Source organism: Cyrtonyx montezumae, unplaced genomic scaffold (genome assembly GCF_038088225.1).
Source record: "Cyrtonyx montezumae isolate F1298 unplaced genomic scaffold, pur_monq_1.0 scaffold_0, whole genome shotgun sequence".
Classification (NCBI taxonomy): domain Eukaryota; kingdom Metazoa; phylum Chordata; class Aves; order Galliformes; family Odontophoridae; genus Cyrtonyx; species Cyrtonyx montezumae.
Window position 1 is genome coordinate 51414938 of NW_027071824.1, and position 255155 is coordinate 51670092.

A 255155-nucleotide genomic window follows, 5' to 3' on the forward strand; every position below is an offset into this window, starting at 1 on the left:
GCACAGCTCTTCTCCATACCTTTTCTAATTGTCAAACAGATGTGACTGGGTAGCTGGAGTGTGTCTGTACAGGAAAGCCTTCTGGTGCCCTACCACAAAGGTTTCCTGCTGTAATCTGTTCTGCTTGTTCTCCAACAGCTTCAGATGGGTTATCTCACCCAAGCTGAGTGGTGCAGTTGATACAACAAAAAGAAGGAATGCCATGTAAACCTAATGAGTCCAGTGCAAAGTGCCGCACTTGGGTCAGGGCAATCCCACATAAATATACAGTCTGGGAGAAAACCCCTTCAAAGTAGTCCTTCAGAGGACGACTAGATTTAGATTAGATATCAGGAGGAAATTCTTTACTCAGTGGTGGTGAGGTGCTGGCACAGCTGCCCAGAGAAGCTGTGGTGCCCCATCCCTGGAGGTGCTCAAGGCCAGGTTGGATGGGGCCCTGGGCAGCTGAGCTAGGGGATGGCAGCCCTGACCATGGCAGGGTTGGGACTGGGTGGGCTTTGAGGTCTCTTCTAACTCAAGTCATTCTATCATTATATGATTCTGTGATCTGGGCCTGCTCTGGGAAAGGCAGAAAATTAGATCCAAATATAATTAAGGCTCAATTATAAATTTGTGTACTAATGACTTATACTGTATAGGACATGCTACATATTTTATGTTTACCAAATGATAATGCTGTTTTACATTGTGTGCCAAAACTCGGGGGGAAAAGAAATGATCACATTACTCATTACAACACAATACATCCTAGTAACAGGGCAGATCATAAGGCAACTAGAACTAACTCTTGTTAAAATTTAGATTATGTCCTGGGAGAAAAAAAGAAGGAAAAAAAAGTTTATACCCTCTTTTAATTGAAAATATCTGTACAAAATACACTGGGTTTGAGGCGCACGGTCCGCGTGAGGAACGTGAACTCCCTCAGGCTCTGGCGAAGGATGGAACTGTCCCCACAGCGGCAGTGCCGAGACCGCCCCCACCCCGGGCACCCCCGAGACGACGTCCGGGCCCTCCCCTCAGCCTGGGCGCGGCGGGACGGGCCCCGCGGGGAGCCCCGGGCCGCGGGACGGGGCGGGGCGGGCCGCAGGGGGCGGGGGGCCGGGCCGCCCGGTGGCTTTTCCCCGCAGCGCCGGGACGTCGGCACTGAGGCTGCTGCCCCGCCATGGCTACCGGCTCCGAGCAGCTCTTCGACTCCCTGGGTCACTTCGGCAGGTAGTGGGGCGGCTGAGTCCCGGCCGGACACACGCACACGCACACGCACACGCACACGCACACACGTGGAGGATGACAGTGCGCAGCGTGCATTGCGCGGGCTTCTCAACACGGGTGTGCTCGGCGGCTTTGCTGACATCGCGTGCGATCCGTGGGTGTGATGCACGTGCGGTGATGGCCGAGGGGTTCCTGTGATCAGAGGCGTGATGTGCGTGACGGCTGTGCTGCCGCGTGGGGTGTGACTGAGCGTGTGCGTGTAGCTCCGGGTTGGTAGGACGGGGTATGCGTGTGGCTGCCGGGCTGGTGTGCGAAGCGCCGGGGTGAGGCTGTGGTTGCAGGCGGAATGGAGGAGAGATGGTGGGTGAGGAAATGGAACGTCGGGACGTGTACAGTGCAGAGGTGCACGTCCTCCCTGGCACGTTCTGTTGTGAGCTCTCGTGGTGCGCTGATCCGCGTGGAGTTTGCAAGTGTAGTAGTAGCTTAGAGAAGGTGAACAGAATCATAGAACAGTTTGGGTTGGAAAGGACCTTAGAGATCATCTTTTCCAACCCCTCCTGCTAGACCAGGTTGCTCAAAGCCCCATCCAACCTGGCCTCGAGTTCCTCCAGGTACCTCCCATACCTCCCCCTCCACGGGGATATCCCAAACCAAAGTGTCCTCGACAAGCAGTACTGGTTTTGAGAACTGCTGCAGTTGTTGAGTATGGAAAGATTTTTTCTTTGCTTAAAATGGCATCTGCCAAGTTGTGACTTAGATGCATATCCATCTGGACAGAATCTCATTCATTATCACTTCTGGGCCAGCAACAAAAATATTTTGTTCTATGTGTACTAGGAGGAAATTCCTAGCAAATGGATTATTTTGCTGTTACTGTCACTCTTCTGCCTTATGCTGATTTTGAAAAATGAGCACTTGACACCGAGTACTGAAATTAATGAAGTAGTTTTCCTAGTTGAGAACATTTATCAGTGCTCCAGTGAAAGTTCTCAAATATTTTTTGTAATTAAAGGGAGAATAGTTGTGCAGCGTTAACCTGACATCTGAGGGCTGGATTGTTTGAGAAGCTATTCACAGGAGTTGTCTTGGGTTTAAAGCCTCTTGGTGAGCTGCAGGCTGCTGGGCTGTACACAGTCACACTACGCACGTGGCTGTTCGAGATTTCAAAGACCGTGCACTAGAATTAAGGATAGCAGTACCTTGTGGTGGATGCCCTTATTTAAAAATGTTGTGAAAAAATCTGTTTAACCCATTCGTACTGCCAAATAAATGAACATACTGTCTATAAAAAGTTGTCTGCTACATACATACCTAATTATAATTCTGAAGTAAGTTCTGATTAGTTTGTATTTGCATATCATCATGATACTGACAGATAATAATTTCTTTGGTTCACAGAATTCTTAGAAGGCCCATATAAACTGTGCATTGTGCATGGATTTACTAGGTCTGCTGCAACCATGAACTATGGTTTAACTATGAACCAGACTTAGCAGGGCAAGCATGATTGTTACTGCCTGGGAACTGCTCTGATTATCTTACGCTCTGACAGATACAGTTAACAATAGCCAGCTGTTTGTGTCTATGTAAATATATTTATGGAGAGAGTATACATGCATTATATATATGGTATATATAATGTCATACTATAAAATGTATTACATATATAATGATTCACACAGAATGTGTAAAGCTTTAAGATAGCTTTTCAGAATTGACACTCACATACGTGCTGCCAATATTTTGTTTTCTGTTGGACTGCCCTTTGGAAGTCTCACTGATGCTGTAATTCTCAGTGGACTCTTGAGTCATGCATGAACAGCCATAAAAGTCTGTCAGCTGTTCTTTCCTTTGCACCTAAAGGCAGACTTTGTGCCTTCATGGTGGGTTGAACTTGGCTGGTTGCCAGGAGCCCACCAGGTTGCATTCTTGCTCCCTCTGCATGGCAAGGTATGGGGGGAAGATGAGGTAGAAAGCTTCTGGGTAGACATAAAGGCAGGGAGATCACTTACTCATGGCTGCACCGGCAAAGCAGACTCCGCTTTGGGAAGATTAATTTAATTTGTTGCAATTAAAAATAGAGTGGCATAGTGAGGGACAAAGCTAAGAACACCTTCCTCCAATCCACCCCCTTCTTACCAGGCTCAGCTTCCTGCCCAAATCTTCTACCTCCTCCCCACTGATGGACACAGAGGAATAGGAAATGGGAGCAGTGGTTGGTCTGTAATGCTTTGTCTCTGCTGCTTCTTTATGGTTGCTCTCTGCCCCAACTCTGCTGTAGGCTACTCCATGGCTGCACATAGAGGTATACTTTTTGTGGCGCCCACGGGCTGCAGGAGTACAGCTTGCTTCTCTATGGGACTCTCCTGGCTGCAGAGAACTTCTGCTCCACAGCTGGAACACCTCCTGCACTTATCCTGGTACTTGCAGGGCTGCTTCTCTCACATATCTCACTCCTCTATGCTGCTGCTGCACAGCAGTTTTTCCCTTTTTTCAATCTGCTCTCCCAGAGCTGCACCCAGCATCGCTTATGGCTCAGCTCCAGCAGCAGCAAGTCCCTCTTGCAGCAGCTGGAGCTGGCTGTGGTCTGATGTGGGGCAGTACAGCACACTGCTCACAGAGGCAGCTCCTGTCTTTGAATTTGGGCGTGCATAGCATCTGTTGTCCATCAATTCAAGATGGTTGTTTTAAACATCACTTCCAAGTCTATTTCTGGTGTTTGAGATCACTGCTCACTATTGTGAAGGCGAAGGATTGTGAAGGATTGGTGAAGGTGGATGATTAGACTGGATGATCCTGGAGGTCTTTTCCAACCTTGGTGATTCTGTGGTTCTGTGTCCTGAGAAAAATGCACTTCCTCTTACTATTCCTGTGGATGAGAGTGAGGAGTTGATTTCCCAGCTAACGCATCCAGGAGCTATGAGGTGTGGTCCGCACAGTGCATGGAGCTTTCTCCCTAATTTACAGTTTTCAGATCTTGGCTTATGCTTCATCTAAACATGGGTGGTAGAAGTCAGGCAGACGGGACAGTTGGGTGCCACTGATACTATATCCAGGTTTTATAATGAAATATTTATAGATTCTTGTAAAAGATTGTTCTTCTAAACTATCCTGTGGGTTAGGTTTGCATTTGCTTTTTTTTTTTTTTTTTTGGTTACCAAATGAAGATAGCCAGATTTTCAAATGTTAGGTGAGGTATTGTACTAACTGTTGGACTGTTTAACATATTGGCAATGACTGTTTTTTATCTTTATTGAAATGTTTGCATATTTATTCAGGTTTTAACAGTCTTCACGTTGTTGGCTTACACAAGCTTGTCACCTAGTGAATGGAGCTGCTACAGTTGGGACTTGAGAAACAACCCTGACCATGTTTAGCAGTGGCCTATGGGAAGAGGAGAGAGGGAGGATGGGATGCCCACTGGGACAGGATACTCACCTGCTGCACCCAGACTCGGGCTCTGGGGCAGATTACCACATTTTTCAGCAGTTTCAGTGCTTTCTGTTAACCAATCCAGCGCTTTCCTGGGGACCACAAATAGAAGAGACTATACTTAGCTTGACTTTACTTTAGGAGTGGTTCTTTCAATGGATGTTTGCAGTTCAATCCCTGCTGCGCAGTACCATAAAACCAGTATTTGAACACTCAGTGCAAAGACCATTTCTCTTCTTTCTACATTCTAGTACTCTTGGTTCATTTCTAAGGTCTGCACCAAACTGTTGTCTTTTCACATCTCAGAACTTTTTCCACACTCCTGTTTTCATTCTAATGCTGTTATTACTTCTCTTGTTTCATAGCTTCCAGCTCTTCTTGAGATCTGATTACATATTCTGCAAATTGTGGTACATATATGATACTTCCAGGAATTTTCCAGCAATTTTTTGGATATGTATCAAATAACAAAGAGTTCTTAGTTGCTCTAAGAACGTGCCCATCCATTTCTTTTTTCATAAAAAGAGAATAAGAATACTTCCAAGCAGTGTTTATTCAAACTCATATTTTACAGATTTCTCGAATGATTCTTCCCCAACAGAAATAGATTTTTCAAGCAAGTGTACTTGTTGGACATGAGAAAAGTTTTTTTTTTCTTTTCCATGCTAGTATGGAAAAGCCTGTAATCATGTTCAGCATTTGCACATATGATTAGCTTTTACTTTAAAAATAGAAGCAATAGAAGCATTTTCTGAAATATTTAGTGGTTAGTACATCCTACACAAAATTAACACTTGTAAACAAAATAAGATGAGTTCCTGTTTAAAATTTGACATTTCCTAAAGATGTGCAAAATGCTGTGGTTTTGAGATTGCTTTTAGAAAACCTTTGTTTTCCTCCCACCTGCTAGCTACTGTATACAATGGATGAGTTCATAGCAATGTATCTGTCATTTGGTTTTGAAAATGTGTCAGTGGACAGCTGTTCATGTTTACTAGAATCTGCCAGGGAGAAGAATCTCAAATCTAAGTCCTCCTTTGGCTCCTAGACAGGGGTGGTGTTCGGCAGAAATGCTTGATAAATATTCTTTAGCTTTATAACTGAACTGAGTTACAGCATCTGAATCAGCCTATGCTCTCCTCAGGTGCCCACAGGCTAACATAAGGAGACCTAGCTGCATTTCAGGAATAACTGCTTTTTATTTTTTATAAGTGTCCTGATATTTTGTAAAGAGCACTTGATCCCACTGTGGTGGAATAGCATCATAATAACCTCAGAGAAGTGAGACAAGCCATGTGTTTTCACAGAGCAAACTCTACAGCTTCAACAAAGCTCTTATTATCTATGCCTGACTAGGCAAAAGTAAAAATATTTTCAAGGCCCAGAACCAAAGATGGATTCTGGCAAATGCTCCTGGATAATGGGGACAATGCACTAGCAGTGCTATCTGCAAGAGTCACTCACTATAGCTACTAGGATCCAGGTCATGCTGTAGGCAGTCTAGCATAGGATCTGCAGACACATAATTGTATTGTTTCAGAACATGCTGCCAACTTCACCCTGCCTCCTTCTGGAGGGGATAAGCAAATTATTACAGTAGATCACAAAGTGTGTTCCCTGTAATTCGGTGCTTGGTGTATCACAACAGTAAAAGCTATATTGTTTCTATGAAAGCTCTGCCACTAATTTTCTAATAATGGTCATGATTTTCTACATTACAAAAGGAAGGAAATGTTTTATTAAATGGACTTGCTCATGACAAGCTTGTCTGGTATATTACAGGAAGAGAATTGATTCAAATACAATATAGTATTAGATTTAAGGAATTCTCTGAAGGTCCCAGAAACCTTCAACAGATGCTATAAAAATTTCTGTGCTAACTTACTGCCGTATGCAATGAGAGTGGAACTGAAATACGTACACTGATGACATTTTATTTCAGGTAGCTTGAGGCATTAAGCTATAGCATCTGAGCAATAATATTATCAACATGCCAGAAATACAGAAAAATTAGCAATACATAGAAAATTTTAACTGAGGCCAAGACTAGAAGCAGTGTGATGACAAATTATACAGGACAGAGACTTAACAAATGCTAATAATAGTTGATCTGACAGTGTCAGTGTGTTGGGGAGAAATCCCATCTCTTTGAAAAATACTGAAATTACCTAGAAAGTTAATATATGCTGTAGTAACATACACTGATAGCTGAACTGTAATACTCAGCTTACTCAGGCCAGATGTTCTCTGAAGTTCACGTGCAATCAAAAAGTGATTTGAGGAATATAGAGGCACCGTCAGTTGCAGCATCAGCCATTTCCTCAAAAAAATGTTGTCACTAAGAGGAGAAGCTGGGATTCCTCTTCCCATTATCTGGAGCCATTACTACTGTCTTAGCAGCATTGGAGGTGCAGCCTCAGCAGTGGTGCTGAGATGGGAATAGAGGCCACAGCCTGGAGAGTAGATGGAAAGGGCTGATTAAGATAGCAAGAATACCAGAAAGATGGTTTAGAAAACTACTCTGTAAAAAAAACTTGCCTATACTGCCCTATAAAAAGTAGTCAGCACCACATTGGGATGGAGCACAGTACCATCTCAGTATGTTGTTGTCTATGATGGCCTGGTCTTTTCAACCCGTGTAGTAACCTCTTCTCCTGTCTAAGTTGTGCAAAACATTTGGAATGCTGTGGTTACCCATTTGATCCATCCATGAAAGTCTGTGCTAGCTCTGTGGGGAAGTTAGCTGTCCAAATCAAGGCTCAATAGAGTAAATAAAATAAGGAAATAAAGATGAACTCACCAACATTACAAGCATATTGTATAAGCTCCAGATATCTCTTCCTTAGTCACCTTGTCAGAGAGGATAATGATTTAAAAGCATGATTCATATGCCTTATTTTCAGTGAATGCTTCAGGACAGGATGAATGAGGCATCTATATTTGCCTGTGCTTCTACATTGAGTGAAAAAGGCATCTAGAGAAGTATGAATGCATATGGATGTACACTGTATACAATATATTGCATCCAAACATATGATATGCATCCAGAGTCTTTACTTTCAACTAAGTTAACTAGTTAAGGCTCACCTAGGGATTGAGATGTGGGAGATACTTCCAGCACCATACTTACTGTGTCACAATGCTAGCCAGCATCTTTCTCTCAAGACAACACAAAACAGTAACACAGAGTTTGCATTGTTCTGCTCTATATCAGGAATAAGAAAAATTGTCAAGTATACAACAACACTACTGTTGCAATGCTTGATACCCTTGATGGCTTTCCGTCAGCAATACTTGCTGTCAGTTCCTTGAATACAGGTATTTCTAGGAAAGATGGATTTTGGTCAGCTGTTGAAATAAGATCATTAAGGTCAGAGAGGAGGAATCCAGGCTGTTCTGGATCCCAAAGGTCTGGAAAGTAAATGAACAAACCAGCAACTGATGTTCTGGGAGGGAAAACAGGAAGATTAAGTAGTCATTTAGCAGTTATAGTGTAGGCAAAAGTGCATTTAGGGTTTTTTAGCCACTAAATTGTGGGTATAGATCTTTGTGTCCTGGGTGAAAAATCACTAAATGGTAGTATTCATCTACTCTTCAGGTAGCCTTTGCTCTATAAATAAATATTACCACGTCTGTAACATAATATTTCATTTGAATGTCTGCCTAGTGTTAGAGAGAAAGTCAAATATGATAGGTGAAAAATAAGCAATAACAGATAAGAAATATCCAAAAGTATATTCTGTAATAAAGTTACTGAATTTACAGTGAAATTATACTGTCGAGACCACATTTCACTTAAAGAACTCCTATTCATGTCTCAGTTTCCAAAACAAATTTCTGTTTGTCTGGTTTATATCAAGATAGCTGGGAAATGGCAAGAAACTTCTTTCAACTCTGTCCTTCTGAGGGAGTTCTTGTTTGCTTTAGGTTAGAGCAATTGGAACTTCCTACCACTGACACTTGCTTTATGGCTCCTTGGAAGGCTGTAGTCCTTAGTAATTCAAGGTAGCTGATCTTTGTTCTGTCTCTTATCCATTGAGAATGGGTGCAGGCAGTACAAAAATAGATCTATGAAGAAGAAACCTTGCAGGTCTGAACAGAACCCAGTTTCTTTGTTGGATTCTTGCAGAGAATGGAACACTCTGTGTTTCTTGTAAAACTTATTGAAGGTTAGATAACAGCAATATTCCAGTTCAGTCCCTTGTACCATAACAGAAAGACTCAAGGAAAGCACCTGATACTGCTGTGGAAGAACAAGGTAAAAGAACATTACAGAACATGATAGTAAGATGTTAATGTGCATTTGTGACCTTGGAAATGGTGAAATATGTGATTCATATTTCTTTGTTATTAATTTAATTTACTTTTGGTGTTAACTGCAGTGGAATTGGTTTCCTTGAATGACAGGAAATTGAAAGGTTTCTAGGAAATTAAAAACAATATAAAATAACTCTTGTTTGTTGGTGATGGAAGAGATAAATGACCTGGCTGTAAACAAGCTCTTTGTCTAATTAAGATGAAAGGGAGTATTTTAAATACCCAAGATCAATTAAATCAATTCTCGATCTTTCATTCTGTTGCATGTACTCAACAACGTGTAATTTTTTCTGGCGTCCTTCTATAATGGAGTGATGGCATTGGTGGACAAAGGAAGGGCAACTGATGTCATCTACTTGGACTTGTATAAGGCCTTTTACATGCTCTCATGCCTTCATCCCTATCTCTAACTTGGAGACACATGAATTTGAAAGGTAGACTATTTTGTGGAAAAATAATTGGTTGGTGGTTGCAGCCAGATGATTGTGCTCAACAGTTCTGTGTCTGTAATTGAGACCATTCATGAGTGGTTTCCTAAGAAGTGGGCCCACGTGAACTTAATGAGATTTATAATGCCAAGTGCAAAGTGTTGCACTTGGTTTGGGACAATCCCAGATAGAGGAGAAGTAGCCTTGCAGAGAACGACTTAAAGGTTCTGGTGAATGAAAAGCTTGACATGAGCAGCTGTGTGCACTTTCAGCCCTGAAGGCCAGCAGTATCCTGGGATGCATCAAAAGAGGGGTGGCCAGCAGGGAGAGGGAGGTGATTGTCCCCTTCTACGTCTCTTTCCTGAGGCCCCATCTAGAGTACTGAATCCACACCTGGTGTCCTCCAGGACAAGGGAGATGTGGAGATTTTGGAGTGGGTCAGGAGGAGGGCCATGAAGGTGATCAGAGAGCTGGAGCACCTCTTCTACGAAGAAGAGCTTCTATGAGGAAGCTGGGCTCATTTAACCTAGACAAGACAAGGCTTTTAATGGTGAAACTGGAAGGAGAGTAAATAAACAAAAGCTGGACAGAAGGTCATGCCCAGGCTGCTAAGCAATGAAAAACAAACTGAAAAGCTCTGAGTGGAATTTAATCATTTAGGAAGGTCTTATTGGGCAGATTCACCTCTGAAGGAGAAGCAGCTGAGGACTTCTATCCAGATTGGGCTATACATTTGAAATGAAGAGGGGTAGTTTGGAGGAAAGATGAGCTGTGAACCTGCAAAAGAAGCTGAAAGTCTTCTTGTGCTCAGTAATCTTCTTAAGCATTGGTGTAGAGATAACTTACCTTGTCTTGGAGGAGATAGCCAAATGGGGATACTGAACTGGCTATGGAGACAGAACATGGGTGGGACAGACCATGTGACTTTGGAAGAGCCAAGAGAAAAGTTAAATTTAAGACAATACATAAACCATACCACACTCTGCATTTCATTGAATCTCCATGAATACACATGGGGGAATTGTAAGTTGTTTGACAGCAAAGAATCTCTGGCTGAAATTGAGTTGTTTTTCTCTGATGTATATGCTGACCTTGTCTCAAATTTTAGAGAGCACAGAATTATCTGACGCTTAATTCCCTCAGTGTAACTTATTATATCTGAAATTATTCTTTTTATTTGTGAAATGTTTCTAAAAAGATAATAATAAAATGTATCTGCTTTAGCTCTTCTGTTTTGCTCTTGATGAAGAATCATCATTGTATTAGAAGTCAGGATTAACACAAGAACAGTGTAAGAGTTGTAAATGGAGCCAGCAAAATGAACAATTATACAGGCGATACTATGCTTTTTGTTGAGCATCTTAATCCTATTCTTGGCTGCATAAGTAATGCTATGGATAAAGTAATCGCTTATGTTAAGGAAGAAAAAAACAGGAGCAGTTTAAATATGATTTGATTCATAGAGCTAATATGCTATATTGCATTTTGAGTGAAAACTTACAGGCTATGAGGATGTGCAAGAATAGTTATAAACATTTGCCAGAGAAATGACATCCAGTGTACTTGAATTAGTTAGTCATACTTGTTTTAGTTTTCACAGGAGATCTTTCAAAAATCAATGAAGAATGAGAAGTTTTATAAACTTTTTCCTAGGGGAGAATAATTAGATTTTAAATAATAATTAGATTTACAGCCTTCATTGCTTAACAATACGTGGCATGGCAAAAAATAAAAATAAAAATCAGACTGAAAACAAGTCTGTTCACATCTAAATTGCCTTAGGCATTGTTATGAATATTGATTGAAAAAGCAGTTCCTTTTAATTACTATAACAGCAATGCTTAATTATTTTGTAAAATAGAAAATGTGCTGGCCTTTGAGTGTTTTATATCTCAGCAGCTGTGGGTTCATGAGAGCTTCAGGAGCAGTTCTGGATGTAAGCAGTGAAATATGGGACCCCTGCCCAGGACTTGGGTTGTGCCTTACACCTGTATTGTCGTGTCTTAGTATTAGAAAGGATGGTCAGGAGTTGGTTGATCTCATGATGCAGGAGGTTACAGGGACATACAGGAGCTTGATCCAGTTGTAACTAGACCAAAATTAGGTGGAGAGTTCAAGAGAGGTAGAAAACTGTTAGGATTAGTAACTACAGGAATCTTGTGATGGTTAACATTTGCTTGCTGCAGTGGAAAAAGAGAACAGATATTAGCAATATATTTGTAATACGGCAAGATTAAAGACTTCGAGTAGAAAATATCTTTTTTTCCAGTAATTATTGTATATATTTTTTACCATATCTTTACTCATTTCTCAAGATATATAAAGTTGAATTAATTTAATTACACTGGAGTTTACAGACAAAGCTTTTGTTATTTGCTTTAATTTGAGTTTTCCTGTCCTTGTGCTCATGTCAGAAGTCATTTACGTAGACACTGTAGTGCAAAGGACCTGTCATAGTTGCAGCAAAAGGTAAACATTTCCAAAAGATAATGTAAAGATTAATGGTATTCTTCTTGCAATACTGGACATATATCTCATATACCACTTTTTTATGGTAGCTGACAATAATGTCTTTTTAATGACTCCTCCAAGTAATGTTAAAATGATGCATATAGATAAAAAATATTGGAGAAAAGGTTGCTTGTGTAGATGGAAAATGTTTTCTCATACAACTAAGCTGGAATTCCTTACTTTGACTGAGTTTGCTCATCTGATGCTCAGATGCATGTCCATAATGAAATGGCAGCTGGGTTAGAAGTAGAATCCTTCACTGGATCAGTTTTAAAATATTGAAAGAATGATTTGGGTCTACTCTTCAGTGAATGCATGTGGCTGCACATATTGTCATGATGATGGTACATAAATTCCAGCACCCTGTTGATTTCTATAGGCTTTCTTATTCCCACTGCACCTGTACTGTTAGTACGCTTAACTTCTTCCAGTGCAATATCTTCTCCCCTGAATACAGATTCTGGAAATGGCCATCTTGCTGGTGTGTGCTGAGACTATTTGCATAGTTTAAACCACCTAAAATCATGACTCTATCAGGCAGGTAAGGCCATGTCTGTTGTGTATGTAAGACTGGTTCAAAATCTGCCATTTCTATACCATAGCAAAAATACTTCTCCTGTGCCTCATTGAGCTTATATCAAAAAGTAAACGTGTAAGTGTAAGTAATCACAACCTGTTGTTTTTGAGTGGAAAGAATGCTGAATAGTTTTTCTCACATTAAAAAAAAAAAGAAGAAGAAGAAGAAAAGAGTGGATTGCAGAACTGTAGATAGTCACTAAACACAAGTTCTTTCAGAAATGATAGATATCTGAAAGTTTCATTTCACTGAAGCCATGCTGGTGAGTGTATGCGGCACAGCAGCAACATTTGCTAGCAAGGTGGTTGAAAAGGCAAACAGTAAAAAGAGTTCTTTTAAAACTTGTGGTCTTTTTGCTAATCATAGGACAGCTGTGGGACTCTGTCCTACAATGGAAGGATTTTTAAAGTTTTATACTAGCTTTTGAAGAGTATCTAATAGATTTGCCATCGGTTTCCCATCTCCTCTCTTTGATGGATAGACAAGAAAACAATTAGTCTGAGGAAAATACCTGTCTAATTATTGTCTAACAATGCATTTTGTCCCAGGTGTGCACTGCAATAACTGGCAAGTTCTCTGAGGTAGGGGTTTGCCCTCTAACATATATGCGGCAATGTCTCCTTCAGATAGTGCCTCCCAGATGAGCCACATTGCAATGAGACTGCTAGTGACTGCTTGCATGGATGCAAAGTAGATTAGATCAAACAACTGATCTGGCTTGTTTCTTTTTTAAAATCATCTGTTTTGATGTCTTTTTTTTTTTTTTTTCTTGAAGATAGATCAGTTTCCCAGATAAAATTCCCAGCTGGTGCACATAAAAAAGTACCACCACAACTGAGGAGATTCTCAGGGGATCACTATGTCTCAGGGAATAAATAAACTGTGGGAAAGGAGAAGGGAAGAAATATCTTACAAGGACAGTGCCACAGGGTATGTTCTGTCATGAGACTACAGCCACAGTCACAGTGGTCTGGGATCTAGTTCATTATTCTCAGTGTTTCTTCAGTTCAGGTACTGAAATTATGGTGTTAAAATTTGCTTTTCTTAGATAACAAAACCTACGCAGAAGGATCAGAAAATGTGAAGGTATTCTATTTTTACTGTAAGCTGTAAACTGGAAAAAGAATAACTGGAGATAAATTTCACGAAAATATTTTAAGAAGGACTGGCACATTTTCATGCTGTGTCTTGCTCAAGCTTTTATGAAGACAGTTTTATGCTCATTTGACTTCTGGCATTCATTAAGTGCCTCTGCACTGGAGCAGTAACCTACAAAGTCTTCTTGACTTCTATATTTGACGCTCCTGGCAAGAGTGACAAAATGTACTTGCCAAATAATTATCTCCTGTGGCAAGTCACTGAAGAGATGGAAAAATACTGTGAAGAGACAGATTATTGGAGTTTTTAGGACAGTCTTCATTCTCACAGATCTTAAAAAATTTGAAAAAAAAATTAAAATAACACCACATGTAAGATGTCATTGAAAATTACTGCTTGCAACTATATACTTTACCTAATGCAATATGTGTATATCAAGGTAACTGGCATATAAAATATCCTCTCCAACGACTGCCTTCTTTGAATTCAGTAGAGGAAAACATGACAGACTTTGCTGAGAGAAGCCTTGCCTTCTTGTGGTGAATGCTGGTTGTATTTATTGCTACTGCAGTGCAATTTTCTTAGCGTTTAGGTGCATGAGCTGCAGTATCTTTTATGTTAGGGAAATTTAACTTTCAAAATGGAGTTTGGTGAGGTTGCTAAAAGGATTACGTTGCATGCTTGCCTGCAGTTGAGAGATTTAAGCTTGCTAATAGAGGAGTTTCTTATCTGTCTGGAGGTCTTAACTCAAGAATTAGGGAAAGAGTTAATCATTTACAGCAGATAGCAAAGACAGCATAGACTTTAACCAGGGTCAGTGAAGTGCAGGGATTCTGCTGTCACCTCGTGCCCCCACACAGCCTGCTGCAGGGAGTGCCCCAGGGCCCCCAAGCTGCAGGCTGTCCTCCCTCAAAGAGGAGATGCTGCCTGAGTGTGGGCCAAGAAATAGACCCATGGTTTTTAGGCTGGGAAGAGCAGTGAAATGTCCTGGGACACCCAGCTGTCCACAGGGAAGGGACCTAGCTAGCAATGGAGCAGGGAGCATCACTGTGTGCCTCCTTGCTCAGCACTGTCCGCTGTTCTAGCAAACCTGTGTCTGCCATGTGGCTGGGCCCATGGCTTTCTCTGTCTTTTGTCAATCTGCAGTTGCTCTGGCAAGTGAAGTTCAGTGTGTCTATAGTACTTTTCCATCCCACGTAGCATCCTCCTTGCATACTTTTCATGCTTTCTACATGTTGTCACTGATGGCCTCATTAACTCCTTTTTGGTAATTGTATGAGTTGTCCAATTTTCCTGACCTCTCTATGCATTCAGGACTTCTAGAAACAAAGCTCTTGGTATACACAAGAGAAACTCAGCTGTTCATGGGGTTGGGCTTTTCAATCTGGCACTGGCAGAGATACCATCAAAATGTTACTGTAGTCAGCAATGAATTTTGCCTTCACAGCAAAGGTGAGCTTTCAGGTTTGGGGTTTGTATATGTTTTCAGAGTGAGTCCTAGCCAGCCCATTGTGGAATTTTACTGCAGAGAACAGTAGGGAGCTTTTACAGACAGAAAAGCAGCCACAGAGTGCGGAGGCAGGGCTGTGGGACGCCTTCAGCCACTGGTGCTGCCAGGCATGTCTATAGCTTCACATCCAGCAGCTGTATTTCTCTCCTGTTCCTGCTTCCTCTGCCTGCTCCTTGGCTGTGAGAGGTTGAAAACTGCAGTGTAGTCCTTCCTTCAGGATTCAGCAACAGCGTGACTATTCCAGTGTAAAAACACACATTTTCAGACTTAGAAGTGGCATAAATTATGTCTGTTACCACCTCTCTGGAATTATTCTTTACTTTTAGTGTTTGTTTAGCATAGGTGCTACAAATGAGGTAAGGAAAATAATTGCACTGTAGAGCAGATTTCTTTGTTGGAGCTGAATAAAATTTTTCTAACACTGAAAATTGAAGAACATTTTTACAAGAACCAGTTATATCTAGTTAAAGCCCTTGAAAGACAGGAAAAATGTAGCACGACGCAGATATTTCTGTAAAATAAATCTTTTACTGCTTTTTGTAGAGGTGGACACTGTTCAATAGGACACAAAGGAAAAATGACGAAGGGGTAAGGGACTGTAATTTGTGTAGTTCTACAAAGCAACTAGAAAAGGAAATCTGATATTCCTCTATGAAGAAATGATAAAAGGAAGATTAATTCAAGGTTGCACAAGGATGTTTTATAAAAGCAGCTAATAGTCTCACACTAAATAAGGGGACATGGAGATTAGATTTAATGAGAAATTTTCCAACAGAATGCTTTGGTAGTGAAGCAGTCTGTCAAAATGGTTATTGAAGTGTGATCGTAAGAGGTGTTCAGGAGGAGATAAGGTGAAACTCTCAAGGGAGAAGTTGGTGCAGAGATAAGCTAAAACTGATCAGAATTATGACCCTGGTTATGCTCTTGGGATTTAGGTTTTACAAAAATGATACAGTGCATTTGTTCCTGCCATATTCTCAGCCTATATCCTTACAGGTTGTTATCTTCCTTCAAGTCTCTCAAACAAGAAAGAGCATAAATGTATTTTTCTTGCTCACTTTTGCTGAGCGGAAGAGAGGTGCTGAACTTGATGTTTCTTATGCTGAGAGAGCTAATTAGGAAGCTCAAGATGAATGTATGTGAATCTGAAATTACTTTGTTTCACCTGAGTCTGGGAAATAACAGCTAAGCTGCCTGACACTACAATTTCATGGTGCGTGACAGATATTGCAAATTCTGGGCATCCTGGTTCCAGGTATGCCACTCCTTATTAGGAAGTAGAAGATGTAGTTGTACAGCTTCTAGGGCTCTCACTTACTGATCTGCTAGAGATCATCTAGTCATGATTTCATCCCATTTTTGCATCCTACTACAATAGCCCAAGTTTATGAATTTGATCTTGCTATGCTATTTTTAAAATGAGTTTTTCTCTTTTGTTGAGAACAGTTGCAGTTAAAATAGCTCTGAAGAAGATAAACTAATAAATGTTGCTAACCATATTTCTCTGCATTAACACGGAGAAGAGTATAGCCTTTGTTTCTTGAGTGGTCCAAGATAGTTCAAAAGCCTTTCAGAGCAGTTTTGCTCTTGCTTTGGCATATGGACAGCTACCTAGTCCTCCAGAAGCTATTCTGACAGAGGATCGTTGGGGCTAAGGGTTTCTATGGTTATGTCCAGTTTCTCTTGACTGTCTCTCTCAATAGGTTTGATGGGAAAGAGAACAACATTTGTGAGAGTCTTCAAGAGGGAAGTGGAGCCCAACTTATTGAGCTGCCTCTGTGAGGTTAGTTCATCAACCCTATCCTCAGACTGCTGTGGAAAAATCAGTAGAGCAGTTGTCAAGGCAAGGAGTGATAAAAAGTACTGCTTCTGAATGGCAATATTGCCATTGGAAAGACAGGAATGGAAAGTTGGTTTGCATTTACCAGAGAAAGAATTAAGCATCAGGAGACTAAAGACAGAGGAGATTACCCTTGGTCTCAGAAGGCCCTTGCTGCTAAGAAAGCTAATGGTGTTCTTTGCTGCATTAGGCTAAGTATTGCCAGCAGGACAAGAGGGGTAGTCTTTCCCCTCTGCTCAGTGAGGGGTGAGGCTGCACCTGGAGAACCACGTCCAATTCTGAATCCTCCTGTATAAGAGAGACCTGGACTGGAGAACGTCCAATGGAGGACCACCAACATGTTGAAGAGGTTAGAGCACCCTTCCTGATAGGAGAAGCTGAGAGCTGGGTCTTCTCAGTCTGGAGAGAAGGAATCTTAGAGGGATTTCAGCAGTGTGCACGTATACTTGAGGGGACGGTGCAAACAAGATGGAACTGTGCTCTTTTCAATAGTGTCCAGTGCCAGGACCAGAGTCAAGGGGCACAAACTGGAACACAGGAGGTTCTGTATGAACAGCAGGCAGCACTGCTGTGCAGTGTGGGTGACAGAGCTTCCCAAAGAGTCTTCTCCTTGGAAATCTTCAGAAGCCTGCTTTTGAAAAACATGCTCCGGGTGTCCCTCCTGGAGCAGGGGTTGTGCTGGATGGACTTAGAGGTCCCTGTCAACCTCAGCCATCTGGTGATTCTGTGAGGTAGGAATAGTGAGAGGTGTTAGATTACACAACAGAACTTTTCCATTGAACAGATTAATTGGACATTAAGACACTGTATCCAGCAAAATGTATTTAAATACTTTGGCTCTGCATAGTTTAGAAATTCGTTAGAAATCATGATGATAGATGATTAAAAGTCCTAGGCTAGGTTGTGTTGTAAACCTTACCAGAAGAATTCAAGGCTAGAATGCATACACGTTAGTAGAGGGTGATCTGGAGGTTGCATTTGTTATGAGCACAAGACATTTCAAGGCAACTGTTTTTTAGGCATAACTTCAGCAGAGACAGCCTGTGATCATGTTTAAAAAAGCTGGTTTTTGTTTCCTGCTAGCTCTGGTGTATGCTGCATGAAGGATGTGTGCGTAGAAACTCAGGGCTTTTTCAAGTTAGTGTAACAGGTTGATTTCCAGTAAATAAAAAAATGGAAGGAGAAACAAAAGCTATATTGTTTTGTTTTGTTTCCGAACAAATGTTTTACTAATTCTGTGCATAATTTTAATAGTTATTTGAGGAAAGGACTCCTTATGTTTAAACTATCAGAATCTCCTAGAATTTCCAGTGAGTGATACTGGAGTTTACTGCAAGTCTTTTGACATTCAGAATATGTGCATTCTATACACAAAAGATTTGCTTGCATCTCAAGCATATTTTAAAAGCTGTTAAAATGACAAACTTCAAACAATGCGTAAAACATTCTTTTACCATGTTTGTTTTATGATACCATCTTTAATACATAACTGCACACTCTGCTTAAGCCAGAACCCCCCCAGATTTACAGATGTGTTTTGTTACAAAGCAGTTCACCCTTCAGGTTCTGTCTTCCACTACACTTGTCTACATGTATTATCTCTTGGTCTTTCTGAGGCAGTAAAGCAAGGTGGAGGATAGATGGAGTAGGGGTACATGGATACAGTTATGTGAAATGAAGGGCATAATGTGTTTGTTTTGTTTTATTTGATGTGCCTATTTCTATCCCTATGAAGCTGAGGTTGCAACATCCTGGTTCCTCTCACCATTCTTGTAACCTCAGATCTTCTTCTGAGAGATTTTGATGGGATGGCATTGGTCACTTCCAACTTCACACTTAAACTCAGAATTTATTCCTTTTAAATGGTCTTCTCCATGCAGCCATACGTATAGCTAAGACCAGTATTGATTTTTTTGCAAAAGAGGTATCTGATATTTCCTGAGGACAGATGGCTTCTACTGTGAATCTTTTCTTATCACTGGTTCCTTGCAAGGCTTAGCTGTTTTTGAAGCCACACTACATAACAGACTACTAGACAATAAATGATGCCTCCATTTACAACTGTGCCACAATGACTGGACTGATCCTAGCAAAATAATTGTGTTGATGGTTTTGTGTTTACATAAGGCTTTTCCTCAGTAAAGCTTTTTTGTTTCCCTTTGCAGATTTCAAGCATATGTATATTTTGCGTCTGTCTTTCAAGCTATGTCATGTGGCATCCATTACTTAGCATCTGTGTTCATGGCTGTTACTCCTAACTTTGTATGTGGATTCCCTGGAAATGTGAGTAGCATTCTCTTCTACAACTCCTCTAAAGCAAGTCTAGAGGACATCTGGACAATGTGGACACCAACAGAAAATTACATTGTAGCTGAGCTGGAAAATGGAGAAATCTGGGAACTTAATCAATGCAGCAAGTCCAAACGAGAAGTCAGTTTTGATCTAGCATATGAGTATAAAGGCAACAAGACCATATTTTCTTGTTCTGATGGATTTCTCTATGATGATACAAAATGGAAGAGCACTGTTGTTACGCAGTGGGATCTGGTCTGTGACCGAGAATGGCTGGCAAAACTAATCCAGCCTACGTTCATGCTTGGAGTCTTGGTTGGAGCGGTGATTTTTGGTGACATTGCTGACAGGTAAAGTGCCGTCCCTGAGCACTGTACATTTAGACTATAGTAACTCCGTGCATGTATATCTGTTTTGTTGTTTTCATTCATTGTGTACAAATTCAGGAGGTTTCAGTGTTGTTTATTCGCAGATACATTTAACTCAGTTTCTTTTTCACATAGCAAGTACTAATTTTCCAGTGTCTTTGCTAATTATTTGCTTTTGGAATTTATTTCCTACTTTATATCATCCACTGTTCTAGGCTTGGTCCCTCCGATTGCCCTGTGCAGCTAGCTAGCATTTTGTCCCAATAATTTTTTTTTTGTAAGAGGAACAGTAACAGTCAAGAGTAAAACCGTAAAAGCCTGAGAGTAGGTGTTCACCTTGTTCTCCACAAGGAGAGATTCCTCATGATAGCCTACATTTGTTTCTGGATATGCTAAACTGCTTGAGAGCTACAGGAGGATTAAAACCCACATATGTTGAAATAAAAAATACCTGACCTCTGGCATGAATTCAGCTCTTTGGGACTGATGCAAAGGCTTTGAGGGATTGAGCAAGCCTCTTTTTCACCTTGCTGCCTGATTGCAATTTTTGCTTGAAAGGTGAGCTTCAAATTCTGCCTCCTGAAAGATAGTCTAGACAGAAGGAAAAAGGGTCATCATTGTGCTTTGCTGTGGTTCCACCTGTTAACCAGCATGACCAGAGGTCTGCCTGAGCCAAAGGAGCACCAGCCAGCCCAGGGCCCCCACCAGAGCCTTCTTGTGATTGCTGTGCCAACACTGTCCTTCAGTTGCCCCTATGGCTTTGCCTTGCCTGCTGTTTTCTGAGAGCCAGCTTCACAAGCAGGCTCAGAAGTGGCATTCAGTGAGATTCAGTATCCCCTGTGCCTGTCTGTCTATATGACATTCAGTTTCCTAAGCTACACTGTACTGTCCCAGACAGATTATATACTTGTATTTTGATTTGAAGACTCCTTTATCCATCCCTTTCTCTAGAGGAGCTTGTTAGGTAGCAGCTCTGTTAGATGGAGGGTGAAGATGTGTTCCACAGCAAACACTATGAGGAGGAAGAGGAGCCCAACCACATTGTTCTCTAGTTTTTCTTCATTAGCACAGCATTATGGTGTGATAATGTGGGAATGCAATGGAATCAATCCTTCCTCCCAGTTCAAGGCTTTGCAAAACAGTATTTAGTACAAAACCAGAATATAATGCCAGCATTTGTTCTGTGTCCCTTAAGTAATTTGTAGCTTTATTAATTAATATCCAGACATGATTTATTAAGTTAGGTTCATACTGTTCTCATTTCAATTAACTTAAGCCATGAACAGTCAGTTGAGATAATACACGCATCCTGAGTTGCAGTTTTACAACCATGGACTTTACAGCTGAAAGTTATTATTTTCTGACACATTCTGGCTGGTGAGAAATAAGTTTGTGGGTTCCTCCCATTCCCAATTAACAGATTTCCCAGCAGAAGAGCCAGCTGGGATTCACTGGGATCTCTTCTGGAAGGGGTCAGAAATCAGATGTGTGTAATGACTCCTTCCTCATACATCTTCCAGGTCAGGGCTGGTGAAAGAGGGGAGGGTGCCGGAAAGAGCTGTGAGGTGTTGTTGTTTGCAAATGAATATCTGAAAAAAGCAAGTCTTACATACTGACTTTATAAATATGGCAGAGTAAGTCTGCAGATTAGTTACGGGGAAGTTAACCTTGATACTGGGTGTGAGTAATATAATGTCACTTGTACTGTTTACTTCTGGCAAGAATTCTGGAAAAATTCCAGAACAGAACCTTTTTCCATAGGAGTTTCCATTTTCCTTTTGTTGGAATTGCTGAAAAAATAAGATTTTTCTTTCTAATGTGGCAAGGAAAATACAGGAAAGTAATCCAACGTTTCTTTGGTGAGTGAGAGCCTTAGGTATTTTCAGACTCACTTCCAGACAGGCTCTCTAAAGTTGCAGTTTTAATTTGACAGAATGTTTATGGTTGCTCATCATTTTATTGCTGCTGTGATTTGCAGACTGGGAAGACAGCGTGTTATGTGGTTCACAAGTGCTGGTCAGTTTGTATTTGGCATTGCAGTGGCATTCACGTTTGACTACTACAGCTTCGTGATTGTCCGCTTTCTCCTTGCTATGGTAAGAAAAGAGCTCACCCTGGCTCTTTTATGTGTCTTTTCCTTCCCCTTCTCAGGAAACCCCCCTTTTTTTTTCTTACTTCCTCTTCTGCTTCGTTATTCTAAAGCCCCGTCTGTTGCACTTATTTCAGCAGAGCAGGGAGAGTCTGAATGTTCTTGGACCACAGCACTTTTCCTCTTTGAATTAATAGAAAGCATCTGTATGAAGCAGTGTTTGGTACCTCCTCCATCCCAACCTCTGCTGGACTGGTAATTAAATACCAAGTGTGAGCAGTGAACTCTGGTTTTTGCACTGCAACTGGCATTGCATTTCTCCTTGTTGTTACAAATGGAGTATATATTTCTTATAAATAACAAATCTATAATAAGTATGATTTTTATCTCTGCCATTTGCAATGATGGAGGAGAGATGCACTTTTTCCCTTCTATGCATCTCTTTGGTCTTTCAAACTATATCTGAAGTACTAAATAAATAGGTAGACATGCTTAGCACTTAGGTGTTTATAATGTCCTTAAGGGTGTTCTGGTATATGTGTCTGTGTATATCTATACTACATACATATATATCTATATATCTGGTATCTATATAAGATATATATGGTAACCAGTTTTTACATTCAAAAGTATATTTATAGTCTTTCACTATACAATGCATCAAGACATTAGAAAGCAGTCACAAGAAAAATGGTGTAAGGTGCTTAAAAGAGGTTGGAAATCTGAAAGTAAACACATAATTTCACTTATTCCTGTGGGCAGTCAAGAGAGGATGTTGTACCTGGAGCTGCCTTTGCCTGATTAGAGCTCAGAAGGATTTCCCAGCAAGAAAGCTGCATGGGCATTTCAGCTTTGATCAGTGAAATCACCAGGATTCCATTCGCTGGCTCTCTGGCTGTTGATGCTGGGGGCTGTGGTAGTTTATAAATGCAAAAAGCTCTGACAAAACAGATGCCATGGGTTTTAACTGTCCATTGGGGACTGATCTGAGAGAAGGAGATGTGAAGTTTTAATCCTGAACCACTGAGAACAGCACAACTTTCCTGTCAGCTTCAGTGGGTTCACAGACAAGAGTTTATTAACTGGCAGATCTGTAACCAGAAAATTGATTACTTACTTTTTTATTATTTGATCAATCAAAATAATCTACTGGAATATTTTCTAGCCTAGAACTTCTAGCTGTGCTTTGAAACGTTTTAACAAGAGCTTAGAGTAGCAAAACTGAAATGTATGCAAAATACATATAAAAATGTATATTCAATGAGAAAATCCTTAAATGAAGAATATGCCAGTAATTCCATTCTGTTAGTATGGCTAGACATGTATGAGAAACTGTAACTGTGCAAATGAGCTTCTCTTCCAACATTGTAAAAATGTGATGTGATGACTGTTTACAAGAGTACAAAAGGTAATTCTCAGTAAATTTGCTGTTCTGTGTCATGCAGATTAGTAATAGCTTACTTAAAAGCCAAGGTTGAGATTTTCAGATGCAGCAGTTACTTTGGGGGACTTCCATTTCCTGAGCATCCTGTTTGTGATTATCATAATGGTCTTGATTTTTGGAGGTGAAGTGCCCACGACTAGTTAGGCTCTCTTTCAGGCATCTCTTGCTGGCTCTGCACACTGAAGGGAAGCATTCAAAAGTACTTCATGCCTTTGAACGCAGTTCCCAAGTATTCTGAAAGTGTGAGTGAGCTTTTTCTCCAACTGATTTGTTTTCAGGTTTGCCTTTTTTCTGTCGCTGAGTAACAAGTCAATGCAGTGCCATTTAAATGTACTTAATTGAGGAATGCTTTCTTGTTGCACAAGAAAAGTAGATGCAAACCTCACCCTCACCTTTTTTTTTTTTTTTTTTTCTCTTTCTCCATTCCCCAGGTTTCAAGTGGCTATCTGGTTGTGGCTTTTGTTTATGTGACTGAATTTGTTGGCACTAAAGCACGAACCTGGGCTTCTATGCATGTCCATGCTTTTTTTGCTTTGGGAATTATGGTTGTGGCACTCGTGGGATTTTTGGTTCGAACCTGGTGGGTGTATCAGATATTTCTCTCCGTAGCAACTCTTCCCTTTGTTTTGTGCTGCTGGATGCTCCCAGAAACACCTCTCTGGCTCCTGTCAGAGAAAAGATATGAGGATGCACAAAAAGTAATCAATATAATGGCAAGATGGAACAAAGCAAGCACTCCCTGCAAAGTGTCTGAACTGTGCTCAGTCCAACAAGAGGACCCAGGCACTGGCAGAACAAGTGCCAATGACACATCCTCAACCAAGAAGCACAACATCTTAGATCTGTTTTGTAACTGGTACATTGCAAGAAGGACCATCACGATCTGGCTGGTCTGGTTCACTGGGAGCCTGGGGTACTACGTCTTCTCCCTGAGTTCTGTCAATCTAGGAGGCAATGAATATTTAAATCTGTTTCTCATAGGTAAATAGTTTTTGTACTTTATTCTTTTTCTGACAGAACTAAAACATGAAACTTGGAAATGTCTAGAGATTAGACAGCCAGTTTTTTAACTTTATTCATCCAACTGTGCACCTTGTTCCAAATTCTTATTGTTAATTGGTCATAAAGCTGATTAATGCAGGAAGAAACCTCACTGTTTCTCAAAAGGAAAGAACTGAGAATTTGTCAGCGTACAGAGTTCCTCTCTCTTTGTCTTTGTGACTGTAAAACCATATTCTAATTTTCTCCTCTTCATCCCGCAAGCATCTGGCAGATCCATGCAAAGCCTAATGGCAGTGGACCAGCAATACAAAATGCTTATAGCATTCTGTTAAAAGCACAAACTAGGAAAACATAGAAAAAGTCAAGGCTATAGTTATGTGCAGTCATAATATGCCGAGTCAGTCTGTACAGAAAATAGATTTACAATTCTCAGAAGCAGGGGTAATTTTATTTTTCCCAAAAATGCATTTTTAGTCATACTATTCTTTTGCTGACCTGACTGTAATATTCCTCTGGTATATACATTGTTCATAAAGGCCTGACCTGAAGTTTGTTTGTAAAAAATCTGTGAAAATATTCCATTGACTTCAGAAAACTTCAGGTTGGGCATACAGCTCTGAGGCAGCAGGGGAATAAATCATGTAGTTTGTTTTACTTGACCCAGTGCTCTCAGTGAAGTGTGTGGCTGTCTTATGTACATCAGCGCACAGAAGGACTGGGACTCTTAGAAGTTGAGTTTGGGTTGTCTGTCAAATATTGTAGTCTTTTGGTAGGCTGGCATGGTGAAGAGTGTGTGCTAATGATGGAGCACAGTAAGTAAATCACTGTGCCCACCTCTTCCAAAAATATTCTAACAGACTAACATAGTGCGACTGGCTGCAGCCTGCTTTTACCGATACAAACCCCCAGCATTTGTTTCCCAGTATTTTAAGTGCATCAACACAGTACATCTACTCAGTGTATACGTTCTTACATTCTTCCCTGACCTTACCCTGGACGTAGCGAGATTCTTCATGAGCAAGTTGGCTTGGAACATCTCCAGAATGGCTTAGGATCAGTGTAATTTATCTGGGGGCAAACCATGCTTAAACAGGGTTTGTGAACAGTTCCTGCCAAATACTGGTCCCATATGGCTGTGTTAAGTTTTTCTCTGGAAAGAGACGTTAGGAAGAGAAAATCTACTGAAGTGGGTTATTGTAAGCAGCTGCCCTGTCTTTAAAGCAAGGCTTGCTGTTTTCTGTAATTTTCCACCTCAGAGAGACTTGGAGTTGCTCTGTGCTGTAAAACCTGTTCCACTTGTCCTCCACCATCCCCCACTGACGTACCTTATGCCATGTTTTTCATCTTCTGTTGCCATTTCTGTGACCAAATGAATGAGCCTAACACTTCAGTTGTCTCTAGATTTTGCATATTTATGACGTGTAAAATCAAGCTAACTTCCTAGATCAAATGAATCCCCATAAAGAGGAAGCTAGAGTTATAAGATGAATATGTGTAATCATGACTTAAAACCAAATAATTTCATACTGACAGGTGCTGTGGAGTTGCCTTGCTATATCATTGCTTGCATTGGGATGGACAAACTGGGAAGGAGAAACACACTCATTCCGTTCCTTATTTTAAGTGCACTGATCTGTGTTTTAATTATGTTCATACCTCAGGTTAGTCATATATTGTTGGAAGTGTTCCTACAGTAGACATTTATTTTATCGATCCTGAAGTCTGTAGATGCAGCTGCTCTTTCCAAATCATATGCTTTTAAAATCCAGCTGCTAATCAAGGATAGATTTCTGTATTTTCAGTACAGACTTCAGAGTACTGTTGCTGGAGTCAAATGTAAAACGTTCCCAGGGCTTCAGAGAACCAGGACTGGTAAAAAGTTGTGTGGGCACTTTACTTGCTTTAAAGAAAAAAAACAAGTAAAATATTGCTTTTTGTTTAAAGAAGAGTCATGGATTTAATTTAAGTTTGGAACAGTGATGTTTTCTTGTTATTTATTTATTTGTGATCTCTTTCAATAGGACTTTAATGTGTTAATTATCTTGGCAAATATGGCTGGAAAATTTTCAATAGGTGTGGCATTTGGCCTTATATACCTCTACACAGCAGAACTGTACCCAACAATTGTAAGGTAAGAATTTTTGCCGGAAGGTATTTTTCATTGTTGTGTTGTTATTTCCTTTGGGCCAGGGCCAGCAGCTCTTGACATGTGCAGTGATGGTCTAAAAGACAAGTTCTGCTGCTGCTTCAGAGCTGTCTAGTATTTGGCCATACAGTAAAGTTTTCTTAATTTTTCATTTCCTTGGCCATTGATTGGTTTCACTGGGGAATTAAAAGAATACTCAGTATTTTCTTGCATGTTACATATGCCTTTCTTAAAAGCCCCAGTCCTTCATGCTGTAGTGCACACTGAACGCTAATCTTATTTTTAATCTTAGTTTTAGAAGTAGCTGAATTTCACTCAAACTTAAACTTAGGTTGTTGAGCCGATAGCTTTCTAGTATAATTTCAACTCATCCTATGGGTGTTAACAATTTCCAATCGTTTGCTGTATCTGCTAGAATTCTCATCAGAATACTTGTTTCATTTATAGATCGCTTGCTGTTGGAAGTGGGAGCATGATGTGCCGTGTAGGCAGTGTGGTTGCTCCTTTTTGTGTGTATCTGAGAAGTGTTTGGATTTTCTTGCCACTTGTAAGTATTTATTTCACTGATAAACATTTCATGTTCTGTAAAGATGTGTGTGTCACTTGTCTTTTCAGGAACTGAAAGTTAAACTTTTCTTCTGAAAATAATTGAATGAACCATTATTGTTCCAAATCTTAAGACTCAAAAGTTAGTAAATTCCTATTGCTTAAGCAGAAGGGAGACTTTGAGTCACTGGAATCTGAGAAATCGTTGTGATGCGCAAACATTTGTTTGCACTGGATCCTAGTATAAATTTTGATAAAAATATTTCCCACAAAATTATATTTTATCTCCCATGTAACATTTAAGAAGTGTCTCAAGTCCATACTTCTTTACTCTGCAGACCATGCTAATAACTTACTCTTAACCTTTACAAAGAGAAGAGTATTTCCATTTAGGAAATTCACCATGGTGGCTGTTTTGTTTGTGTTGTTTTTTTAATAGTCTTCCTTAACAATTTCCCTGGCTTCCGTGGACCTTTGGAATAACCTTCCAAAAGATCAAGACTGTCTTAGACTTCACTATGCTTGGTCTTCATATCTGTCCCACAGTTCCTGTTTTGTATTTTTTATTTTTTGATCCAAACAAAACAGTTCATGAAATAGAGAAAAAAAAGAGAGAAGCTAATGATATATTGATATTTACAATGATTTTGACAAGGAACAGAACCTTGGATTCATTAAGTGCACTCTAATGTAGATGATTTCCAGGTCATGCTACTATTGGATCCTAATCTTTAATTGCCTCAGGAGGAGACAGGTGGGGACCATTCCTTCATAGATCTTGGGCATTTCTTCTGCATTATGTAGCTTCAAACTCATTTTGGACAAAATATTTTGTTTCTTTCCTTCTCACAACGAATTGTATTTTTTGATTACATTCCTCCTATGAGGCATTTGCTGCTTAGAAGTCATGCAGCTTTTCAATAACTTTTTTGTCTCCTGGAAGGTAATTTATGCTGATGCAAAATTATAAGTAATTTTAAAGTTTACATTAAGGGTGTAAGTGGTCAGGAGCTTATTAACAATTTAAAAATAGTTTGAGTTCTTTCAAAAGCCCTTAGAGTTTGCTGTGACTAGCAAAGCAATGTTATATGTAAACTATATATATCAGAAGGTAAAAATATAATGGGATGTGTCTTCGACCTAGATTCTTACTCTGATTTTTTTCTACCACATTGGAATTTCTTGCAAAAGTGGCATTGTGTCCTTTTGAATTTGCAACAATAAGAAAACAAACAATCAAAAAAAACCCTTAAATTATAGATGCTAGAGATCTGTCTGAGAGATTCTTGAGAATTTGTTTCACAGTTTAAATTAATTACATTCAATTGTTTTGGATGAAAACAAAGAAGAGGAAGCAGACCACAAAATAATTTATTCCCTTGTGCTCCTAAAAACTGTTTTCTTTATTAGTAATGACCCCATACTAACCACTATAGCATCTTAGAAAAGGCACAGAAAACAACATTTGCATAACAGAGCAGCCAAGAGGGAATGTTCTCTTTCTCTGGTCATGTTTTGCCTTTACTAGCTGAGATAAGCTTTATCTGTGCAGGAGTGCTGCCGTCAAACCACAGATGATGAATGCTGGAAAACAGTGCAAATGGCAATGTAAACAGAGGAATTATTTCAGCTATGGGCAACTCTCAGTGTGCAAGAAGTCCCCATAGAATTTCTAGAGCTGTGCAGTAGTTAACTGAATATGTTTTCATTATTAGTTCCTACTATAAAGCAACTGTCAGTTTATTAAATAGGCTTATCTTAGCACGGAGCATAGCTTGCCAAGTCTTAGGTAAAGAAAGTGTTTTGGAATAAAAGTGAAATTAAATTGATTACATTTCTGAGTAAACTGATATACATCACGTTGACCTATAGTATACACCATAAACTGTCAAGCATTTAATACCACTATTTGTTTGACAGTCTGCCTCACATACATTTATGCCACCTGTGAGCAATGCAAACATCTCATTTGAATGCCTGTAAATCTTGAATAGCTTGCTAAATGTGGTTTTTATGTGACAACTTTCAAGAAGAGTTTAGTAAAAGTGCTGCTTTATGTATATCCTATTTGTGTTTCTCAGTGGTTCAGAATTACGTTACGTTAGTCCTTTAACAGGACCTTGATTTTTCTGTCAAATGTATTGCAGGGTACAAACAAAAATAACTCCACTGAGGTCAGTGAAGTTAAATGAATGAAAATCCTGTTTTTTAAACTTCTTGTGGTTGCAGTTGAATTAGGGATTTTGCAAGTAAGATTACATCTTTAGGTTGGTTCCAAGCAATCAGATATAAACATATTTGATTGGCAGACCAGAAGAATCTCTTGTTCTTGAAAGTAGAACTGTTATTTTGTAGGGATATTTAATGCAAATTATCTCTCTTTCTAGTACAAGTCTGCTATCTCCCAGCCTTATACCGGTGGGAAATTAAATTTGTTGCTGCAGGTAGCTTGGAAGACATTTAAAAAAAATGGTGGCACATCTTTTAGAAGTTACTCATGGTAGCTGCTAGAAACTGCTGGATGCACTGAAGTGCTGGAAATGCTGTGAGAGTTTGACTAAGCAGAAAGTCAGGTTTCAAATGAAGAGCCTGAAAAAGCAGCGACTTAAACATACACAGCTGCCACATTAATTTCAGTGGAGCTTAAACATACTTACATATTTTGCACAGTAGTACACTTCATTCCATAAACATTTAACTCACTGGCTATATCAGGAAAACGTTTTCTGATGCTGAATTACATATGGACAGTGTTACACGCAGGCATAATGGACACATACTATTTGTGTTAGGAACACAGAAAGGGCTAGATCCTTCATGAAGAAGGATGACAAGTTTTCTAAAGTCTTGTTCGTGAATATGACTTCATTGATAAGTGTGGATACTGTCCCTGAGAGGAAAAAAAAAAAAGATGCTTGAAAAGTCATTTCATTAATATACTCTGATTTAATTGTTTAATATTCTGTCTTTCATAGGAAACATTGGAAAATGCCTTGTAGAGTCAGGTAGAACACAGGGAATTAGCCTGGGGTGCAGCAGCTTTCACACTGAATAGAAGAGACACACAGTGATGGAATAGAGTAAAAAGAGCTGAATTAAAGGCAGGAAAGGTGGTGTTGTGCAGGTGTCTATGACAGTGGGAGTTTGCAGGGAATAAGTGGTAGGTTAATGAGGAAGTGAAACACTAGAAGAAACTGTCTGGAAGACCAACTGAAACAGAGAAGACATACATCCTCAAAGCACAGTGGTGCTTTAACCTTACTGTCAGATATCAGTAATGACCTTGTTCTCATAAACTCAGAACGTATGGATATTCAAATAAATTAGTACTCTTTAAGCTTCAGTATCCTCAGTATCCCTCAGTATTCTCAGTTATAAATGTACGACAGCCTAAGAAAATGCATAAGAAGGGTTAGTGTGGAATAGCTGCCATTTTGCAATTCCTCTTATCTTGCCATGGCAGAAAATAGTTTTTAATAGTAGAGTTTTGTCACTCAGAAATGAGTGTGTTCTCTGTTTCAGTTGATCTTTCAGACACTTTGCATTCTTGTCACTCAATACCATTTCCTCTGGTCCTCTCTCTGCTAGGAATTTTTTCTTGTAATTTCTCTTGGTGAGGGAATGAGTATTTTATTTTCACTGTCACTTGTACTATTAAGCAATATTTTGTAGAGAGAAGAGTGTATGCAACCATGTGAGTTCTGCTTCTCTAGAAGTTGCTTGAGACAAGCCATTCTTTTAACACAAGGGGAGGGAAAAGCAGCAGAGTGCATTTGCATGAAAACAGCTCTGTTCAAGGCCACAGTGGAGCACAGTTTTAACTCTTCTTTCTGACTTGAGGAGAAAGTCTCACTTAGATGCAGATAGTGGCAAGCCAGTTCTTGCTTTCAGCGCTGTGTGAGGGACAAAAGTGTAGTAGTTTCAAATGTCCCTTCTCACACTTGTAGGGCAAGTATTAAACAAACAGAGCCAACCTGAGAATCAGCACAGGACCAGATAAAGATAATACAGAATCAAAGAACACAGTCATGAAATGGAAAAACACTGAGGCCAGGCAAGATGTGCTGTGCAGAAGCATCTAAATCAAGAGAGATTTGGATTATTTATAACCTAACATTGGAAGGATGTCAAGGTTTTAATGCCTGTTCTGTACTTCAAAGGAGGAAAGTGGAAACTGTTCTCACTGATCAAAGCACAGAAATGAAGGGGAAGAAGAGATACTCGTGAAGCATGTGTGTTCCTCTGCATCTACCCAACATGGTCCTGGTCCTTGCTCCTTGCCACTGAAGCATGCTCTTACGGTAGCATATATGCCACAGATAAATTCAAGATATTGCCCTGTTGCACATCAGATATGGCCTGCACCCTTACTGGATCTTTAATTAAAATTCATCAAAATATTCCTGTTGAGAGTTACTTTTTCTGCTGAAGTGCTCTCCCGAGCATGGATGCACACTTCTGTGGCTCCAGGCCAGCAGTCTGTACCTAGAAATTCTCTGGCTGGACATTGGAGGAGCAGGGACATAGGTACAGGAGGAGAGGTTCAGGAGATAGACTGTGGTTTAAGGTTATAGGTGTCAGGGAAGTTACAGCTCTGTGAACATGCATGTAAAATAAACGTAAACAATAATATAATCTGTTCTGAAAAACAGGCATGGTAATAGAAATACCAAATGAAGATATATGTATTCTCTCTTCTCAAATATAATTATTCCTCCTTGCACTGTATTGATCCCTTTTGGAAAAAAAAAACACTTCACTTGTTAATTCTACACTTACTCTTCATTAATTCTGCTGCATAAGCTTTCATTTACACAATAAAAAAGCAGATCTTTTATACATACAGTCAGCATTTTAGACTTGTGGTATTTGCTTTGCATCACAGTTCGTTGAATTCTATTTATATCAAGCAAGACTGAAGATTTGCATACCTTGAAAAACATTTCTACCCTTACAGCTACTTTTTATTTCTTCTAGTTACTTGTTGGAATCATGGCTCTTCTGAGTGGAATATTAACATTAATGCTTCCAGAGACACTTGGAAAACCTTTGACTAATACTTTGGAGGAAGCTACAGAAATGGGAAGAAACAAGGAAAACTGCTCAGGAAAGACTCCTCCAGCAGACAGTGGTGCAGTATTAGAAAAGATAGAGATGTTTGGTCAAGAAACAGTCAGCACTGAGAAATAAAGCAAGAGCAAAATGGCTGCTCCCAGTTGTAACAATTATATAATTTATAGATCATTTTATTCAAGAAAAGAGTGTTCTATAATATCCGTGCCTTACAATTTGTAACACATCTTGCCTTTTTGATAGAGCAAGTGTATGAAACCTTTTCCACTTGACTAAGGTACTGCAGAAAACTTGAGATTTCTAGATCCCTTCTCAAACTTACTTTGCCCTTAGAAAACCTGTCTGACTTGCTGTGACCAGTTGGAATGATTACTTTAAATTTTGTAACCTACCTGATAACATATATGTAAAAAAGTGCCAATTCTTACTTCAGATTTTCTGCAGTTAGACTCGTAAACCCACCACAGTGTGCCTTGTCCTTTTGCAGTTGTCAGCTACAGACTTGAGATTTCAATACATAGTGAAGTCAAACACAGTTATAATTCAAGAGAGAAGCCTTGACATTTCATCAGGCCATACTGTTAATTTCAACCTTGAACTATTTTTTTTTCAAAACTACTTCGAGAAAAGCTGTCATTTCTAACGAAAGTATTCTGTGGAATAGCTCCTGACTGAAAAAATAATATTAATTTTGCAAAATGTGCTATTTTTTTGTATATTAATCATTCTGTTGAATGGTAAATGTATTTTTATTAGCGGCTTGGAAAAAACTGTTCACTGGATTACTGCTGTCTTAGTGAGTTCCTAAAAAGAGAAAAGTAAGTTTCGAAAAAGAGAAAACAGCCTGATGTCTTTATAGGTATTTTTCATTCCAGATCATTATTTCAGTGCACCCCTTCTCACTATGTTCAGCTCAGATTTAGCCTCGTATTCTTCTGATGTTTCAGAGCAACACCAGTAACTTTGCCAAACACCTCCTTGGAGGCTGAGCACTTCTTAGTCCTCAGAGGAACAGAACACGTGGCTCATGGGCCTTATTCAGGCTCTCTGCAGAGGTGGACTTAGTTTTTAAAGAAAGGTTAGTAGGCATGGTATCTACACACCTTTTGTATCAGACTCCGTAGACTCCTGTGGACTCTGTAGCTCCATTTTTTCCTTACAGTACACAATATGAGTTTAAAAACTTTAAGTTAAAAAATGGTAGCTAGAGGACAGTGAGTTACCAGTTATTCTGGTATTTTTAGTCAAAATGTCTAAAAGATACCTATATATATGTGAGCATCAACACTCATTTACTGATGCAGTGACTGTGCCTTATGACTGTGGACCACAGAAAACATAGATAGGAAAACACAATTCTAGCTGCTCAATTCTGGCTTTCTGTCCCAGCTCTCTTTTTGCAGTCTACCTCCAGTTCCAGAAGTTTCTTGCCGTATTCTCTCAGCCACCCTTGTTTGGGCTGGTGTGGGAAGTTTCTGTACATCCCTTGCCAGGGCTGTGTGAGCCCTGCCATCCCTGGTGTGAAATCACAGTTCTTCTCACCTGAGGCACCTACTCACAGGCTAACTGGCACAATCTCATTAGAACAAGTCTTTCCATGTTTACTTCTTTGACACAAACCCCAAAATCAGACACATTAATTACTGTAGATAAATATTCTAAAATTACTGTAGATAAATATTCTATATGCTGTAGAGTTTATCATGTTTGTCTGTTCTATCTGCACGGCTATATTAGTTCCTGAAACCAGAACAATTGTTTGTATCCTCCTATAAAATATTTTATTTCTTCACTGCACTGTCCTAGAGTGCCAAGCAGCTCTTTGGTTCTGGACATAGGATTCATTCGTGTCCTACATGACAACCAACATGCTTTGAAGGCAAGCAAAAATCAGTAAGTTTAAGTTTAGGGTGTTTCTGTGTGTTAATTAAAGAGATCTTTGTTCTCCCTTCAGTCATGTGGGTGTCCCAGTATTTACAGAGAAAACCTCTGAAGAGAACTGCATGAATTACTATGGCTTCTATGAAGATATAATTTGCTCAGCAAAAGTATGTGCTTTTAACCATACCCATGTGAGTAATCCCATCATTATTCAGAGGAGCACTTGAATACATATTTTGATGACTAAAGATAGGATTACTCACATGCTGTGGCTGTCTGCTTTGCTCAGGAGCAGACTCAGTATTCTTCCACTGCTTTCAGATCCCCCTGTCCCAGTTTCCAGAGCAGAACAACTGCCCTTATCTGCAGGATCTGCTGCCAAACCCCAGCTGCCCCACCTTAAACAAGGACTTAACCACACTCAAGAAGAAAATGTTGTGGGATAGTTCTAACGGGCTGTTAAACTGATGTGGTCTGACTTTACACAGCCACTCTCCCCTTCACAGAGCTCTAAATAATTGCATTATTTTGGGGTTCTTTCACATGATACTCACTCTTTTTTTTTTCATATGTAGTCCTATCTCAAACACTTTCACCTTCAGTGCATGGGACAGTATGTTTTAACAAGGTACTAAAGAACAACTTTAAATTAATTTTCTGCATTCTTATCTGCAGAATAACGCATTTTTACTTTAAACAGACAGTGCACGTTATGTTTTCCATTCACTTGAAGGATTCAGGACCAGGTCATCTGTAATTGGTATATGTAAGGTAGAGAAAATAAGAAAAAAAAAGCAAAGACTTAAATGCACTGTGATAGTGAGCAATCCTTTACAGTTTTAATCTGTACTCTGAAACACAATGCAGCCTGATGGCTTTTAAGCCTTAAAAACAGTCCTTCCAGTTACTGAGATCAGTTTGTAATTGGTCTTTGATTCAAGTGAGACTTGAATTTCCCTGAACCAGTTATTTTTATTTTTTTTCCTGGAAATAAAATGTTAATTGATCAGTAGGTACACCTTTTGAGATTTTGTGCATGACTAGCTCTGAGACGCTCTGGGGATTCCTGTCCTTTTAGCTGAGGAAGTGCATTACAGTAAAAGAGGAAATAGCATTTCTGAATTTCTGTCTGTAGAATTTGTTTGTTTGCTTTTCCATGTGCAGAAAAATATGTTTAACACTAGTTCTATGTTATAAACATAGCATAGATGGGATAAGTTGATTTCTTTCTCTTAAATATTCATAGGTTATCTAAATCCTCTTGAAAGAGAGGGCTGAGTTTGAGAACAAATGCTTCTAAGTTCCTTTGGGGCGTGTTTTCCTCTCATTGCTAATAAAAACAATTCCTTTTCATAGTTTTTATCTGAGTCCTTCAGTTCTTTTAAGCTTATGTCTGTTGTCTCCATCCTAGTGTGAATTTATCGTGCTGAGCAGTGGCTTTGGAGGTATGTGATGGTTTTAGGAAGGATTAGAATTCTGATCTGTCTAACTTGCTGCTGGTCATTGTTGCACAATGATAATTTGTTCTGTCCTAAAATTGATATAGTATTTTATTGAACAGTCTTAGTTGTTGGGGCCATGCTTTCAGGGTTCAATGAAGGAATTTTCATTAGTTCGATAATAACTAAAGAGAAACAATAAATAAATGTGTTTGATATTTTTAATCTGTATTTTCAAAAATATGTGAAGAGATGCATTTTCTACTTCTATCGCTCACTTCAATTTATGAATTTCTGTCACTCAGAAAACACTGTAGAAAAAGAGCTGCGCAAACAGTATGCACACTGTGTCAAATGCTTTGGGCTGTGCCCTGAGTGAATGAGAGAGAGAATCCTGCCTTTAGGATTCAGGCGGAGGAGTTCTGTATGACAGCTCTCTGGAAACAGAAGATGGTGTGACACCTCAGCTCTTGGTGAAAAGGGGTGGAGGGCTCACTGGCATTCTCCTGCGTCTTTCACAGTTTATTTTTACTAGCTCCTTACATGCAGTCACTTAGGAAGCCTCCATAGCATGGGACTCAGCAAAATATACGTTCTTTGTATGTGCCTTTCACAAGAGCTCACAAAATGCAAGGTCATTTGAACTGTGGGGGAATTATGCCAGAAAGGCATTTGTGACTGCTAAAAGGAGGGTGTGGATTCATCCTGTACACTTGTAAGTATATCTGAAAGATGCTTGCCTGAGTCCTACAGCAGAACTGTGGGGAACAAATTAAACTCTGAGATAAAAACGGTGAGTAAACACAAAAGAACAATTTTATGTGATCAAAAAAAACCGACTCAGTGACTTCAGTCTAGCTGTACTTGCATTGCTCCATCTCCTAATACTCAGCAGCTCTGTTTGGTGCATGTATCTTGCAGGGCTTTGGGTTTCACATTTTGGTTGCTGGAAGAATACAATTCGTTTTTGCTAGTACTTGTATAAGCTGGATGGAGAAGTAGTCCCTAGGACAAACTTAGTAATTGAACTCAGGAATTGAAGTTCATGGATGGCATGAGGAAAATGAGAATTGCAACTATCTATAGCTCTGTTCTTAAATTTTATTTGCCCTGTTAGCCCTTCTCAGTAGCGCACTTATTTTCCTCTTCTCTTAACTCTCAATTAGTGCAAGTTGTGCCATGCTTACTTTGTTAATCTTGTTTATTATGATCAAGTTACACCTGTCATTTGGCTTCATCATTCATGTTCTTAATGGCTTTATATGTCCTTGCTAGGTAACTTAGGTTCTTCCATGAAGGTTGCCATAGTGAGTAGTTTTGTTAAGAGAAATGTTATGCAGGTGTCGTGGTTTTTTGATTTTTGTTATTGGTATTTCATATCATAACATCACGTAGTGTACTGAGAGTTAAACAGTTAATGCACCAGCTCCATGGATTGTTCATAGTTCCAGGTATTCCTGTCCCAGGAGAGATCAGCTACATATCCCAGGAGACTTTGTGTTTCCATTTTCCATTCAGAGGAAGTGTTAAAACTGTGTATCACAAGACCTCTGTTCCCTTTTTGCTTGTCACAGCAGCGCCTGAGCTCCCTAGCTGTGTTGCCTTCAGCATTATAGTAAGGCTTTGAGTTTTGGACTCTCTGTCTCTCATTTTAATAGATTCATTAGCTTCAATTCCAATTATACTGTATATTGTGCCATTTTGCATTCCAATATCTTATTTAGTAAATTAGCTCTCCTCCTCAGATCATTGTAGCTGTTTTGTTTTTAGGCCCATCTTCCATTTCCTTACCCTTTTCCCCTTTTCTGGGGCTTGGGCCAGTGGATCCCCTTTGCCCCATCAGTCACAGAACCAGGCCGAACTGGCCCATAAACCATTGAAAGCAGGAAATGATGAAAGACAACTCAACAAAAGCCTGTTTATTTTTTATTTTTATTTTTGCTAATGGTAAGAAATCTGAATAATCTCTGATACTGATTTCAAGAGCACTGAGTTCAGTGAAGCTGAGAAAAATCAAGCCTAAAACGTTTGTACCTCAAATGAGGAAGTATTGCTTTCTTAATATATCTGACAAACTAATATGATTGCAAAGAGATTTGGACACAAAAACAGCTCTTTCAAATAAATTACTAGCCTAGGTTTATGAACAATCAGAGGTAATGGGGAATTGCTTCCCCGTCAGTGACAGATTAACTCCTCTCTTCCTGCATTGCTGTCTGACACAGGCTTAGATACCAGTCGGGTGCTTGTTGAAGGGGAGTAGGACCCAGCCACGAGCCTCAGACCTCTAGTTATTCATGTTGCCTTCTGATGTTTCATGTGGGAAGAAAGATGACTTGCACAGGCTGGGAAAAACAGCACCATGGGACAATTCTTACAGAGATTCTTCCCATGGTTTGATTGCCACCAATGAGACTGAAGAACAGTTTTCACCAAGGTGATCATGGATGTAGCAAAAGAACCAAGGATAAGCAGGCATTCTTTGATTAGTACTTTCACAAAGCTTCTTGATACGGAAGTCAGTATTGCAAGATACTTAGAGATTTCTTCCCCGTCTTACACAATTCTCTGTTCTTCTCAAAACTTTCAGAGAAAATCAATCTATGCTATCATTTTGGCAAAATTATTCCTTGTTCTTTTCACCACTGCAGGAAAAAGTGCATCTAAAAAGGTCAGTGATTATGGATGTGTACAATATCATGTCTTCACTTGCACAGTTTCCAAGCAGCTCCACGGAGAGGTGAGGCAGGTGCTGTGCGCGGTCTGTGCTGTGTTTGCCCTCCTGCTGTGCTCCCAGGCCCCATGGGGTCTGCCTGCTCTGTATTGAGGCAGCTGTGGGGAAAGGGCTGCTGCTAGGAGGATTCATGGCAAACGCTGCTATGGGAGGGTGGAAGGGAGCTGCGCTGCTGAGCCTCTGAGCTCCATCAGTCATCAGCCGAAATGCCACGCCAACACCACATGCCCTGCAGTGAGATACCTCGCTGTACAATGTTATCAGGACCCTGGGGATCCTGCAGGCAGGTATGCTTCTGGCTAAGTTGCATCTTCCTGATGACAGTGTAAATGCTCGCAGGCTTGGCTGACTGCGGCTGAGCATGGGCTCGTTCTTATCGACCATGCTGACTGACATTGCCATGTGTGTTATCACCACACTGACAGCCTGCTGGAGTCTTACAGAGAGCTCAGGGCAACTTCAGAAACACCCAGCGTGCAGCTAATTGCTAGTAAGGGAGGTAAGTGGGACAGAGGGGCCTGGGAGCCTCCTCTCTGTGCTGTGAGCCAAGGCCTGGCAGCTGGGGAGCAGGGCTCAGCAGTGCCCGGGCTCAGAGCCAGCGCTGGGCTGGACACACTCAGCCTGCAGCAGCAGTGGGGCTGGGGCAGCTCTCAGGGCCCAACCGGCCACTCCTGTCCAGGTATTTCCCTCTCAGCACTTGTTTACTTTTGTTTGGGTTTTTTTTTTTTGTCAGCTGGGATGGTGTGTAGCAGGGAGGGGAGGGAGGCAGCAAGCTGCTCTGGAAGCAGCAGGGCCATGGGGCAACACAGAGCAGCCAAGAGCACTGCAGGCCTCGGGGGCTCGCAGAGGTAGGAATGCAGTTGGGTATGGCAGGAGATGGATCAAAAAGAATCTGGCTGCACTGCAGGGAGACAAAACCGATGGCCCTCCTCCGGCACAGCCATGTGTTATGGCCACAGAGGAGCAGGAGGGTGGCAGGGGCACTGTGTCAGCTGGCTAGCTGCATTGGGTAAAAATAGCCTGTCCTTGTGAGCCCTCCCAGGTGGGTGCCGGCAGGAGTACGAGTAATCTTTCTGCTCGTTACATCAGCAGCTTTGCTGAGCCCAGGCTGTGCTTGCTGCTGGGAGCAGGGTGGCCTTTAGCCTCTGCTTTGCACTCGGTTATTTTTTGGCACGTTAGCACATAAGACCTGATGTGCTCCTGTCTTGCAGCAGTCAGCACTGGAACAGCAGCTTGACGACTGTCCATTGCAGCTGGGATCCTGTGGGCTGCAGTGGTGCTGGCAGCCCCTTGTTGCTCACACTCCTGACGACTTTTGCAGTGCTGGGATCAGCCGACATTGAACCAGCTCGCCTGTGAAAATCCCATCTGAACCGAGGAGGATTGCAGTGAAACCCAAACCGCTACTGAGCTGCAGTTCCCCTTCCTTCCCCTGCTGCAGAGAGGTCAGTTGAGAAATTCAATCCCCATCTTAGTCCAGGCCTTAAGGTGCTGGAAAGGCTGAGGGGTGCAGCTCGTGTTCAGAGCAGAATTTCTTCATATTGGGTTCATGGTGAGAGCAATATGGGTTGGTGGTGCTGGTTCAGGGTTCATCTTTACTCCTGCAGTGTGTCCTTTTTCCTTGCTGTGTGTGCACTTTCGTGGTTGCCTTGTGAAAGGAAATGTAATAATTGACAGGAAAAGGGTTAAGCATTATCCCAGAATGGAAAGAAGAGTTGCAACAACCCTGAGTGAGTCCCCTAGGACACATGAGAAGAACAAGAGTAAAACTGTATAGGGCAAGACCAAAGGTCCATCTCACCCAGCACCCTCTCCAAGAGTCAGTCTTCAGGAAGACATGAGAGCTGTAGGCAAGCAAAACTTTTCCCCATGGTGCACCCTCGGCTTTTGGCAGAAATTACCAAAGTAATGCAGATGTACTTCAACTATTATATTTAATAGAAGTTTAATAATGATTTAATGCATTAATTAAAGATAAATCTGATGGATTTATCACCTCTGTCTTTGTCTATTCTCCTCTGGGCCCTATTCCCTGGCCTTAGCGAGTTTGGAAATCCTAATGTCCAAAAAACAGTGTTCCTCTTAGTGGCTTGAGGCCAATTTTCCCAGAACTCCAAGGGGCACTTCAGTCGTCCTGACCCCACAGGAAGATTGATGGGTGCCTTATTCCCTGGGTGTCACTGAAAAAGCCTTGCCCCAGGTTGCTACAACAGTGTCCTATGCACCAACCTCTCTTGCTCTATGCTGTGAATGGTGCAGGGACTGTCTGAGCTGGGACACTTCTCAAATGTGGGTTGCAATACTGAGGGCTGGTGAGCTCATCCTCACTTTTTTGGAGTGGGCAGGCTTCATTTAGCTGCCAGGGTTATGCTGTGTCCTGCGCGGGTGTTAATGGCTGAGGATGCTGTCTGGCAGGATGCTGTGCACACTGCAGCTGGGACATGTTACCTATACATCATCTCAAATGCCCATAGGTGCATATCTCCGCCGGTCCCAACCCCACAGATGGCAGCCCCCAGGGTGGCAGTGGTGGGCGCAGGGCTCATTGGACTGTCCACAGCATTGCATATTGCTGAGGTGATCCCCAGCTGCTGCTCTATCACCCTCCTTTCAGAGCAGTTCAGCCCCAACACGACAAGCGACGTGGCAGCTGGCATGCTCATCCCTCACACCTACCCAGGTGCGTGCAAGCTGGTGTGCCAGCATTTTGAGAAAAGTACCTTTTCCTTTGCTCCCACCTGTCCTGTCTCCTTGCTGCCAGCTTGTGTACTTTCCCTCTTTGTGTTTTCACCCTCCTGTGTGTTTGGTTGTTTTTGCATGCAGGCACACCGATCCACGTGCAGAAGCAGTGGTTCAAAGAGACCTTCACTTACCTTTTTACCATCAGCAATTCAGCTGAGGGATCAGAGGCTGGCATTCACCTGGTCTCTGGGTAAGAGCAGCCCAAGGACAGCCTTTGGCACATACCCGCTGTGTGCTGCAGCAAGCAGAGGCTTTTCTTTCTGAAGCTCACGGGCAGCTCTCACAACTATATTCCCAAAAAACTGCACGCAGCTGCTTGGATAGGACATATTTTCAAGGAAAGTTTGTGCATAGGTATGCATAGAGAAACCATGTGTTACTGCCCTTCTCCAAACTATTTTTTATAATGGATATTCCTCATGCTGTCACCCATCAGCTGCTCGCAGCAGAGGTGATCTCCAGAGGGGTGGGAGTGCAAGGTGCTCCAGCTTCAGCAAGTCAGTATGGGAGTGCAGTGGGTGTGTACAGGGCTGCTTCATGCTGCCTGTGGTGTACACTGAAATCGGCCTGCTGGGAGTACTGGGGCTGGGCTTTATGGGTACAAGAAAACAGTGACCATGCATGCAAGCGGCCCCACAGAAAAGTCCAGCTGGGGTATGTATGAAGAGTATTCTTTGTATTTTCACAGCTGCTGCAGAACTGCTGTACAAGTTGGCCACTAAGCAATGCCCTCCTCTCTCAGGAAGCCTGGACTGCAGCTCCCAAACTCCTGGGCACTTTGATAAATTCACAGCAGCCAGCCCAGGATGCAGGAAGGTGGAAGTGGCACAGAGTGTAGATTGGAGATCTACTGTCTCTCTCTCCACAACCCCAGCTGAAGCCTTATGTGATCATACAATTTTCTTCAGTTCATGGCATTTGACAAGTTTTAATCTGGACCCTGAGCCTCTCTCCAGTTGATTTGCCCCAGGGTGTGACACTCAGGCCTTCTGCCCGTGTGCCAGGGCATCTGCTGCTGTAGCAGACAGAAGTTATTGCCTTTTGCAGAGCTGTATAGGTCAAGGGGAACAGATTGCTGAATCCTTGAGTTTGTGCTAAGAATGCAGCAGTAGCACATAGCAATAGGAGCTACATTTTTTGCAGCTTTTTTTACCCATGTTCTTTCAGCTGGCAGGTCTTTAAAAACCCTCTGGAAGCCGAGGTGCCTTTCTGGTCTGACATTGTCCTGGGGTTCCGACTAATGTCTGCAGCAGAACTGCAGAAGTTTCCACAGCACAACCATGGCCAGGCCTTTACAACACTGAAGTGTGAATGCCCTCCCTACTTGCTGTGGCTGGAGAAAAGGTTGGTTTGGGGCAGGATGGGCATGCAGAAAAAAGCCTGGGTGGGGAGGCTGTGGATGAAATTGGAGAAGGGAAAATGCAGCGACCTGGCATGTACATTTAGCCTGTGTAAGTACCCCTAAAATGAGCAAATGATTGTCTCCTCTTGAGAGAAAGTGATAGGCTGCAGGCTGACTTCAGATTAAGTGAAGAAACGTGTACTGAAGTGGTGGTACAAATTGCCATCCGAGCCAATAGCTTGGATGCCTTTCATCCTATTGCAACATGAGAGAAAATGCTTCATATTCCAGCAGCCAGCCCAGGAGGGAGTGCTGCAGAGCTGTGGGAGTGCTGTGCTGCCCGTTCCATGCATACATTCTGTCATGTTCCATTGCTAACCACATTGGAGACTGCTGCCAAAGCACAAGCAAGTTGTTAAACTCACTTAGCATCTGCCACATGGTATCTGGTCTTACCTTAGTCCCTAGTACAGCCCTCTTATTCATCAAAGGATGTGGTCTAGTGAGATGAACAAGCTTTTTTTCTCTTTCTTCTCCCTGGTGATGAGAAACAAGGACATACTAAACATGTAACTAATTCTCAAAACCCTGGTGATGTCAGCAGTGTTTATAGACTGTTCTCTTGGAAAGCTACAAGGAAAACTGTTTTTGCGCTCACATTGCTGGTCCAGCAGTGGACTTTAAGATTTTTTCCCTGCTCATTTGCCTGAATTCAGGAGTTTCAGCAGCTTTTTATTGGTGTGTTTTTTTATGTTTGCAATGGCAGCATCCCAAGGACAAAGCTTAGGAGCTTTCCCAGCACTTAGCTGAGCCAGGGCAGCTGCACGAGACCTCCTCAGGTCCCTTGCACCCAGACCCTTTGGTCTCAGGACTTGAGTTGAGAATGGATGTGGAATATTGGAAGTGCAATAATGATGGCACTAATGTAAGTGTTAACACTGATGTTTTCAGCTTGACTGAGCTGTTAAAGCTTGGGAGTCCAAACAGATGTGAGTTTCTGAGACCACAAAGATCTATCTACTTAGGGTCATATGCCAGACCGTTCCATGTAACAGTGTTTCTTTTCCAGCCCAACCAAGTTAAAAAATAGCTTTGATCAAGCCAAATCAGTTAGAACACAAACAGAAATCTCGTGGTGTTTTCTTTACTTTTTGTCCCATTTACTGTCTCATTTTGTTTTTGATTTGTGTGCTAAAGACAACCTCATGTATTTAATGTGCGCAATAAGTACATGTGGGTTAAGCAGGTTCTTTTCTGCCTCAATTCTGTTTGTTTGTTTGTTTGTTTGTTTACAGGTTGAAAGCAAATGGTGTCCAGATACAAACCAGAAAAGTTGCAGACTTATGGGAGCTGCACAGCGAGTATGACATTGTTGTCAACTGTGCGGGCATCGGAGCCCGCCAGCTTGTGGGGGACCAGCAGCTGTTCCCCATTAGGGGACAAGTGCTCAAGGTTCATGCTCCTTGGGTGAAAAACTTCATCCGGGACGGGGATGGCTTAACCTACATCTACCCAGGGATACACAGTGTAACTCTGGGGGGAACCAGGGAAAAGGAGAGCTGGTGTCTCTCCCCTGACCCTGGCACTACCAAAGATATCTTTGACAGATGTTGCTCCCTTGAGCCCTCACTGCAGCGAGCTCAGGATATCAGGGTGAAAGTGGGCCTGAGGCCGTCCAGATCTTGTGTGAGACTGCAGAGAGAGGTTCTGAGCCAGGGAGGAGCAAAGCTGCTTGTGGTCCACAACTATGGGCATGGGGCAGGCGGCTTTTCAGTGCACAGAGGCACAGCCAAGGAGGCCGCTCACCTGGTGGGAGAGTGCATTGCTGCTCTGGAGGGTTCCTCATCCAAGGCCAAGCTTTGAATCCCTGAACTTTCTTTTCCATTTATGACAGGATAATGCAGCATCTCCTTGTAGATCCTTTGGACTTTTATTTCATTGCTGGAGGGAAGGAAGCTAAAACAACTTGTGCCATTGCAGGCACTTGGTGGTATCTCACCTGGCTTCCAGTGGCCACCTTGGAAAAGCATGATGGGTCCGGTCCATCCCAGCATTAGTCCAGCTCTCCATCTCCTTCATCTGTTATAATTACTGCCCTGGGGATTTCTTCTAGCTTTGTGCTTAGGAGAGTGCAAGATACATAAATATCCCTCACATAGCAAAAATCACTGCTTCAGTGTAATACAAATAATGTAAATTAAGCATTTATCCATCTACATCTAAAGCATATTGCATGCATGAAATCCAGTAAAAACTAGCTCTGTGCTGTTGTACCAGATCTAATCCAGTATTGTCCTTACTCTGCCACCTTGCTTAACAGCAAAACTCAGCCCAGTGCCGCGTGACACTGCAGAAACTCTTGCAGAAAGTTGTGGCAGAGACAGGGACCCTGTCACACATAGGGAACAGGCAAGTGTGATTTCAGGAGCAGGTTACGTATTACACCTTATGTGACTTAATTCAAAATATATGTGAGAGGAAGTTGCCATGTATGGGCTACAGGTTTGTACCTCGCCTCTCATGCTTTATTACAAATATCTTCTATTCCAAGTCTCTCCAATTTTGCTCTCAGACATAAGCTGATTTTTTCCCAAATAGCAGTACTGAAATGGCCAGTCTGCTTGTGTGCTATGAATGTATCTTGGGCTTGGGTGTGCAAAAATTTCTACTTCTCTTCAGCACTTGTGGCTTTCCTTGCAACAGTTGATGTAAATAAACCAGCGACAGAGTAACAGATTAGCACAAATTGCAGTTGTGTAAAGGAGAAACAAGCCATGTAAGTCTAGATAAACACTGTAAAAAGAAATTTGAGCTTGCTGTCGAAGTACAAGATGAATGTCTGACTGTTTAGTGATTGAACTGCTCATTAGACTGGAAATGGCTTATTTAAGTGTTAGCATCCACTTTTGACTCATTTGTTGTCCTCGAGATTACAAATGAAACCAAAATCCTTCAAGAAATAGCATGATTAAATTTGATAAATAAAATTCTAATAGTGGAGCAAGGGTCACCTGTGTGGTGTTTTCTTTCATAAACAAGGGATTACCTCTCATTCAGAGAGGCCTGGCAGAGCTAAGAAGGGCCCTTGTATAACCACCACACTCAGAAGCGTTTGCCAACTCCTGCTACTGGCACAGGGAATGAGGACAGTTACGCTTCATGAGGGACAGCTGTTGAAAAGGAAATCATCTAAATTAAACTGCAGGTCAGTTAGTGCTTGGGACCAACCTAAGCTGGCCCTGCTTTCAGCCATCTTGTTTTCTTCTCAGCCCTGGCTGCTAATTTTATGCTTCCCACCCCCCCACCCCCCCCCAGTAATTTGTCTTTTTGAAAGGGCAGAGCTGCTGCTTTTGGCAGCAGGATTGGCATTGTGCTTGTCAAAGCACAGCTTTGTCCTCAGATAGCACAGAACAAAAAAAAAAAAGCATGGCTTAAATCCATGAGAATGGGCTATTTTTTCCTAGTTTTGATTTTAATCTTAAAAAAATCTCAAAGTTTAGCTTAAGCTTGAGCTACTAAAACTAATAATACTCATAGCATTAATACATAGTACCACATCCTGCACTTCTGTAATTCCCAACATCATGTGATGACATGGGTTTTGTAAAGAGAGTTCTTTCACCCAGTTCACATGCCATTATACTGCTTGGCTCATGAGGTGGTTTTGGAGCTCCTTGCACTTTATTACCTTGGATAATACAGATCCACCAGCAGTTTGAGCCACTCCACTACTTAGGAGTATGTGGATTAGCACTGGCCCTGCTTTTCCTGTAGGATGCCATTGGTGACTTCCCTCTTGTTTGAAAACTGGTAAGTAATGTTTTCATTGCCTGTCAGTTCTGTGACCAGGAGCTAACTCACAAGAGGATTTCCCTCCTACCCCATGCTAGATCAGCCTCTAGCAAGTCCTCGGTGACAGTTTATGAAGACTCCCCAGAACACAAACAGATTGTATTGACTAGGATTGTTCTTGTCTGCAGCCTCAATTTTCTATTCTATTCTATTACTATGGTTTTTACCACTTACTTGCTATGAGTGTCAGACTTACTGCATTTCTCCAAGTCCCACAGCACTTAAAGGCAACCAGTGTGACATGCCATTGTCTTTTGGCTGTTTTAAGTAAGAGGTTATGCACCGTCCTTTAACAGCACAGCAATCTCACATTAATGTTCCCCCCGAGCAAGTAACATCTGCTTCTCATGAATTTGTTACTATCTGTTTCATCTGTTCCTTCTAAACCTCATCTAATGGCTCTTCAATCTAAGGCAGATTCTCTGTATTATCCCCTTAACAAATGGTTCTGCGATGGGAATTTCACTAAGCCTTTGTGTGCTGAGCACAGATGCAGTAGTCTATTTAGCTGTTCTCTTAGGGCTTGTGTTCCCCCAGAACCTTTTGATACACTGACCACCTGCTGGCTGCATACCTGGTCACCAGCAGCCCCTTCAGCAGAGCCCCTGCCACTGATGAGTAAGAGAAAGCTTTTGGTCCATTAGAAAATCATTTCTTTAAAATATTTTTTAGTTGCCTGATCTGTTTCTGTTTTTAATTTGACAGAGTTCATGTTCTTTTCCATTTCCTCATTTGAACATGATTTATTTTGGATCTTTCCCACTTAGATTTTATCAGGGTATTACAATGAGCCAATAGTCTTATTTCTTCTGGAAGGTCTCTGATATTTCTGTTGGGTCGATAGTCATATAAAAAGCATTTTAGTCTCATATCCTACTTTTAGACTTAAGGCAAACAGAAGCACATGTGCATCCAGCCTGATTGTTTCAACTTCTGTGCCCTGGTGGAAGGAGTTTTATTTTCCTGCATTGCACCTTGCCCTTTCCTGCTTGACTGGGGTTATAGAGATGTTAAAATAGCACCTGCAAGGTGTCATCAACCCCTGCTCCTCTCTATCCAATCACTTTCTCCCGGTCTGTAGTTTGAAAAACTTTTTGTCTTACTCTTTCACACAGAGGCTTTCCACCCCTGCTAAGGTCTTGCCACATACAAGGATGACTGAATTTCGTTGAGATGAGTTCTTCCTTGCTTGCTCAGTCCTTGGGGTCAGCCTCTGGTGATAGCTCATCAGTCACCCCTGTGTCTGCTGCTCAGCCAAGCTCCTTGCCAGAAAGTGGAAGCAAAGATGTGGCCAGCATGAACCCTTCAGCTCCAGCTGAAGTAAGCTGTCATCCCAGCAATATGCAAAGTTACATTTTGATTCTAAATCTGTCTGTGCTGTTGAATCAGCTCTATCATATTCATCTGGAAATGCCATGTCAAGGAAACACCCACTCGTGGGAATGGGTTGATAGTGGTAGGTCACTAAGCCTCCTTGACTTTCCATGGTGATGAAGAGCTATGAAAGAATGTCACATAGCTGTCACCTGTGGAAAAGTGTGATGTTCTTTCCTTACTTGCATCAGCTCCAGGACTCACTCAATGCATGATACAATACCTCCAGCCTTTTTCTCATAACATCCTCCCCTCCTAGGGAAGGATACTTCCCTCATCTGTCTGAAATTCCTGGGAGTGATAATTAGGTTTCAGCCTGGCTCTGGGGACCATCATTGTGCTGCTCTCAAGCCCCTGATTGTCCACACATAAGCTAAATGGACCGTACTTGAGTACTGCCTTCCTACTCACGCTTTCTAACTGACATTGAATAGCACTTCTGGCAGATGGCAACCGATCTGTCATGCTCATGCTGAACTTCAAAGATGTAATTATGGCATGCAAAAGGAATAATTGTATTCTGAGACATTTTTATCAATCCTTACAGTGGTAGACAGCAGATGGGTTGTGTGATGGATTTCAGAAATTGAGCACAAAATAATAGTTTTCTGCAAGAGGGAGTTCTGTTGGTTTTCTTTGCAAAAACAAAGCCATAAGGACACAGTATCTTGATAAAGGCTTTTGCATACATTTAAAACAAATTTGCCAGATTTCTGAAAAATGCAAGAAAATTGGTGTCCATCCTTCATTATCATTCTTTTTAAGCCGAATACACCTTGAAATAAACTTCGATGTGATACATTCAAAGTTATTTGTACTAAATGTAGTAATTAAAAGGCCTGAACTGAGATTTATGTTGTTTTCACAGCCGTTGTAAATAGCAGCGTATGCTGTACGATGGTTTATTCCATCCTGCTCCATTCCCTGTTCTCCACCAGAGGGTGATGTTGGATCGAGCAGCTATTGAGACAAAACCACAAGCTTCACAACAAAGCCTGAATTAAGTGATGCCGAACTCAGAGAGCGGAAGTGTGGGTGCCTGTGGAGCTTCCACATACCTACAAGGCACCGGTGGCTTGGAGAACTTGTGTGCTGCAGAGCATAAGAGATAATCATGTTCTGCATCTTATGGGAGTGCTTAAAAAATGAGCATTGAAAAAACAAATGTGAAGGGAGCAGCAGAACCAGAAGCTGTTGATTCTAATTCTGAGCCAAGCCACTTCTATTACAGAACCTCCCAGAGATTTTATCCCACAGAAGACTGCAAGGGAAACCACTGCTTTGGTCAGCCACATGTCCTTGGTTTCTCATGTGGTGGGGGGCAAAACAGCCCCTGGCTCCATCCCTATGGGGCTGCAGCTTGGCCAGCTCCCAGCAGGCATTTTATCTCATATGTGACATTTGGGTGCTTAAGTACAAGTAACTGTAATTGTTTTATAGCTGATCAGAAATAGCCTGTTTTGCTTCTGAGAATTTCCCCCTCAAATGCCTGTTTTTCTCAATAAAGCCAAAGTTAATGGTGTTTTTTTGTTTTTTTGTTTTTTTTTGGTTTTTTGGTTTTTTTTTTGAGAAAGAAAAGTGAGGATGAGTTAAAATATAGCCATATGAAGACAGAGTGGTTGAGATGAAAAGAAAGTGGGAAGAAACTTTCAGAAAATGAGCTTCTCAGAAACTGTATCATGCATCACATGCTGTCCTCTTGTCCTTGTCCTACAAAGACCTCCTTGTTGCCAGCTCAGCCACAGCCATGTCCTGCACAACGCTGGTTATCTGCTGTGGCAGAACTCCTGGGTTAATCACTGTCCTCACTTCAGCTGACAATTCGGATAAAGCAAATCCTGCCTTCAGGGGAGGATGGAGCCGAAGAGGGAGCCCCTGCTTTCCTCACCATGCAGTGCAGGACTGGACTCCAAGGGATAGGGCCTCTCCTCCCTGTGTGGCCTGCAGCTTGGTGAGTGGAGCAGTGGGACAACTGGTCTCCCTTGGGTGTACAAAGAGTGGTGTTTGGGTTTCTCATGCATGAGAGAAAGAGTTGTATCTCTGAAATAAATATCTCTGGATAAAACAAAACAAAACAAAAAACAATAATAACAACAACAAAACCCCCAGTAATTCCAACTTTGAGGTGTGATTTGTATGAAAAAGCTCCCCTTGACTTTTGAAGGAAAGAGGCTTAAGCATCTGAGGTCTGGGAAATGACATAGAGCAGGGATGCCTTGCAATGCAGGACATGGGGGAGCCTCTCAATCACTTGGCCTCCTCCTTCTCGTCAGTGCTGCAATGAGCCAGGCTTTGGGAACATGCTGGAGGCCTCAGGCTTCCAGGAGCAGTGCATGTTCCAGGAGCAGTGGTGATGTGCTGGGGAGATGTTTTGAGGAGCACTGATGACTCTGTTTTTGAGAATCCTCCCAAGGCCTGTTATATCTGTTGGCCATGTTGAGAGTGTGCCCGCACAACATCAGAATTCCAGCAATAAACAGAGAGAAAACTGCTATTGAGATTTGCAGTGGGATAACTGCGTCAAACAGAAGGATAAATACCCTTTTTTCTTGCATTTAATGGGCCTCTTAAGTGAATGGCAATAAACTCTATGCGAACAGATGTTTCCCCTCTTTTTTTGTTCCATTGCATCTCATACATAATTATGCACTAAAATGCTCTTGTCTGGGTTTCTGAGAGCAATCTTACTGCTGTTTGTCTTAGCACTATAAGGCTGAGCAATCCTGCGCAAGGACTGAGCAAGAAGCCCTTGATTTCATAGGAGCCCACAGGCAAGAAGTGGAACACAGTAGGCTCTCCCTGAGCACCAGGCAGCGCTGCTGTGCTGAATGGATGACAGAGCACTGGCACAGGCTGCCCAGAAGCTGTGGGGTCTCCTGCATGGAGCTCTTCAGAAGCTGCGTGGATGTGGGACTGGGCACCCTGCAGTGGGTGTCCCTGCTTAGGCAGGGGTTGGAGCAGATGGACCCAGACGTTCCTTCCCACCTCAGCCACACTGTGATGCTGTAGGAAAATTTGCCCTTCCAGCTGCTGCGCTGCAGGTTTCAGTGCTGGGTTTGATCCCTGCTTGCTGCGATGCTCTGGCACGTGTTACGGGCAAACACATGTCAGAAGGACATCCCTCGTGGTAACAGCTAACCTACATACAAACCATTGGCTAAGGAGGTTATTCCTCTTCAAACCAGCAGTGATATCCCTGCACCACTGAGCTGTTCCACATAGCACAGAGGGCAGGCTGCCTGCTTTTCCAGCTTGCAGGAACAGTGCAAGCTTTCATCCTCCCCTCCTGGTCCTGGCTGTGCTGGTGGCATGCTGGCCAGGCCATTTATCTCCTCATCACTAGGATTTTGATAAACCATTTAAAATGCAGCCAGCAGGAGGGGAGTTCTGGCTGACCACATGGTTATATTTCAGAAAAGCAAGCTTTTTGTTACACATATAGGCAGTGGTATGGAATTTAGTGTCCTGGATACGTGCAACACATTCCAGACGTGGGTGAGACCTTTATGAAAGGTAGGTGCATATTTTTAAACTGTCCTGCTGCTGCTCATGGACATTTCTGTACGCTTTCTCTCTGCAGAACCTCACTGCTTTTTTTCCCAACAGATCTATCTGGGATGCTGCCAGCCTCTCTCAGCTTCTATTTTATCCTATTGCCTTTAATGAGGCGTAAATGGTACCGACACACGCCAGTGTATCAAACAACATTGCCAGACAGAAAAAGTACACAGCACATCAGTCATGGCTCTTAATTTGTTTGTGGAACTGCTGCTTGGCTCTCTGCTGCTGAGCAGCACCAGGGCTGCACCTCGCAGCCCTTCTTTCTTGGAGAGCTCTTCCCTGGGTGTGCAGATGGGAGTCCCTTCACCACTGGGTTGGGATGTTCAGCACTGACACCATCCCCAGTATAAACACTTTGGCACTTGCTCATAGTGTAAGCCCATTAAAAGCATGTCATAAAAAAAGCTTATATAACTTTTAAAGCCATAATTTCTACTCCAGCTCTGATGTGTTGCAGAATTCTGACCATTAAGGATTAATCCCTTTTCCAAATGACAATTTTTTTAATGAAAGTTGTTCATCCTCAAGCTCAGAAGAGCAAAAATGTCTGTAAAATTGACTGTGTCAAAATAAATAAATGGAGAGAGAAAGCTGCACCCAGAGTACCACCACTGTAATCCTTAAAGCATACTGGAAAGAGGAGTTTGTAATGAGAATTCGGGGTAATTTTTAAGCAAAGCTGGACATCTGACCAGGATTGCAGTGTAGATACAGGGGGAATGTAGACAATGAGCTAATATCACAGAAATATTTCTGCAATAGCATGTCAACTGCAAATGAGATACCCCTACCTGATTCCTCTAAGCTGAAATGTCTTAAAAGAAAACAAACAGCAATACATGTTTTCAATGTGCAGACTGGAGTCTGTTCCATGAAATTGTCAGCCTTCGCTGCTGTTGCAGAGCAGTTCTGCTTGCTCAGAATGATTACACAGTTCAGTAGCAGGCAGAAGGTAAAATCCCTGTTGTTCTTTTCTGGGAGCGAAATACTGATTGCTGGAGGCAATGGCCTCATTGTGGATAGCACAAGGCGGCGACTAGAGTAAACAAAGGTAAGGGCTGGGGACAGCAGAGCTGCAAGAGATCTCTGAAGAGCCTCCTGGTTGCCTTCAGCATGAACACGGGCACACACAGAGGTACTGATACCTGCGGGCAGGGATGCCCCAGAGCATTGCTCAGAGGTAAGTCTTGATCTCAAATCCCCTTTCTGAACTGTTATAAAATATCTCTCAATGCTCCATGTTCGAAATTCATGGCCATGTTGTTTGGCTCTCTGTTGTGAGAGAGGAGAAAGTGCTTCAGCCTGTGTCCCTGGCACAGAGATGCTTTTGCTGAGCTGTAAGTGGGATTCAGAGCACAGGGCTCTAAGCAGAGCTCCTGCAAAGGTCTGTCACCTTGTGCATGGATGACTGCAACCAGCATTTCCAGCACATGCCAGGAGTGTAGGAGGGAGGAGAGGAAAAAAGGGTGTCCTTCGCTCTGTCCTGTAGATTTTGGCAACCAAATGGGGTTGTTAAGCCAAGCAGAAAAGAGCATTTTTATTCATTCACTGGTTTTATAGAAGGAAAGTTTTACTTCTGTTAGCAGCCCTTGGAGAATCCAGTGAATTCCCAGTGGTGTTTTTCCTGCATGTAGCTTAGCTCTGCCTGGAGATCTGGGCAGCCAGATATCATGCTGAGCCAAAAGGCAGACACAGGCCATAAGGCTGAGTGGGAGCCAGAAGATGGATGGTGTAAAGCACAGGGTTTGAGCTGAGAATGGCCACAGGGAGATGAGCATTTAAGGACTGCTGCAGAGGAGTCGGGAAGGAAAAGCTGAAGGAATTTGTTTTCATCTTGCCTTTCTTGTGATGTTCAGAAATCTACAGCCCTGTGGCCTCTCTACCTTTCAGGTTTTCTTATCACCAGCACAAAATCAACCTTTTTCTTATCTGGCTGCAGCTGGTTTCAGCCTCCTGGACCTCTGGAGCAAGAAGAGCTTCACCTAGACTTGTTTGGATGAGCTCAACCAACCAGACCCAGAAAACCGGTGTTGATCTGGTGGTAATAGTCAGCCCAATGTGTACTTGCTTCACATGGACCTTTAGGACTCTTTCAACTGTGACATGATCTGTTGAAGTTTGTTGCGTGTATAATGGAGAATTCACCAGAGTCAGCAGAGATTCCATTACACAACAATATCCCAGACAAGATATAAGTTCTGAGACAGGACTGGAGCAATTAACTCCCACTACTGCTGAACTTTTCCCTTCCAGAAGCTTAGTGTTCTGTTGCTAGGACAATTTGTAAATACTGGAGGAATGTTACATATTTAAACACGACTTCTAGAGAAATGAAGTGAGCTGTAGCAATCTGTATACAGAAAGTAAACAGAGCAGGACTTGTATTTGATAAATCATAAAATCATAGAATGCTTTAGGTTGGAAGGGACATCAAAGATCATCCAGTTCTAAGTCATGGGCAGAGTCACCAACTACTAAATCAGGTACAAGATCAGATCACCCAGGGGCCTCCAACCTGGCCTTGAACAACCTCTCTTGGCATACTTCTAACACTTAATCAGCAAAAACTTTCCTCCTAACATCCAATCTAAATCTTCTCTCTTCAAACCATTCCCCCTTGTCCTATCACTATCTAGTTGTGTAGATAAAGTCATAATGCTCCCTACTCTCAGTAGGAATTCCAGGCTAAAAAGCCAATGTTTCTGTTACTCCTTGCAGTATGCTCTCCATTGAATCCAGCACAATGTATTTTCCCCTAAGACCATCCATCTTGCTGGGGGACAACAGGGAGGGAAGGCCATTTGCTGCCTGTCCTTTGGGGTATGCATTTTGCAGAAGCTCTGGAACTTTGCTTGGCTCTGTTTCCCTAAAAAATGTCTCAAAAGGGCCGAGATCGTTCCACCAGACAAACAGGAGCTGAAAACATTACGCTGGAATTTTAATTTGCTTCTCTCCTTTACAGGAATTGCTCACAGTCAATTTTTTTGAAGCTGATTCCTGGAGGAAGAAATTAGTTCATAAGTCACTTGTCAAAACTGAGGGGATGCTAGAGAAGTGCAACTGATGAAAGTACCACCTTAATTCACATTTATTCTTGTGCTAGCCCAGATAAGGCTTTCCTTTCATCCCAATATTTCCTGAGATTCTTCTCTATCACTGCTCCCTTTTTCTCTGTCTCCAGAATCCCCTTTTGGTTCTTAACAGACTTGCATTTAAAAGAGACAGGGGAGAGCAATGAGAGATTCAATAGTTGTTTAAAATACAAAAGCTAGAAGAAAACATCAAGTAAAATTCACAGCGTCCTTTATCAGGGTGACTTTCAGAAGCATTCTCCCCAAGTGCATTAATCAGTGTAGTGAGAAGAACTGTAGAATCATCAAGGTTGGAAAAGACTCCAGGATCATTCAGTCCAATCGTCATCCTCCCACCAATATTCCCCACTAAAACATGTCCCTTAGTACAGCATCCAAATGTATCTTGAACACCTCCAGGGGCGGTGACTTCACCTCCTCCATGGGCAGCCCGTTCCAGTGCCTAACCACTCTTTCAGAGAAGAAATTTTTCCTGATATCCAACCTGAACCTCCCTTCAGACTTGTGCAAGGCTTTCACACTCTTCAAGCTTTCCCGAAAGCCCCAATTTCTCAAGGTTTAAACTTTCACAGAGTTTTAAAGCGGGCACAGGATCTTCCCATTCTTCGAGCCTTGCCCTTGGTGCCCCCGCCCTTAAGACCTTCCTCACAACCGCCAGCCCCGCTCCGGGCCCCCCACACCCGCCGCGCCTCTGGCGACCCCCTCCCAAGACCGGCCTCGGTGCGCGGGGGGCAGCGCGGCCCCTCCCCGTCCGGCCCCGCTCGGGGCGGGGTTTCCCCACTTTTCAGGCCGGCCGCGGGCCCGACCCGCCGGCGGCATGAGCCCTGCGGCGGGGCCGCGATGCCCAAGGAGCGGCCGCTGTGGCGGGGTGCGGCCTTCCGCCTCTGCGTGCTGTCGGCCGCGTTGCTGCTGTGCCTGCAGCTGGGCATGCGGCGCACCTGGTGCCAGGAGGAGCGGCCCCGGCTGCCCGTCGTGGCGGCGTCGGGGCGGGCGGTCCCCCAGCCCCGCGGCACGGCGGCGGCCCCGGGGCGGCGGCGGGTGACCTACGTGAGGAGCGGGCGGAGGGGCGGCCGGCCCGGCTGCTGTCCCCCGGGCAGGAAGGTAGGGCTGGGCAGGGCCGGGGGAAGCCCCCGCTCTCAGGTACGGCGCTTGGTTTCTGACAGGAGTTGGGATCCTTGTTGTGGGGTGTTCTCGGCAGCCTTGCTGTCAGGGGTGATGCTTTGTGTAAGGTTGTGCGGATGGGGAAGCTGGAATGGGCCTGTGGGAGTTGCACTGCTTATCCCTAGGGCTGGGACCTGGGCAAAGTGAATGGCTGCTGCCTTGACAAGAGTTAAGCCACGGACTTCTTGGTGCTGTCGTTAAAATGAAACTTATTGAAACCTGAGGTGGTCAGTGAACTTTGGGATGGTTTGAATTCAGAGTTTCTCTTGTTTTGCCTCATCCTCTGTGGGGAGATGTGCTGGAGAAAGGAAGCTGTTTGTTCTACCCCAGCTTTCCTGGAAGGTTTGGGAGGAAAATGATCAAATGCCATTTTCCTCCAGCTCTGGCAGCGAGGACAAAGGCATTGTCGTGGGGTGTTGTCTGAGGCTCAGGGACCTCAGTTGTAGAGATCTTATCACACTCAACAATATTGAAAGGTGGTTGTGGCAAGTGGGGTATCAGCCTCTTCTGTATAACAGTGATGGGATGAGAAGGAATGGCGTCAAGTTGTGCCAGAGGAGGTTCAGGTTGGATGTTAGGAAAAATTTCTTCTCAGAAAGAGAGGAGAGGCCCTGGCATAGGCTGCTCAGGGAGGTGGTGGAGTCACCATCCCTGGAGATGTTGAGGAAATGTGGGAAATGTGGCACTGTGGGATGTAGTTACTGGGCGTAGGGAGGATGGGCTAACGGTTGGACTAGATGGTCTTAGTGGTATTTTCCAACCTAAATGAGTCTGTGATTCTATTAAGACTACTGGCCTAGCAGTGTGCTGTGATACACCTGGTTGAGGCACTTTGGTCTTGGTTTATCAGTTCTCATTTTAAGACTGAGTTGCTTGGAATTCCCTCAACATCCAGATTTTGAGTGACTAATTCCAGAGAAGCTGTGGGTGCCCCATCCCTGGAGGCTCTCAAGGCCAGGTTGGATGGGGCCCTGGGCAACTGAGTTGGGGGATGGCAGCCCTGCCCACAGTTGGGGGTGGGACTGGTTGGGCTTTGAGGTCCCTTCTAACCAGAGCCATTCTTTGATTCTAATTATGGAATAATTTCAGCATTCATATGAAAAACAACTGAGATCACGTGAATTCAGGTAGTTTCTTGAAAACATGCACTAAGCATGGAATTGAACAGTGGAGACCAAAGCAAAGCATATGGTAGACCAACCAATAATTTTGAGGAAATCCTAAGGGAGAACCAGCAATATGAGAGTGCTCGTTATGTGGCTGTTCGCATCAGCATCCTGCCAGCCATGCAGAAAGACACCTGGCTAGGACACAAAAATTTGGGTCGGGGAAGAGGGATGGAACCCTGAGAGCAAGAGCAAGGCAGCTCAGTGGTGTGCTAGGGTGGGGTTGCATTTCACCACAGGTTTTTGTTTTATATGCTTTTGTGTCTTCTGTCTGTCTGCAAAGCACTGTCAGTCCATTTCTGAAGTCTGCAGAGGCTTTTGGGAGTGTTCTTTCCATTCTGGTGGTTTTGTTGCTGTTGGAATATATTGTGATATTGTGATGTGTGAGCCAGCAGGATGGCAGTAATAAAAAATCAGCGAGAACCAGCTTTGCTTTGCTGTGTTTCCTCAGTGTCGTTTTTTATAACTGCTTCCACCTACATCACTGGTGTAAAACAAAAGACTGATGAATAGAATGTTTCCATGGGTCTAGTTGAATGTTTTATTTTCTGGCCATATAAAAGAAATTGCAGTGACACGCAGAGAAATTACTTGTTGACTACTTGGAATCGTGCTAAAGCTTTCTAAGCAGAGCTGTAGTCAAGCAAACTGCAACGAAAGGAAGGAAAATCAGACCCAGGCAGGGTGGGAAGGATGGGAATTTGCCCATAAAATTGCCCTTGTATCTGCAGGAAATTGCTGGTGTAAACATACTTTACTTGTGATTGCTGATAAATTTGTGTCAGTGGTGAGAGTGACTGGATGGCAGGTGCAAGGGTTTTACCACCGAGGTTACAAGTATCTGTTTTGTTCCTTAGCACCTGGTATGGACTTCTGAAAAATGCTAATTGAAAGCCACAGGGAATAAGGTCACGGGAAACCAGATTCTGCTGGTCTTAATAGTCAACAATTGATAGGATAAAGGGGGAATTACTTCAAACTAAAAGAGGAGAGATCTAGATTAGATGTTTAGAAGAAATTCTTTACTCAGAGGGTGGTGAGATGCTGGTGCAGCTGCTCAGAGAAGCTGTGAGTGCCCCATCCCTGAAGGTGCTCAAGGCCAGGTTGGATGGGGCCCTGGGCAGCTGAGCTGGGGGTTGCAGCCCTGCCCATAGTGGGGGTTAGAGTTGGGTGGGCTTTGAGGTCCCCTTCAAACCTGAGCCATTTTATGTCATGGTCAGCAGATGATGGTCATCTGGAGAACAGGAAGAATCATATGATGTGCTGCAGATGGAAGCTTGTAAACCAATTTGTAGTTTGAGGTGAGTGCTTAAAAGTGTGTTTTTGATGCTAAAATGATCAAATAGGTTTACGAAATGTCTCTAAACTCTGCTTGTTGGTAGGGGACACATGGAGCAGATAGCAAATTCCAGCTATATGTAAGCAGTTAGAATTCTGACATGTACCCTCTCACATATTGGTAAGATCTGCATCCGTGCAGTGCTGCAGGTGGGGCGAGGAAGTTTTAAAGTGTTTCTGCAGGCTGTGATAATTAAAAAAATAGAATGTTGTATTTGGAATTTGAAATAACAGCAAATCCATATCACAGTGGTTGCAGTAAAAAGTTATGGTAGGCTGTTGTATTTTTAAATGGGGAGAGGGGAGCTTTTCAGTGAGTCTCGTAGAGGGAGTTGGATTTACTTCTGGGAGGATTTATTTCCATGTAGGAGGAGAAAAAAAAATAGTTTTACATGGTGCATTGCAGTTATGCACAAAAAGCAAACAACAACAACAAACCCATCACATTTTGGTCTAGACAGATGTTTTAAGTTCTTGCAGTTCTACTTGCAGAAGCTAGCTGTCTCAGAGGCTCTCTCTGCTAAAAGATGGAGTTTGATTTCTTGTGTTCTGCCTGGGTTTAGCTGGGTTTTGCAGTCCAGGGTTCCCCGAACGTGGGCTTGGTGTAATGCTTCTATCCCTGAGCTGTAGCCATAGGTGTATTTTCTGAAAGTGTGCCTTCTGTGAGACTAGAAGCAAAGTACTAAATTTAGTTTTAAAGCTGTAGTGTTAACTGTAAATCTTAGTTTATTGGAGCTATTAAAACAGGGGAGTAGGATATCTACGTACCCAAGTGAACCTGATGTCATTTTGGGTGCTCTTTCACGTCTATGGATATAAAAATATTTGCCTTCAGTGACTGAAATCTGAGAGGTAGGTTTTGCTGCCTGGGACAGTGTTTGTTTTATTTAGGGTCTTAATGTATTTGGAAACACAAAGCATCATTGTCTAGAATAGAAGAGTTATGTGAGACTGTATTTTTATAGGTATTACTTGTATGCATTTGTATTTTTGTTCTTCGTAAATGTAGCTTAATTCATTTTTGCTATTGTCTGTTGGCTTGCTTTTTTTTTTTGTTACCCCCTCAAAATAGGAACTATTTCCCAGCAGCTACTGTTTTTCTGCAGCAATGACTGCTATGGTCTCATCTTTAATGCAATTAAATCTGTGAATTGGTGGGGAATAAGTGGTTTATACGTTGCTTGGCAGTAACTAATGTGGCAGGTTCAAAATGACTTCATGTGTCTTAGCATCATGTTAATGCTAAAACTTTCCTTTAAAACTATGTTTTAGTTTTACTTAGGAAACAGTGATGCTGTGTTCAATGGTTTGCAGGGCTTCTGTAAAGAGGCTCTTTGAATTCTCCAAATCTGAGAAGCAAATGTATTAGATGTTTTCATGGTCTGCTTGCATGTGTATCATCCTCATGCTGACTTCTTTAAAAATCTGTTAAACTTTGGGTACTGATTGAATAGAGAGTTATCTGCATCTTGACGAGCAAGAGCCAAAGTTCTTGAGGAAAACTTGAGAAACTTATGTCTTAGCTTTTACAAATGTGAATCACAGCTATGATTTGGTTGCAGAAGTGGGGTGTAATGCTGAAGAGCTGGGTGTTATTTATTCTTTTGAGCGTTGTTAGTTCTGGACTCCTCCAGGCTGGTGACCTGGGGGGAGCCTCAGTGGGAGGGAAGAGATGTGAAGAGGTACAGGAAGGACCTCTAAGGAAAGCCTAAAAGAACCAGGACTTGCTTTAAACAGGAAAAAAAAAAGTAGGTTACAAGAGACGTGCACTTAAACTTGTCCAACTGAAAAATATATATTTTTAATTTTTTTTGGAACTGCATAATGACCAATTGTTCTGTAGGTCCTCTGCCAGTGGGACAAGAAGTAACTGGTTTAATTTTCAGGCAAGATATTAGGAAAATATTTTAACTTTCCAGCTGGGTAAGCAATGGAAAGGCTTCCAGAAAAAGCGTGGACTTTGGTGAGAAATAACAGCAAAGGTCTTAATTGTGCTGCAAGGAACAGAGGTAGAGCTGCGTCAGTCTCCTGAGGCCGTTTCCACATTTACCTGCTCTGCAATTAGAGAAGCAGTCTGGCAGGCAGAATGTGATTATCCAAACTGGAATTTAGCCCGAACAACCATCTAATGTCAATATAATAAAAAGAGGTAATGGGGTCTTTTAAGACCGTAAGTGGTCATTGCTCTAGCTTAATCCCTCACTAGAGAGACCAGGCTCCACAGTAATTGTCCTGTGCTGATTGAGTAGCCCCAGAGGAAGGAGCATTACTCGACAACTTCTTTCCTCCGGTGCTTAGTGGTCTCTCACCAAAGATAAACTGACCCGAAGTTGCTTAGCTTGAGAGATGAGCGCGAAGTAGCAGTTTATGGCTTCAGGCCATTAGTACCTGGGGAACAGCGACCAAACCTTGTTTTTTTCGTTCAGCTGTTCAGGCTGATGGCGCAGACTGGGACGGGTTATTGTGTTTGGAAGAAAATAGCAAACTTTTATTATAGCGGTTTTCAACAGCAGACAATCACATCTCAGGTGTGCCAGCCAGCTGCTGCTGTGTGGAGGCAGCTGAGGGCCCCAGAGGTATCCAAGGACAGAGATCCTTCCTGAAATCATCAAGAAAGAGCAGTGTTTCTGGCTTTTTCAGCTGCAAATGAAGTGCTTTTACAGTAGACCATAAAGAGGAGATGGCCACCTTATTTCTGATGGTGATATCACATGTGAGGTAAAGGATCACAAGAATAACCTTGATTTCCACTTGCTTTTTACTGCCAACAACGTTTGTCATCTGTTAATTTCTGAGAAGCCACTGGGTGTTATCTTTGAGAAAGTCATTACAGCTGTATGAGATATAATTAAATCCAACAATACAGCTTTCTTTCAAATACATACTCAATATTTTCTTCTCTAAAGAGAATAACTTTTTCTGTGCCACAGCTATCTAGGCAAGGTGTGATTTTTTTTTTCCTTTTTTAATTAAATTAACCTCCCTGTTTGAGGACCTAACCCAGAGATGGTGGTAGCAATTTCTTCTGCTGATTTCTTGTTACAGAATTGACTGTTTTGACAGTTTTTCCAGCTTTCTCTTCAGCTGATGTATGATCCTGATGCAGAAAGTGAGGCTGTCATGACAAGCAAGTGTAGGAACAAAACCATAAAGACCAAATCCTGCTTGCTGTTCTTAACTCAAACTCTTGATCTGGTCTTCTGTCTAGGAGGCAGGAAAGTGGTCCCTGGGACAAATACAATTCTTCCAGGAAGCCTCAAGGTTGTTCCTATGTGTTGCTGACCTTTAGTTGCTTGTTGTTGTTTTTTATGAGAAGAACATTTAATCTTTAGCTTGTTAGGGTTTCATTCCAGTGTGTTGTCAACTCACATCTATGTTACCTATACAGGCAGGCTGTCAGCAGAGCTGGACATGGTGGGTGCTCATGTGCTAGATGTCTCTTAAGACACTTTTGCTGTACCACAGGTGCAGTTCTGTTTGAAGTCCAGCTGGTGGATGTTTGGTGTGAAACCAGAGCATAGCTCAGCAACCGTGATGGGGGCTGTGGTACTGAAAAATCTGATGGTGGTGAAGAGTAAAACCCTTTAACAGCTTTGCCTGTGTTGGACCATGCTGTCCTCTTCCTGCAGCCTTAGCAAACCACCGTGGCAAGGGGCAAAGGAAGGGCCTCAATGATTCCCACCAGTTTTCAACCATGTAGAAGGGTCAGTAGCGGGCTCAACATTTCCACAGAGCTTCAGTTGATGTAGGTGATGGAGTGTGGGACCTGGGGCTGTTCTGTGTTCAAGTGATACTGGCATGTGACAATGATGGCTGTCACTCACAGCTCAGCTTAGGCAGAAGTGTTAACTCATAGATGATAAAGTGCACAAACAACTACTAAGCTTCGTGGCATCTACAGTGTGCCTCTTATCCCTTGTTCTAGTGTTAACTCTGAAAACTGTCTTGGACAGCTACTTAGTAATCCAGAGCTGTGCACAGTACATGTGAGTCACTGAACCAACCTGAGTTTTCTTGTAGCTGGCAGAAACACAGCAAAGTTCTTTTGTGTTTGATGAAACATTGCCCAGGATCTTTCCAGTCTGTGGAAGTTAAAGATCAAATGCAAAGTTCAATTTAGTGGAACAGCTGAAAAGGGGGAAAGATAAAGATTTGTATGGTTTATTTTACATTTTTTAAATTATGGTAAAATATATATGTGCTGGAACCTGTTGCATTTCATTACTCACTCTGATGTTGATGGTATTTGTTTCTGTATTACAGAGGTGAAAGACTGTCCTCTTTTGAGTAAGCAGATTTTTGAGTATAATAAAAACTGGGTGCAAATCAACTGAAGCAATGGGTAGCACAAACAACTGCTGAGATTTTGAGTTCACTCTTGTTGTAATACCAGGGTCCACAGCAGGAGATAGCTGCAGTATTTCTAGCTGTTCATGCAGTTGTGAATGGAAGATGTTGGATCCTATGAGACAGACATTTGTGCTCCCCTCATGTGATCTCTTTCTTTCCTGTCTCTGTAAGCCTTTCTGCCAGATCTGCTGCTGGCTTAGGCTCCAGCTGCTACTTGCTCAGTCCCTGTCATCGGGGATGATGGGATGGCTGTAGGTGACTGCTGACCTCACAGAGTGCAGGTCATAAGTCCTGGACCTGAAAACTCGCTGGCTCTGCGGGAGCATCTTAAAGGTTTTATTTATTTATTATTTATGCAATGTTTAAAAACTAGTCCAGTAGTTTATGTCCTCCGTGATAAGTTTGTAAATACAATAAATAAACCTATTCTTGTGTCTGTTTAATGGTAAATGTCAGAGTTCCAGCAACTCTTAATATATACAGAAGTCTCATTTATTATCAAAGTCTTTCCTGTATGCTCTGCAGATGGGAAGAAAGTGGCTTTGCAGTGCTCTTCGAAATTCAGTAGCAAAGAGCTGTCTCACTTTTCCAAAACCCAAATCTGAGAGACTGTTGAGAGGATCCATCTCCCTTAGATTTATATGCAAAATCTCTGGTCTTAGGTCCACTTGAGGAAAGAGGTAACCCAGAGCTAGTTTACCAAGGGTCCTGCTCTCATTTGCTTCAGGTTCCACCCCTGGTAGATTTGAGGTGCGGCTTCAGGTGCTTTGCTGTAGTTTTTCTGGAAATGACAAAATCCTGGATGGTTTCTTGGACTGATCTTGTGGCTCCTGCAGACTAGATGAAGGAACACTCTGCCATTCTTTGAGTGTGAAAAACAAAGCCTGCATAGCTTCTCAAGAAAGGGCCTTTGATGAGCGAGTTAGGCAACATATCTCTTGGGGATATCCCTGAAATAAGGGGTGCTGAGTCTTCTTAGGATTGATTTTGGTGAGATAAGTTATATGCTTTTTTGTTGTTGTTGTGTTTGCTTTGTGACAGGCTGGGAAACATTAACCTAGACAGAAATCAAGCAAAGAAGAATGTGTTGATGACGTACCAGGGGATGGAAGTGTGTGGGAAGTGGGTGCAGTTGAAATTATGTTAGAGCCACCGAGCACAGACATTGTAGCATCACCCTTAGTGCTTTAACCTCCTCCTGGCCCCATCCATCCCTAGCCCTTTTCCTCATTCTTCTTGTCATAGCTTGCTAAGCCAAATAATTAACTGTGAGATTGAAAGCTGGTGGCCTTTATTTAGCATCCTCTTTCATATTTTACAAAGAGACAGTGTTTGAAATGCTTGGGGGAAGAGATGGTGATGTCCACTGATGCAGCATCTAATTTTAAATATTTGCCACTTAAAGGGCAAAAATTGTAAGAATTGGTTGAGGTCCTTTCTGCAGAGTTAGCAGCACTTGTGGTAGATAGGGACCTTAAAAAAAGAGAAAGCCACAAAGAAGTGATACAATTTCTTAGTTCTGATGCATCTGAGTTTGGACTTTGCTCATTCATGTTGTGCAGTGCTGGAGATTTCAAAGTAAGTGAACTTTGTTTCATCTTGAATAGGGCAAAGTAGTAGTCTCTTGTTCATTTTCCCTCACTCTTTTGAGAAAATTAAACAAGAAGCAATTATGTGTCAACTGGCTGCTGCTGAGCTGATATGTTTCTCCTTAGTTAGATGTCTTGATTAACGGTTTGATCTTGTAATTGTTATTCATTATGAAATCTGTGGGAATTCAGGGTACATCAGGAGTTCATGCTCAAACTGTGTAGCTGATTAGCGTTATGTTCTGTGCACCATTTAGAATTGGTGATGAGGCACTGGAAAATGTCCTTTGCTGAAAAGAATGGTGCAAGTTTGCCCAAGCACGTCTTCCATAAGCTTATGGTGTGTGGGTTTATAACTACTTATCTTGAACAAAAAAATATTTTAGAATTGTGTGCTTTGAAATGAGCTTGATTTCCTTTGTAGAAATTGAGAAAGAAATGTGAAATCTTAAATTTAAACCCTTTGCAAGCTGTGAGCCAGTTCTCATTCCTTTCCTAGGTAGAGGGAACTGTTTGCCCAGTGCACAGCCTTGCTTTCTTTGGAAGACTTTTACATAGCTCTAGACAATGGAGAGTAGTCTACAGTCAACTTAAAAACAAGAAAGAGAATATGGAGACATTTAAAGCTAGTGTGCATTTCATTCTAGGGAGCTCCATTATCTTGTTTTATTAACTAACACGTGCATGAAATAAGGAGCTGTTGAAGACAGAAGTGAAGTTTGGCTGTTAGTCTTAGCTGGCTGCCCAGCGGAGCCCAGTATGATCAAGTGAACTGGTTGTCTGTTGAGGGACAGAAGACCTTAAGTTTCTGTCTTGTCTGTGTGTCTGCCTCGTTTAAGGTCGTATGCTGTAAAATCTAAATGCCTGCAGAAGTCCTGCAGCCTTTCAGTTTACCTGCTGGTAAGAATTGATGTTTACTTTATCATGTTACAGATGTCTAGTTCCAGACAGTTCCCTCTCCTTCTCCCTGGGCATGGAAGATCCTTGCTACCAGTAGGAGTTGGTCCTTTGTTTTGCATATGGCCATGGTGCCTCTCATATTTTTTGACTGTAATTCAGGGTTGAATCCAGGGTCATACAGATCTACTGATTTTCCACCAATGTGGATGTACTGCCGCAACAGGAGGGTGGTGAAGGAATTTTCTGGTACTCTGAATTGCTCTTTAGGTTGAGAAGTGAGTGGATCATTTCCTTTTAGACACTTTTGGAAGAGGGAGAAGGACGTATGAAATGCTCTTATTCCTGTGGAAGTGTTTTTACTCTAAATCACTTTTATTTTTTTGCCAGTTCTTAGCCTCAGGCAAAGCCTGCTGAAGCCAGTGCTGCTGGAGACATCATGATCTTTACATCATGATTAGAGTGGTGGTTTTTGCACAAAATAAACTTGGCTTATCTGGCTAGCTGAGTATTTACTGATAAAGTCTGTTTGTTGTGGGTGGTGTTTGGAATATTGAGATGAAGCCAGGCTAGGGGAAAATAGCTTTTTTTTTTCTCCTCTCTTGCATGGTTTGTGACATCCCTTGTATTTTCTCAGCCAAAGAAGTTCCTTTAAAGTGGTTAAGTGTACTGATAGGAAACCCCCAGTTTCCACTCTGCTTAGCAATAGTGTGAATGTGACAAGCAGCAGCCAGTGATAGCTGTATCTGTGCCTGGTTGTCCTTATCCTTAAGTGCTGGCACGTAGGCACTGCAGGTAATTCAGCTGATTAAGTATTAGACTATTAGACTGCTTAAGCAGTTTTGAGAATTTGCCTCCATAAATTTCAGACCATTCTAGCTCCTGATCTCATCTGCATCAGATGAGTTACCACTCTGTCAGCCTTTGGATAGTGCTGGAATTCTGCTGCCTGATTTATTAGGTTGGTTTTTATTTTTATTTTTTTTCCTCCATAACAATGAAGTCCCAATTGCTATGCTACGTAAGGAATAAATTTCATGCAGTGCTTCCTGAATTTCTAAGTGCCTACAAAATGACATTGTGGCTGGTGCTCTGGAAGCTTTCTGTCAGCCATGGGCCTGCTCCCTGCCTGCTGCAGGCCAGAGCGTGGGTCTGCCTTTGGGTTTACAGAGGACTGGCAAGCTGCTTCCCAGCACCTGTGTCCTGCTGAAGCCAGAGATTCAAGCTGGATTCAGCATAGCATTAGTCACTCAATCCTCAGTACATCCAGTCCAGCCTTGCTAGTTTTGGCCTCTTTATTTCCCAAAGCCATCTCCTAATTCTCTGTGCAGTATAAATTCTTTTACTTAATGGTGGTGCCAACCATCTTTTTTTCTTCTTCTATGTCCTATTTTTTGTTTCCTGATATGTGATTTTCATGTGAGGTTCTTGTTTTGGTGGGGAAGGCCCAAAATTAAAAGCAGAGCCTGAGAGAGTGTGGAGGTGGGCTGCACCCTGGGGTGTGTGCTAGCCTTGGTGTGCTGCGGGTGAGTCGAGCCTTGCCAGGCCTGGGGCATTTACAGAGCAAGAACCGTGGAGTTGTACTTTGTATGCAGGCATCAGCCTGGGAAGTGAGTGCTGCTGATGTGCTATCAAGCCAAGCCATGGCGTGATGCTCAGAGCTGCCTGTGGGCTCTGCCACCAGCAAGCAGAATTTAGCAGCACCCTGCAGTAGGAGATGGTGCCCAGGAGGTGGGGGGAGAGCCAGGTGCATCCTAGGGGATCCCTCTTCAGTATAATCAAACACCCAACCTGACACATGAACACCTCTGGGCATTAGAATTCTTCATGTGTAGGTTGTGTTGAAACCTCATTTGAATTTAAGACATCTCCTTATTAATGCAGACGGTGCTTCTGTCATATTGACATTTTCCATCAGCAGGATTTAATTTCATAAGTAGCCTTGCTGCAGGGGACAATCTGCCTCTATTAATTAGATTGCTTGCTCATCATGGCACAAGACTTTTGTTTCTCAGCATGATGTTCCATGTTCAAATCTCAGGATAATGCACATCAGTTTGATGGTATTGGGGCCTGTCTGTGAGATGGACCCTGTATGTGGTCAACTTGTTGCACAGCATGCAGCTGGTACCTACAGGGAACAGAGCAGCTCCTCCATGACTGTGTACAGAGGCAGCTGGTGCCTGCCCGTAGTGCTGTCGGAGATAAACTCAAAAAGTGTAAAAGAAATGAAGATCAAAATAGGGAATTAGAAAGATTTTGATTATGAATTCTTTGCAGTTCATTATGGAGCTCCCCCAGTTCTTGAAAATTTCACCGTTGTAATGGAAATTCTCTGTCAGTGGCTGCAGAATCAGATGCTAACTGTGCGTGCTTTCAGCACCCACCATGCTTCATGTTTCAGGTTAGGTTTCTGTAGAATGATTTCCTTGGTGAAAAGCTCACGTTTAAGAAAGCCAGTCTGCATGAGAAAAATAGGAAGTACTAATATTAAAAATAAAATAGTTTAGATGTGCAGCTGTGCTGGAAATTCACTCAGCCTTAAATGTGAGTCACAGTCACTTCGGAAGCCTGTATTTTAAATTACAACTTACTGAACCGGTGCTAAACCAACTACTTTTACATTAATGATATAGAGTGTTAAATTTATGCAGTTGTACCTCTTGTGAACCTTTAGTATAATGCTGATTAACATTTAATGAAAAGGGAGCTTTCTCAAGGGTCTCTCTGAAGGAGGACTGTGCTGAGGCTGAGACATGCTTGTTCTTTCCTCTGGGCACCTCTGCTTTGAGGTGGAGTTCTCTTACTTGTGCCATGTCTTGCTGTTCCGAATATAAGACATTTGGAGCTATTCAGTCTTACTAAAGAATGAAGTGCAATGAAGCATTAGGTCAAACTCACAACTAAAGGGCAGATGCAGCCCTATAAAGACTGTAGTTTTTTGGGTTTTTTTTGTGCCTTAGGGTCTGTGCCTTAGGGTCTGATCTGGGGGTCTTCATCTCTGATGTTAAATGTGTATGGTGTGGATTCATCTCAGCCAGTCCTCTATACTGCCTTTGTTAATGGAAAGAAATGGAGGTTTCCAGTGTGTGATTCATCTTTCTTATTTTAGACATCTGTTCTGTAGAGAGATGAATCACACCCCTAAAGAGCCTGTCTGCCTCATCTCTCCTGTCAAATAACAGCTTTCCAGCCGACCGTGGGAGTGTGGTCCCAGGTTGTCCTCACAGTGTGAGTGTTCTTCCACTCCTGGCTCTCCCCTAGAGTCAAACCAGCTAATTGCCTCCAAGATTGTGGGAGTTCATCAGGGATCATTCACTGCTGCAAGAACTACTCTGCTGTCAGCGTGAGGAGCAATGTACCAGGTTTGGCTGCCCTCACCTTCAGCTGCCCTCCCACACATCTCAGCAGGCTTTGCTTTGCTGGGTACGTATCTCCTGCAAATGCTGACATGTGCCACACAACGTTTTCACTGCTCAAGGAACATTTGAATTGAAAACACAAAAACCTACAAAATTGGATGCTCAGGAGCTTCAGAGAGAGCCCAAAAAAGATGCCCCAGCCCTGTCAATCATGTCTAGGGGCGATCTTCTCTAGCTTTTGGGAATGTTATCCAATAAATGTATGCTTGCTTTGTAAGTATGACACTTTGCAATTTGAATCCTACTTGTTGCTTCTGAAGAGAATAAAAAAACCTGCAAAATTTCACCCAAGAGCAAAAATTGTTCAACTGTACTCATCCATAAGGGGTGGACATAGTGATTTGAAAGGTAAAGCCAGAACAGCTAGAGATTCAGAAGTGTATGTCATTCATTTCTATGGCTAGCAAATATTTATGGTTATTGATAGAGCTTATTGCCGTGGGTGCTTTTCATTAATGTTTGGTTATGCCTCTGGTGTTTAAAGGATAAGTAAAAATTGTTGTCTTATCAGGGGTTTTTATATTTTTTCCCTGTTTTAAGATGCCAGTGTAGGTATTGACAGGTCTTCTGATTCTTCATCGGAAAGAGCAGACTGCTTGGCTGCGAACTGGGGTTCTAAACTTTTTGTTTATAGACTTGGGTAATACTTTAACATCCTGTTAAATAGGAAAGAGACTTAAAGAAGGAAAAAATTAGTTACTGACCTTTAATTAAAAAAAAAAATGGAACCAAGGAAAATTTCCTGACTAATTCCCCTTCACATTTAAGCAGAAGGGAAGGGCTGATTGAATTACTGGACTGAACCTGTACAATTGATCTGTGAAGAATTTTATTATTTGCACTGATGTGTTCAAGTTCATGCTAGAAAAGCAAGGAAGTTTCACAGCCTACAGTTTTACACCTGCAAGTTTGTGATCCCTTTGCACATGCTGATTTAAACCTTTTATCATAATTTTAAATTATTTTAGGACAAGTGATACCACTTATATGCTACAGATTATGGAGGGATTATCATGTGAGTGTCACAATGGCTGACGAGGGGAAAAAAAAAATCTAGAAATCAACAGTCTACAGGGAAGAGCCACCACAGATTTTGACCAGATTGGTCGAAGGGAAAAGTCAGTCCATGTGTGAAGTAAGTGTGTGTATGGGGGGGAAACAACAGACCTTCAGATGGATCTTTAGCTTTCTTAGGAAAGAAATAGCATTGACTTAATGTGGTTATCTCATCTCATGAAAATCTGAGCATTGGTTTTGGTAAGATCTTTTAGATATCCATTATGCTTCAGGGAATGGGGAAGTTGGTATGTGATATTGCTTGTGATAAAGTCTTTCTGAAGTCTGATTTTTCTTACAGTGCTAACTTAGGTAATTCATATGCTTATAAGTGAATCAACTTATAAGTATGGAGATGCTTGAGGGTATTTTTAAGTGGTATTGTAACTTTCCAGTTTTCCCCAAGCAGCTGGTTCAGAGAGGCCAGGTATCTTTTGTTAGCAGAGTTCAAGGGATCAAACACTGTAGAAGAGACTGAAAATCAGCTGAAAATCCATCAACAAGGGTTATAGATGGAGCAGGGAATGGTAGCTTCAGGAGGGCATTTGGTCAGCCCTGAGTGTGCCTGTACTTCATTGCCAGTATCAGCAGGTTACCCCCTGCAGGAGACCTGTTTCAAGAAGTGTGCTGTGTTTTCATCCCCATCCACCATTCTGGAGCTCATTGTAATGTAATGACTCAACTGCTCGGTGTGGGTGTGCAGCAGGTGTCAGAGCAGATCTCTCGGATGTATTCATTAAGGAATGGAAATAGGCTTCTTCATTGCAAGGAGCCAGAGACCAAGGGGGGCATTTCAAAGCTATTCAAAAGCATTGCTATGGATTGGGAGCTCTGTTGTGGTATGTCACGTGTCACAGAAGTAGCATTTGTGTGGTGCTCCTAAGTGTAAAGAGCTACAGATTTTATTTTTTATTTATTTTTTGTGTGTATGAAACTGACTTCATAAGCCACTGGGCTTTTTATCTTCCTTTTTGTGTGTTTGTTGGTACGTTTTGGAGACCTACCAGTTTTTTTTCTCTATTCTCACAATGACTGCCCTGTAATTCTGCTACCTAATGAAGTACTTCTCATACAAATAAATTGCAGAATAACTGGGCTCAGATGTTTAGGTGTCTGGGGTTTCTTCTGCTTGAAAATGATTGTCAGCCTTCGTTTTCTTTCAGCTTTCAAGCCTGTTGAAACAACGACATTCCTGTCATTGCAAGTGTTATTCAGCCGTGTGAACTGTGACTCATTCTGAAAGATTACACGCTTCTGTTTCCCAAGTGTGCACCTATCCTCCTGCTGTGCTAGCTGCTTGCAGGCTGCTGTCTGAAAGCAGTGTATTGGGTTTTGTGCTGCTGGCAGAGCTTTCTGGCTGCCTGGCATGGTGCTGTGCAGGATGTAGGAGCCCCGGCTGTTGGAGGCAGCAGGCTTCAGGGTGAGAGATGCTACTTCTGTCTATTTCTGGGGGAAAAAAAAAAAAGTATTATTAAATATCCTTTTCAACGTCTCTTTACAGCAGAACAGAACAATACAAAAAATAAAAAGCTAACCCTGAAGGAACAATAAACCTCATACAGACCTCCTCTTGGCTGCCGTTCACTCCATCCTGTTTACTTAGGCTGAAAAAATACCAATTTATAATATCAGCTCAAGGCAAACTCCATCTGGTCTGATGATTCTCTTTTATCATCTTTGTTTTCTGGTTTTGCCTTCTCTTTCTTTTCTCTGTCTATCCCTAGTGTCTGAAGGTCCTTAATGTCACCACCCAGGCTCGTGGTTCCCAGTAGGGCCAACTGCTGTCCTCCCTTCAGTGCTGCCCGCGAGCCCAGGTCTTGGGCTGAGCTCCTCACCTATGCAATTTCACTCCATTCAGGCCAGTAATTATTTCCTCTTTTCTCCAGAGCTTCTTTGGAAATAAGGTCCCATGGGAATTCCCAAATGGTTTTTTTTTTCAGAATTATAGAAGGGCCAAGGTTAGAAGGGTCTCATGGTCCATCTTGTCCAACCCCTGCTCAAGCAGGGGCACTCAGAGCAGGATGCCCAGCCCCTATGTAGCTTATAGTTTATTGAATGTCAGAATAAATTTCATGGGGGGAAAAAAAACAAGAACCACTCATCCTGTTCATTAAGGAAGCTCAGTTAATCACAACTGTTTAAGGGAAAGCTTGATGTCACCTGCCTAGCCATAGCGTTGAGCTATTGTACCCAAGGATGAGGAACTGTGAGAAATCAATCTTAATACAGTGCAACTTAACACTGTACTTGTATTTATATCTACATGAGGGCAAAAGGTAACACATCTAAACTTCCTAGTCCAACAAAAGCGGGCAGAATTTAGAGAAGGTAATGCAGATTGGAGTGAGAGACCTGTTGCTATGAGAGCACATACCTAGGAGGCCTTTTCTGTTCCAGAAGTGGGAAGAGTTGTTTCAAATAGTGACAGGGTCCCCAAGGTTCAGAGCTGATGGGCCTCTCAGGGTGTACAGAGAGCATCTGCTACATACAGTTACTTATGGTTGTGAAAATGAAGAGTTGTAGGGCTAAAGGGAGCCACACTGGCATTTTTTCTGGGACAGTAAAGAATTTTGGTGTGCCTTGTCAGGCAAGTGTAGGGCATGAAGAGGTCTTAATAAAAAAAAAAGTGAGAAGCTTTCTTTTTGAGTGACTCTAGACTTTGAAAAGGAAAGGGATTGTTTGGTGGGGTTTCTATCGCTGATTGGTGTTATGGTACAAACCTTACTTTCAGTGGACAGAGGGATGAGAGAGATGCTAAATACAAGGGAGAAATTTCACTTTTTTTAGATGTCTTGCTAGAGGATTTAGATACTCAGAGTTTGGTTTCCCTTGTTGATTTATATAAACCAGTACTTACCTGGGTGTCTCAGAATAATTATGCTGACACTTGTATTTTGGATGAAGAGCCATTTTTTTCTGAATTGCCTACACCTGCTTTAAAGTTGATTATGATAAATCATGCTTGGCTGCTCTTTCACTGTAGTTCAAATGCTGCTTTATTCTGGAATAACTTTCATGTGCAGGCAAGCCCCTAGGAAATTCTTACTTGAAATGAAGTCTCCTTAATTTTATTAGCTCTTGCATTTTATTCTTGTACTGAGAAATTAATACTCTAAAATATTTGTTTTATTTTATTTATGTGTTTATTTTTGCTTTGCAGACTGTAAGGTGGCACATTGAACTGCAGCCATGGGCAAGTCCAACTCCTTCCTTGAACTATGAAGCCTTGAGGTTCCTGAAGTACATTAGCACTTCTCAGGTAGGTTTTTATTTCATTTCTGTCTGATACAGTCTGTTCCCTCTCTGATAAGGTATTAAGCTCACACCAGACTTTTTTCTTGCGATGCTTCTGCATGTGTAATTTCTTTCTAAAGTTGCTCAACTTCACAGTGATAGTCAATATAAATGTCAAGGTCAAAACATGGGGTAAAAAATATCCATTATCTCCTGTCAGTTCTCTGTAGAAACATCGCTACTGTACAACAACATGTATCGTACATATTTCCTGTAATAAAAGCAGAAAAACTGCTGGAAACCCACAGTTCCCATGGAGTGGCTGCTTTTTTTTATTATTATTATTATTATTCAGTAATTAGCCCTTGAATGCAGATTCAACCATACCATCATTTACACTGAAGAGCAGCAAAATGCCTTAGGTCATCAAAATGTCATTCATAAAAGAATTTCTTTGTCAGTGCAATGCTTTCAAAGGTGAGACAGGAGACTTACCTGAAACACATCTGAAAATATTCTGCTGTCCCCACACTTGGTGCCTGGGAAGGCAGCAGGGTAGTCTCTTACTCTCCATTTCACGATGCCCTTGACAACATGGTCAGAAACCCTAAGAGCATCGATGTCTCTTCCTGGCACTGAGAGGACCAGAGGCAAGACAACACAGCAAAAGACATGTGTAGAGCTGCTTGGTTTACAGTGCCGAAGTTCAGGCTGAGGAGGCAAATTAAGCTGAAAACAGCCCTCGTCTCATTGACTTAATAAACAGTGGCAGATGCTGCTAAATTCCACTAGTTGGGGCAAAACCTACAAGGACATCAGTTAGCAGAGAGTTTATTGATTCTGACACAGTAATCAAGAACTTTCATTCCCAGAGTAACTGACCCCGGGGACAAGTGTAAATGAAAACAACAATAAAAAAAAGAGAAACTCTTGTTTCTGACCTGGCAGATGTTGCAGGATTATTAGCAGAAGGGGTAGCACCATAATTGATATGAGCATTTCTGGAAATGGGATCCCACTTATGTAGATGAGCATGGATGCTTGTTATCTTTGCTTGTTTATCAGGTGTCAGCTAATTACTCTGATAAAGTTCAGGTTCCTGCCATAGCACAGAGCAGCTGACACCAGGAGTTGCCATGTCAGCGAGTCAAGGTGACCAGAGAAAGCTTCTTCTTGCTGTATCTGGTGACCAGACAAACCATCTTATATGTGCTGTTATTTGTGTGATAGCAGTGTGTGGGAGCCCAGAACAGGACACAAGCTCAGTGCTGCAGCATCTGTAAATCATGAAGCAAATTGGATGATGTTACTAAAGGTAGGGTTCAGGTCTTTTGATTTTAGGTTTCATTTTAATATCAAGAGCTGTTAAAATTGCTCCAAGTTCTGAGTGTTGAAATTGCTCATAGTACTGTGAGTCAGTTAAGTGGCAGCACTGCAGAACCTTTTGTTTTTCTACAGAGAGCACATTATTCCTCCATGTCTTGAAATTAGTGCTTGTTATCATAATGCCATTTATTCTTTGATTGTTATGTGACTGAAGGGAGAAATGGGTAGTGGGGTGCAGTGCAAATCATCACTTAAGACTTAGTAAATCCTGACAGCAGGAAAAATAGGTGCTTTATTAGCTTTTATGAATTTCCCATGACAGTTAGGAGCTAAGCTGGTGGAGGGAGATGGTAAGGCAGCTTGCAGTTCTGTGAATGTAATGCTCCAGATAATGATATTTCAGAGCTTAAGCATCTTTAAAAATCAAAGCTTTATTTACTTATTATGAAGCACATGGTGGAGAGTGCCTAGCACAGCAAAGGCTGGATTTCAGCTGTTGTTCTCACTCCTGCTCTCACCTCTACTATCATATACTACCCAACTTTTCTTTTTTTGGTTGTCTGACAGGACTGCCTCCTGTCACTGCAGGCATGGCTAGTGCTGGGTTCAGAGAACAGCTTCTGAGAGTCAGGATGGCCAGGCTGGGCTCCTGCAGGGTCTGTATCCCTTCTCCTTTTGCAGTACTTTCATCCTGACATGAGGCTCCTGAAATATAAGCCAGCGGAGCAAACATATAATTCCTCTGTTTAGTTAAGCACTTGCTAAAATCCCTTTGTTATTGGATAGAGGCTGTTGCAAGGTTGTGGTTTAATCTTTGTGGGAGATCCAGGACCCTGCAGGTGTGGTGTACAGCATGTAGTGCAGTGGCACTGCAGTCTGTGATTATAAGATTGAATTGTGACAGGATTTCAAAATGATTCAGAATGCTGAACATACAAAGTGGTTTGAAAAGACAAAAAATAAACATTTTAATGCTGTAATGTCCTGTCAGGAGAACTGATTTCAGGGCGTAATACTAATGTTTAATTATTTGCTTTTTAAACTGTGTTGTTCTTTAGGGGATTATGTAAGCCTTGAATTTTACCAAGAACAGACAAACAAGGAGAAAAGTGATTGAGTTTCCATAGCTGTGCATCAGATTGACAAGCAGATTTAAATGAAACTTCTATCCTCTCTTTTCCCAGAAGGCAAATTAACAGCAAATTAAAAGATAAGCCTAAAGATGAAACATTCTTTGTTTTCAACAGATTTCATGTGAGCACAAGAACCTGAGCAGCCTGAGGGGAAACTCTGAAGCCATGAAGAGGCCCTGGTCAGTCTGTCTTGATGAGAGGTTTAGCCTCATCCACCGGCTCAGAAATAAGCAGTGCCGTGTCTATTCCCTGGGGTAAGTGCTCCATTTAACAGACAGCAGATCTTTCCATTATGCATTCTAGTGTCAAAAAGCCTTATAAATGCAGCACAGGTTATGGCAAAGCTGTCTGTTAAAACACTGGTTTTGTTTGGGTGTGTTTATTGTATGTTGATGTACTTCTGTAAACTCTTTTTAGGGAGAAACCTTTCTGTGGGAAGGTGTCCATTTTCCTTCACTTTTCTGTCAGTACAAAACCAAGCTGCCTAATGGCGAGTAGCAAGTGGTAGTTCCAGCAGAGGAAGGTGGAAATTAGCGAGATAAACTGAGAAGCATACAGCATCTTCCCTAAGCAGAAATGACTTGCATAATTGCCAGATACTTTAGCAGCATTACTTGCAAAACTTCATTAATGAACTACCCCTGGGATTAAACTGTACGTTTCTATATGAGAATGTGTTTGCTGAGCGCTTCAGGGGTGATGTGTGCTGAAGTGATAATAATGAAAGCAGTCGTTGGCTTTATTTTAAATTGTTTGTAGTGTGTATGTTGTTTACAGCACCTGAGATTGAACTCATCACTCTTGAGAGAACTGCAGCCTGTTCCCCTGCCATTCCCTCCTGGAAGGACGAGAGAGTTGGTTGGGCCTTTAGCCCTTTGCATTATGCACCAGGAGGGCTGTTAGCAGGACCTGTGGCCACAGTACTGCTGTCCACATGACACTGCTGTCCCATGAGCCAGCTTTAGGTTAGAGAGTGCTGGAAGACTTCATCTCCCTTGAGCCAGCACAGGCTGAGTTTATACTGAGCTATGAAGGTCAAACTCCTTAGAGAGTGAGGAGCTTTCAGGTCTTGTTCAGCTGTACCTGTTGAATATTGCTGCAGCAGGTAACAAGGCCACACCCCTTAGTTTGAATCCTGACAACAGAGAGCAAACTCCTCTTGAGGAATTACTTTGACTGTTTTTTATAATCCATTTCAAACAATGCTTTCTTGGTTATAATGCAGAATATGGGTTTTTCTTTCTCAGTTTTTCCCATTGCTGTGGAAGTTTGGAGAGATACTGTGTTATCCCACAGTCAAATCCAGATTATACCTGCTCAGCTGCGGTACTGGTACACTGCCTCAGGCTCCTTCTGGTTTTGTGCAGGGAGAGGAGGGTGCATTTGAGTGGAAAATCAAGTAAGCTGAGCAACTTTCTGGAGGCAGTTGTAGCTTTCCTTTGAGTATAGAGGAAGTCTAATTTGACTGCTGACTTTAGATGTCTTGGCAAAGCACACACTGTTCAGTGGAATTAATGTAGATGTTACCCTTCAAGTTACATGCTTATTAATACTGGACCTGAGCTCTGGTGTTAATGTGCCTTTATTGATATTTTTGAATGGTATTTTTGTTGAGTTAGCCAGACACAAGGCAGAGTTGATTTAATCTGTGTTGGAAAATGCAGGTTTGACACAAAGCTGGCTGGCGCTAAGATGACTTGCTGATGGTTTTGAACAAACCTGACCTAGTGAGTATACTCCAGTACTTCATGTGGAGCTGCTCTTGATACAGTACAGGGAGCCCCACTGCTAGATTTCCTGTAGCAGTGGTGCAGTAGACTTAGCAGAGATTGAAACTGATGCTGTCTCTCACATAAATCATCAGGTACACACGTGCAGTAAATAACCAGTCATGTTGTCTCTTGTGGAACAGCTACAAAGTAAAAAAGAAATATTTGGGGTTAAGGAGGAGCAGTTTTTAATCCTTCAAATTCCTTCTGCAGCCTTTGAGCTTGTTAGCACATAATTCTTCTGTCAGACTCGCTTCCTTTAGTTTTATGACAGGCAGAAAAATAATTTTGTTCTGAGTAAGACAAAAATCCCCTTTAAATATTTTTGTTATCTCATATGCTTCATACAGAACAAATGGGGAGCAGCTGCTCTCAGCAAAGAACTTCCTTAGCAGAAAGGATGGATGGAGGACAAATGTGAAAGTTCAGCATGAGTGTGACTGGGAATCCTGAATTAAATCCATAAATCATTAGAAATTAAGAAAACTTGCTGCTTAGATGTCGCCTTTGTGAATGCTGCAGAGTAGGTTGCTTGAGAATGGGAGTGAGCAGTGTCTGTAATTTCTGGAGGTTTTATTAGATGAGCATTAGTGAGTTCCACTACTGGAAGGCGGCAGTGTTTGTGCTTGGGGGCACAATTTCCCAGTGTGATATGTAATTGCACTGTGCATTAGTGAGCTGTAGTTATTAGTGCTAAATCTGCTCAGATTAAGCTAAGTCTGTTACAAACACAACAAGCAGGCACTCGAGCTGGGATGATATAAATGAATAGGATATCAGAAAAGTAACTGTTGAGGTTTAAAGAGCTTCACTACAAGGCCATTTGAAAACCTATTTTAAGAGAGTCTTAATGTGAAGGGGCTTTAGAATCCAGGTAGGGCATGCTTTTTATTATGAACTGCAGAACTTGGTTGTCTGTCTACCTTTGAAGGAAAGAAAAAGAGAAACAAATAAGCCTAGAAGGGGAAAGCTGGACTGTAACATACATGCTCTTACACCTCTGTCCTGTGTTCCTCTGGGACCTGGAGCACCCCACAGGAGCTGGCCATGGGGCACAAACGCTCCTCTTCCTCTCGCCTGGAGCCCAATTGCAGGATGCATTTTCTGCTGCTTTTAAGGCTCACCTTCACCCCTGCTGCAAGGTCTGCCTGCAGCTCTTGTCACTGGAGACAAGTTTTGTCTTTTCTTCAGGAAAAACAAGTTGGTGTCCCTAGTGTTTTTGATTTATGTTTCTGGAGAGAGCAGCTGGTCCCTCCTGATGGCCTCTCAGTTCTTCTGTGACATTCCTTAAGGTCACCTTTTTAAAATTTGTTTCTTTCTTAAGTAACAAAGTCTTTCTTAGTAAGCCTCATTTGTTTACTTCTCTCGTGCTGTGTTCTCACTTGGCGTGATCACACGTGAGCCTTGCATTTTTCAAATCTTCTGGAGTTGACCTTATTTTGTCTTGTAAATATTTGTGATTGATTAGATCTCTCTTCAGACATAAATTTGAGCTGTTGCCAGAGTGTCAGGAGATACACCAGCACCTTCTTCACCCGCTATTATTTGTTCTGTTTTGCACCACTTTCCAGTCCTCACATGAATAACAATCTGCTCAAAGGCAGCCTGAGGTCTGGCTGCATCTAGCCCTCTGGATTGTACCAGCTGCAACTGTTAGAAGTGTGTCATGGATGCGTGTGTCCATGGGTCGCTGGTGGACTCATTGCTCTAATGCTGTGTTTGTCCCAAACAATTTGTATTTTGTTCATTTTCAGCCAGCTTCTCATTCCGAAGGGGTTACACTGGTCTTCATTCATCTGTGTCCCTTCTGTAGAATGCCATATGCAAACAAACATGCCAATTCACTTGGTTAACTTCTGAACTTTTTTCCTGATGCATTTTGAATGTATGAGAAGAAAATGTTCTCTTTCCCTCCTACACATCTATATAGGCTGGAATCATGTGAAATACAATTGTTCTTAAAAGCATGCTGTGCTGTTCTCAAAGTCTTTATATCCTTCTGCTTGCTCAGTACTTTGGTGGAGAGCCTCCTTTTGGGTCATGGTTGTCCTGGGTTTGTCCAGTATTAAAGTAGATGTGGTGCTATATTACTAACTTCCAAATCATATGCAATTTGAAAGTTCGTTTCAGGAGTTGGATTCATTTTAGTTCAGCAAGAGACCATCTAAGCAAAACATTTAGTACTGGCTTAATGTCATATCCTAGCATAGCATGATGTAAAATCTATCACATTTTATATATTGATGCAATTAGCCAGAATTATTTCACAGTCAAACAATTGTTGAGATAAATGCCTTAAATATAACTGTGTTGTTGTCTAGCAGATCCTCTGACAGTACACTGAAAAATACTGCCCAGCTCTGGTTTTTTTCTTGTAGATAAAGTCCATGCTGCTAATATGGAGAGTGGATATTCTCAATTAGTACAACTGGTTGAAGCACTGATTAAAAAACTCAATTACCTCCCCTGTCCTACCTTTGTATATTTCCAACAGCACGATTTTTGATTAAGTTTAAGATTCAGCATGTTATTTCACCCTTATGAGCTTTTACCAAGCATGGTTAGCAGTGAAGAGGACATCATATTTTACACAGCAGGGGAGGCCTGTGGGCTAGTTATCTGATTGCAATGGCAATGATTCCTTGAATCCTGTGTGCATGTTTTCTGTAGGAGGTAGGGTATGGAATAGCATCATAAAGCACGTATTTTCCTTAAGGAGACGGGGAATGCAGTGACACTTTTTTTTTCTGTACAGTGAGGTTGTTTGTCTTTCTTCTTTGGGGATCTTTGTGAAGTTAGCATTAATCTTTCTCTGGATGTAAGAACACTGCTTCTGTTTGGGAAGGAGGTAGTTTTAAATTTACATTTTAGTTTTTCTGTACGTGAAGAAAGAGATTTGGTTCTTGTAACCTGTCCCAATTGGTGGCCATTGTGGCACGTAGTTGTGTAGACACGGCAGAGAATATATCTGATTTACTACAAAATGGTTTTCTATATGTTTTAATTATATTTGCTCTTTTGCTTTTGTTCCTTTAAATTTCCTTTATCTAAGTATGTATTCCAAATCTTCAGCACACACCATTGCAGTCCATCAGCTTTATTTCTGGTAATCTCATCAGAGCTGGGGTTAGATTGTGCAGTGCCACGGGTAAATCCAAAGAAGCAGCACAACAGCTCATCCACTTTGCTTCAGAAACTAACAGGTTGGGTTTTCCCTTCTTGTGCGCCCATGAGTCCTCAGAATGTTCTGCTCACCAGTAGGTCTTTTTGCAGTGTTAATGGCTGTGTCTTTTTTGTTCTGTAGGCTGGGCAGTGATGACAACCAGTTTGAGATCAGCATGGCTAACAGCGGATGCGAGGTGCATCGCTTTGACCCCAGCACCAAGTCAGCACACATCCAGGAGGGTCAGCACCTGTGGTACCATCGCCTGTCCGTTGACTGGAGGGATCCCAACCCAGCCATTGCCGCTCACAAACTGCACAGCAACACAAAGAAGCTGGGCACAATATTGAATGAATTTGGACATCGGAAGGTAAGGACTTGGCTGATGTGGTTCTGACTTGTGAAAGCTGCAGAGCTTTGTTCTAGAGCAGGGGGTTGGACCGGGTGCCCTGCAGAGATACATTCTAAATTCAGCCTTACTGTGATTCTTGCTCTCTTAGGAGCTCAGGTGATTTCACAGGTGACCTCCTGACAATAGGTTTTCTTCAGGAATACTTGTAGTGCATTCATTTTTTGAGTCTTTTTTGTCTTACTTTTTCCTAGCTCTGATAACAGCAACTTTAAGTCGCAATCCATATGCTTAATACTTTCTTCCTCCTCCCTTGCTTTTCTCTTCAATTGGTTGGTGTCACTGAATGTTCATTTTTCCAGTCCTTTGGATGTTCTGGTTATTGCCTGAGTAAGTGTACTAAACTACTCATGCTGGTGCAGTTTACAAAGAGAAGACATATTTGTAACAACAATTAGAAGAGGTAATGGATGGACTGTTTACATTTGCAGGGTCTCTGATCCTAATTACAGTCATCAACAAAAACATCCTGTTTTAAAATTGGCAACACTTTTTTTTTAACTGATTTTTTTTTTTAAGGAACTGTAAGTACATAAAAAATGTTAGTTTCTCAAATAACTACTGCCAAAAGACAATTGAGGAAGTTTCTGACACACAGGATTAGGTTGTTTTCAAGAGAGATTCTCCTTCAGAGGATATACTAGAATGAATTGAAATGCTAATATACTTCATTGCCTGCAGCTAGTTCTGCATGTCTTTGTGGCTTTTTGTTGTTGTTGGTTTTAAGAAATAGGCAGCCTGAGCTAAAGAGAGCTTTTCTGTAGGGTTTACAAAGCAAGCAAGAAGTGCAACATTTGTTATTATAAAATTCAGGATGTCCTTTTCAGTTCATTTCTTGCTTTTCTTCAGTGTTTCCTTTTGGTTCAGCTCTTCTAATTGAACCATTTTGAAGAGAAGAACAGAAAAAGGAGCTTTTTTTTCTTGGTTCTTAGTCATTCTGTAATTGTACTAGGTTGTGCATTAGGGAAACATCTGGGGAGAGAGAGCTGGTTTTCCTTTGACGTATGCCTTACGTTTTTTTTTAAATTGTTTTGATTTTAGAAGAATCAGTCACAAAGGAAATGATTAATGACCTGATCCAGAAAAAGCATGCGAATGTTGTGATATAGCAGACCTTGCTGGGAACAGTTGATTGTTTATCATAGACTGGTACAGAGTGCTTGTGAGATCTGCTGTGAATTACAGGAGTGTAGCTATGAATTCTGAGCCTATAACCTTCAGGGTGAAAACTTCCTGATGTGACAGCACCCAGCTGGAGGGCATTCCAGAACTATGCACACATGATTCGTGGGATTGAGCTTTTCTGTAGATGTACGTGAGCAGTACAGGGTTTAGTTTATTGTGTTGGCATGTTGTGAACACCGCACGTGCCTCTTAATCTGTGATCATTCAGGCTGCTCCCCTCTGCAAAGTTATGGCATTAGTGAAGTCAGGAGCTGACTTCCCCAGCAAGTGTACAGCCATTGCATATTTCATAGTCCTCTGATAGAATCATTGAATTGTTTGAGTTGGAAGGGACCCTTAAAGGCTATCTAGTCCAACTCTCCTGCGATGAACAGGGACATCTACAGCTACATCAGGTTGCTCAGAGCCCTGCCCAACCTGGCCTTCAATGTCTCCAAGAGCAGGGCTTCAGCTACCTCTATGGGCAGCCAGTCTGCCTGTATTACTCACTGGTAGGAGTAAGGCTTCTTGTACTTTCCTTTTCTGATTGATGTACCTGTAGAAGCCTTTCTTGTTCTTTGCACCCCTTGCCAAGCACAGTTCTGGTTGGGCTGTGGCTGCCTACCCAAATCCCTCCACAGCCTAGCAGCATCCCTATACTCCTCCCAGGATAGCAGTCCCTACTTCTTATTTGGGAAATACCTGAAGATATCTATTCTACTTCCATCATTCTGCTTAGTTTGTCTCTGCTTGGAAGGCAGCCAGAGAAGTTGTTTGTTGCATTAAGACACCAGTAAGCTACCATTTATGACAGAGACATCAAAGTAAAAGATGTCATTCACATTTTCATTCTTCCAGTGAAGCACAATTGGAATGTTCCCATGGTTAAACAAGTAAGCTAATTCAAAACAGTTTCCAGAATATTTTTCCTATGTACTTTTTTTCCAGTTAGAAATTTAAAGCATGTTCTTTATTCCGTTCTTTATGATTTTAAAAATCATTAGGCCTACCCTCAAAGCTGCTCTGTTGCCACTTCAAGGCGGGATTTGAGAACAACGTCATTTGAAGTTAATGCCTACTTTTCTCCTTGCTCTTATTCTTTAAGATTTGGGATTTGATCCAAGACCCTCCAAGTGAATGAGAACATTTCCACTGACGTCAGGGACTTAGGATTGGGCTGTTAAAGAGGGTTACAGACAAGACCTCCTGCAGTTCTTGCCACCACAGTCTTGAAAAGATACCAAGCAATTTGGGCGAATTGAGGGGTTTGTGTGCAAGGACATCAAAGAACTTCCTGGGCTTATTTCCGTACTCTCACTTGGATGAAGGCACAACTGCTGTTCTTCAATTGGTGCTGGGACCCTTCAACAGAAGTGGAAACAATTATCGTGACAAGAAACACAAACAGGTCTTTTGCTGTTAGAGTGGATTTGAGAAAGCATTGAAAGAACTTGATATTTCTAAAATGCTACATGACACAGTCCTCAGTTGTGTGAGGAGTGTAAATAGCCTGGAGGTGGAGGAATCATCTAATACTATAATGAGAATGAAAAAAGAAAGATGCAGTCAGAGTATTTGGGGGGGGACCTATGTGAAAGAAGGAAATCTTTTAAGTGCTGGAATAATCTTCAAAGGCTGTAGAGAGTCCTGTTTCCTAGGTGCAAATCTAGGATGAGAATTTAATGGTATATCTTTTGAGAATAGTATTTTATCAGCTGTGGGAGAGGATAAAGATGAAAAAAATCGATTTTTTTTTTTCCCTAATCTTTTGCTTAGTATGGGTGCTCTGTAGTATTCTGCTGATAGATAGTGAAGAAAAGTCACTGAATGCATAAAATTTTGTTTCTTATTTTAGTAGAGTACAGCTTTATGAAAGCTGGCTCTTTCATATTCTCTCACTGACTACTAGGGTGGGGGTGGTAAAGTACTCCTGTTCCCTTTGGATAGGTGTTAGATGAATGGGGAATTCCCTTTATATAGGATCCCTGGATAACTGAAGTCAGAAGGGATTTTGGGAGGCCTGTAGTTCGACTGCCAGCTCAAAGAAAGACCGGTTCTGAACTCAGGCTGCTCGAAGCTTTACACAGTCTGGTCTTGGAAAGCACCAAGTTTTCTCCAAAATAGAGTCTGCGTGGCTTGTCTAGGCAAGCTGCTGTCCTGCTTGGCTGTCCTAGTCATGGAAGAAGTTTCTCAGTCTGAAATCCCCCAATTTCAGTTTGCTGCCTCTTGTCCTCCATCTATGCACCTGTTGCTTTCTACTTGGAGACTTCCTTGTAGACTCACAAGGCTGGTGTCTATTCCCCTTGCTCCAAGCCATCTCCTGCCAAGGGTGAACAAGCCCCCATTTCCCCAGCCTCTCCTCTCAGAGTAATTGCTGCAGTACACAACCATGTTGTTGGCTCCCAGTTGAGCTGACCTCAATTTCTTGTCTGTATACTGGGAGCCAAAACTGGACACAGTGTCTAAATGCACTCTCACAAGTGCTGAAGGGGGGGGATAATCACACCCTGTAGTTAATGGGCCATGCTCCTGCTGTTGCATCCCATAGTTTTGGCCTTCTTGGTGCCATGAGCCCCCAGGGCTTTTCTGTAGAGCTGCTCCCCAGCCAGGCAGGCAGATTTCCAGTCTCTATTATTGCAAACTCTCCTTCCTCACTGGCTGAAGGACTTAGTTTATCCTTGCTAAATTTCACTGGGAAATTCACTGGGTCAGCACATCCCTGTAGCCTGCCTGGGTTCCTCTGGATGGCAGTTCTACCCTTGACTGCATCTATTGACTGGTTCTACTTTGGTGTTAGCACAGACTTGGCAGGGGTGAAGTTCATCACCTCCTCCAGATTGCTGATAAAGATGTCAATCCTAGGGCAGACCCTGTGCTTGTAGTTGACCTCCAGATAAATCCTCTGAGCCCAACCATCCAACCAGTTTCTTATTCATCTGTCTATCTCTTCATCCAGACCACCACATCCTAACTTGGATGCAAGGCTACTATGGCACACAATGTCAAATCCTAGTGCTCTTCTAGATGTGTGGCAATTCTACAGTCTTGCACAGGGTTCATCAATCTGAATTGCAGTTCTTACAAGGGATCCAATTCATCTATCCACATAAAAACCATTCACTTATTCCTAGCAGAGATTTGCTTTGTAGACAGTTGCATGGCAACTGCTGATCACAGCCTGAACCACTGATAGAGCACCTGAAGAAAAGACCTGGTCAGCCCTGGGAGCACAGGTGATGGCAATTCACTTGTGCAACCAGAAGGGGTGGAGCCAGGCTCTAACTCTCAAGACCTCATTTAATGTCTGACTACTGCCACTGAGGAGGGATCTCTTGCTGGAGATCCCTCCTTTGTGGAGTTTTTCCCTTCAAGCTTCAATCCTCAGAGGTGGGTGAACTTTCCATTTTCTTCTTTCTTTGTAACACCTTCTCATTACCTTGGTCCTGTTGCTGTTATACCACTGCAACAGTGTTTATGCTGTCCTCAGAAGGTTGCTGTGTCATTTGAAGCCTAGGCTTCAAGGCGTGGAAAGACTGTACTGAAATGCAAATGCCACCTTCCCTCTCCAACATTATCCCCTCTGCAAAAAGCCACAGCCCCTAATGAGAAATTCAATTCTACTGTATGCCTTCTGCACTCTTAAGAATGTGCTATAAAGCAAAACTTTTCTGTGGCAGAAAGGTCCTGAGCAGCAGAAGCAAGAAAAGTTCAGTCTCTTTTGAGTTAGTCATGTGTGTTCATTTGTGCAAACTCCTAATTCAGTAGTACTTTGCCTTGTCTTCTTCTGGATCCCTGCAGGTCAGATTTTGTGTGCTGCCATCAGTATGGGCTATGAATGCTCATTGCTTGGGGGTGCAGAGCAGCAGAGGATGAAATGCTTTCTTGGGAAAAAGAAATGCAGAGAGATCTTTAAGTCCCAAGTTTGATTTGAAGGCTTTGAATTACACTGACTTCTGCATGAAGCATTGTGTGACAACCTGGCCAACAGATGTCCATTTCATGTTTTAGAATGGACTTATTTTAAAGGTTTCAAAAGCAAAAGCCTTTTCCCTTTCACCTGTTATTTAATGCTCAACACAACGTTAAAACTTTACACTCTGCAGCCATATTGATTAATGACCTCATCTCCTTCTAGGCAAGTGGTTTATCCTTTGCTTTATCTCCTAAAGCAGGTACTGCAGATTTTTCTTCGTGCTGCACTTTCAGCTTTGTGAAAGTTGGTGTGGAAGAGCAAAGATTAAATAAAACATCCTTAATCTAACTTTTAGCCTTGTTATTTTCAGACCTTTAGGCTTATGTGGCCTTTTTTTCTGCAGCCCTTTTTTACTCTCTGGATGTATTTGTGAAGAACGGCATTTGTTTAGTTAGGGTTAACATAGTGGCCTCTAAGTCTCCTGTGACAGGGAAGAGCCTGTGTTTTCCATACCATTTTGTTAGTGTATGGCTGCCTCTCTTGCAGAAGAGGAAAGACAGAGGTTAGCACAGGTCCCTTTTGCACCTAGCTGACACAATACCATACATGTGAGAGCTTATAGTCTGAATAAGTGACCTGCTGAGGGGTGAAGAAGCATGAAGCATTCATCTTCACTAATTTTTGTGCCTTGGACGATAGTGAGGTCCTTATGAAACTCAAGGCAAACCCTTAAGGTGCAGATCATCTCATGCAAGGGCAGCTGTGTAAAACAGACTAAATAGTGTGAACTGCACATCCTGAGTTGCCCATCAGAAGGTCTTCTTCCTCTTTGTGGTCACTAGAGGCAGCTTGAACAACTGCTCTGGGTTTGCCTGTCTGAAGCTGGGTGAGGTGCATCTCACCTGGAGTGGTTTACCCCAGTATCACAGGCACGCTCTAGTTGAGGCAAGCAGTTGCCATTTCCCATTCTTCTCTTTTTCTTAAATAACATTTCAGAATGTCATCAGAAAAAGAGTGTAAGTGCTGAAGTGTAAATAAATTCCATTAGAGTCAAATGCTATGTGAAATTCTCCAGACCTGCGAGAATCACTTTCTCTCTCAACAGGGCCAGATTAAATTACTGTAACACCCGGAGAACAGCACATAATTCCCACTTTTCTGTCTCATTTTCATGGTAGTAGATTATCTCAGTGGCTCTCCATAGTGATAGTTGGAATTGTTTTTAATTAACAAAGCAATTTGCAGTCTTGTATTTGCTATAGGATGGTGACTGCTGAAAGTCAGAGTTCACCAGTGCTGTGAACAGCATTGATCTGGTGTAGTATACACCCACAGTGTGCATGTCTCTAGGCTTTTGTTTTTAGAAAGTAGTGAGAAAATCCTATCAGATGTGACCTGAGCCACACTGATAATACACGCATGTGTAAGTGGGCCAGGAAAAGCAGAAGGGATAAGGAGTGGAGACATGGTACTGTGTGGTGGGCAGGTGGTGCAGTGCAAGCAGACGTGGTGGGGCTGCAAAGGGGACCTCAGCAAGGCACAGAGGGTGAGTGCATCCTTAAGAATTCTCTATCTTAATTCCCCCTAGTTATTGTCTGTTTGTTCCAACTCCAGCCTGGCATTTCTATGTGGAACCAGAGGGATGTGAATGAATGCAAGGGAGGTTAGGCCAGGTGTATGGCAACAGGGGAAAAGCTATATAGGATGTGAAGAGTTGTGGTGGTGATTCTGAACACAGCTGTGTGCTCAGCATCTGTCTGAGAAGTCCTGAGATCCAGACTTAAGAGTTCTGCAGATGGCTCACACCTCGATCTCTGTTCTGATCATGCTGAAAGGAAGAGCAGCAGAGACTATAACATCAGGCAAGCAAGCTAGCTAGAAAATGTTAAGTAGTACCTTTTTAAAGTCATGCCATTAAAGCAAAAGCTCAGAGTGCTAGAAAGCGTGTCATCCAACAATAAACATCTGCCTATAGCTCTGCAATTTGATTCATGAGTTCAGGCAAGGCTTACTGCTCATAACGTGCTCAACCTCTCACTGAGGTTGTTGTTTGTATGTGCTGGGCCCATCTCACTGTCGGTGTAATGTGGCTGATTTCCGTGGAGTTAAACCAGAGCTGCAATTTGAGCCCTGTTTGTGCGTGTGGACTTTTTGTTTGCAGAAGCATCAATGAATTAGGGGATATAGTCCTGCTGCTGGAAACTAAGTGGCAGTTGAATTGATGCAGCTGTTTAGAGATGCATAAGGAGATTTTGCCTTCCACAACCTCGTCAGGCTTGCCCCTGATAATCTACAAGATCTTATGCCCAGGATACAGTGTGTCATGTATTTTTTAATTTCAGTGATAATGAAATCAAGGTAGTAATTGCTCTCTGTTTGCCTTGTCAGCTGTGGCTGCTGCTGCATATGGCATTTTCCTCATAACTAGATTGAAGAGTTCGGCTGCAAGTAGAAATAGGCCTGACAACCTCATACTTCTGCAAGCAAAAGTCTTTGCTTGGCAATTTACTGTTCACCACCTCTCTACCATCTGCATCATGTGCTAGAAATACATCAACTGCAGTCCTGTACAGAGCTCTCGCATCTCTTTTCACCTCTTCTAAATGCTCTCCACCAGACCTCAAGATATTGATAGGAGTAGTGGTGTTTCTAGGGAGCAGGTGCTGTTTAGTACGCTCCATGCTTAATAATTGCAAAGATCTTTTTAAATGCTGGCATTGCCTGGATGAGATGCAACTCATAGCCTTTTCTTCCCCTAGGAAAAAGGCTAGCACAGTGTCTGAATTGTAATGAAAAATATGTCAGTGTCGAACAAATTATTCAGGTCTTGTAAAAACAAACAAACAAAAAAACAACAAAACAAAAACATATAACTCCTAATGTGTATTATTGTTGCTCCTGTAAAAGCCTGGATATTGCTAGCTCCTTTTTCCCACTGCTTTGCTCAGTAGATGGGGACCCTGCCCCAGCATCACCAGGGGTGCCAGATGCAGGGCACCTGCACAGCTCATCCCCATGTTGTGCTCCCTGGCAGGCTTGCTATGTTCATTTAGGTACAGTGACATCAACTTGTGCAGATTAATGCAGGCATGGTGGAGAGTGTCTGCTCAGAATGACAGTCTGTGACGTGATGCTGGCTTCATGAGAATTGAGAGCAGTCTCTTCTACTATAAACAACTTGGTCTTTCTCCATGACTTGTCTTCCTTGTGATTTGCTAACTGACGTTAGCAAGTTGTTTAGATAAGTGTCTTCTCCAGAGCAGCTAAGAGTTCTCTAAAATATGCAACTTTTTTTTCCCCCATGTTTGTCCCAAATTCCTCCTAGTGGCCTGTCCTCTCTTTTCTGTCGCTGCTTACAGCTTCTTTAGAACTGGGCATCCCTTCCAGCTTAATGTCTGGACCCTTTACGGTCTCAGTTTTGACTTGACATCCATCAGTTTAAGGCATTCTAACAATCCCTAAAATCTGAAATCCAAAGATGAAAGCCCCAGCAGCTCTTTCTGCCCCAGTGCCCATCCCAGATGAAGGCTGATGCCCTTGCTTGTAACAGTAGTATATTCAGTGTATTCCTTGTTCTGCCCCTCATGTTTTCAGCAATGTGCTGTTTTCTTTCTGCTGCAAACAGCAGGGGTGGACAGACAGACTTAACTTTCTTCCTTAACGTGGAGGACTAGGACAGGTAGCAACAGGACAAGGGGAAATGGTTTTAAACTGGATGAGGGTAGATTTTGACTAGATATTAGGAAGAAGCTCTTTACTGTGAGTGTGGTAAGACACTGGACCAGGTTGTCCAGTGAGGTTGTAGATGCTTTCTTCCCTGGAAGCACTCAAGGCCAGGCTGGATGAACTTTGTGCAGCCTGGTCTAGAGGGAGGTGTCCCTGCCTATAGCACAGGGTTGGAACTAAATGATCTTAAAGGTCCCTTCCAACCTAAATCATTCTATGGTTCTATGATAACTGCAGGAGAAAAGAGGTAATTTGGCACCATGGAGCTCTTGCTTCTCCTAGCAGTTGCTTTCCAAGATGCCTGAAGCAGTGGTGAGATTGGAGGGTCTGGCATACTGTATTTATTCCCCTTAGCACACATCTGTTCCCACAGGCCTCCAGCAGTGTCTGGCACAGCACTTCAAAGGCTCAGTGATGAGCAGGGGATGCTCCCTGTGGGGTGGGATGGCTGGATGTGCTCCTTGCAAAGGAAGCTGTGTGTTCAGCTGGGGCTGTGTTTGGAGCAGTCATGCCTCCAGCCTGGGCTTCTGGCTGCTGGGGGAATCCTTGCAATGTTCAGAATGCTTGTGTGTAAGCTTTGGTGGGCAGAACTCTTGCTGATGATCAGACTGGTGTATAGTGTAAGATTTAGGCTTCCGGAGCTGCCTTGTGTGAATTTTTCAGTTCAGCAATTGAGCTGTGGGTTTGAGGAACTTGATGAGATAGTGTTTTGATCTTTTCAGGGTGGTGGAGAAGGTATGCAAGGCAGAAAATGTGGCAGATTACAGGGATCTACACTTGATAGCTTCTGCTGCTGCTCTGTGAAGGCAAGGAGCTCACTGTTAGGTGTGCTGCAAAGCCCATGTGTCTTCATGATGATCTGTTTGTTCCAGGGAGGCATCACTGAGCAAGCAGGGAGCTGCCCATTGCGTATTCTGGAACTTGTTCTCCATTTCATAGAATCACAGCATCCTTAAGGTTGGAAAAGACCTCTGGGTTCTTCGGTCCAACCACCACGCCATGCCCGCTAACCGTATCCCTCACTGCCACATCTACACATGCCTTGAACATACTCAGGGATGGTGACTCTACCAGCTCCCTGGGCAGCCTGTGCCATCACCTCACCACTCCTTCTGAGAAGAAATGTTTCCTCATATCCAACTTGAACCTCCTCTGGTACAAGTTAAGGCCATTCCCTCTCATCCTATTGTTATTCCTGGGAGAAAAGGCCAACCTCCACCTTGACACAGATAGTAAGATCTTCCTTAAGATTCTTCTTTTCCAAAAAAGAGAGGAGCAGGATTGCCTGTGTGTGGTGCCTGCTTGTTCTGTGCTGGAATTTGTAATCCTGGTTTTTCGGGTCACTGTGTAGGAGCCTTGGACTTGCTGGGTGGCAGGCTAGACAAGATGTTAAGCTCAGTAGCTCTAGCTTTAAGGTCATTATTGCTTAATGCTATCTGAATCCATCAGAATTGTTTGAAAATCAGCTCAGGCTTTGGGATGTGTATGTTTTAAGTCTAGAAGGTGATTACCAAGTGAGCTGACATCTTTGGCTGGTCTAGTGCTTGGTGTGAGTGAGGATGGGGTTTTGTTGAGAATGGATCCCACTGTATAAAAGATGTTTGCGGTGATGGAAATATACATGATGTACACAAATAAACATGGCAGCCTCTTGACCAAATGCAGTCAGGGAGAGAGGATTTCAGGCTACGCTAATCTCCTAAATCAGGTGGTGTTTGTAAAAGTTCTTGCCAGCTTAAAGGCCCTTTCTCTGCCTGTCCCCTGAAGTCAGTGACATGGATCAGCTAGGCTGCGGAGATGGGCTGTCTCATCTTCTGTGGTGATTCTCCAGAGAAAAATTGCTTCTGGATGGAGCTAGTGTGTGGGAAGTGTCAAGGCATCAGAAACCATCAGAGGATGTGGAAAACAAAAGTGTTGGGTCTCCCGTGGACTGTGGGAGCGTGTCACCGTGACATGGGACTGTGTCCTGAAGAGCTGCTGAGGCTCTGAGTGCTCAGTGCTGTGAGCGATGGCCTCTGCTGGGCCCTCTGGGTATGTCTGTCTGCCTGCCTGGGTTTGGCACTGCTTGAGCAAGCTTTGCTGTATTGACAATTGACCACCAGAGAAAGTTAGTTAAATTTTTGAGATATGATTTGGAAACGTATCCTCCAGGTGGATTTCAGTTTATGCAGTAAATATAAAGCGCCTGTTAATGTCCTGCCCCTGCTTTGCAGCAGTTTCATGAAGACACATCAGTGAATCAGGGGAGAAAATACTTCTCTGTAACAGCCAAGGCAGCAGAGGAGTAGTGAGCACAGAGCCTGTTCAGTGAGCTGTGTATCTTGTGAGTTACTTTCAGGAGCAGTCGCCTCTGTAGTGTGTAAAAAGACAAAAGACCATGTAGGCACCGAAGTATGGAAACTTGCATTAATAGCTTCAACAGGTACTTGAAAATATGCCCATCTGTCAGTTCAGGAGCTCAAATGATGCATTCTTTAGAGCTTTATCTGCTGAAAATACAGAATTGCACTTAGTGAAAGGGAACCCTGTTGTTTCTTCACTGGTGTGGCCCTTAGTCCAGGGCTGTGGTTTAGAAGGATGGAGTTCTTCTGTGCTCCCCTGCTCTGCTCTCTGCTTCCCTGTGCTGAGCTTTTGCTAACAGTAATGTGGCCAAATTGCTTCCTCGGCTGCTGCTCTCGATTGACTCTGCTCCATGGGGAGCTTCAAAGGTGCCCGTGGGGCACCGCAGAGCTGAGATCCTGCTAACCCTGGCGTTTCAGAAATGATGAAGGCCGACAGGGCTCTGGTTTCAGCTTTGGGAAATAGTGCGCAGTTGTAACAAGTCATTACCCCGAAAAGAATTGAGTGTTCGTACTGTATGTGGTGACTTCCACTAATTAAAACTCGTTCTTTTTCAGTATGTTTACAGGGGAGCTAAATGTTGAAAAAGCATGACAAAAAAAGCCATGTTTTTTAATTCTCAGTGATCATTTACTTAGTTCTAATTGCTCACATTTTGGAAAACTGGCTTATTTGAAACAGAACAAATGTATTGTAACCACTCGTGACTTGTTTCTGTCCCCCACTTTCACTTCTGCTCTCTCCCCAATCCCTAACCCAGTGGTGGTGGGTTATGGAGGCCGCTTCTGGCCCCTGTGCCGAGAAAGTGAAGCCAGCTGTTCTGTTCTCTGAGTAGGAGAGATCCCACACAGTGAAGGTATGCAGCTCGCTCCCACAAGGTCTGATACTGGCCCTTTTTTAAAGGGGAGAGATGCGAGTGGGGGAGTATGACCCCAAAAGCTACTAACCTAACTTAATCTCTTTCTGACAGTGACGCAGGGCTCACTTCTATTTGAAGATGACAAGCAAACCTCTCTGTCTTTGACAGAACACTTGTAACAGATAAGAGGATCCAGCTGTGGTGCTTGAAGCCTGCAGGCTGCCAACAGCTAGCTTGTGCCATAAGGCACCACAGGTCTTTGTATTCTTTCTGACATGCACCCTTGGGCTTCCCCTCAGAGCTGACTCCAGTTGTGATCCTGGGTGAGCTGGAGCTCTGTGTTTAAGGATTTGTGTGGTAATCCTCTTGCTGGCACTGTGCGTCAACACTGCCTGAGACGTGGCAGTGCTTCTCTTACCAGGAGTGCCTTTTTTGTTGCAGGGGGGAAATAAATACCTCCTAAGAAGCCCAATCTTCATAAAACTCACATTAGGTGCTAGCAGGATGTGTCTGCATTGCAGATAGAGCTGTGCGTTGCTATCTGAAAAATAAGTAACTGATTTAAATGTACAAAGGGAAACAGGTGAGCTCAACCATGAAGTAGTTCTCTGCTGACTTCCACGAGCAGCATCATTTGCATTCAGCCTGCTCGTGAGCCCAGAGGAGCACTACAGGAAGCCATTTCACTGCCCCATGCGTGGGCATGTTATGGACTCATTGCTGCAGTCAGGCAAAGAAGTACCAGAGCTAAGGTTGGATGTGTAACCTTTGTCTCCCCTCCCCCCACAGCTATGGCATGATACAGGCTTTAGTTCTGTAATCTTGTGGTTATTTTCCACCAGCCCCATGCCACTGTCAGTGCAGAGGAGGCACAAAGTGGCTCAGACAAGCAGATCCCTGCAGCTTGGTGTGCTGTCAGTATGTGACCATGGACCTTGCTGAGGAGTTTTCTCTGCCTCTCCTGGCCTGTCCTTTGAGCCATTGGAGAGCATGGACTGCAGAGCTTTGGGCATCCAGGTGTGGTCAGCACACTGGTCCAGGTGGGCTGTAGGCCTTTGCCATGAAGCCAGACCTGCTGTGTAGGAAGCCCATGCAGTTGCAGTCATTAACTTCTGCTTTGTAAGATTAGGGTTTGGTTAGGTTTTGTGTCCCTGTTGCTCACTGGGTTAGTTCTGATGCAGACTGGAACTCACTGTCTGGTGAGTTTACCTTGCTTCGTTGTTTCCAATAGTGACAAAATCAACCCACTTATTTATGGTGGGGATGGGCTGACGACCATAAACCGAAGCATAGGAAGTTCTGCACATATGTGGCTGGGAATTTCAGTGTAGTGCAGTGACGGAGCACTGGAGAAGCAGTGTGGCTGCATAAGGCAGCCTTCCTCCTGTGAGCAGCATATGCCTGTGGATGGCTGAGTTGCTTACAGCCGCACTCCCAAGGTGTTAGACTCTTGAAGGATATTGATATGCCTTTAGGGAGGAACCAGGAACAGCTGGTTGGACTGAGTTCTGTCATCTTGTCCCCTGATAGTCCCCAGGAGTAGCACAGTAAGTGCAACCTCTCAAAACAGTGGTGTTTCTGTGTACAGCCGTGCTCTTGTGCCCTTAAATCCAGGCTCTTCAGAGCCTGCCTCGGCTCGCTAACAGCACTTCATCAGCTGTAATGGGGCCTGCCTGCTGACTTGTAACATTGCTGCCGATTTTTCACTGTTTTTTTTCCTTTCTTTTTATGCTCCTCTTGACTCTAAGTAAAGTCTCCAGCTTTCACTTTCAAACACATCCTGAGTATGAGCAGATGGCCGCAAGCAGTGGCTCAGGTGAAACCAGCGCAGGCAAACCATGCTCCCTGAGGAGATCCACCTGCCCTGCCCTGGGGAGAAGTGCCCTTCAGTTTGAGCATGCTGCTGCAGGACATTGCTCCTTACCAGGTGTGAAATTTTGATGAAATGCTCTTTTTATTCTTAGCAGATGTAGTGCCTCTTGCAGCTCATCTCTGAACAAAATCAACCCATGGTTACATTGAGCTGGGAGAAGCTTTTATGGTTTTATGAATATACATCTGCAAAATAATGGCCTAAAAGCAAGACGAGTCACTCTTTCCATGGCATCTGTCCTTATGTCTCTCACTCTTCAGAGGAGCTGCCCATCAAGTTCTGCAGTCACTTCTCCTCTGAATTCATCCTCCTTGCTGAGCGTGATGCTGCAGGAACTGCTGGCAGCAGCTTGGCTGTGGGTGGCTCATGAGCTGTGCTGCTCAGAGCCTTCGTTTCTCTTTGCCCTCCTCTTGCACATGCATGCAGCCACTGCCTCCTCATGCACTGTGCTCTCAGATCCTCAGGACTGGAACCATCAATGTGTACTCGTGGCATCTGGCAATGAGAGCCTCACTCTACTGTGGTGCAAGTAGTCACTATGAAGGCACTTAATGTTCTGTCACAGGGTCTTTGTGGTGGAGAAATAAGGAACAGTAAGGCATCAGTGCCTTTGTTCAGCTTTTCAGACCAGGTGTCTGAGGCAGGAGAAGGGTGGTGAATGGGCAGGCACAGAGCTTCGTGTACCACCCTAGTGTGTTCTGAGATGATTATCTTTAAATCCAGAATATTATCTTTAAATACACGATAGCAACAACGTGTGTTATAAACGGGGAAAGCCTGGTTTTGGGTCTTGCTGATATTAGGAAAAGTTTCTCTTCAGAAAGCGTGGTGGAGCAATGACACAGGCTGCCCAGGGAGGTGGTGGAGTCACCATCCCTGGAGGTGTTCACAACATGTGTACCTGTGGGCCTCAAGGACATGGTTAGTGGGGATGGGTTGGTTGGTTGGACTAGAAGAACCTAGAGGTCTTTTCCAACCTTAATAGTTCCATGACAATAATTGCAAAGCTTGTCATTTTCACCTAGCAATTATGTTTTTGTTGCAGATTGATGTCCTCAAGGCAGATGTGGAGAGTGCGGAGTGGAAGATCTTGGAAAACCTGATCCTGGAAGACGTTGTTGAGCAGATAGGGCAGCTGGTCTTCGAGGTGCACATCCACTGGCCTGGTTTTGAGGTCAGCGGCAATGACAGCACTGTGGTGAGGTACTGGTACAGTCTGCTCCGAGAACTGGAGCTGAAGGACTTCAGGCTTTTCCATACCTACAAAGACTTATCAAAGCCACAGATGCTTCTGAAAAAGGAAGCCTTCAATGCCAGTAGCTGTTACACACTGAGCTGGGTGAATACAAGGTGGAAATAGCAGAAGGGGATCTATGATGTGTGACTGTGGGCCATCTGTCCCGTAGCATTATTGCAGAGGAGCTTAGAGTCGCTGGCTGAAGTTGCCAGATAAGTATACGACAATTGCTGATGGAATGGACTGGCTTTTGTTTTTAAACATTGTCAAAAGAGCTGAAAGTGGAACCTGGTCTTTTTGGCTTGTTTTTAGTTCAGGTGAAGTTCCACAGTGCCTTTTCTAGTGCTGCACCTGCCTCTCCCTGCTGGCTCCTTGCCATGGAGCTGCCCATCCCTACCAGTGGCACACAGATGCTCACAGAGGTGGTGCCTCTGGCCTTGGAGGTGTGCCCTGCTCTGTATGTGGGTTCTGAGCACTGGCATATGACTTGGGGGTGGGGTGTTCCCAGCAACCCAGCTCAGCCATTCCCTGAGAAGCTAAGCAGCGAGAGGGAGCTGAGAAGTATATAGCAGGTGGTTTGTTGTTTTTCTTACAAATAATTTTGACATTAAACTTTGCATTGAAATACAAGAGCACACCACTTTATTGTTTTTCTTGTTCTTTGCAGGGCTCAAAATGCCTGAGTCAGGCCTTGAGCGTCTGCATTGGCCTCAGGGGCTGCAGACCTTGGGCTTCTTCGTAAGAGGCTTTGTAACCCCCTGCCCTGATGGTGAGGGCATGGGTAGGACTGGAGAAGGTTTGAATCTCTTCAGTGAAAGTCAGCCCTCATGCACTCAGATGTGTGTTAGCTTTCTGAATCACATCGGAAGTTATAACTTGTGGTTCAATGTCAGGCACTTTCTGTGGTAAGAAATGCACGCTGGCTTTCAGTCTGCTGCCTTTCGGCCCCGCTGACACTGCCTTGTCCTGTGTGAAGTGAGTTACTGCCTCTCTGGTCCCATTTTTACTTCCTTTTAAATACCAGTGCATCCACTTCTTTAGTGGCACTGGGATTTTCTGAACTGGAGTTAGAATGAAAGGGATCTCTGTGTGGGTTTGTGCATTGAACACCTCAGCCAGGGAAGGAGGAGGACGCAGGAGACAGTCTGGGCCAGCTGGTGCTCCCAGCTGTGCCTGTGTGGTACGTGGAGCAGCAAGGAGGTGCACACAGCTGTGGGCATGGCTGCCTGATCATGTTCATGAGCTCCCTGGTACAGTATTGGCTCAGGCCACCTGGGACCTTCCCAGACCATTCCTAGGCACAGAGACAGCCCAGGCCGAGGACAGCTTGGATCCAGCCACCTGTGCTGGAAGCTCCTATGGCTAGGAACAAAGAATCACAGGATGGCTCAGGTTGAAAGGGCCTTTGGGCCCATCTGGTCCAAGCTGTGCTCAAGCAGGGACATCCAGAGCAGGACCTGTCTGGCAGTGCTTTGTTTTCTGTTAGTGGTGTGCTTGGTCCCCCCTCCTGCAGTGACAGAGAGCAATCTGAGGGAAGAGCTGCTGGAATTGATACCACGTTGCTGCTTGCTTGGATCCTCTGAGCCCAGCTGCTGGGCACAGCACTTCCATGGGTCAGTCCTCCTACTGCCAGTCCTGCCCTGGTAACTGAAGAGAGCTGTGATCTCCAGAAACGAGCAGAAGATGCACCAAGTGCTGAGGCTGCGCAACAGTGCAGGGCTGTGAGGAGAGCTATTGAAATGCACGAGGGTGTCACATCTCCTAAACTGAGCTACTGCTTGTTGGAATGATCAGACAGCTCATCAGGGAATGGCTGCACTTCCACTCTGCAAATAATGGGATGGCAAAAGGCCAGGTGTAAGCCCTGCTTCGTTAATGAAGCATGAAAAGATAGGCTGGAGCTGTGGAGCACAGGCTTTTTCTCCTGGTAAGTGATGGAGTACTCAGGCAGGTAGACTATTATATTGAGGTTAAAAACCAAATGATGTTCTTTTTCAGGTGTTAAAATTCCAGAGGGATGGAGACCTTTTATCATGTATTGCCCTGAAGAAAGAATGTTAATTCTGTGTATATGGAGATTGTGGGAAAGGGCTGGAGGTCTGTCCTGGGACCTGAGATCAGTCTTTGCTCAGGGGTGCTAAGTAGCGTCAGGAGCAACTTAGGTGTTAGCAAATACATCTTCTGCAAGAAAAGATTCCAATAACTATGGCAATTAGAGAAAGCTTTTGTAAGATGCAGGGTAGATAAAAGCCATTTATCATTCCTTAGGCAGTTACTTGATATTGTGGGGATAGGGAACAGCTCTCATTTTATGCTCTGTGCTTTTCTACTTTGTGCCTCTTAGGACGGCTGTGCTAACTCTGCTTTTTCTCAGCTCTTGTGCTCCCACCTTTTATTGGCCTCTTTGACCTAAAGGAGCAAAGCTTAATGAATCCCACCTCCCTGGGCAGCCTGTGCCACCACCTCACCACTTTTTCTGAGAGGACATTTTTTCTAATATCCGACCTCGTCAGGAGCACCTCTCAATTCTGAAAGATCGAAGAAAGCATAAATGGGATGTGTCTGGCCTTTCTTGGTGTCAGCAGGGTGTCACCTGGTCGCACACCTGAAGAAAATGCACTCCTTCTCTCTGGTGAATAATTCACAGCTGAGACCATCTGGTTAGTTCAGAGTCCAGGCTCTGGGAGCTCCATTAGCTGCTCTCTTGCTCTTGAAGGGATCCTCAGGGTTACTCGATAAGAAGTCACTCCTGATTTCTTGCCTCTTGTTAATGCAATGTGACATTTAATTGCAGTCAGTAGAAATGTATTTCAGTGGTGGTGGAAGGTCAGAGCTGACCCACATTCAGAGCCACATTTACACGTCTCTCTGCAGCAGCCAAAGGAGGACTGTGAGCGTCTTTACTCTTTGCTGTGGATTACCACTGTACGTAGCAGTTTGCTGAAGGTAAGTTGTGTGCTCACAGTGTGGCTATAGTGCAGGCTGGTGGTTCTGTTTTTGTTTTCCCTATCGCTGCTTCACAAGAGTTTAAAATCCACCAAAGCCCACTTAACACCACAGGGGAAGTGCTGAAGTGGTGAATTACAGCGATGATGGCTGTGGGGTGATGGTCCCGGGGGAGCTGTGCTGCTCCCAGCAATGTGTCTGTGTGGCTGTTAGTGGTCGGGGAGCCCAGAAGTGTTCATAGGGCTGAAATGGCTCCTCAGAGGGTTGGTGCTGTTTTCTTTCCAAACTGGAGGGCACGCAGCTCAGGGTTGACACCTCTCAGGTTAGTCCAAGGACTGAAGCTGGCCCAAAGGACAAACCCAACACATCTGTGCTAACACCTGGTTTTAGCAGTCTCCCAGTGGTGCAGAGCACAGCAAGTTCACAGGGACTTGTGAAGGCCCAGTGCTTCCACATTTAGAACATTTAACATATGTTGCGGCATAACCAGGTAACAGGCAGCTTTGAGGGCAGACTGCCGGGGTACGTCCACGCTTGGGTGAACATCATCTCGTTTGTAAGAGCTTTCAAGTCCGCAGGGAGCTTCTGCGACCAGAACCTTCCCCAAGTGGTTCTCTCTGAGTGCTGCCAGACAGCCGCGGTGCAGCTGGCTTTGTGTTTTGAAGGCCACGCTGTTAAGTGATGTGTTGAATGTCTGCCTTTTGCTACAATCCAGCTTATTTCACCACATCACTTCCTAAAGTGAGAGGTGCGCGATGGAGGGAGCAAAAGCACAGCGCTGTCACAGCAGCCCTACATGCTGACTCGCAGGTATTCCTCCCCAGCAGTGCCATGGGTTCCAGCCCCAGGGAGTCCCCTTTGGACTTACTTGGTGTCAGGGGATGCTGTGTGGGGCCTCTCCCTGCTCAGTCTGCCCACAGGCTGTCGGCCCAGAGGTGTGCCTAGACTTGTTCTGGCCAACATTTATAGCAGACCGATTTCTGGCAGAACACACGCCATGCAGACACCCACCGCCTCTTCCAAGTGCAGCAAAATCGCTGATGCTGCTGGCCCTGGGGTCCTGACTGTACGGCTGACAAGGAGGAATTATCCTCATAGAAATTCCCCCGACAGGCTTCAATGCAGATGTGAGGAATTCCACATCGGATTAACAGGGGGACCAACAGAGTGGGACAAAGGAGTTTATCTATCGGAGCGTTTCCAGTGGAATTTCGATCTGGGGCTTTTTGCAAACCTTTAATTCTAACTCATCAGCTCCGGAATTAACATGTCGAGTCACTGTTTCTTGCTTTTCTTCCCCATAGACAACAGACAGCACACCCTGACATGAGTTTATACACTTATTCATGCATTCGCATGCATGTGAATCAATGTGAATCAAGTTCTGCAATTAGAGCTCAACACCCAGCTCAGGAACCATAGCAGCAGTGAATGGAAGAAGTGAATGAAGATAAACACAAGTTTCTTTATAAAAGGATTTATTAAAAATAAGTCTTTCAAAGAGGAAAAAGTGTGGTGTGTATATACAGTAAACAGCCAGAAACTGCACAACCTGTTCACTTTGCTGGGTTTACAGTGTTTGTTTTTTAATGTCATGCTCACTGGAACTTAATGGCAAATGAGCCCTTACAGAGGTCTGTGGGGCACCTGGAATGGCACCTTCTGGCCATCAGCATGAGCCACTTGTTGAACACAGACAAGACAGCATTTTATGATACAGGCTTCAGTTGGTACAGTCTAATTGAGGGCCGTGCTCTTCTGAGCAGTTCTTCCTTTCCACTGTGAATTGACAGACATCATTTGCCAATGATTTTGTGTTCTAGAAAGGTGCAAGTATTTTACGGAGAATAAAATACCACCAAAAAAACATAAGCAAATGCTCTACTTCCAGCTCTGTATCCAAGATTTCTTTTTAGGAAGAAGAATTGCAGGTTTTCTCCCTTTAACTCCCCACATCTCTTGACAGCCAGAGCCACAAGAATAGTTTTTCTTAAATTTACTTTATTTTACAAGAGCATTTTGCACAGAAAGTGACAGGGCAAGCTAGCACTTGATGCTGCATGCTTCAGGTTTCTCAGACCCAGTCATTGCATTTACAACAACATCCTCTGAGTCAAGTACTCTGAAGATCTTCCCATTTTCAGAGCATATATACAGCCAGCTGCGAGCAGCTCTATCACAAAATGTCACCTGTCCTTACAGCAGAATTCACTCCAGCCTCAGATCTCAGGGCTCACAACATCGGATCCTTGCAGCAGCAGCCTCTTTAGTCCCACAGCTTAATGAGACCATCCCAGCCACATGTAATGACTTTAGATGTCTCGTGTGGGTGCCAGACTGCGCCAATGCAGACTTTATCGTGTGCTTTTATTCTGCTGTAGAGTTTTGTAGTCTTCCAGTCCCAGATGTTAAGCTTTCCATCTGCATCTCCAGATATCACATAGCTGCATTGAAGGAATTAGAAGCTGCATTAAGTACAGTATTGTAACACTTCATAGTGAGGAATGGAATAGAGCTGCACCCAGTGAGCCTCACACCTGACAGTCTGAAAACTTCTCTGCCCGAGAACTGGCATTCATGCTGTGCTCTGTGCCACACACAATCCTGCAGAAGGTGATGCATCAGCTGCGAGTAAACGTGCTAACCAGTGTGATTATACCATGCACAGTGTTACTGGAACTGAAGAGAATACACTGGGAAAAGATAAAAGTGCCAGAATTTCATCTGTGAGTTACAGGCACTCTGCGTTTTCCTCTGGCTTTGCTGAGATTATCCTCCACTTTTCATAGTACCACACAGCTTATATACATGCAGTGGTAAATATGTGGGCATGTTACCAAGGAAACAGGATGAAAAAGATAGATAGATCTCTGAACAGCTAAATGAGGATACACCACACCAGAACTGCAAATAGGAAAGGACAAGCAAGTCTGAATCCCAGGTGTTCCAGACATGTGCATATGGTGGGAACAGAGCTTGAAGGGCTCTGGGGAGACTGCTGCTGACCATGTGCAAACAGAGCCAGGTGCAGGTCTGCGCTGCACCAGGGCTGGGCAAAACAAGGGCAGTCTCTGGGTGCTTTAACACAGCAACCTAAGTCTTCTTTTGGGAACGGGGAATCTGGACTATGCTGACCATTTTTTAACTTTTGCTTGGAGGAACTGTTAACAGTCCAGTCAAACAAGAAAAGCAAACTTTCACTTCTGCTGCTTGTCCTAGTGAGCTCTGTCCCATTACTGAGCTAACAGGATGGCTGTGCATCAATGAATGATGCAGAGGATTCAAAAAGAAATGTGCCTGTGCTCACGAGTTTAAGATGAAGCTCTCTCCCACAAAACTCACCTCATGTCAGGTGAAAAATCCACTTGACAAGCGTAGCCAGCTACCATGTGACCTTTGAAGATTTTCTTTTTGTTTAATCTGAATCTGTTCTGAGCTCCAAAAATCAGAATTTGGTTATCCATTGACTGGCAAGCCAACCATTTCCCTAAAAACACAGTGAACACAGGAGATGACAGAGTGCCACACATTACATCCTCCCAAAGAAATCAATTGTGTGTGTGCCCCAAGCATGGTATTCTCTTCCAGTTTTTAAAATGTCTGTTTCCATCTTCTGCATCCTTCAGAAAGAAACTGAACATTTCCTTCCGTAAAATGTTCAATTTTAACTTTCTCCAGAATCTTCCTTTGAACATTAAGACTCTGCTTCAATTGTTAGGAATAAAACATTCAAACTTCAAAGGAACTGTAATTGGATGCTGATATCTGGCTGAAAGCACTAGATATACAACAAGGTGATCAGCCACAGCTCAGCAAATGAGACTGTTAACTGTAACTCTGTAACGCTTCAATAACTTTGGCAATAAAGCTATTTAATTTTGGCCAACACACATAAAAAAGGTTTTGTCCCACTAGAAGGATTTTTCACTCATTACTGGAGGCTCTTAAGCCTTTACCCTCCTGCAGTCTGGTTGTTACAGAAGAACATAAACACCAGGGAAACATTAACATACAGAAACACTGTCGGGGGGAAGATCTACATTTCAACTGATACAAAGATACATTTCAACCTGTAATAAACCCTCATTTTGACTTTTAAAAAATCAAATCCAGATACAATCTGATCTTGGAATAAAGACACACACGTCTTTGGGAAGGTGGGGTTGTATGGGCAGCAGGGAAGTACGAGATGGCAAAATTACAGGGCTGTAATTAGTGAGATGTCCTACGTCAGCTAGGCCTAGGAAGGCAGTGAAGTTGCTGACCTACCATTTGGAGACAAAGTCACGGCTGGCATCGAATGCATACTGGGCTCAGCAATATACTTGAAGTCTACAGGAATGTCCCTGCAAAAGGAAGAAGTATGTGTTTTAGGAAGGCGTGGAGACATTCCAGAGGGCTGTCCTGAGACAGCTGATTTACTCAGCCACTGAGAACATAACGGCGCTGTCTAAAGAAAAATGTGGAAAAGCTCAAAATTATGAGTGCCCACCTAGAGAACTCTAGCTGTGCAACCATTTACAGGACAACCTCTGATAGCATGAATTTACCCCAAACCCACAGTCTAAAGAAGAATCCTGATTCCAAGGAGGAAACTGTAATACAGAAATACTTCATTGCCTCCAGTTTCTTAAAAAAACAAAAACATTAAAGAAAGCAAAAGTTTTATCCTCTGACAATGCCATTTTCCTCCTGATCTGCCCCAGTGCAATACCAACCAATTCAGAATGTTCATAGCTGAACTCAGCTGTGAACTCCCTGGTCTCAATTCCACTTCATTCTTTTGCAGGAGTACCCGAACAGCTTCAAATCCTGCCAGGAACAGGACACGAGGTCAAGGCCTGATCCTGTGCAACCCCTAACAACCCACACTCCCACAGCATGCAGGTCTTATCTGCAGTCCTCAGTCCAGGTGAAAGCAATCCAACCACAGGCCATATTAAAACAAACTTCTGGCTGACTGAATAAACAAACAAACAAATAAATAAAAGGGAAAAAACGCCAAGAAAACCAGCCCTCTGTGTATCATGAGAAGCTCTCTCAGACGAGGAAACATGAGAAGAAAAGGCCTGTTGGAGATGTACAGAGTTACAGACATGACAAGCCTGTTTATCCAATTGGGATCAGGCATAGGTGAAGCACACAAGAGAAAATAACGTTTTGCATTTCTAAAAGAAAACAGAATATAACACCTGTGTCAACTTCAATATCAGTGCTGTGAAGATACAATCATAACAAAAGGAAAGGGGGCAAATTTTCAAGCGCTCCAGTTAAGACTCCTCAACAAACCACCAGATCTTAGAAGTTCTTCCTCATGAAACCTACGTGCGCGCTCTGAACTCTTGGGGAAAGGACATTTACATTCTCAGGGGTAAAGCTGCTCAAGGTAATGAAGTCTGACATGACATCCCATTACCAGCTCTGGCCAAGTCAAAGCACTTACAAAACCCACTACAAAATTTCTCTCAACAATTGAAACCAAGCAATTAGACCAGCTTTAATTACTGGCTTTTAAGGCCATATTCAGGTCATAATTACTTTGAAGGCTGCTTTGTTTCTGTAGGATACCGAAGAATACTGTGCTGAAGAACATGAAGAATATACAAGGAAACACAAACTAAGTCACCCTAGGTTTAGTAACAACTGTCCTTATGAACTTAAGAAAAAAAGATTTGAGCTGTGGTATGAAATAGATTGTTATGGAAAGCTGATGTGCTGAATACATGAACAGTTTTAATGCCCTGCAAAAATCTGGATACTGAAATGATGTAAACACGCAGTCTGGTTACCATATGTCACAACAGGTTATGGACAAATGTTTTTCAAGTCCTGACTAGAAAAATAACATTTACTTTACATAAAATAAAAAAAATTCCCCTTGCACTGTATGGCAGAATGCTGTCTACCACTGAGTTCCCTATTATCTGAACAAGGGAACCCTTTTTCATTGTACAAGACGCTCAGCACATATTTTTTTTGCTTCAGAAGAAAATATTCTGGTGCAGGAACAATCAGGTTGCAATGTTCCCATACCAGAACCTTTCTGCCTTTCCTGCTTTTCCCCAGAAAGACTAAATCCACCCACTCTGCTATTTATTTCAGCCATCAACACAAAGCTCACAGAAGAAGGGCAATCCAATCTCAAGGAAATAACGGATCTGTGCAAGTGACATCCTCCTCCTACTCACCAGAAAGGAAACATTCCTTAGCAGACATGATACTGTAAATACTTTGAGGAGCTCAGTAAATACATGGGTTTAATTACAAAAAACTGAACAGGGGCTCTATGGAGAGTCACATCTGGAGACAGTATTCTATGCCTATAAGCACGAGCCTGTGCCCCCAGACTTTGGTCATGACCACTGCTGCTACTGGCAATGACAGCAAAAGATCACAGACACGCTGTAGGTTTTGGGTGACATTCAAATACCACAGACTGGAGCCTCTTGTCTAGGCCAAAGAAAAGAAAGAAAACAATAATAAAAAAAGGCTGGGCAGAAACTGATTAGTCACAGAGCTGTCAGACTAATGTCTGTATTGTGCAACGGCTTTCGTGAATGACAAAATGAAATGGATACTTAAAGATATGGAATTCATAATTTCAAGAAGCTTGAAGTCCTAGAGAAATCTTCAAGTCCTAAGCAGGAAGTCTTAAGACCTAAAACCTTGTGGGAAAGGATTCAGAAACAGAAGATACTTGTTTTCTCCCCAGATAAGTTAAAAACTGGGAGCTATTGAAAATGTTTCGTATGAGTTTTCTTGGAAAGACTGTCATTACTCCATCACCTATTATACCGTATAAGTGATGGCCCAAAAAGCAGACTACCAGAAGAGCAAAATCAAAGCTACACCAAGACTGTTAACGTATATGCTGACTAAATATTAAATAATACTGTACATATCAAAGCTTAAAACATTCAAAAGCTACAAACACCAATATAACATAGCAAGCTTTTTTAAAAAAGGCTTATTTATGGGCTCCTGTGCTCTTAGGGAAAGAGAGATAATGAAGACTGCTTAAATGAGTGAGTGCAGCATGCTTCAGGCTGACATGGCTGTCCTCTGCTTTCTTTGGAGGAAAAGAAATCTATGAAGTGCCTCAAGAATTAAGCTAGAGCAGGCTGGTTTGTATTCAGCAGAGTGATAGGAAACAACTAGCTTTAAAGATTAGAATAATCTTTTGAGATTATTATTACAACATTAAAATACATTATTAATCATTAATGGTAATAACAAATACAGGCTGATGCACACATAAAATTTGCACCAATAAAAGGAGGTATTCTTACACAGATATTTCACTTTGCTGACTTCCAAAATAGTTTTCAACTACTTCAGTACCGTAAATCAGCAAGGTAGGGACAATAATTCACTATCGGACACTAAGAATGATTTCCTAGACACTGGAATTAGATTGTGGAATGGATGCTTCATTTTACTGGAGAACAATATTTAAGAACTAGGCCCCATACCAGACTGAGTGACAGAACGTGAATTTGCAGAGGGCATGCCCAACTCCAACAGCTATCAGGAATTAGGAAGGGTATCTGAGACTGTTCTGGTTCTATATTCTTATGAAAGATTAGCAACTACATAATTACATACACACTTGCAGAAATTTGAATTCAGCTCTTCCTCAGCTAGCTGTAACTCGGTATGCTTCAGCATCCTCTCTGCTGCATATACTCTGAACAGTACACTGCCTTCTCACTTTGCTCATAATACACTTTACATTAAAATTTAGTGCTTTTAACTTACCATTCCCAGACTCTTAAACTTTTGTCATCGGATGTACTCACAAATCTTCTGTTTTCATCCACAAAAACAATGGTGTTGACAGCTCCCAAATGTCTATCATATTCCTGCACAATCTCACCACTTCGAATATCCCACTGCAATTAAGGATGTCAGAGTAAGATGCTGGATTTTACTAAATATCAGAATTTTTTTTTTAATAATTTCATGCTTTATAGTAGTATCAGGCAAGTAAGAAAATCTTCTAGTAACACTCATTGAAGGTAAGAGGAAAAAGAAACATGCTCAACTGGTTCAGAAATTGTAAGAAAATTCAAGTAAAACAATTTACTGAGCTGTAGGTGGAGTGTTTATGAAGATAAATCAGGGGAAAATAAGACAAAGTAGACATACCTGCACAATTTTCTTATCTGACATTCCTGCAACGAAGAGGTTTTGTTTATCCTCATCAGGATTGAATTTGACACAATAAGGAACCTTCCTATTTGTGAATCTTGAAATACACTGTCCTGAAACAGACAAAACCATTCATATTGGGTCAAGCCAGAAGTTCTAAGGGTGGCTTAGTTTATTACATGTCTTGATAGAGACATTCATTCCACTTCTATCTCACTAACAGCAGAAAATAGCTTTTTTCAAGCCCCCAAGAGAATCAGAGGGTAGAATTTACCCTACATTTTATTTAAGCCTTCTATCACATGTGTAAACATACATCTGTATGAAGATGTATGAAAATACACATCCATCCATACCATTATTACAGCTTTCCATAACTGCATAACAGAACTGCTCTGTTGCTTACATGTTTTCAGGGCAGAGTCAAGGACATCGGGACTAGTCAAGACGTGGCAAGCTGCCCAGAACCTTTGCAAAACATCACCTGATTAAGATCAGACTTTTTCCTGACAAAAGACTCAGAACTTGGACAAGGATTTCTTACTCCTAAGTGTAAAAAAGGGTAACAGTAATCTAACCACAAAACCACTGATCTCCCACAGCCTGAGCCATAAATGGGCTGTCTGTAACTTCCAGGAGCCTACTGCATTTCTAGACCTCAACAGTGCCCAAATAACCTCAGTTCTGACTCAAGCCTTGAGAACATGACTTCTGCATTCTGATTGACACTTGAATTACACTACTGCTACTGATAATCAAGGAAGCAAATGTCTTTTTCAGTTATGGAAACTTCTTTCCTTAGTTTCACCCTTAGTTTCAAAGAATACTGGCAAAATTTACTCTGTATCTTTTTAACTGAAGAAACTATTAGGAGCAGAATGTTACTGAACATTTCCCAGCCCATTCTGTGCTGGTATCAGATAGGTATCAGACCTATCCTTCACTCCCTATAGCAGCAGCTCGATTTGCACTATCTTTTCCTTTTCAGAACACTCTTCATCATGAGGTTAGCTGCAAAATCAAGTGAAATTATTCTTCTAGATTAAATTTTGGTCTGAAGTGTGATTTCATTACATTTACAGACATTAAAAAAAAAAAGTAAACATGCAATTAAGTTATTTGTCTATTTTAATCTAAAAGTTGTTCTGTCATGGCAAAAACTTAAAGGACTTCTCAAATAAATAAGCATACTGAAGTATTCTCAATAGCATTATTATAGATAACAAAACATTTAGAATAAAAACCCATTTGTCCTGTTAATAAAAGCCTGAACACTGAACTACAAAAAGATGCAATCAGACACAACGTGACTGATGATATGCCTTGTTATTTACTGTCAGTTAACCTCAGTGTGCACAACTACAAGCCCACCTGTTTCAGTGTCCCACAGTTTAATATAGCGGTCATAAGCAGCACTAAGAAACTGAGTGCCAGCGTTATTAAAACAGATGTCTCGAACGGCTTTCCCGTGTCCTAGAACACAGAAAAGATGCAATAAACTTTTAATTTAATTAAGGTTTTTTGGAGAACGTTTTTCCAGTTAAGTGCTATAATCTTCAGAAAGGCAACGAGAACAAGGAAATTGCTTACTGCAGCTCTTCCTGAGTACTAGCAAACCTGATTTCTGTACAGTGATTCAAGTAACAAAGAACTCCTGACTCAAATAACTGATGAGAATTAAACCAAAAAACACATAGAAGCACTGGAAAGAGAAACAACAGTATTGCACAGGAGCAACATGCAAATAAATGCTGGCATCTAAGGGAAAAAACAGGAGAGACAAACACTACTGCTGAAGGAGAAACATTTAAAACAAAAAACAAAACAATTAAAATTCACTGGAAAGATGAGGTCTTTCGATGTTTATCTTGCTATCCCTCACCCTAGTACTTTCAACTGATCACTGTACTCTCTTTAGTTAAAATACTAAAACTATATACCAAAACATATTTAAAATATATAACAACATACATAATACATAAATATTTGTATATATATTTATAAAATTGCAAGAAGCTTTTGATGTACATTGATGTACATTAAGGACCTTCTGAGAAGATCAGTCAAACTGTTCAGAAAGAACAGACTACTTAGAAAACCTTTTCTGAGCATTTCTTTGCTACCCTGCTGTCATCAGAAATATCAGATGAAAAGACTTTGTTGTTTTTGTTGTTACTCAACATATATTCACTCAAACTGTGCTTTAGAAATGCTCCCATCTCAAAAGAAGAATCAGCTACTTTTATTCTGTATTAAGGACTGCTGTGAAGTTTGTATATTTTCCTCTGGACCATCTACTTTAAAAAACAAAAAAACAAACTGTTAATAAAAAATGACTGCACCAAAATCTCTAACAAAGTAAGAAAAAACTCCCATGCATTTGCACTTGAAACTCAGCACATAGGAGACCACTTAGCTAAAGAGGGATTAAGAGGCCATGAGATGACCTCCCTGCAGAGGGCTGCTGTTCTCAATATGAAGATGGAGCAACTCAGTTTCACAATTTTGCCTTTGGAAAGAAGTTTTGCATAAAGCATTGATGAGTACAGTACACTAATGTCGTGTTTAAAAGGTCTTAAAGTATCGTACACCAACATTAAACATCCTGGAATAATGCCAAAGGTTCACTACAAATTTACACTTTTCCAATTCTCATTGCAAACATTATACTGAATACCATTTGCCTTGGCTGCTTACAGATCCTCCCTAAGATAAAGCAATAAGCTAATCTAGGACACGTCCTTTCACACCATTGTTCTGCATGTATATTAAGAGCTCAGTTAAAGAAGTATGATTACCAATAAACGTCCGTAGACATCTTCGATCACCATACACTTCCCACAGCTTGGAAGAAAACAGAAGGATGAGGGGAGAAAATATGTCAATAGTTAAAAATAAACAACCATGACACTGAAATTAAATGCAAACATATAAGACATCAGCTTTTAAGAAATAAATTACACATTTAAGTCATTAAATGATTAATCCCACATATCTATCCAGTCATTTACAAGAATGCCATCTTATTAGCAAAAGAAAAACAACCAAACCAGATCCTTGAATTAAAATATGTAATGCAATAAAATAGAAAGATCAAATTTAACTTTTAAATGTCTACGGTTTCGCTAGTTAAAAATCCATCAGTTTTCTAATATAACACTGATGGACTAAAGTGGGATTAGTTCAAAGCTCCAAATCCTTCCAGTAAACCACTTGATCAAAAGCCTATTGCTAGCTGCAAAACTAAGCTTCATAAAAATTATGGCAATAGCAAATACAGTAACCTGAGCAACTGAGCAAATTCTATTACTCAGTGATTAACACTGTTCCAACGCCCACACCATCTTGTGTATTATTCTAGCTTTGTCCCCAAGAACTTGTAATTTAAAACTCAAGTGAGAAAATAAAAGTAACTGTAACTTGGTAGAATTACCAAGCGTTTACATACTCTAAATGCAAGGTGTGTTTTCAGTGCTGAAATAAAAGATACAAATGAAAGCAGTAAAATAACTCACCTTAATTTTGCAATCCATAGAGCAAGACAGCAGCATATGCCCAGACAGAGGAAACAGCCTAACTGCACTGACTCCCTGTAAATAAGGACAATTAACCAGTAAGAGGAGCATCTGTGTATTCTCTCCATTCACGAGCCCTCTTTCTTTTTATAAGCAAAAGGCTATAACAGCTTCAGAAAATATACAGATATTGTACATCTAGAAGGAATAACCTAGCATTCCACTTTCAAAACTGATGCATTTTGAACAACTGTCACTGGCAACAAATTGATTCACTTCAATATCTGTGTCTACAAGCACTCTAGAGCTTCTCAACAGTCCCTTCTCAACACTCACATCATTAACTGTGGTAATCACATCAAATACATTGTGGGTTAAGGTGACTGCTTTAAACAGACACTGTTGTAATACAATTCCTTCCTGACACCTTGCTCTCTTTGCCATATACTGTTTTCAGGATAAGTCCTGTTTTGTTTAAATGCAACATGGCAGCAGTTCCAACAGGGCAGCAGTGCCACTGGTGTATTTAAGTAGTCTGTGAGGCCACTTCCAACACAGGCACCCCCAGAAGCATTCTGAAGGTTCTGAAGCTGCAAATGCTGTGGTGTCTCTGTATCTCTACCCAGACAGCCTGCGGTATTCCCAAAAGTAATGAGTGCTACTTCTCTGGTAAAATGAACAAAAACACTAGCCAACCTGCCCTGCCTGGGCTGGCTAGTACAACGCCTTAAATTGACAGAAGGACCGTGCAGGTTGAGCGCCCTATTTGTCTGGAGCTCCAGTCTGATTGTTCCAACTAGCAAACAGGTCTTTCAGGTGGGACATACGGAAGTATTCCACAGAAAAAATTCTAGCAAGTTCCACTAATGATACATGCTGGCTTGTAGCCACTGAACACCAGACTCCCTGGGCACAGTATCTTCCCATCTGTCTGCATTTCAGGTCCCCTTTACAACGGAAGTCTAGAGAACTGCAAGGCACTCCTAGTTTGACATCTCTTCTTCCTATAATAAGTCAATTACTCTATTTGTTTTCCATCTAGTTCTTCCCACTCTGGTTGGACTTGCATTCCATATCCTTCCCTGTTATTGTTTCCTTATAACCCCCAGCTTTTCTATCTTTCTCAGTCCTCCTTTCTTTTGCTTCTCTCATCCACTCTGTTATTTGTCTTTGTTGTTTGAAGGAAAAAAACAAAACCTACTTTATGCATCAGTCTGTTCTGATAGGATAATAGGCAAGGACAAGGCAAATTACTAGAGCTGTGGGGAGATGTTATTCTGGAAAGCACTAACACTTGTAGCTGCAAGAGCTTCAATGCAGCAGTCACTAAAGGAAAATACAGAGCTGTGACTCACAAAAAAGGCAAAGGCCTCATCTCCCTTCTTCTGTCTTTAGGGTACCATTAAGGTGCTGCCCATTGCAGCATAGTGTATTCCCTGACATAATACTGAAAATTAGAGATGGAAGAAGCAGCAGACTGAATATAGGCTTCGTGAATCTGATCACTGAAACATTATGTTAAAAATATGTGTTTAGTTACATTCTCTTGCACAAGAAGAAACTATGAACATAAAGTAACATCAAGGAAAACTGAAAACAAGTGAATAATCACATTTAGGAATCCTGTAATGCTTATGCGTTATAATCACAAAGTCTATTCAACTTTTCATAGGTTTGACATGAAATAGTGTTTAAGTACTCCAGTTATCTCTAGAATTAGTCTTGCTCTTATTCACATGGCAACTGAGTAAACAGCTCAAAATCCCACAAAGGTAAATGAAGAATATTTGTCCCTTTAAAAGATGTTGAGAAGTCACTGTGTTCAGGAAAATGGTTACAGATATCACAATCATATCTGACCATGCAAACACCTCATATGGGTGTACAATGCTGCCAACTAGGTGCATAATGTCATAAATGAGGGAAAAAAAAGAAAAAAATGTTCCTTTCTTCTACTGATGTTTGAGTTTTATAGAAGTTACAAGGTTCAGATGCAAAACAAAGTGTGTTTTTGATGAGGTACACTCAGAAATTTCTTACCTTTGTATGTCCAGACCACACGTGGATTTGTTTCTTGGGAAGATAGCATTTCTCAGGTGGCATTGTAGAACGGAGATTAACTCCAACATCTTGAGGAACATGAAGGTAAGATCTCCCCTGGTAGTCATACATATCCTTAACTAAAAAGGTAAACGGAGAATTCTGAGAATCAGAGAGATTGTATTTTAAGAGGTAATAATCTTAGGAAGATAAAACAGCCACATATTTAAGGTTTTTCCTCAACACAGCTATCTCGCTCTGAAGCAGGGTAGGAAAAGGGGTGAGAATAAATCCACTCCATATGATTTGGATTCTTATTTGTCATCAGATGTGCTCAAATTAAGTCATTTCAGCACATCTGCTCTGAATCTGATAATCTGAACAAAACAACCTTCCCCTTAACCAACTTACTTCAAAATGCAGGAGAGTTCCTGAGGACAATAAGGGTTTGCTTACACTAACTCTACACAGACTGTAACCTGCACTCTAACTCTGGCATTTGCTTGCAATTTACATTCCACCCAGCTCCCGTGCTCTAACAGGCATTTCGACAGAATTGCAAAACAGGGAAATAAAGATCCATCACCAAGGTCAAGCCACTGCTCAGCTGATGGCAGTCAGCAGCCAGCACCTGTTCTTTAACTGGATTTCACAGAAGTGGCTGCACGCTCACACATGCATGGTGCATTGTCCTAAAAATTGATATCTCAAAGTAGACTTCTCTGTTGAGTAGCAATGACAGTAAGGCGTGCAGTGATTTAATTAATCTCTCAGTTTCTTGGATATTGATATGACAGCTTTGGTTGTACAAATGACCTTCTGCTCAGCATTAATACTTAAAGGTGCCGACAAAACAGGATTTTTTTTTTCTTTTTTTTTTTTTTCTGGAAGGCTTCAATTTGAGAAGATAGATTTTAATCTTGTAAGGACTCTTGACTGTGAAACTTCATGAGATGGTATAGACAGGAGCTAACTATCTGTGCCAAGCAATGCCAGGCAGGATTGTTTTGCATACAGACAGTTGAAACGACTGTTTCCAAAAATCACTTGATTTTTCTTACTTAGCAAACAATTTTCTTTGAAGGTATCATATGCTACATGCCTCAAAAGGGCAATCATTTGATACATAATTATTCATAGTATGACAGCAAGAACGTTTACATTAAGAACCATGGAAGTACAGACTCCAAGAGATTTTCTAAATTGTATGTTTGTAATTCAAAGCACTATTTGCCAATTAGAGTACCAAAAGACAAAACAGGTCATTCTGAACCTCAGATTAAACCAAGAACATAATCTCTTTTCTCTTTTTTTTTCCTCTGTAAAATAGGAAAAAATATACATACCTAGTAGCATTAAAAATAAATATATAAACCCAGTACCCTGAAAAATGACATTTCCATGCTGCTCTTCACAGTATGATGTGGAATTGGTCCAAGTTTATCTCTTTCCCTGCCCTTTACGGTTATGCCTGTGAGTGCTATTATCTCCAAAACAGAAACATCAAGGTGCCTCAGCAGTTTTGCTGAGGCTGTCTGCCATCCTTACTAATTAACACAGCAGGCAAGAAAACACAGTGAGCAGGAAAATGAGAACAGGCAGGAAGATGCCATTACCATGTAATATAGTCTTCTCCTCTCCAGGTTTATCATCTTCTAGTTTTCCTCTCTTCTGCCTCTTAGCTGTTATTTCATCCAACTCTTTCTGTTCTTCCTGGAAAAATAAATTTTTTAAAAGTCAAGATCATGTTTTAACATTCAAAATGATGCAACAAATTCCCAAAGTACATTAATGTGTGCCTGCTTTTAAGAATACACGTATTTGCTATGTGAGATCAGAAATATTTCTAAGCATCAGTAGGATACCTTTATCAAAATCAAATTAGTTTGAAAAACTAAGTGCACTAAAAATAATTAAATATAATATTTTATTTACAGACCATAGCTAAGCATCACTGACTCAATGTGAAGGACATTTACTGGTTGGAGGGTTGGGCTGTTGTTTCTTAATAAAAAACAAAAACCAACAAAGAAAAACAAGCTTCCCTTTTTCTTAAAACAAATAAATACAGGTTGACTTTCAGTTTTTTCCAAGTTGCTCTTGTTTATAAGAATTAGACTCTACTATATGACAAAAAGATACAATTCATTTTATTTCTAGTCTTTCAAATAATTGAATGTAGCTTTAAACTTACAACCTGAAATGTTTCATCACCCTGAAGCACACCTTCTGAGACACAACGGATCTCTACTAAAACCACCATGTAATATATTATTGCACTGCAATGCACTGGCAGTTTGCATTTACACTGTTAAAGTAGCACTTACTTCTGAAGGTTTGGCTACTTCTTTTTCATCAACATACTTTGCCCATGGTCCCAGAAAACCATCAATGTTAGATGCATCGTTCTCCTTGAATTTCTTCCTTTTTTCTATTTTCTTTTGTCCCGTTTCAAACACTGTTAAACCTGGAGAAAGAAACAATACGCTGCTTATCTGTGCACACAGCTAACACACCTCAACACCATAGGTCTCATCACATCAATCTAAAACAAAAAAAGACGAATACCAACAATACCATCACTCCATCCAATACACAGAGGAAAATGGAGAACATATTTAGGGGCCAAAGAGCTGCTAACTTTGTAAATTATGAATGCTGCTAGCCATGTACTGTAACAGAAGAGCTTTAATCAAACGTGCCCATGCATTTGTAACACTATGTCTGCAGACTGCACAAATATATTGATTTTCATACTTTAAATAGTGCAGATTTTGAAAAAGTAGAGTCTGAACAACCACCTTCTGATGCCCCCCACCTCTCTCAGTTCCCAACAAAATCCACAAGGAAGCAAAGACCAAATTAAAAAAAAAACAACCGAACACAAAGATCTCCCCAAACCCCAGTTACAACTGTGTGTTCTAATTGAGTTAAAATTCAGGTATCTATTTCTGAATGCTGTCCTATTCTTCCCTATAAACGTTAGCTTATCACAAGTTTTGTGCCCTCAGAACTTCATCCGTCAAAACCAGCGTGCAGTATTCAAATAATGCTTTCCTACAGCATTAGTAATACTTCTCTAGGGCAAGGGAGACAAAAAGGATTTTTTTGTAAACAAAGGAAAGTAGGCAGTGCAGAAGTTGAAACAATGATCATATGAGAGACTGGCATATTACAGTCAGAAGTTTTCTTAAAATAAATGACAAAAACTGCAGTATCGAAAGAATATATTCTACTTTTGAAATGATTTAGCCTCACCCATTTCTATCTAATATAACAGCTATTTTTGATAGCTTTCTTGGGAAGGAATGAGTGATGTAACCTTCTACACATTCTATGGATGAGAACAGAGAAATAAAGAATCTTTATATATACATGGCAAGTAAAAAGTTAAGAAAAAATAAATAATGAAGTCACTTCACATAGTTAAATATCTTGCTTTGATGTATTAATTACAAGCCCCATGCCTCTGGCTGTAGATCTCTCAGTGGAATGCTATGCCCTTATCATTTGGCCACTTTCCAATGGTTTCTCCTTTCCAAACAGTTTAACTCCACTTAGCAGAGATAACTTGCAATCCCCAACAGCAGTGCTACAGGTTGCTTACAGAACCATCAGTTTCCTACTGAGTAGCACAGTTTAAGTGGTCAGTTAACACAACATAGCAACATCCTAATGCAGACACACCACAACTTGGATGAAGACAGAATTTAAGAGGATCAAAAAGCTCCGTTCCATAGATACAGATCAGTCCTATTCATTCAATGACACCTAAGAGGTCCTAATCACAAATGTAAAATTTCTGTAAGATTAAAGATAACCTGATATATTTGCTACTTCAGGAAAACAAATACCCCCTCTACCTCTGTGCAACACATCTTCATTGGTCAGTCTCTCACAATTCTTTCCTCTGACAATACCTATTCCATTCCTTATTGAATAAATGATGGAAACAGCCATCAGTATTTATATGAGATTCTGAAATACTTACCTTGATTTTTTTCAGCTTCTTCTACAGAACCAATATACTTGGTAGCAACTTCAGGGTTGTCTATAGAGGGGTCTAATGCATACCCTGGAACAAGAGGAGAAATAAAATAAATGTTATTTTGGACTTTTAAATTTTGTACAACTTTTTGTACACTCTCCCACTTAGTCCATGAAATTATTTCCAGTTGGTGTTCAGGGAGCTCAGAATGAAGGATAAATGTTTTTGAAATCTCATTCACTACTCACTTGACTTCAGTATTGCAGTTTCTACAAGGTTTTACCATATAATGGCTTGTGTTGGAAGGAACCTTTAAAGATCATCTAGTCTAAATCCCCTACCATGAGGTCTCTGTACATGCATTGCAAGCAGAATACTTAAATCTGCACAACAGAGAGTACATACAATAAGCAACAGTTCACATCACAAGAGCTAGGCCTCAGAATCACTCTGGCCTCCCAAGAGGCCTCCAGTCCAGCTCCAAGCAAGGCCAACACTGAATTCAGACCAGTTTGCTGTAATACAAATTCTTACTTTTTGGAATGTCATAGCAGCCTACTTTTGTCTTCTGGTGTAAAGGAAAGATTTAACTCTAAATTTACTGGCAGCAACTAGTGATTTTAAATGGGTGCTGCTTTAGTTTGGGACAAAGGCAGTAAGTCATACTGAAACCAGCCAAAAGGAAGAGGATGGGAGTACAAAAAAGGAATGGGGGCAAACGAAGGTTTATGGAGCTTGGTGCATATTCTGCGTCGCCTCGCAGAGATTTCAAACTCATGTCAAGGCTGGGAAAGCTTGTTCCCTCCAGATGATAGCAGTTGCTTTAACTAATGTGGAATGTACCAGAAGCAGCAGTAATAGCCTTTAATTTTTAAAAGAACTAAGCATTCCCATAGTGATTTCCTGATTACAGCTATTGAGTCTCATTAAAAAACAACAACAAAAAAAAAAACCTGCTGCATTTACTCTTATAAATAATTTATAAAATGTTTTAGCATTTTTGTAGATATTCAGGATTATTCTTTTTTTTTTTTTTTTAATTCTGAGATTCTCATTTTAATATGTATCTCTTACACTTTCTCTCCACTTCTCCTTAAGGGGACAGCATGACCTTCTCTGAAATACAAATAACTTCATGTGGTTTCCAAAGTAGAGTTGTACTGAATCTTTACTGACCACTATGGCTTTTTTTTTCTTTTTGGGTTAAGACTGCACCCTGGTGGACTTACTGCCATTTTTTGTTAAACATTACTCAAATAACAAATAAAAAGGAAAGAGAAGCGATGAAAGAGAAGCAATTTTTACTACTGGTAGAAGTAACCACACACAAACCCATATAAATCTTTTAGCATACACATTAATTCCTATGTTTTCGTCAATTCACAGAAACAACTGTGAAAATCATAAGCAGTGGAAGATTAGCCAGTGATTCCCAAAGACCAATAGCTTATAAAAACACTGAGATGCATCCACATTGAGAACCTATCAACACCAGACCAACAGCCAAAGGAGATCCCCCCCAGCCACTTCTCAGACACACTGCTCTCCTAGAAGATCTTCACTTACTTACACGGATAACCAAACACAGCAGACACCATAATCAGACTTGCACTAATTTAACTGCCTGCTTTTATTAAGGCAGTATATCTGTGAGTTCTTTTCCAAACTTATAGCTTGGTTTCTGTTAACAGCAGAGAGATATTACTTTGGATTTATGTCAAAATCAATACAGTAGGTTTCTTGTCCTCCAACTGTATTGACAGACTCTGGGAGTCTATTTGCTCAGTACTTGTAAAAGAGGGACAGTATTCTAATGAATAAGGGACCCTGGGCCAAGCACAGCTTCCCGTGGAAGTGGAGAGTTCTTATAGCTGGATTGAATTTGGTCCAGCATCATTGTCATAGAAAAGCTCTGAACAATTTCTACTTTCTAGTGGGTATGTGAAAGAGAATCTTTTCTTTCTGGCTGACACTCCTAAACACAGCTGCAAAAGACAGCTTGCTTTTATCCTACTCAGCTGGTATATATAACACGCCTTCACTCCTACATCTCCTCCGGTTTCATTTAGGAGGGAGATATTTCATGCTACAGTTTAGCACAGAAAGGTACAATTCCACCTACATCCATTACTTCAACACATCTGAAAATGGTTGGTTAAATAATCAGGCTTCAATTCCAGAATGTCAGTTAATTCAAGTAGGTTTACATTGTATTGTGCAATGCAGCACAGAGGAACTCAAGGTAGCTCCCACACGAGAAACAATAGAGCCGGTCTGAGTCTGACCGAACTGTCCTGAGAAGAAAGCAATCTGGGAATGAAATGTCTACATTTGTAAAAAGTAACAGTGAATGTGGGCATTGCATATGAGCATACGAAAAAACACAGGAGTGAAATTTTCAAGTCAGAGTCATTTTAAGCTTTACAGCATCAGTGATAGTGATACGTTAATCCTTTTTAACTGAATGAGTTACTGAATACTCATAAAGAGCTTTGAAATTCATGGACAGAAGACTGCTTATTATTTAATAAGACATTAATATCTAGTGAAAGAGAGGCTTTAGAATACTAAATGCTGCATGAATGTAGTAGTTCAGTTCTAGCATATCTATAGAGGCTGATATAGGCACAAACTTAGTTTTTTTTAACTATATTAAGAATAGAACAGAATTGTTCAGTTCAAAGAGACCTACAAAGATCATTGAGCCACAGCAGCACTCAAACATTTCTTTGCCATGAGGATGGTCAAACACTGGAAGCACCGTCAGTGCTCAAGAGACTTTAGGACAATGCCCTCAATAACATGCAGAAACTTTTGATTTGTCCTGAAGTGGTCAGGCTGGTTTCCATGGCTGCAGAGCAGTGACTTAATGATGGTTATAGCATTTTAGCATTTCTGAATTTGTATACAACACGTAAAGGAAAAGCAGGTCATTCTCAACAGGTTGCCCACTGGAAAGAGAAGCTGCAATCTTTAAAGCCAATCAGAAAAACATTTCCAGTGCTTGTGCCAACAATACATTCCCAAGTGTCTGGAATGAAGGGAACCTTAGTAAGATGGGTAGGTTTTATCTGCTTTAAAAAGGTTACTGGTACTATGAAGATTCAGAGGGTGGTTTGTGGTTAAATAGTTTGGGAAAGAAAACAGTTAAAGAAAAATGAGCAGTCTGGAATGACTCAAAAACTTAAATTCGAGATATACCCTCAAGCAAAAGATAGCACAGAAATTTGAAAACTCAGCTAAGAAGGACAGCAAAGAGCACAGGACCCTACTTAAACTGAACACAGAGAATCGGAAGACCTGAGCATGCGTACAAAATAGTAGAAGCTAAAACATAACAAATAATGAAATTTGAACGTCTTGTTCTAAATTCAAAATAATTGGCAGAACAATACTGCCATAATTGGACAGAAAGCACTCTTGAGCATGTAAAAATAAGACTGTCTCAACAGCAGAGAAAAACATGCTACATGCTGAAGAGAAGCTAAAACCAAATCAGGTTAACAACGTAATAGTGCTAACAAGCATTAGAGAATCCTTTGGACTAAAATTCCAGGCTTAGGTAGTGGCATGTAAGGTTGCCAGGACATAGTCACTGACTGCTTAGCCAGAAAAGGCAATAACCATGAGATGGTAACAAATTTTACTATGGATACATGTTTTAAAAGTGACTATAATACAGAATAAATCAACAGTCTTGAAGAAGCAAAGAAAGCCATAGAACATTTACTACAATGATCTTATATCAGGAGAGCTATACAAAACAGAGATGATTTTTAAAAGGAACAGAAAGTAAGCCCCAAAGGATAGTCTTTCCTGAATGTAGGGATATTTCAAAGACAGCGTGTTGGAGAAAAAGAGCTAATGCCTTCCAGCTATTAAAAGACTTAAAAGAGTTGAAAGGGAAGTGAGCACTACTGAACAGTACAGTATGTAAAAAGAAACTATTAGAAAGTGCTCTTCAATAAGCTGAAGTTGCATCCAAATACATGAAAAACAAAGAACCAAACACTAGTAGATTTAAAGTAAAATGGTAAAGCAGCTCCCACCTCTCCTGCTTCCCTCTCTCCAGTAAAATGAGAAGCAAATCACATAAGGAATAAAAAAAAATAACGCATTGTCCTTTGTCACAAAATACACCAGACCACATGCTGGCCAGCAGGTGATTGTGGAATGAAAATACAGTATTGTAGGGAAAAAAAAAAAGTTATTAAAAAACAACAACAACATAAACAAACACGTGATCATTATATGGAGGAGCCTGGAGAGGCTCTTGTGCTTGAATCCTTCTTTATGAGTAACGTGACAAAGTATTACCTCAGAGACTAAAGAGTCAGATGAGTAGAAAGAAATGACCAGGACCAGACAGTGATCACTCAGGAGATCCGAAGTCAAATCCCAGTATAAAAACTCTCACCTAAAACTGACTCAATACTGACTGAAAAAGGAGTAACATCAGCTATAAAATCTATTGTATGGGTAGAAGTTTTAAGCAGTAGAAACTAAAATGAGGAAAACAGTCAGTAGGCACTTGGGTAAGAGGTGTTAATTAATGCAGCAGAATGGATAACACAGCTTTCTGCACACATAAATTACAGTGACATAAAATCCAAGACATTTGTGAGGTAATAATCATGAGAATGAAAGAAAACTGCTTGATGATCATAGAATGGTTTGGGTTGGAAGGGACCTATAAGATCAACTAGTTCCGACCCCACGCAATACGCAGGGACACCCTTCTCTAGACCAGGTTGCTCATAACCCCATCCAGCCTGGCCTTGAGTGCATTCACCTTACCAGGAAACCTATTCCAGTGTCTCACCATCCTCACAGTAAATGATGGATACCTTTATGAAACAGAGTTAGGCTCATTACAGGGTACCTCAAAGACATTTTGAAAACACTCCACACCTTTATGTGGTCAACAGATTAACAAAAAACAACACAGATGCATTACTATTTGTTTGCCTCTTTCTCTTAGTCCTCATGAGGCGTCCATTGCTGCCCACTTGCCTAAGAGGAGCTTGACTGAGAAGCATTCTGGCTCTTCTTCAGCTATGGCATGGATGTTCTGATCTATCCAGACATCACACAGAAAAAGCACTTTCAACAGGAAATATTTACTGCAAGAGAAGTCTATGGGAAAGACTGTGCCAGAACGTACTTGGGGTTTGTGAATAACATATAGGTTTGTTTCCCACTGAGGACATATTGAATTTCAAGATGATATACAAAACTACCTTTAAAAAACAAACAAGCCCCCTACCTCAAAATAATAAGAAAAGACAACAACAAATTCCCATACAAGGGTGCAGACACTGCAACACTGACCTGTTTTGGATGCATGATCTTATTTATCAGCTTCTCTGTCACGCACCACACTTGACTTTCATTTACCTACATTGTAGGTCGTTGATTACCTACATGGCAACCAGTGTAGATTTAAGGCCTCCTGCTTTAGTGCAGTGCCATCACACTGTCTAACGGGACAGAGCTCTCAAGATCTCCAGCTTTTAATTAAGAAATCCACTTTCTGTTCTACCAATATGCTACGATTTAGTCATTACAAACACAAATCAATCAGATTTATGTCCAGCAACTATGCTTGTGTTCCTGTACTTTCTTGTCTTTTTTAAAGTATTTATGACCTCTTTTCGAAATGGAGAACAGAACACTGATGTTGTTAAAACTATTTGTTTAAGCTGTCAAAAAGTTATCTTTTTAAATTGCTCACAAAAGACCTCCCAGTGACCCAAGAAAACATGTTCATTTGCTGCACATTCTAGCTTAAACTTTAAATTGCAAGAACTAGCACCGAGAAGCAAAACTTCTCAGCCCTCTCATAGCTCTATTTTCACTGTACTGAGATCATTATCTAGTGAACATTTCTAGAAAGCTAATATGGTAGTTGCACAGTTGCCAGTGTTATCAGTCTTAAAAAAAAAATATACTCATGTTACAAAGCCTCCAAAGCAATTGCAGTGCACTATATAAATATAAATAAAAAGCAAGAGCTTTGAGCAGTTTCATTAGTTCTGTCCTTTTCCAAACTAAACTTTGCAACACTTGCCCCCTCAAAAAAAACAATCAACTGAACAATATATGCCTACAGACCCTTTTTTCCATTATGCATTTAAAGCACACACAAAATGCATAACCCACAGAGCGCGACATATAATTTCAGTGACAAAAAACTAACCTGCCCCAGATCCTGAGCAGGCTCCTACCTGCTCTGCCTGTCAACTTTTAACATCAAAATTGCAGTAAAGTAACTCAAATTTATGCTACAAAAGGAGATATCAATTTCTTGATATCTGCATTTTGCTTGCATTCTACATCCTAATGACCGAGAAGTACTTATTAGCTAAAATTGTGTAAACATATATTTTCATTTCATTTTAAATATTTTATATTTAGCATTTACAGGATAATAAAACTCAAATGCAAAGAGAAATTGAGTATGTTACAGCCTCTGACTTTACGTGATTTTTTCTTCCAAGTTTAGGTGTAGTACATGGCTTCCACTGACGTTAGCAATAAAGGAAGGTGTTTTTCAGGCATGAGTCTGCAGGGAATTCTCTTCAGAGTACAAATACAAATAAAAAAGAAAACTGCAGGGTTTTTTGTGCCCCCAAGTTGACTTTTGTGACACTATAATCTATGCAGCAAGTAACAGAACTTGCTTAGTAGACTGAATTTGAAGAATACAAAGTCAGACTTCATCTGAAAACAAACATTAATGTTTGCAAGACAAGCATTTGCAGTCAAGTTTAAAACAAACAAACAAATAAAAGCTTATAACATAACAAAGAAGAAAAATATAACCATAGTTACATGACAGCACATGGTGGTTTCATTCCTTCAAACATGACCAAAACAATCCTTAGAATACATAGTTTTCAATATTTTCCTTCTAAGAAAATACATTTTTCTTACAATCCATAAAAAGCCTATTCATTTGATTCTCAAACTCCTCCAATGCTCAGATCCTTCATTTTTCAAACCCAACTATTTACAAGTGAAAGAATCTTCAAGATGAGAAAGCAGCGACTATGACCACCCACATGAAGACACATCTTTGGTCATGTCTGTGCTAGAAACACTCCAGCAGATGCACTCTCACTTAATCCAATTCCCACTCATCCAGCTTGCATCTACAAGAAGCAGCTACTAAAGAACTATACAACTCAATATGGCTTTCTTTTAGCTTTGTGAGAAATTAACTTTTAGTTAGAATCATGTGAAGAAATCTATTTGCATAAAATATCTTCAGTTATTTCTCATATTAAAGTTTTGATTTGTTTTCTCTACACCGATTCAGCTAATGGAGGGATTCATCAAGAACGTTTTGTAGAACATTGAACACTTGATTACAGTTTGAAAAACAATGAGACCACCCAAATAAATACTATGATCTGTAGTAATATGGATTCTTATTCAAAGACTTTTCCCCACACGGATTTCACTGTTACGTACTTACCATAGGTTACAAATGTCCTTCGTTGTTGCTCAAACATGAAATCATTGATGTGAGCTGGTTCTGCATATCCAGAGAGCATATTTCTAGGTGCAGCCATTTGCTGAGTCCTAAATGGGTTTTCTGGTCCAAACTACATCAAAAATGTTAAAAGAAAACAAATCAGAATTACTAATTTGTTATCTTTATGCATGTGTTTTTTGGGGAAAAAAAACCCAAAAAACCCCCCAAATGGGGAGAAGAATAGTTTGTGTTTCAAAAACACTAAAGCCACTTCAGCTTTCTATTTCTTTATGTCCACTGAATCGGCCTACGATTATTATTTTACACAGTGTATGCTATCACAGCCTGAACAGCTCATTTTGTGATTGAACTTTCTAGCATATATTACCACTGCAAAGACAAATCCATATCAGCTACTTGACACAAAAGACTTCTATTCAGTATGTGGTCAGTTCAAGCACATTTAGGAGAAAAAAATACAGTGCACTGCCCCTTGTAAGGATGAGATATCAAAGAGATGCCAAGTCCTATAAAAAAAAGTATTTAAACAGCGAACACAAACATACACAATACACAGAGTAAGATCAAACTACATTTAATTGTAAGCACTGTGCTTGTCAATCATGTTACAGCCTCCTGAGACTGTTCCACATTAGGTTTCTCTAACTAGAACACTTATACAAGGTAAGACTGTAGTAATTTTAAGTCAGTATTTTTTCCTCACACACTGTATGGATTTGATATGACCGGTTGGAAGTTGCAAAGTACTACCTTGCTATGAAAAGATCTTTATGCAGTTCCATAAAATGTATCCTAAATGTGAAGTACAAATGATGCAGAAATTTCAGATTGAAGCAGGGTCATCTTAGACAGCATGAATAATTCAAGGAACCAATGGGCTTTTATCTACCTGGAATGCTAGCCTCTGATCTTGCGACAGACAAATTCTACAAAGAAGTTAAATACTGCAAAAAAGTTAAATGCTTGAATTGCTATTTTTATCTTTTGGATAGCCTGTCACTTATAAAATAGAAAGTGGTTCACATAGCACCAGGCTATTCAACTTAAGCCTAAAGTGGTTTTCCACCCTACACATTAGAAAAACTTAACTTACTGAAACATCTAACACTGGAAGTGAATAGTTACTCTGGAAATACCTTAGATTTTGATTTCAAATACTCTCCTTCTAAGCAAGATATCTGCAGGATTTACAGCAATTTATTTAGCTAAGTAGCATGATGAGTAAATAGGAAAAATGTGAAAATAGTAAGGGACTTCAATACTGTTTGTTTTACTTAATGTTTTTATAATGTTTTCCAAGCCTCATCTTTATATTTTCACAGTTCTCATAATCAGCATTTCTTAGAATAGTTTTCTGCAAAATATTAAAATTCAAGTATTAAAATTATTACCTGTGTACCTACATATTGTCTTTTTGCAGTTTGCCAAAACTAGATTCCTAACTAGAGCAAGCATTCAAAGATGTCTAATTCGACTTCTACATGAGATTTACAGAGCCTCCAAGTAAAATATATTTCTGCTGTACATATCAGCATTGTTTCTTACCTCAGGTGCAAACATGGTCTCATAAGTAGGATTGTACTGAACCTCCTTAATAGCAGGATCAAGATGGACTCCTGTTTCCACATCTTCCTGAAATAAAACAGACATATAAAAACATTGTTCTTCACATCAAGATTTTTAAGTGTGTACTGTTCCAATTCAGACCAAATTAATGCTTGCTTTCAGGCTGATGCTTTTTGTGCTACAAAAGGAGAAACCGCTGTTTTGCCTAAAGTTCCTATTTAAAAAAAAGAGAAAGAAAAACTGTAAAAGCAACACTTTCAAAAAATTTTACATGTTTATTAGTACATTATTGAAACAGACAAACAACAAAAAATATTATGCACACACTTTAAAGACAGAAGACAGTAGCGAGATTAGAAGTAAACTTTCTTTCCCCCAGGATGTTTGAAAGCCAGACCTTCTAAAGAAGGGTCAAGGAAAATGGTCCAAGTGTGAAAGTTAGATTCCCACAAAATGACAATGGCAGAAGTCACAAGTAACTGCTTCGAGAAACAGATGGAAAAACAAAATCAGACATGAGAGCAAACATACATATAGCAGCAAGTTTTCAATAATCCAACAACCCCTCATCCCCAAGTTTTTACCGAAAGGTATAAATGTAATCCAGCTTCAGTTTTAAAACATCTACGAGTCTGCTGAGACTACAGTTTAACTTGACAGATGAAGAAAGAGGGGCTAACCAGAATCATAACTTCTCAAACAACTCAAAGAGAAAAACTCAGAAGTGCACACGCAGATGAAGTGGAAGACGAGATAAAATGGGAAAGCAAAGTCTGATTAGGTGGCAGTGCTCAAAGAGACTTGGCTTCAAAGTGTTCTGCAATTTACTTTGAGCCTAAATTGATGCTGCTTTCCCTCACTCCCCAATTAAGGGCTAAATTACACAAAGGAGAATGTTATTCTGTGGCATTGCTACGAGCATTGCTTCCTGCATCTTTATTCCAGAATAAAGGCATTTATAATGTGCTTGTATATAATTGATAATATTCCTAACAACTATACTCAAGTTTCCCTGGCGTCAGTATTTCATCGGAGCTTGGCTACAACAGGATCCAAAGGCGTCTGCAAAGTCACAGCTTCACCCCTACCACATACCAATTATTTCTGCAGACAAGTCCAGCCATTGTGCTGCCCCCACTGGAGCCACAGCACTGCCCATTCTCCTCCTAACCCCATTTCTGTTGTCCCACAAACTTCCTGGTTCACGGGGCCTAGACAACAACAGCTCCTGCCACATTCACAGCCCTGATGTTCAAATGTGGTGAACTTACCCAGAAACAGCACAGCAAGCTTAGTCCAGTAGTTCGGCAACATGACAGACAACTCCCCTGCATCCAGCTGGAATAGGAGCATTTCAAAACTGTTTCCCAATCTACAACACCTGAACACTTTTATTTCCTTGCACAGCTCCACAACATAGGCTTTCCTTAGGTAACTATCTCAAGTCACATCACATAGCTTGCTCTGCCAGGTAGACTTCCCATCTTAACCACCAGCCTTCTCATTTGAAGAAACAAATAACAATGATAATATGGCAAAATGGTATCTGGCCAATTGTCAGTGACATTTAAAGTTTCTAGGGTACCAGAAATTAAGGCACAGGGTTGGATTTTTTTTCTGCTCTTTCAGAAGTCAGAGAAATCCAGTTTTGCAAAAATGCCAATTGTTCCATTCTGCTATTTTTCCTCCTCCTTTCTCCATGTTCAGCCCTATTACATGCCGTTTGGTAAATGAGAAAAGAGACAGATTGTGCCTTGAAAGCTGATCCTCTGCTGGATGATTATAGCAATTCTGGTTCTTCCTCGCTGCTGGTGGAACAGTGCTGAGTCATTTGGAAGCCGCACAATATGTTCACGTTGAGACCACCACAGGCATATCTCTTCTGTGTGAAAATCACTGAGCCTTGAAAGCAAAGCATGTGTCAGAGCTATCAGAGCTATGCTCACCAGGGCCTTATGCACGTTTTCATACTTCTAGGCACCAAACAATCATTTGCAACTGTGCTGCTGAAGCACATCACTTGTCTTTTCCGTGATGCCATCTCCCTTTAAGTTTTAAGACAATTGGAACATGTCCCAGTCTCCTAGTTTCACACACTTAAATATTTTAAATGATGGAAACCTGTGGAGTAAAGCAACGCATTGACACAATGTATTCTGAAAAGTTAGCCTAATTGAGACAGACAAATTGTTCTCTCTTTGGTCAAGGTATAATAATGTCAGCCTGAATAGTGCTACAAGACTGTCAGGTAACAAACACTGAACATGCATACTGTCAAGACCCACCATCATTCACTGAGTCCACCAATCACTTCACAGTGTGGCAAGCAATCTGCATTGGGGCGTTATTTCTATGGCAACAAAGCACACACCAGCAACAAGAAGCCCCATCCTCTGCAGATGGCAAAGGTCACTGGGCACACCTGCATACCTTATTTTAGCTGAACTTGCTCTTCTGAGATTGAGGAAGTGGGAAAAGTTTTAGGGAGTTATATTTTATTACATATGACTTTTTGAAAGATGTTTGCAGCAGCCTTGGGTTACTCCAGGTCTCCATGCTCCATCTGCCTATCTTTAGCACTAGTAACAAAAGCTCACTTGTGTGCAGGGGCACCATGTACCAGTTAAGACGTGTGCTACTGGAAAGGGCCAAAAAGATCAACAACAATCAAAGGTATAAGAAAATACGAAGGGAAGAAAAAGTTGTCTTTGGTAAAAGCAAGTTAACTGAGTGTCCAGAATGACAAAGGCATCACCCCTGATACAGGGCAAAAATGGAACAGATGACATCTTAGCAGTGAAGCTCTCTCTCCTCATCTCTGATAATATGACTGTCTACTTTTACAGTACCAGGCTGATTTATAGTTCAGATGTTATTTTGTTAGGTATATAAAAATGTTTTGATTCTTAAATGCACTCCCCTTTCACCTCGTCTCTGCTGTGTCTCATCCCACCACACTACACTACATGCTGTCAGAGGAAAGGCACTCAGGGCTGAACTCTGGAGCATCAGCATTTCCTAAGGAATCTACCTGGAGGCATACAGAAGCTGAGACAAACAAGTGCTTCATTGCAGCCCCCCAGAGATCACAGACTGACTAGCTACTGCCAAGGTGTCCTCTCTAAATCCTACCACAAAGACTCTCTGGCCACTTTAAAGTCAACAGAGATAAGAACATGGGAAATAGAAGGGATTTTAGACTACAAATAAGTAAACCAGATTAAATTTCCTTTTTATGGGCTCCTTGAGCATGCCACAGTCCTTTGGAAAAAACCTACCTGAGCACCATAAAACAAAACCATTAGAATCTAGGAAAGACACTTGATTTGTAGAATACAAGATAGCTCAATAATAATAACAAAAAAATCTGGAGCTTCTTGTAAGGGTTTCCAAGACAAAAATATCCTTGATTTAAACCCAGGTCAAATCCCTGAAGAACCTATTCAAGAAAAAATCCTAAATGAAAGCAATGAACTACAGTTCGGATGCAGCTCATTTTGTTCATTTGTAAGAAGATAACATTCCTTAGTGCAACTCACAATCCTTTTAATCCACAATATTTTTAAGTTTCAGCCAAATGTTATAACCCCCGTTGTGCTCGCATGCGGCTGCCTTCAAGTTTAATGAGAGCTGTCGATGTATTTAAGAAGCAGAATTTGACAATTAAATTTCAACCATTTGTCTAAACATGATGGTTCATAGAACAAAGCAAAAGTCAGAGCTTTTTGGTTTCATATCATACAAGCAAGGAGGTGCGATATCTAAGTGGGTTGTTCTCTTTGTTTGGACAATAAACCTTCAAAGTTTCCTTCTCTTCAAGTAAATTCATTGCTAATTATCCAAGCAGCTAGAAAGAACAGTCCGCACTGCATTACATATAATTAGCTTAATTATACTTTAAATTAAAACGCACTAAATTAAGGCCTCATCTCATGAGTTGCAGAGGCTTAAGCAGTCTGTCACTTACCATTCTTACACAAACTGCTTGAGCTGTCAGGTAACAATGTGCTTTCTTCTCATAGACGTTCAGATTTATTACCAAGAGATGAATTACCTTTACAGTAAGGCAACAACATGAAGATTTAGTTCTTAGCAGCTTTTAATCATTCTACACATTCACACACACTAACAGTACATGTTCATTTCGAAACAATAAAATGAGGACTGGCAAGAATGTCAAATGGTTTGCTGAGCTATGCTAGATATCCCACACCTTGCATGATGACAAGTTCTGAACATCTGTACAACATATTTTGTGACAACGGAAAGAAAAAGAAACAACAAAAACACAATAAAAGAAGTCAAGGTGTTCCTAACAAATCACCCCACAAGTTATTAAGTTACGTTACTGCTACACCATAGTCACACAACAATTTTGTGCCATTCCCGTCCACAACTGGGCAAGGATTAGATTTTAAAGAACACATGTGACTGAAGTCTGCTTTTTTCCCCCGAAATAATATTTTTTCTGGACACGTATGTTCTGCCAAAGGTAAACTAGTTTCAACAGAAAAAAACAAACAAAAAAAAAAGACCCGAGATTCCCAACCCCTTCTCACATTAAATATATTAAATATATAACTTCCAGCTTCTGTAACAGCGCAGCCCAGCTGATTTCAACTTGTTGAGCATACTTCTCCTAAAAAGAAGGAATGAGACACTGCAGGTAAATAATGGACTGTCTGCTCTCACCCAAGTTTCATGCTGAGCTGATGCAGATCAGACAAAGAATAAACACTCGCTCCAAAAGCAATAGTTGTAACTGCAACATTTCATGTAAAAATAATTTCTTCACATGATGTGTCATTTCCCACATTTCCTTCAGCATTTTTAATTCCCTAATTCACAAGTTTGCAAGCAACCATAAGGTGATTTTCTTTTACATCAGCAGAAGCTGATATAGAGTAACTGAGACTCTGTGTTTGACTGTTTCACACCACATTCTTAATGTACCTAACTCACACTACCCAAAAAAAGCCAACACAAACATAGACACCTTAGTTAGCCAGTTTCTGGATATCTAACAGCAAACGGGCTCCAGATCATCAGACTTCCATTAGGCAAACATATTCTGTGTTTCTCCTCAGCATGTTAACTGTAGCAGCTTAAGAAGTGCTGTTCACAAAACTGGCTGCTGTAAGAACCTTGCTTGGCATGCCAAAAGGATGGCTCGCAGGAGGTACTGCACAAAGGTGGCACCTACTTCTGATTGTAACTGCCTTGAATCTCACCACAAAATCAGCTAAAGAAAAAACATCCATAAAAACCCCTCAAGCAATGCACCAGGATGGTGCCTGCTCAGCCAGCTCAGTCACTGTGGAGTCACTTTGTGCAACTCTGCTCCTGCCACAAGTACAGGGACCTGCTACATCTCAGACACAAAACAAGAAATGGAGCTTCTCCTTCGCAGGAAATGCAACTGCCAGCAAGGAGCTGACAAGAGCAGCATGTATGTCAACAATTACGCAACAAATTGATATGAGGCTTTGCATAAGTCAAGAACCTAAGTCAGGACCTGACTTCTTCCTGAAAGAAATGCCATTCTCTTGATAGTATGGACAAGTGGTGAACCTCCACACATCTGCTGAAGGTGCTCAGGGTACCACATTACATACATGCTGCCCCCTGGGATGACTGCTGCTGCAGGGAAGACATCTCCAAGCCCTGGCTAATGGCTGCTGTGCTTCCTTCCCTTCATAAAACAGCTTCTGACAACGACACTGCCATGCTTACTCAAAAAACATCATCAGAGATCAGGTAAGAAAATGCCTTATTTATCTGTGCTGTCCACAAAATAAAGCAGCAGCCCTACAATAACTCAGCACCTCCAGGAGAGCAAGAACAGGGCAGGTGTATAAGATACTCCTCCTGCATCCTTCCAGCCTCAAGTATTTTCAGTGCAGAAGACTTGGTGAGCTTGATGCAATCTGCGTATTTACTAATACCTCTTCCTTCATCAAATCTCCTCAAAGCCCTTGTCCAATCTTGTAACAGTGTAAACTTCTGGCACATGGAATATTCCTTGACATAGGATTAGCCCTACAACATCCTGCTTGAAGAGCTACACCCATTTGTTTTAAATCTGGCTCCTACCAATTAGCTTAGAGTCCCTATATGGAAGAGGCAATGAGTATTCAGTCTCCTCTGCCATCAAAGATTTTGTAGGTCATGTTTTTCACCTCAGTCATCACCTTCCCAGTCTTGGCCTGCTCCCTAGCCCCTCACAAAGCAACATTAAGTTTGCTCAACCATGCTGTTCTTCTTTCCATAGTTCTGCTGTGTCCTTTTTCACATGAGTTCCCTGTGAGGGGCTGCAGGACACCATGAGGACTTCCCTTAGCCTTCTCTGCTTTGGGCTGACCTCAGCCCCTTACCACATACCTTGCCCTGCAGACCCTCCACCATCTTCAGAGCCCTCCTCTGAACAACGTCTAATACTTCTATGCCCTTCTACATCCTTCTGTGTTCTCTTTATGTCCTATGTAGTGCCCAAACCAGCACATCTTACAGCTATTTGATAAGCACAGTTAAGTAACACCAAAGAAAATGAAAAACACCAAAAAATACTAGCACTGAATGAGCTAACCGTTATGCCTTGCTAAGAGAGTGAAGAACCCATTTGTCTTTAACATTCAAGTCTTAAGTCTGTGCAAGTTAAGATAGAATTCTGAACCAGCAACAGGTACAACAATTACGATCAGCATGCAGGAACCTGGACTCTTAAGTCTGACAGTCAGTATCCAGACCGCACTCAATTGCGGCTACCATTCACTTTACGTGACTAACCCTTCAGCCTCTCCTCTCATTACCATCTTCTCTTATGCATTTCCAGTTCCTTGTGTACTACCCATCCGTGCACTTAGGCGTACTTGATCCTAATTCGAGTCAAAGCAACACCCGCACAAGTGAAGTGATACTCATGAACTTTAACTCTGCTTTCCTCTTCACTGAACTTGCTGTTTTCTCTCAAACTCAAACGATCGCGACCTGCGCTCTAAACAGTACTTCACCGTTGATCACAATACAAAGAATAAGGAAAAAAAAGCCCCGAGGGAGTGACGGGCAACCTCTCGCCACCACACACAAACCGCCACGGCACCTCGAGCCCTCCCCGCCCTCTGCTCGAGACCCCAAAAGTGGTTTCAGCCCCCGCCCGCTCCCGTACCTTCACCGCCACTTCCGGGGCCGCGTCCACGGGCAGGGCCGGGGGCGCAGCGGGCGGCGGCCGGAGGTGCAGCACGGCGTCACGGCTGGCGAGCACGACGGCGCGCTGCGGGCCGGCCTCGGCTTCGGGCTCCGAGTCGGGCTCCGAGTCGGAGCCGCCGTAGGAGACGAGCGCGGCGATGGCCGCCGACATCTTGGAGCGGGGGTGGTGGGGACGGGCGGGTCCTGGCAGCCGCGTGGCTCCCGCTGCGCGTTTTAGCCAAAGAGCGAGTTGCGTGGAATGACGTGGTAATGATACGTTAAATAAATAAATTCGTTTTATAGTACGGTGTAAGGTGTTTTATGGGATATAAAACATGCACGGGGCGGGTTGCGTCTCTTTCTTTTTGCTATCTGTTCTTAACCTTCCAGGACCGCGGGGCGGGACTACAATACCCAGCATGCAGCCCGGCCAGGCCGGGGGAGACACACGGTGATTTCACTACTCCCGCTCGCTCCAGGCGGCTTGCTGCTTATTGTCTCCCGCACCGCGGCAAGCAGGCAGGCGGAGCGGCCCGCAGGCCACAGCACCGCCACACTCACCAGAGACTATTCCCGCCTTCTCGAAATGGAGGGCGGACCGCCGTTGCCAGGGCACAACAACAGCTCTGGGCCGTTCCGCCCCCCCCCATCCGTGATTGGCCGCCGGCAGCCGGCTTCGGGCACGTCACAGCGGCCGGCACCGCCCAGCCCGGCTGTCGGAAGGAGGGGGGGGGGGGGGGGGGGGGGGGGGCGGTGGGCCGGACCGTACCACCTGCCGCCCGCGGTGGGGGGGGCCGGCGCGGTGGGCTCGCCTCCCTGGCGCAGCGGGGCCGGGGGGCGGCGGCGCGTGGAGCGGCCCGAGCGGCGGGCGGGGGCGGCTCGCTCCGGGCGCCGGGTAAACAGCCCTGCCTCCTGCCCGCCGCCCTCCCCGGCTTAGGCCCCTCCTCCCGCACGCGTTGCCCCGTGCCTATTGTGAAGGCTTCGAGTCGTTCCCGCACCCCCGCTGCATCCCTCGCGGCGGCAGCGGGCCGAGGGCCCTCCCTCACGCCCACCTCTCCTCTGCGGTGGTGCGCGCGCGCGGAATGGCCGCGGCCGTTTGAAGCGGCGGCGTCCGGCGGAGGCGCGCGGGAGCAGCCGGTAAGCGTCGCGCGGGCGGCGGGGGCGCGCCCGCAGCCAGGTGCTGTCCCGCCGCCCGGTGCGGGCGGTGACGTCAGCGCGGGCAGGTGCGGGGGTGCGGGCGGCCCCAGGCTCGGGGCTCCCGGCGCCGCCGCCCCTCGGCCCCCCGCGGGCGGAGGGAGGGGGCGGCCGGAGCTCCGCTGCTTCTGGGCTCCGCTGCCGCGCTGCGGGGTTCGGGGCTGAAGCGGAGCCGCGGTGATGTCCGGCTGCGGCGCGGCTGCCCGCTCTCCAACAAGTGCCCTGCGCGCACTTGCCTGCTTTGAACAAATTAGATGGAAGAGATGCGGGGGGGGGGATAGAAAAGGCGGCTGGCGTTCCGCTGCCGCGCTTCGCTCCGGTGTTGCGCTTCCTCTTTGTATGATGCTGGGGTCGGGGCTGCAGGTGAAGCCCCACGCTTGCAGCCCGGAGCTTGTTCCTTTGTTTGAGGCCGCGAGGACCGAGCCGGGCTGCCGCGAACTCCTGCGGCTGTGAGCTGGTGTCCGCTCGCACCTATCGGTGGTGCTGATGGGTGTGCACGGCAAGCCGCGCGGAGAGCTTTGCCAGTCGCTTAAGCGCTATCAGAAGCGGCTCTGCCTCTGCCGCCGGTTTGTCGGTGCCATCGTTAAGCGATTCCATATGAGCGCATTCCTTTTTCCTCGGCGTGCGGATGCCGGGTACCGCCTGAAGTTGGAACGTGCGCCCTCCCGAGCGCTTCGGGGTCGATCTGCGATGCTCTCCCTGCGGAACTGCGTTGGGAATGCCTCATCCTGCTTTGTTACCCTCAGTTCTGAACGTGTAGCTGATGGGGCTGTGGTAGCTTGCTTAAGCACGTTAAGCTGCGTCGAGACCCAACATCCCCCATTGCTCGCCAGTGATATTTAATCATCTCGGATTCTGGATGTTTTCATTGTAGAGCCTATGAATATTGCTGGCTGGTTTAAATTAGTTGCCTTTATGGTACTGTCAGGGCAGTGAGCACACGAGGACAGCGCTTTGCTGAATAAACTTTCTATTTGCTTAAATTGTAGAGGAGATTAATTTTTTGCTAGTAATCAGATGTCATTTTTTAATATGAAATGCTGACCTGGTTATGCTTTAATTACAGAAAAAGAAGTGTAGAAGGGTAAAATACGTGGCTTGTATAAAATCTAGTTTTGTTGAAGAAGCTGAGGAATTGCCACTTGTTATTTCTGCGTAGGCACGGTGTTAACCCTTAGTGACTGCCAGCTGGCTATTTTTGGATTCAAAAGGGGTCAGTCAGTATCAAATCAAGAGGCTTATAAAAAAAGTCTTCTCCCTGATTGTTGACTGCAAGTCAAGTGTGTTCTATTTTAATCACCTTCTCAAAACTATTATGTTTTGGGCTTGAAGAGGATGCTGCTGGTTCTGAATGAAGGCAGCCTTCAGGAGTGGGTGGAAGATCTGGGATACCTGGCTTCTATTCCGTTCCACCCTTACTTTCCTCCTCTGTTTCTCCTTGTGGTCATGTTGCCTCTCTTACTCTGATTTCTCCAAACAGAGAGATAAATGCCCCACTTTCTGCAACATTCCTGGTTTTTGAAAGAGCCATTTGATGCTTGGTGCTGACTGCTTGTGGTGGTGAATGCTGTACCAAGTGTTATCAAGCCTTCCTTTTTTTCCCAGGTGAAGGAGAAAGACGTATTTTAAAGTAGGGCTTTTTACTCTCTTTTAAATCTCATGGATGTTTGTAAGCTCTTTTTCCCTTTCTTTAAAACATTTATAGGCTTGTGCTTCTGGGGATTGTGCCATGTCTAATAAGGTCTTAACACACAGTGCAGCCTTTCCCTCAGTCAGGACACTCGTAACATCACAGATTTAATATTGCTTTAAGCAGTTATCTTTGAAACCTCTACCCTTCTGTCAGAGCTGCTTCAATTCAGCTAGCCTTTTTCCAAGCTGTTTGGAAACACGTGGGGGACCCCCAGCCTTCCCCGGTGCTTTCTGCGTCAGACTAATTTCTTTAAAAAGCTGGGCTAAGGTATATTAAATCTTACCTCATTATTTCACTTTTTCCTTCACCTTGGTTCTTCATTCCCTACAGTAGACAATGAAATCTGTTCCTGTATGTTTTATGTTTTGTCCTACTTTCTTTTTCCTTTCCAAGCTTTTTCCTAGCTCTTTTTTTCCATGATGGATGTGCTTTATCTCATACCCTGTGTTTTCTGCTGGCTTTTTTCCTCTGCAGAAGATGCTGCATATAATCCCGCTTGTTCTAGTTTTTCTGTAATTTTTTTTAGCACTCATAAACTGCTGTCAGCCCACTTGCACATACAGTCACTTCTCATCCACCAAGATTCATAAGTCTGCAGTTTAGAGGAAAAAAGAACCAGCAACACTCCAGATACTTATCAGACAGAGGACTGAACCAGAATATGAGGCTCCATTGTCTAAGGGAAATACAGTTTGAAAGAAAACAATTTTTTTTCTTCTCTTCCCATGCTCTTTGGCTGCTGAAAAGAGGTATCATGATGGAAGTCTTATCAGGTTCCTGTTGCTGCCTTCTGATTCGAGCTTTCTCTAACCTTCTGGTATGTCTGCGGCATCCTAATGAACTGTGTTTGATTTTACTGCTAGGAGGGTAGAGCATCTTTTATTACTCATGCTCTGCTTTTTCTGTCACCTTGGAGTCTCTGACTGCTGCAAGGGTGGCAGTACCTCTTTTCTACTTTTTGGTTTTCTGGACTATGTCCCGGATTCTCAAAGATACCAAGGCGCCAGATTGCAATAGGAGTTCTGTGTTCCAGTACATCTGTGAATCAGTCTCTGAAGTTTTTTGGGAGGAATCTTGAGGTCATCTGACACAGATTACAGGCTATAAATTTCGTCTTTATGAGACTTGGTTTCAGAGAAAAAAAAGATGCAGAGTAGGACTGAAAAACAGGATGGCTTAGACTGTCGTGCTTATTTCAGTTGGCTTTGCAAACAAAAAATTTGTTTTTTGGAGATTTCTGTGGAGGTTGGAAGCATGCTGTGTAACCTCTTCAAGCTACTCAAGTGCTTCCACAGTGCTGTGACCCACATAACACCAGCTGAACAAAGAGTGTCTTGGAGAGGCAACAAGATATTAATTGCAGACATCCAGGAAAATAAACTAATTAGCACCATTAGAAATTCTCATATCTTTAGTATTGGATTCCTTAATCTCTGAAATGATTTCAAATCAATTAAAATGCAACGTGTTACCAAAAGTGTGCTCATTTCTAAAAGTATATTTATTAGTGTAGGTGCTTGGGGGTGGAAGCTGAATTCAGTGTTAGCTCACTTACTCTAGGATGTTGTCTCTTTCTGGTGATTTATTATATCAGATAACTAGTGTAGAATGGCAGTAATAGTTATATTTTAAACAAAATACTTAATAGCAGAAATAAAATCATTGAAAACTATCCATTATATCTGACCACTGAGTGAATTTTTAGTTAAAAGCAGTGGCTGTGACGTGAATTTTTGTCTTCAGACAGCAGACTCCACACAGAAGTAGATTATAATGAATGCCTCAACTACCTGACATTTAAAGCTTATTAGGAAAGAGGAGTCTGTTCTAAACGCAGGTGGTTTTTCAACATCTGATAAAAGGCATTAAATGCTGTTGATGCATTTATTACAGTTAGGCTACTTTTAGTGTCTTTTTTTTCCCTATTTTCCTGCTGTGTGGTAAGCTGCATCCATTTACTGGGAGAATTAATAAAATCTGTTTTCTCTCTGGCTCTTGTATCCTAAATTTGGAGACCCTCAATGCACTTGAAGATCTTCAAATTTAGTAGAAATTCTTCAATATAATATATTCTAAAGTTACCAGAGGGCAGCTTCTGAGAAATATTCTGCAAGTGATCTCTTAAAGTTTGAAAATTCTTGGGACCTCTTAAAGAAAAAACATTGCCCACGTGGTTTTCATCTCTTGCAGCTGCAAGGTCCTGTAGCTGGAAGTACATGATGGCAGCAGACTGGTGGCATGCTTGGCAGTACTAAGTGGTATTGGTGACAGAGACTGATCTAGTGTGGGCTTTGTTTAATAGCATAGCAACTGGTGTTCTAGTTTAATTTTAATGCTCCCCTTTCTTTTGTATTATGATTTTTGGAGATGTATGTGTAGGTCCATCATACCACCAATCTGCAGTACCCAATTTGTAGCTGTAATCAGAAGTGGAGAAAAATCAAGAAGAAAGTGTCATTCTATACAAATTCCATAATTAATTTCTGTTATTCAAAGTATGTAATTAACCATCAATTGGTTTTGAAAAAAAGATGAAAACATAGGATTGTAGAGAGTTTGATACAAGAGATATGGCAGAATTTTTAGAGGGTCTGAAAAAATTGGAAGTATTTACTGCAGGACAAACGAGGATTAGAAAGTTGGAAAATAGACATGAATTCGTGCTGTTCAGAAGGTAATGTGAAAGGAAAAAAAAAAGCTGCATTCAGAAAATGACAATTTATTGAATTTGTACCTTTCTAGAAGAGGAGAACTGAGAATTTTTCCCTGCTTCCACTCAGTGTTACCTGTATTTGTCTTTGAATACGTATCTATCATCTGCTGTTAGACTGTTTCTCTTGAATACACGCAGCCAGCTTAACATCTTTGCTTTATTTGCTCCAAACCAATGATTTGAACTTTACTCTTTCCCATCAGAGATGACTGCTCAAATAAATTAATATTCATTGGAGTGAGCTGTTCTCAGTCTTCTGCATCTGAAGTGAATTTTGTAATTTCTGGGCATTGGAATCATCACTGCCTGACAGTTTGACGTAATGAATTGTTTCATACAAAATGAAATGGAATGAATCAGTGGGACAATGAGAGAAACTCTTAAAACAATATGTTGGCTATGGCAGTGATTTGTTGCATGGGGTTCACTGATTCGAGCACAACCATGAATGAAAGCTGATGTTTGAAGAGAAAAACCTCCTAGGTCGGGCAAGATAAAGAATTATTGGAGGTGTATGGTAGTGGAGCATGGGGGTCCTTCTGTGGGGGTATTGTTCTTTCAAGTTATCTCTTTTATTTAGTATCAGAGCATCCAAAATATATGGATAGGTTGTTGAAGTTTGATTGACGCTGAGGTACTTTTACTTGCTTGTGTTAAACAGCGTGTTACAGCACCTTGTGTAGCAGCACCTGGCTGCTGTCTCCAAAGTAATGACTGTGGACTAGCTAAAATCACAGTCATCAACTATATTTCTGCAGCGTGATGCTGTTCTTGTTTTGAGTATCCATGAACTTGTACCTTCAGCCATATTCGGGGTGATGATGTGGATTCTGATAGGTTGTCTATCAGATCAGCTGTACCAGGCAGGTGGTGTCACTGCTGAAGAACTGTTGCTGGTAGCAGAGAGCAATTTTCCACAAATGGTTATCACTGTCATGCAGTAGCGCAGCACCGTCTGCAGTGATTCTGGCACAGTACCTCAAGAAATTCTTAGAGCTTTTTAAGAAAATGACAAGTAATTTATAATTTGATAATAAAAGTGATCTCAAGTAGTTCAGCCAGCTTTTGTAAAAATGGCATGTGGACTCAGCTGTACAGTGAAGAAACACTAAACTTGTTAAATTTTGTTCAGCCACTAGCCATTGAATTGTGTATGTGGAAGTGCTTAGAAAGATCTTTCATGCTTAGCTGGTTTGACCTTTTGCTGATATTAAAGAAGGCTGTTATTAACAAAAAATTAACAAAAATAGGAGCTGAGTTGCTGTTTCCTTGGAAGCCTCTCATCAGGTGCAAGGACTGTGGTTCTAGCTATGTTACCTCATCTATTTAAAAAAATAAAATCTGAGTTTTAAAGGAGTACTCTGTTTCTGTGGGAATTAACTTCAGGAAAACATCTTTCAACACGTTCCATAATGCAGGAGAGTTTCTGTGTCATGCAGTCTCAAAATTGTACTTTCTACTAGCTGTGATGTTTCCAGTTAGATGTTGGAGATTGTCTGTGGCTATCCTATTTTAACTTTTTTAATTCATTCCATTTTTACCTACTAATATGGTTTTATTACTCTGTTTAGGAAAAAAAAATAGCAAAAAGATTAGTTTGTACTATTTTTTCCTTGTTGGAGGGCAGCTGGGACTCTGTTCTGTACCTGAGGCAACTTTGCAGATAAAAACATATTTTGATTCCAGGAAGATGAATGTATGTTTCTTTAAGGACTGGACAAGTTTATGTTCCTTTTGCACAGTTAACTACACAATCTGCCTGATCAGTTACCAAAATGCTACTCTATTCAAACTTGTGAACCATACTTTCAAGTGTCTTTTTTTACTATGGCATAGTGTCTTATACTTTGAAGCACCTTTCTTGTGTTGGGTCAGCGTGGTCCAATGCTTGGACACCTTGACGAATGCATGTACTTCTGCAGGCCTAAGATTTTTCTTAATATTGAACTTGATAGCAATTGAGCTCTCTCTTTGACAAGTTTTTAGAGTATTCTGATAGAAGATAGGTTAATAATTAGCATTGTCCTGAAGTGATACTTAAGTAGAGGTTTAATATAAAAATAATCTCTTGATAGAGGAAAACCCTTTTTACTTTGAATACTTTCAGACTCTTGGCCTGTCATATGAAAGAGTTCCTCAATCTTATCTTTTGCTGTTCCCTCAAATACAGTGAAATGTATAGATGTTTGTGTGCAGAAGTGATCTAAACAGGTCATCTATAACTGAGGCTTTTTGGAATTGTAAGCTGTGGGAGGGAGGAAGTGTTTGTTTCTGAGAATCCCAAACTGTGTGATTGTTGTAGGTGTTCTAGTCTGTCCTTGAATATAGTGAGCTTATTTACTTGTAGGTAGTAGTCTTTCTGTTGAAATGTTGTGTATCATGAGAGGAACATTTTATAAAGCTATTAACTTTTATTAAATAGATAAGTGTATGCCCTTAAGGTGGAATTGACTAGAAAAGAAAACCGTAAAAACTCTACGCTGCAGTGAGAATGTATTGGATGTTAATTTACTGTTCTGCCTGTTGATGGATTTATTTTATTTCAAGTATGCTAGCTATGTAGAACTTAAGGGCTCTGCTTTATGATAACTTTATGGTAACTGAGAAGGACACAGAAGGACAGATTCTTCTCTACCCCTTTTTATCCTTTTTCAGGAATTCACACGCTCACATTTTAATGTTTTCAAAGCGTGTTCTCCAGGAGTTTTTGATTTTGGTTTCCCTCCTTCCTCAAATGTCTGACTTGCAACATGAGGCTTTTCTATGTGTTTTTTTTTTCCTTGCAACTTTTATATAGTGTTTCTGAAGGATAGTCTTTTAGACTAATTTTTAAGGCTAATTTTCAGTGTTCTTTTACATCCTTAGGCACCTGCTAACAGTACTTTAGTAGTGCTCAGTTAGCTCTAAGCTTGTGTTGCAGAGTAATTGATAGATGGCTTTGATTTCACATTGCAGTGTGAGGAACACTTTGGACATTGTTGTTGAAAGGACTGGAGAAGGCTGAATCACCTTGGGAGTAGTGCCTCAGTTTGGAACTGACACTTTAGAAAAAGTATTTTGTCAGAACCTTTTATCTTTAAGACTGTAGTAATGTTGGAATGCCTAGAATTCTGTAGAATGGAAATGCATGTCCAGCACTCATTCTGGGATGCAGGAAACAGGCAACAGTGCATTTGAATGTAATGATAATAATGGTGCTGCTAAGAGGTGCGTGTGGGTTGCTTGCTTATTCGAACTTAATAAAAAATCAGAACTGACACATGGTGTGCTTCCACTTTAGTGAATGTGTTAATTTTTTGTTAGAATTGTTGTCTTTTGAGATGAAATAGATTACATGTCACTTATTAAATCTTAAAACTGTTCAATCATAACTTAATTTCCAGAATTAATTGGCTAAAACAATGGCATTTACTGATGAAATCACGTTCTTTCTGTTACAAATGCTGTGGGGTTTTATTTCTATATAGATGTAATTACAGTCTTAGTGCTTCAATTCACTTGCTGTCCAACTTGTTGTTTGTTAGTGAAACAAACTTCTTGCTTATTTAGAAAGTGAAGGTATTGCTTATGCTGTTCTTTATTTATGCAGCTGGAAGGACTTTTGTGAAATATATTCTGTAGTTAATTGTTACCCTGGTGAAGGAAATTTGTCAATTAATACAGTTAGGTATGGCATGAATTGGGCAGATAAGCAAATATTTGACTATGTCCAAGGCCAGCATGAGTCTAGGAGGGCTGCTCCGAAAGTAATGCCTCCTATTTTATTACATTGGCCCATGATGTAAGAGGCAGAGGAGGTTGAACCTGCCCACCAGTATTCATGGAGGAAGAAACACTTCAGGGATCTTGTTTTCCAAGAAGAAAAAAGTAGATTGCTATAATTGTACTTGTCTGTAAATGTTAATTGACCTGCTGGCTTGCTGCTTTGAATTCTGGCTGAAAATTGTTAGGTAAATCATTGGTCCTTGGTATTCTGTCCTTCTTACTATCTACTAACTTATTTTTTTAAACAAATAAAATGAAATGAACAGTGTCAAGCATCCTGAGAAAATACATATATATATTTGATGATGCTGCCTGTGTTCTGAGTTTGGAGCATTTATATTTTTAATAGCAAAGAATTTTTGACAGTTAATAAATGAAACACAAAAGGGCTCTCTGGATGATGTATTGTGTGTCCCAACTTCTGAGTCACAGAGTAATGCTTGCTGTTACGAATCTTGAATTGTTCTGTGGTTAGTGGAGTAATTGCAAAGGGAAGGTGAACAGCATTCTGATTTGTTTGCTTGTAGTGTCTTTAAAGTATGGTCTCCTCCCTAGAGGTGGGAGGTATGATTCTTTGTTCACAGAAAACCAAGGAAGATGCTTCAGCTTTGAAGGAGACATCTAATACTAAACATGGGCAACCCTATTGGTCACATTATATAATAGAAAATAAGGAAATTTGTTTTGTTTTTTAAATGAGTGTAAACAGTTGTCTTCATCTTTAGTGGATAAATAAGCTTGCCTGTAGTTTTAATTTGACAGATGAATTCTAGAAAAGGGTTGAATATAAGGTAAGAACTTTTTTCTTTTTGTAAGAACTACCTCTTCATTTTCATCCAGAAATTTCTACATTACACTGTCTCTGTGTCACAGCACATGGGGAGTCTGGAAGGCCAAACATAAGATGGGGCTGAGGCTACTGAGTTTGGTTTGTTTTCAGCTGTCTGCATACATAAACCCTATTTTTTATTAGATCTAAGTTTTAAATAAGATCCAACTTATGCAGAGTCGCATGGTTTTTTTGTGTGTGGATGTGTATGAGATTAAAGCTACTTATGCAGTACTGAAAAAAATCTCTGCTAAAGAAAACTTGACACAGTTGCATCTGTGTAAATGGAATAATAGAGTTTCTTAGTGCATTTGCTAGTAAAACAAAGTATTTTTGCTATCTGAAAATAGACATTGGTAGTTTTTTTTTTTCTTTTTCACAATATTTCAGTACTAATAGAAGCAAAGTTGATAATGCATTTTGGGTAACTTAAATCTGTTTTAGTAATATTGAATTCATATAGTATTTATATACTATTCATAATCTTGAATACTGTTTGGGGACAGACAGTAGTAATAGAGCTGAACAGTAACTTTACTATGATAGTTGGGCAGGGAAAAATCAGAGCTGTAAGAATGCAGAATCCTATTTCACAGGTGATTACAAATGTATCTTTCTCAGCCAAATTCAGAAAGGTCGTGTTCTTTCCTGGATGTATGAAGGGCACAGGTGAGGTGCAGTGCAGGAAGGCACTGGGCTCACAGTCTGCCTGTGCTGGAGAAGGAAAAGGACTTGAATGTGTCACTTTTCTGAAGGGCAGCAACGCACTCCCCCTGGAGGCTGTCACCCAGTGCTTTTCTTCTCACCTTTGCCATCTGCCAGGCCAGGGTGGCCCCAGACACCTTTTTGTGAAGAGTGCCTAATCTGCAAGGGATAACATTAATTAACATTCTTAGTCCAGCATTAAAAGCCCTTCAGATTGATGGCTGCTCTTTGAAAGATCTCTGCAGATGTTGCATGACTGCTGCATTTTTAAGAGTACGGAAACCCTGTGGTTGCTTTGCAGTTGCTTTAATGTTCTGTTGTGACATGTTTATAATGGATATTCTGTGGAATTCATATAACTGTTTGTAACTTCAGATACTATAGACTAATTGGAGCAAACATTTCAGTCTGTCCTCTGTCGACCTCTGTAGTACACATTACTGTTTGGGATGGGAGTTGCGTTCATTTGCTGGTTAAACAACTTCTAAGCTGTATTCTGATCTCAGGAGTGCAGTTTTCTTAATGGGATTTTTAGAAAGTGGCCATAAAAGAAAGACAATAGTTACTGCTGAAAGTATTAAGAAATAGTGTGCCATGCAAACAGGCTTCTGTAACTCACTCCTGAATGCAGTTCTTGATGCTTCTAAAAATAACACTCCTCCCAACATTAAAATTGACAAAAAATTGACAGCGTGTGTTAGCAGACAGTGATGAAATGTTGATTTCTGCTTTTTTCAGTGAGCGTTTAGATTAAAAAAATGAAACAGGTGTAAGCAACATGGGCATAAATTCTTGTGAGTTGTTGCTGCTATCTTACATTGACCTTTTTATTTTTTTCTTATTTCACCTTTCTCATCTTCATTTTTCTGCTGAATTGCTGTTTTTTTTTGTTTGTTTGTTTTTGCTGAGGAAGAATGTGGCTTGAGCAAGACACAGTAGCCTAAGTTGCTGGTGACAGTTGTTGCCTTTTCTCTGCTTGCAGTGTGAGCTTTGTTATCTTCTTGTGTAAAATGTAAAAGTAAAATGCTTTGTTATCTTCTTGTGGTAGAGCAGAGCATTTTGTGTGTGGTGAAGCAGGGTGCTGGACTTGTTTCAGTGTGCAGATACCATGCATGTGCCAGTGTATTCCAATTAGAAACTCTGCAAGCAGATGTCAAGCTCTACTTCTTTACATTGGCAGGGTGCTTCAACATAAGTAATGTGGAAGACAACTTAATCATTGTAACACACCATACAAGTTGTAAGTTAAAGATTTCTGCTTGGATCTTTTTATTCTAATCACTAGAAAGTAATACATAATTTTTATTATTGTAGTTCACAATATTAAACATGAGGCTTTTCACATTTTCAAATAGTTTAAGAACGCTGATAAATGTGTTCTCTTTGCTTATTTTTATGAGCATATCTAAGCAGGAAACTGCATTTAATAGCAGTGGAATTGTACACTGAAAGCTAAAATTTGTGGCAAGATCAAGAGGATGGTGAAGGAATCATGTAGAGATTATAAACATTTAATTTTGAGATAAATAGTATGATTTCAAGATCTATGGATGTGAAAGGAAGATAAAATTTACTGTAGGAATTTTGAATTCCTTATTATGCTTAGCTTTTTAAAATTATATAATATATATATTTGAAATATTTTGAAATAATATATATATTTGAAATATATTATATATATTTGAAATTAACACCTTCCATGTTAACACCTCCCATGCATGTGTACTTTTTATGTTACGCTATCTAAAGCTTGCTCAGAAAAGAAGTTGGTTAACAGTACATTTATTATACGTGCAGGATTTGAGAAAATACCTTTCTAAACAAAAATACAGTTAGTTTTAAAATTTGCTTTTGTTTTCACTGTAAGTCTGTGTGATATTACCACTGCATTTAGTGGGAACATAATAAAGCTGTAATCCAGGGTATGGTGAGTAGTTTTTTTTTTTTTTTTACCAGCCTATTAAAACAAGTCTTATGTGCAAATTCAGAGAATCTTGTTGTTTTAAAGAGGAATGGATTTTATTTGGATGCAACTTGAAAACTTGTAGCTTTAAAAAACAAAACAAAAGCGACTGTTTTCTTTTAAAGTATCTTTTTAAGTCCCTGACCCTTTGATTTTGGTAGTAATATCCTCCAGATTTTCTTTAATGATGTATGTTCATACAGTGCTTTTTTTATATAGTGTTATGTGCTGGAAAGAGATTATTAGGACAGTGGAAAGGGATTGAAGGACAGAAGGTGTGCTAGGAGGGGGGAACTGAGTCTGGGAGCTAGAAAATGGAGAAAAGATTAGTTCTGGTACATGCAAAGGAGTTTTGGAAGAAAGCTCAAACATCCTGCAGTATACATTTGAGAATAAATAGAGAGAAACGGTAAAGGAAAGGAAAATGCCTTTTGGGAAACAGTATCCTATATACAAATATAATTGGTAGGGAGGAAAAAGTAACTGAAAACTGGAAGAGTTTGTAAACAGAAAAAGAAGGGGAAAAAATATGATGTGTACAGACGATCAAAGTACATACCCATCCTAAGCCATGGAGTTGCTTAAGAAAGGAAAAACACATTAATTTAGTTAGTCTTATAAAAATATGAGAAGAGGGATTTGGGATACAAAATTAGGATAAACTTCAACTTGAGTTTAGAAATGCTATGTAGATCTGAACAGCGCATAGATATCACTAAGAGCTTCTTATGCGCCATATTTGTTTTATTCACAGAAGCATCTAGACAGACCACTATCTTGTTACCCTTTGCCATTCATCCTGTAATTTTGAATGCCAGTCAGACTTCTACCTTTCATTCTTAAAGATGTTCTTTTTCTTTAAGATAGCAACGCAAGATTCTATGGAGCCAGTTATTGAAGTGGCAGTGTGAAGCTTCAGTGCCTTATGTTTTGCTTCACTAAGCTAGCTAACAATCTACACAAAGCCTCAGCAGCATCTGGTTTTGAGATCAAAATCTGAAACTTCACAGCTAGGGTAATGCCTTGTTATATTAAGTTCTTGCCTTGTTGGTACTCTGAAACTGAGACAGGAACCTCGTCTCTGTTTTTTTTTAGTGCCTGTATTTTAAAAAGGAATGGTTTTGATATATATATATATATATCAAAATGTGATATTATACATATATATATATAATATAAATATACTTATATATATATATATATATATATATATATATATATTATTCTGTGGGCTTAGTGAATTTCAGAAATATGCCTGTAGGGAGTATAGGTTATCAAAAAAGTCCTGTGGTATCTATTTCATTGGGCAGCACCTGATGATGATTCTTGCATTCACATCACCTTGCAGATCTATGGTCTTAGAATAAACTGGATTGGTTACTTACCCAAGGTCTTTATTATTTTCCTTTTGGTAGTTTACTTCCAACTTGGATTAATTTTCATCTTTTGTTCGTTCTTAGGCAACCTTTATGGCAGGGATAGAAAGCTGGGGGATGGAACTTCAGGATTGCTGTCTGTGCTGCTTAAAAAAAAAAAAGTGGCTATCAAGTTATTGCCTAAGTATTCATTGTAGATTTAAGCAGAACTTTGCCAGGAGTTGTCTTAAAATGTATTCTACACTTGTGAAACTATGGGAGCTTTGCACTTTCAATAGAATGAGGCTTCCTGTAAAAATGAGTGAACTGCAGTGGTCAGAAGACCATTGAGGCTTCTCTTTCAGGTTACAGCCTTTTTTCCTGTCAGTTTTCAGTCAGGGCTTGCTTAGTTTTATACCAGTGAAGTAAGAAAATAAGGCATCCCTATAGGTTGGGAAATTGGCGACATTGTGTATCAGTTGGTCATTTGTTAGAAATCGCTACAGTGAGAATACATAGAATTATGCAGTTGTAATATTGTTCCTCAAATTATTGCAGTAAACAATCCTTATTCTTAAATTGAGATTGTTCCACAATAAAATAATTCTGACAGATATGCTTTTCCAAGCTAGAAATGTCCAAATCTGAGAGTCCCTTAAATTAACTTCTTAATTGTAAGCGCAGTATTACGGATGGGGAAGCTTTGTTGATGAGCTGTGGGTGTGAGGGAGTTTGGAATAAAATAGACATTAAGGGTGGCAGTTAAAATGCAGTAAGACTTCATGCTGTCAGTTCTCTAAGCAGTAGGAGGAGATTGTTCTAATTCAAATAAGCAGTTAGTGTATGTGTAATTATCAGTAATCTAATGCCATTTCAGACAGACTTCAAGTGTTTATTTTTCAAGGGGAACAAAATATGAAGTTTATATTAAGAAGTTAATGGGCAGGGGAGGTTTTTTGTATGACATTGTTCTCACAAAACAATCCCTTACTTTAGCATCAGGAGTGGTTTTAATTATCTGCTTCAAGTGAAAGGATTCATTTTGTTTTAGGGGTAATTCCAAGCTTCCTTCCCATTTCACTTTGTATTTAATACCACTGTTTAAGGGCAGATAGTCCAGTAATTTGTAGAAAATTGGGTTCATTTTTCTGTATCTGTCTCTCTCTCTTCTTCTTCTTAACTTCATAGCTGTATTAATTACTTTCATAAAACATAATAATGGTTGTGATGATTAGGGAGTGTGGTTTGTCAAACCCAGCTTCCTGCTCCACTCAGATGTAAGAACTCTGGCCGATGTGAGGCCTACCCGCCATCTTTGTGAGTTTGACTCTTGAACGCTTAGAAGAATGGACCCCAAAAAAAGGCTTTTTAAAATTTGTCATTGTGTCTAGAAAAATGGCTTTAAGAGAAAGAAGTATTTGTATTTTAATTTTGATTGTTACAGAGATGAGAAGTTAGTGGTACTAAGAGCTGTATAGTGGTAAGCCTGGTATCTCTTAGTAGAAGTATTAGTGGTAGTCAAGCAGCTGCTTTGCATGGTATTAGCCTGTGTTGGTCTTCAAAGATGCCCTCCCAATAGACTGTCAATCTATACTACGTGTGCTGAGTCTATTTTATAAAGGAATTAATCCCTCTTTTTTAGGAATGCAAACACAAGTAGCTTTTAAAGGTGTTACTTGTACTGAAAGGATGGCAAAAAAGGGAAGATATTTCAAAAATAATGGTAAGGTCAGAACACATCTGCAGTGAAATCTTACATATATATAAATAAATGATATATATCTACGTATTTGAAATACTGTTGGCATATTTTGATCAGTACAGTTAATATTGGGGTTTTTCAGCATAAATGATGAGCTCAAACTAAGCTTCTTTCTTACCACTTTTATATTTAAGTCTTTCCTTTGAAGATATAATTTGAACAGGAGGTGAGAGAATGAGAGCTTATGTATTTGTGTTTGAAGAAATTCAGTTTTGTTAATCTATTGTTTGTTAAAATTGTAAAGGGAAAAAAAATTGAAAGTTTGCCCAACAACCTGATCTAGTAGGTTTCTTTGATATTACAGATGAAATTAAAAACATCCATCATGTAGTGTTGTGGATAAGAAAAATAAAGTATTCCTGTGAGTTGTCATTGCAGTCTAATGTTCATCTATTAATAACAGTGAATAACAAATAATTTGAAATAGTTGATATTATTGAAACTGAGATGAAGAATGCAGCTGTACTTCTGCAATAAATAAATAAATAAAGATAGTAAGATGTACACAAATATCTTTCCTGTGTTACTTAACTCTGATTTTGTAACCAGTTTACCAGCTAGACTGCAAGCCAAGTGCTAGAAGGCTTGTATCCAGTAGCTACACAACAAACACTTGTAGTAGCAATACAAGCCTCCTGCACATGCACCAGATGTTCTTTCTTTAGTTTCATATCCAGGATAGTTGCTTTAAGGGTGTGAAAAGGAGCTGGGTGTTCTTTCTCTGAAGTCGGTTATCTCCTGCCTTTGACAGCAATTCATTCTGTTTTAAATTGAAGGTGAACAAATATGGATGGTCTCTATTGCATTCCAGAAATCTGTCTTTCTGAGTCTGTAGTGAATGCAAGCTGGTTGATAGAGGCCTGTTGTGATTTTTCTGCACCACTACTTGAAACCTATAGTGAACTTTTACATCTTTTTTGCTTTAGTACAATGGTAGTACGTTGAAGCCAAAAGGCTGGGAAGTATGGTGCTCCTGATTCCCAAGGAGTGAGCACTTTTGATCCATACTGAAGGCTGGTATTCCTTGGCTAGAAACAGTGTCCAGTTGCTGAAGCCCTGGAAAGAAGGGATGGATTTCCAGTGTGCTGCTAGATTTCAAACAGAAAAACCCAAGCAGAATTACTTATCCATCCTGTATTTGCTGTGCCTTTTATTTTTTTTCCCATGATCTGGCCAGGTTAAACAAAATTGTAATCCCCTTACGTATCATCACAGTATTGACTGTGGAAACGGATGGTAGGTCATTGGGATGTCTGTACTTACCCATTTTGACTGCAGGAGAAACAAAAAGCATTTTTTTTAACTTGCAATTAGTACACCTGCTGAAATGTAGGGTTTTTCCTCAATGCTACTGCTCTGTGACAAGAGCATTTTTAGAATTGTATTTTCTCAGTCAGAAGAGCAGTAGGAGGAATAATTCATTTAAATACACCAAATCATATTTAATTTGTTGCTTAGCAGCTGAAGCAAATTATGGAAATCTCAGAGATGGATCAAATACCACTGTGGTAAAGGGATTTCAGATCAGTTAGAGTACTAACTGCTGCTGCTCTCGAAACTGTTGTTGCTTAATATGACACCAAAGTTTGCACTGGGAGGTGTCTTCTCCCAGCGACTCATGTTCTCATTAGCTGAAATCATTTTAATGAAACAAATGGTGGCAGGACAGAAATAGGAGTTAAAACAAGCAATAACAAAAGGGGGGTAAGGAAAGAAAAGATTGGGGAAATTAAAAACAAAACAAAAAAAACCAAAAAAAAAACCACCCAAAAAACAAACAAACTACTATGTCTTTTGTAGTCTCATCAGTTGAGCACTTGATTGGGTACATGGATGAGAAGATGTAACCATATATCCCTAGTCTGGATATTCAGGAATTCTCTTGAAGCCAATTGAATTTACAAGTTATTTCACCGTGAAAGTTCAAACGTATGGAAAATCCTCTAACTAGTCTTTGTTCTTACAAAGATATGGCTGATTCAATTTCATGCTGTGCATAGGGGAAGCTGTGTTACAGCTGAAGTTTTTATCGTTAGGTCTTAATTTCACCATATATAGTTGGATACAAAGGGTAGTAATAACTGTAGCGAAGACAGACAAACTTGGAGCACAGATCCTTTTGTCTCCAATATTATATGCAGGAAAGAATTACTAATAAGTGTCCACTCCTATGGGCATTGGAATATAATCTACTTAAATGTACTTCTAGATTGACTCAGCAGTAAGATATGTACATAACTCCAGAATAAAAAAAGTATGTGAAGACATACAGCTAGGCATTAGGGTGTTTGCAAATGCAACCAAACTGCTCAGGGGTTGCTGAGGAGCAGACTGAGCTTTGCAGAGGATGTTCATATGTGACTTTAATGCCAGACCATCTGAGGGACTCATACCTGTAAACAAATTCTAGAGCTTGTGCAGTGAAGACAGAGTAGACTGCAAAATGCTTTTTTCCCATTTTGTGGAAAAACACTGCTGCCATGAATGATTCTTCATAAAAACTTAGAACCATTTGTGAAGAACAGTCTTTTTGGTTGGGCAGTTGGCATATGCTGATTTTGCTCCCTTTGTTACCTAGCTTGCAGCCCACAGTTGATTTTTTTTTTTTTTTCCCTCATCAGTAGGGAGACAGGAGTTGATGCTCTCATGTGATGATTTTTGACTTTGGCTGCCTCCAACTCCTCAGGTTTTTTTTTTCCTCTTGTTTTGGTACAAGGATAGTGCTCACTGCTTTTTTACTGTTTCTGGATTAAATGAGTAATCATTTTGTGTGGGCAGCATCACTTTTGGCTTTTTTACATAGGTAATTGCTGCAGAGGGATGCTGAATATTTATGGAAGTTTTTTAAATGAGCAGAATATTTCTTACCATAATACAGAGAGGGAAATATATACTTTTCAAAACAGGATATAGAAACTGTTGACAGTTTTATCTCAGATTCTATTTTTATGAGGAAAAACCCATACACACTATGACCTATTTCTTTTCTCTTTTAGTATGAAACATATCTGTAGTTCATTTTCCAATCATTCTGTTTATGCAGCATCTTTTTGTTTAAAGGCATTTATATACTTCAAACCTTAACTGGATTCAGTAGCACATGTGAGAAGCATGGGAACTATCTATTTTCTTTCATATTAGAAAGCTTAAAGGGATAGAGAATCTTTTATGGAGTACTTAAAACTAACACTGTGAGACTCCTGGCAGAGGAGCCAGGTCCCCAGGTTCCTTATGCCCTAATCTCAAAATTATTTCTTTTCATTTTTTTGGCATCCAGAATTGAATTTCAGAGTCTAATTTTAGACAGTGGCAAAATGCAGGTTACAGAACAGTACTGACTTAAACACATACTTCTCAGCTTTTGGCGTTAGCATCCAATCTAGTCTAGGTTTTTTTTTGGTGTGTTTTTTCTTGGCCTGTTTATTTTGACATACCTAGGTTCTGTCATTATAGTCAGCATTTTCAATGGCAAAAAAAAAAAAAACACACAAAGAAGTCTGAAAAGGATGCTGGGAGCATCACAGTATTTTACTGAAATTCAACAGTAGGCGTCCAATGGACTGTTTACTGAGTGAAGCCTTAAGGGGAGATAGTCTGCAACTAAGCAGTGAAATAATGAGAAACAATCTGTTAGGTGCTGGCTTCTGGCTGGAGGTATAACATAAGACAAGCTCCTATACAGGACATCTGTTCTCCTCTAAACTTATAATCAGATATACTTTTCTGTGTATTGTCTTTCATATGAGCCTTAGGCTGATAGGCCTGAGACATTTAGGTTACAGACACCTTCTTGTCACATGCTCAGGTGCTAGGAGGTGGTCTGTGTATTTCTGACATGATCAGTACTTGTTGCACATGTGCAGTACAGCAAAGCACCAGCTTTCTATTGAAATGACAACATCCAGGAATGGCACATCAATGCCATATTCCTTCCTGAAGAGCATTGGAGTGTGTTGAAGTTGAGTTTCTCCCTTGCAACTGTATGGTCTCTGCTTTGCTGTGAGACTGGCTGTGTTTCTCACAGGGAGGGAATGACAGACAGGTATCAGTGAGGAGCAGGCTGCATCCACAATGCAGTTGTGTTCTTCTACAGCCCCTTTTCTCCTCTGTGTTTGAAAGCTCCTAAATAAAGTGTGGAATCCCTATTGGTTTGACATGAATGATTGGCTACAAGTGTATCTTGTCATTCAGGAAAGGATTGTATTCTAAAGAGGCTGGAAGTATTCTGGTGCTCCTGTTTTTCTCTCTATTTGGTGTTCACCAACCAAGCGTTAGATTTGCTGTGTTGAAATGTCAAAATTGAGTATATTCTAATTTGGCAAAGCACTTGGTGCTTGACTGTTTTATGCTTTGAAAAAAAAGTGGCTCAAATTACTTTACAATAAATATATATATATATATTCCTTTGTGGGATGTGGAAATAAACCTCCATAAAATATGTCTTTTTGACACCTGTGTTGATTTTTTTTTTCTAGTCAGTGAAGAGAATAGGGAGGGGGTGTTGAGCACCTGTACAGGAATGAACTGTATTCCCAAACCAAGAAGCTTCCCAGAAGTCTCCCAGCTCATTCAGCTGCCTCCATCTGAGGCAGCTTAGATTAAGAGCCTTACCTTCACATACCTAATAATGCCGTTGAGGTATTTGGGTATATTTGGATACTGTAATGCTAGAGACTTAAATGTCAGCACGTTTAACTGGATCTGGGGCAGACTTTGTGGATTTTTTAAGGAGAATAAAAACTCTACTATGATTATCTCAATAAAATTCATTGAAATAGACAAAGCTCCATTTGTTGCTGTCTTTTGGCCTAGTGCTGATTCTACAGTTAAACAGAGAAACTACCAAAGTGTGTTTACACATCTGTCCAGCACTCCATAATAATTTATTGAAGGATTAATACCAGAGATGGAAAACTCTTGTGATTTATTGGAACAGTGTATAAAAATGTTCCTATGCTGCCCTCAAGCATATGATAAATTAACTATAACATCTAATGATGGTTATAATTTGTTTTATTTAATGGATGGATGGAAATCATAGAAAGTGTAGCAAATGCTGCTCTAAGTGCCTCAGTGTTGGTTTTTAGTGTTTATTTTTGCTGTGATTAATACAGAAATGGGTATATATGCTCTTGAAGTTAATGACAAAGTATTTTATGATAGGAACAAAAACCAGTAGGCAGATAGACCGGGTGGTAGTGCTGTTTCTGAGGGGCACTTGGGCAGGCTGGAGAAACAGGTTGCCAGCAACCTCATAGATTTCCACAGAGGAAAATTCAAAGTCCTGTACCTGGTGGGGAGAATAACCTCCGGAACCAGTTTGTTAAGAGTCTTGACTGGCTGGGAAGCAGCTCGGTAGAAAAGGAACTGGAGTCCTGACTGAGCCTGAGAGAGCAATTTGTGTTTGCAGTGAAGAAGGCCAGTTATGTCCTGAGCCAAGATGGGCAGAGAATCGACGGTAGGTCAAGGGAGTTAATTCCCCCTCAAGCATTGGTAGGACTACAGCTGAAGCCACTTGTGGGCTCCCTACTGCAGAAAAGAAATGGATATCTTGGGATAAATCTACTGAAAGGTCACAAAAGCATTGATGAGATTGGTGTACCTGTAGTATAAGAAGAGAGTGAAAGAGCTGGTATTGTTTAGTCTGGAAAAGAGAAGGCTAGGGCTATCTTACCAATGGGTATAGAGGGGAGAAAGGAAGATGGAGCCTGACTCTTCTCAGAATGAATAATCAAATCTTTTCATGCTAGCTGCTACCTAGCTTTCATTTTAACTACTGTTACATTGGCTGTTAGATAATGGTATGTTTTCTTGGCTTTTTGAGCCTAAGCTAGGTACAGGGCTTGTTATGATTATTTAGTTTTAATGTTGATAATCAAATGGGAAGACTGTTCTCACTCTTTTCTGTTTTCTATGAAACTGATGGGAAGTGGGGAAGGAAGGAGGAACGAGGCAGTACTGAAAACCATGTTGTAGTGTGTCATCTTGTGGGTGCTTTTCAGTTTTGTGCATCTCAGGTTGTTTTCTGCAGTTGACAACACCATGCACCCAATGAAATTATGATCTTTTCTTTGAGTGATACAGCTATGTAGTTGTGCATGTATTTGCATGGAAGTCTTTGTTTACTTGTTCTGTAATAAGAGTATTGCATGAGTATACATTCTGAGGTAAAAGACTTAGAAATGTATTTCTCATGTATACAAGTAATTATTGCTAGCTGCCTAGTTTCAAACAGTAATTAGTTCTCATTGGAAACTCGAAAAACAGGATTCCTGTGTGTTAGTAGCTATTAGTCTGAAAATAGTAAATAATTCTATCTGTCCATTTTATCGCAGTAGTTGTTAAAATCCATGTGAAATATTAGAAGTTTTCTATAATTTGTCAGTTTGTGCAAGTCTTGCATTATTTTTTAAATTATTATTCACAAATACTTCAGTAGTTGCTCATCTTTATAATAACCTTTTTGTTTGTGGAAATGAGGTGTCATAAATTATGATGAGTACAATAAAAGATGAACATTTAAATATGGAAATGACTTCTAGTAAGTAGAATTTCATCCAGCTTACACACAACATTTCTTGAAGTTCTGAGGCTAGTTTGAACAGATACAGGGCTTGGGAATTTCAGTGGTTTAAAAGTTGATACCTTTGTATTTATATACACATGAAGTGATGCTAGTAGGAAGCAATTGGTGCCTTTAAATATATAATCTCCCTTTCTTTTCCACGTTTTTATGAGTTCTGATGTTGGCTGCAGAAGCTCTGAGGGCACAGACCTAAGCTTCCTTTTTATTCCTCTGCCTCTCTGCGTGAGGTAATGCATTCTCTTCACCCAGCAACGTGAGGCTTTGTGGCAACTGGAAGAAAGGGCAGTCAGAGATCCAATATGCCAAACTGAATGGAAATGCAAAGGAGAGACAGTTTATTGAACTAAACAAATGAAAATAAAGGAGAGAATACATGAGGATATAAGGTGAAGACAGAAATTGGTGTAAGGATATGGACAATGGAAATCAATATAATCTCAAAGCAGATCTGTCATTTTCAGTTGGTGGATTTATATAAAGAAAAAATCAGAAAAAAGACCCCTCTTCCCTCTTTATTGTCTGTTGCTACAAAAAATCACTGATGCATCTCATTCTACCCATAGGTTATATAATTCCTTAGAAATGCAAAAAATCTTCCCAAACCAGTTTGTAGAAACAGGCTCTTCTTTTTATCTGCTTTTTGATAATATCCAACAAAATACTTAAGTACTAGTTTAATGACTTTTAGGACATAAAGTGAGAAAGCTTGCCAATTGTGTGTTAAAGCATACTTTATGATCTAGTAAAAATAGTTTCATTTTCAACTTCATTGCTGTAACTGAGGAGTCAGGAAACTAAATCAACTTTTTAAAGTCAATATTTCTGGAGTTGTTTTGAAAATCAGCAAATTAGTTGCATAGTTGAAGATCTAAAGTAGGCAAAATTGCGTCCACAAGGAAACTATTGTTTCGGGTTTCACAAAGCTCTTCAGTGGCATTTACATGCAATAGTAGAAGTGGAAGGCAAGAGGAGAGTGTGAGTTACATGCTTGAGCACAACAAAATGTGAATAGTTGTTTGTAACTTATATGCAGGTATGTTTTAGATTATTATTATTTATTATTTTTTTAAGAGCACAGATATTGAAACCACAAATTTTTATTGTACCTCTGTACTGGCAAGGCTTACTGTTTTTCAGTGGAAGTAATCTGATATGAAAAAGCTGAACTCCTGCATAGACCCAAGGTGATAGTTCTGATTTTGATTTTTGTACTTGCAGCCAGTAGAAACAACTCTTGAAGTACAATGATGTTCAGCATGAGTTACTTATTCAATTCTAGTGGAATAGCTAGATTCGTAGTTGTCTGAAAATCTCTGGGGGGGAGGTATAATGATTTGAAAAACATGTTTTGTTGTTGTTTTTTTTTTTTTTTTTTAAGCAGAGGGATAGACTTAGTGTGATGAGCTTTTTTTGTATTTTTTTCTCATTTTTCAAGTCTGATCTTGAAGACAGTTGAAACTGTGAGGGAGAGATGAGCAAGGAGGCTTACGTATAGGAGTAAGAAAATAACATTGTTCCCCATAGTTCAGTTTTGACCACTTCTGAAAAACACGACGTGATTCCATTTGATCTTGCTTCTACTGCTTTAATAAAATTATATATGGAAATGTTTAGACTTACTAAGCAGTAATGGAGTAGAGAAGTGAGAATAGTCCTGTAAGGAAAATAAGTGACGATGATAAGATTTTTCTCCTGACACTCCCCCCAGGTGCAAAGAATTTTAGTGAAAACAATAGATTTCAGACTGGGCATATAATGTAAATGTGTTCTGGATATACTGTAGTTTTTAAGTAGGTTACAATTTTGTGCATTACAAGTGATAATTGAAATGATTGCAATATTGATAGACTTTACAATTACAGGATTATTTCAAAATCATTACCTATGATTTTCAGATATTCCAAGGTAATCCTATTAAGTCAGCCTTTGCCTAAGTTTCTACAGAAAAAAATCTGAACTTTTCAGATTGGAAAAAAAGAAATTTGAAAAGTGAAGGTGGATGAGAAGTTGTTTATGGTGTAGGTGAGGGTACAGCGTAACAAAACTGTGGCAAGTAGTTTTCATGCAGTTTGTGGCATTAGTACTGGATGTGTACACTGACAGTATGATTTGGTTAGGAAAAAGATAGATATTTCCCAAATCATAAGTTATACCACTTCGGTGTAACCTACTCTTTATCTGAGTTGCTAAGTCATACAAGGAGAGTGTGATTTTGCTTACAGATTTCATAGAAGTTGTCTTTGAAAATCCATAGGTAGCTACCCTCAGAAACTCAATCCTCAGCTGGCTGTTTTGAGATGGTCTGACAGCTCATCTGGAAAAGGCTTTTTTTTCTTTTTTCTTTTTTTTTTTTAAAGGCTTTCCAGTAATGGAAAAAAGCTTGTCCATGATTAGAGATTATTAAAATGTACATGTAAGAGGAATAACAACTTTGTCTAGGGGTTTGTCATAGTTGTGATTAAAACACAGTAGAAATGCAAATGGCTTTTCCTGAAGATAAAACATAAGAAAAGAACTAGTACTACCTAAATCTGTTGGAGGAATTCTGGGTAACTGAAAATAGTAATTCCCCCCCTTTTTTAACCAAAACAAAAACCCATTGTTATTTAATGCCTGATATGTACAAAATAAAGATTATGTTCATCTTGACCACAGTATTGTTTTTTAATTTCTTCTGTCTTGAGTCTGTTTATCTGTTTCACTTTGGCCTCATTCCTAGGAATTATTTTTGACAGAGTGGAACTACAGAAGCATTCCTTATAGGTCTGTTTTTAGGATTGGAACTTCTGTAGCCTTTTGGGATGGAGTCTCTGTGCTCTGTTATTTCTAAACTAGAGGCTTCCTTTCAGTCCTTATAGTAGAACACGAGCTTCTATTTTTAAATCGACAGTTGAGATGTGCTTCTTTTTCTTTCTTATTTAAATAACAACTGAGTTAGCTGTCTGAAGTCTTCAATGCTTCTTTGCTAAGAGGAGAATAGGAAGAAAAAGTGGGAAATCACCTGCTGATCTAACAACAGCAATCTTTAGCTTTTTTATTCTGGGATACATCTCCTATTTTTATATGACGTAAATGTATAATTTTGCAGAGTGGAATTGTAAAAATTGTATGTGTTTTTGTTTCTTGATGATTGTCATCGTGTTTTTGACTTAATGAAATTGTGCTGATAACCATGTCCAGTTTTGTTTCTGCACTGCAACTCTGAATGACAATGTTAGTGATTTCAAAAAGGGCACACATGGCCTTTGCATCTTTTATTCTTTTTATCTTTCAGGATGAAGTGAATGCAAGTTGTCCTTCAGGGTGGGTTTGTAGTGGTGTTTTATCTTGGTACCATCAGCCAAGGAAAGGATGAAAGGACATTTTGTAATTAAACATGTTATTAGTCTATATGGAAGAAGAACAGTATGGTTCCTTTTTTGTTAGCTCATGTCTCCATATTAAACTAATTAAGGTGGGGTGACTGGTCTTTCTGTAAGTTTTCAGAATCTGTATTTTAAGGTACTGCTTTTCAAGCATTTTTTTTTGTTGAGTACATCTTGCTGGGAGTGGAAGCTGCTGTCTGAAGTACAGCTCTGTGTTGTACTGTATACAGCTCTCAAGAGTCGAACGTTCTGTAAGAGCTGTGTATAGTTATTTGGGAATTGCTGTTCTGGAAGAGACTCCTTCCACAAGAGGCAGGTCGAAAAACACCTTGCAAACCCTACAGTGATCTGAATTGTCTGTGTTCAAATAACCCTTATCAGTGCTAGTTCACTATGTATTCTGTTTTATTTTTAGTATCATTTGACAATCAGAGATTTTGCTGGACTTTGTCCAGCATGTTGATAAAAACTTCAGAATGCGTGCATTGTGTATGATTTTTGGAATGGTTTGATACAGGATTCTGAATTTGTCTGAAGATGAATTTACTTTTTTTAAAGCTGTAAAACCATTCTGTGTTCTCAGTTGTTTACAGTTTTGACCAAGTGCTCCCCTTATGGTCTTAAAATAAGAAAAAGTTCTTTTGCAAACTGTGTCCCTTGGAGCTCTCTTCTATAAAAGACAAATTTCTTAATTTTCTCCTTTCTTTCCTCCTCAGGGTCTGCTGGTGCTTCATTGCCAGAACTGTTGAGGAAGTTATGCCATAGAAGTCTCCTAAGAAGTCTGAGGAAAGAGTAGCACTAATTCCTGAACTATTAATTCTATCAGTGGAAACAGCTTTATAAGATGCAAACATCTATTCCTTTTTCATTGTTGAGTAGATACACGATGAATATTTAAGCCAGAGTGGTTGAAGTGTTTATTCCATTAATGCTGCTTTCTCTGCTAATGCTTATTAAAGAGAAAATCTATCTTTAAAGTGCTTGAAAAGAACTTTTAAGATTTTTTTGGCAAGAGGATTAAGTCAGATTTGTCTTTATGGGACACGCTGCTGCTTCTGTGCATGGCACAAAACAAAAATATTTTAACATTGTTTGGTGATCTACACTTGAATTTTTCAAATCTACTACTACCAAGAAATAGTACTTTCTTAACAATCAATGGGGTTTTGGTACTCACCTGTAGAAAACCTCCCAGCCACTAACAGAATGGCTAGGGAAGCGAAGTGGTGAATAATTTGTGGTTTGCTTATTCTGGTATTTGTTCCTTTGCTGTTGTGGGTTTTTTTGTTAGTTTGTTTTATAATTTAAATTTAGTGACCTCTAGAATTTTAGGGAAGTATAAGCAGTAGGAAATTGACAAGCAAGAATTGCAAAATACTCTTGCATCTCAAGAGCTTCAATTCACAATCATATTACTGTGTTGTGATGAGAAGTCTATCTTCCATCTGATTTAGCTTGTGTATGTACACTTGCTTCTCTGTTTTCTTACATATTATGTGTTGCAGAACTACTGGATGCCCTGTAGCTGTAAGGGAACAGCTTTTACACAGTAACTTATTATCCTGCTATAATTTATTTTCCTAAGCCCTAAAAATTCCTTTGTAGTGTAAAGATTCCTGTATGGTTTGTCTGTTGATAGTAAGCTCTACATATTTTTCTTAGTGAGGAGGCAGAAGGGGGGAAGATATCTTTTTATGTGCAGCTGTACACAAAATGCGTGTGCAGTCTTGACTTAAAATAAAGGTAGCCACAGAAACCATCAGAAGCCTTGAAAGCATATGGATTTGGGATGTGCCTTATAATGGGATAATCCACTATGGCAGGAAGGATTAGAGAACTAAGTGTATTAAAGATAAATGGCACTTCAGAGACTGCATAGGTGTATCAACATGCATATGGTCATCATAAAGCAATAAAAGGATATTGAGGAAAATGTGATGCTGAGCATAGCTGCTTTATGCACACAGTTATCAGGGTTGATGACAACTGGCTTTTGAGGCAATAAATGCAGATGTAATTTATACTTGTAATGTTCCCTTAGCTGAAAAGTACTGTATTTCTAGATAAAATATTAATTTTGAGATTGTTAATGTGTTAATGTAGAGAAACAGTTGTTTTGGGAAGGATAACAGTAATGTTAGGACAAGCAAATGTAAGTAAAATTTCCAGCTTAATTAAACTTGCAGGTCTGCAGGTGGAATTTTCAGCAAGGCATGATTGTGTGAAGTGCACATGATAAGAGGTGGAGTGTTGATGTACACGCATATAGCTCTTCTCTAAAATAACTGCCCAGCTTTCAGTACTGTACAGTTTGAATGGGATTCAGAATTTCTGAGGTCAAGAAAATGAAATCTACAAAGTCTACAAAAACATTGCTACTTAGCTGTCACTGGTGGATAAAGTTGTGAGCAAAAGCTGTCATAAATTTTCAAGCCTGTGTGAACTTGGAGATGCAGCTGTTATCTCGCTCAGGTGCCTGAGGGCTGCTTGGAAGCCATGAGTGCATGTTCTTGCTGCTCTGTTTTCAGGACCGTAAGTCACTAGGAGTCAGCTGAGCATTTCTGATGTGCCTAGACAATAGGGGGTTAAGCCCAAACCACGGCTCTTCTTTATTTTTCCAGCTCTCAGAAAGAGATAGGCATCAGTACACTGTATCTTGAACATGCAAGTATTGTAGAAAGTGAGAAGGATGGGTTTGAATAGACATGGAGTTTCTGCTTAGCGAATCAGCATTTCCACGTAGTGCCTGTGCTGTTCTGTGAGAAATGGGAAATAACATCAATTCATCCACTTGTCTGGGTGCAGATACTGTGGTTGAAAAAACTGTGCAAAAATGTTTAGAATAGTTTGAGGTGCTAGCTTCAAGTGTTGTTTATGTAGTGAAATCCATAAAAGAATTGAAATTTCAGAAATGCCTGATGTATTTCTTTTTGGTTGGTATAGGTATTAGGAAACTCAGTGTTTTTGCATACTCTTTTTGTATACCTATGACTTTGTGTTCATAGAATAGAGAACGAAGGTGCTTAATAGAGCGTGTGAGCTCCCTCCCTATAGCCAGCTGCCTTATTTTGTGTCCTTTGGCCTTGACTGTTGTGTCTTACTTTGGTTCTGACCCTTGCATACTCTTGAACAAGAACCGTTCAAACTAGTACAGTTAAAATTCAGTGAGATCACTTAGGACACATTTATTGACTTTGATAGTTCTGTATATAGCTAATAAAAGACTGCATTTTTCACTTATATAAAAAATGATTTAAAACATTCTGAGAACAACCTTATCTTTGATTACTAATGAATGTGTCTTTAATGGAAAAGAAATGAGCTATGAAGAAAATATTTCAAAGGGTCTCAGTGCTGAGTGTAAGTTGGATAGTGTTCGCATGAAGAAAATTTTCCTCGTACAACTTGCATGCATAGTCATACAGAACTGTACTGGCTGTCGTGCATTTGTTAATGGTATTCAGTATTTAATATGTATAAAATAAATAAAAACTTCATTAAAAGTTTCCATCAAAACTTTCCTTATAATTCTTTTCAGTATCTTATTGAACTGGTGTAGGCAATACAAGTGCCAACATCTTTATCTCTTCTTCCATGTTCAGTATTTTTGTTTCCTGTTTTATATTTAAATTTACATTTAAATTACAAGCCTCTTTATCAGTCTTAGTACACATAAAGTGAGAAGATGTTGAAGTCTGTAGATTATGATATAGAAGTCATAGAATCATAGGGGTTGGAAGGGACCTCAAGAGATCATCGAGTCCAAGCCCCCTGCCAAAGCAGGTTCCCTACACCAGGTAAGTCATGCAAGCTTGGTGACTTTATGCAGCTTCACTTGTTAACTCCCAAAATAGCCATGGATACTCATTAAGTCTACAGGCTTTCTATTCAGAACTAGTCCATTCTAAGTAAGCATGTTATAGAAAAGAAGAGGAACTGAAAGGTTCCGAGGTCTTGGTGGATTAGGGTGAAGTGTAATAGAAAGCCTAAAAAGTATAAACAGTTTTGGAATTTTCAGTAAGAATGTGCATGAGAAAAACTGACAAAATTATGAACTAAAATGAATCTAAATTCTGTAGAAGGCATATCTGATAGTGAGCTGTGTTAGATAAACTATTTCTGAAGTAGCTAGAAATGTAGTAGAGCTGTTTTATGAAGCACTAGACAGATCTCATAGTAATGCATGTACTTAAGGACTAGGAAGATTTATTTGGTAACATAAATTAAAGGAGTTGTTTTTTCTTTTTGTTTTTCCTCTTGTCTGTGAGTACATTAGAAGGTAAACGCTAGAGGAAGAAATGTTACTTAAGATAAACCACAGTGCTGGCAGAACAACAAATATCTCTAAAGTGTGCCATGAATACATTTAAGGTCGAAACTGGAAGTGGTGTTTAACCATATGTGGTATAGTTTTTGGCTAGCTTTATAGCCCTGCAGAAGATACCAAGTAAGAACTTGGTTAAAGAAAAATTGCATGTCTGAATTGGCTATGTTGGACTTCCTCACCTAAGTCCAGCCATACAATGCTGTTTGAGTAGTACAACAGAACTGTGGTCTACAGCTGTAGCTCTGAAGCATTGGAGAAATGGAAAGAATGGTGAGCATCTTTAGCGTTCTGTAAATTCTTTTATCCAAGGGATATGCTCTAAAGTAGCCAGACTTTGTGCATAACCTGAGGGAAGCTCAACTTCTGGTAAAAATGTTTTTCTCTAAGAAATGTGCGTCATTGGCTGTTTTCAGTTTGGAGGCTTTGTAACCTTACTGGAGATTACCTGTAGTGAATCCCTCTGAGTGCTTCTCTGGTTTTCCACGACTTAATGGGAATCTCTTGCATTCCAGCTGTCCACTGATGCAGATTCTGAGGTACTGCTACTCAGTCAGTGCAGTGCTGCCACATTTTTTTCTGTGAAGCCTCCAAGCATATTCTTTGCAAACATAAGAGTCGCAATCTATTTGACGATTCCATGTATGAGAATTCATACTATATGTCATTCCTGTCCTTGCTCAGCCCTTTCCACTTTTGCTCCTTCTATGGAGAGGAACAGGCAAAAAGAAAGAACATAGATTTATAAAATGCTATCAGATGACCTTTTTCTGTTTTATGCTATATTCATTATCCAATATGTTCTCATTTTCCTGATTTTTTTTTTAAGTTCCCAAATCTGCTTTTTCAGCACAGCCAAGCAGTGCTTTCATGGAATTTTCTATCCTAACTGTATTCTTCTATACCACAGTGTTACTGGTCCACTCAGAGAATCTTGTTTCATAAATGAAGCTAGGATTACTTTTCTCTATATATATCTATATATATCTGAATATATATGTATCTAAATTGAATGTCCCTGGCTGTTTTTATTACCTGATCACTCAGACTGATAAGGTGTTTATGCTGTTATTTGAAGGACTTGCCCTTACTACTTTGGATAAGTTTTTACCATCAGTAGATTTTTCTTCACTTGCTGATGTCAGGCTGTTTTTTTTTTCCTACCCTTACCATGTTATTTACGCATGTGTTAAACAGCATGTTTCCCAGAACATGCACAGGTACACGGGTCATTCCAATAGCAATGCCTCCTATATATTTCCACAGAAACTAACAGATACAAAGAACACAGTAACACTATTTGATAATGCGGTCTCAGGTAAAAAAAGCCATGTTGACTCTTCACAGATGCACCATATTTAGCAGGTTATTTAGTGATCTGTCCTTCACTACTCTTTCTGTTATCAGACATCAAATTTATACAGATGTATTTCGTAGAACTTCCTTGTTTCTCTAGTTTGTCATCGCATCTGTCAGCTCTGGTGTTTCAATAGAAAAGAAAGTGTAGACTTGCAGCTACTGCATCCTGTATTTCCTCAGAACCCCAGGACGTGGTATTGCTCTGTATGTGTTTGTGCAGTAGATCCTTCTGCAGTTACTTCTAGCTTAAACTGTTTCTGCTTCATGACTCATTAGCTTAGTTGTGGTAGTCTCCTAGTTTTGTTGTTTAGTCAGCTTTCACTTTACCCTGTACCAGTGTTTACATTAGTAAGTTGTATATGCTGACACTGTACTTCTGATGTAGAATCATCTAGGTTGTAAAATTCCTTCAAGATTACCAAGTCCAACCATCAACATGATCTAACAAGTCCTATCACCAAATGGTGTTCCTTGGAGCTGCATGCTCCATTGCTTTTAAACACTCAGGGATGGGTACTTCCCTGGGCAGCTCATTCCAGTGCTTGACCACTTGATAGCCTCTAGTAGTCTTTACTGCTGCCTATGAGGATTCACTTGAGTGTCCCTTTTAGCTTTTCTATATCGTCCTCAGTGTGGCAACTTTTCTTGGTCTTTGTTGTTCATGTTGTGCTGCTGATATCATGTACTTTATAGACACTGAACGGCACTTTCACTGTGAGATTTTTGGACTGGCTCTGCACATTACCCCATGCAAACGAGCCATGGATTGTATTTCCTATTACGTAATTGCTAATTATGAAACAATAACTGGTAGGATCTAAAAATATCTTATTTAGGATATTAATTCCATCTATATGCCTTAATACAATTGAATGTTTTGTTTTTGCTGCATCTCTGCTGTCTGTTAGCAGATGATGCCTCCATTGTGATCAGTGCTTGGACAAGTTGCAGTATGCAGCAAAACTACCTGAAATTTCAACCCATGTACCTTTTGTTAGTCACTGAAATTGGTATTTTGTGACTTTAGATTTAATCCTAAAACTTTTTTTAATATGTAGTTTTGTTGAACAGCTAGCACTGTTTCCTCTCTTGCATGTTCTGTGGCCAAGTCTCACTTTCATAGTTTCCAATGTGCCTGGTACATTAAGTTTTTAATTTAGGACAAGAACTTGATCTAAAATGGCCCTTTGAATTTTCAGTGCATGTTCTGATGCCTAAAGTATAAACGTACTCTGAATTATTAATGTATTCCACAAATATTGAGACAGTCATGTTAATAATCTGGTAAAAATATGCACTTGAAACATTTTAAAATTTAGTTATATATAAAATGAAAGAAGATAAAAAAATAGTACTGAAAGGAACAAAATGAAATGTCTCAAGTGTTATGCACTAGAAGTATGAGCTGTATAGAAGATGCTGTCAATGTAGAAATGCTGGTAATGTAGAAATATGCAAATGCGTGCTTTTTCCAGCTATTCTGTTCAAAGCACAGAATAATAAGATGGAACAAAACCTTGAACAGATCAGCTAGAACAGTAATGTTAGATTGATACATTTTACAGAATATTTTGTGCTAAATTTATTTCCTTCTCATTTTAAGGAGGAAATTATGTATTTAATTCAAAAGGAAAAAAAAAGGCATTTTCACTTAATTATTGAAGAACGGTCACATAGTCAGAATATCATATTTCTGATCTTAAGGTATTAGGTGGGTACCTGTAGTCAGTGTTATGCAGCTATTTTGACTTCTAAACCTAAAGATAGATCTTCAGAGCAGTAGTAATACTGCGAGTAACCACCCACACTGCAATAATCAAGCTCCAGGAACATTGCAGTTTAAATAATATGAATAACATAGTTGAGGAATGTGTGTCCCCCCAGAATGGTTGTTTGAAACTTAGCACCCTTTCTGAGTTGTGCTCTGAAGTCTTCTTTATTTTATATATCAAACATTATTTGAGTTGTTTATCTTCTTCTATATTTTAGCAGTTTAATTACCTTATTTTATATGTTTATGTTCTACTAATGCAGGAAGAAATCTGTAGCACGTAGAAACAATTACTTTGTTTTAATTCAAGTAAATCTGCTGAGTTTTTACTGCCTCTTGGATGAGTCCATTTTAATATTGAAAAAGAAATAAAAGCAGAATGCTTTATTTAACACAGAAATGTTTTAAAGCAGTATGTCCCCAGCTAAATATAATAATTTAAGAGGTATTAAATACTGAATACAGTGTTTACTTTATGAACTCTCTGATAACAACTTGAGCTTGAGTTTCTCAGAGCTTTTATACTGCTTTAACCCTTGCTTGTGCTTAACTTAACTGTGAAATTTGCTCATTCTTTGCTTTTATCAACAAGTGTAACTGAAGATTCCAAATGGACAGTTCAAGCTGGGAATTATATTTTGTGTACATAGAAAATATTTGTCATTATTGAAATTTGCCTTTCAGATAGTATGGATTTTTGAAAGTTTCATGGATGCAAAACTGAAGTATTTTAAATATTGTGTTGAGGCACTGATTTATCTGCTTTAATAATTTTTGTTAACCCTGAAAGTTTTACCATCACTGGTTATTACTTTGAATTGACTCTATTATGCTTCTAAGAGCTATCTGGGCCTTTTCTAGTATAAAGCGCTCCTTGAACTCTGGCAGCTTGGGGCTGGCCCTGGGGAGGCTGTTCCAGGGCATGACCACCCTCTGGTGAAGAATGGTTTCCTTAACCCCTAACCTGCCCCTCCCCTGACACAGCTCCATACGTTCCCTTGGGCCCTATCACTGCCCCTCCGCTCCCTGTAAGGAGTTGCAGGCGCCATGAGGGCTCCCCTGTTCTTGACACGTGTTTCAAAGATTACAAAGAGTTGTGTTATACAGGCTCATCCTAACTTTGCATTCAAGCTGCTGCAGCAGCAATCACCAAGCAGCAGCTGAGTGATGGAGTTGTTCATTATAATGTCAGACTGCGAACTGGGCAGCTTATTGCTGTGACAACAGTGCCAGACAGTGTTAAGTGTGCTCCGTCAGAAATGAGCCAATATCAACTTAACAGGACACTCTGCAGTGTGTAACTATGTTTGACAGTAGTATCTTTCTCTTGCTGTTTCAGTTTACAGAGGTGAAAAAATGCATGTGGGTGTGGGCACAATGACTATATGCACTTTTTCATAATTCTGTTTTAAGCTCATTTACCATTGAAATCAGAAAGGATGGAACATCCAGCCCTCTTCTGAGTGAGGGCAGCACACAACTGGAAACCAGTACCAACAATGGAATCACAGGTGTAGGAAGTGATCTCAAAAATTGAACTTGTGTTCCAAGTCCAGAAGTCCTTACTATAAAGACAGGCTCAGTTTGTTCATCTGGTTGCATTATTTTTCAAGCAAGTCTTGTATTTCAGTGTAAGGTTATCTCTGTTTAAAAGATGTTTAAGAGGCATGATAGTTAGTGAAGGCAAACATCTTTGTAGTTCCTTGTCCTCACTGCCCAGCAGTTGTTGCATCAATGTGTCAGCCAAGCTGTTTGAGCCATGTCCTTAGTTTGTACTGGAAAACATCGATTCTCTTCCTACATAAACTATTTTTGCTATAGGAACTCTTCTCCTACACCTCCTTCTTTCTTCTGGGTTTTCCCAGTATTTTTATTTGGTTGAATGAGATTTATTCCAAGCTAAATTGAAGGATACTTTTTCTCAAGTATGCAGCTGACCTGTGGGTTTTATGAAATATTGCAATAGCTTTCTTTGGGAGTTTGCCAATCTTTCTGAGGCACCAGTTTTCAAAGACAAGTTTGACTGATCATTTGTTAGCAGTAACTTCCATATAATTCATCCTTCCTTAGAATGGACCTCAGATGACCTGGCGCTTTCCATGCTCTTGTACTCGGCTTTGTGATTGTTCAAGTCCTTTAAAACTTACCTTGAGAGCCCTCTTAGGATTTGCTTGTTGTGGATTCCTGCAGTATACCTAATATAATATTGTGAGTGCTATTTCAGCAAGCCTGACCAAGTGCTGAATGGAGATTTTTCAAGTGTTCCCATCTACAGTTTTGTTTAGAAGGAATAAGGAAATTTGAAGTGGCAGGTAGGAAACAGGGCCTCTTGAAGACATGAAATACCAGTTTCATGTAAACTTCAGAGGACTTAGGAAACTCACTCGCTGAGCAGAATGCTGACTATTAGAAATCACTGTAAAAATGGTGGCAGTGATGGAAAGCTTTGTGTTAAACTAAGCATTGTCAGCTAAATACCTTTGAAGTGAAATGATGTGCTTTTGTAATGACAAAAGCCTGTTCCTGAAGCTTCTTCTTTTTCAGTTTAGCTTATGCTCCTCTGTTACCTTGACTGGTAACAGAACATCTTATCCTTGCTCTCAAAGTTAACACTTACTGTGAGTGTTCTGTAATTATTTGGTTATTTAGGTACAAGTACATTTGTGTTTTATTTCATTGTGTGATAAGATGCTTTCATCAAAAAGTAGAATACGTTTGGATTTCAGTAGTAGTAGGAAATAACCCCATTTTCAGGAATAAGTAGGGCTCAGTAAACTTACAGTTTACATTATAACTTTATGGTTTGCAAGTATTGGGCAGTCACTTTCATCTTTTAATTTATACATGAGTTTTCTAAATATTTACACAACAAGATTTTTATTTTGTTAAGTTAGATTTTTACATATGGTTGCTTTTTGTTTTTTCCTTCATCTGTTGTTAGCAGAATACTGCCTGTGTTGTGGTGCCTCATAAAAGCTGGGAAGATACTCTGAACTTGTACTGTAGTTAAATAGCCAAATAGAATGGTTTTGTTCTTCTTATTGTTTTATTTTTAGTTAGCGTTTTTTCTGGTTAATTCTTGTGAGGGGAGTACTTCTGCATTTGATTGGGAAGTAAATCTTGGAACTCAAATTACTATGCTCTACCATTGCAGTGACTCACATATGTGGCACGGATCATCTCAACACTAATAGAAAAACTAGAATTATGTAGGAGTTGCCGTATGCATTAAATATTAAGGCTGGTTCCAGTCTTCAGTTACAGCCAAGAACGTCAACTGGGGAAAAAGAAAATCAAGAGTTCAAACAAGCTTAATAACGTTAATGTGCCAAGCTATCTTTCACTGGCTACACATACCTTAAAGTCATTTGTTCTGACAAATGCTTAAATTGGGAAGTTAGGGGGATTCCTTCCCAATTCCTGTTGTTGTCTGATTTTTCTATCTTATTTTTGTGTCACCAAAACAGAAACTCTTTAATCTTCCGTTAACTGTAGATTTTCCAAAGTTCTACAGATTGAACCTAAGGGTACCTACTGAATAATCTCAAACCTTATGCTTATTCAGTCTCTTCCAGACCTTCTCTCCTTTGTATTCCCCATTGAGGATTTTGAGTATGTAAGATAGCTTAGGCAGGGCACAGATTCCTCTGGCAAATATAGTCACAAAATCAGTCATAAAAAATACCAGGTTCCAGCATCTGTAGCTGACTTCTTTGCCTACGTCTGTATTCACTATGAAGCATACTAATGAAAGCATGCTAATTTGTAAATTGCAAAACAGTACTGATTATATATTATGAATGCTTGCTATTGGCAAACAGTTTTGAGTTATGTTCCTCAGCACAGGCATTGTAAATTTATTTGTAGCTCAAGATTTGTTTTATCTATCTATCTATCTATCTATCTATCTATCTATCTATCTATCTATCTATCTATCTATCTACCTACCTACCTATCCATCTTTTTTTTTAATGGAGGATATTTAGTTCCAGAAGAGATGCTATTTTAACTTTCTTCTAACGATTCTGTGTCTGCTTTGGTATTCTTTCTGGATTATTTCTTCTGGTTATAAGATTCCTTTTACTTCAGCATGTTTTCTTCAACCTCTTCACTTCCAAAGGAGAATATTTTATCGTGAATTCATAATCATCAGAAAGAGAGGCAGCAATTCCACTGCAACAACTCTGTGTAGTGTTCATTGCAACTCAGACATCTTCGATCCTTACTTCAGAGATGCTTCTACTTAGCTCAGGCTGGTTCCTTCTGCCACCTCTTTGGGTTAAGTCTGAAGCAATTTCACCTTGGGAGGGCTTATTCTTCTATCTTGTAGCTCTACCATCTCCTTTTTCATCACCTACTGAAAACCAACAAAACAACACTCAATGAAATAATGAACTAGCAAAAAGCTACTTTTTTTAACCAGAGAGAAATGGAATTAATCACGTCCATTTCAATAATAGATTTTATTATAATTATTTTCTCAACCCAAATATAAGCAAGATTCATCTTGGATCAGAGAACTCTGAATGCCTGTATGGTTCAAGATAATCATAAAATCAGAATCACTGAGGTAGAAAACAATCTCTAAGATCAAGCTGATCCAACTGCCCACCCACCACACCTCCCCCCAGTGTTGCCCACTAAACCATGTCCTTAAGTGTGCAAGATACGATGGTGCTTTCTCATTATGAGAAATATTGGTCCATGCCTCTTGGCTTGCAGAACGTTTATTTATAATTTCTCTGCCTGATAGGTGATGCATTCTAGTTGGTAGTTTTTTTTCAGGGCATTGGCAATGGGGCTGTTACCTTCTGGAGCATCAGGTATCTCTTTGGTGGTATAAAAAGCACAGCCCTTCTCTCTATATTACTTGAAGTCTCCCTGCAGATCACTGTGGGATATTTAGTAAATATAAAAAAACAAAATGTTACTAACCCCTATGCATACCCTTGGAAAATACGAGAACCATTCCGGATTTCTTTTTTCACCTGTTCTTTCCTTTTCCAAGCTGTTGTTTTTGCTATGGATTTTTCCTCTTATTTCTCTTCATCTTTAGTTCTGTTCATTCCAGTCCTGTGTCTCAAGTTCTCTGAATGTCTACACTTGGCATATCTTAAATGCACAATGATTTACTGAAATGAATCATTTCTTTCATTCTTATGTTGTTTATTTCTGAGGCAAATGAGCATCTTCATTATTTGATAATTAAATGTAATGCTCAAAGTTTAGCAGTGCCGAGCTATCTTTTTTCAGAACTCTGTGTAGAGGGAGACAGCTGAAGATGATTTCATTTCTACCTCCTTATTCAGTCACTGCCTTTCTTCTGCTAAATACGTATTTATAAGAGAGAAGGAGCTAACTTAATATATTAACTGGGTATGCCCTTCCTCTTGGCTGGCTGAGATTGTTCATCTGTGTTGTAGAGAACAGATTCACCTTTTCTTTTCCTTTCTGTATCTATAGCTGTTCTGGTTCCTCAGGAGCCAGCAGAGAGTTTTTACTCTGTGTTTCTCTCCTCACATATATTATGTTGGTATGTATTTTCTATTTCCAAGCTCAAATCCAGTTTAAATCAAGTAATAAAGAATTGCATGAATACAGAAATGTTCTGACTTCACTTTAGTGTCTCCCATTATTTAAGTTCGTAACTTTCACTAAGAACTGTTTGAAGCATAGCACAAAACCAAATTGTTTTAAAAGCTGTTTCCAAACCTGTTGAAGTACTGAGGCTCTAGAAAGGGAGGCAAATGCATTCATTCTTTGTTGTTTGGCTGTGATCTTTATTTCCTCCCAATAATTTGTTATCTGGTGTTTGATTTGAGCCAGATTTTATAGGGAAACATATTTGAAAGATTTTTTTGAACTCCTGCCTTTACTACAGAAATGTGTATCTTTGCAAATGTTAATGGCAGTAGAAGGGTGACAGTGTTAGCTTACATGTAAATAGATACAGGAAACTAGAGAGGAAAGGCATCTTGCAGATATCCTGATTATGAGAGCAGCCTTAGTTAAAGCTCACAGTCAACCATGATGCAAAAACCTTGAGAGGACTAGTTTTAATTAGTTCCAGTGTTCACAAAATTATTAGTTTTCTCTGTAGTATTTATTCCTTTCCTGATGAGGATGGCTTACAAACGCAGTCATGGAGACACTGAAAGTAAGTGCTGGCAAGAATTACTTTTCATATTTAATTTAAGGAGAAAAAATGCATTTGTATGTTTTAGGTGTTTAAATGCTTGGGAAATTATGAAGAAATTTAATTTTGCCTGTAAAATGTTTTCCCTTATATTTTTAAGATTTTGGATTGTTGCTTAGAGATTATGAAAAATTAGAATTGATTGAAAATTACGAAGTTTTAAATTTTCCTTCAGGTAATCTGTACTTAGTACATGTGTTTTCTAAATGAATAGTGATTCTTTTATAGGCCAGAGAATGCAGTGTTATTCATCTTTCATCAGAGTATTACAACAGGCAAATAATGTTTCTCGCTAATAAATATTGTTTATATAAATATTATAAAATAGCGATGTTTCTCGCTAATAAATATTGGCATGTGTAGTTCCTTTGATTTTTCTATTCATTCATGACTCTTCATTTGTTTTAGGCCACATAAATTAGAACTAAGAGAAAAACACATACCTACTTCTACTTCTAAATGTCATCCTGCAAAGAGTCTCATTTATAAATTCAGAATAACTGGCTACTTTAACAACCAGGGGTTTGGAAGTCTGGACCCTAAACCTTTACCTACAGAGGCCACACAAACTGCAAGCTTAACTTGGGAGAAAAAAGCTCCTAACTTGCAAAACTGTGTTTATACTTATGTGAGGTTGGAGTTGGTGATATCAGCAAATAATGGCATAACTGAAAGAATTTGTTAGATGTTTAGGCTTGTTTTAGATATGCTCATGTAACACAAATACATCCAAAATGCCAATTTCACTTTGGGATACCACATTGCTAACAGAGTCCTGATACATTAGATGATGCGTGATTAAGATTAAAACATTATTGTTATTGGTGACGGTTTGAGTCTTTTTATTCTCCTAAGTAAGAAGAAAGATTAACAACTTGGTGGAATTGCTAGCAAAGAACGAGCAGCTGGAAATTCCTGAAGGCTGCAGACAACAAGAAATAAGAACTGATTATCTAAGTGCTGATCTGCATAATGGAAGCAAACTGAGAGAAGGCAAAAATTGACCTATTTTCTTGTATATGAAAGGTGCTTGGTTGTAAAAGAGTTTACTCAAGAAATTACTGCAAACCCCAACCCCCTAAAATGATGACAACAGAATAGGAAAAATGCTAGAAAATGTGTTGTCCCAGGCATCTCAGCACTGGCAGATTTGAATACTCAGGTGTTTACTTAGCACTGTGCTACTGGCTTCACTGGGGTGGTATGACATGATAATGAGTGAAGGATCAAATGAGCACTTTCTAGTCTTAAACAATATAAATCAGCCCTGTTTCTGGACCTTTGAATATTTCATAACATCTTTGTTCAAACATAAATAACTTCTCTGAATGTTAATACCTTTGTTCTAGCAGTGTGTCTGTTCACATATGTTAAAGAGCACAAATGCTAGTAGGTAGTGCAAAGTGTTGCTTATGCACATTCACGCTTTTAACATCAAAACCTCTATGAGAAATTTTATCATTCACAAGGAGGAAAAATTAATCTGCAAAGAAGCTCAGGCAGTAATAAGGTGATTATTTTGCATCTGTATGTACAACTTGATACCTGGCAGATCTTAATTCCTCCTTTAAGACTGTGAAAAAGAAAATGAAACCTAATAATCTGTTGTTCTTGGTTTGGATGTGACAGCATAAAATGTCTTAAAGTTCTTCATGTTTTGTATATGTGGCTTGTTTCACAATCTTGCAATGCTTACATCACTTCTTCAGATCTCTGGTAACATTCTGTGGCATGGAAACTTCATGGCAGGTCAGTGAGTACTAGTTAGTGTGTTGGTTATCACTGCTGGATTAATGTGCAACAACTGTGTAACTGGTTCCTGTAGTGCGGCTGTAGGTTCCTAGCATTATTTATCATTTCATTAGCATCCAGTTTCTTTTGTGGATTCATGAGTAAGGTCAACACAATGAAAGGCGCAGACTGTTAAATTTCTTCCTTCCTTTTCTCACCCACACTCAACCACTCATTTCTCTCAGTTTTGGAGTGCCGTAATTTAATATTTACCAGCTGTACCTTGGTACCAAAGGAATAATTATCTCTTAATCCACTCTGCCTTTAGGGGATTCTCTCATGCCGGCAGGAAAAGAGAAGGCTTCAGTCACTGAGGGCCAGTGCTGTGTGTTTTCTCCATAGCACTAGTGCTGTTGTTAAGGCAGAGTGCCGTGCCTTGAATCCTAATACCCTGTATCCTAATGCTTGTGCATGGTGCTAGCTTCTGGCAGGGCAGGTGTAAGCCCTGCTGTCCCAGGTATGCACAGGGCTGCAGTGCTTCCAGGGCTGGGACACTTTGGCCAGCAGGCCTGGAAATGGGCTGCGAGGTGCACTGCAATGGAGGTCACTTATCCTTACCATACCTAGAAGCTTTGGCTATATTTTATAGCAGTTACGAGGTTCAGGTACCTTATCTTTAGATATCTATTGCTAACTGCCATGAAGAGCCATTCTTTCAGAAGCAGGAGGTTATGTTTGTGCAATAGTAACAAACTGGACATTCACATTGATTTGGGAGATTTTATGAAATTAGGTTATAAAGCATCTACATTTGCAATAGTTGTCACCCTGTGCAGCTAAGAAGGGTAACTGAATAAATAAAATGTATGTTTTCAGAAAAAAACCCAATCATTTATATATATAATATATATAATAAATATATACTACATAATTAAATTTATAATTAATTATTATAAAATTATTATAATTTTAAAATTAATAATATATATAATTTATATAATTAGTATGTTAGGAAAGATGCACTAAAGGGACAGCAGCTCTACATACAGTTCTGATAGTTGGATTTTAAATTAACACTGGATTAGTGATCTGTCTCTGTCAAGACCATAAAGAGCTTTTGTTGCAATCCATCACAAAGCTTTTGTGTCCTGCACTGTATGTAGAAGCTGTTAACAGGAAGATGAGATTAATGCTAAGAGAAAAAATGTCATCAGATAAACTATAAGTCTCAAAAAAGCAATTTCAAATCACAGCGTATGTTATGCACTCATATATATTTAGCCTTTGGGGATGGAGGAAAGCTTGTAATCAAAAAATAATTTCAGCATTCTTGGTTGTACCTAAATTAGAACCCAGGATACTTCCAAAATGGTCTTTAATCAAATGACCTGACAGCAGCTCACTAGGAGGAAAAAAATAAGTGCAAGGTAACCTGAATAATATTTAGTAATGCTGACAGCAAATTTTGCAGCTCTTATTTCAAATCTTATGCCTAATAACTTGAAAGATTATTATTTAGAGCTATCACTATGTGTGTACCCAAATATACAATGCAAATACATGGTTAATTACACACATACTTTATATTTTTAAGAATAATTGCATAGAAGGTTTAATAGAAATGCAAGCACAGGAAGGCATTTTTTTCTTGTGATTAATGTCCTAACAATGAAATTCAGTACGGCTCCACGTGACTTAAATATTTCTGCATTAATATATGGAAACACACAATGGATTTCATTAATCTTTCTCTACTAAGATATCATTAAAGCTTGCAACTGTTTGAGGACAATGCTTCTCTTCTGTGACCTATTCTCAGGACTGGTTTTGTGAGTTTCCTTTGTGGCTTAATACTGTAGTTTCAGTTTTGGAAGCTATGATTTTTAAAGGTTTTTGAAAATACTCAGAATCAAAAGAGATACGCTAGTACCAATTCATTCTACTGTAATTTTGCCTGGAAATTTTTAATTTTATTTTTCTTATTTAATTAAATTTTTAAAAGAATTTTTATTCTTAATGTGTTTTATTGTTATATTATGGTGTTGCACTAAAGGAAAATGCACTCTTTTAATTTTTGTTTTTACTTACTTTTTTATGTAAAATACATTTGTCAGTGTTAATTTTTCTTGCCATACACCTGCTTTGTGTCACCTTTATCTTAGTACTGAACTTTGTCTACGAGCTAGACATGCAACCGGCTTGGAGCCTCATAGCCCCCAGTTGCTCGGCTGTTTAGAGTAGTAAGTGTTGAACTTGATATTTTGATCGTTAAAATATTTTCTTTATAAAGATGAGCAGAAACATTTTTGCAGTTATTAGTAAGATAGACATCAGCTAAATGTGCACACTTAGAATGGCTGGATTTTGGGGTTGTGTGTGATTTTTGCAATGAATTTTTCAAGTTTGATGTAAGCAATTTGCGCTTGAAAGACATTGACCGTAGCAAGATGGATGCTGTTGGTGGTGGGAAAACTGATGGAAACAGCATGGTTAAAACAACTGATGCTTAACAAATTAGCTAATTAGTAGGTATTGATTTATATTACAGAAAATGGGAGGTGAAAACAAAGGAAAAAAATCAAGCTGATTTTTGCCTTGTAGGCAGAAACTGTTTAAAAAGCCACAGTTTGCAAACTGCTGCACTCTAATTGTTTGTGTTATAATTCATAGAACAGAAGTTTAATTCAGTTTAACAAAAGTGAAGAGACTGGCTAAATTGGCATGTGGTTCTTGAAACCTTGTTGTATTTTGCACCTGTGTTGGGGAAATAGAAGCAGGTATTGAGCTGAATATTCTCATTGTACTTAAGATTGCTTATAGTTTTGCTTTTTTTATGTGATCAGCGTGAAATCTTCCATTAAGGCTTGAAGGGAGGAGATAATTATGTAAAAGGAATGGTAAGTGCTGGTGCCACCAGTGTACTGAGGCAGCCGTGGTGAGTGACAGCCCCAAAAAAACCACAGGTAAAAGAATTCCAGACAAGGGTGTAAGAAGCCCCCACTGCATTCATCTGGTTCTGTGGTTGGGCCCAGCCCAGCCTTGAGGGAGCTCATACTTGTGCAGTGGGCTGCAGTTCGATTTGGGCCTTACTGATCTCACTCAACAAAAGTGGAAAGTTGTCAGAGTCCTTGGCTTTCTCCTGGACTCATTCAGAATAAACGTTTGGCTGCCTGCTGTTGTGCAGTGGTTTTGGCACATGCAACTCGTTGGCATGACTCAAACTGCAGCATTTTGATCCATGAAAATCATCTGTTACCACCTTTAAAACTTGAAGTACAACGTAATTATGAATTGCTATGTTTGCTTTCTACCATGGAAGCTTGCTTCTCTTTCTATGAATGAAGTTGTACTTTCCTATCAGCAATACTCTACATTTTGGCAAGGTGATAGAGTTAACTGTGTATTCTGTCTACAGTCAAAGCTGTCATTTTCAGTTTTTTCCCACAGGTGTTTCAAAATCAGGTGCCTCTGTGTGTGCAGGTGTACAAGCATGCACAGGAATGGAGAGATTATAGTCATGATCATGGAAAAAATTGGCTGGATAGTAGTTGCTGAACAGTTGCACTTAAAACACTGTGATTATGCTTTAAATACTTAGTGAAACTGCAGTCCAAATCCATTTCTGTGATTGCATTGTCAATTTTTGGCTTGTCTCATGCAGTTACATCTAAGATAAGTTAACAGTTGAACAAAACAGTAATTTTCACAGACACATTAATTAAAACACAGTACAAAACTCTCTCAGTATTAAATAGAAATTAAAAATGCATGTGTAATTTTAAAATACATCTTATCATTCTATGAGTTAGATTTGTGTTTCACAGTCTGCTAATTATTAGTTTACAAATTAAATGCTTTTCTATTCAGCATTACTGAGAGAGCTGGGTAGGGGGCATTGACATATTAATCCTGCCCTGTACATTACCTTCAGTTTGGCAATAGATAACTTGAGACTCTTATTGGTATCGTTTCAAGAACAGTGTCATAATCATGACTACAAGTAAAATTGTCGTAGAATCATTTGAGTTAAAAGGAAATTTAAAGGTCATCTGGTCCAGCTGCCCTGCAGTGAACAGGGACACCTACATCTAGGTCAGGGTGCTCAGAGGCCTGTTCAGCCTGGCATTGAGTGCCTCCAGGGATGGGGCTTCCACCACCTCTGGGCAACCTGTTCCAGAGCTTTGTTGTTGCTTTAGTCATTGCACCACACATTGGCCAAATGTGTACCAACTGTTCGGAATGATCTAGAGTAGGAGATACTAAGATGTAAAATGGATTGGTTGACATTTAGTCATTCTTAAACATTAATGATATCAATTTTACTTTCTAGTAATGTCATTTCCAGTTACTCTCTTCAAAACTGATTTTTACGTAAAGTCACCCTTTCATAGTCATCTGCAGTTAAATGATGTTTTTCAGAGCAAGTTGCAGATGAGGTGGATGTAAGTGAATTATTCCAAATAGAAGAGTCTTCAATTTGGTCATGTGATTCATTATATAACAATTGCAAAACTGTAGTTTTAACAGCTTTCTGTTAAATTGTCAATTAGGATGGAATTGATCAGATGACAGTTGATGCAACGTGGAAGGGGCATATAAAGTACTTTGAGGGTTTTAAAATCACTGGTAGTGTCTGAGAGTGTCCTGCTTTGCTGAAGGGCATCCTTGGGATTTTACCTGCACATTGATTTTGCAGTGAGAGCTACAGGGGAGCAACCTGCATGAGGTCATTGCACATTTGCCTGTTCATACCAGAGTGTAATTTTAAGAAAATCAAACAGAGAATGAACTAGATTTGTACAGTTTGGATACTTTCCTGGATTCGTTTTGGTGTTCATTGATCTTTTTGATAGTGTTAGAATGTTTGATGTCAGTACGCCCAAGTCATGGTGTCATATGCAGTGAAATATACTTGGACCAAAGTTTTTTTGTTTTTTTTTTTTTTTTTTAATTTTCATTTTACAGTCATTTGCATAAATATAAATGTTTGATATCAATTTGTTACTAGTGTGCGGAATGATGCTCTTTTAAGAGGTCAAATTCAAGACAGTTCTCTTTGAATGGAAGAATAGTAATTGAAAAATAATGTATAAGTCATAAACAAAGATATGGGAATTTGATGAAAATTAGAGGCTCCTTGATTAACAGTTATAAAATAAGTTAATGATTTTTCAGTAGTATCTGGAGATGTTGGTGCAGATTATTTTTGTGGAAACTTAATTATGGAAATTCTGGTGATAAAGTTGGCAGAATTTTATAGTATGTTGAAGATAAGTAAGCAAGTAAGAAAAGGATTTTGTTAGCTACTTTCATTCTGCCCCAAAATCTGTCTCTTTAGCACAGACATGGTTAGAACGTGACTACATAGGCAAATAGAAAAGCTATTGCATAATCTGTTTCTTCTTCTAAGGAGGAAAAAGGCATTTAATTGATTATTACATTTCAGACTGATATGTTCTGCCAGCAGCTCAAATGGGATCCATTAAATCAAGGAAATGAAAGGCATTGATGTTGTACGTTGTTAAAGAAATTACAAGTATGGTAATACCAAGTTGTAAAGATACATTATAGAAATGATTGGAATTAAATTTAACCCCATTAAAGCAAGGGCATTTGGTGCTGCATTATTGATATACATAAAAATTACAGAGGAATGCTTTTCATTACTGCTAAGAAACTAAGTTAGTAATGACAAAGTGTAACTCAATCAAAAGTAAACTTTCATTAAAGGCGATACTGTGATTGTGAAATGTTATTAGTCTTCTGAAAGTTAAATTGAAGCATCATTTAATTACCATTTGAACTGCTGAGCAGATTAATAAGCTACTTTTCCCCACTTCAGTGGTGTGCTTTCGTTCTCGGTGGTCACGGTGTACTTGCTAGGAAAACCTGAGTTGTCACTGTGACAGTTGATGCTGTGTTTTCCACAAACTGCTTCTGTTTTACCATTTCCCACGTGCCTTACTCTTCTGAAGTGTCTCCCTGAAGCAGTGCTGAAGGGGAGATGATGGTTTCTGACTGCAGTGTCACTGGCTGGCACTGATTTGGCAGTGTCGGTGTGAGGCAGATGCCCAGTAGCAGGTCCCTCAGCTGCAGCCAGCACTATGTAGGCGGGCTGGGGAGTTGAGTTCTCAGCTGGATGCAGTGTGCTTCAAAAGATGTATAGGGAACAAGGGAGAAGAGTTTTCAGAAGTGGATATGCAAGAGATCCACGTGTCTCTGTGAAGATGCATTTCCTGCTAAGATCCCTATGGAGCGGAGTGCACACCAGTGCCAGTGCTTCAGAGCTGCCTCGCAGCTCTGCACAGGCGAGCAGGGAGAAGAGGGAGCGGGGCTCTGAGGGTTGCCAGCCAGCCCTTAGAGCAAGGAGGGGAGACCCACTCCCAGCTCAGATGGTGTCAGCTCTCCTACCTCGCTGGCTATCCTCTCTTCTGCCTGGGTGTGGCTATCAGCATTTCTCTAGGCTTGAGTGAAAGCAACACTCTTGACAGATTGGATGATCTGATGATGAGCTGCTTTGCTGCTGGAGTGGCTTGGGTAACATGATTTGGGAGCAGAGAGGGAAGCAGTGTAGGGTTTTAGTTTTTATTAAACTGAGAGGACAGACTGGATTGTGACATTCTGTATTTTTTTTTCCTCTTTCGCAGCTCCAAAGCTGCATAATACATAGAGACATTTCAGAATTGGTCAGATTTCTGGATGGCAGCTGCATCTTTTATAAGAGAGAGGAGATTGTTTAGGTGCAGTTTGCTCTCCCATACTGTCTCATACCTTGTTTCATAAGCAAGGACTCCCAGTGCTGTGTTCACCAAATGCCTTGGGGAGAATTGGCAGGACCTGCTAGTTGGTCACCACAAACTGCAAACACTCTGTGCCCAGCAGTGGGCAAATTACCAACAGGTACTTCAGCTGTGCGCAGCTCCTGTGTCCCAGGGGTCCACCATTTGTTAAACATCATATGAAACATGTTTCCCTTTATTTGAAGCATAATTGAGTGGTATCTTTCGTGTTTGTATCGTATCTTTTCGTGTTCAGTCTTTGTGTAGTTTTTAAATGTGAAGCATAATTTGGAAGGCATCAGTTTCCCCTCTGTCATCTGTTTCCAAGTTTATCTGTAGTTAAAACTGGTACCTTTTACCAGGTTTTACTGTTCCCTGCGCTGCCTTTTGTTGTTCCACAACATTTTTGGGTAGGACAGCCAGAGCTGCGTTAGTCAGAAATCAGAAAAATGATGTATGTGTCTGTGGTAGGAAAAAGCATGATAAGTGAATTCTCTGCTAATTCTGATGATGTCAATGCAAAAGGAAATAATAAAAATCTGTTAAGTGAACCTTTATTTGGGTTCAGAGTTGGATATTCTGAGGTCCAAGGAGTTCTGGCCTATTCTTTGCTTGTCCAGCTTCTTTTTATACCTGAGAAAACATTTGGGCCAATATTGCATCTTTTCAGCTTTTTTGTTAGGTGTTCTATCCTAGAGGTAAATCAAATACTTAAAAGGGCTCTACATAAATGCTGTTACTTAAAATCTAGCCAGCCTTGATTTCAGACTTTTGTTTTTATTGCACAGTTTTATAAAGATTTTATTACTTTAGTATCTAAATGTTTGCGATGTGCACATGCTGTATGCTGGACAATTTTTTCATGCAGTATGTAAAATAAAGAGGAGAGAGCAATATTGACACGAAATATTGTTTTGATTAAATTATGCAAGAAAAAGAACACTAGCCATCAACAACTTTTATTCTGTTTAGTGATTATTTTTTTAACCCTTGTAATTCATAACTTTTAGAAAGTAGTAAAAATATACGTATAAAAGAAACTGAAGTAGGGTGTTTTTATATTGGTGTTTGAATCTCTCTGTAAAGACTTCCCTTTGCTGTTCATACAGCAGCATCATTGAAGTAGTAATCAAGAAACGGCTTAACTTTGGTATTAATATTTAATTGCTTCTGTAGAACATTGCTCACGTATCACTTGCTGTGTTAGTTTCACAGTGACAGGATGGTTTGTTTTCTGTTGGGGTACAGAACAGTGTGCAGCTCAGGGTACTTAGTGTGCTTGCTGCTCCTCAGGACTGCATGCTCCGAGGACTGCAGTGCTGGAGGGGTCTGCTGGATCTGCCTTGCCTCGTGCTGCTCCTGCACATTGTATCAGGCATATAAAGGCTTGCTTCCACTGTCAGCACCTTCTCAACAGCTCTGTGAGAGGCTGTATTCATATTTGCAGTTTATTGTTGTTCATTTAGCTCATATGTAGCAGCTAGCTTTTTTGTATGTAGGTATTTTCGTACTAGAAAGATTTGAGATGTTCCTGGAAACTAAAAATGTGTTTTATTTATCCTACCATATTCACACTTGCTTTTTTTAAGAATCGAGATATATATTTTTTAAATCACTCAGAGGCATGAAGTATTTTTTATCTTCTGAGGAGGGTCCCTCAGGTACAATCTTGACCTTCAGTGAGAGAATAGGCTCCTGAGAAAAATGGCAAGGAGAAATCTAAGCAGTAAGCAAGAAGAAAGTACTCTATTACGATCTTCTCTGACTCTCATAATTCCCTATTGCATTGTAGGTCAGCGAAATTTCAACTTTACCACCACTCACCCTATTGATTCATATCACCAAAAAATGGCTTTATTTCAACCAAGCAAAGATTCTCATGGCTAAATATACACGTAATATACATATACATTCATGTGGTGCAACATGAATCCCTAGCATCAGAGGTGAAACCTCTAAGCAGAGTTAGATGATACCACAGAGGGCATAGGGCTACACGGTGCCTTGTGGGTGGCTTGTCCTTGAAAAGAGCAGTCTCTTCTGCAGTGGGAAAGGAGGCTGTGTTGTGCCAATACCAAGTATATTTGTTTGGTATGTATCATAGAATCATAGAATGGCTTGGGTTGGAAGGGGCCTTGAAGATCATCTAGTTTCAGCCCTCTGCAGTTGGTCATTCAGAGTTGTACATAACAGATCACTGAAAAATTACGGTTTTAGGAAATCTGATTTTCACAAAGGAGAGATTTTGTATACAATCTTAAAAATCAGCACTAATAAGTTTAAATGGTACCACAGATGTAACTTGCCCACTGGGAAACTCCTTCCAGTCAGTGCTGTGGGCTACAAGTGATCACAGAACTGGTGAAGGCTTTTGATTAATTAGACATGTGGATTTGAAGAGGTGTGCAGGGATAGTGTTTCTCAATCATGGGGGGCTTTGCACTATAGATTTACTGAGGAGACTTTTGTATGGAAGAGGCATCCTTAGCTCAGTTGAATTTATTGCCAGTAGCAGCACTGGTGGAAGGGAAAACTCCTCTTATTCCTTACCTTGGTTAGGTGTGATTTGTAAGTGGTGTATAGACAAGGAGTATTATTCCTGCTAGTGATACGACATTGCATAATGAACTGATCATATCTGCCTTTCAGATGGAATGGGAAACTACTTTGACTGCATAATAAACAGAATGTGTTGCTGGACTTTGCTTGGCCTGAATAAGGAAATTGTCCATCAAGGAGTAAATATATGGTTTTGTACTGTTTTGGTTTTTTTTCTTTCCCTTCACCCTTCTTTGGGAGAGACACCCAAAGTCTTTTTTCTTTCCCTTCACCCTTCTTTGGGAGAGACACTTTGGGTGTCTCTCCCAAAGAAGGGTGAAGGGAAAGAAAAAAAACCAAAACAGTACAAAAAGAAAGACAGTAGGCTTTTGTTTCGTTTTTGTTTTTTAAAAACCTGTCATTTCACTGGCGTCTGACTCAGGTAAAGCTTTAAAGAAAGGATGGAATAATCTTTCATTGATGAAGAAGAAAAGGTTTATGTACTTAGAAAACAGTGGATTATATATAAAATATATATTATGCAGTGGATTAATACTGTGGAGGATTAGTCAATTTAACTTGGGCATAATCTGAATTTAAAATATAATTTATTACAGTATTTTGTCTTCTTTCTTTACAGGTTTGCTGGTCCTCTGATACATTTCAGAATGCCTCTGGTAAAACGAAACATAGATCCCAGGCATCTGTGCCACACAGCTCTGCCCCGAGGAATCAAGAATGAGTTGGAATGTGTCACCAATATCTCCTTGGCAAATATAATCAGACAACTGAGTAGCTTAAGTAAGTACTTTGTCTCAATATACCTGAGCTGATACATTTTACATTCACAGCTTCTGTGGTTGAAATATGAATGCTTTTTCAAATTCCTGGTAGAAAATTCTGGCTGAGTCTTCAATCTACTCTTTTCTGACTAACACTGACTTCTGTGGAAGGAATTTTACAAGTAGCATATCTCAGAATTGTTGAGCTGTATATTTCTATTACCGGTGGACATGACAGAATATGATATCTGGTAGCTAATAAAGTTAGCAATTGCTAATTTTGGAACAATTATTGTGTAAGAAATATGGCATAATGCGGAATAGACTACTTTATTTTTTTTTAATGTTCTTTGCTGTTATGTTGGTTGTGTTGTGGTCATTAAGAACAAAAAGTAATTGTCTTTTAAAATAATAAAACCAGGAACATTGTTGTTACGTAGGCTATTGAACAGCTAAAAAATTTATTTCCTCTTACTTGTCAACAATTTTCCCCTTAGTGCATCTTTTAAAGTATTGAAATCTTCCCAAGCCCTAGAAGTCTGAAGGAGTTTTTCTGCAAAGGCTGGTTTCTGGTTTTGTTTCAGCAACTTTAAAAAAACTTCAAAAAAAAACTAAATAACTTTAAAGTTACAGCAACTTTAAAAAAGTGTTAGGTGTACCAGCTTAGTAGTGTTTTGAATTTCCAGTACTGCAGTTGTTTTTTAATCACTAGGACACTAGCATTTTCCAGCCTACCGACACATTAAATATTAAAATCTGCATGCATATACATCCATAATGTGAAAAGCCTTTCAGCTCCATCAATATCTTAGGACCATAGGTGATGTAGCCTAATTTGTTAATTAGATTGATTTCGTTATTGGTTTGAGGGTATACTGTAGAGTGCTGTGCTTTGGCAGCCTTTCAAAGCTGTTAGTCTCTTCAGCCTAATAGGATGCTCACTGGGGACACTGAATTATGTAATTGAGACAGGAATGCTTCCAGCACATAAATATGAACATTATTAATACAGCTGCTACAACAGCAAAGAAAAAAATCAGCTGTTTAAATTATTTTCAGTGAAACAAGAACATACCAGATTAGGATTAAATAGATGATCACCATCCATGGTCTTAAACAACAGTCACTTTTCAGATTTAAAGAACACCAACTTCCAAGTCAACAGAACTATGTCAGTACTTATCTTTTTTAAATTTGGCTGCATTTGTTGTGATTTCTTGATTATACATACCTCATGCTTGATACTGTTTTTACAAGTGTTCAGAAAGAAGGTCAGATGAATAGAACAGTTTCAGTTGTAAGGGACGTACACAGAATCCAGTTTAAGGATTCAGGACTGACCCAAAAATTACAGTATATTAAGAGTGGTATCTGAATGCCTTTTAAACACAGGCAGGAACAGGGCATCAAACACGCCGCTAAGAAGCCTGTTCTAGTGTTCAACTACATTGTTAGTGTCCAGAATGAACCATCCATGGCATAGCTTTGTGATATTCCCATGTGTCCTGTTACTAGATACAAGTGAGAAAAGATGAGCACTTCCTTCTCCACTCCATTCCTTAGGAAGCTGTAGAGAGCAATGAGGTCATGACACAACCTCATTTTTTCCAAACTGAACAAACCCAGTGTTCTCAGCTGCTCTTCATAGGTAGCAGTAATGCAACAGCAGGTACTCAAGGGATATAACTAAGTCTAAATGTACTGCATTGTTAAAGATAGCACTCTCAAGTGTATGTAACAATAATTATGTAAACCTCTTTTCTGTGAGTGTGAATGTACTTCAAGTGTGCATACACAGTGATGAGCCCTAAAATAGCTGTTCACACCTAGAAGGAGTTCCTGTAGTGAGCTTGTGGCTCAGTAATGGTCAAAAATGCATGCAATGCTGGAGATAGCAAGGAATGCAAAAGAGGAGGGAAGAGTACTAGTTTTCTTGGCAACAGCAAGCCCAGCGTAGGTCACTCTGATTATTATTATTTTTTTTTAACGAAAATAACTGAGGAGTGTGAGCTGTTACTTCAACCTTTTGTTCTTCTTTTGAAATAGCATCATGGTGTTTATAGTTCTTTATGGACAGTACTTATACCAACTGAATTATTGAATTAATAATGTTCCTTCTTACAGCTTAATACAACCGATTCTGTTTGTCACACTGTAAGTTTTTGTTTCATATTGTGTGTCTCTACAAGAATAACATTCAAAATCTATAATTAAATAGAAACTGTTTTGCAGAGTTAACCTTATTTCTCAGCCACATTAAGAATTGCTCTATAAAAACACGTTGTCTTATAAGGGTATGAGTACCTTTGAAAATATATTGATCTGGAATTCTTTTAGCTTTTCTGACTGTTTGAATCCGCAGTGCTAACAGCTCAAAAAGATTTGAAAGTACTTCTGGCTCAGGAATGTTGGTCTCTTACATGTTTAAATCCAAATAACCAGTCTGTACTTTGTGTTTCTGTGTTACTGGTATGCAAGGAAGCCTGCTGACATGCAGGGAAACTTTAGTAGCCATCTGAGTAGTAGCCAGCAGGCATAGTTTTGCAGCAATCCCTTGGCAACCAGCTTTTCTGCAGTTCTTCCTGTTTTGTTTTCTGTTGTTGACAAAGCTAGATTTCTGTCTGAGAACTGAAATGGAGTGTTGCGTAGGGCCTCATCTTCTTTAAACTAAAGCTGCTTTTGCTGTTGACAATAAAAGTTATGCAAATTGAAATGGATGTTCTTTAATCTGATTAGGAGTTTTTCATTTCTGCCTCTAAGATTTTTGTTACTGACTCAAACAGGATTAATATCCTGCCCTTAGACTCTCAGTCATATTCTTCTGATATGATTTGGAAAATAGCACTATGGTGAAATCAAAGCTTTCAGTGCTTCAGATGATACAGAAAAACAGTATTTAGAAAAACCAAGTGTAGGATTTTGTCATGTTCACAGTAACTCAAGTGGATTAATCCAGCAAGTGGATCTCATTAGATCTACTTTTCTGCTTAGTGCTGGTGAGGCCTTACCTGGAGTACTGCATCCAGATGTGGCGTTCCTCATTACAGGAGAGACAGACTTGTTGAAGCACGTCCAGAAGAGGGCCATAAAAATGATCCAAAGGATGGAACACCTCTCCTACAAGGACAAGGCTGAGAGTGCTGGGGCTGTTCAGACTGGAGAAGAGAAGACTGTGCAGTGACCTGATAACAGCCTTTCAGTGTCTACAGGGAACCTACAGGAAAGAAGACAGACTGTTTAGCAGGGTGATAAAAGGGGTGGAAATGATTTCAAGCTCCAAGAGGATAGAATTAAGTTTGATAAAAGGAAAAAATATTTTACAGTGAAGATAGTGATGCACTGGAACATGTTGCTGAGAGATGTGATTCTTGCCCCATTCCTGGAAGGGGAGAGATTTCAAGGTGAGACTGTATAACCCTGGGCAACCTGATCTAGTGGTGGTGTCCCTGTTCATAGCAGGGGAGTTGGACTAGATGGCCTTCAGAGGTCCCTGCCAACTCTTAAGGATTCTGTGATTCTACTTTGAGCAGAGTGTGGGACCAGCTGACCTCCAGAAGTCTCTTCCAACCTCAACCATTCCATGGTTTTCACAGAATCACAGATCTGTAGGGGCTGGAAGAGACCTCTAGAGATCATGTAGTCCAGCCCCCTGCCACAGCAGCTCCCTAGCCCAGGTTGCACAGGTAGGCGTCCAGGCGGGTCTGGAACGTCTCCAGAGAAGGAGACTCCACCACCTCTCTGTGCAGCTGTGCCACTGCTCCGTCACTGCTCTGGGAAGGAGTTCCCACACACATTTGTGTGGAACTTCCTATGCATCAAGTTTGTGGCCATGTCCCTTCACCCTCTTGCCACAAACCACTGAGAAGAGTCTGGCCTTGTCCCTTTGCCTACTCCTTAGGTATTTATAGATGTGGATCAGATCCCCAATGTTTTGGGTGATACATGCAAGTAGAGCATGCCTGCAGAAAGAATACCTGTAAAATGGCAGCAGTTCTGTGGGGCTTTTTTTTGTGTGTTTTAATATAAAATGAAAAGAGCTTTACATCAGTATGTGTCTGTTGCTCTGCATCTTCATTCAAATTCTTAATCCGTTCATACTTTGTTAGATGCGTTGCTTTTAATTGTTCAAGTTGAGAACATTTTTGACCTTTAAGAAAAGTAGGAATGAAAGGACCTAAATGGATCTACTTTGAGTGATAAGCCCTGCCTTACTCCCTGGAGCATGGAAACACATCAGTCTGCCTTGATCCTATAGTCAAAATTGCTAGCAAGTAATTTTTTTCTCCTGTCTGTTCCCAGTTTTCTCTAACTTCATAAAAAGATCTGTGTTCTGACAGCTTTTCCTAGTGCTGTGGCAACAGAAATTCTCTGGACAGCAGAAGTAACTGTGTTTCCTATGTGTTCTTCCCTGTATTTCTTGCTTTCTGATCACATATCTGCTTTAGATAAGTGCTTACCTATTTTCTTCAACAATGTTGCAGATGTGTTATTACTGCAGTACTGCCTGTGTTGATGTATGTTGCTGTATGTCAGCCTATAGCATCCATCGTGTGTGGAGCATGATTGATAGCACTGTGCAGCTGTGCCATTGTTAGAAGATGGATAAATAGTCCTCTTGTGTGGATGCAACCTCCTTGTTCCATTTGCAACTACCAGCCAATCTTGTTTTTCCTTTTATTTAGCTGTTCCCTGCAGACAAAATGTCTGTGCCACGTAAGAAACATAACTGATAGCGTGTTCCCAGTCTGACACTCCCATGTGGGAAGTGAAGCATTTCTCACTTTGAGTATTTTATCTGTGTTCATATTATGAATATTTATATAGCATGCATTCGGACCAGAGCTTCTTTTCAATCATAGGAAGCTGTCAGTTACCTTTTAATCTTCTACATTTGTCTAAAGAACGAGAATGCTGCTTAATGCTTAACAGAACGCTGTTTGCTAAGCTGGAGTGCACTTTATGTTAGTAAAAGTAGTTTTCAATTAACACTGAACTTCAGAAGCCTTCCCCCTCTTCCTTTCTTTTGTTTTTATTGTTTTCCAGTTTTACCATGTTCTCCTAGTTAGTTATTTCTTTTCCTCACCCCTTATTCTTAAATTTCCTGGAGTAAAATGCTTAATTTGAACACGTCATTTTTCCCCCATTTTTTTCTCTGACCCGCTCCAGCATTGGCCTTTGCCTGAGTTTGGTACTTTCGATGCTCTGGTTAGGTTGTCTGATAAATTCCTGGTCCAGATTTGCTGCCTACAGGAACCAGGTTGTCCCTTCATAGTAAGATTGTCTCATTGCAATCCTTACAGTTAGTCCTTGTGGACTGCTCTTACATCTTCACGATGATAGATTCTTAGATACCTAACAGAGGTAAATTATACTTACATGTGATTTTCCAGATCTTGTTTATCCACAGCCACTGAAGTTTTCAAGGACCTACTAATCATCTAATCTCCAAGCTTGGGAGACAGTTCAGTCTCTTAACTTGCATGCTGTCTCCTAGGCCAGGTTGGATGAGGCTCTGGCCCTAGTGCCTGATTTAGTGGTTGGCAACTTGCCTGTGGCAGGGGGGCTGGATCTAGGGGATCTTTGAGGTCCCTTCCAACTCAAACCATTCTGTGATTCCTAGCCACCGAGCTGAGATTAAAATGATCCTGATGAGAGGCAAGCCAGGAAAACTCTCATACTCCATGCTTTTGCTAAAACATTTAATTAAAGGAAATTAATGGAGTGAAGATCTGAAGCTGCATTAACAGCCAATGAGTGTATTACATTATATGTCAGAATTAATAGAGGAGGAAAAAATATATTAATAGACTGAACAACTTTCTTCTGCTATATAAAGGGATCCTGATTATAAATTCTATGGCTAATGTATTAATTATCCTGAAAGACTATTTTCTATACTAAATTGTGCAAGAAGGAACCGTTCAGAACCTAGTGATATAATTCTGCTTAGTGTGAAATATTGGGAAGGGATAGAGAGGTAGGACATAGGTTTTTACTTCTGCTTCTGTTCTGTGCTTCTTTTTACAAAGCTCACTAGACAAAAATATTGCTTACTGTGAGAATGGAATTTAAATACATGTTAACATTCCGTGATTTCTGTTGAGTAATGGACTGGGTTCTAAGCTTATTCACTCTGGTATTCTATGAATTTCTACAGCCTTTTCAAAAGTCAAACTACTAAACCTATATTTTTAAACTGCAGTTATAGGTGTTTTTCTATTTCAATATATATTTACAGTTTAAATTAATATAAAAGTTAACATTAATATAACACCTCATTATATATTGCTTTTAATAGTTTATTCGAATGAACAAATATGTCAATATATCATCAGAACTGAGTTATAAAATATATGTTGGGTTAGGTTTAGTTTGTGTACGTGTTAATTTTCTGTCTTCAGAGCTGCAGAAGTTCGACAGAGTAGTTAAGTCTAAATTAATTAAGATCAATGCTTTTGTCAGCAATGAACTTGCTTCACTGCTTCGGTTTTGATTGTCCCACTTGATTTATCTCACTTTGGCCCGAGGTTTACTAGTAATCTTACATTTCCAAATATAGTGATATGTTATGGTATAGAGCACTTAAAGCGAACAGGAGTTGATGGTGCGTGTTTTGGTAGGTTTAACAGAATGAAAGAAAGCAGTATTTTTGTTTTTGTTCTATTTCAGCTAGTAGCTACTACCTAGTATTCTCTTTTTGGCTTGTGGATCTGTTCTAAATGTCAAGAAAATAATTGTCCAAAAAAGGTGCTCAAAATGCCTCCTTGGAGAATGGAAGGACTGTTTGTTGCTTCCAGGACATTTTGTGTCACAAAAACAGACATTAACACCAGAGGGAGCTGCATTCCGGTGTCACTTTGTTACTGAAGGTTATCAGGAGTTGAGCCATTTGTTACAAGGGAAGATATTGGGGAGAAAAAAAAAAAAAGATAAATACATTACCAAATTAAAGATTTATAGTATATCCTCTTATTTAAATGTTCACTGTTAGTGAATGGAGAAGTGATAAGTAGCATTTGTGGCAATGTGACTTGCCTTTTGAAAGTTACAGATTTAAGTATACTTCTGATCAGTTAAATAAGTTTTGCAAATACGATAAAAATAAGCTTTTCACAGATGTTGAAATAATTTATTTACAGAAATCTATGTTGTCATTTATTAGGCAAACAAATCACTTTTTTTTTTTAAATCTGGTATTATGTATCCAGCTGTGACCAAGTACCTAAGGCATTATTATTTTAATTGTCACGCTCATCTGTCATTCTCTTTATTGTACTGCATGAAACACGAGTGGTACTTTTGATCAGACAGTCCCATAATGATGTAAGTGTTCTGCACTGTTAACACTACTTCAGTGGTACTAATTTTATGAAATGGAATTAGTTTTAATTTCTCAGTATTCCAACCTGTCATCTATAAGTTAAGTGAAATTTGAGCAGCTTTTTTGTTGTTGTTAAATACTGGGTATCCTACTGTGGGGTTTGGAACAGTGTATTTTTTTTTATGGGTTTTTGTCATATTTCATATAGTTCACTGTTATCACCTGTAAATCATATCTTTTGTAAATCATTTGAAATCAAAGATACATTCAAATGAAATACACAAAAAAGAACTGTAAAAGAAATAACTATATTGAAAGTGTTGCATTCATACGTACATTCATACGTAGTACTCTTCCATTCATACTCTGAATGGAAGTTATACATTTCTCTAGAAGCAAACACTTTGTTTTGCTTGAAAAGCATTTAGTTCCATATGCTTCAAGCTTAAAAAAAAAAAGTGCCAACAGGAATGTAGGTAGAGACATTATGGTTGCATATCACTTCAGACGTGACAGATTGCTTTTAATATATTTCCCATTTGAGGATTAATGTTCATAAGCATAGGCAGTTTTTCTGTGCAATATGTTTGTATCTGTGTGCAACATAATAAAAAGATTTTGAGACATATTATTTGCAATTGGAGCTTATTAATGAGGTAGATGAATTGTAAGCCTGATGAAATGATACAGATAAAACCAACTAGCCTTAAAATGCATCTGTAAAAAGGAAGTTGATGGATTTTAGAGCTTGTGGTTTACTTTTTATTCCACACGTGAAATTTAATACTTGATTTTAATATGTATGTCTCTGAATATTACACAAGTTACCTAATTAAATTGAATAATTGAATATATCTGAATATCTTATTAGGAACATAATGTGTTTGTAGTAAATTTATATTAACAATTTAATAATCTTGCTCATTTTTTAGTAATTTCTCTTGCTTTAGATACAGGTTAAACAGAATTTCATGGCATATATTAGAAAGTCTTGTGTTAAGCAAGTTGCCAGCTAAACAGGCCTTATTATTAACTTTCCGTCTCTTTCACTAGTTTAGTACTTAAAGAAATATGGTTCCAAGAATGGCTGTGCTGTTGATCTGCTTCTTACTCTGTGGCCTGTAACAGATGCCTCAAGAAGTATTACATGATAAGCATGTATATTTTTTACATAGAATGATAGAATCACCAAGGTTGGAAAAGACCTCAAAGATCATCCATTCCAACCATCCAGTAACCACCAATATTTCTCCACTAAATCCTGGTCCTTACCTAGTACAACATCTAAATGTTCCTTGAACACCTCTAGAGATGGTGATTTAACCACCTCCCAGAGCAGCTTGTTCCAGCACCTGACCATAGGAATTTTTCCTGTCATCCAGTCTTAATCTCCCCTGGTGCAATTTGAGGCCATTCCCTCTAGTTTTGTTGCTACTTACATGGGAGAAGATGCTGACCCTCACCTTGCCACAATGTCCTTTCAGATAGAGGTAGAGAGCTATAAGGTCTTCCTGAGCCTGTTCATCTCCAGACTGAACAATCTCAGTTTCCTCGTCTGCTCCTCATAAGAGTTGTGCTCCAAAGTTCTCACCAGCTCTGTTGCCTTTCTCTGAACACGCTTCAGGGCCTCAGTCTTTCTTGTAGTGAGGGTCCCAAAACCAAACAGAATACTCGATGCATGGCCTCACCAGTACAGAGAGATGATCACTTCCCTGCTCCTGCTGGCAACACTATTTCTGATACAAACCAGGGTGCCATTGGCTTTCTTGGCTGCCTGAGTACACTGCTGGCTCATGTTCAGCTGAGTGTTGACCAACATCTCCACGTCTGTTTCTTCTGCAGTCTTCCAGCCACTCTGCCCCAGGCCTGTAGCATTGCTTGAGATTGTTGTGGGCAAAGTGCAGGACCCATTGCTTGGTCTTGTTGAACTTCATCCCACTGCCCTCAGCCCAGGGATCCAGCCTGTCCAGATCCCTCTGAAGGGCCTTGCAACCCCCAGGCAGATAAACACGTCCTCCCAGCTTGGTGTCATCTGCAAACCTATTGAGGGTACACTGAATCCCCTCAACCAGGTCACCAGTAAGGATAGCGAACAGGGCAGGCTCTAGTACTGATCCCTGGGGGACATACCACACTCATGACAAGTCACCAGCTGGATTTAACTGTTTACCACCACTCTGAGCCTCGACATCAAGCCAGTTCTGTACTCAGCAAAGGGTGAGCAGACCATGGGCTGCCAGCTTCTTTAGGAGGATATTGTGGGAAGCAGTGTCAAAGCCTTTGCTGAAGTCTAGATAGGCTACGTCAACAGCTTTTGCCTTCATCCTCTGGGTTGGTCCCTTGATCATAGATGGAGATAAGATTGGTCAAGCAGTACCTGCCTTGCGTTAATGCACACTGGCTGGGCCTGATCCCCGGCTGTCCTACTCAGGATGATCTGCTCCATAACCTTTCCTGGCACCAAGGGCATACTGACAGTCCTGTAGTTCCTCAGGTGCTTCTTACAACCTCCCTTGTAGATGAGAATCACACTGGCAAACCTTCAATCCTCTGTGATCTCTCTGGTTGACCAGCAATGCAGATAGTTAGTGGAAAGCAAGTTGGCAGTCACCTCTTCCAGCTCCCTCAGCACTCTTGGGTGGATCCCATCTGGCTCCATGGACTTGTTGCAATCCAGGTAGAGTAGCAGGTCTCAAACCGTTTCCAGCTGTGTCGAGAGGGAGTTTATTCTCCTCCCTATCCCAGGCTTTCAGGTCAAGAGGTAGAGTACGCTGAGGATAATTGGTCTGACTTTTAAAGACGGATGTACATAAGGCATTGAGAATCTCTGTCTTATCCTCGGTCGTCACATTCTGCGTTTTCTACTGTTCTCTCAGCCTCCAACTGCTTCCAGTTTGGAAGGCTCTTCAACCAGCTGGGTTTTCCATGCATTTGCTAATGTTTCTTTTCCATAAGTTAATACCATTGACAAGCTTTAGTCTCTCCTGATTCAAGTCATTTATGACTGCCTAGAATAGCATAGATCCCAGTACAGAAAGCAATGAAACCTCTCCATTCTCAACTGTGAAGACCAGTTGTTTTCTCACACCCTCTGTTGTACACCTTTTGAGGAATTATTTATCTATGCCGTGTCATTATGTTCAGGCTCCTAAGTTTTTCTAAAAAGCTTTGCTTAGGGACTTTCTAATTCTTGGAAATAATCTAGGTCATTGTGCTCCATCCTTGTGCTTGTAAACCTGCTGGGGTTTCCCTTCACAAAAGTTGTGTTGACTCTTCTTTAACAAGTGTCCAGGTGTCTGTAATTCAGTTCTTTATAATAATTTGTACTAATTTCTCTGAGTGTCAGGCTTACAGGCCTGAAACTCTGAAGATACTCCATGACAAAAATTTTGAAACTTAATATTGTGCTTGCCACCTTGGAGTGTGTATTATGGAGATTTACAAATTGTTACTGATCCCTTTCTCTTTGTTTTGTTAATTTGTATATAGTCACTTCAGTTGCTTTGACAAGTCTCCCACAAAGAAGAGTTTTGGCATGAGGATCTCTCCAGTTTCTTTCCACACTATTGGAAGGTGTTAATTCAGCTTGTCTGCAATGATCTTGCCTTCTCTGAGTGTTCCTTTTATATCTTTGTTACCAGTTGACTCTACAGATTCCTTTTCAGGCTTTCTTACTCATCATATATTTGAAAGAATATTTCTTAGTGGCTTGATATTTGCTCCTTTTGGCTAGTTTACCTACGATTCTTAAAGATCTCCCTTTTGTGATCTGTTGCATTTATAGTTGTGCTTTTTTTTTTTTTTCCCAGTTACCTAAGTCTTAATAATTTACATGCACTGGCCTTGTGTTGAACACGTGCTATCCATGTGGTATCCTTAAATAGTTGACACACTACCTGTGGAGATTTAAATTTTCCGTTTAATGTCTTTCTGTCCTCATTTTTATGTATTCTTCCAGATTTATTGTGCAGTGAAGGCAGAGATTTCATAAAAATATTTTCCTTGAGCTAGGGTACATTAGAAGCACCCTATGGAGCATTCCATCTGTACAAGAGAAATTGTTACAGAGCCTTTTCTCAGACCTGAATATCCTTGTCTGCTGGACTAAATGTGTGATGTCCATTGAACTGAACAGGGGAAATTCTTATTTTACTTCAGTATAAATTAGACAGTTACTAGAATTTTCACCCTTCAAAGTATAATATATTATTTTAACGTGCGTTTTTGAATAGGTTGTTACTAATAAACCTAGATGTATGCATCTGATCTTTCATGTTTGAAAGGTCTTTTGAATCATAGGAGTGGGAGCTGTACTTTAAGAAATTAGGGGTTGAATTCATTTGGAAAGTATGGTTAATGCTTATACAGGAGCAGCTTTAGATGCTGTAAATCATCCTTTTATAGAAGTCTTAAGAAAATAGTTGGTCTAGTTCCTTGGATAATTCTGCATATTTCAGTCAGTTTAAACCAGCTGAAGGTCCATCTAGTAATGTATTAAATTTCATTTATGATAAATAAATTAGAAGTTACTGTTTAACTTTTATTTGCATTTTTGAGGCCTTCTGAACAAGCTTAGTAAGTACAGATTGTTACAACTGATTATCACGCACCTTAAATTTATATATTCAGTAGCTATCAGAAGTCTTTCTGAAGGCAAGCTCATCTTGTGGTATGCTTGCTTATCTTTTTTTTCCTTTTCTATTTTAGGTAAATATGCTGAAGATATATTTGGTGAACTTTTTAATGAAGCTCACAGTTTCTCATTTAGAGTCAACTCCTTACAAGAACGTGTAGATCGCCTATCTGTCAGTGTTACACAACTGGATCCAAAGGAAGAGGAATGTAAGTTAATATCTGTTTTGACGGTTTCTTATTTTGTCACTCAAACATCACTGGTACATGAAATAGAAATAATAATAGTTTAAATTACATTTACAAGAACACAGAGCAAAATATGACAGTGACGTTCATTTGAAAACATGTTACTTTAGTACTATTATATTTCTGTGGTAATAGTAGTACTTTGTTATGTTGTGGGAATTCCTGGGAATATATCTTTACTTTATATTTTTAACTTTCCTACTCATTGCCATAGTATGTAACTATTTGTCCAGGTAGGGTTTTTGTGTTTAACTTGATAGCATCTTAGATTGTGGATGAAGTTATACTTGAACAGCTCCATTTACAGTGGATGGATTATTCCCTAGAATTCTTCTTAAGTAGCTTTAAGTAATAGAAAAATTGGTGGCACTGAGAAGACAAGTACTTCTGACACTGAATAGGATGTGGCTTGTGCTTACAAAATAGAATTTTTATTGGATTTAAATAGTCATCACACAGCTCATATACCATAAGAACAGTGACTAGCTAATATGCAAATATGAAATTTCTTCACTTTCCTGAGTATCTCTCGGTTACAAGTGCAATAATGAAGGATATTGTGATCCCAGTTTTAGAGTATTCTAGGCTACATGGTTAAGACATAGAAAATAGAGCAACATCTGGTCTTGGAAAATAACTTCAGTTGGGTTGTGGGATCCAATTATAAAGTATAAATTAGAAAGCTGTTTTGGTTCTGAATATCTAAGTATGATAGTTCAGGAAGAATGAGGTGTCAGACCAATAACGTGGTCTTTGGCAAACTGTGTTTGTTTTTTTTTACCTATTATGAAATTTCACTATTAGCAAAAATCTAAGGAACTTTAGATTCTGTACTTAGCGTGACATTTATTTTAGAGCAGGTTTCAAAAGACAGCTGTTAACAGCTAGTAGCAGATTTTCCACGAAACCGTGACTTGCCTAGGGGAATTCTTACATAAATGGGATTTTCCAAGTCCCTTGACAGCTGAGCATAAATCATACATGCACACTACTTTTTCCAATAAAATACCATATTTACAGTGATTGGATAATGACAAAAATCCTTTTTATGTACAGCAGTAGATTGTCAGCAATTGTAATCTTTTAATGGCTCTAACACACCAGATTGTTAATGTCATTTCCATATTTACCCTGGACAACCTTGTTACCATTATAATCAGAGTGGGATTTACGTTGATGTGACTGGTCTGGTATGTCAACCTTTCACAATCCAGGAAAATTTGGAGACCACACAGTTAAAACGTCTTAAGGATGTTACGGGTTAGCAAGATGGAAATTTGTACTTTCCAGTAGGTGGCCTTTGACAAGTTTGGTTGTAGGTTTCATTACTAAATATTCATACCTATTTGATGCTAGAGAATTGCCAGAAATATTTTTAAATAGAGTATATTTCAAATGCACTAGATAATAACTTTTCACAGTACTACATATACTGTAGGATCTATTTATTAAACTGTAGATGTAAGAAAAGAGACAGGCATTGTAATTAAAGAAAACAGGGCTACAGAGAGGTCTACTTGATCCAGTCCAGAGTGAATAAATGTGACTTGAATCTGATACCCTGGATTTGTCTCTTATTCTATAAGAGAGCAGTGCCTGCTCATACATCAGAAGAACACATGCAATCCTCAGTGTCAGGAGCTATTGAATGGCTGCTTTTATTAACCTAAGAAGTCCTTGGACCATACCCAGTGTTCCTTATTTGCAAATGTCTGCCCTGGTTGAGTAACCAGATGAGGGCAAAGGAGATGAGTGAAAAACAGTATATTTTCTTAAAAACCAGAGATCGTGAAACCTTTTCACTTTCAGTATCATCTTTTCAGCTTAAAATTTACATGTTTATCACAAATGGTCTTGTTTTAGCCCTGGTCTGCGCTAAAATAACTGGAGAAAGGTAATGGCATGGAGATTTGGGGAAGACATTTGAATATATCTCGCGTTTTCCTTACTCTCTATGCAAGAATTAAGCAAATTTCAGTATTTCTGTTTAGCTAATAGCATGTGTAAAATGGGCCATACTTGCAAAATGAGTCTCATTTGATAGTTCTTTGCCAGCAGGCAGTAATAGAAGATGTAATGGGTTCTTTTGGGCCCAGTGCTATTACACAAGAGGAAAATAAAAAGATTCATTTAAAGCTAAGCAGTGTGAGCAAGACCAGCCCAAGTCAGATTCACTGAAAAAGGTGCAGATACTTGACAGGTCTTTCTGACAGAGTTAAAGAAGAAAAAAAGCTCTGCGTGTTTTGAATAGTCTGTGTGCTTTCTCATTGTTTTCACTTATTTTAATACCTCTGTCAAATAATAAAATCAAATTAAACTTAGGTTAGGCTTGTATCCTGGAGAAACTGACTCCTTGCACACAGTCCTGTCACAGGAAAGCAGTGAAATAAGCGTGTTCTGTGTACTTAAGGAATTTGAAGACTAGGTTAACTTTCAGATCAGTGTAGTCAGCTTACTGTGAGAATAAGAGCAAAGGGCACAGCAAATCCCATTTTAAGAGGTGGCTCACTTAGAATCTCCAGCCTCCTGAGAAGAGTTTGATGAATCATGTATATTGTATATTAATATGAGTTTAGAACAAAGAACACATGAAACTGATTTAAGATGTTACTTTCACGTAACATGTTAATGTGGTGAATAACACTGCTGTGAATTAATTCATATATATATATTACCATCAAAGTCAAGTTAAAAAAAATGAGTCTGCTAAATTAAATTGTGTAGTAGCTTCCTTTGCCTGGAACTGCACTATACAACTGAATGTTGGATTTGAGCATGTGTCCCTCTGATGGCCAAGTTCCAGCTGCTTTCTTTTTCTTCTGTTTTTTTCTTCCAGTTCTCTTAGCCCTCAATTCAATTTGTGTGTTATTTTATAAGAAAATCAGTTTTAATAGTGTGTCCAAAGCTCAATAGCTCAGTGTCAAAGCCATGATTTTGCCTCCTTTGGTAGTGGTTGGTTTTTTTTGTATATAAATTGGGATCTGGACAGAATGCCATTTGTTAAATAATGTAGGGGTTTTGTTGAGACCCTCTGGCAGATACACAGCTTGATGCAGCTGGGTGATTGTGTTCTCTCACGTGCTGCTCTGGGCTTCCTAGTGCTACACGCTGCATTTAAAGCAACTTCTGAGTCCTCTTAAAATGATTGCTTTAGCATTTATGTCTTCTCTTTATTCACTTATAGTAGTTAAGCTACATAAACTCCCTATCTTACCTGCTGCTGTGTTTAAGAATAGTGGAGAATGTTGGAATTGTTCATCTTGGAGCTGAATCCAAAAGCGAGCAAGATTTGCTCTGGAGAAGCAGTCTCTCTGCCTAGCAAGTATCAGACCTGTGGTGACTAGTCAGAATGAGAGAGAAACCTGATAAGCATGAGGTTGTAGGCTTTGATGAAGTGAATGGTTGTTAAAAATGCACGTAAGAAGTTGTCATGGTTTTATGACTTTCTGTTATTGGTATTCCACATTGTAAGATCATGTAGTGGACTGGGAGTTAAAGAGTTAATGCTTCACTTCTGTGGATTACCAGTAATTCTGGGTATTCCTGTCTCAGAAGAGAAGAGCTACGTACCCCAGAGGACTTTGTGTTACTTTGCCTTTTTCCATTTTCCATTTAGAGGGAAAGATAAAACTGTTTGCATGTCTTTTCCCTTTTTGATCATCCGAGCCCCAGGACCCACACCGCAGGAAGGGGAAGAGGGCACAGAGAAGGGCCCAAAAGCAAAACAGCAGCAATGATCTGAGGAGGGAAGCCAGTTTACTAAATTAGATATCGGAATGCAGAGTAATACAAAAATATAATTGGAACTGAAACTAATAATAAAATGAGAGACAGTGTCCAAAAACTGAAGGCCTTTACTCTAACGCTGAAGGTGTGACTGCTAGGGAGCTCACATGCTGTTGGGATGATCCGAAAGGGAAATGAAGAGAGATCTCATGACGTGCCAACAGTTTTCTTCCTTCTGAATGGAAAATGGAAAAAGGCAAAGTAATGCAAAGTCCTCTGGTGTATGTAGTTCTTCTCTTCTGAGACTGGTATACCTGGAACTGTCAGTGATCCACAGAACTGGAGCGTTGTCTCTTTAACTCCCACTGCACTACATGTTGTTATGATGTGGAATACTGATAACAAATATCATAAAACCATGACAGAAGTAGAAACAATACTTCCAAGATTGCAGTGTCTTTAGGAGCTGAATCATGCAAATCTTTATAAGAGAAATTTTAAGAGAAACATGAAAGCACCTTCCCTGTCATTTACTTTTATTTAGGTACTTAAGACAATATTGATATTGTCATTCTTACTTCCCTGCACTTTCCACATCACTGGGTAAGTTTTTGGACAGAAAATGGGAATTATGGGCAACTAAGATCATGGATTTGTAGCTAATTTCTCAGTCATTCAGTTCAGCAAGGAGTCACAGTTTTGACATTCAAAAGTTCAGTCTTAGAAGTTCAGGGTTTAATTGTACAGAAAGTGTTCGAGAGAGCACTAAAAGGAAGTGTTGAGTAGGAGCATCTCAACTTTTAAGGACACATAGACTATGTTGGTTTTTTTTTTGTGTGTATGTGTGACTGTAAACACAAGTGGTGTAACAAAGGGACTTTTTGAGAAATGACTTTTTGAGCTATAGAGAGCTTAAGATCATGTGCCATACAAAGACTGTGGTGCTAATTAGATATTAGGCAACTAGAGGTTTAAATTTATTGGCATCAAGTTAAATCCCTGAATCACTTCCAATTTTTTCTTCAGTTTTCCATGTCTTCTCTCACCTGAATTCATATGTACAATTTGTTTGCTCTCTTACTGTGCTAATTGGTCACTCAACCAAAGCTAAGTGGCCATATGACCAGCAATGCTTCCATGTTTTTCACACCCCAGTGGGAAGCCACACACGTTGCTGCTGTTCAATAGCCAGCTGGCAGGCTGAATGAATGACTTCGTTAGCCAAACTGTACGTAGCCTGAGGTTATATACTGTTTGCAACACACAGTTTACCCAATCTCTTTTTCTGTAGACTAGTTATATCAGTGTCATAATTCTCAGTATTTTGTGTACTGTGTCCTTGCATTTCCTTAATAGTGTAATACTATATTCAGTTGTCTTGAATGATGGCATGCTTTTTGTTAAATACTTTCAGTATCAATGCAGGAAATGCTTTTGGCTATTTCAAATCCAGTTTTCTCTGAAGACCTTTGCTCTTTAGCCTGGTTTTACAGAGAAAGTAGTCTGTAACCGCTGGGTATGGACTGATTGTCCTCAGGTGTGATGTTCCCTTGTATTTCTTTACAAAAATTGGCGATTACAACAATAAAATGCGTATTATGGACTAAACAGACTGTGTTTGCTCACTTGAGATTAAGTAAGGAATGTGAATAAAGAGTTTATAGAGTAATATTTATCTCAGGAATATGGAGCTGCATACTTTGTATGCATTTTAATATTAAAACAAATAACTGTCTTTATTGCAATGTTATTTTTTTTATTGCTATCAGAATGTATGTAGGTTGTAAGAGAAATATAGCAATTTATTTTTTTACTGGCATAGTGTCCAATAAAAGACTGTTAAAGATTTGTAGAATTGTCAAACAACTCTGAACAAGTACATATGGTGAAGTTTGTAAGACCAATAACCTAAAGGAAAAGGAGCTGAAATATGGAAGAATCTAAGAATGGCGTTTCAGATTAGGGAAACCCCAGTTCTTTTATTTTAAATGTGAACTTTTGGCAGCTAATAACAATGTGTACTTCATGACAGGTACAAAATATATATTGTTATTTATGAGCATAAAAACACTTGAAGAAACAGAGCCTCCTAGCTGACATCCATACATTATAATACTTCTTTCATGCATGTAAAAAGGCTTCTGAGCAGCTAATTAAAGGTATTAATAGGATAAAAAGATACAGTAATGAAATAGAATCTAAGGATAAAGAGGAGCAAACTGTTCCAGCACGTGCAACCTTGCCCATTGCAATGAACTTCAAACAGAAAACTGAAAATCGAATAAAACCTATCTTTAGCCTCACAAAGGATGCTGCCAGTATGCTTAGGTAAGAAAAAAGAACATTCCAGGAATTGTAAGCCTGCTGGGAAAAATCCTGCCCCTTTTTTGATCATGGAGTAGAACTCCATCTATGTACATACACTTCCACGTGTTACAGGAAAGAAGAGTAAAAGCAGCTTTCAGCTGAAACCAGAGTGCTCTTAGAAAAACAACTTCTGAAGGCTCTTGTGTTTTTTCTAAAGCAGTGAGATAGGGAAGGTGTTCTCTCACCTTGAGTAAATGGGCACTGCAGTCAGCATAAATATATGTGTGTATGTATAAAACTTTGTGATTTTTTTTTTAAGATCTATATGGATGAGGCTGAGAAGGTGCACTGTTCCAGAAATGGAAGGTGTGAGTTTCATCAGTCAGTCACTTTTTCATTATTTTTATCTAAATGTTAATGCTTGTGAAATAGAAAAAGCTATATAAGCTTTAACAACAGTAAGTCAGTGTGTTTCAGATGACTGTTTAATCTGTTGAGTTCACCTACTGTTATTTTTCCTTTCAATCTTGCATAATGATAATTGATCATTGATAAGTGCTTAAAAACTCCAAGGGACTCGCCTGAATTAAACACAAGAGCCTTATCTCAACTATTCAGTCTGATAAGAGCCAGCACTTGTCTGCTTTGATGTGATTGGAACATGGTATCACCTCATTAAAACTCACCGATATCAGTACAATTAGCTTAAGTGATTTGCCAGTTTGGCATCTCAGTGGACCTTCTTAGGAACTGCTATGCACATGTAAGGAAGGGAAATCCTAATGACAGGTAAAAATAAAATCTATACCTCAAGATAAAGGCATTTTTAGCACCCAAAAGGGTTGTGAATGGAGTTGGTAAATGTTATCAAGTCCTTTCAAACTAAAGAATTATTTTATAACTACAGAAAATGATTTGTTGAACTACTTTGGAGAGAAAGAGAGAGTTCTGATGTTCTGTCCAGGTAAGCAGAAGTTTCCTGAGAAAACTAAATTAAGGGTGGTAAGCTTAGAACATCTCAAAACATGTTTTTCATGTAATCTGACAATGATACTAGTACTGGATGAATTTATATTTTCTGAACATGCATATGTACTGGATGTACGATATTAGTAGTAATGCTTAATATTGCTGTTCTAGCATTGTGCAATTCCAGATTAAACCAAATAAAGTATATTTGGCTTTTTTTTTCTTCTTTTTTTAAATGTCCGTATCCCCTTTCAGTGTCATTGCAGGACATTACCATGAGGAAAGCTTTCCGCAGTTCCACAACTCAAGATCAGCAGCTGTTTGACCGCAAAACTCTGCCTATTCCTTTGCAAGAGACTTACGACATTTGCGAACAGCCTCCTCCTCTTAACATTCTCACCCCATACAGGTTAGTTAAAATTAAAAAAATAGTCAAAACCAATTTCTAGCTAGTTATACATAGTAGAGATTCTATATTCAGTCATCATGCTCATGTTGAGTAGCACTGGAACACTGGGAAGCTGCTTGGGGAGTACAGACGGCAGAAGACATTTAAAGTGTTAAAACCTGATTCTAGTTTACTCAACTTTTACTCTAATCTTACAACGATAAGAAAAACATCAAACAAACATTATATCCTGTTTGGGTCATTGTGTTTCAGGGATGATGGAAAAGAGGGTTTGAAGTTTTATACCAATCCTTCGTACTTCTTTGATCTGTGGAAGGAAAAAATGTTACAGGACACTGAGGACAAAAGAAAAGAAAAGAGGAAGCAGAAGGTACGCACGTTAGCTTTGTGTAGCTGATTTTATTTTCTTTCCTGGAAGTGGTTTACTTGCATATACAGTGCTTTTTGGTTATGCTATTAGTAGCAATCCAAACTTTACAGAAATAATCACTGTCTTCTTCATTCAGCTGAAAGTGTTCATTCAAACAAACTATTATTTAATAACAATTTGAATGGGCCTAGAGCTTTCATGCTGTCTTAATGTGACAAAAAGCAGGTTTGCCAGAACCTGTAAGTCTTCTAGCAGTGAGTCAACAAAGAGGAAAAAAGAAATAAAGAATTTTTCTAGATCACTTTTTTTTTTTTTTAATAATACATAACCCTGGTGGTCTCTCAGATGGAAAAAAAACAAACAAGAAGGCAAACTAACAACAAAACCCAAATGAAATCCTTATGCTTATATTTACTCTAAACTGGGAAGAAATTAGTAGGAATTGAGCAGTTCGTAAATAGCTTCTTAAAATCAAATGAACAGTTTTAAAAGATAGTGCTATTTTTCTTCATGATTCTGTATATTTCATACATAAAGACAATAACTGATTTAGAATACCATTTCAGACAGTATAAATATCTGCTTGGGCAAGTATTTTTTGTTGTCTTATGAGTAAATTATGCATTAGAATGAAGCTTTTTGCCTTTTACGCTGCTTTTTGATGTGTATGTTTGGTTTAGACTTAAATATAATTTTTTCCTGTTTATTCTTACTCTTGAATTGGGATTGTTTTTCATTATGTTATGCATGATGTACAAATGCAACTAGTTTAAAAACATTGTCTTAGTTGTCAGTTTTGTTTGCACAACTCTCCTACAGCAGAAAAATCTAGATCGCCCTCATGAACCAGAAAAAGTGCCAAGGGCACCTCATGACAGACGGAGGGAGTGGCAGAAGCTAGCCCAAGGTCCGGAGCTCGCTGAAGATGATGCTAACCTCTTACATAAGCACATTGAAGTTGCTAATGGCCCAGCCTCACATTTTGAATCCAGGTTTCTTTTTATTTTTTTCTATCCTTTACTAAGTATAGATATTTGTACTGCATAGCAAACATTCTTGAGGAATGGTAGATCATGAGATACTACTGCTTTTCTTGAAATACACTGAAAATTACTGATTAAGCTCTATCAAAAGTCAGATTTTAAAATTCTCAATCAGTTTATCTTTAAAGGAGTTATTATCTCGTTATTGAAGTCATTTGTCTGTGACTTGAAGGAAGTATAGTCAGTACATTCCAGTCTTGACCTACAAAATCTCTATTATTCCAGTCTCTTGATTTTTCTTAGAGCAGACACTGCCAAGATTATATGGTGGGTGTGATGTGAACAAATGTCCATTTGGAACTCACATGAGATTGCTGAGCTTCTCTTTACTCATGAGCAAATCCAAGATTTGATTGATGTTTCTGGTTACAGTCTATTACAAAATCCAACCTGTTGGATTTTCATTTCACAGCACATATTTGCAGGTGGCTAAATGCAGCATTTTACATTATATTGCTCCTGTGTTTCCTCTTGTGATGCTTGTGCAAAACCAGTTCTTTTTTATCAGCTGAGAAGATTATGATAAGAAAGAGGGCTGACAAGTAATGTTAGCACTTTTGGAGGTGTGTTTTTTCAGGGATTTGGTTTGCTGTGTTTTTTTGTTTATTTGTTTTTGGGGTTTTTGTTCTGTTGGAAGTTGTTGGTATTGTTATATAGATTGTTAAATACATCCTCCCCCATCTTTCACTGGCCAAGTATTTTAACTTCACAGGGCTTTCAGATAAACTTAATAGTAGCGGTGGGTAACCACAGTATCTGTTTGAGATGGTGTTTTGTATCTGAGAAATTAAAAAACCTACTCCTAGAAAAGTTAGTTCTTTGAGTACATAAAGGAAAAATGATCTCAGTTCAGTTGGTAGAGCACTACTTAAGCTATGGCAAAGAGTGTTTCTGGGAACAACTTTGTACTATCTTATCTCTGCAAACCACTGTGTTAAGTAGTTAGCAGAAACATCTGCTTTCCTGCTGTCCTTTTCTTTTGCTATACTGGATTCCATATTAGACACACTTGTTGCAGGACTCCTTTTATATCCAGGACCCTCACTAAGACCTTGATTATCTCAGTAACAGTAGTGAAATTATGAATAATGCAGTAGTGCTTGGGAGCACTGCATGTGCAGAAGATGTTGTTCAGACACAGAAGAACAGAGTGGTTTTGAATAACAAAGTAAGAGTTTTGCCCTCTAATTATTGAACAGGCTTGGATATTACACTGGCAGCAGTACGTGTAAAGGTGAAGTACTGCTGTAAGTGTTGGACAGTGTTCTGCCAATGCATTCCATCTATATTTCATAGAGACAAATTTTTATGGTCATTAATATTTTTAGTTGAGTGGTTAATTAAAATTTTCTAGCTGATCTGGTCCTTAAAGGTTGTCTAGATTTGTAAGTTGAATTATTTTAAGCTGTCTTTATCTTTATTTGCACTTCGCTGTATTTGATGCTACTGTTCAGTGATAGTTCTTCTTGTTACCTTCTTTGTGTTATATAGTTAAAAAGTATTAGAACTAAAGTAGTGTGTACTCCAGCATGGAGAAAGCTGGAATATAGATTGAAATACTGGAATGAAGATCCTCTCACAAGTTGAACTAAATTATTCAGTTGTAAATTTGGCCACTTAATGGATGTTATGAATGAGTGTTATCAAAGAATGTATTTGCTCATATGTTGAATATGAGGAGCTGAAGCTATTACAAATACAATGCCTGTTGCATAATGTACTGTTACATGCATATTCCTGATTGTATTGGTATGTTTACATAAGTCAACGTAATGTGATTCATGAGCACTAAGATCAGACATACAGTGTAGAAATAGTCAAAAGCACTAAGCCTTTGAGCTGCTAGAAGGTGTGGCATGGAAAGTTGGATATATTATTAAAAAGTCATTAAGTATATTCAACATTAGTGAAGAGAAGATCTTGTAATTCAGAAACAAGACTCAAATGTAGAACAGTAGTGGAGGGCAATAATACTTAGATTTAATAAAGGATCATTTTTTACTGTTTTCCTACAGATCTCAAGCATATGTGGACCATATGGATGGATCGTATTCTCTTTCTGCATTACCCTATAGCCAGATGTCTGAGCTTCTCAACAGAGCTGAAGAGCGAGTGTTGGTCCGACCACATGAACCACCACCACCACCTCCAATGCACGGTGCAGGAGATGCGAAACCTGTGCCTCCTTGTGTTAGGTAGGCAAAGAGTGGTCAAGTCACATGCTGTCCTGTTGGGGAATTTGTTTTCTACTTCCCCACTAACAGTTATTAGTGTTACTTCCATGTGGCCCAGGCAGTGCACATGTTTTTGTCAGTCCATAAACCTGACATCTCCACAGCAACAGAGCCACACAGGAGTCGGAGAGAAGGGTTAAAACCTAACTCTCATCGTGTGTGGTTTTGGAAACAGACCCCACCTAGCTATCGATATTTACCTGTGTAACCTTCTGAGGATAACTGTTTGGAAAATGTTTCTTTGAATGATGTTGGAATCTCAGCATGTAGCTTTGGAGTTTTGAAAATTTAGAAATCTGACATTTGTACTACTGAGCTGTGTTTCATCGTATGTAGAAGGAAGAATGTGCTGTGGTAAGAAGGTTAGCTGACAAAACTATGTATTCATTCCCTTTGCTAAATTACAGTGATGTTTTCCTTCTATTATTTTAATTTTCATTTCTCTGCCTTTCCAGAACTGGATGCATACATAAAATATTTTCACACCTCTGATATTCTTATATAAAAAATCTTAGTTTAGAGTCAGGTACATACAGCTTAGAATGAAGGACAGTTAAGTTGTTTCATCCAAGAGATGTTAATCTCTCAAGAATGTCTTTTTATTGCCCAGAAGAATATATGCAGAAATGCAGCACTTTTAAAATTAATTTTACCTCAGCAGCTGAAAGAAATCCTCTAGTGGTCTTTCAGGAAAGTAATTTTACTGTTGCTATTTATATTTGATTCACATATTCACTGCACTGTAATGAATGGCTGGCATATAAATATACATCTCTGTAGATAAAACTGATGACCTTTAATATAAGCCTCACTCACTCTGTCATCAGACCTTAAATATGTATTTCACTTCTACTCATTATTTCTAGTGTTCTGGGAGGCTTTGACTGATTGATTTGGTTTAAGTTCTGTTGGTTAAAGCAGTTAATCAGCCACTAGTTCCCTTCAGATAAATAACTTAAAATAAATAACTTTGATATTCTCGGAGTTGAGAGAATAATACCATATGAAACATCTGATAAAGATGCAGGTTTGTTTAAACTTGATTAATAGTTGAACGTGAGCAAAGGTCTGTTGGAAGACTGATGCACAGTATGAATACCTTGAAATCATTGTAGTACTTAATACTCTCTAATGGCCAGTGCTCAATATTCTTAAGTAGTAGAAATTCATGTATTACTATCTTTTCTGCTCTGCAGCTCTAATAACTTTGTCCTGTTATTTCAGTTCTACTACTGGCTTGGTAGAAAACCGTCCTCAGTCACCAGCAACCGGCAGACCACCAGTGTTTGTGAGCCCTACTCCTCCACCCCCACCACCACCACCTCTTCCTTCTGCTTTGTCCACCTCATCGCTGCGTGCTGCGATGACTTCCACTCCACCTCCCCCAGTCCCACCTCCCCCCCCACCTCCTGCTGCTGCTCTGCAGGCCCCAGCTGTGCCCCCTCCGCCAGCTCCTCTCCAGATAGCTCCTGGGGTCCTACATCCAGCTCCACCTCCAATTGCTCCTCCCCTGGCACAGCCCTCCCCCCCTGTCACTAGAGCTGCACAAGTGTGTGAAGCGGTACCAGTCCACCCAGTTCCTCCTCAAGGTGAAGTACAGGGACTTCCTCCGCCACCCCCACCTCCACCCTTGCCACCTCCTGGCATTCGGCCCTCTTCTCCTGTCACAGTTGCAGCCCTTTCTCACCCCACTCCTGTTCTTCATCCCCCTCCCACAACCATTGTCCCTGGCCCTCACGCTCCTCTCATGCCTCCATCTCCGCCATCCCAAGTGATTCCTGCTCCTGAACCCAAACGCCACCCTTCAACTCTTCCTGTAATCAGTGATGCTAGAAGTGTGCTGCTGGAAGCAATACGAAAAGGTATGGAGCAAAAAGAATGACTTAATAAATCCTCATTGGCTTTGGAAGGTGGAGTATTTAACATTCAAGAAGTTTAGAGAAATGCACTTTAGCTCTGTTTCAGTTTTCTCTGAGTGTTGAGACTGCCAGATAGGTGGTTTTTTTTTTTTTTCCAGTTTGTAATTTGCACTTATTAGATCTTTAGTTTTCGGTAGCAAAACTGGTTCTCTGTTAAATTTTGATTAGAAAAAGTGTACATATGTTTATATATAATCTTTGGAGATTATCTGTTCATTTCTGTCTACCTATTTCTGATAGCCTGCAGATTGTGTAGAAGACAAAAACATTTCTTTTCACAGTCTTCTAGATAAAAGCAGAACAGTTCAATGAATGTTTTGATCGCATTATCATATTATCAGTGTGTCACAGCAACATCTAAATGACATTCAGAAATTGCTGCTACAGACCTGGAGGTATTTAGATTGTAGTCTGAACATGTCTCACCACAGTGTTGTTGCATATCCCTGGCTGACAAAGTGCAAGTGAGTGGCGGAAACTCAGGGTGACGTTTTCTGATTATCCAGGGGAGGGAGTTGTATCTACAAACTGACAAATCCGTGCTGCACTCTGAGTGCTGCTGTTGGACTGTGTGGTGTCTTTGAATAGTAGATTTTTCACAATTGCTCCTTGTACTAAATCTTTCTGTTTTTTTCCTGTATATCTACAACACATTATGGACTCTGTACTGTAAAATCTGTAGATAGTCTGTAACACTCACTGAGGTAAATTTTAAGGCATCTACGTACACATGAATTGATAACATTTGGATAGAGAAGTGTCGTTTGTTGAGCACTGACAGTTTTTGAATGCAACTGTAGCAGAGAACATCAGCAAAAAACTAAGGAGAACCTCCTGATACAGTTCAGCTGATCCCTGAAAAACTTTTGACCAAACCTTGCATAAGAAACAGAGGTTCAGTTACCATAGCTTAAATTCCACCCAAGTACATGTGCTATCACCTGACAGTGGAGGGAGACAGATGAACTGTTAAGTACGGGATGTAGGTCAGTCTGTGGTGTCATGAATATAAATCCCCAAATACACAATTTCCATCTTGTTTCTAATTACGTTACCAGCACTTAGCTTTCTTATGTTATCAGTACGTGTTATTTCTGCTTTGTATTTGACACTTAAGTAATATTTTATGTTAAACCAGGCTGCTGCACTATCAAAACTGAGTTATGGGAAATCGTATCTTGCTAGGATACTCAAATATCTTTGACTTCTAATTGAAGCCAAGGAGAGAGAGTATAAAAAGTTTTTGGAAATGCAAGTAGTAAAATGGCTTAGAATGGTGTTAAAAAAAATATGGATGTATTTCTAATGGGAAACTGAAAGCAGGACCGGTGGTCCTATCTGCAGCAGTAATTCTGACATTCCCCTCTCTAAAAGCTGCCAAGAACTTCCTCCTGAGGAGGGCAGTGTCCTCAGCCTTTGCTTTGCTGTTGAAGCATTCAGTGATTCACGATCTAAGTATTTTGTGTCATGTTGAAGCACAACAGTAACACTTTTGTGGTTTGATGTTCTTCAGGTATTCAGCTGCGTAAAGTCGAAGAGCAGCGCGAACAAGAAGCTAAACACGAGCGCATTGAGAATGACGTTGCTACCATACTTTCTCGTCGCATTGCTGTGGAGTACAGTGATTCAGAAGATGATTCAGAATTTGATGAAGTGGATTGGTTAGAATAAAACTAATACATTGCTGTACGCTACAAAATCGAATGCTAATGTCCATTGTGGTGCTTGTTCTTTGAAGGTTTGATGGTCATTTCTAGTGTTTTTTGTATTCTTTTCTTTACATGATTAATCCACATTTTTCTACTTTTCAGTTTACGAACAATTCCTAGTGCATCTTTTGAACTAAATGTTTTACAGTGGCTTTTCTTACACATCTCTTTTTTTGGAAGAACATACTTCGTTCCAATAGACCACTAAGTATTAAGCATGGGCAGCTGTTGGTAGAGTAGCAGTTTCAATTTTTTGGCATATCTTAACTGTGCACTTTGTGAATTTTAAGTTAATGAAGGCAACTGAGATTGACATTCCGAGGGCAGCTGTATGTACTAATGAGCCTTATTCCACTTCTGTAATGTTTGAAAAACATTAAACCTAGCTATTGAGATATCACTGCCTCAGTTACATCTGTACGATAAAAGTACATATAGTTAGCAGCACTGAACACACTGAAAGGAAATTTGATCTTTTGGGGTTTTATTATTGTTTTATTGTTGTTTTTAAATAATTATGGCCTTATTTGAATGTTTAGAGATTCCCTTTCCCTTCTTCCCTTCCAGGTACATATTGTGTGGTACTATTTTTGCCTGCATAATACAAGTTTAATTTTTTTTTTCCTTGTGAAATCTTCTGACTTAAACATGCTGTGTAACTTATGTAACTGTTAAAATAACAGTTTTGATTTAATAAATGGTTCATTTTAAATGTTCCTGGTTGTTGCTTCTTCAGTGAAGCCTGCTTTTCACTGCTGTAACAGGCATACCTGGATAGCACAGGTTCAACCTGCGAACAAGGTTTCTGAAGGTGGGATATGAGGTGTGAAAAGAGTAGATTTAGACTAGGTATTAGGAAGTTCTTTATTACACTACACTTAGGAAGTGTGGTGAGACACTGGAACAGATTCTCCAGTGAGGTTGTGGATGCCCTCTCCCTGGAAGCACTCAAGTCCAGGCTGGATGGAGCTTTGTGCAGCCTGTTCTGGAGGTAAGTGTCCCTGCCTATAGCAGGGGGTTGGAATTAGATGATCTTAAGGGTCCCTTCCAACCCAAACCACTCTACAGTCCTATGTTTCGTAGGATGCAGAGCGATTTACAGAGGATGTGGCTATTAACCCGCTCTTGGGACTGAGCAAACCTCTAGAAGTACAGTGAATAGGAATACAGCAGCTCTTGCAGCTTCGCTGTAACCATAACTTTGTACATAGTGTAATCTAATTGAAGAATTTTTCCACTGCAACAGTAATGCCTTTGTTACATCTGCAGTTTTTCTTTTGGACATTCTAGATGCAGCCTGCACTGTCACTTTGAATGGAGCAGTGTCTCGGTGCCTTGGCTGGAACTGCTCAAAGCTGATGGTCTCAGTGCACCATCACTTCTGCCCTGTAGGTGTGCTGACTGCATCTGGTCTCTTCTAGCTGGGTGTGTTGCATAGCCTCGAGCAAGTAGAGGGGCTCATGTGGGGAAAAGAAAAAACTTGCATAACCACAGTTACCACGTACTTGGCTTGAATATATTAAAAAAGAACCTGATTGATAAATGGTTGCTATTGACCTGTTTCACTGTCCCGGTGATTAATAGTATCACTTCCCAACTGGTTCCCAGGGCAGACAGAGCACTCATTTCATCTGACAGAGTCACACAAAGTAATGAACCTCGTCGGAGAAAAGTCAGGAGTTAAATTCAGGCAGGATTTCAAAGACAGGATTCTTGGCCTTCTGCCATCATTACAGCTTTCTGCCATAGCAACTGGCCTCCAGACAGCGATAGCATGATTCACGAGGACTGAGAGGTGATTGTTGGTTTGAAGAATATTTGCATATACGGGTGTGCTCAAAGCGAGGCCTCTGCAGTCCCCGTGATTTGTGGCCCTCTTACTGGAGGTTCTGTCTGCCCTTCTCATTTGGTGGAATGCTGCTTGTGCCAGTGATTAGCTGTGTAATAGATTATTGATCGCTTTGTCTTGGAAGCTGCAAAATCAAGTCTCCCGTATTGAACTGTTTATAGGTTCTGTTGTTTACCTCTGTACATTTATAGCAGTTAGTTAAAATCAAAGGCTCCAAGTCTGCTGTGGAAGTACTGTCTCAGTAGTGCTGTTCAATGCAAGTAAAGAGAAACCTTTCTAAAACTTCACACCTTTCTTGAGCTGTAAGCTGTGATTGTGAAAAAATTTCTCTCTTGAAAAAAATGGGGGAAGGAAAAGAACAAAATAAAAGCACAGAAAGAAGCAGTGTGCAATGCTGGGGGACAGAACTGGAACAGAAGACTACGGAGTTGCAGAAGTGATCATTTTATCAAGAGGTAAAGTAGCAGTGGAGTGTGGTCATCATGGACAGACTGAAAATAAATAGATGAATGGATGAGAACAAGTACTGAAGAAAACAAAATGACAAGGAGACATAATTTTGGTTCTTTAAAGGCTGCTGTTCACAGTGTAATGTTAAATATGGAGTACCATTAAAGGATTATGTAATCTGTTACGTTGGAACCAGACAAGCAGAAGGCAGATTTAAACTCTTTGATCTGTAGCTGGCAAAACCATCCCTTTGTGAGTGCAGCAGAGGGGTGCTATGGCCAGCACTCAGGGTTGCTGACCCTGTCACAGTGCTGAGCTTTGGCATGTGCTATGGGATGTGGGAGTGTCACCAGGTACTTGTGGCCTCAGCTGCATTGCGACTGGTGTTCTCTGCCATCCTGAGACCAGCTCAGTTTGCCAGCTTGGCGAGCACAGGGTGCTGCTGTGGTGCATAGAAAGCACAAGGGCTTCCTCAGAAAGGCAAGAGGAGCTACTGGGGAGCTGCCCAGCAGCCTGGCCCATTGCTCAGACCTGGCTGCAGCTGGAGCTGCCCTGGGCGCCCACAAACAGCCATCCAATGCTCTGGTCAGACTTTCCATGCAGCCCGTGAATTGCTTCTGGCGTTTACATTCCAATAGGATGCTGCACGCTCTCCTTGTTTTAAATTATTTGTTTTGTTGTTGGTGTTTTTTTTTTTCCCAGGGGTTTAGCAAGCAAACAGTGGGAGATTGAAAAATTAAAGCTATAAAGTGATCTGCATGTTATCAGTAATTATCATGAATCAAAAAAAAAAAAACAAAAAAAACCACAAACAAAACCACTTCAGCTGGCTATTATTTCCCTGATAATGCAATTCTCTGTGCTGACAAAGGTAGGAAACACTCATTTTCACCAGAATGGCAAATGATTTCCTGCTGCGAGCATAATACTGCATCAAGCAGTTGAGAGACCGCATAAACCCAGCTAATAAAGTTGGCGTAAGATATAAGGGCTGTCGGAACGACAACAAAAAGCCTCCAAAGAGGTTCACCCCCTGCAGCCCCGCACCCCGCGTCAGGACAGGCCCCGCAGCGCGGCGGGAGCGCGCTCCGGGCCGGGCCGGGAGGGGGCAGCAGCGCCACGCAGCCGGCGGGACTGAGGCCGCGGCGGGCGGCTCGGGCACCGGCGGGGGAGAGGCGGCTGTCCGCGTCAGGCTGCTCCCGCTTGGACTCAACTCCCGGGAGTCCTGTGGGCGAACACGCGCTAGGAAGACATGGGATCTGTCCGTTGCTGCTGAGCGTGTCGTCTTCGTTTCACAAAATCCCTCGTGGTTCCGCTTGACGGGCTGCTGACCGCCCTGGTGCCTGCAGGCCGAGTAAGGGCAGGTCGGGGCCGGAGCTGAGCACTGCAGCAGTGACCGCTCCTCAGTGGCAGCGACTGTGTGGCCCTGTGCCAAAGCCTGGGGGCATCTCTGGTTCCCATTAAGTTCAGTACCCGATACCCACCTTGTAAATTGCTTCTGGTAAACAGTGGAACCTTCATCAGCAACCGGATATTGAGGCATCTGTGCCTATGATTTCCTTAGCTTGTTTGAGCACAGGTGCTCCTTTTACAGGCTTCAATAAATCAGATGTTATATTGGTTAGATTGCTGGGTTTTTGTGTGTGTCAGATGCCCATGAATTGGATTTTTACTATTGCACGATACTGTACCAAATAACCTTCCTAACGAGAATATTCTTAGCAGTACAGAAAGAAAAGGCTATGAGAATCTTCCCTCCCCTTCTTCTCAAGGAAAAGCCACACCAGGCAGAAACGTTTCAGGGTACACACAGCCTCTATGTAGGCCCTCACTGCCATGCCCTGCCTGTCTGCTCCAGGAACAGGGACCTCCATGAGCACCCTCACATGTTCCTGCTGACAAAGGAGCCTTCCATCTTTCTACCTTTCCTTCCTCCCTTCGATTCTTGTGTTGCTTTACACATTTTGTCCATTGGATGGAGCTCACATGTACTTGGAGAAGCAAATTTAAACGATGCTTGTCTCAATGAAGTTGTTCTGCTACCGTACACAGTCTTGCACTCTACAATTATGTAGGATAGTGAATGAATACAGTTTCCGCGTGGGGTGATCAGATCCTCCTGTAAGAACCTGAATATCTTATCCTCAGTGCCTGAACATCTACGAACTCTAGCAAACACAAGGTCATATGAGGCCTTTGCTGATGTCAGTGCAAGCCTGTAAGGCTAAAGGAATCAAGCACAAGGGCAGCAGTATAAAGTAAAGGAGGTCTTGCAGTTCCTTGTCTTGCACAGTTCGATAGATATTAGACAGCATCAGGTCCATGATTCTTACTGAAATGCATCCTGTACAGTACCCCTCAGAGGCTCCAGAAAAGAGAATATTTGGGTTTTGTTAGTCTAATTTGAACTCAGTAGCATGAATGTCCAAACAGATTGCCTCCCTGCAGATTTTCTGCAAGACTCTTCATCCAAAGTTGCTGTAATTTAGATAAATGCCAACCTGTCTTCACTAAGCTTATAGCTTTGACAAAAGCAGCTATTGATTTTGCCTGATGTGATTCATCCCATATGAACACGCTCAGCTTCTCACTCATCAGCTTGTTACCTGCTGCATTATTACATATTGATTCAGTTATTGGCTCTGTATGTACCACCTGTAGAGTTAGTTGAGTTGTTTGCCAGTTCAGGGGGTGGACTTTCTGTCTTTTACTCCAGTTTTCTCATAGCAAAGCATTTCTGTAGTTTCTCAGAGGAGTGGCATTATTCTCTGTTGGGTCTCATAGGTTTCCAGAATGATCTGAGCAGAAATGGACCCAGATGATCTCTTAAAATTTCTCATAACATGACCGCTCTCAGAACCACAAATCCTGTCCTCTGAGGTTACAGATGCTGACTTGTGCACATACACAATATGCACACCCACCTTAATTCTGCTGCCAGACACCATTACATTACAATTACCATTGATTAAAGTTAATGGGAGTGTCCTAATAGCGTGGACGAGAATTTGACCCCATTTGTTTATCCACATCATTCTTGATTCAATTTGCAGCCTCTACGATGTGATGCTGGTTGGAATAGAGCACGTACAGTGATCGGACCTGAGCTTCTTCAGGAGATTGCTTTCCACTTCCTTATAGTTTTGCCACTATCAGTCCCTGTCCAGCAAGTGACTGCTTACACCGTGTGGGTGGGAAGTGCTCAGCCCAGCAGCACTCTCCCACTGGTCATAGATAACTTGGAATAAAGAGCACCTCCATGGAAATGTAGAGAGATTTAGATTAGGTATTGGGAGGAAATGCTTTGCTGAGTGAGCAGTGAGGCCCTGGCACAGCTGCCCAGAGAAGCTGTGTGTGCCCCATCCCTGCAGGCACTCAGGGCCAGATTGGATGGGGCTCTGGGCAGCTGAGCTGGGGGGAGGCAGTCCTGACCATGGCAGAGGGTGGGATTGGGTGGGCTTTCAGGTCCCTTCCAGCCCAAACCATTCTGTGATTCTATGATTCTATTACTCTGATTCTACAATTCTTTGATTCTATGAAATCACTTCAGACATCTTTCCTGTTTGCCACCAGTTTCCAAACCCAGTTTTAGCTAAAGGAGAAAGGCTGTTCTTTCCGTACTCTTTTTGCATAGTGTCTCCCAGCAAGCCCTCAAGCCCAAGCAGCAGTGCTGCAGTCGACACAGCTGTCCTCAGGCGACTTCAGTTTCTCTGCGACAGCCTGGAGTTCATCTGGGTGCAATCGTTAATAGGAAATGTGGCAGAGCCCCTCCTGCTGTGATGGATGATTGGTGGTGCTGCACCCTAGTGCATGCAAGGTAGGCCTACAAAAGGAAACTTGATTTGAAAACATGCTTGTGTATACACACACAAATTCAGAGTTCAGTGCTTGATTAGGAGGATACTGTCACTCTGTAGGAGATGCTTTGGGGGAAAAAAGCCCTCACTGTATTTATTCACAGGCAATTCTGTATGTGTGGATTTTGTTCTGGAGTGTAGATGCTGTATGAGCTGGAAAGGAATCAGCACCTGACACACAGAAAGCTAATCATGAAGTTACTACAGAAGGCAAAAAATTGTTGCATCTGTAATATCCAAGCACCTGCCATTTCTGTATTTGCACAGAGCAAATACAGAACAACAGTAAAGTATGTTAATGTCTGCTACAGTGATCCAGAAGAGCAGCACTGGAAGAGACCTCATGAGTTTACTCAACCTGTCTCTCCCCTGAATCTGCCCATGTTGCTCCCAGGAGACTTTGCTGACTCACTGTGGAAGGCTGCTGGTGATGACTCTACAAAGCAACATTTCTGTAAGTCAGAGGTGGCAACCACAGGGTTACAGCACAAAGGAGCGTGTGGAAGGAAGGACAACATTTGTGTGATGGATGAAGTCATCTCGAGATGCACAGCTTGACAGGGTGGGATGGGGGACGGGGCAGGTTGACCACAACCCTGTTGCCTATCGATGCCCAGAGTGCTGGAACATCTGAGAAATCGTTGCTATGGCTTTAAGGAGGGTTATAGATATTAAGGCAAGGCCACGTGGGAGTAATCTCAGGAAGTAGGAGCAGCAACTTTTCATTTATGGTGAATTTATGTGAAAACAAACAGAGGTGATGCCAGGACAGAATGTCTGAGTGTCATAGAGTATTTGAAAAGGAGTGGAGGCAGGATGATGTAAAAGCTGGCTTGGACCATTCAAAAATATATTTCTTTTGCCTGTGGGCAAGACAGTCGTGGAGGTAAGTGTGGATATCTCAGTCTGTTTCTGATTAAGTAAAACATAAAATTGCAGACCACAGAGGGAGACTATCTGAAGGTGATTCACCTTCTCACACAGTGAACATGGAGAAGTACTTTGTGAGGAAAAGGTAAGCACTGTAAGTGTAAGTCTGCATCCACTTGAGGTACCCATTTATGTGTATGCCCTAAGTCCCAAACCCAAGAGTTTAGGGACATAACATCCTGAGATTCCCACAAAAAATCCCTTCCATTGTGTTTTTTCCCCTCTGGACCCTTTCCAAACATGACAAAAAGCCACCAGTAGCTTACAGACTCCTCTAAGGAGCCGCAGGAGACAAAGAAAGCTACAGTTATGATAGACCGTTTCATCTTTGTTTGCACCTCTACCAGATGAACTCGCATAACCCTCTTACTTTAGGTTTTCCCAAGTGCAGTGAAGGGAGAAGTGGAACAGAAGTGTTAGGGGAACCAGTCCCCTGTGAGGCAACATCCTCACAGCTCCTCACAAGTGAAACCCCATTGCGAGAAGCAGGCTAAGAGTCTGCTTTGGCATAAAGAGATTTCTGCTTCCTGTGTGATGAATGAGCTTCACTGACACCAGTCAGACATCAGACATGCTCAGCATGCTCCCAACCACTCTGGTAAAGCAGCAAGTGGTCATTTTAGACCAAGAACAGCAGGATGGAAGTGCATTATTAGGAAGCTTTCACCAATATGACAGGCATCCTACAGTTAGGTAAAAGGTCTCAGTTGTAATGACTATGAAGGCAGAGTCAGAGCATTTCCTAATTTATAAAAATGCCTTATGGAAGAAGAAAAATGGAGACTCTCCAGGGGGCACAATAGTGGCCAGTGCAAGAGTGGGTATTCACCTAAATAAGGTGAGAGGGTGGCTATGCTTTGCAGAGCTGCTGGGTCTTTATTTCCTAAAAACATATCTCCCAGCTGAGGGAACCTGCAGAACTGATGCTGCTTGGCAGCATGGCAGCTGCAGTCAAGTTGGCTAATTTTTCCAGTTCCATTTCAGATGAAGATAATGCAATTAGCTGTTCTAGTTCACGAATAGGCAGCATCCAATTACTCTTACAAACCTCTATGTATGCATCATGAGTGAGACCTCATGAAATGGGATGGTCTGTACATACCTATCTCCCAGAAGACTGCCTTTGGCTGTAAGGAGCAGCTCAGGACACAGGGGGCAAGGAGCCATGTAGAGCTGAAAGGCTGCTCAAAGTCTTGGGCTTGTGCTTGGCACACTGATCACATTTAATCCCCAAATTCTCCCTGCAAAAGTCTTTCTGATGTGTTTATTTTAGCAGTGTAATTCAATCAACTTTATTATTTTCTGTGGGCCATTTATAGAACACTGAGTGTACAGAAAGGTTGAAACCTTAAGTTATTTGTCTCCCATTTTCTTTATTTGCCACTGCACAAGTACATTTAAGACAAAATACTCCATTGTTTGGAGAAATCATAAGTACTTTAAAAATTTAACTAACTTCCTACAGATTAAGAAGAATTAGCACAGTCTCAAAATTCAGAGATTGCTATTGAGAAGGAGAAAGCTCTGTGGATTTACTGTTACACTTGTCTTCAATTTCCAACAGAAGAAACTTCTTTTGACAACACCTTAATATTATCTAGATGCACTTCTTTCTATAAAAAGCAACACCAACTAGAAGTGACAAATTATATCTGCCTGCAAGTATAAAATCACATCTCACTGTGACGCAAAGGATAACGTGTCACTGAAGGTGATGATTAGAGACAATCAGTCATTCAAAGCATGTCATAGTTCTAATTACATTTTATAGAAGACTCAACCTTTATTCAAACAATCTTCATTTTGGAGAAGCTTGCAAAGCCTCTCCTTCTGCCTCAGTTTTAAACGTAATTATTAATCTGTGTGCCATTACCTTGTCAATGAGAATGAGAGTATGGATCCATACAAAATATGCCATGTCTCAAGAAAGACAGAAATTTCTCTTGAAAGTTATTTCAAGAGCTTTTTCCAAACTTGGCCTGAAGAACCTCAGTCTTTCAACTCACCAACAAACAGAAGCAACCAAGCAACAAGCAGGCCACTTGGATACACTCCTTCCTGGGGACGAACTTCGTATTAAAACAGCCTGGGGTAGAGAGTGAGTGGCAGGAAAAGAACCGGAAAATATTCCCTCAGTTATGATTTTCCCTTTCTTCCCCTGGAGCTGCTTGACCTCTTGGTTGGGCCCAGGCTGCTTCCAGCAACCCTCAGCCCCACGGGAGGGACAGCCTGCAGTCTGGTGCCTGGCTCTAAGTACTCTGGGGATAAAAGCATGAAGTGAGCCATCGCCTTGGTACTTGAGGCCCGCAAGCAAGATCTCTGAGGAGACCATATTTAGGAAAAAAATGCCTAAATTATTTTTCTAATTCTGATCCTAAGTATCTAATTCTCAGTTTTATGCACGGATTCTTCTTTAAATATCTGGCCCTTGGGGCTGCCATCCTACGGATTTTACATAATAAACAAGGGAAATGAATGATCCTCTTTCCCTTCTGAGTAAAGGTAAACACACAAAAATGTTTATAATCAGGAACTTAACTCACTCAGCACTGTTCCTTTTTCTTGATTACATAAGCGTAACTCCTATTTACATGTTTATGAAGAAATACAGGGATACAACTTAACTATCAAGAGATATCTCTATCAAGAGATAGAGCTCCACTCAGAAAATGTTCCCGTAACGCTCACTTGAATTTGCTGTTTCCACTCAACACACCTAATACTTATGTGCACTAGCAACAGGCAAAAGCTGTGAAGCAAAGTGCATGCAAATATTGGCAGATGTTTTCCTAGGTATTTTCCTGACATGATCATCAGCCAGATTATGAACACTTGCACAGCTGTGAGATCAAAAGGAAGCTTGTATTGGATGACGCTTCTGCAGGGAAAAGCACCGCCAGGAAATGCTGCAGTAATAGAAGTATCCTTTACAAAATGCAGCCTTCTGGAAATGGAGAACCTTAGCTCAGGTCATGTCAAACAGTATGGGAGCAATCTGTTGGTGTGGATGGCAGAAAGCATGTGGAAAGACATGGAAAAAACAACAAATATGAATAGGATGTAACCAAAACAGAAGCAGCATCTCTTGGTTTGTGTAGTATTGGGACATTAGAATTGTTTCTTTATTTTAATGGTTTTGGTCTTTTCTGTAAGTTTGATGCACCATTATTGAATGTGGAAAATTCCTGTCTGGGGCCCAAATAAGCATCGAAGAAACACACAGCCTGTGTTTCCTTTGTTCAAAAACAAAAGGGAAACATCAGTTCCTAAAGGAGATGTGAAAGGACCATGGATTGTGGTAGGTGACAGCCCTGTTCTGCCCCACACTTCGTGCCATGGGGCACAGAGGGGCAGGAGGAGTAGAAAGGGGACATCATGCTGTTGGAAATGTCATACAGGTGATTACCAAGCCTGGCCTTGTGAATAATAAATTAATTACTCTCAGAAGTAGAGTGAAAGGTACAGGCTTGAGGAGGAGTGACTGGAAAGCTGTCTGATAGAAAGGGACCTTGGTGTACTGATGGAGTCAGCAGAATATAAGCCAGCAGTGTGCCCAGGTGGCCAAGAGGGCCAGTGGCATCCTGGCTTGTATCAGGAATGGCATGGTGAGCAGGACTAGGGAAGTCATCTTGCCACTGTACTTGGCACTGGTGAGGCCCCACCTCGATTACTGTGTATAGTTTTGTGCACCTCAGTACAGAAAGGACACTGAGGTGCTGGAGCAGGTCCAAAGAAGGGCAACAAGGCTGTGAAGGGTTTGGAGAATATGCCCTACAAGGAGAGACTGAAGGAACTGGGGCTGTTTAGTCTGGGGAGGAGGAGGCTGAGGGGAGACCTGGTTGCTCTCTTCCAATATCTGAGAGGTGCTTACAGTGAATGTGGGGTTGGTCTCTTCTCACTGGGGACAGGTGACAGAACGAGGGGAAATGGCCTTAAGATGCACCGGGGTAACTTTAGGTTGGATATCAGGAAATACTTCTTTACAGAAAGGGTTGTTAGGCACTGAGATAGGCTCCCCAGGGAGGTGGTTGAGTCACCATTCTTGGATATGTTTAAAAACCATTTGGATGTGGTGCTCAGGGACATGATTTAGCGGAGGCTTGTTAGAATTAGGGTAGTATGGTTAGGTCATGGTTGGACTTGATGATCTTTAAGGTCTTTTTCAACCTGAGTGATTCTGTGATTCTGTGATTCACAAGACTCTACGGTAAGTTGGGCAGCTCAAGGAATCTGTCTACAGTTGCAGCTGTCCACGCAAATTGTCTAAGATTATCATAGCATGATTCTGCAATGAAGAAATGCTTTTTGCTTCCCTTGTGCAACATCAGCATGGTGCTGGAAAAGTGCACCACATCCAGCTGATGCATTCATGTTGTTGTATGGGATACCTTGAGCCACTATTCTCTCCACCTGATGCAAACACAAGCATGTTCTTCTTTTCCATTTCTCTTTTTCTTCCACCACTTGTACTATGACACCATCAAAGTAGAAAGAATAAAGGAGTTGTTAATCTGCAGGAAAAAAAATGTCTTTGCTAGCAGAATTTGATATGGATTCATCACACACAGACCAAAACATGGCTTTGGTTCCCTTCTCTTTCTATGTTTTTACAATGGAGCTATTGGCACAGGCAGGCAGACACATCGAGTATCACTGCTGGCTCAGTGCTTACAGTCCCCAGGCATTGTTGGTAGCAGCTTGGTAATTCTGATGTGGGGTTACTGCCCTCAGTAAATGTAACTGCCCCCAGGGAGTGTTTTCCATTCATGTTCAGAGGAAGGAGGTTAAACACAAGGCAAGCACTGGAATGTGAACTGGTTTGCCACCCAAGGGAGTTTTGTGTGGCACTATGCATCAGCTTACAGGACAAGAGCTGACTCCCATGCTTCCAGCTATCCTTACCCTAGCAGCTCCCAGATGTCTTCGTTTAAGCTGGGATGGAATTGTTTTATTTAAAGTGCATGGTATGATGCTATTTTGCTGTTGTTGTTCTATGAGAAAAACAGTGCTGATAACACCCTGATGCTTATAGCTGCTGCTAGCAGAGTTGTACAGAGCCAATGCCATTCACAGTGAAGAGCCCAGGGAGCTGGGAGTGAGCAGAATTAAAACAGCTGGCTTCAACTGGTGGAGGGAATATTCTGCATCATACAGAACAGATTGTGAAGAGGATGGAAGTTCATTGTTCTCTTCTGTTGCTTGGGGGGCTAGCTGGGCATTGGTTGGTGGGTAGCAAAGTTGTTGCATGTGCATCACATGCTGTATACAGTCTCTCTCACACACACATATATATAGTCATAACTATTATCCTTTTCCTTTTCTCTATCTTAGTAAATAGTTTTATATCAACCCACAAGTTCTACCGTGGTGTTGTTTTTTTTTACCCCAGTTTTCTCCCCATCACACTGAGGATGTGTTTAACCCCTCCCGGGTTAAACCACAACACCAGGGAATGACTCATGTCACCCCGATGAGGAACATGCAGTGCAGAGACACCTCACAGCTCAGTGTTCCCCACAGCATCAGTCCCACGATTTACACCCAGTGGTGAGCTCCAGATGTGCTCAGCATCCCAGCAGAGCTGAAACACAGCTGCTCAGTTGCTGCTTTCCCTCTGGTGTGCACGTCTCTGTTGTGAAGCAGCAGGAAGGAGAAAATGTGGTGTTTTTTCTCCTTGTCTTTTTCTCTTTTAAAATGAGTGTCGAGAAAGATGGATGAAGAGCTTAGAAGCAGCAGCACTATCAGAAATTATTTGTAGTTCATTAAAAAAATCCTTTAAAAATTACTGCAGCAGAATGGAAATGAGAGCTTCTATTACCTCACATTGTGTTATTTAATACCTGTGGTTCACTACATTCATAAAAATCTGCACATACTCAGTTTTCAGGTTTAAAAGTGTTTTGTCATTTGGTTTGGTTAGCTAAAAAAGGGTTTTTGTTTGACCTGTGATTTTGAATCCTGCTGTTTTTTTTAATATACAGTGATTCATACACAACAGCCTGCAGAGTTGTTCTCATTCCATTTGCAGTGGTGTTATACCAGTGATTGCAGCAAAAACCCAACAGGAAACCAAGTGCTGTGTGCTGCTTTCAGACCAGCTCTGGACCAGCTCCTGCTCACCAGAGCTGTACTGCTCTCTGCAATTACTCCCACCAAAATTATGAAGCTGAGGACAGAGAGAGACAAATCACATATGTGAAATTACCAGAATCTGGCCTTTAGAGACACTGCAAGTCTCACATTATTTTCAAGTTTAGTAATAAACTATAGGTTTTTAATGAAAATTGGAGCTAAGACTGAGGACTTCCCATCTCAAAATTGTATGGTTTTCAGTGAGACAGTCATAATGATACTATAATTATTCTATGATTATCTTAGCTCATTTGTGATAGATACTGCTTTAGTGAGGGCAGACTTGTAACTTTCAGACCAACGTTGATGTTGTCTACCTCAGAATGAAACAACAGAAGAGTTTTTAAGGGTATCAAAGTTTGAAATTTCATTTCCTTTTCTGGCTAATACTGCATATCCTATATCATTACCAAACATCGAGCCTGATCCTTGTACCTAACTCAGCATACATTTTTTCCCCTGAAGGATAATGTCATTGAGTTGAGAACATGAAATACAGTAAGCACATGGGCCCACAAGTACAAGGAAAGCTCTGTGCTCACTGGTGGTAACAACAATTACTATTGCAATTGTGCAGCCCTTATGCAGACAAAATTGCTCATCGACTCGTGGAAATACAAGATCAGACACACTGTACCTGATTGTCCTCAGCAGCATTACAGGCAGTGACAGCAGAAGGGTGGCTGATTCCACGTTAGGTCTTTGTGAGGATTAAGGGGATGCGTCTTCCCTGGACTGGAAGTAGGGATTCCAGGAATTCTCATTTGTCTTCCAAAAATCATTTCATGAGCAAATTAGATGTCACTGGCCTGACAACACGAGAGTTTGTGGATGAAGATACTACAAATGAAATACCATTTTTTTTTCAAATAAATGTCTGTTTAAAATGTTTCACACAATCACAGAATTGTAGGGGTTGGAAGGGACCTCCAGAGATCATGGAGTCCAGCCCCCTGCCACAGCAGCTCCCTAGCCCAGGTTGCACAGGTAGGCGTCCAGGCGGGTCTGGAACGTCTCCAGAGAAGGAGACTGCACCACCTCTCTGTGCAGCTGTGCCAGTGTTCCTCACTGCACTGGGAAGAACTTCCCATGCACATTTGTGTGGAACTTCCTATGCTTCAGTTTGTGGCCATCTCCCCTCTTCCTGTTGCCACACACTGCTGAGAGTTGCTCAACCTTGTCACTTTGCCTCCCCCTCCTCAGATATTTATAGACATGGATCAGATGTCCTCTGAATCTTCCTTTTTCAAGGCTGAACAGACCCAGGTCTCTCAGCCTCTCCTCACAGGGGAGGTGTTGTACATCCTTGTCCATCCTATCGGGGAGCCCGATACAAAGAACTGGATACAACACTCCAGGTGAAGCCTCACCAGGGCAGAGTAGAGGGGGAGGATCACCTTCCTCGACCTGCTGGCCACACTCTTTTTAATGCACCCTAGGATCCCATTGGCCTTCTTGGCCACCAGGGCACACTGCTGGCTCATGGCCAGCCTGTCATCCACCAGGACATCCAGGTCCCTCTCCTCAGAGCTCCTCTCCAGCAGGTCATCCCTCAACCTGTACTGGTGCATGTGGTTATTCTTCCCTAGGTGCAAGACTCTACACTTGCTCTTGTTAAACCTCATCTGGCTCTTTTCTGCCCAACTCTCCAGCCTGTCCAGGTTTTGCTGAATGGTTGCACATACTTCCAGTGTGTAAGCCATTCCTCCTAGCTTTGTGTCATCAACAAACTTGCTGAGGGTGGACTCTATCCCCTCATCAGAGTCATTGATGAAGATGTTGAACAGGACCAGACCCAGCACCGATCCCTGAGGAACACTGCTAAGTATAGGCCTCCAACTGGACCCTGCGTTTTATTTGTTTTTTATCAGTAAAAATCTCAACAGTGAAAATAGAGGTGTCATGCAACACAAAATTCCTAGGTTTGCCCTATCAGGAATTGTGAATACTACCAGAAGCTAAGGCCCCTGAGAGACCATGAAGTCTACTTCATCTTATTCCTCTCAGTTAACCACTGTAGATAGGCACTTTCTTTGGAAAAGAAAGGCTGTTTTTACTGCAACGAGGTTGATGTCAATACCACTGTCAGGGATAACCAAAACTCAACAGAACACCCTCTTCCCTTTCGCACTAGCCTTTCTCTGAAATTATGAGACAGTAAAAGCTTTCTGAAGAGAGTATGTAGAAAAGAACACTTGTATTGTCCCAATGAAATGAATGAATAACCTTGCTGAACACAGATCTACTTCCTAGTAGAGGGGAGGGGAAGAATTCTGAGGAAAATACATTGGAATTGTTGTGTTTTTTAACAGGAGTAATTCAACTTCATTTTGTAGATAGAAAAAATTACCGGGAGAAGTGCTAAAATAAAAGCATGGTCATGTATTAAAAATCAAAGCCAGTGTATGTTGAGTGAAACAGTGGAAAATGATCAAAGTTTTCAAATCTTGGATTTTTATTGCCAAAGTAGGGTTCTATCCCACTAAGATTTCTATGGATAATTTTTACATGAGTTGTAGCTTACTGAATTCGTGGTGAAAGTTAGTTCCTGATAAAGTCAGTGGAGGAGATGGGCATTAGTGCTGTTCTCCAGCAGATTTTATCTCCTTAACTTCAGTGCTCAGAAGTAGACGTTAAGTTTCCTTCAGTCTTTTTTTTTTTTTTTTTTTGTATCAAGGACTTATGAAACTAAAGCCTAGGGGATGGTAAATTTTCCAGTTTTACCAGATTTTATCAGATTTCACTGGTTCAAGATACTTGCTGGTTTTACCTCTTAGCAGTTAATATCAGTGGTAGAGCACCTTTGGCCAAGTCTATACAAGCTGCTGGAGCAGGGCCAGGATGAAATCTCAGGTGTTCTCTGCAATTACTTTTGGCCAACTTGCCAGTATGGTCTATCACACATACCAAAAAATGAAAAATTCTGGGGTTTTGTTGTTTTTTACAGCTGAAAAGGGGGGAAATATTCTTTCTCGCAAACAACTTTACAATTGGACCTATAATTTGGACCTGTCATAAGATCTGTTTTATATTACATTTGTAATATCACCACGAGGGTGCCCTGAAGAACTATCACATTATCATAGATTGCAGAACAACTTGAGTTGGAAGGGAACCTTTAAAGGCCACCTATCCCTACCCCACTGCAATGAACAGAAATGTCTAAAGCTACATCAGAGTGCTCAGAGCCCCATCCAGCCTGACCTTGAATGTAATTCAGGGATGGGGCATTCTCCACCTCTCTGTGCATCCTATTCCAGTGTTCCAATACACTTCTCATAAAATATTTGTCTTATATCCAATATAAATCTCCCTTCTTTAGTTTGAAACTATTTCCCTTGTCCTATCACAGCAGATCCTGCTAAATTCTGTCATCTTCTTTCTTATAGCCCTTTTTTAGATACTGAAAGGCAGCTACCAGGTCTCCCTGGAGTGTTCTCTTCTCCAGGCTGGACAGCCCCATTTCTCTCAACCTGTCCTCTTAGGGGAGGTGTTCTACCCCTTGGAACATTTTTGTGCCTCCTCTGGGTGCTCTCTGACAGATCCATTTCTCTCCTCCAACAGATCCATTTCTCTCCTGATGCCTGAATGCGCCTAAATGTATTCATTGATTACAGTGTCACATTTGTGATTATTTGAACTGATAAAAATAATGGAGATACCTGAGTCTGGAATATATTTTCCAATCAGATCACACTTAAAATGAAACATCTTTGTATTATCTGTTAAATTATACTGTTTTCTCATAATATGTATTTTCACAGTAGTACGGTGTTACTCATTCATTTGTTGTGCTGTCTGCTCCAGCAGGGAGGTGCCTGATGTGCTGCCACTCATAAGCTGGGAAACATACTGGTGCAAACTCTTTATATAGCACTATGCTCATTAGATTAATCTTAAATACAAATTGAAATGGAAGTGACAAGGTATCACATAGTCATAATGAGAATAGATATAAATAAACAAGAAATAATATTGGTTTTGCAATATGCTGCACATCTTGTTGCTTTAAACAAATCTGTTGCCTGTGAATTTGAACCTGAGTGAAGAAATGTTTTCAAAACTCCGAACAGTATTGACCTCTGATGGGCTCTTTGAAGCCGCTAGCTATGGGATTATCTGAAAACTGTGTACTGCTCTGAGACAGGGAGACAGCAAAGATGCACTTAAATGATTTTCCTACAGCACACAGTCAAAAAAAGGAGGGGGAGGAACATTCATATTACCCACAGAACTGAAGTTTTATTATGGTATTAGCAATTTATTATGGAATTATACAGGCTTTTAGTAAAAGAGACTTTTTCCTCTTCTTTTTCCTTTCTTTTTTTTTTTTTTACCTGCAATGTTAGACTGTAAGAAGAGCACAGCTTTGAGTTTGATTTTCCCCCACAGTTTAATAACTTTTAAATATGGCATCATCATAGAGCACTAGCTTATAAATTGAAAATGAAACCTACAGGAAGCCTGGAGTATAATTGTGTTTGGCAGCCTACTTGCCTGGGCCTTTTGATACTTTTTCACTAGAGAATAATTAGGAGTTTATTCTCTTCTTTGCTCTCTCTTTTTCAGAGGGAAGAAGAGAGCAAACAAACAAGAAAGCAGAAGGGTTCTTTTCTTGGTGCAATATTTCATCTCCATAGTAAATGATGATTTCTTTAAGTGGAATTGCATGGCAAGCTTTCAAAAGTAAACAAAGGAACTTTGCTTACCTGGAAAATTTTCCATCTCGCTTATTTCTAAAATTATGTGAACACACAATTTTATTTTTTCATCTTAAATGTTTTTATTTGTGTACAAAATGTTATTATTTATCAGTATTATGCAGAAGGGATTGTTGCACACATTCACACATACATCCCCTCCTCCCAACACATACACAGTTACAAATATAACACAAAAAACAACTTTCTTTCATTCTGCCCTTCAGAAAGGCAACACTGTTCTGGCAGATCAGCAGCTAGAAATAAGGTGCTATAATTAAGCTGTATCAGAACATCTTCACTTTACAAATGTGATGTGCAAATTTATGTACAACCACATTTTTTTTCACAGAACTGAAAAGTTTATACCCTGAACACTTTCAAAGATACAAACATGTATAAAGTGCTAATATTTAAGCATGTTTTCAATGACTTCACAACAGAGTTTGAAGTTTATAACAGGCACTGTAATAATTCACTAAGTAGATTGTCACTTGGTGCAGTACTACAAAAAGAAAAGTCACTCAGACATCGCTAGGGGACCGGGAGCGAAAGGACACTTTAGACTGAAAGCAGCCACAGAAGAGAACCCACATGGACCTCTGAATCTCTTGGTTTCTGTAGGCGTAAATGATAGGATTGATCATGGAGTTGTAGGTAGCAGGTAGAAGCGTGGCGTAAGTGTACACAGAAGGGTAGTCGGGATCCCCAACCACACAGTAGATAGCAAAAGGAAGCCAGCTTGCTCCAAAAGTCCCGAGAATTATAGCAAGAGTAGACACTCCCTTTTTGGTAGCAACATAGTGCGATGCAGTCAGAAAATGTTGCTGGAGAGCTATCTGATGGGCATGTCTGCAAACTATTTTACAGATTTCAATGTAGAGATGGAGCATGATGATAAAAATGAGAAAGAAAGAGGCGGACAGCAGAGTCACGTTGCTCTTGGTCAAGGGTCTGACAACGCTGCAGGCAGCGCGGTCGTGGAGGCAGTTCCAGCCCAGGACCGGCAGCAGCCCCAGGCAGAGGGAGACCCCCCATGTGCACACCAGCATAGTGTGGATGCACAGCACCGTCCTCTCTGAGTAGTACGTGAGGGCGTTGTAGAGGGAGAGGTAACGATCGACCGTGATGGCCAGCAAGCTACTCACGGAGGCGGCAAAGGAGGCAACGAGGAAGCCCACGGTGAGGAGGCTGACCGTCTCGGAACGGATCACGTACTGGAAAACAAAGTTGAGGATGAGGCCGAGCCCGGCCAGCAGGTCGGCGGTGGCCAGGCTCCCGATGAGCACAAACATGGGGGTGCGCAGGGTGGGCGAGTAGCAGATGATGGCCACCACGATGGCGTTCTCGCAGGCGATGGCGGTGCCGGAGACGCACAGCATCACGTCCCAGGGGTTGATGGCGGTGGGCGCGGGGGGTCGCGACGCCAGCTCCAGCGAGGCGTTGCCGGCGCGGGCGGGCAGCCAGGGCACCGCAGCCGCGCTCTCGTTCAGCGCCGCCGTTGGCTCCATCGCCTTCGTGGCCGCCGGTGCGGGGCAGGGGCTGTGAGAGGCGGCACGGCGGGACGCGGGGCGCGCATGCCGGGCGGGGCCGCCGCCCTGTCCGTGGTGCCCAACTCCTCTGTCCGTGGTGCTGAAGCGCTCCGTCCGCGGTGCTGAACACCGCCGCCCGCGGGCTGCGCCGCCCGAAGTTTCCCCCCGTCCCGACCGCCGCCGATCCCCGCGCTCCCGCTCTCTGCGGCTTCGCCGGCGGCTTTGGCGGGAGCGGGCGGCCGACGGGGCGGGACGGGCAGCGCGGGGATGACGTAAATGAAGGGGCGGGGGGCAACCGCTGCCGGGGCTGCGGGAGCGCAGGAATGAACGCTCTCTGTTACAGGTTGCTCCTCCTCTCTTTAGTTTCCCTCTACTTCTGTGCCAGGATGGCTCTCTGCTTCGTATGCCAGCTGCGGTGCTTTTGTAGGAAGAATACGGCATGTTTTGCTTTTGTGCGGCTCTTACTATAATGGCTCTGAAGCTGGATGTGAACTTTGTGTGCTGCTGAATATAAACGCTTAAAAATAGTACTCGAAATTGCTGTGCAGAAGAGCTCCCACCCCAGAGTTAGCAGTAGACTTAGTCCAAGCATGTGTGTTTGCTTTCCAAAGTACCTTCTCTGAAGCACCTTAAACGACAAAACCAAGTGTAACTGCTCCACACCAGCCACTACCGCAGCCACTATCAAACACACACAGCAGACAGTGCACGTCTGTGACAGAGTGGCTTTTTTTGTTATTAAGGGAACAAGCCAAAAGGTACCCTGGTCTGGAAGAACATGTCCTATACCTACTAGCCAAAAGAATGTGGAAATGCAATTATATCTCAGTTATTGGAACAGCACGCAAACCATTTAGACACGATTTTGAAAAATTCATTAGAAGAAGATGTGCTTACTGTCTTTGACAGTCCAAATAAGTAGGGCATACAGGCCTTGACACATTAAAGGTGGACACTTTTCAAGGGAATTAGAATGTCAGCTTTCATTACATCCAATACTGATCTGCATCCTGAAGGTTAAATGCTATTATCCAGACAACCTGTGGACACTTTGTATTTCTGCAGACCAACCAAGGCTTTGCACCCAAGAATTTCTCATACACAGAGTCCCAGATAATTTAGTTTAGATATGTCTGCTCTGTGCCATCTCTAAGGGTTTCATTCGGCCAGGTCTGAATATCTTTGAGGAAGACTGCCCAGCCTCTCCAGGGAGCCTGTTCCAGGGCTTCACCCTCACTATAAGTGTTCTTTTTCCTTTTGAGTAGTTGGAATTTTCTGGTACAAAAAAGACAGTGATTTCCTTGAAAGAGTCCAGCAGAGGGCTACAAAGATGATAAAGGGCGTGGAACACTTCCCCTTTGAGGAAAGGCTGACAGACCTGGGTCTGTTCAGCCTTGAAAAAAAGACTTGGAGAGGATCTGATCCACATCTATAAATATCTAAAGAGCAGGAGGCAAAGGGACGAGGCCAGACCCTTCTCAGCAGTGTGTGGTGATAGGACGAGGGAAAATGGCCACAAACTGAAGCATAGGAAGTTCCATGCAAATGTGTGCGGGAACTTCTTCACAGTGCAGTGATGGAGCACTGGCACAGCTGCACAGAGAGGTGGTGGAGACTCTGGAGATGTTCAAGACCCACCTAGGCACCTACCTGTGCAACCTGGGCTTGGGAGCTGCTTTGGAATGGGGGTTGGAATTGATGATCTCTAGAGGTCCCTTGCAGCCCCTACAATTCTGTGATTCTGTGACTCCTTTAATACAACTTGTGCACACAGCCCTTCCTCCTGTATAGATCACATACATTCTACCATGCCCAAGCAAGTGTTATAGTATCATTTATAACTGCTGCAAACGGGCTGACAAAAGGTTTAATAAAGATTTGCACATCCACATGGCCAAAGCACTTAGACATGTACCTCCATTACAGTACAAGAACTGTAGTGTTACCATACTCCTTTTGCCATATAGAGGACAAGATGCTTACGTCAACATCAGCTTGGACTGAAACTAAGACTGAGAACACCGGCATACTACTGCAGTAATGGGTGCTACAGAGAAGAGTGACAAAGTAACATCTGAGGTAGATTACAGTTTTGGAATTGCTCAGAGGAAATCCTTCAGTCTGACCCCCAGACAGAGATGGCTTATTGCAACATGAATTAAAATGACTACAACAGAATAAATTACTCCAAAAAATTGCGATGTGGATTTTAAAACATACCATTCCAACATTAGTGAGTAGGTTTGCAAATATGAACCAGGCAGGTTCCAAAACAGAACAGCAACATCTACAGCATTTTGCGGCATTTCTAAAATGAAGAGGAAAACATGTAATTCATCTGCTTTTCAGTAGTGAAATGTGGTGTGAAACTTCTTGGCTGTAGGTGATTTGTCAAAGCTTTGAACAAAAAAATTACTTCTGGGAAACAGATATGTGACAAATACTTTCTCTAGTAGCCTGTATGCTATAAAACTGTGAGTCCAAAGGAAGTCTATAAAGATGGGGAAATGTCCGGAGAGCAAAATGTGTGAGGAGCAGCTGAGGTCCCTTGGTTTGTTTGGCCCAGAGAAGGGGAGGCTGAGGAGGCTCTTTAGCCCCATGTATTTCTCTGGATTTTAACCCTTTCAAGAGGAGGATGTTTTTGCAACCTGTGTCATGCTCTTATGCACTGCGCTTTGTGAGGACTGTTCTGCATCTTCCCCAGCCCAGTTCCTCACAGTGCCAAGTGTCATTTGGGATGAATATTGACCAATTCCAACTTAAATAAAATGGTTGCATTTCTCCAGGAATTACGTTTCCAGAGCTATTGCTAAAGATCTTTTATCTTCCTAGTGCAGCTTCTTGCATCAGTCATTCCAAGATCAAGCATCAAAAGGTGAGCCATCTGCCGTGGTCTTAATTTTAACTGTTTATGGTAAGAAAGGGATTCAAAAAGTAGATAAAGCTGTCGTAAAATATCCTGGTTCTGAGCCAAGTGCATTTCATTACTGAAAACTTAATAATAAGTTGCAGTAGGCAGTCATTGAGAATAACAGCCTATTGAAAAAGTACGTTTCTTTACTCCTTAAGGATCTCCCATAGACACAAGGAAGGTGAGTACATGTGGGATATAAATGGTGTTCTCCACCTGGTTTCTCCTGCAGTTGCTTTCATTTAATATGGCAACATTGAGAGCAGTGGAGAAAGAAGCCAAAAATCTCACAGTATTATTAAGGTGCTTCCTGTCTGAGACAGGATCCACAGATGTCTAAAAACAATCTAAAGTCCACAGAATCTAAAAACAAAAAGCTATGTTTTGGCAGTACGTGTCTATACAGAATGTATAATATAATTGAAGATTTATCTTAGAAAAATTCTGAAAATTTAACAGAAATAAAATTGAATAATTGTTGAAATAAATGACCTAAAAATCTTTGCTTGAATTCTTCCATCTGTTCTTAAAGCTGAGCAATATTGCAGTGTAATTTTAATATATGATTACTTAATTTCAGTTAACTATGGATTGTTTTGATAGCTGATATTCTTTAATGATTAATAAGTAGGCTGACTAAATGTTAAGTATTATTAAATGTGCTTTACATAGCATGAGTTAGAACAAAAAAAGCCCTTCAAAAATTTATCATTCCAATATCATGGTGAAAATATTTAAGAGTCATTTTTCTTCTGGCAATATAAAGAAACCTTAAAATAAAAGAGGGAGGAGGGGAAGAGAGACCGAGGACAACACAGATGGTAAACTAAGCAGTGCTGACATTTCAGAGCTTTCTATACAGCTGGTGTGAAAAGATGTTTTAAACACTTAGGAATGCATTCAGATACATCTCCAGTTTCCCGACTTGGCAAACTGAGCTCTATCACCTGGTATCACTGATGATTTCATTAACATTTCTCCTCTCTGTCTGGTCAGATGGAGGCAGATGTCCACCTGCAAACACTTTGCATTACAAAGGCTACCAACAAAATAAACTTCAGTGGGATTGGGGTACCAATTAGGATTAAAATTTGATCCTAAATAGTTCTCTTTCTTTTTCTTTTCCACAGATTTTTCTCATGTGGCTCTTGACTGTGAGAATACACTGTACCTTTGGTCCTTTTTGATCAGTCTTCAGCTGCTTTTCTTCTCGGGCCTTTACTCAGGTATGGTCTAGGAAAGTTGGTCTGCTTGTATACCTGTAAAACTATTCTGCTTATGTGGTTGTGTTATACGTGAGCACAGCAACACAACTTTAATGCTTTTTCTAGCACATGCTTGAAGTGAAAGTCTTGTTCTATTTAGTTGTATTCACAAAGCTGTGTTTCCTCCATGGATTTTGTGGGGGCTTTTACTATGTTATTCAGTATGAATCTCTAGCAGGAAACAAAGGGATCATGAATGCAGGTGGTAGCTGCTTTAAGTAGTGTAATTAATGCTTACTGTCAAGTTTCAAGTTGAAACTTAGGTTGAAACCTGAGGAGTTCTTCAACTATTATGCACTTCTTTTTTCATCAAGAAGAAAATGTATTTGTGGATATGTACAGAAAAATAGAAGAATAGGTAATGTTTTTAAAAGGTTTCATTAGTGGTTCTCAAAGGGTTTTACAACAACTTGAGGCTATGGGTAGTGTGCCCTTGTGGCCAAGAATGCCAATGAGATCCTAGAGCGGATTAGAAAGTGTGGCCAGCAGGCTGAGGGAGGTGATCCTCCCCCTCTACTCTGCCTTGGTGAGGCCATGTTTGTAGTACTGAGTCCAGTTTTGGGCTCTCCAGTTCAAGAAAGACAAGGATCTCCTAGCAGGAGCCCAGGGAAGGGCCACAAAAATGATGAAGGTCCTGGAGCAACTCCTGCATGATGAAAGAATGAGTAAGATGGGTCTGTTCAGCCTGTGGAGAAGACTGGGAAGGGGACCTGCTAAATGTTAATAAATGTAGGTTGGATGCAAATAGATGAGGCCAGCCTCTTCCTGGTGGTGTGTAGTGATAGAACAAGCAGTATTGACCTAAAACTTGAACATAGGAAGTTCCATATTAACGCGTGGAAGAACTTCTTTAGTATGAGAGTGACAGAGCACTGGTACAAGCTGCCTGGAGAGGTTGTGGAGTTTCTTATGGAGATATTCAAGACCTGCCTGGGCATCTACCTGTGCAACCTATTGTAGGGTACCTGCTTTAGCAGGGGAATTGAACTTGGTGGTCTCTTGAGGTCCATTCCAGCCCATGCAATTCTGTGATTATGGGACACAATGAATATGAAAGTAGTTATAAAAATTTATGGCATCCAATATAGAGGTATATAACTACTTTCATCAGGCAGTTAGACTAAGGGCTCCAGAAGAAAAAACTTGGTTTCCAAATAGCATGTGGAAGTAGCGTATGGATGCTGAAAGTGCTGCACATTGGTTTGTACATAGGCCATTAGGAAAAGCACAGCGTAGTTCACTGTTTCTTAAAAACCATATCCTCTGTTCCACTCTGTATATTTCTGTGGATAAGTGATGAAGGTACTGAAGTAAAATAAACGCATTTTGCTGCTTTTCCTTCCCCTCTTGCTTGTTTTGATGGGGGAAAGAAACCATCAACAGCAAATCATGGAATGGTTTGGTTTGGAAGGGACCTCAAAGCCAACCAGGCCCAACCCCCTGCTGTGGGCAGTCCTGGCACCCAACCCCCCCCCAGCTCAGGTGCCCAGGACCCCATCCAACCTGGCCTTGAGTACCTCCAGGGATAGGGCACCCACAGCTTCTCTGGGCAGCTGTGCCAATACCTTACCACTCTAAGATCTAAACTGAAAAGAAACTAAGTTCAGCATTTGACCTTGGTGGAACCGTTGAGGGACGGGATGAGGGAAGCAGTGCTGTCTCAAGGCAGCAGAAGCCTCCGAATGCACAGGATTTGCACCAGAGATCATTTCCCAGACACAGTATTTTTTTTTTTAAAGGCCTAAGCAATGCTTCTTTTTTCTTTTACTCTAAAAGGGAAGATTTGTCCAGGTGCAGCTGTTTATGTACTATTGACTTAAGTATTCCCTCCCATACTCCACAACTATCAGAGGAATAAACAACTACATACCCTACCAAATATTTGGATCAACAACTGTATGGCATTAAAGAGTTACTTAAAGAGTAATGTATAAACAATCCTTTGAGAAGTGGCCAAAATCTACATCTTTCTTCATCTTAAAAGGCTGGAGGTGTTTTATCTTTCATGTGATTGCTCTTGTCCATCTCCACATGGTCTAAATATAAAAGAATTATGCTTAACTAACCAATCCTTAATAGATGAGTGTCCAACCTGCCCTTAAGGCCTTCTGTACTAGAGTTTGCCTCATCTCTATAGGCAATTTCTTTTAGGGCTCAACTAACTCTCAAATTGCATGATTTTTATCCAAGAAATGTTGAATGGGTGGTCTTGCCTCACTAAACTTTACAAAACCGTAGACATTGTAGAAAATTTTGTATTAAAAAGGCACCAAAGAAAGCACAGGATCTGGTAGGTAGTGTCAGGAAAATGGATGTGATACCATTGAAGGAAGGAAGGCTGCACTGATAGATGTGAGATCCAGCTGTAAGGCAGAGAGGAAGCTCCCTGCTGGCCAGTGAGGGTGTTGTTCTAGGTGGTTGGTCTGAGAATTAGGCATCACAGGCACAGATCCATGCATCACAACCAAATATATTATATGGTAAATTAGACATTACCTAGAGATGTTATTGACTCGTATTTAAGCTGATAGTACCTATGATACTTATAATGTTTCATCCTCTAAATATGTTGAGTGTTCTAAATGTGATCAAAGTTTGTACTTCTTTAAAGAAATCTAGTTTCGTGTTTCTTGATGTGCCTGCTTGACAACACTTAGCAAAGATGTTTCTTCTAAGAGAATGAATTAAAGTAACTTCAAAACAAGTCTGTTACTGCTCAGCAGCCTGGGTTCCTGCCAGCAAGGAACAAACTGATTATTCTTTAGTTGCTGAGAATTTACAATTCTCATTTACTACTTCAAGTGTAGATTTGGTATATTATTTTCTTTATTTTTTTTTCCCCAGTGGTGTCTTCTTTAATATAGAAGCAAGCTAAATTTAAAACTGAAAGGGTTGAAGTCACAGTGTTTACAGAGCAGAACTGAGGGACCTGGACAGCTGTGTTTCACAAAGTAGTAGGAACAGCTGTGAAAAATCCATGGGTAGAGCAACAATCAGGCTCTGGCATGGAGCAAAACCCACTGCCCTCCTACCACCATCACCCTGCGAGTAAGGATACGCTCATCTTGGTTCAGTAAATACAGTGACAGAAGCTCATATCCATTTTGCCCCATATGTAGCAGTATCCTTATATCTTGATTGAAAACAACCTCCCCTCTCATAGGAATATAGATCATAAATCAGTGGTTGTCCAGGAAGAAGGATGATTGCTATTAGGCAATCTCTGTTTTCCTGTAAAGGGGCCTGTTTCCTGCTAGGACTTCTAGAACGGTGTTTAACCATATGCTGTTAGAGGTCAGTTTTCACTGGTTTATCCAAAAGTCTTAATATGATGGCAAAATGAATTTGAAACACCATGCTGGAATATAGAGATCTTTAAAATGAAAGCGTGTTTTGAGTCATTAACAAAAAAATCCCTGTTTGGAGATCAGAAAGCAGTGTTCTGGAGGTACAGTGCAAGGTGTGTGTCAGTACTTTATGAGCTGTTCATGTGTGTGCTAATTGGTAGCACCTCATTTTTAATCTCATCAAGGAAGTGTGAATATATCACCATATAAGATACAAATCCATCACTTCCTGCTATTGGCACAAAGATAGCATGGCAGGAGGCAGCTGAGCTGCTCCTCTGGTCCAACTTCTTGATGACTCCTGCAAAAGGGACAGACTCTCCAAGGCACTTTTCCCGTTGCTGAGATCCTTGCTGCAACCAGGCAAAAATACAGCAAGCTTCACTTGTGTCTAGTTTCAAAAACTGACTTTGAGTGTCTAAAAATAACAGGTCCTTTTTATTTTTAATCTGGAAAGTGCTATATTCAGCATGAGATAATTTGATGGTAAATTACGTTGTGACAAAGAAGAGTTAATCACTGACCTAAAAATTAGCTGTTGCCTAGGTATCCCTGGTCAGGCTCTGTTGACATTTATGTTGTGCAAACAGAATGCAATACCAACCAGGCAGATATATATTTAGGGCTTTAAAATAGCCCTCGGAAAACTATCTAAAGTAGTGACTGAGAATATAAATTTACTGGTGGAAATGCTGATGCCACCTGGATGTTATTCACATTCACTTTGTGATTGCCCTTGAAGATTCATCTCTACAGACATTGCAAAAAGCTCAAAACAACAACAAAAAAAACCAAATCCATACGCTGCACAATAAATTTTACTAAGGAGAAGCTATGCTCTTTAAAGGAAGATTCCATCATTCTATGGACAGGTTGATAGGTCTCATAACAGAAAAAGTTCATTTTTTCCATTTTTTAATGAGATTAGATGGATACGAAACCCCATACAGAAAAACAAGTTTCTCCAAAGCATTTGACTTCAAACTGCGTGACATGATGTTTAAATATTTGTGTAACATGGTGTCAACTGAGCATGCAGTGGAGAGCTGATAAACAGACTTGCTGTCAGATGGCAACAAGGGGCGAAGGGGGGAGAGTCATTGGCTCTTGCTGTCGTTGATGTTTCCTAGTAGTTGTTGCTATTATTATTTAAATAATCTAATATCAACAAGCTAAAAAAAATGATAAGCAAGAAAACAAACACCACAACTGGTTAAGTTCAGAGGCAACATGAAGGTTAGTGATGCTGTAATGAGCAGAAAAAAAGTACCATTCTAGGAGGAATGGAATCATCTGGTTGAATTACTGCAAGCTGATAAAATGCATTTCAATTACAATTAAAGGCCAACTGAGCCATTTGGGAGCAACTTGCAGAAGCTCAACCTAAAGAAGGAAGCCTTATTTATGGAAGATGAAACTCAGAGGAGTGGGGAGCTGTCACAGATAGCCACATTTGCATCTGTGTTATGGGGAACAGATTGCTTTGTTAAAATATAAACAGTCGTTTTGAAGATGTGTGATAAGCCAGGCTATGAGCAGTGTGGAGGAATTAGTAGGACTAAACTAGAATAGTGCATTGGTATGGAGGGTCTTTCCAGCTCTTGAGTTTCTTGAAGGACTACCTGGACATGGATGTAGGCATCCTGTTCTGGGTGTCCTTGCTTGGGCGGGGTTTGGATGGATGGACCCAGAGGTCCCTGCCAATCTCAGTCATGCTGTGATTCTGAGTCACTTCACAACTTGCTCATCAGCTTTGCAGTGACACCTGTGCTACAGAATGCTCAGTTCTGATGCACTTCTGCATCAGAGCAGTGGTCTTCAGACCTCACTCTTCAATGCTTCATCTGCTTTCAGCGGTCAGCCTTTCTTTCTCCAAAACTGAATCTTAAAGGATTCTGTTTCCCTGTTGTGTATCTGACTTAATTTTAATTTTTTGTCGTTACTCGTGAATCATTATTGAAATACCAGTTGTGTTCTTTGTGGTGACACAGTTGTTACCCATGGTCCCCTGTGGTGGAAGCATGGCTTTCTAGCTGGTTGCAGGGCAGATGTGGTTCATGTGCTGGGAACACCTCCCTTTGTCAGTTCCCTGCCACTACCACAGGGTAGCTGGCACTAGGCGTTTTAATGCCTTTAATGAAGTTTGTGAATGAATCTCTGCTCGTTTGCTGATTACCTAGCTGCCTGCAAACAACACAGTACCTAAGTTCTTATGACTAGGCTCTTTGGGCTATGATGCTTCCTAAAGGGCTCCCACCGGTGGGGGCGGGGCAATTTGTTGCCCTTTCTCCACCCAGCCTGGGGATGTGGGTTTTGGAGCAGACGGAAACTAGAATACCAGTGCCAGCTGTTCCCAGAGTGCATCAGCAGCATTTCTATGGGACAACCAGCAAACTAGCAAGCATCTGATCCTCAGTGTGTTTGGGGCTGGGTTTTCTCTCCCTGCTAACCCACCCCTCACCTCCTTGAAGTGCAAGCCTGAGTGCCAGATGGTGGCTTCACATCTCGGGTGTGAATGCTGGTTAGCCTGCACACTGACTCTGGGTCAATTTTTTCCACAGTCTGCTTTGAAAAAGAAAATGCATGCTTGATAATGTGCTCCTGTGGAAGTGTTAGTCTACAATCTGTTACATATACTCCCTGTATGAAAGTGTGTTCCCATAGCAACAAGAAGAATTAATTTAATGATGTTATTAGGTCCTATTTACACACACACACACATGAAGGAAAAAGAACAAGTCCTACTCTTCAAGAAGACCCCTATGAGAACTTGATAATATGCATGAATTTCATCATGACTGCAAGACCCTGATTTTTCACCTTGCAGATGCAAGCCTAGAAGCTGATAGATCAGAACAAACTCACCACAGTAGTGAGGCCATTCACTTTGGCAGCACTACAGTGGAAAGCAGAAAATTGTCAATAGAAAGGCCCCATTTCCCACCCACAGTGTGTTGGGTAAGAGGCAAAGCCCCAATCAGGTCCCCTTGCTCTGTAATAGGGTGCTGGACACTGAACTCCTCAGTCCAGTCTGCTTCATTTCACTGCCAGTATCTTTTGGACAGCCTTTGTCTCATCAACTAACCGTTCAACCACAAGGGGTTTCCATAAGACCCAAACCACTTGCTTATTTCCTTTATGGCAGTCCCAGCCAAATGATTTTCAGTTAGAGCCCATCCTCCATCTGCATGTTAAAACACTAATACTCTACATGAAACATCTCATAAAGATCTATTCAGTGACACTAAAGGCAGCATCACTTACTCAGAAATCACTCTCTGGGCAAATTGTTTGGTAACTTCAGATTCAAGCTTGGCTGATTGTTTACATCTTGTTGTGAATTCCTATCAAGAGTTAGGAGCTTTTTTTTCCATATCTTTTTTTATCTGTCTAGTAGCTGCCCAAAAATGACACTCCTTTTGAGTGCCATTTTAAATGTGGCATGGCAATATTCAATGGGTTGTATCCTACACCCCAGCAGCACTGCAGCATACAGGCACTGCTGTGAGTGCATGTGCCTGCTTTCACCCCATGTAACCACTGATATACTCCAGAATCGGCCACAGGAGGTTCATTTTGTGTGGCACTTCTAGATTCAAGCAGTATTTTCTGTATTAGTTGTGAGAGTTAAAATATTTTTCCCTATAGCTAGCAGGGATTGCAACTGATCTACTTCTGTTCTTTAGGATACACACCTCCGTTACGTGTCTAGAAATGATCAGAGTGGTGGTCCCACTGGCACAGGCTGCTCTGGGAGGTGGTGGAGTCACTGTCCCTGGAGGTGTTCAAGAAGTGTGTAGATGTGGCACTGAGGGATACTGTTAGTAGGCATGGTGGGGATGGGTGACCGTTGGACTAGATGCTCTTAGTGGTCTTTACAACCTTAGTGATTCTGTTATTATATGACAAACAAAATCAGGGTGCAGCTGCTCTTCACATGCACCTGGGTTGCATCCTTCACTTATACCAAGTAGGTTTTGTACCAAAGGAGCAGATATGGCCACAGGGGATGCTGGCTTGGGAGTTTTCTCCCCAGAAGATTTCCAGAGGAGCTAGACTGAGCAGTGCCCCCAGTTCAGGTGTAACTCTTTACAGCTTGCTCCAGCCAGAACACAGGATGCTAAGACAGAAAAGAAGGGATCATTTTCACCAAAGCAGCTGATACGAATTTGGCTTTAGTTTGATCACTTTCCCAACATGCTGTTATCTCTTTTATCCTGTCTAAATTGAGATTTAATACTTGGAATTCATCCATGCTCCAAAAATATCTGGATGCAGAGAGAAAAGCATGGGATGAGTCACCAAAAATCCAAGCTGAAAAATTTGAGAATGCATTTTAATTATGCATAACAATAATGCAACACTACCTGCAATGCCTTTAATTACATAGTCATTTATTTTTAGCACCAAAATGCAACAAAATAAACTTCCATTTATTTTGGAGTACTTCACTGTCAGCATATGCAGCACTCAAAATGGAGCTTGAGATGTAGCCATAATAACACCATTTATGATTTTATCGTTCTACAAGTATTGTTGGGCCTTGCAAGGTTAGAGATGGGAAGCTGAACGGAAGAACCAAAGTGATTACTTTGACGAAATTGCTGTGCTGGGAAGGAACAGCAAGATCTGAGTGCCTCGGTGCTCAGAAATGAACTCTGGTCCTCACCCTGATTAATAAGAGACACCATACGGGGCAGAGGCAAAACTGCTGAGTGTTGAAAAGCTGTTTGCAGGTTGTGTCCGTTTCCAAAAATCTACTTTTGAATCTGATGGCTTAGCAAATATTCATCTCATATGAAATATCCCTTTCAAAGCCTTAATACTGGAACATGAAGTTCCAATATGGCTAAATATAAGCACTTAAATAAAGATTCTTATTTCTAAGTCTGTGGAAAAATTGAAAAAAATCACCCATGCAGCAATAAGGTAATGGTGGCCAAAAGGTGCTGAATAAATTTACTGAATGCTGATCTGGTGATCTCTTCCCCTCCCTTAGACTGCTGCAGGCCCATCAGTTACAGCCCACTCTGGCATGTGCAGGGCAGACCCCTGGGAAGCCCTGCCCACTGTGGGGATGTGTGGCACCTACTCACTGCTTTCAGTGCAACTCCGAGCCTAAAGCACTCAGATTTCAAACACATTCACATAGCTCAGAGAAATCAGGCTATGGTGGTCCAGTCTCTCACTCTGGTGTAGGTAAAAGAGGAAAAAAAAAAAATAGTCCTGACACTGTGTATTCACTATAATCAAAAGCAGCTGCTGAGGTTTTTCGTACTTCTATCACTTCAAGCAATTGGTGTAAACCACCTGTTATGTACAACATCACTGAGGTCTGCTGGTGGCAAGGTTCTTGTCTCTCTGTCTGGGAAGTTGTCTCCAGAAACACACGTGCAGTGTGCAGAGAGTTCCACACAAGCCAAATGCCTGGGCACTTGTTCTGATGGCCATATAGTCAAATTGGCTTCTTCCATTTCCACAAGGTTTGAGGAAGAGCACAGAGAAAACAGTGCACCCTCATCAGGCCTGCTGTCCGGAGGAATGACAATGTGCATCGTTACAGGTTAGGAGCTGACCTGCTGGAAAGGAGTTCAGCAGGGAAGGACCTGAGTGTCCTGGTGGATTACAGGTTGGCCATGAGCCAGCAGTGTGCCCTTGTGGCTAAGAACTCCAATGGGATGCTGGGGTGCATTAAAAAGAGTGTGGCCAGCAGGTTGAGAGAGGTGATCCTCCTTCTCTGCCCTGCCCTGGTGAGGTCACATACGGAGTACTGTGTCCAGTTCTGGGCTCCCCAGTTCAAAAAAGTCAGGGAATGTCTAGAGAGAATCCAGCAAAGGGTTACAAAAATGATGAGGGTTTTGGAGCGTCTCTAGTGAGGAAAGATTGAGAGACATGGGACTGTTCAGCCTGGAGAAGAGAAGGCTGAGAGGGGAATCTTATCAATTAATATCTACTGGACAGTTGTGAAGTGGATGGGGCCAAGCTCCTTTCAGCCTGGTGTCCAGTGGTAGGACAAGGGGCAGTGGGCACAAACTGGGACACAGGAAGTTCCATACAAACATGAGAAAGAAATTCTCTGACTATGAGGGTGACAGAGCACTGGAGCAGGCTGCCCAGACAGGCAGTTGGAGTCTTATTCTCTGGAAATATTCAAAACCTGTCTGGACATTTTCCTGTGTAAACTACTCTAAGTTTTAGCAGAGGGGTTGGACTAGATAATAAAAATCAAGTAGTAAAACATAGAATACTCTGCACTGGATACCCATAAGGATCATGAAGCCCAAGTCCTAATTCCTGATGCTTTTAAAATTTATTTAAACCCAGTCACAGCAGCACCTGCTGACAACGCTCCTGTATCTATGACATAAACCACATTACTTAAGGAAAATAACACTTTGCCTTCTGGTTCTTTGCTGCAACTTACCTCAGCTCAGGGCAAGTAGCAGATTACAAACAAGGGAATTAAATGTGGTTAAGCACAATCCACCCAAAATGCATTTTCTCTCAGATTCATACAGTAAGACACTTACCAAAAGCATTTTGAGGCCAAGCAACCCTCAGAGGGGTCCTTAGGTGATCCAGAGTTCCCTTCCAAGCCCTATGATTTGTGATTTTGTGATTTCTGGGGTTCAGGTAGGTTGTGCACTTCTTAACAGCCACCTTCAAGTTACCCTCCATCAGTTCATCCCATAAATCTTTACCTACCCTATGAGTAACCTATGAGTCTATGCACTGATTTTTAGTCGTGGCCTGCCAAATACATGCCACCAACTCCATTTAAATCAGTGTAATCATTTGGATGTAAGGATGGCCCAAGGAGCATAACAGTGACAGAAGTCATACTCTGAGACATTCCCATTGCCTGTTGGTTGGTGTGGTCTCATTGTCTCTTTCTCCTTCCCTTTCATTTTTAAAAAATGTTGCCACTGAAGAGCACAGCTGAGCTCTGTCACTTCCAGCGCTTGGTGTCAGTGAAAGAGGGAGATGCCTCAGCCCAGCATGTTCATAAGTATTTCAGTATTGTCATTGATAGACAGCCCAGAGGAAGCAGCTCAACAGTAAGCCCTGAGGATCCTAATCAAAACTGAAGGACAAGTGTGAGATCTTAAAACACTCTTTTTTTCCTTTCCAGCAATGCTGCAAGAATTGCCCAAATCAACTAAAGTTGTCCTGTTGAATGACAGCTCATCAGGCTCCTGTCCCAGGTGGGATACAGAAAAATTGTGACTTACCTACTATGGGATATAATTATCTTGAGGGGTGGACCGTGCCTTCATTGTAGCAGACAAAAATATACGTGAAGGAATTGGCAAGAAAAAAAAGTTCTACATTTTTTGCTGTGCTGGCATGAAAAATTTCAGCCCCAAATACAAATTTTAGTAAAGATGTAGCAATCAAAAAGAGGATTCTAGAAATCATCAGGGAAAGACAGTGGCGCTCCCTGCCACCTCTGTTGCCACCTGGAATCAAAGTTGGAAATACAGTCACACGCTTGGAAGTGGTTCATAAGTGCACACAATTTCTGGGATAAATTTCAGAACAAAATGGAAAGGCACAAGGTCTGCGATGGACTGAAAGCTCTGGTAATGGTTTTGCCTGTGTGCACTGTATATGATGGATGATGGATAAGCTGTCACAGGACAAACACTCTAACACAGCTCACTTTCAGCTCTAAGTAAGTGAAAGGTAAGTCAAACCACTTAAAATGTAAACCAAATGTAAGTCCTTGCTTTTCTATTGAGTAATCTTAAAAAGAAAATGTCATTTCTTTCATTAGTTCTTGATGATTCATCCTTTACCTGGGCTATTTCATACTGGGTTTTGCTGACATTTTCCACAATGGCCTCTGTCTGGTTCTGGCTAGGTCAACAATACCTCTATTCCCTGAAACGAAGTGTTAAACTATTGACCAGACACCATCTTTGCTGCGATTTCTAAGTCACTAGAAGTCAATTTATCTAAGCAGGCTGGCCTTCAGCAATAATAGAACTGACTCAATTTCAGAGAAATATACTCTCTCATTTTCTAAAGTTGTTAACAATTTTCTTCTCAGATCAATGTATGGTTTATAGAACTCACTGCTTTGAGAGAAACTAAAGTTCTTTATTGCCTAAGCAGAAAGCTATTTCATGTGTGACATGACTGAGCCTTGACTCTTTGAACTCATAAAACTATTATGTCCTGTTAGTGTTATGGTTACAGGTCAGGTGGGGAAGAAAAGAAAAATTTCTCTTGCAAACCCATCCTGGATTCCCCATCAATCTAAATGCACAAGTCAACAGCAACACATCCTATTTCTGTAGCTGTATGTCCTCCTCCAACCAACTGAACCTGAGCCAGAGAGCACACTGCTGTCCTCTGTGCCCTGCACTCTCTTGCAGAGCTGGTATATCAATGCACCCAATATTTGCCTTCTTCTCCAGCACACCCCCTGGGAAGACAACAAGGAGCTGGTTGTGTAACTCAAAGCTGAACTTCCCTCCCACCACCTCACTGAGTGTTGTTTCCATTTGTTTTCAGTAAGTCTTTCTTTAGAGTGCTGAGGCATCACTTGATGGGGAGGTAGAGAATAGCAGGAAGGAATTGGGATAAAAGGGAAACATGCTAGTGACAGTGTGTGGGTTATTAACACCAGACAGAAGAGATGGAGCTGGGGTGAAAGGAGGACAGGGAGAAAAATCAGATCCCATTCCTACCAGAACCAGAGGATATAGGGGAAATACAATGTCACTCTCTTGTACAATGTCACTCTCTTGCTGTGGACATTTGATGAGGAATGCCATGACCTGTAGCACTGTGGGTTGCTGTGGGGTCTGAAGCAGTAGAGATGGAGTCCACAACTTCACTCACTCAGTTCTGGTAAACAACAGGCCAAAATTGCATGGTCAGTTGGGAGATAATATGAGCGGAAGCACAGAATAACTGTTGAGGTATCTGCAAGAGACACATTGGGTGGGACTTTGCCTGCATCTGACTCCATGTGTACCACATAGCTCCTGGCCCTTGCAGGTCCCTGAGCAGTGCCCCAGGGTGTGCAGAACAGCTCAGTCCCTTGTATGTACATTCACTGATCCCCTGCCACACACAGAGTCTTAGTACAGTGGCCATTGAGCCGAGCTTTTGCCAGAAGCTTGGTAAAATGCTATTTTTTTACACAATAAAATGCTGCTTACTTTGATCAGCATTTTTGCAGGATTGATGCTGTCTAACAACTGTCAGCATGAAAGGCAGCTTCTAGATAGCTGCTTTGTAAGTCTGCACAGATCAGAATCCTATTTGATACCAGGAGACTTTATCTGTTTTCTAGGTCACTTACAGCCCCTTTGTAACAAGATATAAACACTTACATAGAATACTTCTTTTCCAAAAGCCAAGCCACTATTTACACATGTGGAAACTGATGCAAAGTGATTTTATCCATCCCTGCAAATAAGTAAGCATCAGAACAGGGAACCAGTGAAGATCCTACTTGCCCAGAGCTGTCACTGAACCACACTGTGTTTGGCAGGAATCCCACCTCAGAAACATCAACACCAAGTATCCACGCTCTTCACTGGTACTGAAATAAAACACAACGCTCAGGCTCTGGGCGATGGTTTTTGCTTCCTTCTGTTTCCTACACTGTTTTTCCTCACACTCTGTGCCAGTGTCTAGAAATGACAGCTTTGATGTCTGTCTACCTTGCTCTGTCCAAAGGTGGTCATTGCAAAGCCATTATTTTCAGATGTTGAGGTGGAAACCAGGTGGACAACAGAAGTACACAGAAAGGAATTACCAATCAGCCTGGGTTCTGGCCAGGAAAGAGACTGGTTCTTTTTTAAAGACCTTTATCAGGGAAATTGTTGCTGTGTATTGTGTTTTCTGCAACACTAAGTAAATGGAAGACAGGATTCTCAATATATTCTTTCAGTTATTCTTACCTTTGAAATATCAAAGCTTTTGCAGCAGATGAAAGACATCGATAGTTCATGAGATTTCAGATTTTGCTAGAATGATGCCTCTGGTTAAACAGTAACCTCCCTGTTGTTCAAAGCTGTGCTGCTGGACAATGTGAGGAAAATAGCGCACACATACACACACACACACACAATGTATTGCATAATTCCACTCATGTTTTATAAGTATTCATGCTAACGTTTTAGGGCTTGATGTTATTCTCACTGAACTCAAAGCAATATTCCCACAGTGTTCAATGTGGAAAGACTGGGCCCTAGAAATTCATGTCCTTACAAATGATTTTTATCTATGAACCAGAGACAAATGCTTTCCCTTTGCTATTCTTTTTCCAAAGCTGAAGCTCCACTGTAGTCTTTGCAGTGAAGCAACAGGCAGCCCTTCATGTCGGTGTCACTTCACATGAAGGATGTTCTGTCAGGAATGAACTGCGAGCAACAGCTTTTAAACACATGAAAGGGAGTACCAAATCTCCAAAAAAACCTTGAGGTTACCAAAAAGAGATCTGAAACAGAGTCTGTGTAGAATGATATGCCAACAGGAAAAAGCTACTGTAAGAGAGAGGAAGAAGAATGGAGGGAGGGAGAACATAAGCCCAAGAGGACTTTTTCCAGCTGCATGGGTAAAAAGCACACAGACAGCAAGGAGGATGGTGGTGGACCTGAAGCTGAGATTCAAGGTGCTACAGGGTAGCATCATGAGTGTGTTCTAGCACACCATGAAGCAGGCAAAGAAAAATAATACAGCATGCAGAGGAAGAGCACTGGCAAACCTTTTTTTTTTTTGCCAGCAAAAAGTAAGAAACTGAGAAAGAAACAGAGAAACGTATTAAATGTATCCAAATATCAAAGCCTCCCTTAATAGGGGCACTTGTAATTGCTCCATACACAGAAGCTGAAAAACATACTGAACTTATGACAAATGTACTTACACTGAGGATAATAAGATTTTGGGGTTTTCTTTTTTTTTTTTTTTTTTTTTTTTGGACTGATCAAATAATTACCTCAAGCTGAATGGTTCTCTTGAAATAATTTACACTGTAGATATACTCCACACTTGGAAGAGTTGATCACAGAATCATAGAATTGCAGGGGTTGGAAGGGACCTCCAGAGATCGTGGAGTCCAGCCCCCTGCCACAGCAGCTCCCTAGCCCAGGTTGCACAGGTAGGCGTCCAGGCGGGTCTGGAACGTCTCCAGAGAAGGAGACTCCACCACCTCTCTGTGCAGCTGTGCCACTGCTCCGTCACTGCACTGGGAAGAACATACCTGTGTTGAAATAGACTAGTTCAGAGACATGGCAATGCTTATTCTAAAGTATGTTCATGTATCTAAGAGGAAAAAACACATTTGGGAACATTTCCTACCTTCTGCAACACCAGACAATGGCAGCCACCTCCTGGTGGATCACCTGGAAAGTGAACATCTACTGATGATTTCACGTGGCAGTATGAAATAGCAGAGATATTTTCAAGAGATAAGTCTTTGGTGGAGTTACAGGAAGATAAGAACTATTTTGGATTTATGTCTTGGGCCTTTTCTGAATAGCCATTTCTCTTACAGTGAGGTAGTGAAGTGTCCCCAAAAGGGATTTCAGGTCATGCTGCAATTTGAGTCAGACACAACCTTTGAGAACACGGAAAGAGTCTTAACTGCCTTCATTACCTGCAACTTCCATTTCTGCCAGACAACGTTAACAGCAAAATCACTGGGTCTCTGCTGAGGAAAAGAAAAAAGTTAAACAGAATGAAAATATCTGAGGAAATACACTTAGGCATGTAATTTCAAATCAACTCAAATCTGCAGTGCAGAAATAAGTAAGCAAACTAATACCTACAGGAAGAATTAGAAAGAAATGCATCCTTGACTAAACTTCTCAGCTTCAGATCTGCAGTGACAGAGCTGAGAATGTGAAGGGCAATTCTGTGAACCCTCAGAGCAGGAATGGTTGCCTGGAACCATAATATTGGTGACGTGAAAGAAGATCTACAAAATCAGCAACGGAGAAGATATCTAGAATGAAAGCAGGTGAAAAAGATGTCTGTAAGTCTGAGGTTTTAAGGGAAAAGTAAAGAGCCCATGTAGGAAAGAAGTGAACCAATATGGTGTTCGTACTCTCCACAGAGTGCTGTCTATCCAATGTTTAATAAAATGGGATAATGAAGCAACTGTGCAGTGACAATTAAAACAAACCAAGAGATTCTGTGATCTGTTGGGCACACGTGGTATTGAACAACTGGAAGTAGGATATGCGAGATAGAGGAGGAGTCCCACAGCATTTGCACGATTGAGAAGTAAAGTTCCCCAGTTGTGACCATTTCCTTCTGACCAAAGCTGTATCTAGCCCAGACTCCGGGCCTTGGGCACCTTCATGTGCTGGTGTCAGAGTGACATTTCCAAGCATAAGTGAGTGTTTTTTTTCAGTAGGCTGTGGTGAAAACTAACACACTATTCAAGCCCTGTCTTCAAGGGTAAAACATTTAAGGAGTAGGAAGTGGATGGGTCTGTGGATCCTCTAATGGTATAAATGTTACTAGAAAAGTCATTTCATAGCACAGCGTTTGTTAGAAATCCAAGCCAAGGCAGCAGAAGGAGAACATGCTGGCAGCAGGCAGAGGAGAATCTGTACTAAGCTCCGTGGGTCCCAGGGGAGCCAGGGAGAACTGGTCCCTGGCTGAGGCTGCTGGTGTGGCTAGAGAAGTGACTGCTGCACACCAGCAGAGACATTTTGGTTCAAGTCAAGTTCAAGTTTGGTCACTGGCAAGCTCTGCTGTCATCAAGCAGCCCAGTTGTCCTGGTTGGTAACAGATCACAACTCTCATGCATTCCTGGCAATGTAGGGTGGCCCTAAAATGCCTTTATTTTGGGGAGGTGCTGATCCAGGGGTGTTCCTACCTGCATCTGTGGTGGCTGAGCCTTTCTGGTAGCCTTGTGTCACTGTGGGTACCACAGCCTGCTCTGAGGACATTGCACAGGACCAGCTGGAGAAGCTCATTAATGAGAATGCCGGTACACTGAGAATGACAAATGCGACCTTTGGAAATTCAAATCAGGCTCAGCACGTGTATCCTCCCAACGCTGCTGTGACTCCTGCCAGCGTTCATGTGGCTGTTGGGCATGTCTCAACCACAGGCTCTCTGCTCTCTGCACACGTGCTGTGACCCAGCCTCCCGCCCGCCCCACATGTCCCTGAGCATGTTGGACCATGCTCGCATGCTCAGCAGGACTCGGTAGCACAGCTTGCTCTGGGCTTTGTAACGCCAACCTGCCCACTTGCCTGACAACGTGAAAGCAAACGATGTGCATGTGTCCGAGCTCATGTACAGCTTGTCCCTCAATGCCTTTCTGCAGCTCCTAGCAACTAAATTGCAGCCGTCCTTGCTGCTCTTCCTTGTGCAGCCTCGTGTTTGCTCAAATATCCCTCACTGAGGTCCATCCAGACAACTCAAGCTCTTCCTTTATCTTCCCTTTTTCCCTCTCCTCTTGCCTCACTGGGATACACACCCTTGGTGTAAAACCTGCTGTAAAGAACTGCTATTTGTGGGGAAAGAAGGAAGGGCAAAAGAAAAAATATGTAGACATTCACCTAGACCATGCAGACAGGTTAAGGGAATTTAGAGGAAAAAGGATTCCTTATAACATGACAGGACCAAGTCCTTAAAATGCCGCCTCTGTTAGGAGAGCTTTCACTGAGGGTCCCTTCCCCTGCTGAGCAGGAGTTTATGGTCCCACAAAACGTGCTTCTGAGCTGGGGAAAAGGGAAGCTGATCCCAAATAAGCCTTAAGCCAAGCATCATGCCTCACAACTAGGACTTGTGAGTGTCTGGAATCTGTTATCCAATTATGTGAAAACCTGGGAAGAGAGTGATACAGAACATTTGTTGTTGCTACGGGAGAAGTCATCTTAGGATTTCTGGGCTGTGGAGAAAGTTTGCAGGGTTTAACTGAGGGTAGAAATCTTATCATTTTTTCTTAGCTCCCTCTTTTATTTTTCCCTTCATCCTCATCTACATTGTATATCCAGGGAAGTATTGGGAAAATTAAACAAACTAATACAAATTGAACTCATTGATATAGACTGAGAATATATGGGTAGTGAGACAAGCAAGGCAAGGTATCAGAAATACTGATTATACAAAAGAAATGCATATACTGTTCTGTTTTCGTCTTCAGCATGCCATAAGGATAACACTGGGTTATGTTTTTCCACAGTAAATTATTACCTCGGCTCATTGGGATCAGAAATTACAGGAAAACATTGGGCACCATCCATTCACAGACAGGTAACGGTGACAGAAAGAAGCAGGTCTGCTGCCAGAAACCCATACCTCCTGTCCAGCAGCCACACAGTGCTGATCTGAGCTTTCCTGCCTTCCAGGCTGCTGATGCTCGAGGTTTTTGGTTGCTGCCAGTGATGATGCTTTATTGTCTTTTTTTTTTTTTTTTCCTTAATCTTGCAGAAAATAATGCAAGGCAGGCACATTTTTGCTAGGTACCTCAGCAACTGCTTGGTCATTGCTGGGGCAGCTGGGGTTCACAGCATAAGGTGATGACCAAAGCAGCTGCTGCGGGCTGATGCTGCACGGGGAGAAAGTGCCCTTCAGACTGTGCACGGTCACACTATTTTCTATCAGCATCATTGTCAGTTTCAGTGCCATTTAGGAACTCTGTTCTCGGAGAGTTTACAATTATTGAGGCAGAATATCCTGATATTAAATATGCAAACAGTGATTCACAGACACAAATTTTGAACGTGTTAGGAACAGGCAAATAAACACCACAGAGTGAAAGCAGGGTCATGGGTTTATCCAAGAGCACAGATTTACCATCACATTGAGGCCCTTGTGTGGAGGGTGCCTGCAGTAATTAGGAATACTGCTCTGACCCCGAATGCTTACAGTGAGTATTCATGAGGCTAATTGCAGGAAACAGGCTAACCACCATGCACACCTGTTGGCATGGACCTCCCAGGTCTGCAGCAAGCTCAGGTTTTCACTCAGAGCATGGTGGTGCACACATACTAAGCGGGGAAGCAGGGAGGTGAGGGACAAGCTACAGCAGGACCTGGGGGGATCAGAAGGGACTGCTTGAAATGCTCTTTCTCAATCAGAACACCTCCTGGCTTTCTCTGGGGGGTGAAAGATTTAAGCAATGCCTACACGTTAAAAACTACTTACATCTTGTAACCGAGTGGATGACGCCTCACAAATATGTTACTGAGGCACAGAGAGCCCAAGAGAGATGAGGCACGTCTGTCATCACTGTGGGAGGCAGGAAGGCAGGCAGGGCAGGCACAGGAGGGAGATGGAGTGCTGCAGAAAGCATCATGGCCTTTCAGTATTTTTTCAATACAAGAACAGAATTGAGGGAGTTTGCCTCTGGGGAGTAAAAGGAAGAGAATATTATGGGAAAACTGGAACTTGTGGCCCAGTTCTGGGTAAGAAAAATGATTCTGGACCATTGGTCTTAAAAAAAAAAAGAGTAAAGGAAGTACAATTAAAAAAAATTAGAAGAAAAATAGGGTGACAAAAGGCAACCAATATGATAAAGGAGTACCTAAATTGATACAGAATACAAAAGAGAAGTGCTCTCTGGAGGCCACGGTTTTTTGAATATATACAAAACAAATGAACAAATGAAGTTAAATGTTATATACAAAGCACAGAGGGATATAAAAACAAGCATGCATTTTTCCTCCAAAAGTGTAATAATTCCAAAGTTTGTTTCTCACACCTTTCCTCAGTACCCTGGCACCTGATTCTGGTAGTCAGAACAACAGCTCTAAGAGTTTTCTTTGTAACACTCAGATTCAAGAACATCAATATGTAACTGCTGAATATCAATACCTGCAAGGGCTGCAATTTTAATGTATGACCTCACTTTCTAACATATTGCACTAGTTTACATGTTACTTTTACATCATCACCAACTGTAGCAACTTCAGTTAGATTTGTTATACACATACAAAAGAAACCTCAGACTCACACAGGGGTTGGAAAGGACCTCTTGTGATCACGGAGTCCAGCTCCCTGCCACAGCAGCTCCCTAGCCCAGGTTGCACAGGTAGGCGTCCAGGCGGGTCTGGAACGTCTCCAGAGAAGGAGACTCCACCACCTCTCTGTGCAGCTGTGCCACTGCTCCGTCACTGCACTGGGAAGGAGTTCCCATGTATATTTGTGCAGAACTTTCTATGCTTCAGTTTGTGGCCATTTCCCCTCATCCTATCACCACACACTGCTGAGAGGAGTCTGGCCTTGTCCCTTTGCCTGCTGCTCCTTAGATATTTACAGGCATGGATCAGATCCTCTCTGAGTCTTCTATTTTCAAGGCTGAACAGCCCCAGGTATCTCAGCCTTTCCTCATAAGGGAGGTGTTCCACGCCCTTTATCATCTTTGTATCCCTCTGCTGGACTCTTTCCAGGAATTCCCTGTCTTTTTTGTACTGGGGAGCCCAGCCCATACTGGACACAGTATTCCAGGTGAGGCATCTGGGAGCCACACACCTTTTATCTTTTCCTTATCAGTCTCCAGGTCATGACTTGGATTTGAACTATGGCAGCAAACAGAACTCCATACATAATGCAACACTCACACAGCTGTTGAAGTAGCAGTTTTATCTTCAATGGGCTGCACCTGTGTGTGTTGGCATCCGGGGAGCGCTGGCAGGGTGAAATTCTCATGGAGTATTAAGGTCCTTTTGAAGGAAGCACCAAAACAGGTGGTTTGACAGGTCACGTGTGTTGGAGCTTCTTCTAGAGCTGGCTGGTTATGTCTGTGTGGCCTAGATAACCTCCCTGGGATCCTATGCAAAACTGTTAACAATTCCACACCAAAACAAAGTGAACCATAAATGCTATCTCAGCAGTAAATACAGAGCCTTCACCTCCTCTGCTCCAGTAGCTGCAGCTGCGTGCACATTGCAAGGCTGAGTCTCTTTGGAAAGGAATTTGAGTGGGAGAACAAAAAGTCAGTGGGATTTGCTAGAGGGAGCAAAACTCACAAGGAAGGAAAAGTACAAAGGGAAGTGCAGAGCAGTAACTCATAAGGGCAGAAGCATCCGTATGAACAGGATAACAAAATGCAGCTTTAGATTTTGGACTAGCAGCAAGGGACCACTGGCTCAGAAATGACAGAGTTATAACCCTATGTCTTCACCTCCTGAATCACAAGAAATCACGCAAGAAAAGAAACCAAAGCCATTAACTCCGTGTGTACATTTTGGCATTTTATTTCAATGTACCCTTCAAAAACACTGAAGCAACCAAAATTTTGGGTGAAAAATACCACATTTCTCAGATAAATATTTTATTTGTTCATATAGCATAATATTAAATTAAATCATTGCTAAATAAAATCAAAAGAGACCACATTACTCTTCACAGCCAATACAACTCATTCCTTCTGTGTTTATACTTATTTTACACGTAGTTTCCTCAGTTCCTGAAAGAGAAGCAGGTGCATCTGTTGGGAACTGTTAATATGGCTGAGAACTGAATCTTATTATCACAAGAACAAAATAATAATAATGCACATGCAGCATCTCTGGAATCTTTGGTACAAATGGACTCGTGTGGGCAATACCAATCGATTGACAAAAGTGAATGGAAATGGACACAGTCATTTTTGGTACCCTGAGGTACCACGTTCTCTCACTGTCCACACAGTGAAACACACAGGCTGTACAAGCAACCTAAGCCTTTTCCCTTTATCCACTGCAGCTCTTCTTTTGTTGAATTACTGACAGAAGCACTACTTACTGCAGGAGATATGCAAACATACGTGGAATATGCTTGCAGCATTCAGCCAAAAATCTGGGGCAGCGGCCTGCAAGCAATTAACGATGAACAAAAACATGTTCTTAACATCTAGTACATGCAGTTGGCTGACATTCCCAAGATAAGTTATTCAGAGTTATTCCAGAAAATCCTGAAATACAGTTTGTAAAAGCACGTGGAATAACATCATCTGTCAAGGATCCTGCTGTTGCTGTCAGTATGCTTCAAGGCAAAAGGCTAG

At 40.9% G+C, this 255155-nt stretch overlaps 6 protein-coding genes and 1 long non-coding RNA gene across 10 annotated transcripts; 4 read left to right on the forward strand and 3 right to left on the reverse strand.

Annotated features, from left to right (window-relative positions):
- Positions 1–1177: 1177 nt before the first annotated feature.
- Positions 1178–32652, forward strand: SLC22A16 (solute carrier family 22 member 16). Its single transcript, XM_065736919.1, has 8 exons — positions 1178–1212; positions 19088–19564; positions 21561–21678; positions 23547–24096; positions 25651–25778; positions 26139–26248; positions 26711–26810; positions 31787–32652. Exons 2-8 carry the CDS (start codon positions 19128–19130, stop codon positions 31997–31999), a joined length of 1656 nt encoding a protein of 551 aa, XP_065592991.1. The 5' UTR covers positions 1178–1212; positions 19088–19127; the 3' UTR covers positions 32000–32652.
- A 6500-nt stretch (positions 32653–39152) lies between these two features.
- On the forward strand, positions 39153–44365 carry DDO (D-aspartate oxidase). The gene is made up of 5 exons (XM_065735088.1): positions 39153–39381; positions 40411–40616; positions 40760–40868; positions 41846–42022; positions 43316–44365. Exons 2-5 carry the CDS (start codon positions 40442–40444, stop codon positions 43881–43883), a joined length of 1029 nt encoding a protein of 342 aa, XP_065591160.1. The 5' UTR covers positions 39153–39381; positions 40411–40441; the 3' UTR covers positions 43884–44365.
- A 10357-nt stretch (positions 44366–54722) lies between these two features.
- Positions 54723–95335, forward strand: METTL24 (methyltransferase like 24). Its single transcript, XM_065736930.1, has 5 exons — positions 54723–55000; positions 72039–72137; positions 74686–74825; positions 79645–79873; positions 94833–95335. The coding sequence occupies exons 1-5, from the start codon at positions 54740–54742 to the stop codon at positions 95145–95147; spliced, it is 1044 nt and encodes a 347-aa protein (XP_065593002.1). The 5' UTR covers positions 54723–54739; the 3' UTR covers positions 95148–95335.
- A 4566-nt stretch (positions 95336–99901) lies between these two features.
- CDC40 (cell division cycle 40) lies at positions 99902–132245 on the reverse strand. Its single transcript, XM_065735009.1, has 15 exons — positions 131897–132245; positions 124711–124797; positions 123145–123274; positions 115668–115751; positions 114004–114143; positions 113293–113389; positions 111677–111816; positions 109637–109711; positions 108920–108965; positions 107493–107594; positions 106119–106234; positions 105729–105862; positions 102240–102316; positions 101313–101457; positions 99902–100414 (listed from the first exon to the last, which is right to left on the reverse strand). The coding sequence occupies exons 1-15, from the start codon at positions 132086–132088 to the stop codon at positions 100237–100239; spliced, it is 1743 nt and encodes a 580-aa protein (XP_065591081.1). The 5' UTR covers positions 132089–132245; the 3' UTR covers positions 99902–100236.
- Positions 132246–132936: 691 nt separating this feature from the next.
- On the forward strand, positions 132937–210909 carry WASF1 (WASP family member 1). Of its 3 annotated transcripts, none has more exons than XM_065735062.1 (9): positions 132937–133053; positions 183185–183345; positions 195355–195489; positions 202786–202939; positions 203192–203309; positions 204129–204301; positions 206368–206547; positions 207811–208448; positions 210019–210909. In XM_065735062.1, exons 2-9 carry the CDS (start codon positions 183213–183215, stop codon positions 210174–210176), a joined length of 1689 nt encoding a protein of 562 aa, XP_065591134.1. In that variant the 5' UTR covers positions 132937–133053; positions 183185–183212; the 3' UTR covers positions 210177–210909. The 3 variants fall into 3 exon arrangements, with proteins under 3 accessions (XP_065591134.1, XP_065591127.1, XP_065591120.1); XM_065735055.1 differs by having other exon boundaries at positions 132995–133053; positions 204132–204301; XM_065735048.1 differs by lacking the exon at positions 132937–133053 and adding an exon at positions 135609–135620.
- Positions 210910–228239: 17330 nt separating this feature from the next.
- GPR6 (G protein-coupled receptor 6) lies at positions 228240–229643 on the reverse strand. Its single transcript, XM_065736945.1, has one exon. The coding sequence runs from the start codon at positions 229641–229643 to the stop codon at positions 228657–228659; it is 987 nt and encodes a 328-aa protein (XP_065593017.1). The 3' UTR covers positions 228240–228656.
- An 18861-nt stretch (positions 229644–248504) lies between these two features.
- Positions 248505–250165, reverse strand: LOC136048985 (uncharacterized). Of its 2 annotated transcripts, none has more exons than XR_010622248.1 (3): positions 250035–250165; positions 248805–248855; positions 248505–248550 (listed from the first exon to the last, which is right to left on the reverse strand). It is a non-coding gene; the product is annotated as an uncharacterized LOC136048985 (long non-coding RNA). The 2 variants fall into 2 exon arrangements; XR_010622247.1 differs by having other exon boundaries at positions 248805–248858.
- Positions 250166–255155: the final 4990 nt, after the last annotated feature.

Bases quoted from the DNA above. Each gene is read 5' to 3' on its own strand.
- SLC22A16 (XM_065736919.1), top strand. From the start codon at position 19,128: ATGTCATGTGGCATCCATTACTTAGCATCTGTGTTCATGGCTGTTACT. The intron at 25,779-26,138 runs GTTAGTCATATA...CTCTTTCAATAG, and splicing joins TAATTATGTTCATACCTCAG to GACTTTAATGTGTTAATTAT. The intron at 26,249-26,710 runs GTAAGAATTTTT...TTTCATTTATAG, and splicing joins CTGTACCCAACAATTGTAAG to ATCGCTTGCTGTTGGAAGTG.
- DDO (XM_065735088.1), top strand. From the start codon at position 40,442: ATGGCAGCCCCCAGGGTGGCAGTGGTGGGCGCAGGGCTCATTGGACTG. The intron at 40,869-41,845 runs GTAAGAGCAGCC...ATGTTCTTTCAG, and splicing joins GGCATTCACCTGGTCTCTGG to CTGGCAGGTCTTTAAAAACC. The intron at 42,023-43,315 runs GTTGGTTTGGGG...GTTTGTTTACAG, and splicing joins TTGCTGTGGCTGGAGAAAAG to GTTGAAAGCAAATGGTGTCC.
- METTL24 (XM_065736930.1), top strand. From the start codon at position 54,740: ATGCCCAAGGAGCGGCCGCTGTGGCGGGGTGCGGCCTTCCGCCTCTGC. The intron at 55,001-72,038 runs GTAGGGCTGGGC...TTTGCTTTGCAG, and splicing joins GCTGTCCCCCGGGCAGGAAG to ACTGTAAGGTGGCACATTGA. The intron at 79,874-94,832 runs GTAAGGACTTGG...TTTTTGTTGCAG, and splicing joins ATGAATTTGGACATCGGAAG to ATTGATGTCCTCAAGGCAGA.
- CDC40 (XM_065735009.1), bottom strand. From the start codon at position 132,088: ATGTCGGCGGCCATCGCCGCGCTCGTCTCCTACGGCGGCTCCGACTCG. The intron at 113,390-114,003 runs GTAAGTGCTACT...TTATTTTTCCAG, and splicing joins AAGTAGCCAAACCTTCAGAA to GAAGAACAGAAAGAGTTGGA. The intron at 105,863-106,118 runs GTATGTCTACTT...CCTTAATTGCAG, and splicing joins CAGATAAGAAAATTGTGCAG to TGGGATATTCGAAGTGGTGA.
- WASF1 (XM_065735062.1), top strand. From the start codon at position 183,213: ATGCCTCTGGTAAAACGAAACATAGATCCCAGGCATCTGTGCCACACA. The intron at 202,940-203,191 runs GTTAGTTAAAAT...ATTGTGTTTCAG, and splicing joins AACATTCTCACCCCATACAG to GGATGATGGAAAAGAGGGTT. The intron at 203,310-204,128 runs GTACGCACGTTA...ACTCTCCTACAG, and splicing joins AAGAAAAGAGGAAGCAGAAG to CAGAAAAATCTAGATCGCCC.
- GPR6 (XM_065736945.1), bottom strand. From the start codon at position 229,643: ATGGAGCCAACGGCGGCGCTGAACGAGAGCGCGGCTGCGGTGCCCTGG.